This window comes from Carica papaya, chromosome 1 (genome assembly GCF_054855325.1).
Source record: "Carica papaya isolate Zhongbai chromosome 1, ASM5485532v1, whole genome shotgun sequence".
Taxonomy (NCBI): domain Eukaryota; kingdom Viridiplantae; phylum Streptophyta; class Magnoliopsida; order Brassicales; family Caricaceae; genus Carica; species Carica papaya.
In genome coordinates this window covers 10,539,342-10,827,699 of record NC_142309.1, presented here as the reverse complement: position 1 = coordinate 10,827,699, position 288,358 = coordinate 10,539,342, and the positions used below count along the sequence as shown (strand labels likewise).

Here is a 288,358-nt window from a genome sequence, read left to right as displayed (position 1 = left end):
ACCAAGTTCTTCCAGTGGTTTCTTCTGACCAATAGAAGGCTTTTTTGCAGGAATTCTTGCATTAATTGCAGCCGGAGAGGTCACAGATGGAATCCTAGAGCTCAACTAGTAAACGTAGAAGCAACAAGTAAATCCTTATCAATAAGACTATACAATTTAATCTGTGCAAAAAATCAACAGCCAAGAGGTCCTTCAGAAATCAAAGGGAATAACAGTAAAAATAAAAGGAACAACAAACAACATAGTGCCCATTTTCTCACAAGCAGATAAACATGAAGAAACATGTCAAATGATCTCCCCCCAACATAACAACATAACAGCAAAATCAGGTAGCATAATAAATTATTTTGCAATTTACCGTGACACTAGAATCTAGCTGTGTTGTCGTGGAAGGAGAAATAGAACTTGAAGGCATCATACTGGTAGATGTCGAGAAACCCATTCTCGAAGACTGGTTCTCTGAGATATCATCCTTTAAAGACCTAGGAATTGCATTCCCTTGTCCAGTTTTAGCAGAAGGATCAGCACCCTGATCAACTGATTCTTGCTTAATATATGTCAGTGATGACAAAGGGCCAGAACTCTGCTCCTTGCTTGCTGATGCCTGCCAAGGCACTGAATTATGTTGCAGTGATAAATTATTAGATATATGAGAAAGAGGACCACCCTGCACTCTACTAGGATCATTTGTGTGGTTTTGGCTCTCAAACTTAGGCACATTCATCATGTTCGCATGTTGACCAGCCCCTCCAAATGGAGATGATCCCACACTTTGATTATGTGTAGTTTGTCTCATTTGGGAATCTTGAGGTTGTGTTTTCAAGGATGAAGCTGAAGTATTGACATTTGTCCCAGAATATGGGTTATAACTACCACTGGCATTCCCAGTCCCATACATGGGAAATGAAGCCTGTGGAAACTGCATATGTTGTTGTACTTGCTTGCTAAGTCCTTCTACAGGAGTTGAAGAGTGTTCTCTCTCTTGAATCACATTGCTCGGATTGGAGGAAGACATTGGTCCTGCTAGAACTCCATGCTGATTTCTGTTATGTTCCACCTCCCAAGATTTTTTAGCACTGCTTTCTATTGTTGGATAGCCTGATTCAATCTTCATTTTGACCGTTGAAGGGGGAGTAAGAGATGGATCTACCGGACTGTTGGAGGTTTTCTTATGGACCTGTACAGATGATTGGGAATCAGCAAAAGTTGTTGCAGTGGCACTAACTGGTGCCAGCCTTGGCTGGTTCTGCCGTGCTGAAGCTTGGGACTGCATCTGAAACTGATTTGAATTCATCTGAAAGTACTCAAGAAGACAGCTGAAAATTAATATCACTAACTGAAAGATGAGTTTTCATCAATGACATGATCCATAGTGCATTACCTGTAACCGCAATTTGTTAATTGCCAACTTGAGCATCTGGTCTCCTACAATACCCCTCATATGTCGGATAAATCCATCCTTTGCAATTTCATTTTTCTAACAACAGGAGCATTAGAAAAATCAGAATGACATGTGATAACCTAGTCCATTATATATTAAAAATAAAAAAGAATACACCCTATATACTCTAAGTCACAGACCCGACCTGCAGTTTAGCATATAGAGTATGTAGCTGCATTGCTCTGTCTTTATCAAGTTGTGGGATTAAGGCAGGCAGCAAAACTGCAAATGGTATTTGTTTATTACTACGATTTAACGAGCTATTAGACTGCTCTGTGCTAGAGGCTTGTTGATTGCTCATCTTCTGTAATTTCAAGTATTGAGATTCACTATCTTGATTATGCATTATTTCCAGCTCATGTGTGACCGTAGAATTTTGTTCAGAAATATGCATCCCAATCGCTTGTGGAATCTGAGGAGAAACTTGAACTTCCTGCCCTTGTTGATAACTATCATGGGATTGGTTCTGTTGTAACGAGATGCAATTTGGTTTCTGTGAATCATTCTGTTGCTGCTGGTTCTGAGAATGAAATCTAGTTTGCTGCTGCAGGTGCAATTGAATGTTTCCTGAACTATGTTGATTTTGGGAGCTGGTATTTTCATTACGGTGAGCAGTTTGCCACCGTGCAAATGACTGACCGGAACTCTGATTGCTTCCATCAGGAAAATTTGCTGCAGTTAAGGAAAATAAGAAAAAGTTCAAGAAAGTTCAAGAAGCTTCCCAGCAAGCCATATAGACAACAAATGCAATGCTCACGAAGGCAAATGATATCCAATCCAAAAAATTTGAGTTAACATCTATTAAGTGCTTTATTTCCTAATCTATTATATAGAAACGAAATAGTCCAACATTGGTTAGTCAAGATATTTAATGAGTTTCTAGACAGTACAAATAAACATAAAGCAGACATAACTTATTGACAACAGAAAAAAAAGTATATTAGAAAAAGAATGAGGAGATATAGCCCATGGGAGGATAAGTTATCTTCTAGAGAGACAAAACAAGAAAAAAACACATACAAGAGAACAAAAGCAAAGCCAAAGAACAGCATATATAGGAAACCAAAAAACCATGTGCTTAACCTGAAGAGAAATCAAGCATCCTATCCTGTCCCACAAATCCATAAAACCATGTGTTTAGCCTAAAGAGAAGTCAAGCACACAATCCTTTCCCACAAAATTCATAACAAAATAGAAATGCTGATCAAAGATTCTAGTACTTCCCTCCCACCAAAGGACCCATAGAAACAAACCTCCCCCCTCAAAACTCCAAAGAAGCATGGAATGCTCATTACTCATTAAGATAGGGAGAAAAGAAATAATTACAAAATGGAGAATAAGACATCATCCCTAGAAAGAAACAAAAATCAATGTAAAGGAAGTACATGAGAGAACTCAAATAGCAGACCTGCTCTCTAGAAATGATGGCATCCCAATTGCCATGGATCTCCAAAATAGTATAATCATGGAAATAACCGTGAGCTTTAGCCCAAAGAGATGCCAAAAATGAAACCCTCTCACGTAGCTCATACAAAGACACCGACTGATCATTGAAATCCGTTTATTCCTAGTCAACCAAATACACCATAGTCCAGCAAAAATAGCATCTTGCCAAAGAGGTTTAGCCTTATTTCTCACCGCAACACCCTCTAGATTTGAATGGACAAAACTATCAACAGTAAGGGTAAGTACCCAACTAAGGCCAAATTTCCTCATAATATAACTCCACATTCTCCAGGCCAAAGAGTAGAAAGCGAATAACTAGGAATGGATCTTACTGTCTCTGAAGCACATCAGACGTGTAGGATAAGGCACGATAGGGGCAATGAATTTGAAGCAAATTATAGGTATTGAGCCTCTAGTTGATAACAATCTAAGAGAATACCTTCACCTTTAAAGGAACCCTAGCTTTCCAAAATGCCTTGGCCATCCGAGAGTTTGTGGTACTAGGATTATTGATGAGATAAAGAGTAAAAAAACTTGCATGTATAGGCCAAAAGAGTCTAACAGTCCATATATGGGAATCAGGTTACAAGTTCATGTGAATGGGTTCAAGCATATTCAATAATATGGACAAGTCAATGGTCTTCCTATCAAAAGGTTCCAATTAAAATAGAAGTTCCAAGATAGGTTATCCCTAGTGTAAACAGTGAACCTAGAAATATAGGTGTGATGTCTAGTAGATAACCGATATAATCTTGGGAATTGAGAGGTAAATGGTTGATGGTCCAACTAGTTATCTTCCCAAAAGAGCATTCTGGAGCCATTTCCCACTTCTATTGAGGTGAGTGGCCCATACACAGGATATATATGAGAAACGACCTTTTAGGGACTTCAATGAATAGTAGAAGTTTTTGCAAGGGCATTCCAACCATCCCTGTCACTTCCATGAATGTTGCTTATCATCTTGTGCTATAGAGAATTTAGCTAGTAAAGAAAGACTCTTCGATCTAAGATTCCTAATACCTAGACCTTCAAAATATTGTGATTCATAACGCACCTCCCACCTAGATAAGTGGTCTCTACACTCATTTTCACCTCCAGGCCAAAGGAATCTCCTCATTCTCGCCTCAATCCTCTATGATATCTCAACAAGAATCCTAAAAAGTGAGAGATAATAAAGTGGCATGCTAGACGGACACACATTTCATCAAGGTTATCTTTTCCCCTAAAGAGAACGGACCTCCCTTCCAACTCTCAAGATGCGTAGTAATTATTCCTTCTATCCTTTCCCAAAAGGTCTTACTCCTTGGCTTCCCTCCTAAGGGAGCTCCTAAGTGTACAATAGGCCAAGATAGCCTCTCACACCCAATTGACTCCACTAGATAATTAACTAAAGCCTCAACCACATTTATCCCTATAAGATCACTTTTCCCCAAATTAATTTTCAGACCTGAGATGTGTTCAAACACAGTACAACGGTAAAGGTATTATATGTGGTCCAATTATCGTTCTCAATGAATAAGATCATGTGGTCAGCAAATTGTAAATAAGAGACCTTCACATTGTGTCAACCAACACTCAAACCTTTCACAACTCCCCTTTTGGTCGCTCTAATCAACATCCTGCTCAATATATCTACAACCAAAGTGAAAAGAAAAGCCAACAAGGGTTGCCCCGTCTGAGCCCTTTCATGGGTCAAAATCACAAGATTTTCATTCACAATCACTAAAAAAGAACTAGATGAAAGACATCCTTGAAACCATTTTCTCCATCTCAACAAATCCCTTTCTCTCCATCATCAATCTAAAAAGCTCCAGTTGACTCAATCATTTACTTTTTCAAAGTCCAATTTTAGGATAAACTCCTTTCCCCTGGTGGCTCATGTATACTCCACCATCTCATTGGCCACAAGAGAAGCATCAAGAATTTATCTACCACCCACAGGAATGCTCTTTACTACTAGAAATTAAAACGTCCAAAATTTTGGTGGCCTATCCCGTCTGAATGAGGAAAAAGTTGTACTCCGCACCTATCACACAATGTAGAATACCCTTGAGCCTATTTGTGTATCTTCATATCCTGATAGTAGAATATGGACTTTGGAATGTGTACTCTTGCAAGTCTTTCTTTCGCACCTTACCTGTAATTTTTCTTGCCACAATGAGATTTTAGCTAGTGCATTATAGAAGGCAAAGTTCCCTCCAAGGTTAAAATTTTCATCTAGAGGCTACCTTAACCAGACTCAACACCAAGGATAGTTTGCAATTTCCCAGGCCTCATTGCACCTTATTCCCATATGTGTATATTATGTGTTCCAACGTAACTGAATCCCATACTCACTCTTCTTGTACTATGAGATGGCTAGCAAATTTTAATATAAACTTTTCTGTACTTTTGATTGTTGTTGGGTTGTGTTGACACGAATATTTTATTGTCTAAATTACTGTGATATTTTTCTATATGTAGTCCTACCGTTTATTTTCTCCATAATAATGTAATTATTTATAATCTTTATTATAAAAAAAGTTTCTCAATTTGTACTTAGAAAGTCTTATATATATATACGAGTCAGTTGTTGCACCTAATTGTAGAGAAAAATAACGTGTAAATATTTTTTCAAAATTTCTACATAGTATCAGAGCAAAATAAGAGTATTTTGGGGTTTTATTTTCAGGATTTATTTCAACACCCTAGAATCTTCACAACACTCACCCAAATGGAGTACTGATCTCACTGGCAGTCGACTGCCCTATTCCGGTCTCCGCCATACCTAACTGCCTACTTCACTCGCGTGTGGCTGTTCACGCTGTCCTTCGTGCGCAACCTCCTAGTTCGCATCGTTCTTCTCTGGTTCGCGCATCACTTTTTCGCAATTCACTTCGCGCGTCGCACTGCCGTTCTCACAGCCACTGATTTGTGTCGTTCCTTTGCATCGTTCTGTGTTTTGCGCATCAGTTTTTACACACTGAAGAAGCGTCACAAATCGGGTCATATCAGTTCCTCCGTTTGGGTCGCACTAGCTTTTTGCGCACAGCAGTTTTTGGTTTCTTCCATTCGGTTTCCTCAACCGCACGACTTGATTTCTGAGTTCCACGCGGCTGTGTGCCCTCAGCCTTCTCAGTTGTGCGATTGTTGCACCTTCTCTTCTCAGGTTGCAACCAGGTCTGATTCTCTTAGTCTTCTCAGGTTACTAGTTATTTTTTAGACCAGGTCTACTATCTGGGTTATTCTCGCCTCAAATTCGGTTCTAATTTTGGTAATATTCTCCTATCTTAGAAGTTTTTTGGCTTTTTGTGGTGCTGATTAAGAATTGTGCTTTATCCTTGAGATATATATTACTGGGTATTATTGTTGTTTCTAGTATTTAAAAATGATATAAACAAAAAATGTGATTGTTCCCAATTCTGATAACCCATCATTACAAATCAATCTCGTCAACCTTAATGGAACTAATTATTTTGGCTGATCTAGATCCTGTTTATTGTTTATCAAAGTTAAAAGTTTGCAGAATTATATTATTAGTGATGTGAAGAAGCCAGAAATCAATAGTTTGGACTATAACAGATAGGATTCTGAAAACATCTTGGTCATGTATTGGCTCATTAACTCCATACAAATTCATATTGCCCGAACATATCTGTTGCTCAATGCCGCCGCAAAAAATATGGAATGCAATGTCTTTTACATACTTACAAGTGGGTAATGATGTTCAAATTTATGAATTCTGCAATAAGATTCACAATACAAAACAAAGAGAGTTGACTATCTCTCAATATTTTTCTGAACTAAGTGGACTATGGCAGGAGCTCAACTATTATCAGGATTTTCAAGCAGATTGGCCAGGGGATGCCGTCAAAGTTCAAAAAATGATAAAAAAGAAACGAATTTATGATTTCTTGATTGGTCTGAATGCTGAATATGATTAGATACAAATTCAAGTACTTGTAAAGGACCCCCTTCTCTCATTAAAACAAACTTATTCTTACGTTCAGCAAGAATAAAATAGAAGAATTGTCATGCTCCATATAAAACCAGTTGAGAAAGCTGGTTTAATTGCTCAGTCTCATCACTCCAAAGACTAACGGAATTGTGACTATTGTAGGAAGCCAAAACACACTAAGGGGCTGGTAATTGCATGGACGACCCACTAAAGGACGGAGGGGACGGAAAGGTGGGCCTATGAAAGCTCAAGCAAACTTGATTGAGCAAAGTGAAGGACCTGACACATCAACAGTTGGAACATTTTCCATCGAAGAAATTCAAAGCCTAAAGCGCATTCTGTCTCAACTTAACTTTTCAATAACTATTGATGCATCACATATGGTAAAATTATGTATGTCTTCTCTCCCTCTTCTTTCTACTTCTAATATTTACATTATAAATTCTATAGCTAACAAACATATGACAGGCTTTTCCACTAAATTTCTAATATATTTTTTTGTACTAAACGAGAAAATGGTCGTATAGCAGATGGGTCATACACTCGTGTCTGAAACAGATTCCATTAATTGTATCCCGACTATTACACTGTCTTCAGTTTTATATGTGCTTAGTTTTGCTAATATTTTTTTACTATTAGTGTCATTACTAAAGAACTAAACTGTAAAATAAAACTTTTTCGTAATTATTGTATCTTTTAGAATCTTCGAACAGAGAGGATGATTGGCACTGGTAGATTGCAGGATGACTTATATTTCTCGTAAAGAAGTCAGAACCTAATTGGGAATCAAGCCACCATTGAGAATAAAGAAGTCAATATGAAAATACTACAATGGCACTGACGGTTGGGAAACCCTTCCATTTTTGTTTTAGAAAAATTATATTCTAATTTGTTTAAGAGAACTTTCATAAATTCTTTATTTTGTAATGCATGTGAATTTACTAAACATAAAAGAAGTTCTTATCATTTGAGTAATAATAAAAGTTCTATTTTTTTTATTACTATTCACTCTGATGTTTGGGAACCTACTCAGAATATTTTTTTATTTATTCATCGATGGTTTGTTACCTTTATTGACTGTTGTACTTGATTGACATAAATTTACCTGTTGAAAGCATAAAATGATGTGTTTTCATGCTTCCAAGTATTTCATAAAATAATATGCATACAATTTGATGCTAAAGTTAAGATTCTGAAAACTAATAATGGTACAAAATATATGAATAATGGGTTTCATACTTACTTGGAGTTAAATGGAAAAATTCACCAGACAAGTTATGTCTACACCAGTGAACAGAATAGAGTTGTTAAAAGAAAAAACAGACACATTACTAGAGATAATTCGGTCACTAATGCTTACTGTGAAGCTATCTAAAAGTTATTGGAGAGATGAAGTTCTCTCAACTACTACTTTTTTAATAGAATGTCTTTGCAAGTTCTTGATTTTAAAAGTTCTCTTGAGGTTTTGCAATGTACAAATTCCTATATTATTTTTTCAAAAGTGTTTGCATGTGTTTGTTTTATCCATGCTAGAAATGTGAGCAAGCTGTAACCTAGAGCTCTCAGGTGTGTATTTATTAGATGTTCTCTAACTCAAAAGGGTTACAAATGTTATCATTCGCCATTTAGAAAATACTTTGTGACTATAGATGTTACGTTTAGATAATATGAATCATACTTTAGCTCCACCTTAACACTCTTCAAGGGAAGAGTGAAATGGAAGAGGTGATGTCCAGTTCTGTAACTCTTGACAGTCATATTCAGGGAAAGAGCTCTATGTCAGAAGATTTTATTCAAGAAGAAAATACTAGACGATTGGATAAACCGAACTTGAAGAAGTATTCAATAAGAGATAAGAGAGATAAGACAAAAAAAGTTATCATCCAATCTATCGCAGGTCAAGAATCTTATTTAGTTCTTGAAGATATTGGTGAGTCATTTTTACCTTGTGAATTATCTGATAAACTCATTACTCTTAAAAAAGAAATCAAAACTTGTACTAAACATCTTATGTCTAACTTTATTTCTTATGACTTTTTATCTCCCTCCCATAGAGCTTTTGTCTTATCTGTTTCTTTTATGTCTATTCCCCATAATTGAAGAGAATCTCTAACAGATCCCAAATGAAAGGAAGCGATGATTGAAAAAATGAGAGCATTGACAAATAATAAAACAGGGGAATTTGTTTCAATTCCACAAGAAAAGAAGATAGTTGGTTGCAAATGGGTGTTTAACTGTAAAACACAAAGCAGATGGGTCGATTGAAAGATACAAACCTACACTAATGGGCAAAGGGTTTACTCAAACCTATGGAGTTCAACTACCAGAAAATCTTCGCACCTGTCGCAAAAATAAACAAATCAAAATATTACAATCCTGTGTTAATCTTGATTAGGACTTACACCAGTTTGATGTAAAAAATGTCTTCCTCCATGGATTAAAGTAGTCTCTAAGAACATGATTCGAAATGTTCAGAAAAGCTATAATTTCTTTCGCATATCAGCAAAATAATGTTGATCATACCCTATTTATCAAGTATTGTGAGAGTATGATCACTTTTCTCATTCTTTATATAGATGATATTGTGGTGACTGGAGATGATATAAAGGAGATGACTCGATTAAAGGGATTTCTTACTCGACAATTTGAAATTAATGATCTTGAAAAATTGCAATATTTCCTGAGAATTACGCTTGCCAGATATTTCTCAAAGAAAGTATATCATAAATTTGCTAAAAGATATTAGTATAATGGATTGTGAGCTAGTCGAATCCCCTATTGAAAGTAATCACAAATTACAAGCAGGTAGTGGTACAGCAGTTGATATTGGAAGATATCATATATTAGTTAGAAAACTCATTTATCTCTCACATACCAGACCAGATATAACATATGCAGTTAGCCTGATGAGTTAGTACATGCATAATTCTCGTGAGACTCATTTACATGTCGTCTTTCGAATACAACGACATCTGAAATCTACACCAAGAAAAAGTTTACTCTTCTCCCAAAATGACCACTTTAAGATAGAAACATTTACAGATGCCGATTGAGCTGGATCTCCTGATGATAGAAAGTCAATTACCGGTTACTGCACATTCGTTGGGGGCAACTTAGTTACATAGAAAAGAAAGAAGCAAAATGTAGTTGCCCGTTCTACTGCTGAAGCAGAATATAGAGCAATAGTACAAAGAGTATGTGAATAATTATGGGTACAAAAACTAAAGAAGAAAATGTATCATTATTTTGCGATAATAAAGCAGTTATTAGTACCGCTTAAAATTCAGTTCAACATGATCGGACAAAACATCTTGAGATTGACTATCACTTCATAAAAGAAAAAGTGGTTGATGGCTCTTTATGCTTACATCACGTCTCTTCTAGCAATCAGGCGGCAGATATCTTCACAAAAAGACTCTGCACCAAAATTCTTCACAACTTGATATGCAAGTTGGGCATGTGTGATATTTTTGTACCAACTTGAGGAGAAGTGTTGACACAAATATTTTGTTACCTAAATGACCGTAATATTTTTTTCTATATAGTCCTACCAGTTATTTTCTCCATAACGATGTAATTATTTAGAATCTTTATTATAAGGAAAATTTCTCTATTTGTATTTAGAAAATTTTGTATATATATGAGTCAGTTGTAACACCTAATTGTAGAGAAAAATAAAGTATAAATATTTTTCCCAAATTTCTACAGGTTGCCTCATATTCCCTTAATGTTTTTCTACCTAGCTTCTGTAGAAGGTGGGAAGAAAAAGGAACCAGGTGCGCTATAGAGAGGAGCTATTTTCAATAGTTTATGAGCGTTGTACTTTGAAGTAAAATGCTAGGCTTTTTGGATGTCGTTATAATCATCCCTCTTTTGGGACAAAATGACTTTCCTTGCTGCTTTATGGACCAGGGCTCATGATTATTTTAGGTATATCTCTTTGGCTATGTTGCAAAGGGATTTAGAGGCTTTATTTTAATGTTTTTCTTCCCCTTTTCTTTATCGTAGGAGGATCTCTTCTCCTCTAATTATGTACTCTTCTCTCTTCTCTATAATACTGTGTTATGAATGCAAATATGGAAATCGCAACAAGAATAAGAAATTGACGTTTAATTAAATATGAAATCCTAATTAGTATTAAATTTGTAAATAGTTGTGTTATATTCTCTGATTAAGGATCGAGTCACCAGGTAGTTAACAACAAAGTCATTTTCTATTAAAACGCTAACACCTTTGTTTTTATTGCAAGAGCGACCTATTTTATGAAAATAAATTACAGTTCAGTAAAAGGAACTGCTACCTTAGATCTCGTTAAAGAGAGCTCAAATCTTATAGTTTATAATAATATTCTGATTTACCTTTATTAATATGAAGCATAACCCTTTATATAGAGGTTACAATTCTTATCTAGAAATGTTAATGTAAATTGAAATTTAAATCTAATTAGAAATACTTTCCTAACATATTGGAAATCCTACTATTTAGGAATTAAGTACTAACGAAATATATATATATTATTTAGAAATCTAATACTAATTAAAATTCTAACTATTTAAAAATCTAATACTATTTAAAATTCTAACTATTTAGGAATCTAATATTAATTAGAATTTCATATTTAATTAAATATCAATTTTTTATTCTTGTTGCGTCTTCTATATTTGCATCCATAACATTACTCACCCCTAGTTTTTAAGCTTGTCTTTAAACTTGAATTGTGGATACAGCTGCCTTGTTGGTCTTTCCTTGTTGCTCAGGATCAGTGTCACGTTCAATCTCAAGCCAAAACAGTTGTTTACATTAGTGACTCGAAACAAACGGCTCATCACAATTATAACACAATCCCTTCAATCTCCTTTCTGTCATCTCTGTCTTTATAAGTTTCTTTATAAATGGAGATAAATAATACCAAATTGTATCGTGAAGTTGCTACCCTTTTGTGTTTTCTAAACTGAATTGTTAGGCCTAGTAACGGACTGAAAATGATCATTATAATTGTGTTCAGTCATATCCCACAACTGTTGTATCCTTTCAAAAGCTCTGTTCATACTCATTGCGTGCATAAGAGTGGTGGATGATTGCATCTCAACTTCCAGCCTGGCTGAATCTACCAGACCCGCAATAAACATGTCAACTTGTTGATCTTGTCGTACTTTATGAGCACAGGCCAAGAGTTGAAACTGTCGTATATAACCCTCCACTTTGTCTGTTTGTTTTAGGTTGATTAACCCTCTTAATGAATTGTTCTACATGGGCAAACCAAACCACAATATCCAGAGTTCAACAAACTAACCCCATCACATCCTTGTCTCCTCCTGTTACCGTTTGTAGTACCAAAGTTGAGCATCGGCTAACAAATGGAAAGTTGTCAATCCAACTTTGTCATTATTAGCCGTTCTTTGATTAATAAAAAATTGGTCGCAACGATGGAGCCAAGCTAACAGGTCATCCGATCCATCGCAGGTGGGAAAATCAAATTTTGTATAACGAGGAATCCATCCGTTGTTATGGGAACTGATGCTGGATTCTTTGCGCCCTGATTTAGTGTGTCACCTTTCCCCTCCCTGATTTTAATTTGAACTACCGTTGTCAGTTTATACATTATCAATTTCTTCTTTTTCTTGGACTTGGTCGGTTCAGCCGAGAAGAAGTTTTAATTGCTGCGTGATTTGGTGCAAACTCTTTTTTGTTACAGTTTCAGAAGCCGTAATCCGATATTCTAGATTCCACAACTCTTCGCGTAAACTTTGATTACCCATGGTGCCTTACTCTGATACCAAATTGTTTTATTCCCTTATTAAGGATCGAATCACCAAATTTAACAACAAAGTCATCTTCTAATAGAGCGTTAACACCTTTATTTTTATTGAGAGCACAAACTATTTTGTAAAAATAAATTACAACTCATCAAAGGAAACTACTATCTTGGATCTCGTTAAAAAGAGATTCAATCTTATAGTTTAAAATAATATTCTGACTTATCTTTATTAATATGAAGCATACTCCTTTATATAGAGGTTATAATTTTTATTTAGAAATGTTAATCTAATTTGGAATCTAAATCTAATTTAGAAATATTTTACTAAAATATTGAAAATTTTCCATTATTTAGGAATCAAGTACTAATAGAAAATATATATATATTATTTAGGAATATAATACTAATTAAAATTTTAACTATTTAGAAATATAATATTAATTAAGATTTCATATTTAATTGAACTTATTTCCTATTCTTGCTGCACTTTCTATATTTGCATCTATAACAAGTTACAATTCTAATTAATATTAAATTTCTAAATAGTTAAAATTTTAATTAGTATTAGATTTCTAAATAATATTTTTTTTTATTAGTATTTGATTCTTAAATAATGTAGAATTTTCAATATTTCAGTAGAGTATTCCTAATTAGATTTAAATTTTAAATTAAATTAATATTTCTACATAACAATTGTAAGCTATATATAAAGGAGAATGTTTGCTATCAATAAAACAAGTCAAAATATTATTTTAAAGTATGAGACTGGAGCTCTTTCTAACGATCCAAGGTAGCAGCTCCCTTTGATGAGCAGTAATCTATTTTCATAAAATAAGTCGTTCAAGAAATCGCAACAAGGAGAAAAAGCAGATTATGAAACCGGAAATTTCAAATAATTGCCCAGCAACAAGATCCTGGTCTCATAAACAAAACAAATTAGTATCAGAGTCTAACACAATGGGCGACTCTGCAATAAAGGAAGATCTACGATTGACGGTAAAGGAAGCTCTTGCCGCAAACGAAACACAGGTAGCAGAATTCGAAAGACACTTAGACAGTCAGCTGCAAGAATTATCCTCACAATTCAAGGAGATATTAGTTGGAATTGGTCGAAATATGCGAACTGTTTCAAAAGGAATTGCCAGTTGTCATAACTCGCAAAAACAACCGCCCCAAGCGTTTCACACTGGAAGTCGTTCACAAGGCATAAACTATCATCCAGGTAATGTAGTTGTTCCTCACTACACTAAATCAAACTTTCCAACCTTCGACAATTTTGAAGATTCTCTGATCTGGTTATATCGGTGTGAGAAATTTTTTGCCTATAAACACACACCGAAAGGAGATAAGGTGGGATTAATTGCCTTCCACATGTTTGGTGAAGTGCAACTTTGGTATTATCAATTAGAATCCGAACAATTCACAATCAATTGGGCTGGATTCAAGGAATACTGCTCGCTAAGGTTTGGACCGCCAGCCAGAAGCAACCCATTGGGAATGCTGGTGAACTTGAAACAAACAGGGCCGGTTGAAGAGTATTAGAGGCAGTTTCAAGAAAAATTGGCACGGTCAAACAAATTTATTCGAGTTGATCTGTATATAAGTTTATTCACGATAGGATTAATGGATTTCCTCCATTTAGAGGTCGAAATGCAATCATCTACCACTCTTATTCATGCAATGAGTATGATCAGAACTTTTGAAAGAAAACAGCAGTTGTGAGATATGATCAAACAAAATTATAGTGATCATTCTCAATTCATGACCAATCTTAACAATTCAGTTCGAAAAATACCGATTCCACATGGCAACAACATTATGACACAATCTGATAACGCTTCATCTACATTTATAAATAAATTAACAAAGGCAGAGATGACATAAATGATGTTAAAAAGGTTGTGTTATAACTCTGATAAACTGTTTGTTTCGGGTCACCAATGTAAACGACTATTCTGTTTCGAAATTGAATGTAATACTAGATAACAAGAAAGAACAACAAGACAACTATATTCACATTTCAAGCTTGAGGACAAACTTGAAAACCAGGAGAGAATAATGTTATGGATGCAAATATGGAACGCACAGTAAGAATAAGAAATTGACGTTCAATTAAATATGAAATCTTAATTAGTATTAAATTTCTAAATAGTTGGAATTCTAATTAATATTAGATTCCTAAACAATATGTATTTTTCATTAGTATTTTATTTCTAAATAGTGTAGAATTTCCAATTTTTAGTAAAGTATTTCTAATTAGATTTAAATTTCAAAATAAATTAACATTTGTAAATAAGAATTATAACCTCTATATAAAGAGAAATACTTACTATTAATAAAATAAGTCAAAATATTAATTTAAAATATGAAATTGGAGCTCTCTTTAATAAGATCAAATGTAACAGTTCCATTTGATGAGTTGTAATCTATTTTCATAAAATAAGTCGTTCAAGAAATCGCAACAAGGAGAAGAAGTAGATTATGGAATCAGAAATTTCAGATAACCGCCCAGTGACAAGATCTTCAATTCTCATCAGGAAAAAAAAAAAGCACACATCATGACAAAAAGCTATTTGGGGTTTACAAACCAGAGGCAAGTCATTAATATTAATTTTATTAAGCATTATGGTCTAGTAGGCTATGAAAACGAGATGCAAGTAGTGTATTGTCCGCCAACAAAAATCTTCCCAAAAGAAAATGAGAACCATCCCTTACCCTAACTTGCACATAGACGACATGAAACATATATGTAAGTAATTGCTCTCTACAAGGCGTCTACGAAAGATGGAAGAACTCACTCTAGTGTCCTAACCATTTTGGTATAGCCTAAACTTGCTTCTTACCACCATTTACTAAAGGAGTGCTGCTGAACAATAAATTCCCTATGTCTAGCCACCCTATCCTTCTTAGGAATGCAACATACCTCCAAATTCAAAAGACGCTTCTTACTATTCTCACCAACATCTAACCAAAAAAGAAGCACTCATGATTTTTCCAATACTCTAAGCAATCTCAACTAGAATTTTAAACAAGGAGGGTGTAAGAAATAGAGTTTATTGTGCACTCAAGATTTCGGTGACCATGGCACAATTAAACTCTAAGCACTAGGGAATATAGGACAGGTCTGTAAACCAGCACAAAGAACTTTTAAAAAATAAAAAATAAAAAGTATAACGTATCATTGAGTCATAGTACCAAGGGGGTGCCACCACCAAAATAAAAACTAGTGGAAAGGAGTCCACACCAAAATAAAAACTAGTGGAAAGAAGTCACCACCAAAATAAAAACTAGTGGAATGACACAACTGCAAGTTCCAACTTGTGCCCTCTCACGGATCTAGAGACGGTGGCCAAAGAAGGCGGCAACCATAAGTTGCTATCTTGTCCCATCTCTGACTGGATGAGAGATGACAATGATAGTGGCCAACTCGTCTAATTTCCAAGATTGCTGTTGGTTCTTTTGACCCTCCCTTTTTGCCTATATAAGAACGTTGGACGTACTGAGGATGATTACTTTGGTTAAACCAAAATTGTTCTGTTTAAATTTTGGTTTTTCATTATTTCTTCAACCCTTTTCTCTTCCTTCTTTCCTCTTTTCCTCTACCTTCTCCCCCACCTTTCCTTTTCTCTCTCCCTTATTAATCTTTCCACCTTAAAGCTTAGTTAAAACACTATCGCCCATTACTTACCAGTGACTATGAAACTGTCGAAGTGTGTTCTAAATCACAAAGCTATTAAGAAAAAATTTCAGAAAAAGTATATTCAATAACTGATTTGTCTTGATAGAGATTACAAGGATATTTATACTCCCCAATCAATTCCTACTTCAGATAGAATATGAAATCTAATAAGAAGTCATCTCATAAAATCTAATTGGAGGGAGATAACTAACTACTACTAGTAGGGAAAAAACTACTCTAAACAAATCAAATCATAAATTAAATATACAGATATGGAGGTGCGCCATTAATTTATCGTCAAAAAAAATCCAAGAGTTAACATTAATTTACATCGCAAGTTTGATAGGGACAGGGTGTACTCAAGGATCAAAGCACATGTCACTATTTATGGGAAAGTAATGTTTTTTAATATAATTAATGATTGCATGCAGGCAACCATAAATGTTCCATTCATAGTTTGTCCGTGAGAGGTTAACATCATTAATTATATGGATAATTAATCTCATAGCAAAATTAAAAGGAGTTTGGAAAAGGACAATAATTTTAGGTCATGCCCAATAAAGATCTTACTGCTAAATAAATATTCAATCTAATAGCAAACTATGAATTATATGAAGATCTTACTGCTAAATAAATAGTCAATCTAATAGACGTTTACATCATTAATTATATGGATAATTAATCTCTTGGCAAAACTAAAAGGAGTTTGGAAAAGGACAATAATTTTAGGTCATGCCCAATGAAGATCTTACTGCTAAATAAAATATTTAATCTAATCTGATCACAGTCAAAGAGTAATTTATATGATAGGTGCCAAAGGACCAAAGTTGGTATTACATTAAATATGATTTCACATAATCGAACTATATTTAGTAATAAACATTGAATTCTTTTCATATAAAAACATTTTATTTGAGAAGGGATTAGTTGATAATCAGGCCTAAAGATTGTTTGGAGAACAATGCACTAGCAGACTGCAAGTTTTGGCCTTAGTATCTTAGAAGACCCAAGTCAGGTAGTACTGTGCAACCAAACGATCAGTAGGGCTTAAAACCCTAAGGTGGTATATTTGAGATACTTGAATCTTCTCAATATATACAGATGTGTGTATATATGAGATACTTAATCCTTTTTCACTAGCAAAAATATACACTGCTCTAGCCTCCAAACTAAAATTTAGACCAATACGAGTTTCATCTGTGATTCAAGCTTCTTTGTTTGCATACTGGCAGAGGCATCAGCCACGGAGTGCTTGACAAATCTTTGAATCAAAAGATAAAAGGTTTTTCAGCTGCATAGGTTAAGCAACTAACCCTGCATGGTGATCTATTGGCACTCAACATAACTGACTCATATCCCAAAGAGCTTAGGTAAAAAGATCTTGAATTAAACAACATATGTTTCAAGGCTCTCCTTATAGACATGACCTGCATAGTCTAAACCAAGAAATATAAATAATAATAGCAGTACCAGTAACAATAACAATAGCTAATCATTAATCACCTCAATAATCATAAACAATCACACGCAGAAAATATTCAGACAACCTGTCCAAAAGATTAAACAATCACAATAACTCAGCACATACAATGCCAATCTACACCAACTAAGCTGAGACTCAACTCTGCACTTGTCCAGATGATTGCAGAAACTCTACAATTTGCACCTTTAATCCTTAGTCAGTTTGGTTTTTGTACCTTCCCAAAAATAACAAAGCAAAAAAAGAAATGGTACTAAGCATGGTATTGGGTGCTGCTCTGCCATTAGAGATATAATAAATTCTAGATAAAATTTGTTAATCAAGCACCATTCAACAACTAGACAAAGTATGAGATATTATAGTTTGCGCTTGTTTGATGCATGATAAACATCTTGTTAATCTTGCTTTTGTCCTCTGATAGGGAAGAGCTTTTGTAAATAGTGTCTGACAAAAAATAAAAAACAATCTTTGGGAATCAATCAATTTGACGGATCATTCTCTTCCTTCCACAATCAAAACATTATAAGAGGAGTTTATACCGAAATGATCCTTCCCAGTTACCATCTATCAACCCATAATATTCCAGTACTCCAGACCAAATAGACCAGATATGCAATAGTGATTGCGAACCCACATACTGAAAATATGCACATTACATGTATTTGGGTTCTTATATATTTCCAAAAAATGTATTTGGGTTCTTATACACATCCAAGAGCTAAGTAGCTTTCTATTGTTTGACTCAATTCTTTAAGTTAACATCAACAAATCATTGGGTCTAAAAGATTAAGAAATGATAAAACTCCATGATTATTTCAATTTATCATAGCCTAAACAGCACCTATAGTCTTCTCCTTGGGCCGAAAGAAAATGAACCTGCTGTGAGCTTTAGGCCACTTCAATCCAGAAAAGCAGAATACAGCCGTGTTCTTGGAAAACGGTTTATGATTTATTTACACCAGCAACATCATCAAAAAAAACTCCAAACGAATCAATTAACTAAAAACCCCATGCGTAGCATAAGAGAGAAAAGTACCACGTGGAAGGTCAGTTATGGTTGAAACTCATACCAGCATTTGTATCAGATGGCTGAGATGTGGAATTAACGCCGCTATTCACATCAGATGGCTGAGATGTGGACGCATCCCCTTCTATATCTCGATTAAGAGCAGCCTGGAATGCCTCCACATCTGCTCCTGAATGCATTGACTCATCCTGTGAACATTTAGCAAATTGAAAACAGTCATAAAATCTCCAACTTAGCAAACCAAAAAGAAGTGTAAAATAAGAAAAATACCTCATCTTCTTCGAGGAGCTTGACAATCGAGGGGTCCATGATACACAACCAATTATCCTTGCTTCACCTCACCGGCAATCTAATGGAGAAGGATTCTCTTGGAGCAAAAAAAGCAAGAAGACGCTTCAAATTACCAGAACATACAAGTGACGTTGAACAGGAAATCGGATTTTGCATGGTAAGCGATGCATAAAACAAAAGTTTTACTTAATTTTTGCAAATCTACTTGCCAATTTCAGTAATGGGAATGTCTTGTTTCCAGAATTGTGTCCCGGTTGGAAGATCCGACGAGTAAGTTTAGGGTTCAGATAGGAATTCAGAGAAGGAAGAAGATCAATAAATAATCAGACAGATACGAGAAACAAATGGAAATCGAAGTTGTTATGTCACAGTTTCATTTGTTATGATCAAATCCTTTGTAAAAACGAAGGAGATTACAACTGCGAGATTCGCAGTATGAAATAGAATTAAAGAACACAGATTTCAAAGTTGATCACCTCAAATTAAACCAACTAAAGTTAATTCTTCTTTCTTCCCATATTCAACTTCTTGCAAAACCTTTACTCAGAAATTTATATATATGTGTTAAAAAAGAAAAAGAAAAAAATCCTGCAAAACCACCGTTATCCGCATTGGATATTTGGATACTCCACTAGAGAGTTATTAAAATCAACAAGAACCAATTTTTTAAATAATAATTCGTACTTAATTTAATAATGGCTCTAATTTTAAAACCTTCAACTATGGTATCAGAAATTCCTATTTTGTTGGTTTTTACTTTATTGAAATTCAAACTTCACAATTTTTTATTAAAAGATTAGTATAATAATTTTAATTTTCTCACTTTATTTAAAATAATTAGTTTTTAACATATTATTATTTAATATATTTATTTATTCACTAATATTTATTTATTTAATTCTTAGTCTTTACGTTTTTATTTTATATGTGCCTTAATGTAAATTTCCTCCAAAGCAATCATAAATTTTACTAAAAAAAAAAACATATATTAAATTTAAAATTGACTTTTAATATAAATTTGTATCTTAACTTTTGCAATGTAGACGTATAATTTAGTGTAATTTATATCAGATCGTCCATAATTTAGTTATGTTCAACCTGTTTTGACTGAACATATTAAACCCAACTAATTAATTCGGTAACACAATGCATAACTTATTAAATATAACTCGTTATATTTTATTTTATGTTCTTAATTGCGGTAAGATTACTTGAATTATTATTTTTGTATTGTTATAATATGTTGATTTCATACTTAAATTTTGTAAAACTCATCTTTCCAAACCTGTTTATGTATTTATATATTCTAAAAAACTTTCATTAAAAATATAATAACTAATAGTCTAACTTCATTTATTACTTTCTTTCTTAACTTTTAAATTTATGTCTTTGTTAATTAAGCTTGTTTGGATCAATTAGTGACTTCCTTTGTCATCTTTTACTATACCTCATATTGCACAACCTTATTATTGTAACAACTTTGCCTTTGACAAGTTCTAATTTTAACTAAAGATACGCATATAAGGGTAGGTTATTTATTAATTTACTAAATTTATGTAATTAAAAATATTTAATTAATAAATTACAGATTACTTTTAAATAAAAAAAATTATAAACTAAAACATATACAAGTGAAGTATAAATTAGTTGATATATTTATCTCATCCATATATATTTTTTATTTATGATTTTATATTTATAATTTAAATTGGCTTAATTATAAAAATATTTATGATTAATTGAGCGAAGTAACTAATACTTTAAAATTTTATATCTACATGATTTGTATTTAAATTTATTACAACGGAAATTATTTAATCTTCTAATTAGTTTAAATGTTAATTTTTTATTTTTTATAATGTTTATTTTATAAATATTATTAAATAGAGTATGTTTTAATGTTATTTTTAATTATATTTTGTTTTAGTTTTAACCATTGTATGTTATAAAAATAGATAGGGTGGTTCAGCTGTGTGCCACGTGACTGAAGAAACTGAGTTCATTTAATTTTTTATAATTTTAATTTATGTACTTTAAAAATATTTATATTAATCTCCTATTATTAATGCATAATAACACCATTAGTAGAAATATTATATGAATTTGGATTAAATATGTATCACATTTTGGCTAGAGTATTATTTAACGTGTAAAAATAACTTTACTTTGAATAAAAAATTAAAAAATAAAACGTAAAATTAAGGGGAGAAAAACTCTTTCTGCTCAGACCTTTGACTTCCTCAAAACCCATGTTGACTCACTCTCTTCTCCACCAACTCACCCTCTCCCATGAGGCTGACGAGCATACTGGTGGTGAGTGCCACCGGCACTCTTGGCCGACAGATCATGCGGCAAACTCATGATGAAGGGTACAACGTGCGATGCCTCGTCCGACCCAGACTCCGCTCGCTGACTTCCTCCATAACTGGGGTGCCACCGCCATCTTCACCACAGCCGCAAATCGCTGAAATGTCAGCTCTAACCCCCCAGAAGCACCCTGCTCCAAACCGAGCGAACTCGTAACCCATAGTATCTGAACTGGTCTAAATTCGGATCCAAATCTGGGTTGTTGCTATTGTGGATCGTGGCACCCACCACCAGTATGCTCGTCGGCCTCACCGGAGAGTGTGAGTTGGTGGAGAAAAGAGCAAGCAAACATGGGTTTCTGATGTGGTCAAAGGTCTAGGGTGGTGGAAGCTTTTTTCTTTTTTAAAAAATATGTTTGAATTTTAATTTCTTAAAAAAATTTACATGTTAAAAATCAAGTGGTCTTTAATATTTATAATTCCATAATCAAAATCCTAAGCATAATACTTTTATTAATATTATTAATATGCATTAATTGTTGAAACTAATAATACTAGTTTTAAAAGTACAGTAACCAAAAACTAAACTTAAAAACATTTTAAAGTAATGCATAAATCAATTTAGTATTTTCACTTCTTATCATACAATTATATAATATTATGTTTTTTTTTATGATAATAAACTTTTTATTCATTTTACAAGTTATCATTTGAAAACAACCAATTCTCATGTTTTAACCCAAAACCAAATGATGGAGAAATAAGTTGATTATTATGTCACTTGACAATTCTCCTGAAACTATTAAAAATAGTAGCAAGAGTGAAACTTGTGAAGGAGGTTAAAATATAATTTAGTAAAGTTTGTAATCATTTCAAAAATAATAAAAATAATAATAATGTTTAGAAAGCCATATAATTATTGTGGAAAACAATTAGCCATTGGAGCAAAACCTTACCAAAAAAAAAATGTTTTAGGTGTGAAAAGATTCAAAATCTTAGACAAATTTTTGTAATCAATAATAATAAAAAAAAAGCAAAAAAATTTGAAGGTTGAAAAATATGCATTTAATCAAGTTGGATATAGAAAGTCTATTGGTAATGATATGATTTTTTTTTAGTCACAACCAATTAATAATATACTAAAAAATTTTATTAATTTTCAGCAGTTATTTTAAATTTAAATTCGAAACACTACAAATAACAGTATTTTTAAAATATACAATAATAATAAAAATAAATCAAGATTAAATTAAAGAAAACTCCGTACGGAATTATCATAATAAAAAATATATAAAAAGTTGATCAAAAAAAAAAAAAAGGAGATACATTAGAATTATAACAATAGTTATTGAAAATTAAATTTTTGTCTCATTATGCTTTTTTATATTCTTAGTACATTTATATATGCGTATTTAGTTTATAATTAAAGTTTAATTTTTTTTTTAATTTGAGTTTTGTTTGATTTTTTTTTATATATTTCATTATGTGACGATTTTTCATATTATTAAATATTTGACAAAATATGTGAATGATTGTTTTCTATCTCAAATTTTTATAATTTCATACATGATAAGAGATAGTAATTCTTTAGCTTACGTTGACTATATAATAATAGTTTAATTTTTTATATAAAATTATAGTTTAAATAATATAACTTGGATTTGATTAATATATATTAATTTTAACTTTTGAATCTCTTTTTTTAGTTTTAATTTAAGATAAACTATTTAATTTTTCTAAATATAAAATATTATTAAAATAAAAAATAAAATATTTAATCAAAAACTAGTTCATATGTATTAAGACTAAATTTATTTATTTAAGTTTTTTTAAATATAAAATTATAATTTAAACTATACAAAACAGTTTGATTTATGTTAAGATTTGTCCCTATATGTAACGTTCCGTTTTTTTTCCTTTAACGCCGCAATCTAAGACAATTTCATGACCCAACACGCAAGTCTCATGCCAAATCAATCACACAAAAAAAAACTTGTCCACACTTCATTATTCAAACTCGGTATAAATTTGCAATTCTACATATACATCGCAGGATAAAACAATCTCATACACCTCTAGTAGGTATTATCCCTACTAATATAAATTTTTACACACTATAATCCGCCCATAAAGAGAATCCTTGTCCTGTAGCATTATATACTAGGCTCGGAAACCAGCAACTCAGATCTTGACTCCATCCCTACTCCATCTGTTAATGATAAAAAGTGAATTCACATAACTTAATACGGTTAAAAATCAAGTTGCAAATATAATATACAATAACAAGAAATTCAGTATATCTATATGTGTTTCATCTATATAACCTAAGCCATACCTTAGAATCACCATAGAACTAGTCATCCTTAACTTATCTCGAAACTCTAGTTATGGTTACCAATAGCACATACAACAACAGAAAACTCAGTATTCCCATAGGTACCCTATCTATACAACCTAAGTCCTGCTTTAACACTACTCTAGAACTACACCAACTCAACTTATCCTGGTAAGTTAGTTATGTTGCATATCAAATGTGACCGCCTTCCGAAGTCAATCCATGAGCACAAATGTTCTCACTCATCACTAACATTGGCAGCCAACACTCAATCTTCTACCTCTCGACCCATAATAGGCCACACACCCACACAGATATCATTATCTTACGTCACCAACATCGGCGACCGAACTCCTTGCCCGTTGGGGTCTCCCGACCATCACCACTATCGGCGATCAACCTATTATTTCTTGGTAGCGACATCGATATCGGCATCCCTCAAAGCTACCACTCAAGGACCACACCATCCTGTACTCGCTTTACCATGTTATCTTGAGACTCCCCGATTCCTTTACCCGGTATATCGACCTTACACACATCTCTCTATATGACACACGCTAACATTTCACACATACGTCAGTAATGTTCCCTCGTCAACCCTTAAATTTACAGCAGCTATACCAATCTATATCCAACCCACACACTCACACCACACAACTACCAACACACCCCCTACTCCTATACCTTAAACCACGCCTTACAGGCCTCTCCTTTATTTTTCCAATTTCTAACATCTACACTCTCCTCCCTTTTTAACCTACCTCCCCCTACGGTCATATCGCGCCTCTCCCCTCGAATATCTTCACACACGCCGAACTCCTCTTTCACAGCCCACTCTATCGCACTGTCATGAACTCTCCTCTCTCTCACGGACCTCACGTCCTGCTTTCTTTCTTCTTCTACCTCCCACAACCTGTTCAAAATATCACAACTCACACACTCACCATCACCAACACTCATCCCTCTCACAGAACACCTACCAAATGTATTCCTCCTTCTCTCTCCTCTCGCGGCCTCCTCCGTGCATCCCGCTCGCACACACACAAACTCTCCTCACCATCCCGGATCTCACTCACTCACCAATCTCCTTGTTCACTCTTTCTTCCCGTGACCTTCACTATGTGCTTACACTCATTTTACACAAACATCCACTCTCTCTCACGGACCTCTCCTACTCTCCAACGTCTTCATCCTCTCTTTTCCCGCGGTCTCTTCTCTGAACGTCTCCACTGTTCAACCTGCCATCCACACCGCCTCATATCTCTATATCTTAGTTCAATCACTCTACATCCTAACTAAAACCTAGATTTCTCAACCTAAAACCAAAATTTTAAAATCACACCACACCTATACAAGAACTCAAAATTTTTAACGTACCTCCTATCTCCATCTTCCTTCCTCCCGTAGCTCGCACCGTTTCAGTCCTCCTTCTTATTCACTCTCTTTTCTCGTTTCTCTCCAATCCAACTCTGCTCTTTCTCTCTCTCTTGAACCTTCTCTTCCTGCCCCCGATCTCTCTCTTCTCTGTTTTCTTTCTTTTCCTCTCTTTTCTTTCTTTTTTTTCCTTTTCTTTTTTTTCCTTTTCTTTTTTTTTCCTTTCCCTTCTCCTATTTATACCCCACCAGCCTTTCATCCTGCCCGTCCATTTCACCTCATCCCAATCGTCCATTTCTCCATTCTTCAAACGACGTCATTCCTTCCTACACTTCTCCAAACGACGTCGTTTTCCTCCCCTTCTTCTCCAAACGGCGTCGTTTCTTCTCCCTCTTCGCCAAATGACGCCGTTTCACCTCTAAACTTCCCACCCTACCTATACATCTATACATACATGCAATTTTTCTTTTTTTTTTCCTTTCCAGTTATTACACTATATCTACTCTTTTTTATTTTAAGATTAAGAATATTTATTTAAAATTGCTAAATAATATACAAAATTCTTAATCCAATTAATATAATTATAATAAAATCTACGATTATTACTGCTTTTCCTCTTTTAGTATTCATCCTCATCTAGTATTTTTTATAATGAAGCAAGACTAGTGTACAGTTTATACTCAGTTACTTAATTTGATTTAAGGATTACATTTGATTAAATTTTAATTCTTATACTAAAATTTAATTGAACTCTATAAACACTAATTATACTCAAAGTATGACATTAATGTGTTTCAAGAGGGACTTTTATGTAACATAATTATCATCAAATAATAAAGAGAATTTTGTATTTATTTTTCATCATTTAGAAATTTTAACATGACATTAGAAACATAAATAGTTCAACTACTAATATAATGTGTTGAATTAAACTTTATATCAATATGTTGAATGAAAATTAATAATTTAATATAATATAATTTGAACTTCTAATGAAAATTAATAATTTATATTAAAAAATTCAATTAATGCATTTTAGTAACTAATTACATATATTTCTTTAAAATATATAAACAAAAGATACAAATACGTTAAGAAAAGTTTGACCTTTTGGCTCTGGTCGATACGATTCATCCCCTCTCCCGTATAAACTTTCTGTGCTCCTACCGTGCTCGTCTGAAACTTCACTTCTTAATTATTTTTTGCAATAGGGAGGCACTGACGATCGGATTCCACATCCCGCGAAGCCATGAAAATCGTGCGAAGAGACCTCGTGCCCGGAGGCTCTGGGAGCGTCAAGGTAAAATTTATTCCTTCTATAATTTCACCTAATATATGCTTTTCGTGGGAGGAATCCAATTTTCCCGGGGAAGAAACGGGCGGCGTCGTTGTTTGATGCTAAATTGACGTGCAGATGGTTCCTGAGGATCCTGATGATCTTTGGTTTGCCTATAATTTGATTGCTATAGGTGATACTGTTGTGGCTGTTACTTTCAGGTGCTCTGTAATTCAACCAAACAATATCTTTTTCTCAGTTGCTTTACAAATTTCGTTTTATTTACTTTCTTCCATTGTTATGCTATCGGGCTGCTTATAGCTATCATTTGCTTTCATATATAACAGGAAAATTCTAAGAGAAATGGCCTCTGGAGGAAGAGAAGCTGAGCGTATCAGGCTGAAGTTGGAAATAAAAGTCCAGGTAGAGAAATTTAGGCTGTTAACATGTTTTGCTCCTTGGTGAATGTGATGTTTTGCTATTCTCTTTCTCCTTTGTTCTAATGCATGTAGCTTAAATTTTTTCAAATTGCAACTCCTCGACGCATATAATGTACTCTTCTTGGGAGATTTGAGTTTTGTTCAGAATAACGGAGAACTTTCATGGGGCTCCCAGACGTCAGGAAAACCAAGCATATCCTGATTCATCGTTTCTTTCCCTTCCAAACTATACACTAGCAATGCATTGTTATTTCTACCAAGTGTTGTTTTATTTGTAATTTTCATGTCTGTGATGGAGGCAGCTTAATTAAGAGAGTCTTACATCTGAACATATATTATTCTTTTTGTCCTTGGTTTGGAATCCCTGATTCTGACTTGTGTTTTGACATGTTTATGTAAAATTTAATTATGATCTTCCAACCTGAACTTGTATCAAGATAACTCAAATTTTCACAAGTATTGGCATTTTCATAGGACGTGGATTATGATAAAGAAGGATCAATCTTGAGAATTCGTGGAAAGAATATATTAGAGAATGAACACGTCAAGGTAGGTGCAAAAAGATTAGGATCAACTTCCTGGAATATTTTAGAACTTGAGTAAAATTGTTCAGATTCATAATGCTATACCTCTTTATTGCAGATTGGAGCATTCCATACTTTGGAAATTGACTTGAAACGAGCTTTTGTTTTAAGAAAGGTATGGTATATTTTGTTTAGTTTTTGTTATATATCTGAAATTATCCTATATCTTGGAATATATCATTTGCAAGCTAGCGGTGGTTGTCCCCCATGTGCATTAAGTATCCTTTAGCTACATTGAAATATTAACAAGATCTACAAGATCTTTGTTGTTAGTGATACTTGAAAAATGAGTCTATAGGTTTAGAAACCTAAAGCAAACATAATGAATACTATGAAAAAGGGGATTCACCTCCCAAAAGTTTTTGTATTTCCTTCCGTCCATGACATTCATAAAATAGATAGAGTTTCCCTCGTCTTTGAACTAGGAATAAGTTCCAAAGCCTTGAGTTCCCTAATTTAACCACAATCCAATTGAAAACTATTATTGCTAATGTAGAACTTTTTTTATAATTTTTTTTGATAGAAAAGAAATCCTATTAGAATGGTCTAAAAAAATATGATTCCATATCTTCTATGTAAATGGCAAAAAGGCCAGCTAGTCTTTGCGAAAGAACAACTAATCAATCTCTATATAAAGAAGGCAAATAGCTTTTTAAAGTGCCCATGTACATTGAAGGGAGGCCAATCTCCCTATTCGTAATCAATTTCCCTAGCTTGACTAGATGAGAGAATTGGGAAAATTGTCAACGATTTTGTTTTATATGAGGCGAGATAATGTTCTAGAGATTAATTGAGTTGGTGCAGAGTGTGCTTTAAGTAGTAGTACTGTGAGTTCAGAAGGATGGGGGCTTTGTTATAAAGTATCTTACTATCCAAAAACAAGGTTGCCCTCACACCGCCATTGAGCTCTTTGTTGGACTTATGGGTCTAAGATGTCCTCTTTACCACTAAAATATCCCGGTCATTGGTTTGGAATAAGGGATAAGAATAAGTATGGATGCATAAGACGAGTTGGGACTCTTTGTTTAGAAGCATTTTCAGTCATAGGTGCTTCTGGAAGGCTATTTTGCAACTTTATGACATGTTTCTCCCTCTCACCATACTTAAAGTAGATAATGGCTCTCATATTTTGTTTTGAAGGACTTATGAATTGGTGATGTCCCTCTTGCAAATCCTTCCTTACTTAACATTAAGGATCACAAATATGAAGAGATGATTACTTTACTTAACGTTCTCGATCCTAGAGAATCTCTTTAAGTTTATATGGTAGGATTTGGTCTTTGGAGTTATTTAATATATTTTGTTGCAAATCTCTTTTTTCAACTTTACACATTCATCCTCTACCTGTAATGAGATTTTTGCCAGTGCTTTTTGGAAGGCTAAAATTTCCTCTAAGGTTAAGATTTTTTTGTGAATAGCTGTTATGAATAGGCTAAATACTAATAGTCCATTGCAAATCTAAGACTTGATCGTTAGAGATGTTTATTATTCGGTTCAGATTGGAAACCCAAATCGGACTGACGCATAGTATAGATATGATCCAGTCCTTGGTCAAAATAATTAAGGACCAAGAAAATTGGTTTGTTTTGTTTCGGTCCGGTTCCAATCTAGAGTGGTTAAATAATATTTTATTTTGGATTAATTAATATTAATAAACCAAAAAAACCAAAAGTAACCGCTAAACTGGAAACTTTCCCTCTTGAATTTTCTAAATTCATTAAGTATTTTTTCAAACAAGATTTAATATAAATATTAAAAGACTAGGGAACAGTTCGGTTTTCAGTCTTGACTTTTTACCATGTTTTGTGTCGATATGGTCCATCTTTGGACTTGACTTATAGATTGGTGGCGATGACGATGATGAGGGAGGAAATAGGTAGTGGATGTAAATTTTTTAGTTCCTGTTGACTTATGACAAAGAATTATGACTCAAGGATTGGTCTCTTTAATTGCTTGAGGTTCAAGATTATGGTTATACCTGTGCCTATATTCATACCAATACTGTGAGTACCTAAGAAGCTCATACTGAGGATTCGATTAGGATCTCTAAATTCTCGGCTTCCATGTTTTGAGGGCATACATATATCCTAACTTTAGTTTCTTAGTTGGACGAAGCTTTGTAAAGCATATTTGGGTTAATAGTATTTGCATTTTTTGACATCTCTATCCATTGTGCTCCAAAGTTACCATGCTTTCCTTGAATTGGTCTGTTTAGGGCATCAAACCTTGCATCAAACTTAGCATGTAATTTTGCCAGGTCTGGAGTTTGCTTACCTCAACTTGAAATTTCAAGTCTAGAAGTGGAGCAAGCATTTAGAGATAATGATAAAAATATAAATAAAAATAAAAATAAAACAAATAGATACAGAGGTTAAGCCTATTGCTTATAGTAGAGCATATTAAAAAGCTACTTGGATGCTCGCTGAGGTCAAATAATTTAATTATCAATGTTTATTTTCTAAAAAAAAGAAAATATCAATGTTCATGTCATGCGCGACAATAATGGGATAAGAATGAGGTATGGGTATAAATCTGGTAGATAAGTAATTAAAGAGTGGAAACAAGTAGCAAAAAATATTGAAAATACTTTTTTTGTTACTTTTTTTAAGAACAATCAAAGATTAAATAATGATCTAATATAAATTAACCTAATAACTTAAACCACAATGATACAGTGAGTTAAAAAATAGAATACACCTACCAATTTAGAAGCACAAAGAATACCGACTTTACTGAAAAAATGTATTAATAGATAGAAAATAAGTTATGGAGTTCAAATATGCCAATAAGGACCTCAAAAATGGGAAGGGAGTGTTCCTAGGGAAGCATTAGGATCATGTTAACTCATCAGAGAGAGTTTTCAAGACAAAAAGCCCACACGCGATGATAGGAGTGTAGGAATTACGTGTCCACTTCTTTTGAGCTTTTGATGGGGAGTCGTTGGAGGCCGCCTTGGTTCTGGATGTGGTGTTAGTGTTACTCGTATGATTAGGGAGGAGATATGACCAACCAATGGTAGTTCTAGAGTGGTCTCGACAAATGATACGTAATATCTTTGCAAAGTCATCGATGGGGATTCGGTGGGGTTGTTGGTCAGACTTTGTTGAGGTTGATGGCAGAGATAGTGTCTACCACTATTTGGTAACATTAAGCTTATGAAGAAGATCCACATCCAAGAGCAAATTGAAATCATGGAGCATACAGGTTTTGCGTTTATTGGAGCTAGGAAAAATAATAATTTTGAGGAGACTTTTATTCTAAGTATGTTGGCTTCGGATGATGCCTTTATGAGTATCATTATTGAGAGTTTCGTTCCTAAAAAATAAATTTGATGAGATTCTTGTGAAAAAAGGAGATTGGTTGGAGGCAGATAACAATGATGAAATGACTTAAGGAAGGAGATGACAGTACGTGGATAATTGGACGAGAATGAAATGCATCAAGGAAATAGATCTTGAAGATGGTAGATCAGTGAGAGACTTGAAGGTGATTGATGGTGTTATTACGAATTAGTGGAAGAATTTGTTTGAAAAAAATATTATTCACAAAAGTTTGTGTTGATTTTTGGAGAAAAATAATGATTTTATTTATCACCCTTTAGCTTGTTACACTTGGGGTATTTGTAAATTCTTAACATATTAATAAAAAAATTACTATTTTATTAGATTTCTAATTATATGAGATTATTATTTTAATAGAATTCTAAATACATTAATATAACAAATTAAATAATAAACTAATAAAGTAATTAAATAATAAAATATGATAGTCAATACCTCCTTCAAGTTAGTTCAGGGATATCACACATGACCAACTTACAAATCAAATTCTGAATAGTTATCTTGGTGTCTACTAGAAGCGTACGTGCATGGAGGAACAGGAAAAACCTCAAGTTGGAACATACCTTTTAATTAGTACCAAAGGATACCAAAAAAGTGTTGCAAACTGCAACTAAATCTGTAAGGCAGTAGCTCAACTCAACTGGAAAAACGGTTTGAACTCGGCTACAAAAGGCTCAAGTTCGGCTTAAAAACAGCTTGAACTCAGCTAAAAAAGGGCTTAAACTTGATTAAAAAATGACTCGAACTTGGCTAAAAAAAGCTCAAATTCAACTCAAAACGACTCGAAGTTGGCTAAAAAACGGCTCGAACTCGGCTCACTTGGCTCGGCTCCACAGGGACTGCACAGATCGGCTCGGTGCCTTCTCTGGATAGATCTGGTTGCCTACGCCGCGCGCAGAGCTCTTCTTCACCCCATACGTTGCGATGTGCGAAGCTTAAACTGATAAGATCTGGTTTCTTCTGCCGCACGCAGATCTGATCGCTTGAATCGGTCTTCTCCCCACTACATGTTGCGCACCAAGCTCGCACGGGTTTGTGCCTTCTTCCGCGTGAAGCAGATATGTCGATCTTCTCCGATTTTAGACGTCGTTGTCGATTCTCTCTTTGGATTGCACAGATTAGCTGCTTCCTCTTCACGTAGATCGGGAGCAGCTGCAACTTTTCTGGTTTCAAGTCGGGTGCCAAATTCGTTCATCGGTCAATTCGTCCTCCGCCATTGCCACCTTTCTGGTTTCAAATAGTAGTCGGGGATGGAAAGAAAAACAATAGATCTGTTTTTAGATACCAAGACATACTCAGATAAATTTTTTTCTAAACCTTAAAATAATCTTATTTTGATTATGATACAATATTGATTTTAGAAAAAAAATAATTTTTCACCTTTTAGGTTATTACGTCTCGGGTATTTATAAAATTCTTAATCTACTAATAAAATAATTACTATTTTATTATAATTCTAATTATATAAGATTATTATTCTTGCGGAATTTTAAATATATCAACATAACTAATTAAATAATAAAAAATGGTAGTCAACAACTTGTAACTATGAATTTCAAATAATTTTAATTTTCTCCACATGTTCATGTTTATCAAAGAGGTTGTATATATTAGATTGTTGATCATCCTTTATAACTGAACCATCTACATGATAGAACGTAACTAAAAGAAATTTAATCATGTTCTAAATCCACCTAACCATTTCTCTGACACCAAATATACTTTTGAAAAATAGATAAAAACAAAATTTGAGTCAACTAACCTAAAAAAAGGTGAAAGAGCACATCTAATAACTGCAAGAATTGTTTCGAAAACACCGTAAAGAGGTCTAGATGTGGCTGAACTATTTAAGGTGAATCAACTCGATTCAAACTAGTTTGAACCAGTCAACAGAATATTTCATAACATTGAAAGTCACATTCGTTGGTCGACGGAGTTCTCGAGTTGGCAGTAATGGTCCGATGAGTTCTGGAGAGTCAGGATCCGAGAGACGGTAGAGGCTGAAATTTTGGTTGTTAATAAAATTCTAGTCCAACTTTTGGTTATTAAAATTCTTCTACGTTTATCTTCAAACTCTGTCCTACATCAATTAGCATCAAAACTTAAAGTCAATTCATTATACTACCTTAATTTTCTCTACTAAATTTCACAAAGCTAAACTTGATTGACTAATAAAAGAAAATCCTAAACTCTTAAATCAGCTGCCAGCGACATCAGGAGAGAGAAAAGACGACAATCATCAGCCCAATGCCATCTTTGGTGATGCGAGAGGGTATGGGGAGGATCGAATAAACTCTTGTAATTTTCACAACACATGCAATATAGTGACTGAGCCGCCTAATTAACCCTTTCTAATTGAGAATACACCCACATAAATGACATGTATAAACAAAGAAAAGAGAAATAAAAACGAAAAAAAGAAAGATGCCACAGATTATCGATAAGTCGATCCCAGCTCCTTACCTTAACATGATTTTAGAAAGCTCACTATTTTTGAAAAACTTGAAGACGCTAAAGAAATTAGCAAAGCTAATTCTTGAAGAAAGTAAAAATTTCAAATTTTATTCTCTCAATATGTGTTTATAACTTATGGGTAAAGTCTTTATATAAGCTTTTCCTGGAATAGTTTTAAATAATTACAACCACTTAAGAATTAATAAAATAGTTTCTTAAAAAAAAATCTATCTCAATTTAGGATAAAATTCATAATAAAATAATTGCTTAATCTAATCCTATGATTAAAGTACCAAATATTTAATCCTATGGATAAAATATAAAAATTAACTAATACCAAGATAATTAGATAGATAAATTTCTTTTTTTCGATGTGCTGAAATTGAGGTTGAGTTGTTGCAGAATTCTTGAAGATAAAACCCCACAAAAATCACATGCCAAAGAAGAGAAGAAGATCTGCTGAAAAAAACTCCATCTAGCACATGCTTGACGCATGCGGGAGAGGATTCTCTCACCCACTTGTGCGGGCAAGCTTTTAGCGGGTTGGAGAGGGTATGCGTGTGGGCTGGAAAATCCCGCAATCGCCTTCTCCTGCGTGTCGACCGACCACGTGGATGGGCCTGTGTGTGGCCTGTGCTCTTCACGGACCTACACATCCATCTCGCTCAGTTCGCGCACCTGCTGGGCCGACTTCCTCTCCCAGGCTGTTTACTCCTTCGGCTGGGTTCGTCACCTGTTTCATGGGCACAAGGTCTTCTACCTGTGCGATCTGTTTGGGCTGTGGGCAGTTATTGTTGCAAGCCTTGTGATTGTTGGGCTGAGTGTGCAGGTTGGGCACCCCATACGTGTGAGGGCTAAGGCCACTAGTGTGGGCAGCCTGCTTGGCCTATGTATGCGCAGGCTTGCGTGCCCAGATTTCTTGCGCGTAGAATGCTCTGATTTGCCGTGCGGGACTGATCGCTGGTATGTCACTTGCGGGCCGAGGGCCGTGATGGTCGGGAGGCAAAGTCATGCCGCAAGACATTAACTGTGCATCACATGGGAATCAGGATAGTGTGCGAACCAAAATTCAGAAAAAGACATGACATAGGAAGCAAACCCACATCCGAGAAGCAAGTCTCGGCCCACCTAGGCGTGATTATCCGGTCCATAAAAATTTGGATCGTGTAAGATGGATTCTCAATGCCATCAAGCAAGGTCGGCCATATGGGCCCCCAAACCGACCAGCTCAAATGGCCAAAGGAGATTGAAGAATGGGCCTTTGGGGACATCTTGGAGCCTAGGGAAGAAAGCCTATGGCCGTTCAGTCGTCACGGTCCTCGGCCCACAGGGAACGTATTGGTTGTCACTCTCGCAGGGCAAACTGGAGCAATCTACACGCAAGGAATCCGTGCGCGTTGGCTTGCGCATATGCAGGCCAAACAGGTCGCCCATGTGAGCGGCCCAGGCCCTCACACGTTCAGGGTGTCCAACCTGCACGCCTAGCCTAGCAGTCATGAGGCCCTCAACAATAACTGCCCATGACCCAAATAGATTGTGTAGGCAGAAAGCCTTGTGCTTGTGAAGTAGGTGATGGGCCTAGCTGAAGGATTCAACAGTTCGGGAGAAGAAGCCGGTCCAGGAGGTGCGCGAACTGGGCAGGACGAACGCCCAGGTCCGTGAAGCGCGCAGGCCGTGCATAGGCCCATCCACGTGCCAGGGCTGCACGCAGGGGAAGGCGCTTGCAGGTTTCCAGTCTGCATGCGTACCCGCTCCAAGCAGGCAACATGTCAAGCATGTGCCGGATGGAGTCTTTTTTTAGCAGGGATTCTTCTCTTCTTCAGTATGTGATTTTTGTGGAGTTTTATTTTTAAGAATTCTACGGCAATTCAAACTCAAATTCAACACATGAAAAAGAAGAAATTTATCTTTCTAATTATTTTGGTATTATTTAATTATTATATTTCATTTATAGTATTAAATACTTAATATTTTAATTATATAATTAGATTAAATAATTATTTTAGTATGAATTTTAACTTAAATTAAGATAGAATTTTGTATAGAAAATTATTTTATTAATTCTTAAGTGGTTGTGATCATTTAGAACTATTGCGAGAAAAGTCAATATAAAAACTTTTGTCCATAAGTTGTAAACACGGTGAAAAGAATAAAATTTGAATTTTTTGCTTTCTTTAAGAATTAACTTTGTTAATTTCTTTAATGTCTTCAAGTTCTTCAAAATTAGGGAGTTTTTGAAGTTTTGTTGAGGCGAAGAGCTGAGATTGACTTATCGAGTAAGTCCGTGACGTTTTTCTTTTTCTCATTTTTATTTCCCTTTTCTTTGTTTATGCATGCTATTTAGGTAGGTGTATTTTCAATTGGAGGGGTTAATTTTTTTTTGAAATAAAAGGAAAATATTATTATGCACAAGGTATCAAAGGGGTATCATTCAAATACAAACTAATTACATGTAAATCAAGTGGTTTATGACAATACCAAAGTCCCAAATATTTTTGATGTCATGACCCAATAAAATAGAGCCAAAAGTATGAATCCATTTATCTCTAATTTTTGTAAAGTTAGTCTTTATACCCTCAAAAGCTCTTCCATTCATTTCCTTCCACACAAACAAAAGAATTGTAAGTGGAATAATGAACAAATGATGTTTCTTTTTACAAATGCCCACCCACGTCCACAACTCATTACTCACACTCCCAAGCATAACTCAATTTAACCCTAACAGCCCAAAATAGAGGTCCAAATGCTGTATGTCACTGGACAAAATAATATTAAATGGTTGCACGATTCCTCAGCAGCATGACATAAATAGCATCTATTAATCAGCATATTCCCCTTACTTTTTAGCATATCCAGGGTCAAAATACATTCATTGGCTGCCTCCCACGCAAAAAAAACCATTTTAGGAGGAATTTTAGATTTCTAAATTTACTTATAAGGAGCAGACGTGCTGCGGCTGTTATCCTTCTTAGTCAGATAACTGTATAAAGATTTCACCGAGAAACCTTTCTTCTCATCAAACTTTCATATTCTTTTATAATTTTCTGTGTTCAAATTTATTTCTGTCAGTGATAAAAGCAGACTACTGTACTCATCAATTTCCCAGTCTTGCAATCTTCGCTTCACCTTCACATCCCACACCCTACCCTTCCCCATAAACTCATACATCTCCTCTACCTTAACATCCTTCTTGTCAGCAATGTCAAAAATTCTTTTGAATCTGTTTTTTAAGTTGAAATTCCCCATCCATTCGTCATATCAAAACCTTGCCCCATCACCCCTTCCAACTTTCCAACCCACACAGCGCTTGAAGTATTGGCTGTCATCCCAAATCTTCCTCCAAAGGCTCAGCCTGTGAGGCTTAAATTTACCCATTCTCCTATTCTCCCTCTCCCAATCTCCCCATCTAGCACGTACAACCTTCCACCACATTTTTTCCTTCTCCCCAAGAGATCTCCACGACCATTTCTCATGGAAAGCTTGGTTTAACTCCACAATAGATTTCAAGCCGAGACCTCCCTTATATTGGGGAGGTTAATTAAGCGGCTAAGTTTTTACATTGCATGTGTTGTGAAGGTTATAGGAGTTGATTCGATCGTCCCCATACCCTCTCGCGTCGTTTGGTCACTGCCAAGAGGTGGTCTTGCACTGCACCTTTGTTTGGCCTTAGAGGGGTCTGAATCGGCTGCTTCACCAAATTTGAGCGCTCGTCGACACGGAGAACCATCACAGTCTCTGCTTGAAGTTACTCTTATAACCGCTTTGATGGAACCTATCCTTCCTGACCACCAGGAGTAACATCAACATCAGCTTTGAAACCATCACCTCTAGACAACTCTTTGCTAGGAGATACGTTGTTGGAGGTTCATCGAAAGTTAGAGCATGATTACCATTCACTCTACCAGTGTGCTTGGCCTTTGGGGTTTTTGACACTGTTGATCGATTCAAACCGTTTTGAATCGGTTCATTTTACCTTATCTGTTTCAACCCTTCCATATGATTTTCTAAAGTTGAGGTTTTATGTGCTCTTTCACTTTTTGAGGTTAATTGACTCAAATTCTTGTTTTTTATCAACTTTTTTGCAAGTTGATATTGGACGACGTGTATTTGGCATTAGAGGAACGGTAGATGATATTAAGACATAAGTGGAGTTCTTTTAGTTATGTGCTGTGATTTAGATGGATTAATTACAAATTTATAACGATTTGCAGTAAGCTTTATCCGAAACTTTCAATCAATATGGTATGTGGAGGAAATTAAAATCAATCGGCATTCTTCAAGGTTGTAAGCTTTTGTGATCTATAAACTTTATAAAGATGCTATTTGTGTTTGAGATTCTCTCGAGGGATATTACTTATATGAAAGATGTTATCAAATGAAAATTTAATATTATTTTCTGATATCTAAAATAGTGAAAAATAAGTCTGCAAGAGAAGAGAAATCACAAGGAGGACATGGTAATTCTCATTCTTGTAAAGTTGCTTTAAGAAATATTAAAGTAGCTCTCTAGGATATAAATCATAGGATTGATATGTATGAAATTAAGATGAAAAGGCATAGAGAAAAATTTGTATCTTCAGTTACAACACAAGAACGTATATTTCAAATATCAATAGAACATGAAGAGCGAGAAAAGGTTGGGTTGGTGAATGATTTGGTGATTGAATGAAATCTTATGGAAGTGCTGCAACCTAATAATCAAGAATTAACTGGTGATATTGAATGTATATACACAAATGAGATAATTGAGATAGTAAAAAATATTATGGATAAGGTTGTTATTCCTGTTGATCTAGTTGAGTTTTCTAGTGATGGATATTTGATTCATTAGCAAACAATGACATTGCCCATTGTTGATAATAAAGATACTCTAGTGGGTTAAAATTCCATGAGGAAAGAGGCCACACATGAAGATATTACTTTGCATTCTTTGGCTCTTAACAACAACGATGGGAGTTTGTCTATTATTCCTTTTATAGATTTTGTTATTCTCAATTTGTTCAGTATATCATTCAAAATCCTTGATTTGAGAAACATTCGTGTTATCTCATGTTAATTTCAAGTTTCGCAAGCTTCAGGCATTATTGAATCAAGTTCCAACTTTGCTATTCTTTCTTCTTTGACATTTTACACTCGAGGTTGAGTTTTCACCAAGTGTGAGGGAATGATGCAGAATAAGAAGATTTTAAAGTGAGTATATTTCAAAAAAAGGAGATATGAGACAGAACTAATAAAAGAACATAATTCTTTCTATTTAATTTATTTTTCTATTTACTTTTCTAGCTGTTCTATTTTTGTTATATTTTGATGCCTACAAGTGAGGTACCCAAGCTTAATTATTAAGTAGACTACTTCTTGTTATTATTCAAATATTGATATCTTACTTTGATTATTGAGATTCGAGATCTCGTAGTTTTGGTTCTTAATAAAATTCCTCCAAATTTGTCTTCAAGCTCTCTTTGTCCTGTATCAAAAGTTTTGTTCCATGTCTAAGATAGATGGTGGTCTAGGCACTAGGAACCTTTATTATAAAATATATAATGCTTTGGCAAAATGGTTATGGTGTTTTCTTTTTGGAGCCCAACTTTTTATGGCATATAGGTAGATTAAAGGTAAGTTTGACCTACATCAGAAGGGTTGGGCCTTCAGAACCAATGCTTCTTCTGCTTAAAGGAGCCCCTAGATAGTTATCTCAAGCATATAGGGCTCTTTCCAACGCCTAAGTTTGCGGGTGGGTGATGATTCTTGTTCTCTTTTCTTGGGAAGATCCTAAATTGATGCTGTTGGACACTCAATTTCCTCATCTGCACAATCCATCCCAATGCCATAATTTTCCTATTTGTTCTTTTTGGGATTATTTTGCTGATCATTTCTTATGGGATTATTTTGCTGATCATTTCTTATGAGATATGTTTTGTAAGAAATATCAATGATCGTGAAGACATGGTTTTTATGATTCACCTCCTTGATTGTGTTGTGTTCTCTTTCGACTTTGATCGTAGAGTTGGTCTCTGCAATTATGTAGCAAATTCATCTGCAAATCTTTCTTTTCCTACTTATTATGTAATCCCTCTATTTGCAATGATGTTTTCACTGAGCTTTTTTGAGAGGTTCCAACTCCCTCGAAAGGTAACTTTTTTGTATTGTAGTTTTGAATCTGCTGAATAATTACAGTTTGCTTATAGTTCAACCTAATCATCCTTTAGCCTGATGCTTGTTGGATTTGATGTGTTACAAAGCAGCTGAATTTTGCAGCCACTTTGTTATGTCTTGCAGTCTTTGAACATGTTTATTTGACACTTCTGGAGTTTCTTGGGTCTCCTTTTCTCATGTTGAGGCTTTCATTTCTTCTCCACTTTGTGGTATCAGTAGGAGGAAGGAGTTAAATCTTTCTAGTGTGGGTTTCTTTTTGTAGTTTATTTGGTTGGAGAGAAATATTAGGTTTGTTAGATATCAATTTTTTGCTTTTTGCTTCTTGGGGATACCACAGAGAGGAGATTCTGTATCTTTTTGTAGAACCAGTGGAGCATCTGAAACTGTGTCTTCCCTGGGTCCTGGGTCCTTTCTAATATACTAGACCAGTGAAGTGGTCCTTTTTAGCTGTAACAGACTTGCATTGTTTTTTTCGTCTTGTATTTTTTTGGTATTGCTTATTGCTGATGTTTGGCAAAATATTGCCAATTGTTACGCTGTTTGCTCTATTTACACTTCAGAATTGCAATTCCCGAACCATTCTCTTTTGCTGACAATGGCATGTTGTCTATTCAATACTGTAGGATGTCTGGGACTCATTGGCGCTAGATGTACTCAAACAGGCTTCTGGTATGTGTTGTTGAATTTCTTAGGTTTAAAGCTGCAAACAGATCGCTAATAAAAATCGTATTTGTTTATTGAAAAAAGTTTGTACTTTTTTATTAAAAAAATAAAGTTTATATCTATAGGTCGTTAACTATACTAATATACTAACGAAGTTATTTCCTTGCTTAATATTTCATCTTCTTGGTGAAATTCCTATTTCAAGGCTTTGGTGCATTGGTTTTTACACAAAAGTTATAAGTCCTTTTCCATTTGTATGTTTGTCTTATGATGGAAAAGGCCGTGTCTACTTTTATGGTCCTTGGATTTTGAACCATGGTTGTTGGTGAAATTGATGTTGTTGATTGGTAGAAAGGTGAAAGAGGTCATTTGATTAATGGAAAATAATTTATATAATTTTTTTGAAATAAAAAAGTACAATATGTATTAATAACTACAAGCACCAAGAGGGTGCCAACCCATATACAAAATATTTTTATATCAATCAGGATATCAATAAGTTTTGATCACCATAGTAAAAAACCTAGGATTTAAAACCATTTAACTCTAACTCTATCGAAATTCTCTTTTATCCCTTCAAAAGCTCTTTTATTTTTTTCTTTTTACACCACCAAAAAAATTGCAAGGGGAAATAAAAAGTCTAATTCTTTTTTTTTTAAATAAAAAGTTTGATATGTATTTATAATTACAAACACCAAGGGGATGTCGTCCCATGTATAAATGTATTTAAATATCAAACATGATACCAATAAGGTATGCTAAATCCTCCGTAGAATACAAAGAGTGATTGATAATCAAATTACACCAGGGTTTGAGACCATCTAATACTCTATCGAAATGCTCTTCCATCCCTTCAAAAGATTTTCTGTTTCTTTCTTCCACACCACCCAATAGGTTAACTGCAAGGCGAATGAGACCCAAACGTTTTCTTCGACCATTAATACTCTTCCATGCTCATATCTCATCCCTTATATTAACTAGCGTTACCTAGCTAGTCCCTAGCAACTCATATGCCATAATCCATTAGTTATATGCGAGGGGGCATCAAAGTAAAATACGGTCACAAGTCTTGTTCACTCTCTTGCATAAAAAACAATCGTTCATCATGATCTTTCCCCTTCTCATCAACTTGTCAATGATAAGAATACATTCATGCCCTACTTCCCAAGTGAAGAAAGCAATTATGGGAGGATCATTCACTTTTCAGATTTGTTGGAAAGGAAACTTGTTTTCCAATATATCCTTGGCCAAATAATTATAGAAAGACACAACCATGAATATCCCTATTGGATTGAACATCCAAACTAGTTAATTATAACTCTCGTTCAAATATATAGAAGACAGTTAGCTCAAGAGAGATTCATATTCATTTATTTCCCAACCGTTAAGATTTCTCAATACCTCCACATTCCACTCCCTTCTACCCTCGAAGTCTCAATATGAATACTTGATTGAAATATCCTTATATCATGCAATAGCAAAGATTTGTCGAAATCTCTAAGAGCTCCCTTTCCAGGCCAAGGGCTCGTTTGAAAGTTGATTCTCTCCCTATTACCAACTTTCCACCTGTTACAATTATGAAAATTATTCATTTCTATACATATTGTTTTCCATACCCCTATCCCATACAGTCTTATTATCGCTCTGGAATACGAGCTCTTATCCGTTGTACCAAACTTTGCCTCAATAAGCATCCACCAAAGAATTCCATTTTGTTTCATAAACCATCAAATCTACTTGCCTTGAAGCATATGATTCATTTCTACTATAGATTTCAAATCTAAACTGCTCTAATGCAAAAGTCTTTTAACACTTTTCATGCCACCAAATGATATTTCTTTCTCTCCGTAGAATCACCCTAAAGAAATCTACATTGAATTGCTTCCAATTTTTTCGTTACACTTACCGGAATTGTTGAAAGAGACATTTAGTACACTAAGGTGTCATATGCGAATTATAATGGGTTACCTCTTCAGTTAACTCTCCTTCTCCCACTGGTTCCTTTGAACAAACCCACCCCTTAACTCTCAGCAGCAATTTGTTCAAAATTTTTATAGCCATAATAAATAGTAGTGGAGAAAATAAATAATAGTGGAGATAATGAGTCTTCTTGTCTAAAACTTCTAGATGCCTTAAATAAGAAGATGAACCCCCATTCATTATGACTGTAAAAGATGATGTGATGATGCAGAAATTGGTCCATTTATGCTCTTTATCTCCGAAGCCCATTCTGTCTAGCATATAATCAATAAATCTCTAGTTAATGTGATCATAGGCTTCCTTTGTATAAAGTTTGCAGAGGACCCCATCTCTATCACGAAATAGTAGATCATCTACAATCTCATTAGCTACCATAATTTTACACATGATTTGCCTTCATTCCAAAAAAGTATGCTGAAATTCCCCTACTACTTTACCCATAATTTTTACCATATGTTTAGATAACACCTTCTCAATAAGCTTGTACACGTTTCCAACTAAGCTAATAGGCCAGAAGTCCTTGATGTTAGTCGCCGCCTCCACCTTAGGGATTGACACCTAGAAAATGGAGTGTAATGATTTCATAAAAGTCCTTGTATTATGTAGTTCTTTAAAGAGCTCTAAGATATTCACTTTCATTATATTCTGAAATTTCTGTAAAAACCCATGTTAAAGTCTTCAAATCCAGGGGTGTATTCTCTTTCTAATGAAACACGACTCATCTCATCTAGGGAGGTAAAATTGAGACCATCTAGCTTAGATATGCAATTAAATTCCTCATGATACAAGCTATAAAAGAAATCTTTAACCCTTACCTCAGACTCTCACCCTTCACCATCTTGTCCTTGATATCCATTTTCTCCACGTAGTTGGTCCTCCTATAATGATTAGCCATGCTATGGAAGAATTTGATATTTATGTCTCCCTCCTTTATGTACTTGGCTCTTGATTTTTCTTTCCACAATATCTCCTCATTTGTAATTTGTTTGCTAATTCAAATTTCAAACGTTCCTTTCTAACCCAATCATTAGTAGATGATTCTTTATTAATTGTGAAAACGATTTAATTTAATAAGAAAATATCAAATCAAGGTTATATCATGTTAATCAAATCAATCATGCTGAAAATAGAAAAAATCAAACAAATTATGATATGTACTATTTTTCATTTTACTCTTCGCGCAAAGTTGTTTCGACTTCCATTTACTGAGAGCCATACGGATTTTCAACTATTCATGTGGAATGACCAATTCATTTCATATTATATCAGATATTTACGACTTGCCAAACCAATAGTACATTTATGACTTGCCAAATCATGACATGATTTATGACTACAGTCGTGCCAACCACAAAGGTCCTTCATGTTAACTATTGCCACGACTGTACTTCGCCAAATGTGACCCTTACAATCATATTGCGTCATCACTCTCGTTAGAGAGTACACTATCATCCACAGGAAAACGGTTCTCTCACATCTTTTCAGACCAGATGGGGAGAAATAAAAATCTCTCAGAAATAAAAAGTCTAACGAGACATTTTATGAATCATGCATGCTGATACCAATATATATTTCTTATGCTTAAACATCTCTTCATGCTTTATCATTTTACCATCCTGCAATATATCAGGCCTTAATATTTATCTCAAGCATTTGATCATTAACATGCCAATAATCGATTTACGTATATTCATATAACATGCATTAGCACGTAAATTATTTTATTTAAACATACAAGAGTAAGCATGCTATCACTTAATTTAAACTTCGTTAATTAATGTAGAAATACTCCTTAGGATGTTTACAAGTAAATATTAAATTTCTTACCGAAATCTTAATGTTTTCTATGCTTTTTCTTCATCTTCTCCTCTCCTTTCTCTAAATCACTCCGTCTCTCTCTAAAATTCTTTAGCGGATGGAAGAATGGAATGGAAGTGATGAGAAAATGGTGAAGTGGGGGTGCCTACTTAAACAAAGTTTGTGTATATATTCTCCCCCAGCTCCTTCTCTTTGCCCTGCTGCTTAATTGCAACTTCACCACCTTGATCTTTTGTGCTATTTTGAAGCTGGCCTTACCGTTTTCCACAAAACCTCTCCACCATTCACCAACCTTTTCATATAATCCACAAAACCTCTTGGAAAATACACTTTTTTGTTTTACAAATCTCAATGATTGGAGGCCGTTGTATGATATGTTTAATTCACAAGCTTGAGCCTTGCGACATTTCAGCCCAAGTTGACAGGAGAATCTGGGTCCTATAGTCGTGGGGGTCTACACAATTCCTTTTGCAGCACCTCACCAGTAATTGTAACTGTCAGAATTAATTTCTTACTAGGAGTTTTCGGAAGGTTAAAATTTTCTTAATTTTTGAAAGGTTTGTGCCTGGATGACTGTTCTAAACAGACTCAATGCTAATGATTTGTTGGAAGTTTGCAGGTCCAATTGCCCTTTCTCTCTGAATGTATATGTAGTGTGTTTTAGGAGGGATGAATCCTATTACCACCTTTTCCTCCAGTGTGAAGTGACTTTGAAGCTTTGGACAATGCTTCTTGATACTCTTGCTTGATGTTGGTATCCACTTGCTACTTTGTTACATGATTTCATCTTTAAAAGGGAGTGGGCTGAAAAAAGGATATATAGATGCCTCCGAGAGGTGCCAATTTTCTTGGTTTATGGGTTTTATGGTTGGAGTGCAATGATAAAATCTTCGAGGATCGCTATTTTCCTCCACAGCCTCTTTGGAATAGAATGATTTTTCCAGCTTCTTTGTGTGCCAATGCACATGCCTGTTTTAAAGATATTTCTTTAAAATTGTCACGAAGGAAATGGGGTGCTATTCTGCACTAACTTTACTTTTGCCATTTGGTTTTATCTTCTTATGTTCTTTTTCTTATTCTGTGGTTTGTTCTCTGTTTTACAAGGATTTGTTTTCCTCATGCCTTTGGACTCTCTTTTTCTCTTAATATATTTATAATCTTTTTCTTGTTAAAAACTTCAGATCCTGCTGCAAGTGCTGATCTAGCTGTAGTCTTAATGCAAGAAGGATTAGCTCACATCTTCCTAGTTGGTAGAAGGTATGCATGCTTATGGAGCTCATAAATCACTTGAGAGTTTCTTTAGTGATGTTGCTGTGGGAGAATGAATTGTTGCATATTTCATTGAATTATAGAACTCTATATATACAAGTGAATAGCAATAAAAAAAAAAAAGGAAACACTATTAATTACAAAGATTACAAAGATCTTGGACCTATTACCAATATACTTTTTACCCTAATGAAGCACGCCCAATCTTTTTCCTAAATTCTAATCATGAAACACACTTAGAACAATTAAATGTTATTTTACAGTTCAAATTTTATGATAATTTATTTATTGATACAATATTAGTGCACGATTTAGGAACATGTAACATAGTTTCTAAGATAAGTGTAGGACTAAGTTTAATGTCTCCCTTGCCTGTAATGATATTTAGGGAACCGTCTGCAATGATAATTTTCTTGTTTCTTGGAAGAGAGATTAAAAATATTTGTCAAAGGACCAGTGATTCCTATATGTATGACCTAAGAATTTTCAAAGGGTTTACCTTAAACATCCAGACCGTGTGAAAAAGAAAATGTAGCTGAGTGTTTATTACATTTGTATCTATAGACTTCTCAAGGTCCTCTAATTGACTTTATAGTCATTGAATCTTGGTCGTAAAAGCAAGGAGATCGTTATGTACTTCTTTTCGTTGGTTAGATATGAACCTGTTTAGAAACCTTATGTAGGGGTCTTTTGTATCCTTATTTTTTACTGGAGGTACTTGATTTACCATGTAGTTTTCAATATTTATGTTTGGTGTGTTTGAGTTTTTTGTAAAAAGTACACCAAAGATTATCCCTACTATTTGCTCCTAAAGTTGCATTCTCATAATAAATTACTTTCTTTAGTTGTTGACGAGGTTTACAATCTTGTGAGATTATGGCTGAACTATCAGTGTAATGGGGTTGCAGCATGGTCCTTCTCTTGCTTTCTTCTGATCTTATAATTAAGATTAACTCATTGAGTGATAATATTTCTTCTTTTTTCATGATTTGGATTCGTACTTGATCATATTTCAGGTTCAATCACTAGTTTTTTAACGTGTTAAAATATTCATATAGTGATTATGCTTTTATTTCATGGACTATATTTTGACAGTCAGGTCATAAATTTGCATCGTGTCTTTGATTTTTTGGAATAGATTTCGCTAATTCCATCTCATACTGCCTTTATTGTAGAAAGGAACGTTATAGTTTTGTTTATATCTGGAGTCATGGAGTTCTAGAGGCGTGCTGTATGATAATGGAATCCTCTTTATCCTAGGGATCAAATGTACAGTCTTTGGGTGTTGGTTTGGTACCTAGAAAGTGAATGAGTTCCCCTTTTCTCGTTAAGGTGGTTTGAAATAATTGAGAGCAGCTTAGATAGTCTTTTCTTGTGAACCAGTAAGTAGGTTGAACTGATCGGTAAGTAGTCTCTGAGTGTTAGTTTGGTACCTAGAAGGTGGCTGAGCTTCTCTTTTTCCTTTAGGGTGGTTCAAATTAATTGAGATTAGCTCAAATAGTGTTTCTTGTAAATTAACTGAAATTTGCAAGTGAAATTTTCCATGTGGAAATATGCTCCAGTATTTTGAGATTTAACATTCGATATCTTAAAGAATTGAATGGTAATTAATATCGAAAATGAAAAAATTATTAGAAGAATTTTACTTGGAACACGTGGCTATGTGAGGAAAACACTGGTTTTGCGTTGAGTCAACTCACTCAGTCAACTCGGATCAGAATTGACTAAGTGAACTTGGACTTGAAACTCACTGAGTCAACTCGGTAATTCCTTGCTTCCGTGTGTAGTGTCGCAGTACACAGATGAAGTTTGGACCCATCTGGTTGGACTAGTAGCTGTCATGGCACGCGTCTGTGCGCATAGAGTCGTAGAGAGTCGAGTTAGGATTCTGGCAATTGTGTCTGGGGTTGCTTGACAAATTGCGTCTAATGATGGTGTCACGTCTGACAATGGAGACTGCAGTCGAGATGGACAGATGGTGTAACGTGGCTATGTGAGGAAAACACTGGTTTTGCGTTGAGTCAACTCACTCAGTCAACTCGGATCAGAATTGACTAAGTGAACTTGGACTTGAAACTCACTGAGTCAACTTGGTAATTCCTTGCTTCCGTGTATAGTGTCGCAGTACACAGATGAAGTTTGGACCCATCTGGTTGGACTAGTAGCTGTCATGGCACGCGTCTGTGCGCAGAGTCGTAGAGAGTCGAGTTAGGATTCTGGCAATTGTGTCTGGGGTTGCTTGACAAATTGCGTCTAATGATGGTGTCACGTCTGACAATGGAGACTGCAGTCGAGATGGACAGATGGTGTCATGTCCTCTTCTGGTGTTTGGCTCTGAGCAGGCTGTCATTGGGTTTGGTTATGGTAGGTGATGTCTGGATATGGCCGTGTTTGGTTGGATTTCTATGTGACAGAGAAGAATGCAACTAGAAGATCAGCGATCTGCAACTGGAAGCGTGGTTGGGGGGTTCTAGTGTTGACGATGAAGGCTGATTTGGCTTTTACCGGTGGTCAACAGTGGTAGTTGGTGGCTGGTCTACAATGGCCAGCTATGAAGGCTAACCTATATCTTCTAAAGTTTTTTTATATTCTATTGAATATTGCAGCTCATATGTACAAGTTTTTCAGAATGAAAAATGAAAATAGACAATTAATTAAAATGGGTATAATTTGCCCTTATACCTTTTTACATGATTTATTTCCTTTTTAACATTTTAATTTACTTTCTATTTAATATGTTAATTTACTTCCTCGTCAACAATTATATTATTTAATATGATTTATTTTCTTTTTAATGTTCTGATGTACTTCCTCCTTTGATATTATACAAAGAAAAATTTATGGACATTGGACTTCCTTAAGAAAAAAGTCTAGTTTTAAACATCCTTTCACTAAAAAATCTAGTTTTAAATCTCTTATCTTCTATTGAAAAACTTAGCCACCAAAAGCATGTTTCTTTTATTTCTAGCTAACAAAAGATGAGTAAATGGATTGGGGGCAATAGTATCTGTCTTGAGTTCCTTGGAGCTTTGAAATCTGACCATGACTACACTTCCATTCTAGACATTTGAACACTTCACATATCTGGCTTGTACATATCCTTTGGTAGTGATTCTGGATTCTAATGATGAGTTTACACATTAATTGCTAGTTCTGTTTCTGTGCAATTTTTTTCCTTTTCTTATGTTGCTTTGTTGGCTAATATGCAACAGTGTGACAAGTAGTCGAGCACGTATTGAAACATCTATTCCTCGCAAACATGGCCCTGCTATTGCTGGTTATGAGTCTGTATGTTCTTTTTTCTTTTATCCAAGTCATCAATCCCTGGAAAATGAAGTCATGATTGTTCTCAATATGGCAAGTTTATTTCATTTCTTATTTTCTTCTACTGCAGGCTTTGAAAAGGTTTTTTGAGAATGTTTTACAGGTAAGTTGAGTTTGGGCTTGCAATACCATGCTGTTTCTCTGATGCCCAACCCTGGCTTCAATTGTGTCATATCTTTAATTAGACTTTTGACGAGTACTAACGGTCTCTTGTCTTACAGGCTTTCCTGAAACATGTTGATTTCAATGTTGTTCGTTGTGCAGTGGTTGCAAGTCCCGGTTTCACAAAGGTCATCTTTTTGGTTTTAATTGCTTGCTATTTTACAACATTATTCCCATGACATTGTCACTGTTTGAAGAAATACTGTGACCAAGAAACTTAGTCTATAGGAGAAAATCTACCAAGTAAAACACTGCATTCTATTTTCTAAAATCAATTTGCAACCAGTTTAAAGATGAGGAAAATAGAGAGAAAACATTCTGCTTATGAACAATATTTAAGGTATTTATACGGCCTTTACACTTAAAGGAGAATGATGACTTTCCTAAGACATAGACCTAAAATATAGGAATCCCATTGATTTAGAGAAGCTACAGATTTTAGTCAAATTAGGAAAATACAGATTTTATGCTAATTAGATTTAATACGCAGCTGTGCAACAGTTTCCTCTTCCCCATGCAGCTGACCAATAATTCTTCTTTCCACAAAAGGTAGTATGATCCTGGAAGTAACTACTGTCTTAGACCCGAAATCCTATCTCATCTGGAAGATGAATAAAATATTTTTGATTGTGATGAACAAAGTCCCAATTTTGACTGAATGCCTCAAGACCCAAGAAACATCTTAGGGGAATGGAGTTTGAAGGAAAAGTTTCAACTTTGATCCCCTAACTATCATCACTTTTGGCGACAATATCATCAGTATGGACACAATTGTTAACAAAATCTTGATTCAAGTAATTAGAGAAAAAAGTGAATTCCACTTTGATGCAAATCAAACTCTATTACAACTTCATTTGACTTTTCAATCAAAGATCTAGGAGAATGTTTTAGCCCATATAATATTTTAAATTGATAAACCAACCCAAAATTCTCCTAAGAACAGATCGTGAAGCTTGCTTTATGTAAATGGCTTTCTCTAAATCATCATGCATAAAATACCTTTTGATATCCAATTGGTACAAGGATCAATAGTAGGTTAACAAAGAAATAAACACTCAAACTCGGTTATTTTAGCAATGAGAAAAGAATTTTTACAGTTGTGTAAACTATAATCTTGGGTATAAACCTTGGTTGTCTTCATATCTTAAGACAATTGGAACTCACCGGCAACAATGATCTATTATTACTACAGTATCTTATTTCCTTAGTGGTGCAACTGAAGAAGCTGCTGAAGCAGATGACTGGAACGACTGGAACTCACAGTGGATTTATTTGGATCGAAAAATAAGTCTTTTGATGTGGTAAGTGAAGGTAAGCAAGAGGATAAGGTGAGAATGTATGACATTGGTAGGGGGTTTAGGGTTACCATTTCATACAAAAGCGATCAGGAGATTGGTTGGTTGGAGTGTTTAGCGAATTTTATTGGAGCAAAGGTACGAGATTTTGGAGAAGAAGCATGATTGGGGATAGTCATCAATCTCTGATTGGTGTTAGGGAGAAACAAGTGAGAGTGCTTTCTTGTGCTCACTGAGGAGAAAGGGAACCATATTAGGCGTACATTTATTCTGGAAGGAAGAGAGGCTGAATGATGGTGAAGTGTAATTGACGCGGGAGGGTATAGGGAGGATCGAATCAACTCCTATAACCCACTCAACGTTATGCAATACCGAAACTTTAACCACCTAAATAACCTTTCCTCTAATTGAATTTACAATTTTTTAAAAAATGCAAAAACAAAAATTAAGGAAAGTAAAATAAGGAAAAGAAAAACGTCACGGATTTACCGATAAGTTGATCCTCGCTCATTAACTCAATAAGACTTCTGAAAATTTTTGCTTTTCGAAGAATTTGAAGAAGCTAAATTAACAAAAATACTAATAGAAGAAAATGTTAGGCTTTCAAGAATTATTTTAGATTGATTATAATTGGTGTGTTTACAACCTATGGGTAAAAATTTATTTATAGTTTTTCCTGATGTAATCTAGATGAGTACAAACTCTTGCATAAAATAGTAAAATAATAACTTAGATAAAATTCTATTTAATTTTAGAATAATTACATAATAAAATATTTATTTTATCCAATTTAAATACAAAGAAATTAATTAAATAATCCTAGTGATAGAGTTTACATTAAAATAATAATTAAAACAAGATAAGTCTTTATCCCATGTGGTTTTTATGTAAAACACATGAGAAAATTGATTTAGGCATGTGATATTTTAATTTAAAACATGGTGAATTAAAAAGTGGGTCCCAAAGCCTTTCAAAAAAATAAAAAATAAAAAATAAAAATAAAATAACTTTATTAATTAAAAGGTGGAGAATGGGCCAGCCGGGTTTGGGTAACCTGGGTGGGCTGGTCGGCACGGTCTGCGGACAGCGGGCCTACGGGTTGTGTTCCGCGTGCTGTGCTTACGGGCCTTCTGGGCTGTGCGGGAGCTGTTGGGTCCGCATGTGCGTTGGCCTTGCTGTGCACATGCGCATGCTGCGCGCATGTGGGCTACGCACGCTTGGTTCATGTGGGCCATCTCTCCTGGGCATGAGATTTCTTACAATTCTTCAAGCCCATTAATCTTATTTGGACATCTTTTGGCTTGAACAAATTTGACTCATATCTTGAAATAATCCCAATTAGGAATGTAATTAGGAATAAAATTACTTTCTTGTTTTGAGCGTTCCTGTTTAGGAAATTGGAATTTACTTTCCTGTTTGAGTCGGGACCTATAGGATTCTTCCTTGATGTACATTGGTACCCTTCACACCAAATTTGGGTGATCCAATATGACATCATCCTCATTTCTTCAAAAAGATTGGTCCTCGACCTTCATCAAAAGGAGAATGGTTAGTGATAATAATAGAAAATACAACATACTTCTCCGTTATGTTTACTTTGTTGATGCATGTTATGACTTGATTCACAATTCTTCTGGGATTTGGATCAAATCTTTGTAGCCCACTTGCTATGATAATTATCTATAAGAGGAAAATAATACAACTATGCAAAAAGTAGTTAAGGTCAAAATGAATCTTCTTATAGACAAGTACAATCAAACTTCTTTTTTTACAAGAGATATTCCTTAACATTGTGTTTCTGTGATCAAGACGCTTCTTTGTTTTCTTTCTCTGTTTTTCTTTTAATGGACATTTTTTAGCTGTCTTTCCGACTTCTTCGATGCTTAATGGACCAGTAGTTTCCTTTTTGGCCTTCTCTCTCTCTCTCTTCTGCTCTTCTTGAGTATTCATGAAAGAATCGTTTAATTTTGATATGATATTCATGTACCTCTTTTGGTGATAAAGGTGTAAGGACATGATTCAGATCGTCCTTTCTCAATGAATATCGATTGGTGCGACCACTATGTTGTACCTGTCTATCAAACTGCAAAAGCCTTCCAAAGCATCGGGTGACTGGCATGCATAGGTATAATATCACAACATACCTCGTCCTGATATTCTTCAATTGAGAACGACACTATGACTTGCTGGGTAACTTGGGCTTCACCACACTCATTCAACCACTGTAACCGGTAGGGAGCCAGATGCTTGATGCATGTCAACCCTGCTCTTTCCACGAATAGAGTGCTTGCCACATTAGGACAGTTACCACTATAATGATCATTCCACATACCTTACCATTGACAAGACATCACATGTGGAAAATGTTCTCCCTTTGCTCGTTGTCTTCACTTCTAACTTACATGTTGAGAGCTCTTCGGATAATAAGGATATTACTTCCAATTGGAGAATTTGTGATGGATTGAGACATAATATAGTACCTGCAAGAAAGGTTAGTGAAAAGAATGCATTCTCTCCCTCACCTTCCCTCGTGTTTACCTGACAATCTCTCAATTGATATGTTCGTCTGTCAAGTTGAGTATTCGGAATCGGAATTGCTTGATCGGGTCTGCATGTTAGTGCTTATGACGCAATAAGGAACCCTAAAGAATTCTGATTTCTTTTGAAACTCAAAATTAAACAAAGGAAGAAATAGTGTGCTTTTTGTGTGTCAAGCAATTAGAACAGATTAGTCAATCAAATAATAACTTTCTTTTTTTAATGGAGCCAAAATAAAATGAACGATATGTAGATCACAAAGATTGACAAGACGAACTGATGCAAAGGGATTTGAAAAATCCCGTTGGATATAATCGGAATGCATATTTATCTATACTACCGCCAATAGGTCGGTTACACTCTACAACCAGTCAAGTTTCTTTATGCAATGTTGATGTAAGATTATACAAATGCAATTCGAAAATTAAACATAGATAATGTGCGGAATGAAAACAAAAATTTTTGCTCGCATCCATTAGGTAACGTAGTTTACTTTTAATTTCTCAAAGGATTTTCAATTACCAATCAGACGGCTATTATGTTTTTGCTATGGAAAATGCAAATAACGTGCACTGGATATTTTTGGTATTTTTGATGTATATAAATTTTTTTTTGGAATAATAAACACGAACTACTTGAATTGAACGGATAGATATGAATTCAAGCAGGATACAATACGAATTAACAAATAAAAAATTAATTTGAATTGTTAATTAAAGAACAAAAATGCTAAAAGTAATAAAGATAGATTTGGGTTATAGAAGTCTAAGCTCTAATATCAGATGACACGAGAGGATATTGGAAGGATCGAATCAACTCCTATAACCCACTCAACATTATGGAATACCAAAACTTTAACCGTTTAGATAAATTTGCCATCTAATTGAATCTACAATTCTAAAAGAAATGCAAAAATAAAGAATAGGAAAAATAAAATAAGGAAAAGAAAAATACGACATACTTACTGATAAGTTGATCCCCGCTTCTTGGTTCAATAAGATTTTTGAACTGTCTCGAAGGACTTGAAGAAGTTAAATTATCAAAAATACTAATATAAGAAAAGGCTAAACTTTCAAGAATTTATCTCAAATTGATTGTAATTGGTGTATTTATAATTTATGGGTAAAGACCTATTTATAGCCTTTCTCGAGACAATTTAGATGAGTACAAACTCTTGCATAAAATAGTAAAATAATATTCTACATAAAATTCTATCTAATTCTAGGATAATTATTTAATACAATATTTATTTTATCCCATCAAAATACAAAGAGATTAGTTAAATAATTTTAGGGATAGAGTTTACATTAAAGTTATAGTTAAAATAAGATAAGATTTTATCCTATGTGGTTTCTATGTAAAACACACAGGCAAATTAAGCATGTGAGATTTTAATTTAAAACATGGTGAATTAGAAAGTCAGTCCTAAAGTCTTTTTTAAAAAATAAAAATTAAAAATAAAATAACTTAATTAATTAAAAGAAGGGAACGAGCCGGCCGAGTTTGGGCAACTCAAGCAGGCATGTCTGCACGGGCCACGGACAACGTGGGGTGCGCGCGTTCGGCCCGTTGGGCCTGCGCGTGCGCAGTTTTTCCTTGTGCTATGCTTACAGGCTTTCTGGGCCATGCGGTGGAGCTACTAGGTCCGCCTATGCATGGGCCTTGCTGTGCGCATGCGGGCTGCGCACGCTTGATTCGTGTGGGCCATTTTATTCGGGCGTGGGTTTTCTTACAATTCTTCAAACCCAGTAATCTTACTTGGGCTTTAAGTCTTTTGGCTTGAACAAAGTTGACCCATTTCTTACAATAATCCAAATTAGGACAGTAGTTAGGGATGAAATTACTTTTATGTTTTGGGCATCTCCATTTAGGAAACTAGAACTTACTTTGCTGTTTGAGTTAGGACCTGTTGAATTCCTCCTTAATGCAGATTGGTATCCTTGACACCAAATTTGGGCCATACAATATCACTTCAGGAATGGTTGTTGTGGCGGAAGTTACAAGTAGAAGGTGGGGAGAAATGGGTAAACGCAGTGAGAATCAGATGGTTTAGGAAGTAGATGGAAGAAGGTACACACGAACAAAGGTCACGCCGGTGTACATATGGTGCCTTTGTTGCAGGACAGAGCTTATAGTGTGGTTGGAAGTAAGAAGGAAACAAAGCTATGTAGAAATCTTGAAGGGGAGCATGGCGGAGACGAATCTGGCTAAGAAGAAAGGATCTGGGGATGATAAGGTTTGGCATTTTTTGAAATTCAAAATCTTGGGAGTCAAAAAACGCATAAAGAAGGCACTGTTTTGACCAAGCACAAGAGGTGAACAAAGTTGATCATTTTGAGTGCATTCGCGTTAAGTGTGCAACCTCAATATGGGGTTTCTAGTGGGTCAAAGGCAAAAAAGGCTTTTAGAAAAGGAAGTGGATTTTGGGCTTGAAAAGTTGAAAGTTATTTTGGATTTAGAAGGATGAGTCAGGGCCGAAAATGGGTCTAGCAACTCGTAACCGGAGAAACTCTAACCCAAAGCGGTCAACGAAGGCGTAAAGAGAGGAAGAAGGGAGCTTGACGGTGAAGATAACGACCACCCAAACGGTCGAGAATAATGATCAGAACAGAGAGGAGATAGCGGTGACTAAGATGGGAGAGGAAGAGATTCCAAGGGAGGAAGAGTAATTGAGAGCTGAAAAGTGGTTAGATGTGGTGGAGATAGAGGGGCGCTGTGACCGATCAGAGGAGAATAGGGAGGAATTAAACCATTCATTGGTGATGATTCCCATGGAGGTTGAAGATGGTGGCAGGTAGGTGGAAGATAAAGAAGGAAGAGTGAATAAGAGAAGTGAAATGATAGTGAAGGACGTATAGCGGGAGAAGATAAAAGATTTAAAAGAGAAAGAGAGCTCCAGGTGGATACCAAATAATATAGAACAAATTTGCATAATGTTAGGAGTGTTGTTTGAGGGACTGGAGGAAAAAGCTATGGAGCTATTTACGGAAATTGATTAAAGAAGATAGGAGGAGATGGAGAGAGAGAAACTGTTAACAAAAAAAAAGTAGATAGGGGATGGAGGGATCAAGGAACTAGGAAGGTTGGAATCAAGCATAAATTATGACAAATCAATAACAGGATGAAAGAAAGGGGGAGACATTGACCAACAATTAAAATATGTTTGGACGAATCATCACATGGAGCATAAGGGGTTTAAACGACTATAGCCTTGTAATCAACAATGAAAATCAAACATCATATATCTACAGGAGTCCGAGATGTAATGTATTCAAAAAAGGATTATAAGGAATATATGGAAGATCAAAGACATGGGATGACAGAATCTACTTGCCAAAGGGGGCATCTGGGGGAATTATAATTTTATGGAGAGAGGATAAGTTTAGATGTGGACAATATTAGAGGTGAGTGCTCGATATCATGTCTGTTGGAGGATAGAAGTATCGAGGGGAATTGGGTGTTTAGAAATGTTTATAATAAAGGAGAAGGGAGGGAGAGAGCCTTCCTATGGAGGATCTGGAAGATTGCAAAACGAGATGGGATTCACTATAGGTGATGGGAGGGGCCTTTAATATGGTTATGAACGGCTATGAGAGAACTGAGGATCAATTTCCTTGGGCATGCATGGAGGAATTTAAGGAGGCACTTGATAAAATGGATTTAGTGACTTACCCCTAATGGGAGGTAAGTAGAAATGGTCAAATCAGAGGACTAACTTGGTATGTTCTTACGTAGATAGATTCTTGGTATTTACCCCTTGTTAATTATAAGTACCAGGGATCAGTCAAAAGTTGCTAGTGAAAGTCATTTCTAACCATTTTCTCATATGCTGGAGTCTATAGGGATCAGGTAAGGCTCATGCCCTTCCAAGTTTGAAGACAAATTGCTTAAAGTGAACAAATTTTGTGAAAGTTGAAGAATGTTGGGAGTAAAGGGTGAATGAAAAGGCCAATTTTAAACTAGCATGCAAGGTAATTAAAACAACAATTAAACAGTGGAGTAAAGAGGATGAGCAGAAAGAGGGAACAAATATGATGCCTTTATTTGAAGAAATTGCAACGATAGATGAGTTAGAAGTTGAAGGTGTTCAATTGGCTGAAGATGTGGCACGTACGAAATGCCTAAAGTTGGAGGTGGCAAATAGACTTTAGATGAAGGGGATTTTTTTGGAGACAATAATTGCGAGCCAAATGGATCAAAGAAGGGGATGCAAATACTAAAATTTTCCGCAACATGACTGATTATTATAAGAAAATCAACTATATAGAGGTAATGAAGATTGATGATAGAGTGGCTACAGACAGTGAGTCCTTGAGACAAGGAGTGAAAGATTTCTTTGGTAGATTGTATTATGAGGAGTTTGATTGGAGGCCTAGGCTAGAAGGTCTCAACTTCAATTCTTTGGATGGCGGGAGTCGAGACTACTTGGAAAGAGTTTTCATGGAGGAGGAAATTTATGAGGATTGATGTAGTGCAGGAAGGATAAGGCCCTTATTCCGGACGGATTTAATATGAGTTTTATGCATAAAATTTGCCATCCAATGAAAGAGGTTGTAGTGGAGCTATTTTCTAAGAACTTCATCGGGGGGGTTCATTTGATTGCAAAAATAGGAGTGGTGAACGTCAAAGAGTTTATACTAATAAGCTTGATGGGATGTATTTATAAATTGATTGCAAAGTTTTAACCAAGAGAATAATAAAATGCTGGATCAAGTAATAGAGGAATGGCAACTTGCTTTTATTGAAGGAATAGATATATTATGGATGTAGTTCTAGTGGCAAATGAGGTGGTGGATAATCTTGTGCTCTGAAATAGTGATGGGATTTGTGTAAACTCGACATGAAGAAAGTGTATGATCACGTCAACTAGGGCTTTGTAGATTATATACTGGCGAGAATAGGATTTGGTGATAAATGGAGAAGATGGACTAAATTGTGCATTACCACAAAGTCTTTCGCGTTGTCGATGAACGGGGGTCCATCTGCTTTCTTTCAGGCTTCAAGAGGTATCAAATAAGTCACCCACTATCTCCACTTTTGTTCATTGTGGTTATGGAAGGTTTAAACAAAATGATTGTGAGAGCAAAAGAGGTGGGTTTATTTGGGGTAAGGTGAGGGAGAAGGGGGGGTTTGGGGAGATAATACATCTATTTTTTGTGGATGACACTTCGGTTTTCTGTAAATCCGAGGAATGTGAACTTCCTCAACCTTGGATGTATCTTGAATTGTTTCCAAGCTGTGCCTGACTTTAGTATTAACCTCTTAAAATCTAAACAGGTGGGATTGGAAAATGGGAAGAATACTACTAGGTTCGCAATGGTCTTAGGATCTAAGGTGGTGGAATTGCCAATTATATATTTGGGGATGTCTCTAGCTACAAATTAAAAGTATGTGAGAACTTGGGAACCCGTAGTGGAAAAATTTGAACGGAAATTGGCTGGATGGAAAAGAGATCTCCTATCCAAAAGGTGGACACCTAACACTCATCAAAACCACATTATCCAATTTACTGTTTACTATATTTTCCTGCTAACAATACCAGCAAGCGTTGCTAAGAAGATGGAAGTAATTCAACATAGATGGAAGTAATTCAACATAGATTTTTATGGGGAGACATGGAGGAGAGGAGAAAATATCATTTGGTGGTATTAGAGGTGATTAAAAAACCACTAATGCAGGGGGTTTTAGATTTAAGATCTATGATGGAGATGAATATGGCGCTTTTAGGGAAAATGAATGTGGAGATTTTTGAAAGAAAGGGTCATGCTATGGAATTGAGGAAAAATTTGGCACGATGGATAGGGGAAGGTTTTCAGGAGAAGGGCTATGGAAGAAGATACATGTGGGAGAGATAAGTTCCCAGAATGTATCAAATGGAGAATCAGATACGGGGAGAGAATTGGTTTTTGGGAGGACATGTGGATTGAAGGGGAAGTATTGAAAGATATATTTCCTCATATTTTTGTTATATTTAGAGACAAGGATATTTCGGGTAAAAAGGCCTACAGAGATAGAGCAGGAGGTAGAGTATAGCATGTGGAGGTTTTTAGAACCTCTGTGATTGTCAAATTAATGAATATGAAGTGCTGTTGGAGTTCCTCACGTTCCATATCTCTTGACGAGAATCATGATCAACAGGTATGGTCCCTTAGCAGTATAAGAAAATTCACTATTGACTCTTTTTACTGAAAATTAACCAAAGTGTTATTGAGAGCAGTTTCGCATTTAGGCAAGTCTGGAAGGTTAATTCATTTCCCAAGATTGCATTTTTTGTTGGGAAGCATATCAATGGTTGTATTCTAACAATAAGCAAACTAAGGAGAAGAGAAAAGATCATGGTAAACTAGTGTTGTCTTTGTAAGAGTACAGCAGAGACCTGTGATCACATCCTTCTTCGGTGTCCCATGGCATACAGTCTCTGGATAATGTCTTAAGAGGATTTTGGGGTATAGTTGGATTATGACGGGCACTGTAAAGGATGAATTTTGAACTTGGATGGGTATTAATAGTAAGGAGAAAACAATTGGGGCTAATACCATTCGTAATATTTTGAGTCATATGGAAAGAAAGGAATAGGAGAATTCTTGGCAGTGTGGAAGAAGACATGGATAAGATTGACTCTTGGTTTTTATATTAGAAAATTTTGATTTTAGACCCTTGGTTTTTATATACTGGGTCAACCTTTCTACTCCATGTAGGATTTTGGGAATATTATAACTGATTTTGTAAATACTTTTGTACATAGGTTTGCACTCCCTTAATGCTTATATTGAATATTTTTTTATACTTTGTATTTAAAAAAAAAAAGACAATTGATAGAGTCATATGATGATGAAAATCCGGTGACAATTAACAATAGAGTTCCCGTGTGGAAGATGAAACAAATTACTTACCTTCAACTCAAACATCTCTTATTCCATTCCTGTCTCTGTCTAGAATGACAAAGGGATGCTGTCAAAATTTTAGGAATGAAAATTGAGAATAACAAGGTAATAAATGCAGAATAAAATTGGGATAAGTGATCATAAAAAAAAGAAAAACTTTATGGTGAGAGATACGAGAGCATTTACCTTTTAAAGAGAAATGGGAAAAACAAGAGAATTGGAGATGAGAACATGATCAACAAAATATGTGAATCTTTGTTGCTATCTACCACTAGCGGATCTCAATATTGTCAAGTATAAACCTGAAAATTGGAATGAAACTACTGAATCTTTATGCCTTCACGTCAAGCTTGCATAACATTTCCATCCTCCCTCTTCTTCTCTAGATAATCCACTAGTTCATTTGCTATTTAAGCAGTGTCAAGAATCTATCTTCCCCCACAAATACATGTTTTGGCACTTCCTCACCACACTCCCCAACACCCTTGCCATTCTCCTTGCTAGAATTTTGCAATGAGTTTATACACTTCACCCACTTAATTGATAGGATTTATGTAACTTTATCAATTTTATGTAATAATTAGAGAAATCTGATTATCAATATGCAGTTGTTTATTTTAATTATTATCTAGTTGTATTAATTACTAGTTGTTTATACTATTATGTTCTAAAAGTGTACTATAAAACACTCTGTAACAAATTACAATTTTACAGCTAATTACAGGTCTATTCTAACCTCTTTTGCTATCAAACAAAAGATAGTAATGAGATTGTAATGAGCAATTCCTAGGTGCAAATCAACAACATAACATACTGGCAATTTGATTGCAACCTTATTCCATTTCCTCCCAATAATTTTTACATTATAGATTTATTCCACCTACCGAATCAAAAGACCTGTAAATACATTAAGGGATTGTGTTTCCTCTCAGAACAAACAAAAAAAATACCTGAAATTGTTAAACAAATAATGTAAAGAAAATACCACGTTATAACGTAAGAGAAAATGCTTAATAACTAGAAACTATCACATAAGTCCCTAAACTATGAACCAGATTAGAAGATACCCCGATAAACAACATGTGCACGAGCCTTATGCTCAAGTACAGGCAGCATAGGAAGTGGGCTGGTTACGGAACTCAACAAAGAGGTTACCTGATGTCAACAGCAAACATGCACACTTGATTTTCTGATTGTTTTTGTTTTTTACTGTAACCTTAATCCAAGATCATATTGAAGAACCAAAACTAGCAGATGGGTACTTATTTTGCAATCTTGTCATAGGGCTATTAACATGAGAACCAAAACTCAAGGAAGATGAGTACTTCTTGCATCTTCTTCCTTTTGTTTCTATCATTAACTAGCAGAATAGGCTCAATTATAGAGAATCCAAAGATCTCTAGAAGTTTAAAAGTACTCCACAAACCTTTTCCAAAACTTCTTCACTGTGTTCTTTATTGCTTTTTTTTTGGAAATAAAAGTATAGACTGTGTTCTTTATTGCTTATGTATCCTTTAGTTCTTAGATATACAAGGAACTAACTTAAGATTAGGAACTATTGTAGTTGTTTTTTTTTTTTTTTTGATAGAAGAAGCTTTATTGGGAATAGAGGAAAAATGGACGAGGAACTACTATAGTAAACCAATATGATAAATGCACACTTGATTTTCTGATTGTTTTTGTTTTTTACTGTAACCTTAATCCAAGATCATATTGAAGAACCAAAACTAGCAGATGGGTACTTATTTTGCAATCTTGTCATAGGGCTATTAACATGAGAACCAAAACTCAAGGAAGATGAGTACTTCTTGCATCTTCTTCCTTTTGTTTCTATCATTAACTAGCAGAATAGGCTCAATTATAGAGAATCCAAAGATCTCTAGAAGTTTAAAAGTACTCCACAAACCTTTTCCAAAACTTCTTCACTGTGTTCTTTATTGCTTTTTTTTTGGAAATAAAAGTATAGACTGTGTTCTTTATTGCTTATGTATCCTTTAGTTCTTAGATATACAAGGAACTAACTTAAGATTAGGAACTATTGTAGTTGTTTTTTTTTTTTTCTTTGATAGAAGAAGCTTTATTGGGAATAGAGGAAAAATGGACGAGGAACTACTATAGTAAACCAATATGATAAATGCACACTTGATTTTCTGATTGTTTTTGTTTTTTACTGTAACCTTAATCCAAGATCATATTGAAGAACCAAAACTAGCAGATGGGTACTTATTTTGCAATCTTGTCATAGGGCTATTAACATGAGAACCAAAACTCAAGGAAGATGAGTACTTCTTGCATCTTCTTCCTTTTGTTTCTATCATTAACTAGCAGAATAGGCTCAATTATAGAGAATCCAAAGATCTCTAGAAGTTTAAAAGTACTCCACAAACCTTTTCCAAAACTTCTTCACTGTGTTCTTTATTGCTTATGTATCCTTTAGTTCTTAGATATACAAGGAACTAACTTAAGATTAGGAACTATTGTAGTTGTTTTTTTTTTTTTTTTTGATAGAAGAAGCTTTATTGGGAATAGAGGAAAAATGGACGAGGAACTACTATAGTAAACCAATATGATAAACTGCTATAGCTGACACGTGGCAGTAACTGCCCTAGACAAACATTAACTAACAGATGTGCGAAATAACCCACACTAGACAGAACACCTGTGATAGACAATGTCAAGCTTATATATTTATGGCCGTAGATCACACAAGTCAGTACCTGTAAGTAGAAAGCATAAATGCAGATAAATAAGTTTGCTTTTTCTTGATTGTTCTTCTTTCTATGTGGATAAACCTTGTTAAAATGCACCTTTTAGCGTCACTTGAGTTTTGACTCCTCTAGAACCAGAACAGATCCCTATGCCAATAAAGACAATTTATAAATAGGTAAAAACAAGAAACTAATTATGTAGGAGAAGACCTAACTTGGAAAATACTATGCATTAAGGTATACTCTGTATTTTTTTTTTTTGTTTTTGAAATAATGGTATACTCTGTATCTTAATAGTCATCTTTAGCAAAAAGTTTAATCTATAGGTTTATTGATTTAGTATAAATGCTTTTTATGGGCTACAGGATCAGTTTCATCGTCATCTATTATTGGAGGCTGAAAGGAGACAACTGCGACGTATTATTGAGAACAAGTCACGGATAATCCTTGTGCATACAACCTCCGGGTTCAGGTTAGTTATTGTTATCTTTGCTTAAACAGCTTAATGCTCTGAGCAATGCATGAGCCTATGGGATATTGGTTAAGTTAAAGCTGCTCATATAATAGACAAATATTTGGAGGACTTTGTGTTGAAAGGTATGATCTTTTTTGATACACCACTGCAGATGAGGTTGTGGGGAGAGAAGAGGCCATCAAAATGGGCGTTTATATACTTATTTTGGTGAATATGCATATCCCGCATCGTAGTAGCATGAATCTTATTGTTCATGACTAGTTATAATGGGAGAAAACCTCTAGAATGACATGTCAACATAACTACTTTATCTTTTGGGAAATCAATAACAGAAACATTTGAGCTTATCTTCTTGAGAAATTTATGAGGACTAATGTTTGGGAATGAAGTTTCTTGTAGATGCCCTTAGAAAATCTTCTAGGTTTGAGGCGTACCATGACCATAACTAATGTTCTTTTTAATCAGCAAAAGCATTGTACCTTATTACTAAAAGTGATTCGTCCATCTAACCTTTGTATATAAGTCATATATGTTTAGCAAAGTTTTCTGCTTCAATGCTAGGGCGAGCATCTAGTGGTAAGAGAATCAAATCAATATGCTTCCTTGGTTGCATGCCCATAACACATTCAATAGACTTGATTCTTGTGCTTTGATTTACTAAACTAGTGTTAGCAAAATCAGCAATGAGAAGAACAAGATCCCAATTGGTAACATTATCCCCGCACAGAACATCATAGGAGCTCTCCCAAGCTCCTATTGATAACTTTAGTTTATTCATCAGTTTATACATGAAAAGATGTAGAATATATGAATTGAGTGTGCAACATCTTCCACAAGGTACACCAAAAGTAACAAATTTTGTATCACGATCAGAAACAATGAATAGGGGTGGCCTGTGCAAGCGAACTACTTAGAAAAACAATTTGGCCACATGAGAAGTATCAAGGGTCTTTGCACATGGTATGAAATGATCTATTTTAGGAAACTGATTTACTACAACAAATATTTAATCATGTCTTCTAGTTGTTTTTGGCAAACTAAGTATAAAGTCCATGCTTATATTTGTCCATGGCTCATGGGGTACAGGCAGTGGCGTTTATGGCCCAGCATTAAGCTTTTTCCTTTGTAGATTTGACAGACACGATACCTAGTAACTGTTTGAGTCACATCTCTTTTTATATTTGGCCAATTAATCGATATTCCACCGTAGCAATTTTTTTATCTCTTTCGAAATGACCAGCTATAAGTCCTGAATGAAATTCTAATAGTACTTCTAACTGGAGATATGGGTTGGGTGGACAAAAAGATGGGTTCCTTTAAATAGGTACCCATTGTGCGATGAAAACTCTGGATCGGACTTCTAACCAAGAAAGTCTTAAAAAATTATGCCAAAATCCTTGTAGGATAAATAATTTGTCTTAATCAAGTCAAATCCCACAACTTGGACAGCCAGGGAAGTGAGTATAACAATGCTTAACGCATCTGCTGCTTGATTCTTTGCTCCTTGCCTATGTTTGATTACAAAAGTGTACTCTTGCAGGAAAGCTGTCCAACTTGCATGACGGTGGCTAAGTCTCCTATGAAAATTGATATATTTAGGAGTCTCGTGGTTAGAGTAGAGGGAAAACTCTTATGGGAGTAGATAGTAATGCCAGTGTTGAAGTGCTTGGATGATGACAGTTTTTTATGGTACGTGGTATTCCTGTGTTTTGCATCATTAAGCTTCTCAATAAAATAAACTATTGGATATCCTTTCTGACTAAGTACGCCACTAATACCTACTTTTTATCTCAAAAAAAAGTACGCCACTAATACCTACTTGAGATGCATCACAAGTCACTTTAAATAACTTGGAGAAGTCAGGAAAATGTAATATTGGTGCTTTTATCAATTTCCTCTACACGATCTCAAAAGCTATGGACGTTGTTTTGATCCAAACAAATTTTCCATTCTTCATGCAATTTGTATTAGATGCTATCATAATGTTAAAGTCTTCAATACATCTTCTCCAAAAAAAGCCAACCTTTGGAAACTTCGGACTTCATATGAGTTCTTTGGGGTTGCTATTCTTTGATAGTTTTAACTTTTTCTAGATCAACTTTTTCTTCTTTTGGAAAAGACAACAAATCATAGGAATACAATACTGATGGTCATGAATGCACATTTTTTAGGGTTTATATAGAATTTTTCTTGGCGAAGTACTCTCATAACTTGTAAGTGAAAGATGTGTTCCTCCTTTGATTGACTGAAGATAAGAATATCGTCAATATATACGACAAAAAATCTCCTGTTAAAAGCTTAGAAAACTTGATTCATGAAGCGCGTGAAGATAATTGGGGCATTAGACAATTAATGACTCGACTAATCATTCATACAAGCCATCTTTTGTTTTGAATGTTGTTTTCTATTCATCTCATGATCTTACGCAGATTTGGTGATATATGCTCTTCAAATCTATCTTGGAAAAGTATGTCAAACCTGCCATGACATTTATCATGTCATTAAGACGAGATATGGGAAACCTATTCTTGATGGTAATCTTGTTGATCGCATGACTATTAACATACATCCTCCAGGTTCTATCTTTCTTAGTTGTGAAATGCTGGCATAATACATGGGCTTAAACTTTCTCGTATAAATTCTTTTGGTAGTAATTCATCAATTTGTCGCTTAAGCTGAACATGTTCACTTGGATTTGTGAAGTATGCCGGCAAGTTAGGCAATTCAGATCTAGGAACTAAGTCAATCACATGTTGAATGCTATGAGGTGAAGGAAGTTTATTTGGCAAGTTTGGTGGAGCAATGTCAGAAAAGTTAGACTAATGTCTAATAACTTTTGGTAGTATTATTTCTGTTGAACAAGCTACTGGTTCCTTTACCTCCCGACTTATTATAGCATAAACAATTTTTAATTCTTTGTTTTTCGCTTCAAACTGCTTTCTTTACAAAAAGTGGAGTTGTTTCTTTTTTATTAGTTGTTGCAAACTTTGCGGTTTTATTGGCTTTGAAAATTTCGATATCTTTTGTGCTTGTAGGTTCCAAGAGAATGTCTCTTTTTCCCATAGAAAGGGAGTATATTTTCCTTCTATTATGATGTACATTGCGATCATATAGCCAAGGGTCAAGGAGGATGAGTTACTTGCATGTGAATAACATCACATAAGATGATATCTTTATATTTATCATATTGGAAGAGACAAGATATTGTTGAGTTACTGGAATTGTTGTCATAAATCTATGCTATCTTATATAGGGAAGCTTGTAACGCTCTATGGTTGAAGCCGACACTACATTCATGCAACTCCTCCTGTTGATACAAGCTTTTTGGCTTTTGGTCCATAAATAATAGGAGTTTGGAATATAGTAGTATGACACCAATCTTCTTCCTCAACTTTCGGTGTTGCAAGGATTCGCCTAAATATAGATATACGGGAAGCATTCACTTGACAATCATCATCAGCTAAGTCATCATTATCAAGGGAAACATCGTCTATATTATCTTCTTCCTCTTCCTCCATTCTGATATGCAAGTTATTCTTTTGAGGACATACCATTTGACTCTGTCTCCCACACTTGAAGCAGACTATTCTTTTTGCATCTTGTATTGAGAATTGATTTTTTCTGAGTTGAAGTTCGTTGTGCAGAACTTGCTTGCTCGTATAATTTGTTCCAGATTTTCTCTTGAGGGGTTTTCAAGTTTCTTTGAAGTTGGATATTTCGAGTAACCTTCTATATCCAAGATACCTTGATAAATTTGGGATGTAGTTATAGGAGGTTGTCGGATAAGTTCTCTTTTGATCTTGACTCTTAATCCTACCTTGAATTGAGATGCCGCTTAATTATCATTTTCAACTAGTTGACTTCAAATTTTTAATTCTTCAAATTTCTGTATGTACTCAGTTTCATTTCATTCCACGTTTCAATTTTTGGTTGTCCATTGTTATATTCTCATCAATGGTATTTTACCATATTTTTGCAAGTCCAAGTAATTTCATCTTGGCAAACCGAACTCTTTGTACCAATTAAAGTATTCTTCAATTGCAGTAAGCCAATCGAGAAAGAAATCAGGATCCCTTCTTCCATTAAGATCAGGGGCTTTCGACCTTTACCTTCTTTGTAATGTCTTTAGTATTGTCTTCAACATATCTTTTAGCAGGATGGACTATTTTGAACAACACGCAAGTTTTGAATTAGTGAATTTATTTGCATTGTGCGTTAGTGCGTCAGTTCTTCTAGGATTACTTTGATAGAGTTTTTCATTGCTTCCAATATGGTATTAATGGTTGCCTCAAATGTTTCAAATTTAGCATTTAATTCAGTGTTAGTCGCCATTCTTGAAGTTGAATTCGTGTTAAGAAAGTCTCGTTGAGGCAGGAAACAACTGCAGACGTCAAAAGAAAACAGAAGGCTCAAGGTTTTATTCTCGGCTGACCATGCATGAGCTTCACGCACCAGCTTACTGTTACCAGACAGCAGCAACCATTTGGTAGCCGACTCAACTAGAGGTGCTGATCTCAGATCGAGGTCAGTGTATGATGGATGGTGACTCGTGAGAGTCGACAACTATGGGGACTTGCGCCTGCGAGTGTGGGGATTTCTGATGGTGCTTCATGGTGGGGCATCAGTGGTAGGCCGAGCGAGCCCTTCTGAAACGGGTGGTTGTGGTGGTGGTAGTGTCAATCACCTCCAACAGTGGCTGGTGAATGGTGCTGATGGTTTGTAACGACCCCGAAAATCTAAAAAGAAATATATAATAATTTAAGTGCGGAAGCGAAATAAAATGTTAAAGTTTACATCCCTTATACAATAATTTAAAAATACTAAACAAACATTACAGAATAAAATCTTTGAAAAAAACACGAGAAATGAGAAAAGTAAAGGAAAATATAAAGTATTTAGCATCTACTCGCAATATTCTTGTGGATCGGGTTCGGGAACCAGGTCCTCTTGATCTGAAATGGTTAAATAAAGGATGAGTTACATTAGCCCAGTAAGAATATCACACTATATCACCGGTACAGAAGTAAAGGTTAGTAGAAAATCAAAACAACTAATGAAGTACTAAATTTAAATCAATACATTTATTAAAAATAAAATAATTTTCCCATCACTTACCATTGGAGAATTTATAAAAACAAACTATAAAAACAATAATATCATTCAAATCATAACTTCATGCACGATCAGCAACGTAAAACATATCATAAATTCACATTTATTAACAATAAACTAAATCATAATCGTTTCTCGTTTCACCAGCCTATTAGTATCCATGGGGATCCATAAGGGTATTCCTGCTACACATGAATCATTTCGCTTAACAATCTTAATTTCAGAGCCGTCCCCATACCCTGTCCGGTATGAGCGCCAAGACATTAAATCTCAATATCTCGTCCGGTATGAGGGTAAAGCAGCCGTCCCCATACTCCGTCCGGTATGAGAGCCAAATGACCAAGTCTCCATACCCCATCCGGTATGAGACAACGTTTACGGTAGGGTTCCCTATGAATCCGGTCCGTCCACCATCTTCCAAGATATCTAGTGAGGCTGTCATCTTATCTGTTTATTAGATCACACCCATTTCCTGTTTTTCTTTCGTCTCCGTTACCAAATCAAACATAATCACATAAACAAATAAACATGCATCCGGTAATGCTATCATATCTTAAATCCCAAAATCAAATAGTGGTCAGGTAAGACAGTAATACATGCATTTAAACCACAAAATAAATAAACCAGATACTATCATGCTTTCAGACTGTAAAATAAATCAATAGAGAACAATGTCCGGTTCGGGTTCCATTAGCAATCCGAAATTAATTATGCACATCTGTTTAATTTGTATAAAAATACCGTATTATTATTTATTTGAACTTCAGTTCTATGATAGTAAATAGGGTGAGGGGTTCTTAGTTGATTTGACACTAAAAAGCTAAATGGTTACTGCGCCTACAGACGGTCTCTGGATTCACTGAATTTTTTTTCGGAAACTGAAACGCGCTTACAGTACCTACAAATGTCCCAAATAAACTCAAAAATTAATCGCAGGGTCTACTCGGCCAATTTCGGAAATCACGTACGGCGACAGCGCCGCCGTCCGTGGCGGGGTCCACCTCAGGTCGACTGTTTTCGGCCGAATTCGGTGGATTTTACATCGATTCCTACAAGCACACACGCTAAAGGGCCTCGGTGGGTGGAAAAAATACGAAAAATCGAAACTTACCGGCGGCTCTTCCGACTCACGTTGCAGTTGGGTGTTTCGCTTCGGTCAACCTGTAGAGAGGAAAACAGTGATCACAACGGTGAAAAAATTACACAAAACGGGAATTGGGAAGGGCTTCGTCGGAGGCGGTTTGTGAAATTTTCCGCGGCGTTTTTAGGCCAATTAGCTGGTTCTTTCACTCCGATTTGGCCATGGGTGGGTTTAAAATTGAATTTCGTGCAAAAGGAGAAATTTTTACATTTTTTGGCGGTCGGAAAAGGTTTCGATGCGTTAGCGGGTGGCGGCGGTCGGCTCCCCGGCGGCTGGGTTGTCTTCTTCGGCAAGGGGTTCTGACGGCTAGGGTTAGGATTTGGGTGCGGATGAGGTTATTTTTACCCATCCGCTTTTGATCTGGGCCATCCATCGCTTTTGATCTGGACCGTCCCATCGCTATTAAATAGGGAGTTAATCTGGGCTGTTTATTACAAGTCAATCTGGACCGTCTGTGTGCGTGGGAATGGATCTCAGCAGTTCGATTGTGCGCACGCGGATCACCCATGTGGCTCCCCCCTGCGTGGCTTCCCGCGTCAATACCTCTGCCATTTGGCGCGTCCTGGTTGGTCGGGGCTACTGACTGAGCGTCTGACATGACAATTTTTCTAAATTGCGTTTTGACGCTTGGTTTTCGATTTTTTTTTTCAAAAATATCTCGAAAACCCAAATTTTTACCTATTTTTTTCAAAATTATTTTCAATTTAATTCTTAACAAATTTTTATCCATTTTTTTATTAAATTAAAATAAAGTAAATTAAACTTAATTAAATAAATAAATAACTATATAAAAAAATAATAATAAAAATAAAAACAAATTATGGGTGTTACAACTCTCCCCCCCCTCCTAAAAGAAATTTGGTTACTCAAATTTGTCTTTCACTCTCAATCGAACAGTTGAGGATACTGGGTTTTAAAATCCGATTCTAGCTCCCATATAGTCTCCCTCGGTGTGTGGTTCTGCCATACGACATTTACGAAGGAAATTTCTCGGTTGCAGAGTAATCTGCTCTTTCGATCCACAATGCCGACTGGCACTTCCTCGTAGGATAAATCTTCCTGTAGTAGAAGAGGCTCGTGGGCCAAGAAATGAGAGAGGTGCGGGTTGTACTTGCGTAGCATGGACACATGAAACACATTGTGTACCTTACAAAGTTCTGAAGGCAGTGTTAGTCTGTAGGCGGCAGTACCAATCCTGTCTAATACTTCAGATTGTCCAATAAATTGGGGGTTCAGTTTTCCCCTCCTGCCGAACCTATTGATTCCTTTGAAAGGAGTGACCTTAAGGAGCACCCGGTCGCCTTTCTCAAATTCTAAATCTCTCATCCGGGTGTCCGCATAACTTTTCTACTTACTCTGAGCCGTCTGAATGTTTTTTCTGATCTTAACTATTTTGGATGTAGTCTCCTCTACCAGATCTGGGCCGAATAGTTTTCTATCGCTCACTTCTTCCCAACAAATTGGCGATTTGCTTGGGCGTCCATATAATGCCTCATACGGAGCCATGTCAATACTCGCTTGGTAGCTGTTGTTGTAGGCGAACTCTATCAGGGGTAAATGGTCATCCCAATGGCCCTCGGAGTCAAGGATATAAGCTCGTAACATATCCTCAAGTGTATGGATTGTCCTTTCTGACTGTCCATCTGTCTGAGGGTGGAATGCAGTATTGAAGGACAGTTTCGTTCCTATAGCTTGCTGAAAGCTACTCCAAAACCGAAAAGTGAACCTGAGGTCTTTATCGGACACCACTGTCACTGGCACTCCATCCAATCTGACTATTTTCTGAATATACATTCTTGCTAACTTGTTTAAGGGATCAGTCATTCTGATGGTTAAGAAGTGGGAAGACTTGGTAAGCCGGTCGACAATTACTTAGATGGCATCATGTCCTGAGCGTGCCTTAGGTAATTCTGTCACGAAATCCTTGGTGATATGTTCCCACTTCCATTCTGGGATCGGTAATGGCTGAAGTAGCCCGCCCGGACGCTGATGCTCTGCCTTGACCTGCTGACATACCAAACACTTAGAGACAAAGTCAGCTATATCTCATTTCATCCCGTTCCACTAAAATCGGGGTCACATACTTTGGTACATTTTAGTGCTTCCGGGATGCATGACAAACTTTGAGCTATGAGCCTCTATCATGATGTTTTTCTTTAACTCACTGTCACCTGGAACACACATCCTGTCCTGGAACCTGAGCAACTAATCGGCGGAGACTCGGAATTCTGAGCTAACTCCCTATTCTGCATATTTCTTAAGGGCTATTAGGGCGGAATCGGCGGACTGAGGTTCTCTTATTCTCTGGACTAATTTAGGCTGAACGGTCCGATGATCCTAACACGTGACTCTCCTTAAGTCCTGAAGCCGAACCTGTTGTGTGGCCCCAATCTGCCTGTATTCTGAAACCATCAAATGGACTAATGTACCATCACTTTTTCTGCTGAGTGCATCGGCTACCACGTTGCCCTTTCCCGGATGATACAAGATCTCACAATCATAGTACTTAAGAAGTTCTATCCACATTCTTTGACGCATGTTGAGATCTTTTTGAGTGAATATGTGTTTCAAACTCTTGTGATCGGTATAGATCTGAAAGGTCTCTCCATATAAATAATGGCGCCAAGTCTTTAAGGCGTGTATGATTGCGGCAAATTTTAAGTCATGGGTGGGATAGCTTTTCTCATGACTCTTTAACTGTCTAGACCCATAGGTTATGACCTTCCCATACTGCATTAAAACACAACCCAGGTCTAGATAGGAAGCATCACTGTAAACTGTATATCCCCCCGATCCGCTCGGTAAGGACAGCACAGGTGCAGTAGTCAGCCGCTTCTTTAGTTTTAAAAAATTTCTTTTACAGTTCTCATTCCACTCAAACTTGACATTTTTCTTTCTGAGTCGGGTTAGGGGAGCAGCTAGAATAGAAAATCTTTCTACGAACTTGCGGTAATAGCCTACCATTCCCAGAAAGTTACGGATCTCTTTAACTGATGCCAATTTCTCCCAGCCGAGCACCGCTTCAACCTTTTAAGGGTTGACTGATACTCCATCATTTGATATGATGTGTTCTAGGAAGGTGGTCTGCTCAAGTCAAAATCCACACTTACTCAACTTTGCATACAGTTTCTTTCCTCTGAGAACCTGCAAAACCTGAGCTAGATGGTGAGCATGTTCCTCTTTGCTTTTTGAATAAAGCAGGATGTCATCGATGAACACGATAACAAATTGATTCAAGAATTGTCTGAAGACCCTGTTCATTAGATCCATGAAAATGGCTGGGGCATTGGTTAGTCCAAATGGCATGACCAGGAACTCATAGTGTCCGTACCTATTTCGAAAAGATGTCTTGAGGATGTCTTCTGCCTTGATTTTCACCTGATGGTAACTTGAACGCAAGTCTATTTTGGAGAAGACCTGCGCACCCTGCAACTGATCGAAGAAGTCATCAATCATGGGAAGGGGATACTTGTTCTTGATTGTGACTCTGTTCAATCCTCTGTAATCAATACATAGCCTCAACGTTCCATCTCCCTTTCTAGCAAAAGTGACCCCGGCACCCTAAGGGAACACACTATGTCTGATAAAACTACTGTCCTACAATTCAGTGATCTGTTTTCTCAGTTCCTCCATCTCAACGCAGCTTATGCGGTAAGAAGCAATCGAAATAGGCTAGGTGCTCCAACGACGGTGCCGCCGCCCACGGCAGCGGTCCATCTCAGGTTGATCGTTTTCGGCCGAATTCGATCGATTTTACATCGATTCCTGCGAGTACACACGCTAAAGGGCCTCGATGGGTCGAAAAAATACGAAAAACCGAAACTCACCGGGAGCGGGGCTCTCCGATACAGCAGCTCCTTCGGCTCACATTGTGGTTGGGTGTTTCGCTTCAGTCAATCTGTAGAGAGGAAAACGGTGATCACAACGATGGAAAAATTACACGAAACGGGAATCAGGAAGGGCCTCATCGGAGGCGGTCTGTGAAATTTCCCGCGGCGGCGCTGTCGGGTTTCAGCGGCGTTTTCCGGCCAATTGGCCGATTATTTCACTCAGATTTGGCCATGGGTGGATTTAAAATTGAATTTCGTGCAAAAGGAAAAATTTTTACCTTTTTTGGCGGTCGGGAAAGGTTCCGGTGCGGCCGCGGGTGGCGGCGGTCGGCTCTCCGGCAGTTGGGTTGTCTTCTCCGGCGAGGGGTTCTGGCAGCTAGGGTTAGGGTTTGGGTGCGGATGAGTTTATTTATATCCATCCGCTTTTGACCTGGGCCGTCAATCGCTTTTGATATGTACCGTCCCATCGCGATTAAATAGGGAGTGAATCTGGGCTGTTCATCGCGATTCAATGTATGCCGTCCGTGCGTGATTCAATCTGGGCCGTCCGTGCGCGTGGGAACGGACCTCAGCCGTTCGATCGCGCGCATGCGGATCGCCCATGTGGCCTCCCGCATCAGCACCTTTGCCACTTGACGCGTTCTGCTTGGTCGGGGTTGCTGACCGAGCGTCTGACGTGGCGCAATTTTTGTTAAATTGCGTTTTAACTTGCGGTTTCCGATTTTTTTTTCGAAAAATACCTTTAGAACCCAAATTTTCACCATTTTTTTTTAAAATTATTTTCAATTTAATTCTTAATAAAATTTTACCCATTTTTTCATTAAATTAAAATAAAATAAATAAATAATTATATTAAAAAATAGTAAAAATAAAAATAAAAATAAAAATAAAAACAAATGTTGGGTGTTACATGGTTGTTTTAGAGTTTTTTGATTTTTTTTTTTTTTCCAAATGGGTTTAGAATTGTTGTGCGTAGGGTTTCATAAAGTACAAGATACTTTTACCTCGGAAATTCATGTATGACAAATTAGAGTTAATTTGCCTACTAAGAATTTGGGAAAAATCTAGATATCACACCTAGAATTCGTAAGCATGACTTTAAATTTGATTGAGTCACACAATAAATTACTAAAAATTCTCAAAAATATTATTGAATACTTGAATGTTTAATAAGTGAAATTATAAAATTATTTGATAATCTCTTCCTAACTAGAATTAAATTAGGAAATACTAAATTAGTAAAATTAAGAATATTAATTCTAATACAAATAAAAAATAAAACTAATAAGAATAAACTCTTAACTCTAATAACTCTTAAATAATAAGCTAAAAGATAATCCAACAATAAAGAAATTCCTATTATGGCCATATGCTATCAGTTAGTTAAAGCAAGTAAATTTGTATTTCAAAAAATAAACATTTATGTATTTAGATAAAGTGTTGATTGGAAGAAGTAAAATTTATTTCTTTAAAAAATAATAAAATTAATATTTATTAAAAGTATGTTATGACTTGTATTAATATATATATCATTAATCGTAAAATGATACCTTTTTTTAATATAAAAAGAAGTATAAATAGGCAAATAATTAAGTAAAGTAGTTAGATTTAAAAGCAAGAACTTATACATTCCTCTTACCTAGCTTAAAGTGGGAGATTGCTAATTGAGTCTTGTTCTGGGAGAGTTTGGCTCGGCGATAGCACAGTCACTTCCTTCACTTGTATAATATATAATCACTTCATAATGCACCAATTACCCACTTTGGATCTCACACAAACATTATTGTTTCCTGAAACCTTTATTTCTTCATAAAACTCTAAGTGTTTGGGAGATTAATCAATGTTAAACCCTTGTTAACGTGTTAGAAACTTTCTATTATTCTCAGCAGCATAATAGCAGGATTCAGATCTTACAACCCTCAGGATCCTATATTTGCAGATATTTCTTTGACCACATAACCCGAGACCCAACTAGCTATCACCTTCCTTTTGCCAATGTATTTTGGAAAGCTAAACTCCCTTAAAAGGTGAAGGTCTATTGGTGGACTACTATTCTAAATAGGCTCAATACTAATAAATTGTTGCAAATTTGCAATCATGGTCGATCTCTTTCACTGGACATTTTTTGTATCGTAGGAAAAAGGAGACCTAATAATTTATTCCTCCTGTGCGAAGTAGCATGAAAGCAATGGACAAGGTTGTTCGATACAGTTGGTTTGACTTGGGTGCTTCCTCTTTTGGAGTCTTTAATGGGCTTGAATCTTCAATGGAGAGAGGGTGAGAAAAGTTGCTAAACCTCTTTGGTAGGAGCGACAATAAAGTCATGCAAAATCGAAGAATTTTTTAGGATCATATCACATCCAAGTTTTGTGGAATAGGATGACATTTCTAGCCTCGTCATGTAATGGCTCATGGGGAACCTTTGATATGCCTATATCAGTGTTGCATAGGAGTTGGGAGGCAATAACATATTAATTGCATGCTGGGGCTTTTCTTTTAGAGGGCTTTTGGAGGATATTTTATCTTCCATCACTGTATTTCACACTCTTTTGTCTTTCCTAATACTTCTTTTTTTATTGGTATAAGAAAAAGAACCTAAAAGGTTAGAATATGGTGCTTATTTTCTAGCTTCTTAAAGCACTTCTATTAATCTAATAAGCACCCAGTTTTTTATGTTACTAGACATGAAAATTAGAGTTGAGTGCTAAAAGTTACTTATAAGCAGGAAGTAAACAACTTCCAACACTTAATAATGTTTTCTTTTCCTATAATATATATATGTATACATATATTTATGCATCACCACATGCTCGATATCTGGTCTTGCCAACCGTGTCATGGTAGATTTTGGCCTTATTTCCCCATTGTCCTCTTGTTAAAGAATAAGCATATGAACCTTTTCAATTTCTAACTTTTCCAATTATACTATACTTATGCTATATAAAATCTTTAGTCAAAATCAATAGGTTTATTAAGTTGTTGAAATTCATTGATATTGATTAAGTTTCCATCTTGAAACTCTAATACTGATTAAGTTTCCATCTTGAAACTCTTATAACTTCACAATTTAGATTTTTGAATGTATTCTCACAAGCCCTGGTTGATCATATTAAGCCTGAGTTATCAGAAATGTGTTTGCATTTGTATTATAGGTTTTCTGTTGCGTTTCCCATTTGGGTATCTCATGTTATCATCTGGACAAACATTTCGAAAGATGATCTGCCTATTGGCATTTTGTCTCCCCAGTTGGATTAGACCGAATTGCTAACATGACCTTTGGATTGTTACTTTTTTGCTTGATATATTGAGTTTCATGCTGCTATTCATAGATACATGCTTCTCTTTTTTTTTTTGACATAAATAGATACATGTTTACATGTTTCTCATTATCCTGTAATGTCAATTTTGATACACAGGCATAGTTTGAGGGAGGTTCTTGATGCTCCTAATGTGATGAATGTCATAAAGGACACAAAGGCAGCACGAGAGGTGATGTTAGATTAACAGTTTGTCTCCTCTTGGTTTTGCTAATGAAATGAAGGCTCCATTTGTTAAAAGAAAATATTTTTTAGCTTTTAGCTTCTAAATGCATATAAGTATTTATGCAAAAATTTGTGGTAATTGCAAATACCACAAATTTATAAAACATTTGTGGTGTGGAAAATTGGAAAATGAAAGTTAAAAATAGCACAAGTTGAGAAAAAAGAAAAAAGAGGTTGTCTTTAATGTTCTGTAAAAAAATTGTTTACATTTATACTTTAAGACCACACATGCACATAGCACCATATGTACGTTTATGTATAAACATCTAGAAATTTAGAAAATAAAAATTATAAACTGTTTTCATGTGCCAAACGGAATCTATTTTTTATTTTATATTTGTTAATTGACCAATCTCTCTTTATTGAAAGAGAGAATTAATTTTCTCAATTTTTAAAAATAATATTATTCCTTTGGCTGCCTTTCATCTTTTACAAATTTTATGATGTTCTAAAGGGGAAGGATTTGGGGTTGAAAGCCAAGCCATTCTATGGGGAGCTTGGGGAGGAGGTATGGTGGAAGGGGAGGGATCCTCATTATGTGGAGCAAGAGTAAGTTTCAGTTAGTGGATCTCTAGTTTGGGAGACCTCTTTCTATTCTTAAGAAAAAGACTTCTGAGTTGTGCTGAAGTGAGAACAAAATTTCTGAGTTGTGCTGGACTTTTTTAGTGTTTATTGTTTAGTAATAGGAGGCTTCTATGGAGTTATCTGGATTCTGTCAAGCTTTTGTTGATCGTCCTTGGGTTCAGATGATTTCAATATGGTGCTTAATGATCATGAGCTCTCAACTTTCATTATTCATGCTGGAGACTTGAGAGTGTCCCTGGAGGATTAAGCATAGTCTTCTTGATACTGATTTCCAATATTCTAAGGACTAACTGATTCCTATTCTAACTAGATTTGTATTATCCTATTCCTACAAAGCTCAACTTCCTATTTTATTTTATTCCTAAACAACTCTTAAAACAGAACCAGAAACCGAAATAACAAAGAGCTCTAATGTCACTATGCCTTTCTGCTTCTGGTTTGTGGGGCCCCTTCTTTGTACTTTTCTTCCTCGTGGGTTATTGACCATAACATTATGTGATAATGATCATCTATCTTGGGTCACCTCTGGCTCCATGTCATTTTCACGGACTGGCTCAAACTAAAATATTTTTTACACCAGTGTTGCAGGACAAAGCTTTGATGACAATCATAATGCAACCCTTTTAGATGTCCCTCATCCAACTCTACCTCAATTGTTTAACTAATGGTGGCCTTGACCAACTACTTGGAATGTTCTTTGGGAGAGTGTAAGCTTCACCTTGCCATTCGTAAATTCTTGCCAATAGTTAGATCTATAGGGTATTGGAGCTCAAATTTAACTACAATGTACTCCTGTAAGCTGCTGAAAGAAATTTCTAGCTTTTAACTCTAAAGTGAGGGAAGAATCAATAGCAGCAAGCTATTCAAAACCACTGCTGGTAGTTGTCCAAAGTGCTGGTTTGGTGAAGCTTCACCAACTTGCCTAGTTTGCTGTTACACACTGTAGAAACATGATGCGAGTTGCATTAATATTTAAAATCTTCCCAACTTATCCTGTTCATGTTGAAATTTAAGGAACTGAAGCTGGGCGTCACCTTCTAACTGAAACAAATAAAGTCCCTCCTTCTCCTCATCAGCTGTCTGCTGATGTTGAAAGAAATGCTCGCATTAATTCAACCAACCAAAAGGGTCCATATTCCCTTCAAACCATGGGAAATCCAGTTTTGTAACTTGCAGAAGAAGCTCATTCCATCTGTGGCATAATTGGTCCCTAGGTGTTGTACATCCCTCGATGATTGCTGCTTACATCAATGGTGCTATTCTCTTTTGCTTTGTCTGCTGAGAGCTCCTTGTAGGGGCTCTTGATCTGCACCTTTAATTTATGCTGTCTATTTTCCATGTGAAACAATTCTCTTGCTAGAGCTTGAGGAAAGTCTCAAATTGTTGTTCTAAGGTTTTTACCAACCATGACTGCGATGGGTTGTCTTATCGTCGAACCTTGCAGCAAGCCTGAAGCTTATTTGATTTTTGGCTTTTACGTCCTATGATTGGGACTTCTTGGAGTGAACCCTTCTATTGGGTACTCTAAAACCTCTTTTTGATAAATTATTCTTTGATCTTTAGTGATGAAAGAACTTATTAATATGAAAAACCATAATACCTATTTCCAGATACCCTAAGGAAGGCTGCTTACTCACTCTCTTTTTCTTTGAAAAAACTGTAAAAGCTGATTGATTCCCATTCCAGTTAGATCTTAAGGAAGGCTGTTTACTTAATTCTCTTCTTCTTAAAAAATTTAAAGTATCTATTTATTCCTTTTACAACTAGATTTCCTATTTTATTTTATTCTTGTATAAGTCGGCTTTCTACAACTTCTAAAACAGAAACCCTACACTAACTCAAAAAAGAAGAAACACCACCATGCTTTCCTGCTTTGGTTTGTGAGCCTTCTTTTTTGCTTTTCTTCTTTTGTTATGCTATTGACCATAACAGTATGCGCATGCTCCTCTTTGTGCTTTTCCCCAAATCTCTTTAGTGTTGCTAGATGCAAGTGGTATTTCTTCTCAATATAAATAAAATATGCAAGGAGACTCGATGAGGTCTGATCAAACTATGGGATATTGATAATATTGAAATGTTAATGGCTGCAAGATGGAAAGCTATGGTAACCTTATTGAGTGTGTGGCTACTTGCAAAATGATCATCTGGTATGGAAAATAGGTGGTACAAGGATTTTTAGTCTTGGGTCATTTTTATATAGCCTTGATGTTGAGTCCCTTGCTCGTAAGAAGTTGCATGGCAACAACTTTGGAAAGGATTCTTTTTGGATAAAAGAAGAAGTTTTATTGAGATAAGATGGAAAATAGGTACAAAAATGGAGGCTAAGAAATCCTCCTAGTTGGACAAGCTATAGTGAGAAAAAAAATCTCTTGGGAAAGGATTCTTATAAATGATAAATCTTCGAAAGATAAGGTTTTCTTGTTAATGGTTCTACTTGTACAAATAGGCGGGAGAGAGTCCTATTTCTTGCTTGTGTGGTGTGTCCTTTGGTTTTTGTTGTGGTGTACTAGATTTGATTTCGTAAAATCTTAAGTCGGATATTGGGTGTTTGGTGACAAGTGAATGTCGGTTCAAGGACTAGATGCTTGTAGAGGTCATAAAATTTTGTATTCCTTTGTCTAACCTTTTGGTTATGTGGAAGGAGGGTGAATTACTAAAGCGCTAGGTGGGGCAAATCCATGGAAAATGATCAGGAGGAACTAGAACATTATTAAGGATCTCTTTTTGTTATGTGGGAAATAGTGAGTGAGATCCTCTTTTAAAAGGACTCTTAATGGGATGATTGTCTTTGAAGAAGTCTTTTCTTGCCATTTTCTCTATCACAAGGTTCAATGAGGTGAAGGTTGATGATTGTTTTGAATTGTATAGTGGTGATATATGTTGGAATGTTGCCTCCTTGGAAACCTTAGTAATTCGGAAATTGATGAATAGAGAGTTTTTCTCTCATCTTTGGATAAGGTGTATGTGAGTCTTTTTAAGGGCGAAATACTAGTTTGGTAGTTGAACAAGGAAGATAAATTCTGTCAAATCTTTCTATAGGCACTATCGAATCCATGATAAGGTTTTGAATGCCTTTCCTTGGAAGTAGAAATGTAAAATGAAAGCTTCTTCTCGTACAATTCTTTTCTCAGTATGTTAACTCACTTGGGAAAGAATTCTCATCATCGACATTTTTATGAAGAGATGTAGACATATGGCTAAAAGATGCGTTTATGCAAGAGAATGTGAATGTCTCAGTCATCTACTTCGTTGGTGCAATCTAGAAGACTTTGGGACTATGCTGTCAGCTTGATGATCCTTATATGAGTGGTTAGTGAGCCTCTGAAGAATGAGTTTTGGGCTTAGAGTTGCTTTCTTGTTGCGAGGTCCAAAAAAGGTTTTTTGCTCTTATTCGTTCACCCACTCTTTGGGTTACTTGGAAAGAAATGGAAAAGTTTTTGAGAATTTTTTCTAAAAAAAGTATTTTTTTCTTATTCTTTTACCTACTTTTTGGGTCATTTAAGAAGAAATAGAAAAATTTTTGAGAATTTTTCTCTCCATAGGATCATTGATGATGCGAAATCCATGATCAAGTAACGTGATAAAAAACTCCACATATACTCTAGTGTTCAAAATCTTTAAACTTTCAACAAACCCTTCTTGCTTAACTTGCATTCAACACGTAGATGTCAACCAAGGTAATTGGAATGGTGATTTTAATTGATTAAATACCATAAGATGAAACCTTGATAAGTTAAGATCAATCCAAGAGAGATGGATAAAATGCCACAAAAACTTATATTGATAAATTGAATCAATTCTCATTCAACGAGAAAGTTGACGAAAACCTCACTAGTTGAAAACTAAAACTTTATAATTTTATTATTCTCAAACTTGAATGAATACAATTGTGAATTGATAACCTATTTATAGTGTAAGTCATGTAAATAATAAGAAAAACAATTTCTTATATTAATTGTAGAAATTAAATCTTAGTTTAATTGAAAAATTAATAAAAATTTAGAAGATTTTTATTAATTAGGGTAGATAAGATATTTCCTTTTAGAAACTTTTTAATGGAGTAGATTTTAATTGATTGTAGAAAAATTAGGGAGAAAAAAAATGGAAGTTTAGGGTTGGCCATAATCTTTCGTTTTCAGCTAAGATTTGGTTTTTTAAAAGTTTCCTTTTTTTTTAGCTTGAGTCCCTCTTCCACTTGTATTGAGATGTAAGTATCATTAGGTCCTTAGATTGTTGGGCTTGTTCTCTTCTTCCTTTGGATTGAGCATTCTCTTTATGATTCATGTCCATGCTCATATCATCCTCTCATTCTTTAAAAATGATTCATTCTCGAATTAGACACTTCTTATGTTGGAGTTTCACAAATCCTGTTTTTTTCCAAAAAATGTCATCATATGGAATGTTGTATAAAGTCATTGCTAAAATCTGTAAGAAATGGTTAGTAAAGAAAATAACACTCTCTCACGTGTTTCACTCAATCTCTTTCCTTCAAGTTGAATATCAGAATTGAATTTCTTTAAATCAAGATAAGTTTTGTTTACAACACCTCAAGGAATGCTAGAGAAAGAAAATGGTAAAACAGTTCTAAAAATAACAGTTCAAACACACGGATGAAAATAGTGTGTGTTTTATGTATGACACTAAGTAACTGCAGTACAATTAGCTACTAGGAGATGTATTGGAACAAAAGTACAACGAAAGAAGGAAACATAGATTGCAAGAAGAACAATATGGATATGATTTTTTCTTATATATATATGAGCGGATGCAAAGTATAGGTTTTTTTTACTACGAAGAATAATAAATATGTAAGGATAAAATATGCATAATAGTAAGATTTATTTCGAGTTTGAGCTCTGATATCAAATGCGAAACCCATAATTAACTAATGTGATTAAAAACTCCACATATACTCTAGTGTTCAGAATGTTTAAATTCTCAACAAATCCTCTCTATTTGACCTATCTTCAACACGTGAATGTCAATCAAGGTAATTGAGATGGTGATTTGAATTGATTAAGCGCCACAAGATGTAAGCTTAATAAGTTAAAATCAATACAAAAGAGATTGATAAAACGCCATAAGAACTTATCTTGATAAGTTAAATCAATTTTTACTCAACAAGAAGGTTAACGAAAACTAAAATTTTATAATTTTATTATTTTCAAACTTGAACGAATACAACTGTGAATTGATGACTTCGTTTTATTATAGGTCATGTGAATAATAAGGAAAACAATCTCCTAAATTAATAGTAGAAATTAAATCTTGGTTTAGTTGAAAAATAAATAAAAATTAAGAAGATTTTGACTAATTAGATTAGATAGAATCCTTCCTTTTGGAAATTTTTTAATAGAGAAGATCTTAATTTATTGTAAAAAAATTAGGAGAAAATAAATAGAAGTTTAGGGCTGGCCATAATCTTTCCTTTTTAACCAGGATTTGGTTCTTTAAAAGCTTTCCCCTTTTTTTTTTTACTTGATTTTCTCTTCCACTTGTACTGAGATGTAAGTACCATTGTGTCCTTGGATTGTTGGATTTGTTTTTCTCTTTCTTTGGATTGGGTCTTTTCTTTATAGTTCATATCCATGCTCACATCAATTGGCTTAGGACTCTTTGTTTTTAGTGTGAGGGTCATCCCACTAGCAATGAGGTTGATTTACTTGACCTCATTGAACTTGTCTTGTAGCACTATTTTGTAAAGTTTTGTTGAAGGTGGCACCCCCTTGGTGCCTCTAGTTTAATGAACTTTTCAATGTTTCCTTTGAAAAAAATGAATAAATCCAAGGAGATGAATATGAGAGCTCTTTTGATTAGATTTATATATATTATATACATATATATTTGCCATTCTCTCTTCTTGGAGGAGGTTTAATTGATATATTGGTCAACTTTAATAATTGTTTGTACATTAGTGGCAGACCTTGCTAATCTGCTCTTCTTTTTAAATAACCTGGAAAAAAATAAGCAATAGACGTTAAACCTAGTCACTGAGGAAAAAAATGCAGATGTTAAAATTACTGAATATTTTGATGGTTTTTTGTAATTCATTAAGGTGTACTGTGTTTGTTGGCTCCTCACCTTTGTAATAAACTGTTCTGTTTTCTTCTCTTTTTCAGATCCAAGTTCTCAAGGACTTTTTTGACATGCTTTCAAATGTCAGGTTCTATGTTTGAAACGTATGGTGTTCTCACCCATTCCCCACCTTCAATTTTGTCACTTACTTTCTTCAATCATCTCTTTCATTTAGGATCCAGCTCGAGCATGCTATGGGCCAAAGCATGTAGAGGTTGCTCATGAACGGATGGCAGTCCAGACACTTCTTATTACAGATGAGCTCTTCAGGTTAGTTTTTTCCTGGAGGAAACAAGAAAGAATTCAGGGGATTAACAAAGATAGAGATTGACAAGATCATCTTTTTTTAGAAAATATGAAAAAAGAGGTAGCATCTACCGGTATGGTTACTCACCATGGATATTACTGTTGGGATACTCTTTACTCAGGAATGTTCGGTTTGAATCATGATTACCGCTAAATTTATAAAAAGTAAGATATGAACAAAACTTCCTAATTTCTCCTCCCAAGTAAGAGGATAACCCTTAACCAAAAACATAGGATCCAGGATAGAAGTCTCTAAGGCTAGCAAAAGGGAAGCAGAAGCTCTTAAAATAAAAAGTTCCCTGATGCAATCCACAGCCAAGGTATCAAGATGTCAAATGCTTATATGTTCCTTTGCAGATTTAGTCCCCTTCCATGTGCATAGCTTTATCATGGTGGATGAAAGTGCAACAGAAAAATAGATGGTTTGCAAGATAGCTGTGTGTCAAGAACCACTCAAGCAGCAGAGAAATAAGCTAGCAAATTAATTTACTGTTAGATTAGGTTATTTCTTTAGTAGTATGGTACTAGGACAATACTATCAAGATGATTGGTAGGCTGCTGATAGCTATCATCTTACTAAGGAAATACTACTGTTATTGCTTACTCATGATTGATAGCAATAGCTGTATATATAATTATATGGCATAATTGAAAAGGCCATGAATGGAATCATTGTATTATTGCCCAAGTTTTCTCTTCCTCCCTTCTCTTTTCTTTCTTCTCTCTTACTCTCTTAACCTCACATTTTTTTATACCTTATTTTATTTCTCACAGTATTTTCAAATTGATCATTTTCATATCCTCCTATTCTCTATGGATATCTTCTTAACCTAAAGACCTCTAAGGACATCTATTGTCAGTTTCCCAACAAACTAGTACGGAGCAAGATGACCTTGGTGAGACCACATCATCCACTGTCAAGCTGGCGAAAAATAAAGGCAAAGGGGGTATGGCAGAGCAGGCAAGGTGACCCAGATTGAGGGCTTGATGCAAAGAGTCAAGCAACTCTGACAAGATTCCATGAAATGAAATCTACCATGGTTGCCAAACTAGAGTCAGAATTGGAAGCTAAGCTGGCAAAAAACAAGGCCCAATTACAGACTCTACTGGTGGAGACCATGTGCTTTATGTTAACCTTGCATCCCTCCATTAACAACTTGCCAGCACCATCCAACACTCTGTAGCAAGGATTGTGTTCCTATGTTCCTCCACCATAACTAGGAGTATTACTCACACCCCAGAACCAAGGATGCTGGAAGTAGGCCATAAGACTCAGGATTGATATTCCTACCTCTGAAGAGACCTATCAAGATCTTGGCTAAGGAGCTCAGATAAGTATTTCCAAGTGTATGGGATTCCGAATGAGCAAAAAATAGAAAATTTCGTCTTGTTCCTTAGAGAAAAACCTAATACTTGGTATCAAGGTCGACAAGCACAAAATGGTGGAGTGGAGTGGGCTATATTCGAAGAACTATGTGAGAGATTAGGGATCCAACTGTACCTGATGTTCCAGAAGAATTGACAAGCTGAAGCGAGAGAGCACCATCATGGAGTACCAAGAGACATTCTGAGCTAAGATCTGTTATGTTAAAAAACAACCCCTTTCTAAGTGAAACCTTTATATCAAGGTTTATAAGTGGGTTAAACGAGGAACTGAGACTGATTATCAAGTTATACAATTCCCAGAATCTGAACATAAAATATGAGCACGCCAACTTTAGTCTCAATATATTGAGGTTTGTGGAAAAATAGAATGTCGTGTATTTCATTAAATACCAGGGTCCTATATATATAGCTTCACATGAATAAAGGACACATATACTTAATTACATGTGTGATATTGTACAAATATACCCGTTAAGTACACTTAATATGTACTTCCCAACATTGCCCCTCAAGCTAGTAAATAGATGTTTTTTCATTCCCAGCAATAATTGCTTGAAATCCATGATTACACAACCTTTTAATTAACACATCGACAAGTTATGAGGTGGTGGACATATATGGTATACATATCAAACCACTATCCAATTTTTCCTTAATGAAATGTCTACAACTTCAATGTGTTTGGCCCTGTTATGTCACACTAAATTGTATGCAATATTGATTGTCGATATATTGTAACAGTAGAGTCTCATATCTCATCCCATTTAATTTTCAAATCTTCCAAGATTATTTTCAACCTTAAAAGCTCACATATCTCTTAAATCATCGCCTGAAATTCTGACTCTGGATTAGATCAGGCTACAACATTATGTTTTTTGCTTATCCACCATGACCATATTCCATTTAAGAAAAGTAGAATAGCCAATGATGGACCTCTTATCAACAACTAATCCTACATAATATGCATTAGTGTATGCTTCAAGAATTAATATGTTATTTCTTTTGAATATAATATATTTTCCTAGTGTCCCTTTCAAGTAGTGGAGTACTTTATGTGCTTGCAAGTGTAGTTCTTTGGATTTGTACATGAACTGACTTATGACGCTCACTACATAAGTAATATCTGGTCTTGTCTGTGATAAGTATATTATCTTTCCAACCAGTCTTTGCTATATCTCCTTGTTAACTTCAACATTTTCTTTTGTTTTCCCATCTTCCCTATTTTCTTTGAAAGATCACTGACATACTTCTACTATGATATGAATATTCTAATTATTGAATGGATCACTTTTTTCTCGAGAAAATATTTTAATTTTCTCAATTCTTTAATCTATAATTCTCTAGGTAAATAGTGTTTGAGGACTGATTTTTCCTTTTCATTGTTACTTGTCGCAATTATATCATCCACATATATTAGGAGAGCTGTAACTCCTCTTGAACCTAAGTGTTTATAAACATGATTTGATCTCCTTGACTCTGCTTGCATCCATGGATAGCGTTACTCTCACAAATTTTCCAAACCATGCTTGAGAGGTTGCTTGAGTCTTAAAGTGTTTCTTTGAGTTTACACACTTTATTTGCCCCTACCTTTTTAGTAAACCTGGAGGAGTTATCATTTAGATTTCTTCTTTTAATTCTCAATTCAGGAAAGCATTTTTTGGCTGTTACTCAGGTGGTGGTAGGTTCAGTAAGGGAAGGAGGAGTTATGATCTTGGAGAGGCATCCAAGGTGATAAGAGATTAAAACTCATCCTTTGGCTACTTTTTGGGTTATTTGGAAAGAAAGAAATAGAAGAGTTTTCGATGGGATAAATCTAATTCTGACATATTCAGGGATTTTAGGTTCTAGACTTTGAATTTTTGTTAAGTGATCATCCGATGTACTCTAGCGAGAATTTTGGGAATTTAATTGACATACTGTTAAAATAATAAATACTTTCGTATACGAGTTATGAACTCTGTTGGTGCTTCCGAATATATTATACTTTTTTTGAAAAAGATTGTCATCTTTACTCTTAAGTGATTGATGGTACAGATTTAACCAAACTGACCTAAAACTGGTAGAACACTCGGGAGAATCTTAGAAATTTCTCTGGAGGTTGTCAAACCAAGCTGGTCAAGTGAGTGGTCAAAAACAACCTTTCAAAAGAGTGTGGAACAAAAAAACAAAATACCTCACTGTATTTGGTGTGGGAGTCATTAGCGACTTCTGACTCTGGATGCTTTTGTTGATGCTCCTCCATAAGGGGCTGGTGATTGCTGATGTAGCCATTAAAAAGGAGTTCTAGTGAGACAGCGTCAAAGATATTTAATAATACTAATAATAATAATTAAAAAAGAACTAGTTTAATATGAATTCTATTTCAAGTTCTTCATCAGCCAGCTTATCACCCAGATTTAGTTGAGACATTGAAGGGTGCTGATTCGCAACCCATGGGACAAAGAGCACTGCAAAAGTAAATGGGAAGGTGATTTAGCTGCACAAATTTAGAAAAAAGTTATTATTGCTCAAAATCTTTCATCTTTCCTCAAGGTTAACAAGAGTAGAGATCTGCTCGCTAGACGGATAGGAGTCAGCAAACATAAAAATGAATTTATTTCTGGATCTATGGCATTTAGCGCAGCTGGTAACTTCTCCCATCTAATAAGCTCAGTTGGTCACTTAACTAGGTCCTTTATTTTTGAGAAATAAATCTCAAGATAAATTTTTCTGAAATTCAAATTGAATTACTATGTTTGAAGGAACTTAAAGACAAATCTGGAAGACATCCAAAATTCTTTCATCAAAGCTTCCAAAATTTGTAAATTTTGCAATAAACTTTCATAATCAGAATTCATCATTTTTCATCTTGGTTGTTTTAACCTGAAAGTCCAGTAAGCATGCCAGCTTTAAGGAGGTGTCTTATCAAATTGAATGCAGGAATTCTGATATAAAAACAAGGAAGCAGTATGTGGATCTGGTGAATTCCGTTAAAGATTCAGGTGGAGAAGCTTATGTATTTTCGTCTATGCATGTGTCAGGAGAACGTGAGAACACCTGAAATATCATTAGTACTAATTTGATGTTTCTGAGATTTGAGACCATATTATGATTTTTTTATCTATTACAGAGCTGGGGCAGTTGACTGGCATTGCTGCAATTCTTCGATTCCCTTTACCAGACCTGGAGGATATAGAGATGTGAGACCCTCTGTGTAACCACTTGTGGCAGTTTCTTGTAAGTTAAATTTTATCATTAACATTAGTTAGAAATGTGTTGTGCATATTTCGGAAGGTTATTGTCTTTGTCCAATGAGTCAGCAGCTCATGTTTCAACTTTATTTTATGAAGCAGTACGACCCCATAATAATGATTAGGCAGTCGTATCATCATTGTCAAACACCCAAATTAGTTCATTGTGTGTCTTTGTAAAATATGGCGCTTGTTTTGTTGCCCCCAAAAGTACTAGAACTGATGACATAATAAATTTTCTTTCTTCTTTTTTTTTCTTCAATTGCTTATTTGCATCTCTATGAATCACGAACATCTTAAGGTAATGCTCCTAAAATTTTATGGGTTCCTTTTTTGTTTAAGGTTGTAAATACCTAACAATGAGACATGTTTAGTAGTAGAAAATTGATTATTGTTTATGCATCTCTATATTTTCAGCCATTGTTATAATTTTATTGTTGTTTTTTTTTTCACCATATAAATTCAAAGTCTTGAGATTCTGTGTTTTGCAGATGTAATTGCTTATTTTCTTACATTTTAATTATTTTTTAGTCATTTAATTGACCTGCAACACATATTTCTTTTTTATTTAATGTATATTGAGAAAGTGGGCTAAAACAATACCTTAATTTCACGTACATAATGAGTAAAAAAGGTAAAAGGAAAGTAATTCGGACATGAAAATAAAAACTAATATCAGTTTTACAGAAGAATAAAAGCAAAATTTTATAATTAGGTTTAAGAAATAAGGATTTTGTTATTGAGAAACCATCAGAATATGATCGAGAATTTAGTGAAAAAAAAATTACTCTGGACAATTTCGTTTGACATTCTAAATTGTTATCTGCATAAGATGACATAATTTGTCACAAGATTAGTATATCTCGTATAGCATTAATGATACATGGTATGACAAGATTATGTACTTTTATTTGACTGGTACAAAGAAAAATTAATTAATAAGGAAAAAACAATTTCACGCATAATGGTTTAAGTTTTATTGCTATGCAAACAACACTTTTTTCCAACAAGTCTGTTACTTTTTTTCTTCTCTTAAACAACAACAAATTAGGTCTGAGTTTTTATCTCGCTGTTACTATTTTATCAACATAAAATATTCTTTTTGCCTAGATACATTATGATTAACTGGGATTAAATTCAATTTAGTTCTTATAATTTTATTAATATACTAATGATTTAAATTTTTATATTTATTGAATCAAACATTATAGGATGGTTATTACTAATTTATAATATATCTACATAGTTGCAAACTTTATATCTTCATTAATATTTGAAGTAGTGACATTCAAATAAACTATACAAACTTTAATTATTAGATTTCTTTATTAGTAATGTAATAATCAATTCAATTACGATGATTTAACTTTTTTTATCCTTTTGTATTTAGCCTTCTAAAACTAGCTCCATATCAAACAAATTGATTTTTTTTTTTTTAAAAAAAAGAAACCTTTGTCCAAAAACTAAAAGAAAAAAAAAAGATGACAAAAATATCAAAAGGGTAGGACTGATATCAGTAAAAAAAAATTGATTGAAACTGTAATAAAGTTAAAATATATGGGTGAACTTGTGATTCTTAATTAGTAAGACTATATGAAAAAAGAAATAATCAAAGGATGAATTTAGTAATCAATATATGTTTCGTATACATCAAAGGTTTACAATAATCCTCTTGTTATACGAGAAGAATTCTGATTTTGATGAAGGATTGAAGATTTTAAAAATGTTAATAATTGAAGTAACTAAACTATAATAAGTTATCATCCTTATCTTTGAGCTATCGGATTCATTTGAACTTGAATTTTCTGAGATTATAGATTCTTTAAATTAAATTCAACAACATTTGAATTTGTCACTCTATACGTTATGAGATATAAACTAAATTAATAGAGGAACAAAAACATCAAAGTCGAGTGCATGTACCTTTAGAGGCATGCCAAATTCCAATTGCATAATATTCCAAGAGATGCACATTATAATCCAAGATCAATAGTCCCAAACAATACCTCAAAATCCATTAACTGAGGTGGATGCATGTGCTAGTGGACATGATTGATTATAAGATTTGAGTAATGTTGATGATCGCTAGTTATGGTGTTAGGTCTAGTTTCAATTAGAGTGACATTGGCTTGCATTTGATCATGGAGTTTGGGTTCACTAAATTAGTGATTTACTTTTTATAAAAGTATAATTTTATATAAATATTTGTGATCTTAATGTCAATAAGTATTATTTATAATCCAAAATCTTTTATGTGAAATTAATAGCGAATTGTTTTAATATTATGTACCTATCAATTTATAAAAGTCACTTTTAAGATCGATATTAAATACATATTTAATTAATAAAATATAATTATTGTGGCAATACATGTTCAAGGAGAAGTCAATAAAGTTGTAAAAGAAGCCACAATCAATGAATAAGCATTTGAATATATCAAATCATGTATGGGATGATTAGTTAAGGTCACATAGTGTCTTACATAACTTACTCATATGATTTATATAACTCATAACATTATTTAGTTTCTGACTATGAGAAAACTGAGTGGCTATGCAAGTATCAATCACGAATAAATAGGTATAATGGAATTGAAAATATTTTTCTTGATTTCCTATAATCAAAACTAATTTGTAGATAATCTATTCATAATTAGCATGAAAAACAACCAAGGATCATATGCAAAACAAGATCAAACTATTATTTATGATAGAAAACACAATTTTATTAGTGTTTATATTTATACTTTGTAATTAATCTTAGGGTTCTTCATGTTTCAAATACAAATTGCTTGCTTCAAGCCTTTTGATCAAGTTTGGGAAGCCTCCAAAATCTATTCTCTAAGTTGTGAATCATCTTGAGGAAAACTCCTTAAGGTCAACTCAAGATAAAGTTTCTTGAGGAAAAAAAATTTATTGTACTTATTTATTTATTTTTTTAATACTTTTTTATCATGGGCTTAAACTAAATATTATAAAAAAAAATTAGCAATTTACTAATTTTATACATTGTTTTAAGTTGTACACTTGTTTGATCTAATCAAATGGATAAGACTTTTTTTTCTTGTTTGAGATAAAGTAAGAACTTTGTTAAACATGTTCATACATAATTTAGAAGAGAAATACAAATTTTTGCTGGAAAAATTCTCACAAGACTTTTGAAAATTTTACAGAAGTCTACTACTTATATGATAGGAGGAATTACTAGCCATGAAGAGCAATGCTCTTATTTTATACACATATGAAGAATATAGAAACTAAATGGACTTGATGTAACACACCAATTATTATTATTATTATTAGTATTATTTTATTTTAAATTTTTTTGTAATTTTTATATGAATATAATGATTTATTATGTAATAATATATGGTTTTAATTTAGTTTGATTTAATTAAATAGAAATAATAATAATAAAAGGGGGTAAAATTATTTTAGGGATTTAATTAAAAATAATTTTGAAAAAAAAAAGGGTGAAAATTTAGGTTCTGTGGGTGTTTTTGAAAAGAAAATTAAAAATCGGGGGTTAAAATGCAATTTAGAAAAATTGCGCTACATCAGCAGCCCGGTCAGCAGCCCCAGCCAACCAGGACACACCGCGTGGAAGAGACGCTGATGCGGGAGGCCACGCGGAAGGAAGCCAGGTGGGCAATTTGCGTGCGCGCGATCGAACAGCTGAGATCCGTTCCTGCGCGCACGGACAGCCCAGATTGCATGTGCATGGACGGTCCTTATTGAATCGCGCACGGACAGCCCAGATTCATTTCCTATTTAATTGCAATCGGACGGTCCAAATTAAATTGCGATGGACGGCTCAGATTAAAAGCGGATGATTATAAATAATCTCATCTGCACCCTAACCCTAACCCTAGCCGCCAGAACCCCTCGCCGGAGAAGACAGCCCAGCCACCGGGGAGCCGACCGCTGCCACCCGCTGCCGCACTAGAGCAATTTTCGGCCACCAAACGAGGTAAAAATTTTCCACTTAGCTCAGAATTCGATGCTGAACCCACATATGGCCAAATCGGAGCAAAAACACCGGTCAAATCAGACATATTTCTTTGTCAGTTCCTGTTTGATTTATTTTACAGTCTAAATGCAGTATAGTATCTGATTTATTTATTTTATAGTTTTGAATGCATGAATCACTGTTTACTTCATTATAGCTTGATTTTGTGAATCCGATGATATTCTTGCCTTGTTGGATACTCGTTACTTGTTTAAGTATTCATGTTTATGTGAGAAACGGAAAACTAAGAAAAAAATAGAAAAAGTATGTGAATTGATAAATGGATAAGTTCACAGCCTCACTAGATATCATAGGAGATGGTGGACGGACCGGATCCATAAAGAACCCTACCAGGAACGTGGTCTCATACCGGACGGGGTATAGAGATTTTAAATATTTTGACGCTCATACCAGACGGGGTATGAGGACGGCTTGCTTCACTCTCATACCAGACAAGATATTTACGTTTATTGTTTGGCACCCATACCGGACGGGGTATGGGGACGACCCTGGAAATTAAGTTTGTCAAGGGAATGGTTCACGGGTAGCGGGGACCCCTATGGATCCCCACGGATACTAGTAGGCTGATAAAAAGGGAGCAACTGTTGTTTTATGATTGAAATATAAAAGTATGACATGTACCATATTACAGATTATGTATAAACCTATGATATCTATGATGTTATTGTTTTCATGGGTCGTTTTTATAAATTCCACTGAGGTAAGTGGACAATAAATGATTTGATTATTGATAAATAAATTTACTTGAAACTTGTGCTCCATAAATTTACGGTAAATGATTTGATTATTTTTTTTGTGTAATATTTATATGAATATAATGATTTATTATGTAATAATATATGGTTTTAATTTAGTTTGATTTAATTAAATAGAAATAATAATAATAATAAAAGGGGTAAAATTATTCTAGGGATTTAATTGAAAAAAAAAAATTGGAAAAAAGGAGTGAAAATTTAGGTTCTGGGGGTGTTTTTGAAAAGAAAATTGAAAGCCGCAGGTCAAAACACAATTTAGAAAAATTGTGCCACGTCAGCAGCCCCAGCCAACCAGGACACGCTGCGTGGCAGAGATGCTGACGTGGGAGGCCACGCAGAAGGGAGCCACGTGGGCGATCCGCGTGCGCGCGATTGAATGATTGAGATTCGTTCCCGTTCGCACGGACGGTCCAGATCAAAAATGCGTACGAACGGCCCAGATTGCACGCGCACAGACGGTGCAGATTGAATCGTGCACGGATGGCCCAGATTGCATCGCGATGAACGGTTCAGATTCATTTCCTATTTAATCGTGATCGGACAGTCCATATTAAATCGCGATGGACGGCTCATATTAAAAGCAGATGGTTATAAATAATCTCATCCGCACCCAAACCCTAACCCTAGCCGCCAGAGCCTCTCGCCGGAGAAGACAGCCCAGCCGCCGGGGAGCCGACCGCCACCACTCGCCGCCGCACCGGAGCAATTTTCGGCTGCCAAACGAAGTAAAATTTTTTTCTTTAGCTCAGAATTCGATGCTAAACCCACCTATGGCCAAATCGGAGTAAAAACATTGGCCAATTGGCCAAAAAATGCTCCCTAAGCCCAACGACGCCGCTGAGGATTTTCTCAATTTTTGCCTCCGATGAGGCCCTTCCCAATTCCCGTTCGATGTAATTTTTACACCATTGTGACCATTGTTCCTTCCTCTACAGGTTGACCGGAGCAAAACACCAAATCGCGACTCGAGCCGGAGGAGCTGCCGCACCGGAGAGCCCCGCCGCCGGTAAGTTTTGGTTTTCGGTGTTTTTTTGGCCCATCGAGGGCCCTATGGGTGATTTCTCATAGGAACCAATGTAAGTTTGGCCGAATTCGACCGAAAATGGCCAGAAACTGCCAACCCGAAGTGAATCACCGCCGCCTCGCCGGAGCACGGCGGAGCCGCCATGCCGGAATTCCAAAATTTGCCGAATAGATGTTGGGTATGATTTTTGAGTTATTTGGGACATGTGTAGATACCGTAAGCACGTTTTAGTTCTTGGAAAAAAATTAGGAAACCTAGGAACTGCCCGTAGGCGCAGTGAAAATCCGATTTTCGGCTTCGAATCAGGTAATGACCCCTTACTCTATTTCCTATCACGGGATTAAAGTCTAATAAATGATAAAATTGTATTTATATGAATTAAATTGATATACATAATTATTACGGTTGCTAATTGAGCCCGAACCGGACATATTTTTCTGTCAGTTCCTGTTTAATTTATTTTACATTCTAAATGCAGTATAGTATCTGATTTATTTATTCTATGGTTTTGAATGCATGAATCATTGTTTACTTCATTATGGCTTGATTTTGTGAGTCCGATGATATGCTTGCCTTGTTGAATGTTCGTTACTTATTTAAGTATTCATGTTTATGTGAGAAACAGAAAACTAAGAAAAAAATAGAAAATGTATGTGAATTGATAAATGGATAAATTGACAGCCTCATTAGATATCCTAGGAGATGGTGGACGGACGGGGTCCATAGGGAACCCTACCAGGAACATTGTCTCATACCGAACGGGTATGCAGACTTTAAATATTTTGGCGCTCATATCGGACAGGGTATGGGGACAGCCCGCTTCACCCTCATACCGGACGGGGTATTGGGATTTATTATTTGACACCCATACCAGACGGGGTATGAGGACGGCCTTGGAAATTAAGTTTGTCAAGAGAATAGTTCACGGGTAGCGGGGACCCCTATGGATCCCCACGGATACTAGTAGACTGATAAAAAGGGGCAACTGTTGTTTGATGATTGAAATATAAAAGTATGACATCTACCATGTTACAAATTATGTATGAACTTATGATATCTATGATGTTATTGTTTCAATTGGTCATTTTTATAAATTCTACTGAGGTAAGTGGACGGTAAATAGTTTGATTATTGATAAATAAATTTACTTGAAACTTGTGCTCCATTAGTTATTTTTGGTTTTCTACCAACCTTTACTACTGTCCATTTCAGATCAAGAGGACTTGGTTCCCGAGTCCGATCTACAAGAAGACGACGAGTAGATACCTAGATGCTTATTAATTTCTTTTATAGTCTTTCATTTTCAGTATTTATTTTTGAGGACTTATTTTCGGTATTGTTAGTACGTTTAGTTATTGTGTAAGGGATATTAACCATAACCTTTTATTTTGCTTCCGTACTTATATTCTTTATATACATTTCCTTTTTAAATTTTCGGAGTCGTTGCAGTTGGTATCAGAGCCGCGTTCCTCGGACTCGTCCCTTACACAATAATACTTAGAGAAACTCCAAATCATTGAATCATTACTCAACCATTCCTTGTGAAATGTAGGTGCAAAGAGATGAGGAGAGGAAGACCTCCACTAAACCGAGCAGCATGGGATGGTTCGCTTCGGAAAAACATTGACAGAATATTTGAGATGCTGGAGAGATTCATTGCTGCCCAGCAGGGTCGAGAGGAGAGAAGGGAGCTAATCGACCCTCCCCCGCTGCCACAGGTTGAGCCACCACTGCAGCGGGAGTATCCCGAGCCACCCTGGTATGAGCCTGCTCCTCCACAATACCACCTGGTGCCACCACAGCAATATAATCCGGTGCTTCAGCCACAGTACTGCCCGGCACCGCCACAGTATAATCCGGTGCCCCCACCATATCAGCAAATACCACCACAGGGCCCCTCAGTCTATCTTTAGCCTGGCCCAGTTCCTATTTCACGGGACCCAGCTCCTTCCATGATTGACCCATACTACGTAGAGAGGTACAGGAGATTGAACCCATCCACTTTTGTAGGGGAATCCTCCTTTGAAGATGCCCAGTATTGGTTGGCAGAGACGGAGAAGGCCTGCAAGACTTTAGGAGTAACTCCCGAGCAAAAGGTCACTCTTGCTACCTACATGCTGGTGGGAGAAGCAGACTATTGGTGGGAACTCAAGCAGACCACCATGCTTGTTCTAGTCACTTGGGAACAGTTCTTAGCAGCCTTCCATGCAGAGTACCTTCTAGAGCACATCCGACACCTGAAGAAGATAGAGTTAGTCCAAGGGAACATGACGGTGTCAGAATATGCCCGTAAGTTCCTGGAGCTGGGCCGATACTCCTTTAAGACATTGATGGACGAGGGCAGGAAGGCTAGGAGATTCCAGTGGGGACTCCGCCCAGAGATCAAGCAACATCTATTTGTATTGGAGCCTAAGACATACTCAGCCGTCTTGGCCAAGGCACAGTTAGTTGAGAGGAGCCTCCACACTCTCCCTCGGCCAGTATAGAAACCACTGACCCTCAGCTCCACTCTGCAGACCAGCACTTACTGCACCTGTCCAACAGAACAAGAGGCCCAGACCAGTGATCCAGGCTCTCCCTTAGGCTCCAGTGGCAGGATGTGGTAAGATCTGTCAGCATTGTGGTAGGGATCACAGGGACCGACTATGTTACCGCCTCAACAACACTTATCGCATATGTAGTAGTGCCCAACACTATGCGAGAGAGTGCTCAAGGAACCAGAATTAAAAAAGACCTCGTATTCAATGTAGGGCTTACAACCTCACCCAGCAGGATGTCGACGCTGACCCAGACGTAGTACAGGGTATGTACACTATCTGTAACCATTTTGCTCATATTTTGTTTGACATTGGTGCATCGCATTCATTTGTTTCACCTGTTTTTGCATCCAAATTTAATGTATTGCTTGATAAACTTGATTCGATGTTAATTGTATCTACTGCTCGGAGTGCAACATTACTAGGAGAAGTTGTTTACAAGGCTTGTGCCGTGGAGATAGCAAATAGAAAACTGAGTGTCGACCTGATAGAATTAGACACAGGGGATTTTGATGTAATTTTAAGGATGAATTGGCTAGCGATGTATCACGCTACCATAGATTGTTTTAACAAAAATATTATATTCAATCCTCCAAATGGGGAGCCATTTACAAACGAATAAAATCATTTAGTATTTATTACTTAATGGCAAATTTTCTTACTTGTCGAGTGCCTTAACCTTGCTATTTTCTCTAACTAGGCAAACCCAAGAAAGAGAATTGTATTCAAGAGATTTCGGTAGTCTGAGACTTTTAAGATGTATTTTCGGATGAGCTACCCGGACTACCAGTAGACAGGAAAGTCGAGTTCACCATAGACCTCCAGCCTGGCACCCAACCTATTTCGGTTGCTCCTTACTGCATGAGCCGCGTTGAGATGGAGGAGCTGAGAAAACATATCACTGAATTGTAAGACAACGATTTTATCAGACACAATGTGTCCCCTTGGGGCGCTGGAGTCACTTTTGCCAGGAATTGAGATGAAATGTTGAGGCTATGTATTGATTACAGAGAATTGAACAGGATCACAATCAAGAACAAGTATCCCATTCCTAGAATTGATGACCTCTTTGATCAATTGCAGGGTGCACAGATCTTCTCCAAAATAGACCTGTGATCATGTTACCATCAAGTAAAAATAAGAACAGAAGACATCTCCAAGACGGTCTTTCGAACCAGGTACGGATACTATGAGTTCCTGGTCATGCCATTTGGGCTAACCAACGCCCCAGCCATCTTCATGAATCTGATGAACAGGGTCTTCAGAGAATTCCTAGATCAATTTGTTATCGTGTTCATCGATGACATCTTAGTCTACTCAAAAAGCAGAGAAGAACATGCTCACCATCTAGCCCAAGTTTTGCAGATCATCGGAAGAAAGAAGCTGTATGCAAAGTTGAGTAAGTGTGAATTCTGGCTTGAGCAAACCACCTTCCTAGGACACATCATATCAAAGAATAGAGTATCAGTGAATCCCAAAAAGGTTGAAGCTATGCTCGGCTGGGACAAATTGACATCATTTAAGGAAATTCGTAGCTTTTTGGAAATGGCGGGCTATTACCACAGGTTCGTTGAAGGATTTTCTAGTCTAGCGGCTCCCCTAACCCGACTCATAAAGAAGAATGTCAAGTTTGAGTGGAATGAGGACTGTGAAAGAAGTTTTTCAGAACTGAAGAAGCAGCTGACTACTGCACCTGTGCTGGCCTTACCGAGTGGATCGAAAAGATATACGGTTTATAGTGATGCCTGTTATCTAGGCCTAGGTTGTGTGCTAATACAGCATGGGAAGGTCATAGCTTATGGGTACGACAGTTAAAGAGCCATGAAAAAAGTTATCCCACCCATGACTTAGAGCTTGCCGCAATCATACACGTCTTGAAGACCTGTCACCATTATTTATACGGAGAGATCTTTCAGATCTATACCGATCACAAGAGTTTGAAATACATATTCACTCAGAAAGATCTCAACATGCGTCAGAGAATGTGCATAGAACTTCTTAAAGACTATGATTGTGATATCTTATACCACTCAGGTATGGGTAACGTGGTAGCCGATGCACTCAACAGGAAAAGTGCAGGTATGTTAGCCCATTTGATGGTCTCATAATGCAGGCAAATTGGGGCTACACAACAAGTTCGACTTCAAGACTTGAGGAGAGCCACATGTTTGAGCCATTTGACCGTCCAGCCTGAGTTAATCAAGAGAATAAAAGAAAGTCAGTCAGCTGATCCCGCCCTAGTAGCCCTCAAGAATAATGCAGGACAGGGAGTTAATTCAAAATTTCGGGTCTCTGCCGATAGGTTACTCCGATTTCAGGACAGGGTGTGTGTTCCGAATGACAATGAATTGAAGAGAGACATTATGACTGAGGCTTATAACTCAAAGTTTTCCATGTATCCCAGAAGTACCAAAATGTACCAAAGTATGCGACCCCGATTTTGGTGGAATGGGATGAAAAGGGATATAGCTGACTTTGTGTCTAAGTGCTTGATATGTCAGCAGGTCAAGGTAGAGCATCAGTGTCCAGGCGGACTACTTCAACCTTTACCGATTCCAGAATATAAGTGGGAACATATCACCATGGACTTCATGACAGGGTTACCTAAGGCACGCGCAGGACATGACGCCATTTGGGTAATTGTTGACCGGCTCATCAAGTCTTCCCACTTCTTAGCCATCAGAATGGCCGATCCATCGGACAAGTTGGCAAGAATGTATATCCGAAAAATAGTCAGATTACATGGAGTTCCAGTGACAGTGGTGTCCGACAAGGACCCTAGGTTCACTTCTCGATTTTGGAGTAGCTTTGAGCAAGTCATGGGAACGAAGCTGTCCCTCAGTACTGCCTTCCACCCGCAGACAGATGGACAATCAGAGAGGACAATCCGTACACTAGAAGATATACTTCGAGCTTGTGTCCTAAACTCTGGGGGCCATGGGGACGACCATCTGCCCCTGAGAGAATTTGCCTACAACAACAGCTACACAGCGAGCATTGGCATGGCCCCGTATAAGGCATTATATGAGCGTCTATGCAGATTGCCGATTTGTTGGGAAGAAGTGGGTGATAAAAAATTGTTCGGCCCGGAACTAGTAGAGGAGACCACATCCAAGATAATTAAGATCAGAAGGAACATTCAGACGGCTCAGAGCAGACAGAAGAGTTATGCGAACACCCGAAGGAGAGATTTAGCGTTTGAGAAAGGCGACCGGGTGTTTCTCAAGATCACTCCTTTCAAGGAAATTAGTAGGATTGGCAGGAGGGAAAAACTGAACCCCCGATTCATTGGACCATTCGAAATCTTAGACAGGATTAGTACTGCCGCCTACAGACTAGCACTACCTCTAGAGCTTTTCTTAGTCCATAATGTATTTCATGTGTCCATGCTACGCAAGTACAACCCGGACCCCTCTCATGTCTTGGCCCACGAACCCCTCCCACTCCAGGAAGACTTATCCTACGAAGAAGTACCAGTCGGCATTACGGATCGAAAGAGTAGGTTGCTCCGCAACAGAAAAATATCCTTTGTAAAGGTCGTACGGCAGAACCACACACCAAGGGAGGCTACATGGGAACTAGAATCAGACTTTAGAGCCCAATACCCCCATTTGTTCGATCAAGAGTAAGAGGCAAATTTGAGGGACCAAATTTCTTTAAGGAGGGGAGAGTTGTAACACCTAAATTATTATTATTATTATTATTATTATTATTTTATTTTATTTTTTTGTAATTTTTATATGAATATAATGATTTATTATGTAATAATATATGGTTTTAATTTAGTTTGATTTAATTAAATAGAAATAATAATAATAATAATAAAAAGGGGTAAAATTATTTTAGGGATTTAATTGAAAAAAAAATTGGAAAAAAGGAGTGAAAATTTGGGTTCTGGGAGTGTTTTTGAAAAGAAAATTGAAAACCGGAGGTCAAAACACAATTTAGAAAAATTGTGCCACGTTAGTAGCCCGGTCAGTAGCCCCAGCCAACCAGGACACACTGCGTGGTAGAGACGCTGACGTGGGAGGCCACGCAGAAGGGAGCCACGTGGGCAATCCGCGTGCGCGCGATCGAACGGCTGAGATTCGTTCCCGCGCGCACGGACGGCCTAGATCAAAAATGGGTACGAATGGCCCAGATTGCACGTGCACGGACGGTCCAGATTGAATCACGCACGGACGGCCCAGATTGCATCGCGATGAACGGTTCAGATTCATTTTCTATTTAATCGCGATCGGACGGTCCAGATTAAATCGCAATGGACGACTCATATTAAAAGTGGATGGTTATAAATAATCTCATCCGCACCCATACCCTAACCCTAGCCGCTAGAGCTCCTCACCGGAGAAGACAGCCTAGCCGCCAGGGAGCCGACCGCCACCACCCGCTGCCGCACCGGAGCAATTTTTGGCTGCCAAACGAAGTAAAATTTTTTTTCTTGACTCAGAATTCGATGTTAAACCCACCTATGGCCAAATCGGAGTAAAAACACTGGCCAATTGGCTGAAAAATGCCCCCTAAGTCCAATGACGCCGCTGCAAATTTTCTCAATTTTTGCCTCCGATGAGGCCCTTTCCGATTCTCGTTCGATGTAATTTTTACACCATTGTGACTACCGTTCCTTCCTCTACAGGTTGACCGGAGCAAAACACCAAATCGCGACTCGAGCCGGAGGAGTTGCCGCACTAGAGAGCCTCGCCGCCAATAAGTTTTGGTTTTCGATTTTTTTTCGGCCCACCGAGGGCCCTATGGGTGTTTTTTTCACAGGAACCAATGTAAGTTTGGCCGAAAACGGCCAGAAATAGCTAACTCGAAGTGGATCGTCGCCGCGTCGCCGTGCCGGAATTCCAAAATTGGCCGAATAGGCCTTGGGTCTGATTTTTGAGTTATTTGAGATATGTGTAGATACCGTAAGCACGTTTTAGTTCCTGGAAAAAAATTTAGGAAACCCAGGGATTGCCCGTATGCACAGTGAAAATTTAATTTTCGGCTTCGAATCAGGTAAGGACCCCTCACCCTATTTCCTATCACGGGATTAAAGTCTAATAAATGATAAAACTGTATTTGTATGAATTAAATTGATATACATAATTATTACGGTTGCTAATGGAGCCCGAACCGGATATATTTCTCTGTCAGTTCCTATTTAATTTATTTTACAGTCTAAATGCAGTATAGTATCTGATTTATTTATTCTATGGTTTTGAATGCATGAATCACTGTTTACTTCATTATGGCTTGATTTTGTGAATCCGATGATATGCTTACCGTGTTGGATGCTCGTTACTTATTTAAATATTCATGTTTATGTGAGAAATGGAAAACTAAGAAAAAAATAGAAAAGATATGTGAATTGATAAATGGATAAGTTGACAGCCTCACTAGATATCCTAGGAGATGGTGGACGGACCGGGTCTATAGGGAACCCTACCGGGAACATTGTCTCATACCAGACGAGGTATGGAGATTTTAAATATTTTGGCACTCATACTGGACGGAGTATGGAAGCAGCCCGCTTCACCCTCATACCGGACGGGGTATTGAGATTTATTGTTTGACACCCATACCGGACGGGGTATGAGGACGGCTTTGAAAATTAAGTTTGTCAAGAGAATAGTTCACAGGTAGCGGGGACCCCTATGGATCCCCACGAATACTAGTAGGCTGATAAAAAGAGGGCAACTGTTATTTGATGATTGAAATATAAAAGTATGACATGTACCATGTTACAGATTATGTATGAACTTATAATATCTATGATGTTATTGTTTCCATGAGTCGTTTTTATAAATTCTACTAAGGTAAGTGGGCGGTAAATGGTTTGATTATTGATAAATAAATTTACTTGAAACTTGTACTCCATTGGTTATTTTTAGTTTTCTACCAACCTTTACTTCTGTGACAGTGATATAGTGTGATGTCTTTACTGGGCTAGTGTAGCTCATTTCTTACTTAACCATTTCAGATCAGGAGGACTTGGTTCCCAAGCCCGATCTACAAGAAGATGGCGAGTAGATACCTAAATGTTTATTAGTTTTTTTTATAGTCTTTTATTTCCAGTATTTTCTTTAGAGGACTTATTTTCGGTATTGTTAGTACGTTAAAATTATTGTGTAAGGGATATTAAGCAGAACCTTTTATTTCGCTTCCACACTTATATTCTTTATATACATCTCCTTTTTAAATTTTCGGGGTCGTTACACTTAAAATCAATTATTTATAGACTTTCATTGCTAAGTTTGAAAATTAAGAAAAGAAATACCTCAAAGTTGAACCTTGATATATTTTATAGGCTTCATATATAGTCAATTTAAAATAAATAAAAGGATGAGTGATTAACAAGGAAACTAAGTTCTAATCTCATTAGAATAAGTTTATGTTAAGATGTGATCTTTTAATATGCATATATTTCCTATACTAAACATGACATTCAACCGGAAGATTTCCCATGTAACATACATGTCTAGCTTCCATGATTGAGCAACTATAGATAATTAATACATGTATTACTTTATTTAACTGTATGCAACAACTTCTATATGTATACATATCAGCATATGTTTGCATATCTATATATATATATATATTTTTTTTTTTTTATATCTACATATGATTAATAATTCATAGATATATAACATAGGTACTAATAGTACTTTCATCATTAGTATTCTATTCACGACCTCGTTTATGTATGTATATGGGTGTGCATAATTTCTCCATAAGTATATATGTGTGGAAGGGCAGTATAAATGCACTTAGTTATAGTTATGACAAATTTAAAAAAGTAGTTATTTTATTTTTCATTTAAAGTTACAATATATATTTACATTTTCTAATATGTAATAAGTTTAGTAGATAGATACTAGAGAGATGATTAAAATACTAATAAAATACAAACATTAGACGGCCTATTTGTCACGTATATAAATCTTAACACTCATTCAAATATACATGGTAGATAAAACTAATAAGAATGAATAGATTTTGAAATACTTCAACCTTTACAAGAATGTTAGAAGTTTATACTCGTATGAAAATTAAGAATAGACTAAGTTTTTCTTTTAAGTTTGGAAAAAAAATAACTGAGGCAATGGTTTAGTAAAAGAAAATAATTAAAACTTTAATTATCTGTGCTTTATTTACCATCAAACACATGATTAAAAGGACAAAATATTGTGTCATAGTGGTATCAGATCGTAAGATAGGTGGTTTAGAAAAAATGCACTATGAGTTCTTAAAGAAGTAATGAACCAAATTAATTAAGTACAAAATTACTAATAATTTTTCTATAAGCCCTCAAATTGATCGTTTTCAGTTTTTGAAAAACACTAGAATAACAAGGCTAGGAGTAAGATAGTTTTTGGCATAAGATATATTCGTCTTGTGTATTAGATTAGTCATGAAATGCTACATATTGTTCTCGATACGTCATTAATCACTCCATAAGCTTATTTTAATTACTTCAACTATTTTTATTTGGATATTTTCTTAGTTAGTAACTCATATTTTTTAAAACACTTTTTTGTATATACATAGTCAATCTATGTAGCAAACACATATGTAAGTTATACTTGACAATTAGGTTTTTTAAAGATAGATTTGATGGATGACTTCTCATCTAACAAAACAAATATTAGCGAAGAAAAATGAGAGGTATATGTACTTCATATAAAAACTAATTATTTTTTCATTAAGATTCATTTTTATAATCTATCTATAAGCACTTGACGAGATTTCCCATCAACACCCTCTTCCTGTGAAGAAAAGTTAAATTTACAAGCTCTAACGTTAGAGCTAACGATCATTAAGAACCTTATGAGGTTATTTGTTTTTCTCTACTACATAATATTTCTCTACAATCAAATATAATTGTAATGATTCATAATTATATTTGATTAAATATTAATATTAAAAATGAGGCAGCATAGTGATGTTAATAAATAATAATTTAATGAGATAAAATAATAACTAGGTCAAAAAATCTCTAAAGATTGTAAAGAGATAAAACGAAAACGAATTATAATGACTAAAATTAAATTTTATTAGCTCTTTAGTACAGTCACTAGTAAATTTAGATTCAATAACAATTATCAAATTACGATTAATATATTTTCATTCTCGAATAGAATTAACGGTACCAACTAAAATTAGTTAAATAATACATTAAATATATAAACTTCGATATATAATAAAAATTTAGAGCTTAAACTGAACGGAACAAACATGAACTACATACAATGTAAAAAATAATTAATGATAAAATAACTGCAGTCTTGTTGAAATTGTATAAGAATTTCCCTAATGACAACTGAAAAAACCTGAATGATAATACCTAAAACAATATAACTCTCATGATAAATTACCAGCACAGTCTAATTCTACTCTCTATACCCTAAAAGAACACAAGACATGAAAACTTTCCAACTTTCAGTAACCGATTATCCTTGTGGATATCTGGACAAAGCTGCCACAACAAAATGTTCAGAAGCAGCAAACTGATAAAACTATCAAAAACAGGACCCTGTATCCTTATTTAGCAACTCAGTGAGAAAAAAAAAAAAAAGAATACAACAAGATTACAAACATGCTATTGAATCTACCCAGAATTTTAGGACAGAAGGTACAAAAACGGCACGAGACAGACAAAAAAATGAAACAAGATGAAGTCAAATAGGCATGGTGCATTTTTTCTGAGAATGTCCTAACAAATGACATCTGCCACATTGAACAATTCTCTTAGGCCGTTTCAGGTTTTCGACACGAAGAACCTTCTTCTTTGGCCTGCCAGGTGGCCGTCGAGTTTTAGGTGGGTGTATCGTAATATCAAGATTAGCACCTCCACCTTCAGTTCCCTCACCTTGCTCCTTCCATAGGCTCTTATCTGGAATTGGATTGATCATTTGGGAATAGGTCTCCCGGTAGCTTGCTACTGTGAAACAATGCTCAGCAAATAAATGTGCATTTTGACCACAAGAAATAAGTGCAGCTGCAGCATGAGCACAAGGTACACCATAGAGTTGCCAACGGCGACAAGAGCATACACGACTTCGTATATCCACTATGTTTGTTCGCTCAGTTGACACAATCTCAAACTCAACTTCATTTGCACGGAGTACTTGATAGCAACGAGCATCTGCAATTGCTTCTGAAATCCGCTTCTCAGCAGATGGAACAAGAATTGAGTTCAACCTCATCCCCATATCACGACGATCATCAAACCAAGCTGCTAACTGATGCCGAATATGTTCCATCATTTGCACAACAGGAAGCTCATGGCATTCGAGAGCCCAATTGTACAACAACTCTGTGACACCTAAAGCAAAATGGCCATATCTAACCCCCTCAAAATATGCCACAGCCCAAAGCTGAGGAGGAAACTGTTGAAACCATGGTAACACGTCTTGTGAGATATCTACCATCTCAGATATCTTGGCTTCAAATTCAGCAGCTGTGAGGGCGTAGACTGCATTCCAGAATATATTCACTAACTTTGTGTTCTTAAAAGTATCACGGAAATTTTCACTTACATAACGTAGGCAAAATCCATGAAAAGCAGTTGGAAAATGCGTTTCAACAGCCTCTACGATACCCCTCTGTCTTTCAGATAATATAGTAAGTCTAGGCATGCTGTCAGTATTCACTCCCAGAAGCTTCCTCAGTTCCGACATGAACCACATCCAATTTTCTTCACTTTCTACATCAACTATAGCAATTGCTAAAGGAAATAATGCATCATCCGCATCAACAGCAGCAGCACAGAGTAGTGTGCCCAAGTATTTTCCTTTCAGATGTGCTCTGTCAAGTTCCAGAAGTGGCCTACAAGCATTTATAAACCCATAGATACTTGCACGATATGAAATAAAAAGACGCTGGAAACAATTTTCTGGTCCAGCTGCAAAAACTGATGCAATGCTTCCTGGGTTGCTTTTTCTTATTTGCTCACAGTATGCAGGAAGAACACGATACCCTTCTTCAAAAGTTCCATGAAGTGCAGCCATGCTGCGCTCCTTCCCACGCCAAGCTTGCATGTAAGAGACAGCAACTCCATGCTGATCTCTAATATCTTGAAGGATTTCTTTTGGTTTGTATTGTGGATTATCCCGAATACGAGCTTCCACTGATCTTGCAACCCAACCTACTGATGCTTGTTGATGATGGAGGTTGCGAACTCCTTCACAAGTATGCTCTCCGTGCAGAGTTCTGATTGAAAAGGTTGGAACTCCAGGGCATTTTGCCACGTGGACACGCCAAGGGCAGCCTTCTTTAGAGCATTTGGCTATGAATCTACTACGATCAGATTTCACAATCCGAAGATCAAAATGCAGTGCTATGGCAATATCTTTCAATGTTCTTCGGCAAGTTTCTACATCAGGAAATTCTTGCCCAATAACTAAAGTTTGTCCTATCAAAGTCTGTGAAGAATCAGGTACAATTAATGTGGGATCAGCCATGAACCCACAGAATGAAGAACACTAGGCCCCACTTATTTCAAAGGATCCCCTTCATACTGCTTGCATATCAGATACCTCAGATAAATCCACGTCATAGAAGTAACTGTACACAAATACTAAAATAGCACAGTAAGAAAAGAAAGATATAAAAGAAAAAAAACAAAAGAAAACTAAATAATGAAGCAAATAGAAGAAATGAATTAGAAGAACTATACCAGGAATTATTAATCAACAAAGAGAGGGAAATTGTGGGAATCGAATGACAATGCCGGAGATTGATCCTCTGTTGCACTCTTGTAGAGTGACAAAACTTAATTCACGGAATGAACAACTAGAGCATCTGTCAGAAGAAAAAAAGAGCCCATGAAAATACATAATAAGATAAAGAGAATTATTTTTATTTCAAGTAATTACATTAACTAATCCGACTTCCTTCTCCCACCAACAAATTTGCCATCCCTTCGACCCCACCCCCTCCACAACACACAGACACGTACCCGCTAAATAAAGGAAAACTAAACCAACAAAAAAACCGTTGAGGCAATTCAATTTGGGAACTGACAGATGATTGCAGAAGTATAAAACAAAAGTTCCTAAAAAAACAAAGGAAATAACATTCACCAGATCAGTTACATAGCCAGTTTATTTAATTGGATCAAGAACCACTTGTGTTTACAGTCATCCTGACGCCTATTGACAAAAGAACAAGAAAAATTTTCAACTTGGACATTAAAAAATATTATTACAGAGAAAAAGAGAGGGAAACTATAAGGTAAGGAGGATAAGTCCCAAGGGAGAAATGAGACAAAAAGAAACTTCATCGGTAGAAATAGCATACCAATCCCTTCATAGCATAAACAATCCCCTAAAGGAACTTTGTGCTTTAGGCCAGAAGGCAAGATACACTATCCTCTCTAAGACGTTGTTACAGAGGAAGACCGTTACTTAACAATGCTTGCATTTCCCTCTGATTGAAGGACCATAAACCCATGAAATACCCCATCTACGAGGCATCAAATGATCTTTACCCTACATGATACTGGACAGAGCAATAGAAACATGGAGGCACACCTAATACACACTGAAGGAAAAGAGTGTCCAGTCTGTGACCTACAAGCCATTCCATAATCAAGTCTTTGCAATTGTGTTCCGAGATATGTACACACATCAACCAAATGTTTGGCTGAAGTGCTCTTTGAGGTCTAAGAGTAGATTTGATACAAAACCCCAGAGATGCATTACGGTTTTGACAGATTGAGGGGAGAAATGAGAAAAGATTAAAATGTCATTAGATGTGTCAACAAAGAAACAGTAAGTAGTTATTCAATGAATTCAAAAGAGTCCAAGAAGTTTGCATTGCTAGGTAGCTGAACAATCAAATGTAACGTCTTTATATACTTGAGAAAGAAAAGAAACTAAAATAGTATGCAATGAGCACATAAAGAGCCATAAGGTGAAGTAAAAAACTTTAACAATTTGGAATAAATTAACTAAAATAGAACAATTGTTGTCTATTTTTCTTTGAAATCGCCAAACTTAAGAACAATTGAGGCCCAAATAGTTTATCACAAAGCTGATGAAACAATCAAATAAGTTCGCATTTGCAGCTACATCCTTATCTTTCATACCTAAGGATCTTGCCCTTTTCCTTCTTCACCTGTATCAATAAAAGAGATATATCCATAGATTTTAATGCGCCCACTGTCTTTTAACAAGATCTCTTACACTCTTTGAGCACTAAAATAATTCCTGATCATATCTTGGTCCAGACAACTTACGATATTACATGCATGTTACTAAGGTTAAGAGTAAATTATCATCAAATGCATCGATATTTCGTAAAGACATTTAAGAACTTACAATTACACCGAATCTTACCTGAAAACCCATCCTTATGGTAAAGTATTATATGTAGTAAAAAATTTCCATTTAAAATAAAAAATTCTTTATATCAAATCCCATTCAACATTACATTGTGAAGATGAATGTGAACGTATCAGTTAATTAATTAATTTTAATTAACTAATTAGTTTCTTTTCTATTAATCACTATTAGTCGTTATTTAGTTTACTCCATCATTAGCTTTTCTAATGTATCTATACATACCCATTATGTACTGATTAGTGAGTAACTAATAAAAATCATTTTTTTGCCTCGGTGTTACAACAGTTAACTCTGCCTAGTGCTCCTCCTATGCGCAAAAGGAATAGAGACCGCTCTTATAATTTTTTTTTCAATTTTTACCTCTTGCCCTTCACAAGAGCAGCTCTTCCTGCTCAACCCGCATTCCCACAGAATCCTCACAGCTATTTCCAGCAAATAGACATAAAAGCCATCCAAAGCTACCCCCAAACTCTGGTGCGCAACTCGGCGAATTTCTGTCTTTCACATGCAAGCCCCATTTCGCTTCTAGGGAATTAAAAAATTTTCAAGCGAAATCATGGAATAAAAAGTCCAAACGATTAAAAAAGAAAAGAAAGAACCCCTCTGGTCACTCGCCAATCATCAACACAAAAATTCGTAGATCATTCACCACCATTAAAAAAAAAACACACAAAACCTCACTGCATACACATATCTCGGAAACACACACAATAAAGACAAGACTGGTACAGGTGTTAAGGTGAAAGAGAATACAAGTTAAAAAAGAAATATGTTTGAAATTAGGACACTGAGTTTTGCTCAAACTAGAAATAAAAGAGGAGAAGAAAGCAGTAGATCCATCCCGAAACAAGAATTCCAAGAATTCAATATCAATTACGAAACAAACTAAAAAATGGCGAATTTCCATGTACCTCAAAATTTATCAGCCGCGGGGACTCTCAAGCTGTGCCTGTAGCTTTGTCCGGTTCAAGCCCTTTTTCTCCCTTATATTAACTCTGCAATATCTGATCTCTCATGTTTTAACAATAACGTAAAGAGTATAAGTTTGGAAATTGAGGAACAACCATTAAAGTCTTAATTCCATATTTGTCCTTCACATTTATATTTTTTCCATTTTAATTTTTAAATTACTTAAGGGTTAAATTTTAATTTGGACCACATCAAACAATTGATATATTCATAATTTATTTCTTGAATGATTTGTTTAACTAATTTTTTTAAAAAATATTATATAAAATCTCTCAATCTCTTACTCTAATAATTGTCTCCACAATTCAAACTTTTCTCTTTTAATAAATCTTTCACGTCATATTATTTTTTCTTTAAAATAAATCATAAACCGTGTTTTAAATAGTAATTTTACCCAAAAAAAAGGGTATCATATTGTAATTATTGAAGTTGAAAAAATTATTACCGAATTTGAGAAAAAAGAGTTCTCGACGGTGATAATGGACAAAAACATAATTTAGTTAATTTAATTTTGTTTGAATAGGTTCTCGAGATTTAAATTTGTTAACATTAAAAGTAAAAAGGTAACAAAAAGTATGAAATTTTTATTTTATAATAGATTCGTGTATGATAATATTTTCATATATAATTCCTCGTTATGCTAAGCTTTTTGTGTGTTAAAATTATTAAGTACACAATAAGAAAATCCTAATAAATTTCTAAACTTTTTTCCTTTATAGTTTCACTTTTTTTTTTTGTAATTTTTATATCATTCTATGTTTGTAAGCATTTTTTTGTGGTTTATTTTTGTCTAATTCTCAAGGGTTTTCTCTATAATTTTTATAAAAAAAAAAAAAAACTTCTCAATAAGGAAGTTTCCTTTCATAAGATTTTATCATTGATTTGGTATCGTTTTAAATTAAAATTGTGGATTTATATTAAATTTTAATAATAATCTTAATAGTATAAATTAACTATTGACAAAGATGTAACTTTCATGTTTCTAATTTATTATTTTCAATAAGAAGATCTAACAAAATGTTATATAAAAAATAAATAAAAATTTTCTCAAATTTTTAAGATAACAAAGATTTGAAACCAAAATAAAATTTGTTTTACTTTTCAAATATTTATATTATTCAATTTATTCAAAATAATATCTTGCAATTCTTGCGACTCTAACGATTCTTTCTTGTTTTAGTAATTGCTTGTTTATTTTAATCACCATTTTCTTATCTATAAAATTACAAGAAAATATAAAGATAAAATCATGAAAACATAATTATAAATATTCAATCACCTAAATTTCACGAGTTTTAAACACCTTTTAATTTCCTGAATATCCAATTTTTTAAAATCTTTCCATGTATTATTAGTTTTTCATTCCTTTATTGAGAAAAATTCATTTACTACCATAAAAATCCAAATCTCACTTAGTTTTGGAAGCAAAGAAGGAGAACATAATACTTTAATGTTATTTATATAACAAGTGATGATTTTAGAAGTGTTTGTATATTATTTTAAGTTCTAATTCTAGCCTTCTCATACTTGTGATTACTACTTAATTCTACTAGTTTTTCATGCTTGGAACTCTATCTTAAATATCAAGAATTAGGTTGAAATGATCTCTATATAGGTTATCTTTTTCTCGATCTAGATCCAAACAGACTAGATCATTTGATCCAGTCCATAATTGTAGGAATGAAAGAGTTCAAAATCTACTTTGTTTCAATCTATTTTCTTATCTAAATCGAATCAAATTAGATTAAAAGAAATAGTTGAAATATATATTTTAAAAATTAAAACTCTAATTATGAAAAAAAAATGGTATAATTTAGTGTGAATCAAAGATATCAATCTGGTTTATTCCGGATCAACAATAATAATTTTATAATTCATTCCAAATTAAGTTTTACACTGATGAAATATGCGAACAAAATTATCTTATAAAAATAAATTTAAAAATAATTTACTTTCCATCAAATATAAGGTAATACACCTTACAGAAAATGTCACAAGTTTACATATTTCACTTCACTTAAAATGGATCTTGTAGGCTATTTTCATTATGATGAACTTAAAAAGAGTATGAAACCGAAAGGATTTTATTTGCTTAAAATTACAAATATCATGAACTTTGCATATTTTTATAAAGTTCGAATAAACTTCGATATATACTAAATGCATGGAGAAAATAAGTCATGTAAATACATTTGAGGCTAAATATATTATCGATCAAAAAATTGATCCATTTCTTATGAAGTTGGAATTAGTTGTATTAGCCTAAATCCTAAGAAAATCCAAGAGAGAGAGGTGAATTGGATTTTGCATAATTTTAATCTTTTATGCAAATTTCCAACTATACTATAAAAGTAAATCAATCCCAACCAAATATACAAATCAAATAATTAGTGTACTACCAAAATTAAGAAATTCACATTAAATTGTTCTAATGATAAGCATTTGAATCTTAAACAAGAAATATACTTCTAAATGTATCAATCCTAAACAATTAATATTTTTGCAAAACATATGTCTTAACTAATCCGTGTGCTAGCAAAAACATAAATTCCAAGCAATTTATTGAGCTAACAAATATTCAATTCGAGGTAATAGCTATTCAATTAAACTTGTCAATATCAAATAATTAAGAATTGGTAAAGGTAAATGCAAGAGTGAGAGATTGAAAAAATATGCAAACTTGGATTAAAGAAGTTTAACCATAAATTGCGCTAGCATCCTCTCCTCAAGTCACCGCTATTCTTCAATAATTTTCTATAAAATACTTGTTAATAAGGTGTCAAGCTCCACCTATCTCACATGCTCCCTTGAATACAAACGTTTATTTAATATGTCATACTTCACGTATCAAATGTAATTCATAACACTCAACCCGCAAAAAGAAATACCCATTCATTTCTTATAATACCCATAAGAAAGAGGATAGATTTTGTATATTTTCTTCCTCAACAAGCGATTTTACAAATTAAAACTCATTTTGGGTTCAACCAAGGCTCAAGAAAAATAAAAATAAAAATATTAATTTGATTCTTTGGAAAAACTTCTTCAAAAATTAAAAAGTTATGCATAAAACAATATATAAAAACTGGATAAAATTTTTAGAAGATTTTCTCAAGGAATAAAAAAAATTCTTAAAATATATTCAGATGATCTCTTTTCACTTCTAAATAATATAGAAGAAGTTTATTTAAAGGATGAAAGAGAAACTACCAAGTAGAGACAGAGATTTGAAATCGAATCCAAACACTTAATACAACATCAATATCTTTTTTAAAATATCTGTTTAATGTGATTTCCTATGCGATCTTCCGTATCACAAGCTTTAGCACATTTGCCTTAAAAAATATGCTTTAAAAACCTTATGATTTCTGACTTGATTTGCAAAATCACATCTTCTGGCATATCAACGTTAATTTAAAAATATTTTTAATATTTAAGTAAATTATAAAATAACTTAAAGTTCTAATTTTCTTTAAAAAAATTATTTGCCAATCAAATTAACTCATTGAAAAATTAATAAGGAATATTCTAAAATATTTTAAAAGAGATTTCGCAAGTAAAAAATTTAATAATGAAAAGTCTCGAGTTTTCAAAATTGAAGCACCTAATTACATGGAACAGAAGTAATAAATAATTGTTCTTCAATCTTCAATTATTTTTCTTTTTCTATTAATATTATGGTCTTTAGCATTTCATTTCACATTCTCAACCAGTACCGCAATAGCTAACTTAAAAATTCATCAATATTTATTAGTGCAAAATTAAGTTTTTGTCAATCATCTAAATCAATTAATATAGTCTAACATTTTGGTTTTAGACTAAGAAGAGAGGAGAAAAGAAAAATGTTGAAGAGTTGTGATGGCTTTCCATTAATGCAACACTGAAATACACAAGTTATATATGTAACGGTCAGAATTTAAAAGAAAATAAATTATAAATTGAATGCGGAAGCGAAATACTAAATTTAGGGTTTATATTCCTTACACAATAATTTAGAATATCCAATAGGGCTACGAGAATGAACTTTCTAAAAGAACAACGAAAAATAAAAGAAATAAATGGAAAGTCAACAACTAGACATTCTATTCGTAATCCTCTTATAGATCGGAATCTGAATCTTAATTCTCTTGATCTGAAATAATTAATAAAAGAGTGAGCTACACTACTTCAGTAAGAATGTCACACTACTCACCGATACAGAAATGAAGATTGGTAAAAATCATGAAGACAACTAATGCTCTTAATTTAAGTAAATTTATTTATCATAAATAAAATATTTTATTGTATACTTACCGTAGCGACATTTCCAAAACTGACTTATAGAGGTAATAACACAAACAACATCATAATCTCATATTCAATTAACTAGAACAACGACTTTTCCTTTTTAATTGTCTACTGATATCTATGGGAGTTCATAAGGATGTCTCCACTATGCGTGAACCCTTATTCAATATTGTCAACTAATCGGCCGTCCCTATACCCCATCCAGTATGAGCCCCAAAAATATCATCCTTCAATATCTTGTTCGGTAAAAAGGTGAAACGGGTTGTCTTCATACCTCATCCAGTATGAGCGCCAAAATACTAATCATCGATACCCTATCCGGTATGAGGTAATATTCATAATAGGGTTCTCTGTGTACTCGGTCCGTTCACCATCTCCTAAGATATCCAGTAAAATTATAACTCATTCATTCACTTAATCAAGCAATTCTCCGTTTACATTTAATTTTTAATTTCACAATTTAACTGTAAATCACGTAAAATAAACAATATATGCATTAAGAAAACACAACTGAATCATCTTACTAACTCCAGCTTATTATTATATATTTAAAACTATAAAATCAATGAATCAGTTAAAATAGAATAAACAGTGATAAACAACCGGTTCTGACTCCATTAGTAACCTGTAATTAATTATCAAAGTTTTTTGAATTAGGTAAAATGTCATATCATTTATAATTAAACTTCAATTCCATAACAAGGAATAAGGTGAATGATTCTTACCCGAATCGGTGTCCAAAATGTTAAACTCTCAATTGCGCTTAGTGGTAGTCTCCAGATTTCTAAATTTTTTTTCAGAGATTAAAACACGCTTCAAGTACCTAGAAATACCCCAAAAAATTAAAAATCGGTGTTAAAAATCTTTTTCGACCAATTTCGAAATTCTGCCACGGCAGTATCGCCGTGCTCCGGCAACGACATCGCTATCTAGGGTGGCAGTTTGCCTCGGACCGGCCATTTTTTGCCAATTTTGGTCAATTTCAGCTGATTTTATACTCATCTCTATGAGAAAACACGTTAAAGAGACTCGGTTGGCAAAAAAAAATCGAAAACAAAAGCTTACCGTCGACGGAGTTTTCCGGTGCAGCAGCTCTGCTAGCTCACCTTCGCGGGTGAGTGTTTTTCTTCGGTCAATCTGTGAGAAACAGAATGATAAATATATTGGTGAAAAAATTGCATGAAATGGGAATAGGAAAGAGGCTCATCGGAGGGTTTTTAGTTTTTTTTACGGCGTTGCCGCCAGGCTTTATCCGCAGTTTCTAGCTCATCCACCGGTCCTTTTGCTCTGATTTAGCCATGGGGGTGTTCAAAATCAAATTTCGAGCAACTAGAAATTTTTTTACCTTTTTTGGTAGTCGGAGGTGGCTCCGGCACGGCGGTAGGCGGCAGTCAGCTCCTTTCTTCGGCGACTGGTTCTTCTTCTCCGACCGGGGGCTGGCGGCTAGGGTTAAGGATCGGTGTAAAATGAGATATTTATACCCATCTTCCTTTAATCTAGATCATTCATCGCGTTTGATCTCGACCGTCCGATCGCATTTGAAGAAAAAGTGAATCTGAACCGTTCATCGTGATTTGATCTGAACTGTACGATCATGTTTAAAAAGAGAACGGATTCGGACCGTCTATGTGTACGGGAACAAATCTAGACCGTCCAATCACGGGCACGCGGATTACCAGCATGCCGTCTCATATGACACCGAATCAGCGTGTCTTGCCATACGGCACACTTCGATTCGTCGAGACTGCTGACTTGGCGGTTATACGTGGCATATTTTTCTTAGATTGCATTTTGATCATCAATTTTCGATTTTTCTTTCAAAAATACACCCCGAAACTAAATTTTCATCCATTTTTTCTAAAATTATTTTCAATTTCATCTTCCACCTATTTTTTCCTAATTTTTATATTAAATAAAAATTTATAAATTTAAAAATTATATTTTTATACATTAATTTTAAATTTTTAAAATTAATTTCGGATATTACAATATATGACTTCTTAAAGTTGTCCTTGATAATAGAAATTAAAAAGAAACAATATTTAGATTGTAATCTAAATATATATATGTATATAATATAAAACAACACAAAAAAAAAGATATTATCTAAGTAAGACAAAGAACTAACAACTAAATATTTATGAAGACATTACACACAAAATGCATGTTAGGAAGTTTAACAACAAAGAATGTCAAACTGTAACACTCCTTCATGGCATCTTTACTGAAAATGCCAAGTTTTTTCTTTTTTTTTTTTTCATCTTGTTCTTATCAAAGTTTCAATCTTAGATTTTTGTAAACTCTTGACAAAAATATTAAGCATTTGTTCTTGTGACTTGTAGTACTGAAGAAAAACTTTATTATCTTTCTTAGCTCTTACAAATTGATATTTAATCTATTTAATCTTCATGTGCTTGGTTTCCATGAAAAAGTAGATTTTATGCAACTGTAGTTGTAGATTTATGATGGCAATAAATAAGGATTGTTGTCCTTTGTTTCTCCTTAAAATGATAAAGCAATTTTTTAAATCTAAATAGTCTGACTTATAACTTCAACAACAACAAAAATAATCTTTGCACCAGACAATCATTTCCTTCTTCCTTGAGTTCTAATAAAATGAACTAGAACCAAGGTGAAATGCATATCCTACTGATTTTTGTGTTATATTCTGAGCCACCTAGATCATTATCATAATAACCAATTTATTTCATAGTTTTTCCTCTCTTCAACAAAATTTCGAACTCCACTTACCCTGTGATGTATCTTAACCATAATTTACTATCTTAGTTAATATAATAAAATGATCAAATTTGGATGAGAGTAAGATAATTTGCAAATCCAATAGGACTCGAAAAAGTAAAAAGAAAAAGAAAAATTTAGATCCATTATAGGACTAAGCTGCTTTGAGTTTTGCATTTTACAAGGGTGAGTTAGGTCCAAATATTATAAAACATTCCCTTAACTTGTCCTGTTGCGATCCCTAATATACATAGCTTTTACATTTTGAGATAACATGATGTGATAATAAATAAAAAAAATTCTTGTAACAAGCTAGAGACTCATATGGAGGAATAGTTCCAGAATCCAAGCATGAATGGGGATACGGCAACGGAATGACGAAAATGATCGTGCTATAGTGTGCTTCTAGGACACACTAGGAAGTTCTCCTGAATAGAAAGTACTCATTTAAGATCGGTCTAAACGCAAGACCATAAGGGGAGTGAATTAAGGGCCCATAAAGAATTAAATGGGCTTGAACATTGGTTTATAATGAGGAAAATAAGAGACAATCTGAAACGATGAAGTTATTGGGCCTCATGGTCAAGGAGAGGCTTGACCCTAGAATTTCGCCTCAAGAGAAAGCCTAAAACATAATATGGGTATGGACACCTGTCGGGTGCGCATGTGTGGGCGTGCACATACGTGAGAAGAAGTATTCGCACATGTAGGATTTATGCATATGCGATGGAGCACGCCGTGTGGGAGATCAGTGCCTGGGCACAGTAGGAGCGAACATGCACACACACACGCATCAACTATATGCGCGCAAAAGAACACACGTGTGTAAGGGAAACCTGCCGCATGTACGCCACATCCGAGCGCACCACTTGCGCGCAACCAATAGGCCTACGTATTGCTTGCACACAACCAGCCTGGTAGCAGCACCTTGAGTCCGATTTGGACTCTTTTCTCCCTTTTTTTTCCTAATTTTCCTATGATTTCAAGCTGCAAAAGATTTCTACAAAAATTCCACATGTGATTAAAGTGTTTAGTTAAGGAAAAATTCTATTCAAGTTGGAAGTCCGAAGAAAATGAAGACAGATGGAGATTTGAATAAGGAGAAAAGAATTTTTGTAGTAATTATTTTAACTATCTTTGATTATTTTATTAAGTTTAGATAAGAACTTAATTATTTTGTTATTTCATTTAAGTTTTCTAGTTTAATTAAATCTAAGTGTTCAAATAGGAGTATATAATCCTATTTCTATTCATATTAGAAGAGTAAAATCTCTATAAAAGGTTTCAATCCTTAAGTTGTAATAACGACTATCAAATTTTCAAATTAATAAAGTTTTAAGCTTTTGCTTACTTTTTTAATATTAGCTTTGCCTAATTTTTGTGAATGTTCTTCAAGATTCTTTAAGTTAGAGAGTTTCAGAAGTTTTATTGAGTTAAGAAATCAAGATTGTCTTATCGGATAAGCTGTGACGTTCTTCTTTATTCTTTTTATTTTTTTTCCATTACCTTGAATTTGCATTCATATTGTTGGATGTAGTTTAAGTATGGATAAATTAGGTAGTTAAGCTTTTTTATGTTACATTGAGTGAGGCTCCAGGAGTCAAAACGATTCATACTCATTCCTCGTCGTGTAATAACATCAAACCTTGTATTCTACTTGAAAAAAAAAATTCGAATCTTGCATTTAAATATTTTTGTGTAATCTTATATGTACTTAACATTAAAATGTAGTAAATTTATCAAATATATATACAAAATGATACTATATACACCATTATACTAAAAATATCTCAAACTTTGAGGTTAGCTAACAAAACTTATAAAATTTCATTTCAACAACACTCTATACAAATATCATGCATAAGAAATATAGAGAAAAAATTTCATATTTTGCTGATTTGTATATTTATTATCGTCTTTACCAATCTATCCTATTAGTAGAATAATTTATCAAGAATCACACAAACTATTTATTACAAATTTATACACACTCGAAAGATTCTCAAGTGTAAACAAGATAAAAAAAGCAAGGTTTTAGAAATCTTAGTGGCTCAAGATGGGTGCTTTCAGCAATTACATCCGTCTGCCACCAGTCACTTCCATCAGTCCTTGATCTCTTGAGAGTCATAACTAGTACTATCATAAAAAGTCTGATAATGATGGCCTGTATATTGGAACTCATTATTAAAAAGTTGATATTTAGTGAAATAGGGATGGAAAACCTCACATTTTTCATAGTTAGTCATATGTGTAAAACAACAATATAGGTGAGAATAGAGATAGTTCAGCCTCGATTTACAACAAAACAACATCCAATGTCATGTAACAAATTGTCAAGAGCTACTAATGCATTTTCATATTATTACAAGATTTAAGAATTTAAAACAAAAATATTAAGCGTAAAAACCTACAATAATCTCTAATATTATCCAAAAATAAATTGTAAAGTAAAAATCTTTAATACTTAAAAATAAAATTTGTATTTAAATTAATTATAAATTTTAATTTTTAAATTAACTAAATTCATCGTCAATGCAATTTCAAAATAAAATAACAAGACTTGAATTTGTGTCATTTTCTACACTAATAGGCTTTGAGACTTTTCTCATATTTTGAAAAATAATTAAGCACATGATGAAAATTTTAATGTAATGATAGAAAATATGTTTTTGTTTTTTATAAAAATATAGATTAGTTAACGTGTGACATGTTTACGAAAGTTTTTAACTTTATTATATAAATAATATAATGATAATTTTTTAATAAACAAATTAATATTTTAGCTTATGAACTACTTTTTACATCATAATTATGTCCTTAATGTACTTTGACTTTGAACTTATAAAACTATTTTAGTTCTTAATATTTTTAATTACTATCTTTTCTCAAAAAGATTATCAAAATATATTTTACAATACTTTTATAAATGTTAAAAATAATTGTTAAGAAAAATTCCAAAAGGGGAATCTTTACCAATTCTGAACTTGCACACACCTAGCTAGCTCTGTGTCACCATCTCGCTTCGGTTTCATCGATCTAAAGAGCCGTTTTCCAGTGTCTTCTTCTTTCATTTTCTGCCTCGGGCTCAGCCAAGCCCATCGGATCCCTGGGAACTCTGTACTTCTCGCTCTCAAAAACATTCTACAGATTGGATCATCTTCTCATTCTCGTTGTCACTTTCCTTCATAACAATGGCGTCTTCTCTTTCGACAACGGCCTCAGCTTCTTCCTTCTCAGCCGTCACCAAAACGACCACGAGCTTTCCTCCCCACAATACTCGCCGTCTCTCAAAGGTCTCTTTTCGCCTCTTGCCAAAGCCTAAGCTCCTCTTTTTCACCAAGGTAAATGAACCAAACTCCACTTGAATTCACTTCTTCTTTCTATTTCTTCGCACATTGTTTCCATCTCAAATTTAAGCATCGGTTTCTTTGGGCTTGTTGTATTTTGGTGGCAGAGTAGTAACTGTTGGCGTTCATTTTTTAGCTTTTCTATTTGTTCTGTTTGTAATGTGTGTTGAAAGATGGATAGCTGCTTCATTTTTTCTTTTTCCGTTGCTCGTAATCGGGTAGAACATGAAAACATATTAAATATTGAGTTTTCTTTTTCAACGAAAATGAGAGGAGTTATGATCTTGACAAAGCTGGAATGAAGTTTCAAATTCATCGATGGTAAAATGAAGATCTTTTATGTTTTTAATTAGTTATGTAAATTCAATTTGGTTCTTCAAATTAACTTTTGCGGGAAGTCATGTTGTGAGAACTAGGAAATTTCGTTGTCTGGTTTAGTAACTGTGGATAAAGTATTTTGCAATATGGTGTTCTGTTTCTGGTGAGAACAAATTAGAAGGAGAAGAGAAGACTGAATACAGACTGCACTTGCACCACAGTGATTGACATTCCTAACTTGGATGGTTGGATTCACCTTTCTTTCTTTTTTTCTTTTTTGAATAAAAATGTAAAACTATTTACGAAGCACCTAGAGATTGCAACTCTTATATAAAGAATTTACAAGTTTAGCAAAATATCAATAGGTCTTCCAAAACCTCACTTAAATACAGAGGTTGTGACCCATAATCAAAATACTTAAGGCTTAGAACCAAGTGTCCCCTAATTTTATCAAAGTCACCAACCATCCCCTCAAAGGACCGTATATTCCTTCCATTCTAAATAACTCAAAAATTAGCCAAAGGCATAAGTTATACTTATCACTTTTGATGCTTCTCCACACACAAGGCTTCCCTCTCTTTGTGCCTGTTATGGCCCAACTCGGGCCCAAAAGGCTAGAAGCTAGTGACCATAGTTGATGTGCTAGCGGACACCAAGGTAAGATACCATTGCATGTCTCCATGTCACTTTTGCACATGTAACACTTATTCACCAAGATTTTGCTTCCCTTGATAAACTCGTCAAGAGTGAGAATGCATTCTCTTGCTGCTTCCCAAGCAGTGAAGTTACTTTAGGAGCCACATTCACCTTCCACACTAATCTCCAAGGAAACCTCTCTTTCTCTTCCTCATGGCTAGTCAGAAAAAGGTAGTAGGAGTTGTCCGAAAGAGTCCCTTGGAGCGTAGATTCCAAGTCAGTTCATCCTTGCTTCCCTCAAAGATCACCACCTCCTGATCATTTAAGTTTCTAGTCAGGTCAAAAGCCCAAACACCACGGCCAAGATGTACCTCCTTTAATATGATGTCCTTGTCTCGAGCAATATCAGAAATTGAGGGAAACTTTAAACAAAGAGCTCCGCGTAGTCCCTCTGTAGACTCACCCTCTCACCTGACCGATTCTCCAGCAAATGCAGCTTTGAAAGGCTCCCTTATTCTTAACAATTGTCTTCCACAATCCAACCCCATTGTCCCCATGTAAGTTTTTGTACACCACCAAAACCTCGCCACTCCAAATTTTGCTTTGATCACCTTCCTTCAGAAACTCTTTCCCTCCCTCATGAACCTCTAAAGCCATTTGCTTTGGAGAGCCATTTTGAGTTCCACCAAAGACCACTCACCACAATTGAAAATTCCTCCTTTCTTCCTTTCTTCCCTCTACTAACTTTTGTCATAATTTATTGACGACTGAAACCTTTTTAACTTCTTCTCTCTATCTACCCCTACCTTCTTCTGAGATTTGATTTTGGGGTTTCCAAATTCACCTTTGCTCCCCCTTGATTAATGATAATTTTGAATAAGTCAAGAACTTACTCTTCGAAGCAAATGAAACTCACCCCCAGAATTTTAGTTATTCTATGAATATTGTTCAAACCCACTCCTCATTTTCTTCCTTACCCTTCCCACAACCCTCATATAATTCTACCACTGCTAGCTCCCTCTTATTTTCCTCCTCCTCATTGCCCTTTCCCTCCTTGTTAATGCCTCCACAATCTCCAATCCAGTACAATTGGCTCAAACTCCAAAAAAGGAACAACAATCGTCTCCAAGTCTGCCATTTTCTGCTTCTCTGCACTCTTCCCCATCCCTGATCTCCCAAAATCTTCCTCCATCTCCTCTGTACGAGAGCGGCTGCTTTGCTAGTCATTGAAGAGAAAATTAGATTTTGAAAAGTTGTGTGGATCCCAAATCTCTCCATTCAATAGTTAGATGTCCTCCCTGATTGTCGATGCCATCGGTTCCCCTCCTCTTCTTCCTGATTTCACTTGCCACCCAATTGTGGGCCTGGATCTGGGGACCCTCATTTTCCATTCTCTTCGACAGTAGCCTTCTAGATGGCCCTTTCCTTCTTCCAGCCTGATTAAGCATATTTTAGCCACCCACTAAAGCATTAGGACCAGGTTTCCTAGGCTTTGATAAACCATGTCTAGATCCAAAATTTTGTTGACTCGTTTCCACTTGGGCTTTGTCTCCCCTTCCCAATGCTATTTATCTCCTCTGCTAACCACCTTAACAAACGGCTGCTCAAGCTCCTTCTCCAGTGTCACTTTTATTCAAACCCCACAGTTGAGGTAGCAAATCTCGCCCATTTATCTTTTCTATGATTGTGGGAGACACAAATGTCCCAGTAACAGAGTCTCTGTTTTGTTCATGACTGAACTGGAGGCTTAAAAGACTTTCTAGCTAGTTCGCACGCTGCCACCAGCATTCTCCACTAGCAACCAACATGGAAACTATTCGGATGATGATTTTCCTACTACCTCCTTATCTTCTCTTGGTTAAGGCCAGACATTTTCCACCCTACTTCTCCTCTAACACTATCTATAACGAGTGTGGATAACCAAACAAACTTCTAACCCACGAATTGCTCCCCTTCTCCCAGTAGAACTCCATAAGCATTCGCACTAGCCACTCCATTTCTTTTTCCCGGGATATTATTGAGGTTGCAAAATCCTCTTCTATTTTTGCTAATCTTGATGCTATTTTCCTCTTTCTCCACTGTAACCATGTCAAAGGATATCTTATCTACAATCAGGAATTTCTTTGATGGTAGAAGACTATATGGGGTGACCTTTGTTGAGAAAAGTTATAATGACATTTGTGCATGGATAAACAGGTTGGTTGAGGCCAAGATTTACTGGAATCAATCACTTAGCACTTCAAGATTTACTGTCAGGAAGCCGCTTCCATTTGCAGCAGTCACATGTCTAAATGAAAGCTGGCTCAGCCCGTGTCCTAGCTGCTACGTGGTTCTTACAATCGTGGAGATGGAGCTGCTTGAAGAAGTCAACATCTTGCCATCTTCTGGTGGCTTGAGTGACGATGCCGTTCTTGCTTCTCAACCACGCAAGCTCCTGACCCTCACCCCATCATTTTCCTCTCCCCTTTCTCTTCTCACATTCTTGCTCCTTAGTTACAAAAGTCTCCGTTCCTATCTATTAAAACCTAGCCATAATGAGAAAATATTAGAGACTAACGATTAATGTAACTGGTGATAAAGGACAAATTTGTTTGAGTTTCCTAAAGAAATAGGCCTTTGTGACTGCATGCAACCATGTTAAAGAGGTGACAAGTAGCCACTTTCTTTGGTGAACTGCTCTTTGCTTGTGCTAAAAGTTTTACTAAGACTGTAAGATTGGATTGGTCTTGCCTTGCAGTCCATTTGCTATCAGAAAGGAATATGCTTGAATTAACATGAGATACTCATTTCCACATGAATTTACAGATATATCTAGGTGATATGCTACTCATGCTAGATGTTTAATGAGTAGATGGTTAGAATAGTCTTTTTTCTTTCTTTGTCTCTGTTTTCTCTTTGCTAAACCAAGGAATTATATTTGGACTTGTGTACTGTACAATAAAACATAATTGTATGTCTTCAAGTGTTATTTATGACCATTTTGAAATCTAGTTTATAAGGCTTGAAATGTTAGCTTTCTCTTGTTTGATTTCTCTACTTCCAAATGAAAGAGTAGCAAAAGGAAAAAAATGAAGGTTTCTGATTTTGTTCTATGTATGTGGAATTTGTTCCCTACATATTGAAATATTAACCGTGTAAAACCGATCATATTTCTCATAGGCGAACAAATAAGATGCAATTTAAGGTCCTCTACCATTTTTTATTTTACCACGGTTAGATCACAATGCATCTGTCTAGTGTTATCTATATTCAATCAACATTTCAAGAGATTTGAAGGTTTTACACATGGTGTCCACTTGATGCCAATTGAATAATATTTTTTATAAATAACATAGGTATTGATGACTCTGAAGGGTGATATACTGTTGGAAGGAGCCATTGCCAGTAAGCTAATATTGACATCGGTTGATCAGGATATATCCTAATGACCCAAATGACTTGCATTGGACTTTAGGTTAGTGGGAGAGGATGGGAAAGAGGTGAGACTTGTAGTATCACTCAAAACATATGTTCGGGGGAATAAACGGGTGCTGTCAAAAATTAGAGATTACAACAAAAGCGCACCTTTTTAGACTCAGAAAAAGATAGGGACGTTTTGGAGAACAACAGTTTAGGGCATCCAATCAAAAGAAAGAAATAAAGGAAGTTATTGGGAGAATGAACCTTGATGTAGCAATGTTACAAGAGAAAAAAAAAAAGAAGTTATTGATGGTTTTCTGATCCGAGGTGTATGGGAATGCAGATTTAAAGAGTGGGTAATCCTTCCGTGCCTCTAGTGGAATACTGATTATTTGGGACAATAGACAAAAAAAAGTTATTAATGGTTTCCTAGACAAAGTGTGTGGAAATGAAGATTAGAGTGGATAATCCTTCTGTCTGTAGATGCCTCACGTGGAATACTGATTATCTGGGACAATAGATCAGCCTATAGAGTTGACTTGGTAGAAGGGGCCTTTTCATTATCTGTTTTACTTAATATCAAGGGTAAAGGTCAGTGGATTACAAGTGTTTATGGGCCAACTATTTATAGGCATAGATCTTTGTTTTGGGGGAGTTGTCATATTTATTGGGATTGTGCACTTTTTTGGTGTCTTGAGGGAGATTTTAATGCATACAAATTATCTCTGGAGAAACTAGGAGGGGGATGTATGACCAAGTCCATGGGAACTTTAAAGATTTTATAGAAGATTATGAGTTGAGGGATCTCCCTCTAGCAAATGGTCAATATACTTGGTCATGGATAGAAACGGACTCGTCTCTTCCAAATTGGACCACTTTCTGATCTCTGCTCATTGGGAGGATAGTTTCTCGACCTGGTACAGGAGATTCTCCTACTTCTTGTATCAGATCACTTCTCTGTTTTACTTGAATCTTAGCAAATTAGAATGGGCTCTACTCCTTTCCAGTTTGAGAATATAAGGATTCAGCATCCAGTGTTTGAGGGCTTTGTGAGAGAGCGGTGACAGGCTAACAAAGAGGTAGGTCGGAATGTCATAAATTCACGCAAAAACCTAAATACTTGAAAGGAAAGCTGAAGGTTTGGAATGAGGAGGTATTTAGGAACTTCAGCTTAAGGAAAACAAGGGTACTTGATGAGATGAGAGAGCTAGACAAAGAGAATGCGTACATCTTTGTCCTTCAGAAAGATCGCCTACAAGGTCTAAGAAGGGAATAGATGAGGTGATGTTACTTGAGCATAGGAGTTAGAGACAAAAGACCAAACATAAATTGTAAAGGAGTGGGATTCAAATACTTGCCTATTCCATGGAGTGGTAATGGACGAAGAAGGAAGAGCTTAATTGAAGAGCTTGGACTTGATAATAGGATGGTGGATAGGCGAGACAATAATATTGTAACCTATACACTGAAGATTGCTATAATTAGACTTTTTGTAGAAGGAATTAAGTGAGCACCAATTCAGTGTATAAGACTGACTGGTTGGAGAGACCCTTTGAGGAGGAGGAAATAAGGAGGGAAATTTGGGATATGGCAGTGACAAAGCCCAGGTCTAGACAATTTTTACAAAGGAATTCTTTCAAGGTTGCTGGAAAACAATCAAAATGGATGTTCTTAAAGGGTTTGAGGAGTTTTACCTTAATGGCACCATATGCAAGAGCATGAACTCCTCATTTATCATGTTGGCATCTGAAAAAGATAAGTCTACGAAGATATTTGATTATTGCCCAATCAGTTTAGTGACGGGTGTTTACAAGATAATCACTAAAGTTCTTCTTTTGAGACTTAGTGAAGTCTTGGATGCTAAAATTTTGGTAAACCACTTTTGTGAGAGGTAGACAAATCATAGGTGTCTTACTGGTTGCAAATGAGCGGTAGAGTTCATTAGGAAGACAAAGGGAAATGGGCTAATCCTAAAATTGGACTTCAAGAAAGCATATGACAGGGTGAATTGGAAATTTCTTGGAGTCATGAAGCGGAAGGGATTTGGAGTGAAATGGGAGGTTGAATTCATGGGTGTCTAGTTTGTTTTTTTTTTGTTTTTTTTTTTTTTCTTTTGAGATTAAAATTCATGGTTGTCTAGTGTCCATTTTGTTTGCTGTTATTGTTAATGGCAAACCCCAAAACTAGTTTAAGGTTTCGAGGGTTTAACACAAGGAGACCTCCTTTCGCCCTTCTTGTTCATCCTAATTGTTGATGTCATGAGTAAGATGTTGTCTGAGGCAGTAGAGATGGGCATGATGAAGGACAGAGAGGTCGAAGGGATAAGGTGGAGATTTCCTACTTTTAATTTGCCAACTGTACAGTCTTGTTCTTGCAGGCCTGAGAATAAACATGCAAAAGAGTGGTCTAATTGGTATAACGTAGAGGGTTAAGTGATTGACTTTCTTGTGGAGTTCATAGATTGCTCTAGATTAGCTTGGCCTATTGTCTTCTTCGGTGTCCCCTTGGGGGGAAATCCAAGGGGAGTGCTTTTTGGGATATGGTGGCGAGTAAAGTGGCTAGGTGGTTAAAGAGTAGGAAAGAGAGATTGTTTTCTTTGGAGGGAGGGTTATTTTGAGATAGTCTTATCTAGCTAGCATTCTCTTTTACTATCTGTCTCTGTTCAGAATCCCTTGTCGCATAGCTGAGAGATTAGAAAGCTTTATGCGACGGTTTTTATGGGCTAGTGTAGGAGAGGAAAGTAGAGACCATCTAGTGATGTGGAATTGTTTACTGTCAGTCTGAGAGTTCAGAGGCTTTGGGTATTGGGAATCTGAGGTCAAAGAACATATTTCTACTGGCAAAATGACTTTGGCTTTTTTCACGTAAACTGAACTCATTATAGCATAATGTTATTAAAGCATCCACGAACGAACAGGTGGGACATCTTCAATACAAGTTCCAGCACTCACCCTAGTCCTTGAAAATCCATCTCCTAGGTCCAAACCTTGTTTACTCTAGTCACCAGTTTTCAGGTGGGAGATGGATCTAGAGCATTGTTCTAGGAAGGCATTTTGGTTGGAGAAAACTGCTAGCATCCAATTTCTCTCGACTGTACAACCTTTCCATAAGAGACAATGCCATATTACTTTCACTTTGAAGCCCAGAGGAAGTTTCTCTGGGAACTTCCATTTTACTGGACACCCATTCGATAGAGCGACTTGCAATATCTTTCATTGTTAGACTTTTTGGAGCCAATTCATCTCTCACCTCAACCTGATAACAGAACTTAGATCCTTGAGCAATCTAAGTTGTATACATGTAAGTCTTTCTTTGATCCCATCACATATAATCTCCTTAGCCGATTTCACATTGCCAATATATTTTGTAATGCTCTGGTTCTAACAAAGGTAAATGTGTTATCTTGAACTGCCTTCCATCAGAAGCTTAACATGAATGATATGTTTCAAGTTTGTATACCAAATTGAACGTATCTTTGAATATATACTTCATGTGCAGGGGAAGCAAACTCACTCTCACCTGTTTCTACATTGTGTCACTGCTTGGAGGTTTTGAACTAATTTAGTTAGTGTTTCTGGATTGAACTAGGTTAACCCCTCAAATGGGAAAACTCTTCTGTGCTCTTTCATTCATAGAAAAGTGGTCAAGAAGAAAGCTGAGCCTCTTTCATAAGGGGCTATATTTGCTGCGTTGTGGTGTTTATGCTCTCTCGAAATGGCGGATCTTTAAGGAACATCATGCATCTTTTCACGAGTTATGGGGCAGAGCTAACTTATTGGCCTACCCATTGGGCTAAAGCGAATGGACACAATCATGATAATAGTATTTCAGCAAATTCATCTTAGTTGGAATACTATTATTTGTAGCTGATAGGGTGGTATCACTTTGTTATTAGTTTTTTCTTTTTCTTTTTCTTTTTATGATTCTTTAGGTAGGATCCTTTATTCTCTGGGTGTACATTATATTTCTTCTCATTGTTCCTAATAAATCTTCTTCTTTTATCTTAAAAAAGAACAAAGATTTGGTACTATTTATGCATGGGTGAAGCGGAATCCTGTAACAACATGCTGTTATGGTGTCCTACTGCTTACAGCCCTTGGTGCATGATTTACGGATTACTGGGTTTAATTGCATCATGGCGGGGTCGGTTAGGGAGGAGGTTTAGGCTTGGGATGGTTTGTGTAAAATGATTGATTTTGTAAAGATTGTTTTATTGTCTATTTTTTGGATCCTATGGAAAGAAAAAAATAGTAGAGATTTTGAGAGTAGATAGAGAGAGAATTGTAAACTGAAAAATAGGTGGCTGTATTATTTTAGCTTTATCTTGTTAGGGTATGACATTGTTAGGATGAAGTATTTTAGAAATGTCATTGACACCCTAACACAATTGTAAATATTTGTATACGGGTGATATCCCTTTTGGTACCTTAGTAATATAGTTTTCGCACTTTTTGTTTAAAAGAAAAACAAAGATTTAATAGTCTTGAGCTGTGAAGTTGTCGTTATTATTGTTTTTTTTTAAAATATAATTTTGAAGGATGGTTGAGATTTACTGCTGAAATGACAGAGAGAAGTTCAAGATACATATTTAGTGAAGGAAAAGTGACAAATACAACTAATAGTTTTCTAAGTGGAGATTTAGTTAACAATAATTTTGCTAATACATGAAAACAAAGAAATCTGTTTTAGTGTAAGAACATGGATACCACTGTTTTCGGTACAAAAGTTCCTACAGTAATTGGAAAAACCTTTATGTGCAATTTGATTTACCTAATTGGGAGTAAGCAAATTAGATTTATGATGAAACCAAGAAATCAATCAATAATCTAATGAGTACCATGATTGACTTCAACAAAAAGTTGAAGAGTAACCTAATCATTGAAGTATTGAGTAACATGATTCACTGAAGCCCTTGGAAATTCATCACGCGTGTACATTCTTCTTCTTGTATTTTGGTAACTTGGGATGGGGGATATACAAGGAAAACTACAAGCAATAAAATGTTAAGTTATTGTGGATTAGCAAAAGCTGAAACTCTTGTAAGGTTTGCACATTTTGTTAGGTCTGTTCTAGAGGTGAATGTGGCATCGAAGCCCAATTGATGTGCACTCAAGCTTTAATGCTGCTTTATCCAGATATTATACATAATCTTAATTTTTTACAGCAAAAACTTACGATGTTTTAGTGGGGCTTATTTTGGTCATTTTACTGTATCTTTTTCTGGATATAAATGTAGTTCTTGACATTGATTCAGATTATGTTTGAAGAGTACTCTTTTAGAGTAAATGGTTATTGTCCACAAGTATAGGTGAATGCTTATTTTCATCAACCTTTGGCAACATTTTGGAATCTTATTCTTCATCTGTGTTGATTGTGCTTTTCATCCTCCTCAAGGTGCCAATTTTTTCAGAATAACAATGATATATCACCTCCTTGAAGTACCCATAATGGGAGGTCGTAACATTTGTAATAGTCTGGCTACTAGATATCCAACATTAACGCAACCTTGATAAAAGTTATATGAAACTTAACGGATTTGACACATGCTCTTCTACACATCTTACACTCAGAACTAATTCCAAGTACTACATGTTTATTTATTGAAGCTTGGGAAACTAGATGCAGCTTCTTTTAGTTAATGCAGGTCGATTGTTGTCCACATAAATACTCAAGTATTTACGAAATTTGTGTGCATGTTGCAGGGTTTGCCGCATAGTCGGAATAGTCACATTGTGGTGAAGGCCCAATCTGATGAGGTAAGGTTCTTTCCAAGTTTTTCATTAGAGGATCTGTTTTCAAATATTTCTTCCTTTTTGGACACGCTTTTGGGATCACATATTCCCTTCAAGGTTGCTTCTGGTGGATCATCAAATGTTAAAGATACTTCTACACAATCTGAAGCATCTGTAGTTGAAGAAAAGGATGTTAAACAATCGAATGAGCCTTCTTCAACTGGTTTGGCTACAGAGGAGTCTATCTCTGAGTTTATTACTCAAGTTGCAAGTCTTGTAAAGTGAGTGCTCTCAATCTTATTAGTAAGCACTTCCCTTTTTTTTGAGATAAAAGTGAGTGAATATTAGTAAGCACTTCCTTTAAATTAGTTTATCCGCAATTATAGTTGAACTTGTTGAAAATTTTCTTCTTATGGAGAATTTCTATTTTCTAGTGGATTCGGAGAAAAGGAGGAAAAGCTGATCCCGTAGCTAATACCCCTTCAGGCCCTAAAAATATACACAATGCCACCATTAACAATAACTACAAAAAAAGGTGGTGGAAATGTACTGCCTTCATCGAGGAACAGCATCTATCTTTGAAGCCAAATCTTCTTAATATATAAAACTCAAACTCCCATGATGTATGATGATGTAGAGAAGATATACTTAATACAGGTTACTGTTATTATTTAAAAAATTAATAATTTATTTTAGGTTTATATTCCTAAATAAGATTGTAATCTAGTATTATTTTAATCATATTCCTATTCTAGTTACAACTTATATTCTAAATTAGTCTGATAACTTTTTTAAATTTAATTAAACAATTTAGTAACTAGTTTAGTATTTGCTTTTCCTTTTAGTCATTGTTCTCTTAGGATAGTATCAAGAATCTTATAGATATGAAACCCTATGGGTTGTAGAGTAGATGCTCAATTTAACAAATCAGATAGTCTTTTTCAATGACTAGTTTTCTCCCTGATGTGTTCCAAAAATTCTTTTTTCCTGGTGGATTCTAGTGAAACCCAAGTGGAATCTAGCGTCTGGCTTGGACATTTTGAAGCATGCTCATAAGCTTGATGAGATATCAAGTAAAATTAATTACACTTCTGTCCTGTGTCGTCAAAGCTTATGTAATGCGTCTGAACATATCTTAGAATATCAAAGTTCTCCATTTTGTAATCTCTTTTCACCATTTTGACTTAATACTCTACTTCTACCAGTTTAGTTTTTATCAACTCTTTAGGAAGATGGAACTTCCCTCAAAGATCAGTCTTCGCTCATGGTAGTTAATAGGATTAACACTAATGACTTATTTCAGATGGGACCTCTAAATAGAGCTATTTCCTTTGACATTTATATGATGGTGCTGCAGGGATACAGGTTCTTTTTTATAGAAAAAGAAATTTGTTTAGAATAGAGATTAAAAGATAGATACAAGTACAGACAATAAGATATCCTCCTCGAAGAATAAATGGAAATGCAGTTGTAGGAACTAATGAATAAAAAAATGGGCCTCTTAAGGGCCAGAAATAATGATCTCCCATTCTAAGGTAGGTTAGAAATCACTATGTCAGAGTAATGGCAATGAGGCGGGTTCGGGGCAGGTTTCACCATATCCGAACCCAATTCGCCTCTATAAGTACGAACCCTAAGCCAAATAATATGTAGCACTCATAACAGAAAAATTAAAACACGTTTTCTCTTCGGGTGAGAAAGAAACCACAGGTTTGATTACTAAATTCACATTCATTTGTTTACTGCATACATGCTTAAATAGAATTGGCAACACAACTGCTCCCTGCTAATCAGGGGCATGATCTAGATAGTTTAAAAATAAAGAAACTGCTTGGAGGAATTGTTCGGTGATCATGAGAAACTACTTTTGCAACTGCTTGGTGGTTGATCCAGTCATGGCAAGCGGTTGCTGAAGTATCTGGAATTAGGTACCCGCTGTCTTTGCGATATTCGTGGTGTATCATTACTCCCCTCTTTATAGGAACCTTTCTAGCCAACAAACTTTCTTCTTTTTTTTTTTAGAAAATTATACTTGCACATATATATATTGTAATTTTGGTTGGGAAGAACTACTTGCATCGTGCTCCCTCTTCTCCTCCTCTATGGTATTGATGATGGGACCTATTGGCTTGATCGAATCGGAGATGTTGATAGTGCCAGTGGAAACCAGACAGTATGCATTTAACGTGGTCAACATGCCTAAATAACTATTGCCACCGGCCGAATTGTTATGAATCATCGCAGAGCCAAGTTGCTGTCCAGGCAACAAAGCAATAGGAGTAGGAAAGTTCATGAAATGCACCCCACTAGGAATAGTACTACCACTCAAAGATAAGAACGGCCACATATTATCACTCTCCATCATCATTTGGTTGCTGCTAGGACTCACCACTGTGCAAAATGTTGCCGGAATTGGACTATGATTCGTCGGAATTGATCCCGTGCTTTGTATCAAGTAAGTGTTACCCATCTGGTTTTCTGATCTCTTTGTTGAAGCATCCTCACAGTAGGGAAGAGACATGGAGTTGATGAGCTCCATTCCGTCATCTCCGTTCGGCCGCGCTTGGCCAGTTCAGCTCGCGGTATGGCTGTTGGAGCCTTCTAGGTTCAACCCCAAGGCTTCCATTAGTCGCTGGAGGGTAGCTTCGATCTGGTGGAGCTTGTCGGCCATACCTGCTTCTATGTGTTTCAAGTTATCCTGCAGACTGCTCACACTGATCTCTAAGTTTTCAAGTCTCTGTTTATTGCCATGATAACCTGCTCTGATACCAATTTATAAGTTCCTGTCAGAACAAAAAAATTAAAACATGTTTTCTCTTCGGATGAGAAAGAAACCACAAGTTTGATTACTGAATTCACACATATTTGTTTACTGCATACATGCTTAAATAAAGTAGGTAACACAGCTGCTCCCTGCTAATCAGGGGGCATGATCTAGATGGTTTAGAAATAAAGAAACTGCTTGGAGGAATTGCTCAATGATCATTGGAAACTGCTTCTGCAACTGCTTGATGGTTGACCCAGTCACGGCAGGCGGTTGCTGAAGTATCTGAGATTAGGTACCCGCTGTCTTTGCGATATTTGTGGTGTATCACCAAACCTGCTACAAACCTGGAGCGGATTTATTATTTTTTAAAAATTTTTTGGACAGTATCAGATTTTCAGGTTATCTGACTGAACTTGACCTGGTCATTATATTTTATTAATATAAATATATTCAGCTTTGTATTTATTTATATTTATATTTGTAAAGATAATTATATATTTATATATTTAAATTATACATACCGAGTTGAGTTCGAACAAGTCTTGACAAGTCAAACCTGAATCTGCCTCACTCTAACCTGAACCCTCCATTTAACGGGGGAAAAAAAAAAAACCCACATCAAATCGGATTTGAGCAGGTCAATTAAGCGGGTTCTACTAAAAACTGCTATCCCTCCCATGGATTTCTGTCCATAAGATGGTCAAGAAAGTTGCTCTTTTCCACAACTCATATAAGAAGGTATACCGGTCACTGAAAATCATACAGTTTTGAGCGAGCTATATACCTAATAGACCTGAAAAATGCCCCTTGCCATGGGGGTTTCACTCACTTCCTCATCCCATCCCTCTGGATGGACAAGAGTTAAAGAGCAACCCAATTTGTACCAAACAAATTGAACATTCTTTTTCATAACTTCAAAGCAGTCTCATTTTGAATAAATGAGAATGTGTCTCTTCTCCTATAAAGCACATGATGCAGATATCTGGAGAAAGGAACAGTGGTGTGGACGGACTATCGCAGGGGTGGGTGAAGAATAAAGGGTATAAAACATAACGTGCTTTGAAGAGGAGCATTTGCTGTTGGCTGCAGAGATTTCCAGGTGGAATGAAATGTCAGAAGTTTCAATCTTGTTAATCCTACTCGAGCAATTGGGATAGAATGTCTTATATGGCCTCTTCTTGGGCCTTACCTGGCCTTTTGGTTTGCCTTTACCTATAATGCAAAGGGTTTGGGAGGCTGTCTTGTGTTAAAATTGGTCTGCTTTTCTTCTTTTCTTCTTCCCTCTTATTTTCTTTGTGTGAGAATGTTTTATCCTCTTCTATTGTATTCGTTTTCTTTCTTAGTAGATCTTCTTTTCTGTAGAAAATCTTAATTCTCCATTTTGGTTTCTTTTAGTTCTCCTTCAAGGATAAGATTACAATTTACTTGCGCTGCAGGCTTGTGGATTCAAGAGACATAGTGGAGTTGCAGTTGAAGCAGCTTGACTGTGAGCTAACTATCCGGAAAAAGGAGGCGTTGGCTCAACCACAATCTCCTGCTCCAATTGTTATGACACAGTCGCCAACTCCACCATCAGTAATAGCGCCGGCGTTTTCTGCCCCTGCCCCTGCTTCTGCTCCTGCTCCTGCTGCTTCTCCTGCTCCATCCCCATCACCTTCTCCTGGAAAATCAGCCAAGTCATCACTTCCACCTTTTAAGTGCCCCATGGCTGGTACATTCTACAGAGGTCCGGCCCCTGGTGAACCACCCTTTGTGAAGGTGACCATTGCTTCTGTTTGGTTAAACATGGATGAATAATATCAAGTTTATGAGTAACATTTTTTTGCTTCTTTGTGTTTCTTCAAAGCTCACATGAGGGGTTTTCTTGTAGGTCGGAGACAAGGTACAGAAAGGGCAGATCATATGCATTATTGAGGCCATGAAATTGATGAACGAAATTGAAGTATGTATTCACTTATTTTCTATTCGAACTTAAAGATTTTATATTTCATGAACTATCTGTTTGTTGTTCCCCAGCGTCTTTATCTCTGTTGCCTTTTTTATTTTCCTGTTCTCTTATCCTCTTGTTGTAGTTCTGCGGTTTTAATTTTTTTTTTTTTTGTGTTGCCTTTACAAAATCAAACGGGAGTTGGATCATGTTACTCCTTGTCCATCACTGTTTTTCATACGCCTTTGTGAAGTTTCTTTTAACTTTTTTTTTTTGTTTCTTCTAGTTAGTTGCTGTAACATCTGTAAAGAGCTTAAGTATCATAAATCATGAGTAGAAGTATGTACTTTTATCTTACTCAGTATTGCCAGCTCTCAACCACAAATTATTTATTGGTTTGGTGCACCAAAATAATTTCCACTCCTATATGTGTGTATAGATTTATATATATTGTATAATATATGTTTACATGTGGGTATAAATAGAAAACAGATATATGTGTTACAGCTATATATGAAGCAAATGGAGAATAGTTAGTGCCATTGAATTTTAGTGGTTACATGGGCAGTAACAGCTATTTAAAATTGAATCACGCTGGGCAGGAAGGACAGAAGGATGGAAGTTAGGCACCAATTCAAACTTAGTTGTGGTTGGTACCAAAGGATGATTTTTTCCTTGAGCAGTATGATGTTTAGTTGTAAAAACTCCTTTTTTATCTGTATTTCTACTAGTATAGTACAGGGCATCCTAATTGGTGTTTTGGTATCTCAAATTGAGGCGCCATAGGAGAGTATGGGTGTTTAGCAGTCGAAACTCTCTTCCATTTACCTAGATCTCTACTGGTATATTTGCAGGTGGTCCTTTAATACACTTGGGAAGGGCCAAGCTAGTATAAAATAGATGATAAACATTGAATATTGTATTGGACCTACAGACGAACCTGAAACATTATGCATTTAGAAACATGCAACTAGCTTGGTGCAGGGGTTTAGAGTCATGATTTAGTGCGTATATATATAATATTTTTTCTTACTCTCTGAAGTAAATGACCGACAACCAAAGCAACTATAGCTTATTTTATGTGTCAAAACAGAAACTTCTTGACAGATATATTGTGCTTCTAGTTCATTTTTCTGCTTGCTTTTTGGTTCAAAGAAGCATCAAAAGAGAAAATGAATATTCTACTCCATATAGTACTATCTTGGACCATATCCTTTGTCATTCACTTTTTATCATTTTCTGTCTTACCTCATTAATTGATGAGCTCTAATTTTATTTATGGGGGAGTAGCACATGGTTTCAATTTGTTATTGTTGCATGTTTGCATAGTAATTCAAGCAGAGTCCTAGTTTGCCAAATAATCTACACAGAAGTTTGTCTTAACTGAACAGAGTATGCTGTAAAAGTCAGTCACCAGATCACAAGTTAGTTCTTTGTTCTGCTTTTTAGCATTAGTAATTTATAAGCGAACAAGTTGTGGACTACCCATTTCTTGACCAGTTCCACAATCTGGTCGAGGAAGGTTAAATTTCCATTCAACAAACTTACAGAAAGATATTTCATATACAAATTGTCTAGACATGGCTTTGAACTTGTCCAAGAGGTTGACCTTTATTCAGCGACCCGAATAATGTTGCAGATCCTTAAATAACTTTCAGTCACAAAGCTGTGTCAAGATTCTTGTACTTTTTCTCTAAGACACTGAAAGTAAATTCATTGAGAGGCAGCAACATTTTGCCAACATAATGTGAAAAGATGTTATTTACAGGAAAAAAACTTTATAAATCCATCAAACCCTCCATGTTGAATCAAAAGCTCTCAAGTAGCCTCCCTTGACTCTTTCAAAAATTCTTCTGTTCCATTTCCTTGTCTGTTTTATTCCCTCTTATCCCTAATTTCTTTCTATTTCTACTTGCTTTTTCCCCTTTCCCCTTTCCCCACATGTCTTTCTTGTCCTACGTACCGGTTACATCTATTGATATAAAAGTTAATTTTACATCTATTGTTTTGGTTGATTTCATTAAAGATTAAGGGAAATATCTTTACTAAACAATGGGAGTGAAGGTGTTAAGAAGAGCCAAACTCTGGTGCTTATGAAGTATCATGTAATCTGTAAAATTGTAGATGAAATGTTTTATCAAGCTTTTGATCCTTATAAGTTTGTGAAGAACATTAAGATATTTAAAACTTAGATCAACTTACAAGGTGTAGTGTTGACATCTCCAAACGCTATCTTGACCAAGGTTCTCTACAAGGTGATATTTATGATGATTGTTGTCAGTTGGAAATTTATTAAGAATTCTACCCTAAAGGAATGCGTTTAACAAGTTGAGGTTTAAATGCATGACTACCATTATTCATGCATATCCTCTCATATCTAAGATGCAAGACCTAACATGTTGTTATGCCCTCCACCACATACAGAACAAGTTAAACATATTGAAGCACCTAGTTCTATTATTTTCAACAACATTTATCTTTGTCGTAAAAGAAAAAAATTTGATTTGCTGGAGGTCCTTTAAATGAGGATGGATCTACAAACTTGTCAAATTGTTGACTCCATGATACTTGCTTGGTTCCACGAGCTCCTAAAGATATCCTTTAATGTGTATTCTCTACGGATTTTGAGGGATTATATCTTTTGAGGCTTTAAGATTCATCAGAATTAGAGATGAGCTTTCACCAGTCAGGGGAGAATAATGATAATAATTATTTTAAAAAAGGAAACTGAAGTAGAAGAACCTAGTATGAGGAATTTGTCATAGTTCTCTAGAATTAATATTCTTTACGTACTACATAGTTATTTAACCTACCTAACAAATATTAGAAGTTTTAGGAAATTTATGCACGTCATTACTAGGTTAGTTTTGACATTTTGGTGTTTGTAGGATTTAGTTTGTACTACAGGCTTTTTCTAGTTTCACAGGTTGGTTACATTTACTTTTCGTTTTGTAAGATGTACTTGTGCTCATATTTTGGTGTTTGTAGGATTTAATTTGTACTGCAGGCTCTTTCTAGTTTCACAGGCTAATTACATTTACTTCCCGTTTTGTAAGATGTGCTTGTGCTCATATTTTTTAGTGATCCTGAAAGAGAGTGATATTATTGAATATTATTCAGTTTGAGATCCAGGATATCTTGTTTTTCTCTCCTTTTAGTATCAAGTTCTCTTTTCCTTCTCTCCAACTCCCTTCCCTGTCCTCCACACGAGTTTTTCTTGCGTGTTTTCTTTTAATGATTAATGAATTATGTTTTCTTTTTGGTTGTGCTCGAATTACATTTAAATTTGCAATGTTCGTCTATCTGTAACTGGTGGTCTAAACTGCAATATTCTTCTGTTCAGGCCGATCAGTCAGGAACCATAGTTGAAATACTGGCAGAAGATGGGAAGCCCGTCAGTGTCGATATGGTGCGTTTTCTTGATTAGTTGATCACATATATGTATATATAAGTAAACTGATGTTGTGTCCTTATCTAACTGAGCTGGTTGATTTTGTTTACAGCCTCTATTTGTGATTCAACCATAGAGCTTTGCAGTCTGAGTTGAGAACACAAGGCTGATTTAGTCGTTGGCAATGTAGCGAGTTGGCGGCGTTTGTTTCTTTGTGATTCAACATTTTGGTTAGATTGAGTTGGTAGGTAGCCAAGTCAAACTCCCAGACTGTCCTTCCCCAAGTTCTACAGCTTAAAACATATTTTTCCATTTTTCAAATTTCAAAACTTAATTTTTTAAAAGAACTTCAATAAATTAAATCTCAAATTTCTTGTTTACGTGGGTGGAATATGGAGGGTCATACAAAAATTAAAATTTTAAAAATGGGGAAATCCTTTGTTATTGCAATTCCTAATTATATTCCCGGTGTGATGGTTTGTTTAGATTAATTAAAAGACAAAAGGTTTTTGTTTGATTAGTGAAATTGTTTTCCACTTTCATTTTATATGTGTATGTACTTTATTCTTATAAGTTATAAAAGTTAATTAACGATGAAGGAATAAAGTGAAAACAACGATGAAATTGAAAATTTTCTGAACCTTGTTTTTATTGTTTTTTTTTTTAAAAAAAAATAATGATTTGATTATTCCATAAGTTTGTAATTTTTACATACTTTTTTATAAATAAAAACATGTATAAAGGTATACAAATTTAATAAATAAAAATCAATAACATCTTCATTTAACAAATAGAACATAGTGTTCTTTTGAGTATAAAATACATCAATCTATTTAACAAAGTGACGTGCATATATATATATATATATAACAATTGTAATAATACTTCCTACTAAAATGCATAGGAATATATATTCCAATTATAATCTATAATTTTTTTATAGAGGAATAATCTTTTTAAATTTATCTGTGAATATGGTAGATAAATTATGAAAATTTGGAATAATGTAATGATTAAATTTGAGGGAATTTGAATAAGAGTGAAAACCATATTTTTCTTTCATAATTCTTAAAGATTTATCTCTAGAATTTATTAAATTTGATAAGAATTGATTAATTTTATATGAATTCCTTACTTTAAAAAAAAATAATCTGCTGCATGCATTTCCAAAAAATATGATTTATGTTCATGCTAATCTACGGAAATGATTGGTTCATATACTTTTTACCAGGAAAGAAAATACACACTATTAAATTTAACATAAATATTTATCATCTTCTTTTTATAAAAAAAAAAAAAATTGTGAATAATAACTTAATAATTTTACAAATAGATTAAAAGATGACAAATACAAATGCCGAAATTCAAAGCTTGAAGAAGAAAACTCTACTCCCTTTTATTATTTTCCTTAAGAAACTTGTGCTTGTTTAAATCAAAACAGAATTCATTCACTTTTGAAAACGCAATTTACAAAAAGAAGTTTTTCAATTAAATACATGTTTACTAATTTAAAACCCTTAATATATTGAATTACTTCGAAAATACTTCAAAAACTATATAGGTCATGCAATACAACATTCACTTACCTTAAGTCCTAAGCAAACCTTAATTCGAGTAGAGTCTCCTCTTATAAAACTTTTAGATTCCTTTATTTACTTAGGCATAGTCTCCCCTTATTTTTCTTTAATTTTCTATTGAGATTTGAATAGAGTCTTCCCTTATTATTATCACTTATTCAAATTCAAAATACTCTCACTTACATGGAAAGTTATTCCAATGAAAAGGGACTCGAATTCTTGTAGAACACGTAGCTTTAATTTCGGTAAAGTCCTGACTTAGTCTTTGATTTTTTATTCTTAACAATTGGACAAAATTTCAGGATTTTTTTATCACTTTCTAAGCAAAAAATGCCCTTAACAATATTCAAAAACTCATCTTAAAAGTTCATAAAAAATTGAAGCTAAAATCAAAGGCAAGTGCATGTCTTATCTCACATATTGGCCTTGCATTAGTTATGTGTTTTCTTCTTTATTTCCTTATCATTTTGCTTGCTCTCTTTTCCTTTTTCCATCTCCTTCCATCCCCTCTCAATTTTGGTAGAGTTTTCCCACGAAAAAACTCACACAACCTCACTCACAATAAACATACCTTGCAACTATTTCTCTTTTTCTCTCCTCTTGGCCTTTCTCTCTTCTCTTTTCTCTTTCTTTTTTCCTTTCTTTCCTCTCATCTTCTCATGCCTCTTTTCCCTTCCCCTCATCCCCTATTTATAAGTAAGGGGAATTCATTATGGTAGTAAGAGGGAAAACATGCGGCTAGCTGTAACTTTGAGACCTAAACTGCCTTAAGCCTTATCCTTATCCTTTCATGCCATCTCATGCTTAGTTCTAGGTCCTTCCATTCTTATCTACTTGCTCCACCGCCTTATCCACCTTTTACCATATTCAACACCAATTTTAGACTCATTTGGAGTTCATTAGGGTCCCTTTAAGATCACATAAACTCGTAAGGCCCAAAACCACATCTCGTCTCTATTCCTTCACTTCCAACCGCCATTTCTCCCTTGATTCTAGAGAGTTGATATAAGCTCAAGACGATCAAAGAGACAACCAATATCCAACCCACACTACAATAACCACCTCCTATGATCTCCATGATTCATCAAACAGTTAACAACCGCCTCCCATGATCTTCATGTCATCTTGCAGTTTCCTTCAAAGGAGTTTCTTTTAACCACTTAAATAGGGCTTTGATTAGCAGTGAACAATTGCATTGTGTTTCTATATAAAGCATGTACGAAGAAGAATTTGACATAATTTTGAGTATTAATGAAAATTGGGTACTTTCTCACCCGAAGAGAAAAGTTTTTATTAGTGTCTTCTGATTAGGATCTAATAATTGGTATCAGAGCAGACAATGATAATAAACAAAGAACGGATCGAAAGTTTGGAAGCTATGCAGCTTGCAAGAAAATTTTAGTCGGATGGAGACCGGATTGGTGGGCAAGATGCAATCGATGAAAGAAACTTTGAGATGCTTGATAGAAGTGTTACATCTCAACAAAGAAGCGTCTAGCAGCAACTTCACTGGTCGAGTCAATCTATAATGGCCAAACAAGGGCAACCACTCCGAAAGGATAGACGGATTGCGACCACCTTCGGATCCAGAACAGCTCGCGTCGATTTTCCATCTTACAATGGTTCTGACTCAATGGAATGGCTCAATAGAGTCGAACAATTTTTTGAGTTTCAAGATACACCACAGGAGCATCAAGTGTTATTAGTCGCTTTCCATCTGGAGGGGGAAGGCGAATCAGTGGTGGCAATGGTTGAAAAAGACTCACAGGGAAGAAGGAAAAGAACTAGTTTGAACTGAATTCGTGGATGAACTTTAGGCCCAGTTTGGGCCAACAGAATACGAGGACTTTGACAAAGCCTTATCTATAGTGAAGCAAAATACGCCACTTAGGGAATATAAAAAGAGTTTAAACGCTTGGGCAACCAAATTCGAGGTTGGACCTAGAAAACTATGGTGGATACCTCATGGGCGAGCTTAAGCTTGAAATTGCATATAGTATTAGGCTCTTTTAGCCTAAAACGTTAAAGCAAGCCATTAGCTTGGCCTAGATGAATGAGGACCAGTTGGACCGGCAAAGACGATCAAGTCATACCAATCGATTCATGTTGCTTTCTTAGGTAAAACTCTATCTTTTGTGACTTTTTCTCCCAAGACAAGGCCTAGGGCTGCCCCAAAGCGGCTTCCATGGGACAAAATACAAAAAAGACACGCATAAGGGCTTAGTTTCAGTTGAGATGAAAAGTTTTCTTTGAGGCATCATTGTTGGTAACCACAATTAATGTTGCTAGAAACAAAAAAAGAAGGTGATAAAGCAATCGTGCCAAGGGAACCAAAGATATCCCTACATGCTATGACGGAGTGTCGTCAGACCGACGTATGAAATTTGGTACGACAATCAGGAAACAGAGAGTCGTGATCCTTATAGATAGCATGTCAACTCATAATTTTCTCAGTGAGCAACTCACAGCATCCATGAGCCTGCTAGTGATGCCTACCAAACCCTTCTCTATTAGAGTAGCAGATGGGCGATCGATGAAGTGTCAAAAACTGTTTGAACAAGTTCCGATTAAAGTGCAATGTATCACATTTAATCTTAATTTTTATGCACTGCCTTTGATCGGTTTGGATGCAGTTCTGGGTGTTCACTAGCTGTTGAAATTAGAAGCAATCACGTGTGATTAGACTAAAATGATGATAGAGTTTGTTTGGGAAGGCCAACCACGGCGACTCTGCAATCTGGAACAACAACCTTTTCTACCAGCATTAAAGAAAGAGGTAAATCATGAATTACAACAACGATATTCCTTATTTGTGGTCTATATGGCAAAAACACCTGCACGACCAACCTCATAAGTACATCCGGATATACATAAATTATTAACAGTATTTGGGGAACTTTTCAGTGAGCTAGAAGTGTTGCCACCGATCAAGGAGATTGAACACTAAATTACTCTTTGGGAAGGCACCGAACCCATCAATGTGAAACCCTACTATTATGCTCATTTTTAGAAATCTAATATTGAGAGGCAAGTCAACAAAATACTAGACTCAGGATTGATCAGGCCTAGCACCGACCCATTCTCATCTCTTATATTACTACTCCGTAAGAAGGATGAAACTTGGTGATTTTGTACGGATTATCGGGCTCTCAACTCTGTAACAATCAAAGACCAGTTTCCTATTCCCACTGTCGATGACATGTTAGATGAACTCTACAGAGTTCAATATTTTACAAAACTTGATTTAACTGCAAGATATCACCAAGTACGAGTTCATCCACCAAATGTGTGTAAGACTGCCTTCCGAACACATAATGGGCACTATGAATACTTGGTTATGTCGTTTGGCCTATGCAATGTTGCCTCTACTTTTCAGGCTATCATGAACTCAATCTTCCAGCATTATCTACATAAGTTTGTATTAGTCTTCTTTAACGAAATTCTTATTTATAGCAGCAATTGGCACTCACATCTTGATTATTTCAAACAAGTATTTGAAATATTAAAGCAACATTGTTTCTTCATCAAGTTAAAAAATTGTGCATTTAGAGCACAAAAGCTCAAATACTTGGAGCATATCATCACATCACAAGGAGTCAAGTTGATCAAACTAAAATTAAAGCAATTGAGTCTTTGCCTCGAGCGACTACTATCACTGAATTTAGGGGATTTTTAGGCCTCATAGGATATTATAGAAAGTTTTTCCGACACTATAGAATGATAACAAAACCATTGACTGATTTTTTGAAGAAATAACAATTTAGGTGGTCTGAAATAGCTAAACGTGTTTTTTCAATAGCTAAAACAAGCTCTCTCCACCACACCTACTTTGACGTTACCTAATTTCAATGCTTCTTTTGTTATCCAGATTGATATTTCAGGAGAAAGGATTGAAGCAGTTCTTACACAAAATGGACAATTGATTGTCTACATGAGTCGTGCCTTGCGAATCTCTAAATAAGCATCATCTACAAATGCTAAAGAAATGTTAGCTATCATTATTACCATCAAATTATGGATTTATTATTTATTAGGTCGAAAATTCTATATACAAACAGATCAAAAAAGCCTGAAGTACTTGTTGGACCAACGTATTTCAAATCCAGAACAGAAAAAATGAGTTCTTAAATTATTTGGGTGTGACTAAGAGATTATTTATAAACTTGGTAAAGAAAATTCAGCAGCAGATGCCTTGTCCAGAAGAGACGATTCCCTAATTTTTCATGTCTTATCTATGCCTCATACTCAATTATGGGAAGATATTCGCTGCACTGTTTTAATCGATCCCTATATGCAACAAATTGATACAAAGGCTACACATAATCCAAGCCAACCTTACAGTGAAAAGGGAGGACTACAATATTCAAGCATCGCACTTTATTCCATCTCAATTAGCCATTATGATTCAACTTCTCCAAGAATTTCATAAAAGCCACAGTGCAAGTCATTCAAGCGTGCAAAGGACCTTCAAAAGATTATCCCAATAATTCTATTAACCATCCATGCACAAGACAACAAGTGATTATGTCTCCTTTTTGACACTTGTCAGAGGGTGAAATCAGATACCCTTACTCCAGTTGGACTTTTACAACCATTGTCAATGCCGTCACAAATTTAGGAAGATATTACTATGGATTTCATAGAAGAATTACCCACTTCTCATGGCAAGAGTACACTTTTAGTGGTAGTTGATCGGTTCAACAAATCAACTCATTTTACAACCTTAAGTCATTCGTATATAGCTAAAATTATTATAGAACTCTTTGTCAACACTATTGTCAAACTGTACGACATGCCAAGGTCCATTGTTAGTGATTGAGATCCTATCTTTATAAGTCATTTCTAGTAGGAATTCTTCGAAATGTCTAAAACTAAACTCAAAATGAGTTCTTCTTATCATCCTCAAACGGATGGAAAATTCGAAGTTACTAACTAAAGTTTGGAACAATATACGCATTGTCTTTGCCATCAGCAACCTCGCATTTGGAGTACTTATTTACCATGGGCAGAATATTGGTATAACACAACCTATCACTCTTCAATCAAAATGACTCCTTTTCAAACTGTGTACGGTCGGTTACAACCTCAAATTCCTATGTATCACATCAGTACCTCTCCAGTAAATAAAGTTGATCTCCAATTAACCAGTTGCGATGAACTATTACGTTAACTCAAAAAGAACTTACAAGCTGCTAATAACTGGATGCAATAAATTGCCAACTCTAAAATAAGAGACATAGAATTCAATGAAGGTGAATGGGTTTTTTTAAAACTACAACCCTATCAACAACATATAGTCTTCAAACGTGCATATCAAAAGCTAGTATGTCCCTTTTATGGGCCCTTCCAGATTATTCAATGAATCAAACCAGTGGCTTATAAACTTCAACTGCCGGTGCAATCTAGAGTTCACCCAGTCTTCCATGTTTCAATGCTATGAAAAAAGCTTGGTCTTATCATGCCCTGCACTGATAACTTACCAGACACTACTGATAAAGAAGATATCATACTACAACTAGTTGTAATTCTTGACACCATATGAATACGACAAAGGTCTAAAATAGTCGAAGAAAATCTCATCCAATGGCGTCACCTACCCCTAGAAGATGCCACATGGGAACCAATGTCTACACTGCAAGAATAATTTCCTACTCTGAACCTTGAGGACAAGGTTCCCCAATAAGGGGGAAGTAATGATACAAGCTCAAGACGGTCAAAGAGACAACCAATACCCAACCCATGCTATAATAGCCACCTCACATGATCTTCATGATTTATCAAACAGTTAACAACCACCTCTCATAATCTCCATGTCATCCAGTCGTTTCCTTCAAAGTAGTTTCTTTTAACCACCTAGATAGGGCCCTGATTAGCACGAAACAGTTGCATTTTGTTTCTATATAAAGCATGTGTGAAGAAGGATTTGATATAATTTTGAGTATTAGTAAAAATTAGGTATTTTCTTAGCCAAAGAGAAAAGTGTGTGCTAGTGTGTTCTAATTGGGATCTAATAATCCTTTGCCCATTTTTGTTTCGCATATTCTTTGTACTTTTAGCTACTTATCATCCAAATTTGGCTTCAATTAGACATTATTACACCCATCTATAAAGCTCATAAAAAGAGACAACTAGTACCCAACCCACGCTATAATAACCACCTCCCATGATCTCCATGATTCATCAAACAACTAACAACTGCCTCCCATAATCTCCATGTCATCCGACAGTTTCCTTCAAAGCAGTTTCTTTTAACCACCTAGATAGGGTCCTGATTAGCACAGAACAGTTGCATTTTGTTTCTATATAAAGCATGTATGAAGAAGCATTTGATATAATTTTGAGTATTAATAAAAATTAGGTACTTTCTTACCCGAAGAAAAAAGTATGTGTTAGCGTGTTCTGATTGGGACCTAATAAAGTCCTTGGCCCATTTTTGTTTTATATATTTTTTGTGCTTTCAGCTACTTGTCATCCAAATTTGGCTTCAATTAAACATTATTAGACCCATCTATAAAGCTCACAAAAATACTCCATAAAATGTCTTGTATATTGCAAACCTTTGTTAAGTAATTTCTTAGAGATTTGTATGTTGTTCATCATGTATGAAAAGAGTCTTTATCCTAAAGGCTTAGGGGTGCAACAAATAGTTGAGTTTCTCCTAAAAATTTAGATTGTCCTGCAGCAACGAGAGAAAATCACGTTAGATTTGATTGTTTATGTAAAAAAATAAATAAATAACTTCGTCGAGATTTGATTTTGATCAATCATAAATATGTATTGCATACATGAATTAAAAGAAGAATATATTAAAAATAATAGAATAAAATATATTTTAACAAAATTCTTTTCAAATGTAGTAACGGTATTAAAATTCAACAAATTTATTAAAACAATTGAAAAAAAAAATTGAATACGCATTTTTTTCTGTTCAAGAAATAATTTTATAATTTTTTTCACCATAAATTTTTAACCAGACACAATTTCTTATAAAATGGATAGTTAATGTAATTTATTTTATATTTAATTCATGATTTTACAGAAGCTTATAAATAAAAGGTGTAAAAAAAAAAATGTCACATACAGTTTGGTATCGCGGATAAAGCTCAAACTGAAACGAGATACACCCTGTAGTTGTCTTCAACCTTAAACCAATCAAAGAAAAGGCAGAGCAAGAACCAAAACTCTCACTTCTTCGTCCATTTCTATTCATTTTTTAAATGAAAAAAGCGAGAGTAAGCATGGGTTTGGATGAAAATTCCCGGCTTTTTGGTAAAGTTTGGGTAATTTTGCTGGTAATTTTCGCGCCGGTTTCTGTCAAATCGGAGGACTCAATCTACGACCATCTCCGCCGGCAGGGCCTCCCCATCGGCCTCTTCCCCAAAGGCATAACCGATTTCTCCGTCGACACCAAAACGGGGCGTTTCACCGTCAACCTAACCCGGCCTTGCAACGCCAAATACGAGAACCAACTCCATTACGATTTCAACATCTCGGGCCTCCTAAGCTACAGCAAAATTGGGGAATTATCCGGTGTCACGCAGCAGGAGCTCTTCCTCTGGTTCCCTGTTAAAGGGATACGTGTCGATGTCCCTAGCTCCGGTTTGATTTACTTCGATGTCGGCGTTGTTGACAAGCAATTCTCTCTTTCCCTCTTTGAGTCCCCTCGTGATTGCGCTGCCGTCGACCCTGATCCTTCCTTTTCCGACGAGTTTCAGGTACTTTTTCTTTTATCTTTTATCCTTCTTCCACCTGCACGACTTACTTTTCTTTCCAATTCTATTGATTTTTCTTTTTCTGGTACCAAAAACCCTATGGGAAATGTTGGCAGGTGAGTGTTTCTTTTTTTTTTTTTTGAATGAATTGGGTTGTATAGGATACAATTGAACTCACGAGCATAATCCTGTTCATAAGATTTTAGACTAGCAATTAATTTATGTTGAAAATTCTGGATTTGATTCTTTAATTTGGAAATGTGAAGAAATTTCTCTATATTCCCCCTTGATTAATGATTTCTCATTATTGTCGCTAGTTGAATATTGTTATATTTGATTAAGACTAGATAATTGAAACTAATAATTTTTGAACTTTCAGAGTCTTTATGAGAAGATTGGATACATCACTCGCCGAGGGAATGCATTGAGGGCTGTTTCATAGATCTTTTTCTGGCAAGATATGGTAGTTGACTTCTGTCCTTCTCATTTCTCATAAAGATTGTTAGAGAGTTTGGATTGAGAGATCCTGTCATATTACGAGTAGGTGTGCATGCTTGTTCTGTTGTACAGAGTTCTTGACCTTATACTTCTGTCCTCCTGAAGACCTATAACAATTTTACTGAAACAAGAAGATGTGAGGTAATGAAATCTACTTTCGCAGAAGGTTGAGACAGAAGTGTTTGGTCAAGTAATAAATTTACTAGATATTTGTGCTTCTTGATTATTATCATAATGTTATACATGTGGATGTTTGAGTGTTGTGTTGTGTTTATGTAAATGGAGAGAGAGTTTGGTGCTTTTGTACTGCCATCAAACATTTTGGTTGAATATATGAACTTTGTCTGCCAAAATGTACTGCTAACTGCATTTGTAGTTTTGCTTGCTTAGTTACTTCTTGATTGGTGATGAAAAAAGTTAGGTTAGTTTTCTTTTACTGAGTAAAAGGATTCATGTAATATTTGGTTTAGTGGGTTTATACTCGCTCCATTTTCTTTTCAGTAACCTCTGTTTAGCTATGATGAAAATTGTTGTATGGATTTCTTGATTCAGCTTATTTACTCCATCTCAATCACACGTTACCCATGTGAAAATGGGTCTTTTTGGTGGTTTGCCTTTGAGTTTGCCTCTCCGAAACTTGCTGTTATCGAGTGAGCTTTTCAGTCTATGGGGATTGGCATTTGAGAAATGAGTTACAGCCACATTTAGTTACAGTTTCACAGTGAAACTTCTCCACACTTTTACAGTGAGGCAGACATCTCTTTTAGTTTTACAGATGATTTCCTGTGTCAACTCTTCCTCTTGGTTTTCACTTGGAGACACCAAGGTGTCAACTTTTTCCTTGTCTTTTCCAAAGAGTTCTGAAACTCCATTGATAAGCTGCAAGTTTTGGCCACAGAGGTCGCAGGCGAGCATGTGGGTACTATATGTCTCCTTTTGCCCCTTAGCCCTAATCAACCCTCTCCCTCTTCCTTCTCTCGGATTTCAGTTTCAAAAGGGCTAAGGTTTTGGTGATCTTTTATTTCAGCTTGACTCTACAGTCTTTCTTGTCTTCTCCTTCCTTTTGGTGTAAGAAATGCACAGGCTCTGTTCATTTGTCTCTCCTGCAACAGTCTGATCTGTATGCTGTGCGAGCATCCTTGTCTTGTCGTCACCTCCATCAGGTGATCATTGTCGTGTGATCATGGACAAGCAATTACCATCATGTTTCCGCCTCCATCAGGCAACTATTAAGCAACAGAAATAGACCCCTTCGCTTCTGTTTTCACTACATCCAAGATGGAAGCCTACCTCGTCAGTTGAAAATGTTGTCGTTCCACATGGGCTCGGGTTGGGCTCCTCCATGGGGCAGACTTCAGATAAAACTGAGTCCAGAAGAAAAAATTCCAATACCAAAGGCACATATAGTCCTGTATTTTTTTTTTTTTTTTTGCCACTTTCTAATCACTTGAAAATTCTTTAAATAAGCTAATTAAGTATTTATAGTTAATTTTCTCAATTTTATTGTTTTTTAATTTTTAATAAAAATATTTGCACATTATAGGATGGGCAAAATCAGGTATGACACCTAAGAAATGTAAAATATAAATAATCACAATTGAAAACAAGATGTATTAACAAATTCTGAGCATAACAGGTACACTGTATTTTTATGTGTTAGAAAAAAATCCATCTCTATGTAAATCAGTATATTGAATGCTCCAACATCAATCAATATATTACCTTTAGAAATTAATGTTATGAAAAAAAAATAATAATGAAAAACATAAAATGCCTTACTCTGAGAAATAAGTTTAAAAGCTACACTATACTTTAAAAAAAAGGTTTAAAGCTTCACTTCTTTGAGAATAAAGTGTTAAAATTACCTTTATTAAAGAAAAATAATCCATGATCTGTCTGTTGATAGTCATTACCCTAGAAATCACCACTTGCAAATTGTTCCTCAAGCTCTTGTTATAAGGGATTACCATTTTTCATGCTATGAACTAACCATCACAGACAACAATGGAAGAGAGCAAAGGATCAGAAGCACCGTTAATGATCGCACCATTGCTTCTAACATACAGAAGATAATCCAAAGCTTCCTTAGTAATCAATTCACCAGGAATCACTAAAGGAATCCCAGGTGGATAAGGACATATAAGCTCCCCACAAACCATTCCAACACTCCTCAATTTTCATTTTCCTTTTACTTGAAAAGAATGCGTCCCTTGGGTTTAAGCTGATAGTAATATCAGCAAAAGGTGCCAAATTTTCAGAAGCCACTTTCTCTTCAATTTTCTGAATAGATATGCAAGTTGCTGATAAGTGCTCCATTCCTCTCACTAACCTTTCAATGTGATCCTGACAAGTCCCAAGGTTGATGGCAAAAGTAGTAGACCGGGTTCCAAAAAGTTCACAGATTATGCTTCCATACGAGTACAGAATTTCATCTGCTTCATGACCAGATAGACCAAGCTGCCAAAACCCAGTAGTAAGCCGCAGAGGATCAATTGCAGGGACGCTAGTGAAACTTGGAAAATCAAGCACTGAGATGCCTGTAATCTTTTTTACCAAAAGTTGTGCTTCTGTAGCCAAATCGACTGCTTTGTTAAAAATGGTTTTTGGGTTCTCTCTAAGCTGAGCTCTGGCTGCATCTAGATACTAAAAGAAGGTGACTAGGGCTAGTGCTTTGAAGGGTCTGAAGGCACCTACTTATTCTTTCTCTATTTACATTATTCCCTGACAAGTAACATTGATGACTGTGTAAGAGAACATAGAACCTTGTGAGTGGATTGTACAGCTATATCAGCCAACTGTTGAAGAGCTGACTGAGGCAGCTGCTGATGAAATCCTAAGTGTGCTCCATGAGCCTCATCAACTATCAGAGGAATTCCATGAGAATGACAAAGCTTGGAAATCTCACTCAAGTTGCTGCATATACCATGATATGTAGGAGAAGTGACAAGCACTGCTGCTGCTCTGTGACCTTTCACTTCCAATTCCTTAATTGCTTCTTCTACCTGTAGCAATATTCAATCTTCAGATACAGAGGAAAATAACGGAGAAACAAAGAAATATAGACATAATACCAACAGAGACAATTTTTTTAACACAAAATGAAGCAACCATTTTCAGAACTTCCTCGTCTTTAAACATCACCGGCACTCTAATCTTCTCTTCCACGTGTTTTTCCTTGCTCTTCCAAATCAAATATTAAAAAAGGAAAAACTGGATAGCCAAGCTAACTTCTGAGAAAGTTAGATTCATTTAATGATTTAACAGGGTAATGCCATTATCAGAATCCTGTTATCTTGAACATTTCTTTAAGTGTGCCACTATGCTTAAATCAAATTTAAGGTACTGAACTCCAATAATCAAACTAACTCCTAAAACAAAAAGTAAGCAAATTGGATAATCTTAGTCAAGTAGTCAGATAAATAACCACTTATCTAATCATGTATCAGATTTCTCCAGCTGACTTGCCTGTGATGGAGTGACCCCACCAGCAATGTCCCAGTTGTGATCATATTCAGGAATTATGTACATAGGTATTGCCCCAGATAGAACCATAGCAGAAATAGCTGACATGTGAGCATTTCGGGGGAGAATTAGATATTTTCCAGGACAATAAGTTGCCATTATGGCCGCTTGTATTCCACAAGTGGTACCCCCAACAAGAAACCATGTCTCTGATGATCCAAAAAGTTCAGCCGCTTGCTTCTGTGCCTCTAAAATTGGGCCCTCCGGAGAAAAGAGATTGTCAAGCTCAGGAACTGCTAGTAAATCATGTATAAATAGTTGTAAACCAATAAGCTGAGTCAAAGAAGGAGGAGCAGCATGACCTCTATTATGTCCAGGGAAGTTAAAACTGGCGACATTTTTATTGGCTGAAGATTGTAGAGCACTAACCAATGGAGGAAGGCTAACTGTCTGAGCAATCTGTTCGCTCTTTTTAAGAATTTCATCTTTTTTTACTGTCCAGATGGCTTCTGACTTGATACATCTGTCCTGCTTCTTTCCAGGTTCGAAGTTGTCTCTTTCCTGTGATATATTTTGAGGAATTAACCGAATTGCTTCCCTGCTATATCTGTCATTCTTCTTTCTTCACTCTGAGATGCCTCTTTCCTGTAATACATGATAAAGAATTAGAAGATTTATGTGCAATGCAGTGTGGTCCTGGGCAGAAATGCACTAGATCAACCTCCAAAAAATAAGGCAACCAACTCTTACATTTATTTGTTCTCATGCCATTTATCCTCTTTCTCTTCTTGCTTTATGAGGTGGACAGTTTCTACTAAAGTGTCTCATCAACATGCTAATATTGAAATACTCTAAACGAGCAAGCTATTATGTTTAGGTGTATGATTACAACTGGTTTTGACTTTTTTATGAGAAAAGAAGTATTATTGATAGCATTAGAATTACATACATCATGGGAAGATTAGGCATCCACCAAAAAGAAAAGGATCAAAATAAATCTTAAAAGAATATTTTTTATAAAAAAAAATTAGAGAAACAGCTGAAACAAAAAAAGATCAAGGAAGAACAGTCAGTCAAGTATCAAAGTCAATGCATTCACCTTTAGCTCAAACAGAAGGCTAAAACTAAAAATTCAGCTTCTCCCAAATAAGCAATGAAGTAGGAAATGGTCCTTCAAAATTCTACTTTCTTTCTTTCCATACCTCAAAGAGAAGAGACCATGAAACACTCATGATTTGGAAGACAAACCAACAAGTACCAAAGACATTAGAAAAGCTAGCCCAAAACCTCCATCCAACATCACAGTAGAAGAAATAATGGTTATGAGACTTAAGCATTCTGAAAACACATGCACACACCTGGGACAAAGCAAGATTTGGCCTCCGAACATGAAGCAAGTCGTTAGCATTGACATTGGAGCCTTCCTACCAAAAGCTTTTGCTTGAGAGGGAGAGGAACCTTCCAAAGACAATGTCCTAGGAACTTTCTGAATGAAATGTTTGGATTAAAATTGCAAGGAAAGACTTTCAGGTAAAATCAACAGAGTTCAAAGACCAATTCCTATGCTTAGAGCTGGAAGAAAAGGTGAGTAGCTCAAGAAGTTTAGGTGACCAAAGCATCAAGAAGAGGTTTTGGAAAATGTTACTTTGAGTATGGACATTGAAGCTCGACATGGGATAGGAGTGTTAACGGGAAGGAGTAAATGATTCCCCAAAAAAATGGGGGGAAGGAAGAGACTATATAATGAAGAACTTGAATGGGTTCACATATAGGTTTTTGGGCTTGGACCAGTTAGAGATAATATATGGATTATAAGGAAAGCTGGTTTTTTTTCTAAAGTTTTGGTTTTATTTAAAAATTGGGTAAATCTTATTTTATCATTTTTAATTTTTTTGACATTTTAAACCATATAAGAATGGGTTGTGAGTAGTTTAATTCTAGTTACTTGGCTCTCTTTTCTTCTTGGTTCTCAAGTTATTTTCTTTTCTTTAACTTTTTGTTCTAGTTAATTCTTAGTTTATCATTCGTTTTATTAACTTCATTAATTACTAATTTGATGAATGATTATAATTTATCAATTCATTAATTTGTTTTTATTCTTTATTGACTTTGTAATTATCTATCTTTTAATTAAAAAATGTCATTTAATTCAGTTGGAACTAGATCAAATAAATTTAGTTTATTCTTGGTTTCAAAACTAGAGAAGCAAAAACTTTTTGTCCACCTCCAGCAAATGAACATCCCTAAAAAGTAATGAATATTGATTGGTGCATAATTCTATTCTAAAGAATTGGCGACTACTCCTAACTTCAAAAGTTTTTTAAAAGTGTCACAATTATATCATCATTCTGAAAAACTAGAAAAGTAAACGAGAAAGAAAATTTTAATTGTCAAGATATCAACAAATTGTTAAGACCAGAAGGTGGGATTAATGACCAAACTAATAGGGACTTATTAACTGTTAATATCCATAATAAGCATTGAACTCAACTCATTCATTATAGATATCATTATAAATAACACACGTGATAAGATCCTTATCGAGACATTAGAGAAGCTATTATAGAACATGAATATAATAAACATATATTGAAGTACAAAATAATTTTCACAAATGGCAAATCTGGATAATAATATGTCTTGGGTTCCACAATTGAATAATTTCCCACAAGTCCAATAATGAATATTTTGGGTCCACGGATGTTTCAAAATATTCTCCCTCCCTTAATATAAAGACAAAATAAGAGATATGATAATGATATACGACAGGAAGTACATCATGTACATGATCCTTGATTATTTCCAAATCAGGTAAGACTTTTTATTACCTTGGCACATCTATGAGTTCCCTTATTGGAAAGAAGAATATACACCCATGTGTACAATGACGTACACACTGAGTAAAAAATACTTTCCATGATGGCTCCACAGCTAAAGAATTTCTAACAGATCTAATAACGTATAGTTTAGGCTCCACAATTGAATAATTCCAACAAAATCTAATAATGCATGTTTTGGGCCGACCAATGTAATCAGATATATTAGGTAGCATATCATTTACATGATCATGATTACCTCCAAGCCAAAGCAATACCTTATCTTGTTGAATATTGTATTATGCTTTGCACATCAATGAATTCCATCAGCTATCAAAAAAGAACCCTATAGATCTATGTATTGACGAAAATTTGAAAATGACTTATGTTTTACCAGAGATAGGATCTAAGAAAGCAGGAGGAAGGAAACTTTGATTAGTAAAGAAGGAAAAGTTTGATTACTGATGGTTCAACCCTTACGACCCATCACTGAAAATCAGATCGACATCTCCTAAATAGTTTTCTTACCATTTTCATATAAAATATATATATATATATACTATACATCCAAATATATATTGCCCTCATGGGCTCAGACAATCTCAACATCATATTTAAGAAACCAAGACAAAGGAAACGCCCAACTAGTGATGTTTTAACCCTTGTAGTTATCCATTGAAAATATAATAGTATCTTCCCTCAAATAGTTCATTTACGACCCTTGCTTAGTAATTAAACACAATATATATATATATATATATATATATATATATATCCTGCACAACCTCCAATCTCATATATTTTACAGAATGCAAGGGACAAATACAATAGTGTATGCGCTAAACAATTTCAAGTAAGGTGTAATATCTCCCTGCAATGCTTTTATCACCTTTTAAAACCATGCATCCACCTATTCAAAGAAAAGACTTACCGATAGACATGTTACTATATATATTATAAGATATAATATAAATATACACTCAACTATAGACATTTTTTTTATCTTAATATTTTATGCACAAATGTTAGCTTTAAATCAAACTAACCGAGAAGATTGAACCAACTGAAGAAGTTGGTTTGATTTAATTGGCTGTTCAGGTTTCTTACTTCTTGGAGAAATCATTTTCAAATTTATCCATTCAAATTCGATTCTGAAACTTGCTGACTAAACAAATCAAATAGTTTTTATTATTTTAATAATAAATAATTATATATTAAATATATTACAATAATTAACAAAACTAATAATTATATACATGTACATATTATGTATATTATATATCATATTTAATTTTAATGCTAAATTTCAGTTGGACTTTTTGTAATTCAGGATTTTCTAATTCAAAAAAAATCTTTTTGATAATTCACTCCTTAATTTAGATGTTAGTTATAAACTGGTTGACTCAACTAACAGTAGAAATTCAAAAAAAAAATTTTGATAATTCAATTCTTAATTTAGACGTTAGTTATAAACTAGTTGACTTAACTAACAGTAGAAATAAAAAATAAAAGTCGCTCCTCAATCACAAACATATAACACCTAAAAAGATTTAACTATCTAACTAAAATCAAAGTTAAACATAACTAAAAACAAATAACCAATATATCTAAGTACGAAAAATAGTTAAAAAACTTCTATTAACAAAAACCAATATTGTTTAGGTAGCCATTATGAAGGTTTCTATCCTTAACAAGGCATTCTTAGATAATTGTACCAGTGATCAGTATGTTCAAGTCAACAGATACACTTACCGGCTAAGTTGCCTATCCACTTACTAACAATCAAACTATTGCATATAATTATGTATTGCTGACCAAACTCAAGCAACTTCCATATTTGCAATTTGATAATTTCTAAAGATATATAAATAACCACAATTGAAAATATAACGGATCTACAAACACAGAGCACTAAAATATATAACATCTTTTGATATTTACCCGATAGTTCGATCAAACAAAATCCATTTTATGTAAATCAGCGTATTGAATGCTACAACATTTAATTTTAGAAACTAATTCTTTTAAAGAAAAAAAATGAAAACCAAAAAACCTTTAGAAAAGTAAGTTTAAAACTACACTCGTTTGAGAATAAAGAGTTAAACTTACCTTTATTAAGGAAAAGACTCCACAATGCTGTCTCCCTAGGTGTGTCAATTCATGGCACTAAAATCACCATTGCAAATTGTTCCTCATGCTCTTGCTATTACGGAATTATCATACGTATGCCATGAACTAACCATCACAGACAACAATCGAAGAGAGAAAAGGATCAGAAGCACCAGTAATGATCGCACCCTTGCTTTTAACATACAGAAGATAATCTAAAGCTGCCTTAGTAATTGATTCACCGGGAATCATTAAAGGAATCCCAGGTGGATAAGGACATATCAGCTCCGCACAAACCTTTCCATCACTCTCCTCATTTTTTATTTTCTTTTTACTTGAAAAGAATGCATCCCTTGGGTTTAAGCTGATAGTAATATCAGCAAAAGGTGCCAAATTTTCAGAAGCTACTTTCTCCTCAATTTTCTGAATAGATATGCAAGTTGCTGATAAGTGCTCCATTCCTCTCACTAACCTTTCAATGTGATCTCGATAAGTTCCAAGATTGATTGCAAAAGTAGTAGACCGGGTCCCAACAAGTTCACAGCTTATGCTTTCACATGAGTATAGAATTTCATCTGCTTCATAACCAGATAGACCAAGCTGCCAAAACCCAGTAGTAAGCAGCAGAGGATCAATTGGGGGAAAGCTAGTGAAACTTGGAAAATCAAGCACTGAGATGCCTGTAATCTTTTCGACCAAAAGTTTAGCTTCAATAGCCAAATCCAATGCTTTGTTAAAAACGGTTTCTGGGTTCTCACTAAGCTGAGCTCTAGCTGCATCTAGAGATGCTAAAAGAAGGTAACTAGGGCTAGAGCTGTGGAGGGTCTGAAGGCACCTACTTATTCTTTCTCTATTTACATTATTCCCTGACAAGTGCAACATCGATGACTATGTAAGAGAACACAGAACTTTGTGAGTGGATTATACAGCTAAATCAGTCCCTTGTTGAAGGGCTGATTGAGGCAGCCGCAGATGAAATCCTAAATGTGCCCCGTGAGCCTGATCAACTATCAGAGGAATTCCATGAGAGTGACAAAACTTGGAAATCTCACTCAAGTTGCTGCATATACCATGATATGTAGGAGAAATGACCAAAACTGCTGCTGCTTTGGAGCCTTTCAATTCCAATTCCTTAATTGCTTCTTCTACCTGTAGCAATATTCAATCTTCAGATACATAAGAAAATAATGGGGAAAAAAAGAAATTTAGACATTGCCGAAACAGAGGCACTTTTTTCACACAAAATGCAGCAACCATTTTCAGAACTTTCTTGTTTTAAATGTTACTGTAATATTCTTCCACCTAATTTCACTATTTTTCCAAATCAAATATTAGAAAAGGAGAAAGTGGATAGCCAAGCTAACTTCTAAGATTAAAAGCTAGATTTATTTGATGATTTAACAGGGTAATGCATTATCAGAGTCCTGCTTTTTTTTTTTAACATCATCAAAACTATAATATTTTTTTCTTTAAGGTCACCATGTTCAAAATAATTTCAGAAATGACACTCTAATAACCAAACTAAATCCTAACACGAAACTAAGCTCGTTGGATGATCTTAGTCAAGTACTCAGTTGTTTATTTTAACAAATTCCCAGATAAATCACCATTTTATAATTACGTATCAGACTTCTCAGGCTGACTTGCCTGTGATGGAGTGACCCCACCAGCAATGTCCCACTCATAATCATATTCAGGAATAATGTACATAGGTATTGCCCCAGATAAAACCATAGCAGAAATAGCTGACATATGAGAATTCCGAGGGAGAATCAGATATTCTCCAGGAAAACAAGTAGCCATTATGGCTGCTTGTATTCCACAAGTAGTACCTCCAACAAGAAACCATGTCTCTGATGATCCAAAAAGTTTGGCCGCTTGCTTCTGTGCCTCTAAAATTGGTCCCTCCGGAGAACAGAGATTGTCAAGCTCAGGAAGTTCTGGTAAATCATGAACAAATGGTTAACTTTTTTATGAGAAAAGGAGAATTACTAGAAAGCAACAGAATTGGATACATCATGGGATCCACCAAAAAGAAAAGAATTAAAGTAAACAAAGAGAGAAGTAGCTGAAAGAATAGAAAGGATCAACCAGGAACAGCTAGTCAAGTCTCTATGAAAGTAGAGTATCAAAATATCCTTATAAAGCCCATTCATCCACCTTAAACAGAAATCCAAAACAAAAGTCAACTAATCCCAAATAAGCAATGAAGGAGAAAATGGTCCTTCAAAATTCTAACACCCGCTCGTCCAAACTCCCAACAGAGCAATAGCAATCTATTCTACTTCTTTTCCCATCCCACAAAGAGGAGGCAATAAAACACGCAATACATGGAACAGAAATCCAACAAGCACCAAAGACATAAAAAAGCTAGCCCAAAACATCCATGCAACGTCACAGTACGAGAGAAACAGCTATGCGACTTGGCGTTCCAAAAGCACACGCACATATACCTTGGGACAAAGCACGATTTGGCCTACGAAATTGAAGCAAGCCATTAGTATTGAGGCTTCCAAGCAAAAGCCTTCATTTCGGAGGGAGAGAAACCTTGCAAAAACAACTTCCAATGCAATATTCTTAATGAAGTTATTCGCGTTAAAAGTCCAAAGAAGAACTTCCAGGTAAAACTAACAGAGGAGTCCACAGCCCATACCCTAAGTTTAGAGTGTGTGTTACCAAATTGACATTTAGGCGTACTCTAATTTCTCCTCCTCTGAAATTCAATTCAGGGGCTAGCCACAAAAGTAGTCAGAATATTAAGACTCTTTTGCAAAATCTCTGTAATATGTAAAAGCAGCAGGTTTTCTTAATATTTTTGACACTGTTAAGCTTAATTCAATATCAATACAATAGAATATCTTTTTTTCTTAAAAAATGAAATAAAGATTTTTTAAAAAGAAAAAGAAATATTTGATTACAAATTAATATATAAACACCCTTCTAATTACGAAAAAAAATCTATGAAAAAATTGACTAAGAAATCATTATTACTATAATTTACCTTTGATTAATGTCAAAAAAAATAGAGAAATAGAGTTAAGAATCTTGTAGAATTTAAAATAAAAACTTAAATAAATGAGATTCATATAAAAAAGATGAATCAATTCATTATGAAAGATTAAACTTTTTTAAAATGGATTCAAAGATCAGTTTTCTCATTGTTCAACAGAAATACATCTTGATCAGTGACTCCTTCAAAGAAGTTAGAGTTGGTAAGGAGATAGAAGATTTGACAGATCTTAGTTCAGAAAAATTTCAATGATTGGAAGATTTATTAGTATGAAATTTTATTAGGCACATTACCTATTGTGATCATGGATTATAGCAACAACGATCATGTATGACTTCACAATACGAGCAGGTCTTTTTCAATCAAATCTTATAATAAGCATTGACTAAATTAGAAAACAGGAGCACCAACTTTTCATTTAAACACATTTAGAATGTTAAAGTTTCACGTTGTATATATCATTTTTGCGCGAGGCTGGTACACCATAAACAAATTAATGAGATAGGTTAAGATAATGATGAATGTATGCTATTTCTACGAAGAGAATGAGAAAACTTGTAATTATGTGCTTCTATGGTGTCCGAATGTGTATAGACTTTAGACCATGGTGTGGGAGCTATTAGGAGTCAATTAGGCAACAACTGACTTAGTTAAAAACGAATTATGGGTTTGGAAGAACATTGGTGAGAGAAAAAAGCAATTAGACCTTATTCCGTTCACTATTTCGTAAGCAATCTGGATGAGAGAAACATGAGAACTTTTTGAAAACATATACGTTTGTTAATAATTTTTACTTTATTAGTAAGAGATGGTTTAGATCCTTATATTTTTGTTATTAGGTTATCATTTAAATTTTATAGAGAATTTAGGGAATCTCATTAATATTTTGATAAATTTATAAATATTTTGTATACGGGCTGACACTTCTTTAGTATCTTATATTAATAATATAAAATTATATTTATATTATAAAAAATTATTTTAACAACTTTTGAACATAAAAATATATACTATCTCTTTTATTTGTTAGGTCGAACAAAATCTCTCTTTGTAAATCCGCATATTGAATGCTCCAACACTAATTAATAAATTAACTATAGAAATTAATGCTTTTAAAAGAAAAAATGAAAACATAAAATGCCTTACTTTGAGAAATAAGTTTGAAACTACAATATACTAAAAAAAATAATAATTAATAAATTAAAACTTCACTATTTTTAGAATAAAGTCTTAAAATTACTTTGTTTAAGAAAAAAAAAAATCCATAACGTTGTCTGTTGATATTCATGACGCTAGATATCACCACTTGCGAAACGTTCCTCAAGCTCTTGTTATGAGGAATTATCATTTACCATGCTCTGAACTACCCATCACAGACAACAATGGAAGAGAGGAAAGGATCAGAAGCACCGGTAATGATCGCACCTTTGCTTCTAACATACAGAAGATAATCTAAAGCTTCTTTGGTAATCAATTCACCCGGAATCATTAAAGGAATCCCAGGTGGATAAGGACATATCATCTCCCCACAAACCTTTCCAACACTCTCCTCAATTTTCATTTTCCTTTTACTTGAAAAGAATGCGTCCCTTGGATTCAGGGTGATAGTAATATCAGCAAAAGGTGCCAAACTTTCAGAAGCCACTTTCTCTTCAATTTTCTGAACGGATCTGCAAGTTGCTGATAAGTGCTCCATTCCTCTCACTAACCTTTCAATGTGATCCCGACAAGTTCCAAGGTTGATGGTAAAAGTAGTAGATCGAGTCCCAACAAGTTCACAGATTATGCTTCCATATGAGTACAGAATTTTATCTGCTTCATGACCAGATAAACCAAGCTGCCAAAACCCAGTAGTAAGCCGCAGAGGATCAATTGCAGGGAAGCTAGTGAAACTTGGAAAATCAAGCACTGAGATGCCTGTAATCTTTTTTACCAAAAGTTGTGCTTCTGTAGCCAAATCCAATGCTTTGTTAAAAATGATTTTTGGGTTCTCGCTAAGCTGAGCTCTGGCTGCATCGAGCGATGCTAAAAGAAGGTAACTAGGGCTAGTGCTTTGAAGGGTCTGAAGGCACCTACTTATTTTTTCTCTATTTACATTATTCCCTGACGAGTGCAACATCGATGACTGTGTAAGAGAACATAGAACCTTGTGAGTGGATTGTACAGCTATATCAGCCCCTTGTTGAAGAGCTGACTGAGGCAGCTGCGGATGAAATCCTAAGTGTACCCCGTGAGCCTCATCCACTATCAGAGGAATTCCATGAGAACGACAAAGCTTGGAAATCTTCCTCAAGTTGCTGCATATACCATGATACGTAGGAGAAGTGACAAGAACTGCTGCTGCTCTGTGACCTTTCAGTTCCAATTCCTTAATTGCTTCTTCTACCTGTAGCAATATTCATCTTCAGATACAGAGGAAAGTAACGGAGAAACAAAGAAATATAGACATAATACCAAAACAGAGGCATTTTTTTTAACACAAAATGAAGAAACCACTTTCAGAACTTCCTCGTCTTTAAACATCACCGGCACTCTAATCTTCTCTTCCACGTGTTTTTCCTTGCTCTTCCAAATCAAATATTAAAAAAGAAAAAACTGGATAGCCAGGCTAACTTCTGAGATGAAAAGTTAGATGTATTTAATGATTTAACAGGGTATGCCATTATCAGAATCCTGTTATCTTGAACATCATTGAAACTATAATATTCTTCTCTTCAAGTGTGCCACCATGCTCATATCAAATCTAAGGTACTAAACTGTTAACAATCAAACTAACTCCTAAAACAAAAAGTAAGCACATTGGATGATCTTAGTCAAGTACTCAGATAAATGACCACTTATATAATCATGTGTCAGATTTCTCCAGCTGACTTGCCTGTGATGGAGTGACCCCACCAGCTATGTCCCAGTTGTGATCATATTCAGGAATTATGTACATAGGTATTGCCCCAGATAGAACCATAGCAGAAATAGCCGACATGTGACAATTCCGGGGGAGGACTAGATATTTTCCAGGAGAACAAGTTGCCATTATGGCCGCTTGTATTCCACAAGTGGTACCCCCAACAAGAAACCATGTCTCTGATGATCCAAAAAGTTTGGCCGCTTGCTTCTGTGCCTCTAAAATTGGCCCCTCCGGAGAAAAGAGATTGTCAAGCCCAGGGACTGCTGGTAAATCATGTATAAATGGTTGTAAACCAATAAGCTGAGTTAAAGAAGGTGGAGCAGCATGACCTCTGTTATGTCCAGGGAAGTGAAAACTGGCGACATTTTTATTGGCTGAAGATTGTAGAGCACTAACCAATGGAGGAAGGCTAACTGTCTGAGGAATATGTTCGCTCTTTTTAAGAATTTCATCTTTTTTTACTGGCCAGATGGTTTCTGACTTGATACATCTGTCCTGCTTCTTTCCAGGTTCGAAGATGTCTCTTTCCTGTGATATATTTTGAGGAATTAACCGAATTCCTTCCCTGCTATATCTGTCATTCTTCTTTCTTCGCTCTGAGATGCCTCTTTCCTGTAATACATGATGAAGAATTAGAAGATTTATATAAACTGCAGTGTGGTCCTGGGCAGAAATGCATTAGATCAACCTCCAAAAAGTAAGGCAACCAACTCTTACATTATTTGTTCTCATAACATTTATCCTTTTTCTCTTCCTGCTTTATGAGGTAGAGAATTTCTACTAAAGTGTCTCATTAATATGCCATTATTGAAATACTCTTAACGAGCAAGCTAACTCCACCTTCTCCCAACCTCTGCATTAACTTTTCTAGGAATAGAGCTAGTGTACAGAATTCAAATCTCTAGAAATGGTTGAAATAGATTATAGACTTCAGTAAACAGATGAAGTTAGCAAGAACCTGTACACTGGCCACAAACACGATGCACACTGAAACGCAATATTCACCATTAACAGCTAATGGTAAAGCAGTAGACGTTGACAAAACCAATTCATATAAACAGCCAGTCAAGTATCAAAGCCCTTATATTCACCTTAGCTCAAACAGAAAGCTAAAAGTAAAAAATCAGCTTATCCCAAATAAGCAATGACGTAGAAAATGGTCCTTCATAATTCTACTCTCTTTCTTTCCATGCCACAAAGGGAAGAGACCATGAAACACTCACGATTTGGAAGATAAACCCAACAAGCACCAAAGACATTAGAAAAGCTAGCCCAAAACCTCCATCCAACTTCACGGTGGAAGAAAAGATGGCTATGAGACTTAAGCGTTCAAAAAACACATGCACACACACCTTTGGACAAAGCAAGACTCGGCCTCCAAACTTGAAGCATGTCATTGGCATTGACATCGGAGCCTTCCAAGCAAAAGCTTTTGCTTGACAAGGAGAGAGACCTTCCAAAGAGAAGGTCCAAGGAATATTCTGAGTGAAATGATTTGGGTTAAAATTGCAAAGTAAGAGTTGCAGGTAAAATCAACAGAGGATTCAAAAACCATGTCACTACGCTTGGAGCTGGAAGAAAAGATGAGTAGCTCAAGAAGATTAAGTGACAAAAGCAGCAAGAAGAGGCTTTAGGAACTGTTACTTTTGAGCGTGGACATTGAAGCTCGACATGGGATAGGAATGTTAAGGGGAAGGAAGAGAAGGCTATACAAATGAGGAACTTGAATGGGTTTTGGACCAGTTTGAGATAATTTATGGATTATGAGAAAGTCTTTGAAGTTTTGGAGAGGTTAGATAAGTTTAAAAATTGGGTAACTTTTTTTGTTATTTTTAATTTTTTGACATTTTAGTTGTGGTGAGTACTTTTCATTATAGTTGGCTCTCTTTTCTTCTTGGTTCTTCAAGTTATTTGGTTTCTTTTAACTCTTTGTTGTGGTTAATTCTTAGTTCCATAATTAATTTTTAAAAAAATTGCAAGCCAAAGTTAATTAGTTTATGTCATTTTACAAATTTAGTTTTTCTTGATAGGAGTAGTAGAGGTGTTCTTAATCTAGTCCAAACCAAAAAATTAGATCGGATATTAACTATATCAAACTTGTTTCGTCCAATCTCCTGTGCATAGGTGGGAGAATTAAAATTTTCAAGATGTTTTTCATTTAAAAAAAAAAAAAAAGCATATATTTAATACCGAATTGATATTGAATAGAATAAATTATTATTCGTTTTATTAACTTCGTTAATTTTATTAATTTTGTTAATTATCTTTTAATTAAAATTGTAGTGAAAAATAAGTTTAATTTGGTTGGAATTAGATCAAATAAATGTAGTATATTTTTGGTTTCAAAACTAGAGGGAAAAAAAAATAAAAAAATTGTCCATTTCCAACTAATGAATTGTCAAGATATCAACAAATTGTTAAGACCAGAAGGTGGGATTAATGACCAAACTAATAGGGAGTTATTAACTGTTAATATCCATAATAAGCATTGAACTCAACTCATTCATTATAGATATAAAAGACAGTAATAAAGAATTTATTATAGAACATGAATATAATAAAACATATATTGAAGTACAAATGACAAATCTGATAATATGTCTTCGGTTCGGACACACAAGTCCAATAATGTCTGTCTTGGGTCTACAATGTACAAAATAAGATAATGAACGGTACACATCATTGATCAAGACAGACTTTTTATTACCTTCCCCACATCTACTAATAATTTCCTTTACTGGAAAGAACTACATACAATGATGAATACATATTGACGTAAAAATATTTTCCACGATGGCTCCACAACTAAATTTTTAATTTCTAACAGATCCAATCACGTACATTTTTGGGCTCAACAAACTCTAATAATGTATGTTTTGGGTCTACCAATATAATGACACATATAGTAGATAGTAAAGTCATTTACGCGATCATGATCACCTCCCGGCCGAGCAATACCTTCTCTTGTTGAATATTTTACGCACAGATGCTCGGTTTACATCAAACTAAACCTCCAATCCCATATGAATACAATAATGAAGGCGCTAAAGAATTTCAAGTAAGGCCTATTATCTCCCTGCAATGCTTTTATCACCTTTCGAAACTATACATCCACCTACAGACATGTTTCTATGCATGCTATAAACATATAATATAGATATACTATGTACACTCACCTACAGATTTATTTCTTCGTTCTTAATATTTTATGCACAGATGTTCGGTTTAAATGGAACTAACCGAGAAGACCTGAACCAACCGAACAAGTTGGTTCCATTTAATTGGCTGTTCAGTTTTCTCAAAACATTTTCAGTTTCATCCATTCAAATTAGATTCCAAAACTTCCTGACTGAACCAATCAAATATTTTTTAATATTATAATAATTAATAATTATATGTTAAAAATATTATAATAACTAAAATAACTCATAATTATATATATTTACATATCACGTACTTTGTATATTATATTTAATTTTAATACTAAATTTAAGTTTGATTTTTGTAATTTGGAATTTTTTAATTCAAAAAAAAAATTTTTTTTTTCATAATTTATTCCTTAATTCAGACTCTAATTAAACTGGTTGACTCAATTAACAGTAGAAATAAAAATTTAACAGTTAGATCAAGCAAAATCAATTTTAAGTAAATCGAATGCTACGACATTTAGTTTTAAAAACTAATGCTTTTAAAGAAAAAAATAATAATGAAAACCAAAAACCCTTTTAGAAAAGTAAGTATAAAACTACACTCATTTGAGAATAAAGAGTTAAATTTACCTTTATTAAGGAAAAGACTCCACAATGCTGTCTCCTTTTGGTGTGTTGATATTCATGGCACTAAAATCACCACTTGCAAATTGTTCCTCATGCTCTTGCTATTACGGAATTATCATAGGTATGCCATGAACTAACCATCACAGACAACAATCGAAGACAGAAAAGGATCAGAAGCACCAGTAATGATCGCACCCTTGCTTTTAACATACAGAAGATAATCTAAAGCTGCCTTAGTAATTGATTCACCAGGAATCATTAAAGGAATCCCAGGTGGATAAGGACATATCAGCTCCCCACAAACCTTTCCAACACTCTCCTCAATATTTATTTTCCTTTTACTTGAAAAGAATGCATCCCTTGGGTTTAAGCTGATAGTAATATCAGCAAAAGGTGCCAAATTTTCAGAAGCTACTTTCTCCTCAATTTTCTGAATAGATATGAAAGTTGCTGATAAGTGCTCCATTCCTCTTACTAACCTTTCAATGTGATCTCGACAAGTTCCAAGATTGATTGCAAAAGTAGTAGACCGGATCCCAACAAGTTCACAGATTATGCTTCCATATGAATATAGAATTTCATCTGCTTCATAACCAGATAGACCAAGCTGCCAAAACCCAGTAGTAAGCCGCAGAGGATCAATTGCGGGAAAGCTAGTGAAACTTGGAAAATCAAGCACTGAGATGCCTGTAATCTTTTTTACCAAAAGTTTAGCTTCAGTAGCCAAGTCCAATGCTTTGTTAAAAATGGTTTCTGGGTTCTCACAAAGCTGAGCTCTAGCTGCATCTAGAGATGCTAAAAGAAGGTAACTAGGGCTAGAGCTTTGGAGGGTCTGAAGGCACCTACTTATTCTTTCTCTATTTACATTATTCCCTGACAAGTGCAACATTGATGACTGTGTAAGAGAACACAGAACTTTGTGAGTGGATTGTACAGCTATATCAGCCCCTTGTTGAAGGGCTGATTGAGGCAGCTGCTGATGAAATCCTAAATGTGCCCCATGAGCCTCATCAACAATCAGAGGAATTCCATGAGAGTGACAAAGCTTGGAAATTTCACTCAAGTTGCTGCAAATACCATGATATGTAGGAGAAGTGACCAAAACGGCTGCTGCTTTGCAGACTTTCAATTCCAATTCCTTAATTGCTTCTTCTACCTGTGGCAATATTCAATCTTCAGATACATAAGAAAATAACGGGGAAACAAAGAAATATAGAGATTGCCGAAACAGGGGAACTTTTTTCACACAAATGCAGCAACCATTTTCAGAACATTCTTGTTTTAAATGTTACTGATACTGTAATATTCTTCCATCTAATTTTTACTATTTTTCCAAATCAAATATTAGAAAAGGAGAAAGTGGACAGCCAAGCTAACTTCTAAGATGAAAAGTTAGATTTACTTGATGATTTAACAGGGTAATGCATTATCAGAGTCCTGTTTTTTTTAATATCATCAAAACTATAATATTTTTTTCTTTAAGGTCGCATGTTCAAATCAATTTCAGAAATGACACTCTAATAATCAAACTAAGCTCATTGGATGACCTTAGTCAAGTACTCAGTTATTTATTTTAACAAATTCCCAGATAAATCACCATTTTATAATTATGTATCAGACTTCTCAGACTGACTTGCCTGTGATGGAGTGACCCCACCAGCAATGTCCCACTCATAATCATATTCAGGAATAATGTACATAGGTATTGCCCCAGATAAAACCATAGCAGAAATAGCTGACATATGAGAATTCCGAGGGAGAATCAGATATTCTCCAGGAGAACAAGTAGCCATTATGGCTGCTTGTATTCCACAAGTGGTACCTCCAACAAGAAACCATGTCTCTGATGATCCAAAAAGTTTGGCCGCTTGCTTCTGTGCCTCTAAAATTGGTCCCTCCGGAGAAAAGAGATTGTCAAGCTCAGGAAGTTCTGGTAAATCATGAACAAAAGGTTGTAAACCAATGAGCTGAGTTAAAGAAGGTGGAGCAGCATGACCTCTGTTGTGACCGGGGAAGTGAAAACTGGCAGCATTTTGTTTGGCTGAAGATTGTAGAGCACTAACCAATGGAGGAAGGCCAACTGTCTGAGCAATGTGATGGCTCTTTTTACGAATTTCACCCTTTTTGACTGGCCCTGTGGTTTCCAACCTGATACATTTCCCCTGCTTCTTTCCTCGCTCTAAGATGTCTCTTTCTTGTGATATATTTTGAAGAATTAACCCAGTTTCTTCCTTGCTATATTTATTATTCTTCTTTCTTTGCCCTAAGATGACTCTTTCCTGTAATACATGATGAAGAATTAGAAGATTTATATACATTGAAATTCTGTCCTGGCCAAAAATGCAATAAATCAACCTCCAAAAAGAGAAAGCAACCAAATCTTACATTTATTTATTCTCATTATTGCTGGTCCTTTTTATTTTTTTGCCGTATAAGTGTGAAAGTTTCTATTGAAGTGTCTCATCGACATGCTAATATTGAAGTACTCTAGGCAAGAGCTTCATCTAAGCTCATTCCACCCCCTGCCGACCTCTGTTTTAACTTATTGTGCAATAGAACTAATGTGCAGAATCGAAATTTCTAAAATGGTTAACATAGATTTATAGACTTCAGTAAGCAGACGAAGTTAGCAGCAACCAGTACACTGGCCCAGAAAACAGGACACAAACCGAAACGCGAAATTCACCATTAACAGCCAATTGTAACGCAGTGGATGTAGACAAAACCAATTCACATAAACAATTCTTAATCTAGATCATTGTAATAGCCACTAGAAAAGAAAATTTTCGTTTGCATAAACTCCATAATATAAATCGTAATTGATCTTTTGGATAAAAGAGAAGAAAAAAGTTTAAAGGAAATTAAGAAAAAGAAAAGATTCTATAACTTGCTAGACATGTACTCTATCCCAAAACAATTCATAAATTAATGAGAAAAATTACACCAGGTGAATTACAATCTTCCTTTATGTCTTGGTATATTAATTATAACTAGGTTAACTTTTTCATGAGAAAAGGAGAACTATTAGAAAGCAACAGAATTGGATACATCATGGGATCCACCAAAAAGAAAAGAATGAAAGTAAACAAAGAGAGAAGTAGCTGAAAGAATGGAAAAGATCAACCAGGAACAACTAGTCAAGTCTCTATGAAAGTAGAGTATCAAAATATCCTTATAAAGCCCATTCATCCACCTTAAACAGAAATCCAAAACAAAAGTCAACAAAACCCAAATAAGCAATGAAGGAGAAAATGGTCCTTCAAAATTCTAACACCCGCTCGTCCAAACTCCCAACAGAGCAATAGCAATCTATTCTACTTCTTTTCCCATCCCACAAAGAGGAGGCAATAAAAGACGCAATACATGGAACAGAAATCCAACAAGCACCAAAGACATAAAAAAGCTAGCCCAAAACATCCATGCAACGTCACAGTACGAGAGAAACAGCTATGCGACTTGGCGTTCCAAAAGCACACGCACATATACCTTGGGACAAAGCACGATTCGGCCTACGAAATTGAAGCAAGCCATTAGGATTGAGGCTTCCAAGCAAAAGCCTTCATTTCGGAGGGAGAGAAACCTTGCAAAAACAACTTCCAATGCAATATTCTTAATGAAGTTATTCTCGTTAAAAGTCCAAAGAAGGACTTCCAGGTAAAATTAACAGAGGAGACCACAGCCCATACCCTAAGTTTAGAGCCGGAAGAGAAGCTAACAAACTCAAGAAGATTAGGTAAGGAGAGCATCAACAGTTTCACGACCATTAAGATTTCGAAGAAATGTGACATTGAGTGTGGAGTGTAGGGACATTGAAGGTCCGGTAATGGAGCGTGAAGGCGAAGGAATAGATGGGGAAAATGGATTGGCGCAATTCTTTGAGGGGTTTAAGTTGAAGGGTTTTGGACGGAGGGGTAGGAATTACCAGGCTAGGGAGTTTTGACCAGTTTGAACTCAAAAGATAAGGGTGGGATAACTTATGATTAAAAAAACCCGGTTATTTTTTTGGGATAACATGATTAAAAAGAACCCGGTTTTTTTAAGCATTCAGTGGGCTAAGGAAGAGCAAAATCCTATATTGGTAATTATATTATTATTTTACTTAATTTAATTCTTATACAATTTTTTATTTTTTAATTATTGTACTTTCGATTTACATTAGTTCATCATTATATTTCACGTGTCAAATTAGTGTGTTACTAATTTCACACGAGGGTGTACTCTAAATTTTTTTTCTTTGCAATTCGATTTAAGAGCTAGTTCTGATCTTGACAAAAGTAATCGAATATCAAGATTTTTTTACTGAGTAATCTCTATAATTTATAAAAATAAAGATTTTTTAATATTTCTGAAACTGTTAATTCAATTCAATATTGATCAATATAATGAAACTTTTTTTTTCCTTAAAAATGAAATAAAGATTTCTTTTGAAGAATAAAAAATATTTTATTACAAATTTAGATATAAACTCCATTTTAATTATGAAAAAAAATTTATTAAGAAGTCATTATCAATGTAATTTATTTAAGATTAGATGATATCGATTAGTATCAGAAAAATGAGATTCATACAAAAATAATAAATTTATTCATTATAAAAGATTGAATTTTTTTGAAAGGGACTTGAATAAAAAAATATAATTTTTTAAAAAAATTATAAATATGGTTTTTTACCATCTAAATCTATTAATTCTAATGACAAAAGTTTTTTTTTTTTTTTTTATGTAATCAACTCATTTGCCATTTGGATTTGTCAAATGTAAATCTAGTGGTGTTCATATTCTTCTAGCATTGGCTTTGCTTAATAAGTCGAAAGGAATACCTCGTTATCTTCAGCCAAAATGGAGATTCAGAAAAGTTTAGTTCATCTATTGGATTAGATATGTTTGACAATCTCTTAATACTATTAAGAATGGGTTGTTTTATGAGAAGAACATTGAGAGTTTAAGAGATGATTTACTTAAGCTTAGTAGAAGACGGGTGAATCCAGAAGGGGGAGAGAGCACCATACGAGGAGAGGAAGAAATCATGACTACTTAAAACTGAGTTATAGAATTACGTCTACATATGTATATATGTATATGTAACTAAGGTGGCAGTTGGGGGCATAATGGGAAATTAAGAAAACAAAAAAGAGCTCCCTATATAATGTAGCAAGACCTGGATATGGAGTTTAATTTATTAAAATATGAAGGAATTAAACGCCCATACCTGCTTCGTCCCAACTCCCGCACCACGGTGCCTTCGTCTTTCTGGCTGATTCCTGGGCTAACTGTTTTTTTCTCCAGAATTCTCTAGTTGTATCCATCTTCTGCAAAAGTTAGTGTCGTGATACAATGGCCATGAGAACTCCACCAGTGACAGGCTTTCGCCTCCCTTCACCAAACCCTTCTTCTGCAACTACTCCACCGCCTATCCTTAGGTTACTACCTCTTAAATCATCATTTTTCGGAAATCCAGGTATGTTGTTTTGTCGTATATTTGTTTTTGTCTTTTTTTTTTTGTTCTTTCATTTTCCAGTTCTTTATTTTGATTCTCGGTTTATACACTTGCTTGGCTTCTCCCTATTATAGAAGAGGGTGAATCCGATTATCCAGTTTGTTTACTCGCCGAGAAATCGTGTTCTTGAATTTTATATAGTAGAAAAGGTTTTATAGTAGCAGTTTTTATTCTTTTCCCGCTCTGCTAGGTTCTTTTATGTTGATAGCAATTGATTATCAGCATTTATGTTGATACTCAATCACCCTACTGTTCATTTGATTATAAAGAGATGATGATGCCAAGAAAATATTTCCGGAGAGAAATTCAGAAAGGGAATAAAGATGAATTTGCTAGACTTTCATTGAGTTTTCAGAATGAAAATGCAAGAGGCTAATCTAGGCTCTTCATGGCAACAAACATTTCAGGGTTATTGGGTTAGTTAGTAACCATATCTTAACTTCTCCTCCAAATTATGATTCATTACTTAGAAATTTTTGACACTCTTTGCAATTGTAGAATTACTATTATGCTTCCCATATACAATTCTCCTTAAGCTTCCTTGTCCTCAGGGGAAAGAGCAGGAAATCAAGCTTTAACTCTGAAAATCTGGTTTTCAATTCATTACCTGTAAATAGTTTCCGTATATCATGCGAGGTCCTTTAGAAAAGGTCATCATATTTTTTTCGGGATTAACAAATTTCATAAAGAATCCTTCACCAATGTCAGCCACTACATACTCCTCCGGGGTCTTCGAAAGAGTATTTAGCTTGTTACAAGGACATAATGGTCACTCTTCTCTTTCAAATAACCCTCTGATACATTGCAAATTCGTGAAGGACGTTTATCTTTAGGACAAGATTGTTTAGCTCACTGAACATCTTATCATCCAACTCAATTTCAATTCCACAGGAGCTTTGTGCATTTTGCATCATAGTTGCATGAACGGATGTCTCTGGGAGCTGTTACGATTTATTCCCTTCTCCATCATTTTAACTATTATTTGGTTGTTGTGTCCCTGGGACTATTTTGTCATGCTGTCCTCGTCTGAAGTTATTGCTAGATTTTGCACTTTTCTGTTTCTTTTGTTCTGTGGATGATGAGATCTCTCTCGTCTGCTGATAGGAGTGTCTTACATTCAGTCTTCATCTTCTTCCTCTTTCTCTAATGCTCTCATCTGGGCAATGAAACCTATTAAATCTTCTTTACATTTTAAAAAATGGGATGCATCTAATATTATAGAATGTTATCATGTAATTTTTTAGTTTTTATTCTTTTCTTTAAAAAAATTAAGAATAAAATATCTAGTATGTTATATTATTATTTGGAGTATTTTATGAAGCTTTAGGCATTTTTGTTTAGTTTGCTGTCTCATTTGGGATTTAGTTTCGTTCTTTTGGAGTGTAAGAGGTCCCTATATAGGAAAACTTTTATTTAAAATTCCAAATAAATAACTTTCTAGTGGTGTCTTTTGTGTGCCATCAGTCTACGTGCACCTTGCAAGTCCCTATTTTGTTCAGGTGGCTTTTCCTTTGAAGTAAATTTGGAAACTGAATGCATCCTCAAGAATTTCACTTTTCCCTTGGAGGCGGTGAGAGGGATTATTATTAGTATTGATAACCTGGTAAATATGTAAAAGGCCTGCTGAAACACCTGATCTTCTTCTCCTTTGGTATCCATTCTCTATTTACCTTTTATGTACTGCTCTTGAGTTTCTGGGATTCAGTTAGGAATTGCAGTGCTTGGTGGTGGATGAGATTTGGGTGTATCGGGGCATCCATGGTGATAAAAGGAGGAGAAAACTTATTTTGCTCATCTCTTGGCTACTATATTGGTCATTTGGAAGGAGAGAAATAGAAGAACTGTTGAGAATGTAACTTTCCTTTTGGTAAAGTTAGATTTGGTCCTGTCTTCTGTTCAAGGTTCACCCTCTTATTTCTAAAGAGGGCCTTGGAGATCTTATGGGTATCTGAACTTCCTTATAAACTTCTGTACATGGGTGGCACCCTCTTGGTTCCTTGTTAATACATTCCGTCTTTTTATCTCAAACAAGGAAGTCAAATTTTTTTAAAAATTTGAGGTCCACGATCTCCAATGAAGCTTTTCTTTTCACTTCTGCCAGTTTTTGTTGTGCTATATCAATTGGTATTCATAAGGAGCCACTGTTCTATATCAGTTTGTAAGTATAGGCTCTTCTTCTACAACAATTGATCACAGAGTGCCTAGTTTAATTGGTTAAATTCATGAGATGAAAGTATACTAAACTAAATACTTTAATGACCTGAACCGTTTCTCTCTTGTACCTCGCGATTCTTTGTTATTTCTTATAATAAGCATGTTTTCTGGCAGCTGGAGCACCAAAACTTAATGAGTTAGAGTTACGATTAGCATATTCAAGTACATTAAGATGCAATGGTCATGGTGGGGGTGCTCTTGGTTCTAGCATGAACCTCTTTGAACGATTTGCAAGAGTTATCAAAGTAAGTCTTCTAAATAGTTTTGTGCTGTTACGTTTTGATTCCTGGAGTTGGACTCTCTCTTTCCTTCTATCTTTTTGTTGTTAAGAATTTGATTAAGTCTACTTGACTTTGTACTTGTCTTCAAACAAGTGAAGTCATATGCAAATGCAATTATGAGCTCCTTTGAAGATCCAGAGAAGATTTTAGAGCAAAGTGTTCTAGAAATGAATAATGATTTGACAAAGATGCGTCAAGCCACTGCTCAGGTATATGCACCCTTATGTTCTTTTAATAATTCCTTTCGAGTTTTCTGTCAATAAATCTTCAAGTTAAAGTGTGTAAGAGGTGAAGAGCGAAAACAATTGATGGTTGAGAGGTATGCATAAATTAACAAATACCACATATTTGATAGATTCACTTTCTTTGAAGGTTTTGGCGTCGCAAAAGCAACTGGAAAATAAATATAAAGCTGCACAACAAGCTTCTGAAAACTGGTAATTGTGTCTGCATCAGACTTTACTTTTGGTACTTAAAATTGTTAGCTAGGTAACTATTCAAAGATATATTGCTTTAAAATAGGTATAGAAGGGCACAACTTGCTCTTGGGAAAGGAGAGGAGGATCTTGCTCGCGAAGCACTTAAGCGAAGAAAGTCTTTTGCTGTAAGTTTGTTATACACACATTTATAAGACCTAAGTAAGAGGTTGAAATTCAATTAAATAAGGAATGCTAATTAGTATTGGATTCTTAAATAATAAATATGGAATCTTAATTAGTATTGGATTTAAATAGCATTTGATTTCCCAGTAATATTGGATTTCTAATTAGTATAGGATTTGTGATATTTTAATTGAGTATTTCTAATTAGATTAAGATTTCTAAATAAGAATTATAATTTTTATATAAAGGGGTATACTTGTTATTAATAACGACAAATCAGAATATTATTTTAAAATATAATATTGGAGCTCTCTCTAATGAGGTTCAAGATAGCAGCTTTCTTTGATAAGCTGTAATCTATTTTCACAAAATAGGTCGTTCAAAAAATCGGAATAAGGAGAAATAAATTCTGGAACTAGAAATTATAGAGAAACATCCAGTAATAAGATATTGGTCTTGGGAACATAACAAAGTTCTTGTTGAATTTCCCTAGAGAATTATCGAGTAAATTTTAAACTGCAGATTTATATTAAATGTTACTAATAGCGTGAAATGACTACCAAATCTTCTGCACAGAAGGCATGATATGGACATTTGGTTTATTGATATAATAGTAAATTTGGAAAATTTGACATGAAATTCTGGTTTCCTGGAAATTTGTTTGCAGTCTTCAAAATTGTAGTTCTGATATGGATTCTAATTGAAGTTGAAAACTGAGGAAAGATAGTTTAGATGTGCAACCTTGCAAACTCTGAAAAGGAAGAGAAAGGATTAAACTTCAAAATCTGTATCCCTCGATTTATTACATAAGAAAACTCCCAGTTCCTTTGCCATGTTTATGGAGAGAATTTGAGCTCAGATTTGCATGCATATGTATTGGCTTTTGATCTTAAGGATGGTCAGGGTGGATTTCAGTTCTATTACTAGCTGGTGAAAATGGTCAAGTTCTAAGTGGAAAATTAGGATTACTTGTTGGATGCTATGCTTTCATTATGATTTGATTGTATCTTGCTGTTTATGGATATTTATAGTGATCCCTATGACACTTGTATATGCTGCTATTTGACGGGTTGCGTGAAGAGCTTAGAAAAAGATGTCCTTTTTCCAGCATCATCAATGTCTCTTTCTCAGCATTAATGCTGGTTGCCTTTAGACCTTGAAGCTTGGCTTTCCTTTCGAACAGCCCAGATAAATCCATCATTTATGTCTCGAAACCATCAACTGAACCACAAGCAAATTGTTAACTCTCTTTACATTATTTAGAACCTAGGTCAAGATCTTTTCTCTTTTTATGCTACAGGAACAATGTTTGTAGGAATTAGATCATGTCAATCCCTACTAACTTTGTAAATATTAAGAATAGATGGTTACATTATTTTGGCTCTATTCTTTTGGCTCATAACTTATTATCTTATGATGATATAGGAGCTGCTGTCGATATCCTTATTGGTATGTAAATCTTTTGTACATAGACGGCACCTCCTTGGTGTCTTTTAATACAATTACTAACTTTTATCTCAAAAAAAAAAAAGGTCATGCCAATCCCTACTAACCTCTCATGAGCACTCCTTACACTCATTTGAGATCTTTGCATTCAACATCAGCAACCATTGAAGCAAGTTCTTCTGTCTTAGGTCTGGTCCTGGCAACAGAAAATATATGGGTGAATAGATGTTTCTTTTGAAGACAAAGGAGGCCCCCCCTAGATGAATCCTCTAAAGAAACAATGACACTTTTCCTGCCCAATTCACCCTGATTCCTCTTGTTTTTAGGAGCTTGTGGTAACTAGGGCTTGCTTGCAAGGGGGGGCCTTTGGGAGAGTACCTTCACTGGGATAGTCCCAACAATCAATTTGTGTTTCTTTTTTTTTTTTTGTCATAAAGATATGTTATTGAAGCATAGAAAATCCAGATTCTTCTTTTTTCTTCCAATTTTTTCACTGGGAACATAATTTTTCTTGTTAAGGATAATTTGTAGCCATTGGAGATAGAATTCCTTTACTCTTTGAAGTTAACTAGTAACATTTCAGCTCCTGTTTTCTAAAAATTTTATTTGAGGTGAATCGATCTTTTTACTGCTCTATTTATCTATTTAATCTCAATTGTTTGCAGGATAGTGCCAATGCTCTAAAAGCTCAGCTTGACCAGCAGAAGATTGTTGTAGACAATCTAGTTTCCAATACACGGGTTGGTTAATGTCTTTTTCTTTTGATAGGAAAAACTATTATTAGAGACAGAATCAATCAGAAGGAAACTAGTTTGCAGATGGTTTGCTTGGAACATTTCTCAACCAATTTAATTTGAGGTTTGATTTGATTTCTTCCATTCTGGTTAGCTTTTGGAGGGCAAGATACAGGAAGCAAAATCAAAGAAAGATACTCTGTTAGCACGTGCTCGTACTGCAAAGTTTGTGCTAATATCTATCTCATAACAAGTTGTCCAAGTTTTTCTTCTCATGGAATGGTAAATCTATTGTAATGAATCCTAATTGCTACATTTGGTATTTGCTAGAACTGCAACCAAAGTTCAAGAATTGATTGGAAATGTGAATACAAGCAGTGCTCTTTCTGCTTTTGAAAAAATGGAGGAAAAAGGTTAGGCTCCTTGATCTTCTTTTTGGTAGCAAGCATGTATATTTTACCAATCAAATCTTTTCTCTCCTAATTGTGCATTGATTTACTCATGGAACATTAATCTGTGCAAGTAAGTAAACAACAAAATCTCTCTTGTCAAACTTGCTCTTTGATATTCTGTTTATATTTGCGTTTTCATGCTTTAAAACAGATATTTTTGGTCTATGATGCTCTTCTTAAGTACAAAAAAAAAAATAGAAGTTTTTGGATGATAGAGGACAACTATTATGATTGAGCGTGGTTTTTTAATTGAAAAATGTTCAATTTACCTAGTCAGTGGATAGTGAAGATGTCATTTCCTCGTGTCTGGATTGCTTTCTGATCTATACTCATTGGGAAAATACCTTCCAAGATTTGGGACAAGGAACACTCCTGTGACTTGTTTCTGACCATTTGCATATTCTTTAACATCCTAGTGGATCAATTGGGGGCCCATCCCTTTTAGGTTTGAGAATATGTGGTTGTATTTTAAAATTTTGGCGAGAGAGAGGTGGATGACTGAAGACACGTTAAGCTAGAGAGGCTTTAGCTTTATGCACAAACTAAAAAATTTGGAAGGGAACATTAGAAAATGGAACAAGAAGGAGTTTGGCAATGTATTTTTGAAGAATTTAGGGATTTTAGAGGAAAGAAAGACCTTGATAAATTGGAAGTGGAGGGCAAGATTTTTGAGCATTAAAAAAGGAGATTGAAGGAATTCAAAATCGTGTTGATTGATGAGGAAAGAAGTCGAAGACAAAAGACTAAAGTTAAATGAGTGAAGGATGGGGTGCTAATACTTGCCTTTTCCATAGAGCAGTTAATGGTCATAGGAGGAAGTGCTATTAAGGAGCTAGAACTTGACAATTTTTTTAAAAAATAAATAAAAGTGAGGAGATGTATTGATGTTAGAGTGCCAAGGGGGCACAATCCATTTACAATATATTTACAAGTTGATTAAATTATCAACAATAAAACCAAGATCATCAAGACAATTGATGTTATAATCCAAACTAATGGAACCAAAATATTGAAACTAACAATCAATGAGTTTATTAATATTAAGTTCTATTCTTTCAAAAGCGCAATTGTTACTTTCTTTCCAAAGGACCCATATTATGGTGAGTGGAATTAATCTTAACATTTTTCTCTTGCTGCTGAAGCTTTCCCATGCTAGGAGTTCAGCATGAATGTTGTTGTTCATGACCCAAGACAGCCCCCATAAGACTAATAATGGTGTTCCATAAGTGCTGTGAAACTAAACAGCCTATAAGTAAGTGATTACAGGTTTCAAAATTGTTTTTACATAGGAAACATCTATCGACGATCATGAAACCTCTTTTCATTAGGTTGTTAAGGGTAAGAATGCGGCCTTTTGTAGCTTCCCAAGCAAAAAATGAAATTCTTGGAGTTGCACCCGATTTTCATATTATGTTAGAATGGAAGCTAATCTCTTTCTGATTAAGATTGTCCACCAAGTGGTTGTAAAAAGATTTGACAATAGAAGTACCATTTTTGGAGAGTAGCTATTTTAGATTGTCCTCCCTGTCATAGACTTGAATTGACAATGGATATATGAGAGAAGAGGAGAAGGGATTGGGAGGGAGATTACTAACTTTTCCCAGGGGTTGCTTATGGAAGAAAATTATAGGCTTTTTATTGATGGCATGGAGTGGGAACTTATCCTTATTATTGAAGCCGGGATAACGGAGAGACCATTCAAGGAGGATGAGATAAGGCGGACTATGCGGGATTTGGGTAGTGACAAGGCACCAGACCCTGATGGCTTTACCATAGAATTTAGGGAGGTGTTTGATAATGGAGTAATCAGTTTGGTAACGAGTGTCTATAAGATCATTGCAGAATAAGACTCAGTAAGTTGCTGGATCTTGTGATGTCCATTAATTAGAGTGTCTTTATAGGGTACAAACAAATCCTAGATGCATCCATAATGAACGAGGTAGTGGATTACACCAGGAGATCTAAAGGTAAAGGATTGGTGCTTACATTTGATTTAGAGATCACATATGATCATGTGAATTGGAGGTTCTTGAATTGGATTATGGAGAGAAAAGAGCTTGGGCATAGATGGGGGAGGTGGATCCAAGTTTACTTGTCCTCTTTCTGTTTTGTAGTGATAGTTAATGGGAAACCACAGGGATGGGTTAAGGCCTCCAGTGGTTTGAGACAAGGACACTCACTTTCTCCTTTTCTTATTGTTGATGTTTGACTAGGATGTTATCACAGGTAAAGAGGGGAGGTTGTGTGAAGGGTTTGAAGGTTGATAAGGATTATATAGAACTTTTTTATTTAAAAAAAAAGGAGTATATAGAAGTTTCACACTTTTAAATTGTCGATTATATGTTCTTTTTCTTACAAAAAGACAATCATTCCATCTTTCGGGTCCTAATCCTTGTTTAGGTTTTTGAAATTATTTCAAGATTAAAGATAAATCTGAATAAGAGTGGATGGCCTAGGAAAATCTAGAAGAGGCATGCTGGACGAGTTTTTGAGAGCGATAGGTTATTGTAAGTTGGAATTGCCTGTTGTCTACCTCAAGGTCCTCCTAGTGGTAACCCACGTTGTAGATCCTTTTGGGAAAGGGTACAGAACAAGATACCTAAGCGTCTAGAGAGTTGAAAGGAAGGTCTCTTCACTTTAGGAGGTAGGGTCGCTTTGATCCAGGTGTGTCTCCAGCATCCCACTTTATTATTGATCCCAGTTTAGGATTCCTGATGGGGTAGTGGAGAGGATTGGGATTTTCATAAAACGGTTCCTTTTATCGGAAGTTGGGAGAATTATGAGTATCATTTAGTTAGTTGGGAAGTGTGTTGTAAATCTAAGAGGTCAGGAGGTTGGGTATTGGAAATCTTAGATTTGAAAACATATCTCTACTGGTTAAATGACTTTGGCGCTTTCTGAAGGGACCGGATTCTTTGTGACATAATGTGATCAAAGACATCCACAGGAGTAAGCAGGATAGTTGGGATGTCACCATAGGAAGGTATGCCATTATCAAAGGAGATTGTTCATAGCTTTTGAAGATCTAAGGAGGTGGGGTGGAGGGGCTTACCGGCCTGTGGCACTTCTGAGGGCATTCCTCATACTTTGGAAAAAGGATATGTTTGAGTGTGTGAAGACCTTGCTTGGGGAGTGTACTGTCTTGTGTTTTTTCATATACCTTAGTAGTGATGCTAGATGGGTGTTCACTGGGGTTAACAACAGAGGTGAAGGGAGAGAGAGGTGTTTTTGGTGGGATGATTTGGAAGCTTGCAACATCAAGTGGGAGTGGTCATGGGTGGTTGGAGGTAATTTTAAAATGGTGTTCATAGAAGAGAGAGAACAGGGGATCATTTTTCTCGAGGTTGTGCAGATGAATTCAAAAATATCCTAGAATATTACAGGGGATCATTCATTCTGGCAATAAAGCTAGTTTAGGATTTGTGAGAAAATCAGGATATTTTTTCTATAACTCTGATATTATATTAAGAATGATTTTATGTGTAGTTTCTATTGAATATTATAGGTGTGTGTATATATATAGGTTTTGTAAGACGAAAAAGGAAACCATAATCAATTACAAATAGTGTAATTTATTCTTAAACCCTTTAATTTAATTTACCTTCTCTTTAACATATACTTCTGTATTTTAAAATTATACTCTATGCCCCAAAATTAATAAAATCTATAAAATTGATATAAAATAGCTAAATGTCCTTAACTATTTTTCAAAAACACCATATATACTTTTTTTTTTTACTATATATTAGATTATTTATCAGTAGACAAACAAATGCAATGTACATAAGATATATAAATTAAAATATAATTCATTATAACTTAAAATTTTATCTGAATCTGTATAAAATTATGCAAAAAACTTAACATTAACGACTAAAAAAGTGAAAAATGCTGACTACTTAATCTCTTGCAAAATTTTCCACAAATTACAATATGAAAATATCTAAGTATGCCTGTTTTTCTTTGGATTTCGTTATGTTTTCCTTTTGAATTTTGTTAGGTTTCTTTGTCCTGTTAAAATATAGGGTGAAGTAGGTTTTACTTTCTTCACATTTAATACTTATGTTTTTCTTTTTATCTGTGTGCCAATTCAGTATCTGTGGTTTGTTTTTGTCATCTTACATTTAACTTTGTAGGTTCTTTTCTCATAATACTTAAAAGTTTTTTTTCACTAATTTTAATTTGTTTGGTCTTGGACTTTACGAGCATGTCTTTACTAAGTATTTTTATGTGCAAGTGTATTCTAAAAAACTAATATTATTTTGTAATATGACTAATTATTACACTGCATATACTAAGTTAGCACAAAGGACCACTAATATTGGAATGAAAAGGAAAAGAAACCATAAGCAGTAGACTGTAATTCTCCTTAAAATGTATATTCTTGTTACTGTAGCTAAGATCTCAATGTCACACAGTGATGACCATGGAGTCTGAGGTGCAGGCACTTAATCAGTTAACAACTGATGAACTTGAGGGAAAGGTAGCATCCATGTTTTCCTTTTTATTTTTTTTGTTTCAATATTTTTTCTTGTAAATCTTTTCTATCCATAATTAGCAGTTGCAGATTTTGATTAGTTAAAAGAATGCTTATAATTTACCCTGTGGAACCAAGAAGAAGGGCAATCATTGCTCTACAACTTACATTCTGAAATACTTTGCGGAGAGGCAAAAGTGATTCTTGAAGGTGGACATCGCATATAGTTTCTTCTTCATTAATTCTTTTAGAGAGATGGTTTCAGGAGTTCAATTCATCTTTTTCTATTCATCAGATTACAGTCACGCAGAACAGGAGCATCTTAAATTTTACGTATTTCTATAATAAGATATACTAATATAATTGTATTTTTTATGTATTATTAATGAATTTAGGTTATTTAGGAACTAGTATCTATATGGAACATATTTAATTTTTCCTATTTAGTTAGGATCTTATTTAGTTATTCTCTACAATTGGTTATTTCAGTATATTAGTTTGTTTTCCTAATTTGTAGGATTCCTAGATAAACTTAAGATTTCCTATTTTGATTATATTAATTATCCAAAAAACCCAAGTTGATAAGAAATAATTTAATCTATTCCTTATATTTTAACATAATTGCTATTGATTTTGTGGATTGCAAGCTCCTTAAATAAATTTGTTGTTCAAGTTCGCTTCATAAGTCCTCTTCATCAGAATTTGTGCTGTCTTAACAGTTTCTTTTTCCTGTCCAAGTGCAAAAATGAATATCCTTCCCTTGTTTTTGTGGCATTAATGCTCTTAACAGTTTGACACATTCCTGAAATTATGTACTTCAATGAGCTTGCAGAGATGTATTTCAGTTGCAATATAACTTGTGTCTTAATGAAACAGCGTTGGCCACCACCTAATAGCATAGTTTTCTCATTATTTTTGAAATTAGGGGAGCCTAATTAGAAAAATATCTGTATGTGTGTGAAATAAGGCATAGGTCAATTTGACCTTCAGTGCTCGCAATTTGAATTTCTTCTTATCTTGAAAACCCCTGAACCTGATGTTTACTTTTCTTGCACTATTACAGTTTCAACTGCTTGAAAGCTCCTCCGTAGATGATGATCTTGCAAGCTTGAAGAAAGAGCTGTCTGGGAGCTCAAAGGTATATTTGTCTCTTGGTCGTCAACAACATATTTGAGTATGACTCATGTAACTCGGAACTGACTTCCATTCTTGAGGTTTAAACAACCATCACGCTGAACAACAGCCTCTAGATTAGATGTTAAAATTTGAGCATGGATTTTAAAGTCATAGAATTCTAAATTTTGAGTAGAAATGTAAAGTTTATTGGCTCCTAAAACATTAGGTCTACTTGAATTCCATGCCGCTTTGGTCATTTAGCTTTCCAGCTTGATCCGGCCCAAATTTTATTATTATTATTATTTATTTATTTGAGAAGAAAAGAGAACTTTTACAGAAAGGGCACTGAAGGAGTGCCACCCATTTACTGATGTATCTAGCTGCATGCTTCCTCACATAGTAACTAGAGATTTCTTTTGTGCAGAAAACTTTCTTTACATTAATATGCATGTATAGGTGTTAAAATGCAATTTTAAGTTTAATAGGTAGAGCTTGTATAATCTAGGCTTCTGCTACTTTTCAAGCAGGCCTGATAAAAAGATTTGCAGTTTCAAATTTATTTTCTTAACAAGTCTAACGGTTCTACTCCTTTTTCTTTTCTGGTGAAGCAGAAGGGAGAGCTTCCTCCTAGGGGAACTGCTGTTGCTAATAACACTTCTTTTCCTTTTCAAGACTTAGAGATTGAGAAGGAGTTGAATGAGCTGCGGAGACGAGCAAAGGAGTTCTAGGGGTCGGTTTGCAGCCTTTAATTTGTAATCTTCTTTCAACGAGCTTTTCTTTTTTGTTAACAAGTATATATGTATAGTAATCTGCATTTAGTACAGAATTTTATATGAGAATAAAAGTTTCCAAATGAAAATGAAATTGCTAGTTGCTTCTTTACAAATGTTCACATGAAGCAGCAGAAAAATGTACATATTTGGATTTAGTATGATAATGAAGGGTGGCTTGCCTTTGATAATCTTTCTCTTTATATCCTAATCTTATAGAGTGATCGTTTCATTGATTTTGTTGTTACTTTGACAGTTTCTTTGATTCATTTTATTGTTTCAGTTCTAGTTTTCTTAGTTACTTTTGTTGTGCATAACTAGAAAATATATATATATTCTTTTTTGCTTTTGAGTTGCTTGCACCTGATCTTCTTGTAATTATTGAATGAAAATAATTCAAATGAGGCCAAAGTTAAGATTTTGCCTTTTTTCCCATTAGAGTATTAATCAAAATATTTCAATGAAACAACAAAAATTCTTGAGAATCAGCCACAACGACAGTAATAAAAGAATAATAGAAAAAAATAAAAACTTCTCATGAAATTTGCTTGTCCAACTAGTCATGCGATGCCGTTTATCAACTTATATGAAACTTCATTAACCTGCCTGTATATCAGATCTGTTTCAGTATTGCAATAGAGGAAAAAAAAAAGTTCTCAGTTTATTGCAATCAGATCTATGCAAGCAGAACTTCATCTCAAGAATCCAAGGAGAATAAATCTTCTACTTGAGTCTCGTCTAGAGCAAGTTTTCCTCTCAGAAGTGCTTTTTCATTCAAAAGTAATTCGTTTAGCAATTTGACTCTTCTCCAAAAATCAAATTACCTTGTATTCTTTTCTTTGTTTAGCCTGGAGCCTTATTTTCATTGGTCAATTTATGTGATCTTAGATTTTTACCCCAATTTTCTCTGCCAATTGTTGACAGGTACAAAATTTGCAGAGAGGACAGATTATTGGGATAGGGCACAAGGTTTGGACAGTTATTTGAGGTCTTGCATTTCATCATGACACCTATGGATTTGGAGCAACAATCATGCATCCTCTTTATGAAATGACATCTATACATAACTAACTCATGCATCACTCGGTAAATTTTGTTCTTCAGATTCTTGTGGCCTCTTATGAGTAGTTAAATTTAAGTCTTTTGATTGTTTGCACTGTCAACTTGCAAAACAACCAGCTTCACGGGAGTGAACCTCAATATTTTGTTATATTCACAGACAATTGTTCTCGCTTCACTTGTATTCATTCTATGAAACATACAATTGAATTACCTCCAGCAATAGAGTACTGAGGTAATATTCTTCATTTTTTTTATATAGTAAGGCAATCTCATACAACATTCATGCCCTAGTATATCCTAATAAATTGGTCATGTTGATCGTAGGCATCTACGTTTCTAGACTCATATTGGGCTCTATTTGTCCTGAATGCCTCTCTGTAGTATCACTTGCAGTCTTCCAATTCTTGATAATATCTTTTCAGTTCAGCAACTTTGCTCTTAACTCAAAGTCTTTGTATTTGCTTGTTTTCTCTTGTTTCAGCCTCATGAGAGTATTAAAACGGAACCTCAACCTCAATTTTGGTTTTTATTTCGTTATGCGATAGAATATAAAGGCTATCATTGTTGGGATCTTCTCTCAAATAGGCTTTATATATTTAAACTACGTTGCTCCTTGTGAACATGTCCGTATTTCTTCCATTTTCAAATTTTATTGATCTTTCTCCACTCTTAATTTTTTACATATATTTTACAATCATGTAATTTTTTAGTTTTCTCAATCCTCCATCCATCTCGATTTTTAAGTATATAGAGTTGTTGCTATTTGTTGATATTATTTTAGTTCAACCTGTTGTTATTAATAAGTTCTGTCATCCAATCCATAAAGAAAATTTTGTAACTTCCTTCTTGATTATTATTTTTATTATTATTGTTATTATTATTATTCAGATCTTGAGCTTATATAAGTTTCATTGTTATAACAAGTTTTAGTTTCAATCTTTTGCAGTAGCAAAAAGTAGAAAGTGAAATTCATGCATGAAAACTTTGGGTACGAGAGTTATTAGTAAACATAGCGAGTCTTTGACTTCTTATTTTTCTCTACATTAATCCTTTAATTAATTTTATCTATTAACATAAATATGTTTTTGGATGCTTCATCACCATTTGAAAATTATGTTATTGAAATTAATAACGTGGTTGTAACATAAGATAATACTTTGTGTAAGATTTACTTTTAATATTTTCATGTAGTTATAAAGAATCTAAAAATATTTTTTTAACTTATATTCTGTACATGTATAAAAATTAAGTTTTAAAGAAATGTAAAAAATAAAAACTTCATTGGAGCTAATTTTAAGTTTCCCGAGTATTAGATTTTGTAGTAAGCTGATAAAATCTGATTCAAGAAGAAAAAAATTCAGAGTGCAGGCAATCGATGCAGAGAGAAGAAAGAAAAATCTAGATTGGGAATTTGGGGAAAAATCATCTATTATTAACTGCAGTCAGATGGTATTTATACATGTAGTAAAACCTGTGTCTAACTTTCAGCTAATAACAAACTAGACCCTACAATTATACATAATTAAATTTGTAACTCTATATTTATAAATAATCTCAATTAACTCTAATAACTTCCCTCAAGTTGGAGTATATAAATTTTGTATACCCAGCTTGACAGCGGATTGTTGAAATTGAGTATCAGCAAGTGGCTTAGTGAAACAGTCTGCAAGTTGATAGGAAGAACTAACTGGCAGCAAATGCAGAAGACCTTCGACAATTTTTTGTCGAATAACATGACAATCGATTTCAATGTGTTTGGTGCGCTCGTAGAACACAGAATTTTTGGCAATTTTGATAGCTCAAAGATTATCATAATATAATGCGCAGGTGGAGAAGAGATCTGCAAATCATTAAGCAATAAAACAACCACTGCAACTCACAGGTTACCATAGCTAAGGATCTATACTTAGCTTCAGATGAAGATCGAAAAACTGTTTGTTGCTTCTTGGTCTTCCAAGAAATGAGTAAATCATCAAGAAATACACAGAGTTCAGTAAGGGATTTGCGAGAATCACTACAAGTTGCTTAGTCAGAGTCACTGAAAGTTTTAAGGTGCAAAGAGTTCTTAGCCGCATAAAAAATGCCTTGACCCAGAATACCTTTAAGAAGATACCTCAAAATCTGATGTGCAGCTTGCAAATGTGTTTGAGTAGGAGCATCTAGAAATTGAGAAAGCTGTTGAACAGAATAACAAATGTCAGGTCGAGTATTGGTAAGATAAAGTAGCTTACCAATGAGCTGCCTGTATAAGAAAGCATCCTGAAGATGAGGACCATCCTGTTTCGTCAACTTCGTAGAAGGAACCATGGGTGTAGAAGTTGGTTTACAGCCTAAAAATCCAGTATCACGAAGTAAATCCAAAAAATACTTGTGTTGACAAACATTAATGCATGCAGAAGAACGCAAGATCTCTAGACCCAAGAAATATTTCACTTCACCAAGATTTTTTATTTTAAAAGTACCATGCAGAAAAATTTTAACTGATTGAATCTGATCCAAATTATCACTGGCAAGAAGCACATCATCTACATAATAAAAGAAGAACCCGTATGCTTAAAAAACAGTGAGGAATCTGAATGAGCTTGCACAAAACCATAAGTTTTCAAGGCTTCAGTCAGCTTGAAATTCCATTGTCGACTAGCTTGACTAGCTTGTTTAAGACCATACAAACTCTTTTTTAATCTACAAACTTGATTGGGTTGAGAGCCATGAACTCCCGGGGGAAGACTCATATATACTTCCTCCTTTAAATTGCCATGTAAAAAGGCATTATTGATATCCAACTGATGAAGATGCCAGCCTTTTGCAGCAGCCACTGCCAACAAGGTCCGGATGGTGGTCAGCTTTGCAACAGGTGAGAAAGTATCAAGAAAATCAATTCCAGGTTGCTGGGTGTATCCCTTTACAGCCAATCTGGCTTTATATCTTTCAATAGAACCATATGCATGTCTTTTGATCTTGTAGACCCATTTACAACCAATGGGCCGCTTATCAGGAGGTAAGGGAACAAGATCCCAGGTTTGGTTTGCTTCCAATGCTTGAATCTCAGTGGCCATTGCCTCTTTCCAGCAAGGTATCTTAATAGCTTGAGTATAAGTGGTTGGTTCAGTTTCTTGGGATAGGGAAAGAACAAAAGGCTTGTGTGTTGGAAAGATTATCATAAGTAAGGACATTTGAAAGGCAATGTGGAATGGATATAGAACTAGACTTCAGACCATATAAGTAGCAATCCTGTAAATGAGATGGTTGCTTTGTGGATCGATTAGATCTTCTGAGTGGTGGTGAATGTGAAATAAGTAAGCTACCTGATTTTGTGGTTGAGTCATTATAATTTTCTGGTGAACTATTTTCAATCAAAGAAGAAGATGTATGAGTTAAAGAATTATCATATGTAAATGATGAGGAAGGAGAATTACCAAAATTAGTTGATCTAGTAGAGTAGTTGAGATCTATATTACCTTGATGCTGTAAAGTCTGTTGTATACTGCAATCTGTTATTAAATCATCAACACAAGGAAGTACAAGATTGTTTGAATCTGTAGCTGAAGGAGTAGTGGACAAAGAAGAAAAGGGAAATATATGTTCAATGAATTGGACTTCTCAGGATACAAAAACTTAGTGAGACTGGATATCATAGACTCTATACCCTTAAATATGAGAAGGCTATCCAAGGAATAGACACTTAACAGCTTTACAATCGAATTTAGTACTGGTTGGAGAAAGATTGGATACATAACATAAGTACCCAAACACTTTTAAATCCTGATATTGAGAAACAGTTTTGAACAGAATTTCAAAGGGAGTCTTCTTGTTGATGACCGGAGAAGGTAACAGGTTGATTAAGTATGCTACATGAATTACACAGTCCACCCAAAACTTCAGTGGAAGATTGGCTTAAATTTTTAAAGAACGTGCCACGTTGAGAATGTGCTGATGTTTCCTCTCCACCACACCATTTTGTTGAGGTGTGTATGGACAGGAACATTGATGAACTACACCTTTCTTTGCATAGAATTCTGGCATTTTGAATTCCAGTCCATTATCAGAATGGACACACTTAACTTTTGCACTGAATTGGGTATCAACATATGCAAAAAAATCAATTACGATTTTTTTTGCTTCTCCTTTATTTTGCATCGGATACAACCAAGTGTACCAACTCTTGTCATCAATAATAGTAAAGAAATAATTCTGTCCGTATAGACAGGGAATACTCATAGGAACCCAAATGTCCACATGTATAATATCAAAGCAATGATTACTCACTGAATGGCTAATAGGCAAAGAAGGTCATCTTTGTTTGGCAAGATGACAAATGTCACAAACAAAAGAAGAGCTAGGTATAATTGATTTATGTGTTTGATGAAGAACTTGTAGTCTGGCATAGAAGAATGGCCAAGACGAAAGTGCCAAAGATTTTGTTTATCCACAACTTGAGTACAACCAGAAGAATTTGAATTTACAAGGGAACAACCAGATTCAACACCAGAGTTTACCAGGGAAGATTTAACACCAGAATTTACAGACTTTATATCTTTCTTCCTTACAGCTTCAAGATAATAAAACCCCTGCTTTTCTCTAGTTATATCAATCCTCTTCTGGCTATGAATATCATGGATTACACAACAACTATTCTGAAAGGTTACGGAATAACAAGAGTTTTTTAGTAGGCAACTAATGGATATTAGATCGAGTGCAAAATTAGGAGCATATAAGGCATTGTGAAGAACAAGAGCAGGTGTTATATGAACATCTCCTACATGAGTAACTGGGATTGTCTGTGAATTTGGCAATTTTATGAACAGATTATCTACTGACTACACAAAGTAAACATATTAATTGAACCAACCATATGGTCTGTAGCTCCTGAATCTATAATCCACTCATCTTTTGCAATATAAAAAGGTAAAGAAACAGTAATACCTCGTAATTTTGTGACTTGAAGGTTAGAAGGGAGTGTATTAATTTGAGGTAAGGTATCTGAATTGTTTACAGATGTTGGAGGCTGAAATAGAGCCAAAATTTTATGATATTGATCTCTGGTGAAAGAAACAGGCAATTCCTCAGACACACTGCATTGAGAATTAACCGTAACCTGAGTACCAGTTATATTATAATCCCTCTTTGTCGGCACCAATGAAGTAAGCATGAGTGATGGGTTTTTGTTCAGACGAAGGTAGAACGGATTTGCATGAACCTCATCCATCTTTGAAGCATCTGAAACTGTCGAAGCATCCATGACTGCTGATAGAATCGTCGAGATTCTGGATAAGGATCAAACTGAGAAGAACTCAACAAAATGCTCAAGCTTTGAGCAACAAAATCCAAATAACCTTCAACTGTAGCTCTGATACCATATTAAATTTTGTAATAAGCTAATAGAATCTGAATTCAGAGTGCAGGAAATCCATGTAGAGAGAAGAAAGAAAAATCTAGATTGAGAATTTGGAGAAAAATCATCTATTACCTAAAACCTGTGTCTAACTTTCAGTTAATTACTGCACTTATACGTAATTGCATCTGTGACCCTATATTTACAAGTAATCTCAATTAAAACGGTGCCGTATTACAGTCCGTGTCATTGCCAGTAGCCTGGACTTCCTTCTCTGTACGAAGTTCACAAAATCCTACACAAAACACTCCTTTCTCCTGTCGAAGTCTCGGTCGAAAATGGCTGCTCTCTGTCTCTCTCTGCACCCAACCATGAAGCCCCTAAGAGCAAAACCCATCTCCAATCTGATCTTACCGTCACCCTCTCTCCTGAAATCAACGGTCAGGATCCAGCAGTTACAAAAACCCACTGTGACTCGCATGTCATACAACCCCACGCCGGCGACGGAGCGGTTAATCTCGGCGGCCGCTTACACTCTCCCATTCTTCAATTCTTTACAGTATGGTCGTTACCTCTTTATGCAATACCCGAAGCTTGGAGTCATCTTCGATCCGCTGCTCCCTCTCTTGAGCCTGTACAAATCGGTCCCCTACGCGAGCTTCGTGGCGTTCTTCGCTTTGTATTTGGGCGTGGATAGGGAAAGAACAAAAGGCTTGTGTGTTGGAAAGATTATCATAAGTAAGGACATTTGAAAGGCAATGTGGAATGGATATAGAACTAGACTTCAGACCATATAAGTAGCAATCCTGTAAATGAGATGGTTGCTTTGTGGATCGATTAGATCTTCTGAGTGGTGGTGAATGTGAAATAAGTAAGCTACCTGATTTTGTGGTTGAGTCATTATAATTTTCTGGTGAACTATTTTCAATCAAAGAAGAAGATGTATGAGTTAAAGAATTATCATATGTAAATGATGAGGAAGGAGAATTACCAAAATTAGTTGATCTAGTAGAGTAGTTGAGATCTATATTACCTTGATGCTGTAAAGTCTGTTGTATACTGCAATCTGTTATTAAATCATCAACACAAGGAAGTACAAGATTGTTTGAATCTGTAGCTGAAGGAGTAGTGGACAAAGAAGAAAAGGGAAATATATGTTCAATGAATTGGACTTCTCAGGATACAAAAACTTAGTGAGACTGGATATCATAGACTCTATACCCTTAAATATGAGAAGGCTATCCAAGGAATAGACACTTAACAGCTTTACAATCGAATTTAGTACTGGTTGGAGAAAGATTGGATACATAACATAAGTACCCAAACACTTTTAAATCCTGATATTGAGAAACAGTTTTGAACAGAATTTCAAAGGGAGTCTTCTTGTTGATGACCGGAGAAGGTAACAGGTTGATTAAGTATGCTACATGAATTACACAGTCCACCCAAAACTTCAGTGGAAGATTGGCTTAAATTTTTAAAGATCGTGCCACGTTGAGAATGTGCTGATGTTTCCTCTCCACCACACCATTTTGTTGAGGTGTGTATGGACAGGAACATTGATGAACTACACCTTTCTTTGCATTGAATTCTGGCATTTTGAATTCCAGTCCATTATCAGAATGGACACACTTAACTTTTGCACTGAATTGGGTATCAACATATGCAAAAAAATCAATTACGATTTTTTTTGCTTCTCCTTTATTTTGCATCGGATACAACCAAGTGTACCAACTCTTGTCATCAATAATAGTAAAGAAATAATTCTGTCCGTATAGACAGGGAATACTCATAGGAACCCAAATGTCCACATGTATAATATCAAAGCAATGATTACTCACTGAATGGCTAATAGGCAAAGAAGGTCATCTTTGTTTGGCAAGATGACAAATGTCACAAACAAAAGAAGAGCTAGGTATAATTGATTTATGTGTTTGATGAAGAACTTGTAGTCTGGCATAGAAGAATGGCCAAGACGAAAGTGCCAAAGATTTTGTTTATCCACAACTTGAGTACAACCAGAAGAATTTGAATTTACAAGGGAACAACCAGATTCAACACCAGAGTTTACCAGGGAAGATTTAACACCAGAATTTACAGACTTTATATCTTTCTTCCTTACAGCTTCAAGATAATAAAACCCCTGCTTTTCTCTAGTTATATCAATCCTCTTCTGGCTATGAATATCATGGATTACACAACAACTATTCTGAAAGGTTACGGAATAACAAGAGTTTTTTAGTAGGCAACTAATGGATATTAGATCGAGTGCAAAATTAGGAGCATATAAGGCATTGTGAAGAACAAGAGCAGGTGTTATATGAACATCTCCTACATGAGTAACTGGGATTGTCTGTGAATTTGGCAATTTTATGAACAGATTATCTACTGACTACACAAAGTAAACATATTAATTGAACCAACCATATGGTCTGTAGCTCCTGAATCTATAATCCACTCATCTTTTGCAATATAAAAAGGTAAAGAAACAGTAATACCTCGTAATTTTGTGACTTGAAGGTTAGAAGGGAGTGTATTAATTTGAGGTAAGGTATCTGAATTGTTTACAGATGTTGGAGGCTGAAATAGAGCCAAAATTTTATGATATTGATCTCTGGTGAAAGAAACAGGCAATTCCTCAGACACACTGCATTGAGAATTAACCGTAACCTGAGTACCAGTTATATTATAATCCCTCTTTGTCGGCACCAATGAAGTAAGCATGAGTGATGGGTTTTTGTTCAGACGAAGGTAGAACGGATTTGCATGAACCTCATCCATCTTTGAAGCATCTGAAACTGTCGAAGCATCCATGACTGCTGATAGAATCGTCGAGATTCTGGATAAAGATCAAACTGAGAAGAACTCAACAAAATGCTCAAGCTTTGAGCAACAAAATCCAAATAACCTTCAACTGTAGCTCTGATACCATATTAAATTTTGTAATAAGCTAATAGAATCTGAATTCAGAGTGCAGGAAATCCATGTAGAGAGAAGAAAGAAAAATCTAGATTGAGAATTTGGAGAAAAATCATCTATTACCTAAAACCTGTGTCTAACTTTCAGTTAATTACTGCACTTATACGTAATTGCATCTGTGACCCTATATTTACAAGTAATCTCAATTAAAACGGTGCCGTATTACAGTCCGTGTCATTGCCAGTAGCCTGGACTTCCTTCTCTGTACGAAGTTCACAAAATCCTACACAAAACACTCCTTTCTCCTGTCGAAGTCTCGGTCGAAAATGGCTGCTCTCTGTCTCTCTCTGCACCCAACCATGAAGCCCCTAAGAGCAAAACCCATCTCCAATCTGATCTTACCGTCACCCTCTCTCCTGAAATCAACGGTCAGGATCCAGCAGTTACAAAAACCCACTGTGACTCGCATGTCATACAACCCCACGCCGGCGACGGAGCGGTTAATCTCGGCGGCCGCTTACACTCTCCCATTCTTCAATTCTTTACAGTATGGTCGTTACCTCTTTATGCAATACCCGAAGCTTGGAGTCATCTTCGATCCGCTGCTCCCTCTCTTGAGCCTGTACAAATCGGTCCCCTACGCGAGCTTCGTGGCGTTCTTCGCTTTGTATTTGGGCGTGGTAAGGAACCCTAGTTTCAGTCACTATGTGAGATTCAATTCAATGCAGGCGGTGACTTTGGATGTGCTCTTGGTGGTACCTTTGTTGTTGACTCGGATATTGAGTCCGGGTCGGGGAGGGTTAGGATACAGCTTGATGATATGGGGTCATAATGTGGTGTTTTTGTTTAGTTGTATTTGTTTTGTTTACGGGGTTGTTAGTTGCATACTTGGTAGAACCCCGTATTTGCCGTTCGTCGCCGATGCTGCTGGTAGGCAAGTGTAGGTGGTGTTTTCTCCTTTATTTTTTTGAAATATGAATATGAATTTTGTCTGTTATCTGGGTTAATTTGCTTAGTAACTTTATTCAATTTCTGCATTTGATTTTTTTTTCTTTTCTAAGTTTAGATGCTATCAAATTAGAGGGTTTTGAATTCCAATCCAAGTAGAGCTTGTATATTAAAATGAAGAATAAACGTTTGGAGGAAAGTTGAAATGATATTTCTTTTGGAAATGGGGTATTTAAATCTTTTGACTTTTTTACCAGTTGCTACTCTGTCCGTTAGGATCCTGAAATTGTGGTTTCTAAATTTTGGTATGATGAAGAAATATCTACATGAGACAGGACAAGACCTTAAATAAATCTCTAGAGTATTAGAATGCCTCATGGTGGGCTGGTATGGAGATTTACTTGAGATGGGGATTAAACAATTAGGTCCTATATACATGGAATAAATTGATTCAAAGGAAGAAGCTAGACTGTAAATACTGCAGGTAATGCTAGTCTCATTTGGTGTATCAAATCAACAACAAATCCTTCAAGTCAGTTCCCGTGTTGCCTTAAACATTTCCCTGGTATATGTTTACTGCACTCGCTGCCAAAATGCCCAACAAAATAATTGAGCATATGTTGAGTGACAGCGGTTATTGCCAGTCAGTATGTATACTGCTTTTTTCCTCTTTACATTGATGTTAGCTGTGCTAAGAATCTGAGTTTCACTTACACGATTTTCCAAAAATTTCCCAAAAGGACGCGAAAGCTTTGATCATAACCTAGCTTATTTGGTGGGATATAAATGGAGTTTTTGGCAAAGATCATACCATTCAGATCCTTCTTCTCAAGACAAGTACTATGTTTAAGAGTTCTAATTGGTTAGTTACCCTTTCTCTCCTTAACAGCTGCTACTGCTCAAATCTCTCACGTGTAGATAAGATAAATTTTGATGTTTCTGTGAAAAGTTGGGAGTTTAAGAGTAATTGGCTGCAAAGAACACTAGAGATATTTTGGAGATATTTTGCTTATGATGATTATAAGGACAGAAACTCACAGCTTTGATAGGTGAAAGCCTTGCAATCCTTTTTTTCTCATATCACCGATCAAGACCTCTGCTTTTAAGTATATCATTGTTGAATCAAAATCAAAGTTGTAACTGATCTTCTCTGCCAATGCTAGCAGCACTGTCATTGAAGTCATTGGTATCAGATTTACTTAAATCATTTTGTCATTTGCACCTAGAAGTCATAACAATATAGCCCCTCTATCGTGGACTTGGAAACTGACTTCTGATACCCCTCCCACGTTCTAGATTGAAGTAGCCACATTACATATTGGAGGCACTTATATATTTTGTTGGTGTAGTTGTTGCTTCTGGTGAAGAATATTTCTTCTTTGTTTCAAATTTTTTAGGGAGTTGAATTTCTGTCTCCAAGAAGGAGATATATGTGAAATTTGAATAGAAGTTATCTTTTATTTTTACATATCCAAACTAATATTAAAGTTCAGGAGTTAGGTGAAAATATAATAGAAACTGAACTAACTGCAGCGTGTGTACTGTCAATTCCCAATGGAGGTTACCACACAAATGCCTGCCATATTTTCAGCCCAAGTTAATCTCTAGGAAATTTGACCACCACAGCCTCGAGGAAATTGCTTCAGGCCTAGCAAGCTCCAATCCCAAAAATTATCAAGGCCCTTAAAAGGCGACGTGCCTCCATACTAGTTGTTATTAGAAAAAGGTCGATAACAATGAGCCACTTAAATGAGTATGAATTACTTCAACTGTCATGTGCTCCAACAATCGAGCCCCTTCAAGTATTATGCTGAACAAAGACAGTAAGATTTCTACTACCTAAACTTGACAGAGCTGATAAGTTGTCCTTATTCATCCTTCACTATTGACTTTGTGGCTGTCATCTCTGAAATTTTCTTTCATCTTAAATAGGATTGGAAAAGAGAATAAGAGGATAAAAAACGATGAAATATAAGCTAATCCAATCACCATATCTCAAGAAGGAAGGTGCTTTTATTCCTGTGAGTATTATAGCTACCAACAAGGCAAACACCCTGCAACCATGAGGCCCATTCAAGATTCCACTGTAAACAAATTGCCTGCAGGAAACCTTGGTGACCATGGGAGCTGCCATGACACCCTACCTACCAGTTTAGGGCAACAAATTCAAGCTGAAATTGTGATTGCTCAATTGGGTGTTTGTGTCATTGTGGTTATGACTTCACAGAAGAAGTGAATTATCTTATGTTTATCAATTTCCTTATAGATGAGCATGAGTTTGATATGCATCTAAGAAAACTAGTTGTTCACTTTACTACGATAATGAAAATAAGATAAATAATTATTTTATCCAAATCTTGGCAGTGACACCAAGTGTTGGATAAACAAATATCAAACGCGTATGTTAGATTTATCTGTGTTATCGTTGATAAGAGCACGTAAGTGAGATTAGGATTAGTAAGTTCTATAAGATGAGCTCTTCTTATGCTCATTTGATTATATTAAAGTCATCTACCATAAGGGAGTCGTGTCTGGTAGGCAAACGTTCAATATTGTATTTAGTGAGAATGGCAAAAGGGCATTCTTTGGATTGGATTGGATTGGATTTGATACCAACTTATCTTCGTGGGGCTATTTCAGCAAATCGCAGAGGAGGTTTTTCTTAATCTATGTCCTCGATTAACGACTAATCTAGACATGACGCGTGTTCTTAATATCGGTACTTGGTTATACTTAATTTGCTTTCCAGTATAAACATCAATAATTTATGTGATTTGTTTTGCTTTCCCCGTATAAATATCAATTATTTTTTTCCTTCACCTGTTAATGTTGTTTTATGCTTCTGAGGTTTTTTTCTTATTAATTCATTTTTATGCTGGTTCTGGTTTTTGTATGATTGATTAATTTTATAACTATTTCCTATTATCATTTCTAACTAGTTTTATGGACCAAATGGCTTCTTTAAAAAAATTAAAATTTACCTCTTTATATTCATTATAAAATATAAAATGCATTATGCGGATTTCAACAAATAAAACTTAAAATTTACATAAAACTAAACTTTCATGCTTCCATATGTTGTTTAGTGTAAAAAGGTGAGAAAACTCAATTCATTTCTTTCAAGACAACTCACTGATAATATCACACGAGTGAGTATCAATTTACCCCGCGAATCCTCACGCCCGGGGTGCAATTTAGCTGCCTTGACACTCGGAAGTTTCCATATGCTGTTTTAAAAGTACCAGCTCAACTCAATCAGACTACTTCTAAAACAGATAATTTAATTTATTAGCATTTAATTTAAAATATATATATATATATACAAAAAACAAATAAATGAAACATCTTCAGTTCAAAAATTTTGAACACCCAATCATATTATCACCATATATTTTCAGATATGTTAAATTTAAATCTCAATTATATTTCTATAATTACATTACTATTATATGTTTGGTATATCCTTTTGATTAAACTTGATGAAGTAAACCATAAGCGTCAGTAAATACACACAAGTCTCTAAACTTGCTTTGCCCCCTATTATTTACTTTGTATCCTCTCCGCATGCTAAAGATTTTAAACCAATTATGCCTGTATCTTCTTCAATTTTTTTCTTTTCTTTTAAATGAAGAAAAAGACATTTAGAATAACAGGAAACTTGAGAACGGACCAGCCAAAAAATGGCGAATGATCATACATAACATTAATCAACTTTGAATAATAAGTACAGAAACTGTTCCTCCTCAAACTTGTTCCAACAACCAAATCCACGCCCTGCCCTGCCCTGCCCCGCCCCGCCCAGCCCCACCTCAAACTTGTTCCTCTATTTTTTCCTCATTCCAATCGGTTATAAGGTTTGGTTTCATGGGTCGGTGTTTTGGCTTGCTTTCTTAAGAGAGTAAAAAAACTTTGAGCTTTGAATGACACAAACCAAGCATAACTAAATATCATAAGAGGCATAAAGATACTGTATGCATCCCTCTTCAAGACAGGCGTAATGAAAATCTTTAAGTTATACCCACAACAGTTGCAACTGTCAATCTCCACTAAGATTACGAGTACAAACACACCAAATATTATAACCTCCCTGAATGAGTTACCTAGACAAGAACAAGGATCCCAAAATCCATCTGGCAGTCCATCCACAAAGATCTAATATCGATCATACCGCCTGAAAGAAATTAAGTAAATTACATTATAAGCATTTAAAAAAGGTTCTCATTACATGCATCATGAAACCAGTAATTAGATAGCATTGATCTTAGTAATTTCATTAAATATGCAATGAATTATATATCATTGATGAGAACACAGTCCACCATAAGAATAAGGTCCATGTAACTCTATCTAGCTTATCCCCAAGCTTTAAAAATCTTGTTGGGCCCATCACCTGAGGGATTACGATCTGAAGGAGCCAAATTGCAAAGAACTCTTACTGCTAATATTAAGTTCCACTGGCCTTGGCCCTAGCGGTGGTCATTGTTCCCCAAGCTAGGGGCCAAGATCCTGAGTTCAATACACACATTTAAATAAGGGTCCAACTTCTTTTACTCATATATATATATATATATAACTGAAATTGAAACATTCAAAATCTCTTTCCAGAGGAAAAAAAGCTGGCACTTTAGATTAATCAATTGACAATAAAATCAAATCTCATTTTGTAAGAAAATTTACCAAACCTTTTAGATTTGAGAATACCTTCACTTACTCTTCTTTTAGGAAATGGCATTTCTCTTGCCTTGTTAAATTTCCTGTAATTCTCTGAGGGATTATTTCTCAGAAGTATTATTATTATGATGAAGAAAAATACAGCAATATATAGGAGTAGGATTACACCAACAAATCCTAACTTTCTATCCTTAATTCGGAAAGATAAGGTAGAGTTTGGGAGGAATCTAGGAGGATCTGGTTATTGAATAACCAAATCCTCATTATTTAAGGAGTCAACTAAATCTAGAATTACAAGGAATCTCATATCATTATTACCTTCCGATTCTAGAATCCTACACTCTCCCTCAACCTGGGTTGCAAATATTGAACAAACATAGCTTGCTACAGAGTTCTTCAGAGGTGATTACTGGAAGGGCTTTAGTGAGGATATTAGCAGTCTGTGATTTTGCAGGCATGCAGATCACTTGAACTACAGGATTTTCAATTTTCTCTTAAATGAAGTGGCGTCAATTTCTATTTGCTTTGTTTGGTCATGATGCACAGGATTCTTTGTTATACTAATGGCAGTCTGGTTGCCATAGTATAGGCTGATAGGTGTCTTAATAATTATCTCCAATGCACCAAGGAGTCTCTTTATCCACATACCTTAACAAATTCCCAATGTGAATGCTCTAAATTCAGCTTCAGCACTGCTTCTCGAAACAACAGGTTGTTTTTTGCTTCTTCATGTAACTAAGTACCTCTAGACATAGGAACATTACCCAAAGTGGATCTTTTATCCTTCACATCTCCTGCCTAGTCTACACCACAGAAAACAAATATGTCCCAGGTAACTTGCTTCTTGTAAAGTAATCCTCTTCCTGGAGTCATCTTGAGGTACCTCAAAATCTTGTACACAGCCTCCATGCGTTCCTTAGTTGGGTCATGCATGAATTGGCTGACATCACTAATTGAGAACCTAACATCTGTCTGGTGTGGGATAAATAGATGAGTCTACCAATAAGTGTCTGATAGCTCCCCCTGTCCATTGGCTTACTTCCCTTCTTATTTCCTATCCTTGTAATAGGGTCCATTGGGGTATCTACAAGCTTACAACCTAGCCTTCTAGTTTCCTTCAGTAAATCCAGGATGTATTTGCATTGTGAGATGAATAAACTCTTCTCTGATCTTCACACCTCCATGCCTAGAAAGAATTTAAGATTGCTAAGGTCTTTTATTTCAAATTCCATGGCCAGAAATTTTTAGAGCTTCAACAGTTCCTCTTCATAATTGCCCGTGACTGATGTCGTCAAAATACACAGTGAGAAAAGCAATGTTCTTTTATAAGGATCGTTTCGCAAAGAGAGTATGGTCAGCTTGATATTGAGCATACCCAATTTTTCTCATGGACTTTGTAAACCTCCCAAACCAGGCCCATGGAAACTGTTTTAGGTCATAAAGAGATTTTTTCAGTTTGCAGACCTCGTTGATGTTGAGGTTTGCTTCAAGTCCTCGAGCAATGTTCATGTACACCTTTTCCTCAAGATCTCCATTCAGAAAAGCATTTTTGAGATCAAGTTGTTACCTGGCCACTATAGTGTTGAGTTTAGCCACTAAACCAAAGGTTTCCTTACAATTTATTCTATATGATACAGTAAATCTCTTTCAACAAGTCTGGCTTGTAGTCTCTCAATGCTTCCATCTGCCTTATGCTAATAGTAAAAGTCCACTTACAGGCAACAGTTTTCTTTCCAGGAGAAGATCAGAAATCACCCATGTGTCATTCTTCTCAAGTGCTCTAATTTCATCTCTAATTGCTTATTTCCATTCAAGATTCTTGAGTGCCTGCTAGATGGAATTAGGAATCTACTCATCGTCAATGGTACATACAAAAGCTTCTAGGATGGAGACAATCCTTTATAAGAAATATACATGCAGATTGGGTAGTTTGTGGAAGTTCTTACTCCTTTTCTTAGAGCAATTAGAATATTTAAGTCATCCATTCTAGATGTAGAGTCAAGACCAGAAATTTCCTTGTCGGTGTGATCTTGGGTGCGAATTGGTGGAGGTCCAAATTCTTGATCATCAAGTGTGTTGAGTGCCCTACCTCCCTTTCAGTTTTCCTTCTCCAATTGTAGACAATCAGTTCCTCGTTAAGGTTTTGGTTGTCATCCATGATTGAGGTGAGGGACAGGTGTTTGTCTACATTTGACTCTTGGGTAAGATGGGATCAGGCGATCATCAAGAGATTGAGTTTGCTGTTGGTTTTTTGTATGATCAGTGGTTCCAGGTTGTAGTTTGCATGGTGGAGGTGGCTGGGAATCGGTATTGAGTTTGGTTTAGGTAATGGCAACCATATAGAGTCCCTTGACTGTTGGTCATTATCCCAAAGCTGATATTCTCCAATTTTCTCCCCCTGAATTTCAGGTTTGGGTAACATGGCTGATTTTCAAAGAATGTCACGTCCATTAAAGTACAGAATTTTCTGGTGATTAGAGGATAACATTTGTAGCATTTTCGGTTTGGAGAGTAATCCAAGATTATGCATTTAATGGATTTTAGGTCTAATTTCCTACAGTGCTAGGACTGTATATGGACAAATGTGGAACACCCAAATACTTTTGGATTCAATGTGGACACAATCTTGGTATGTGGGAAGACTTTGAGAATGGTGTGACATGGAGTTTCGAATTGTAAACTTCTTGAGGGCATTCAACTGATGAGATATGTGGTTATAAGAACTGCTTCTCCCTAAAAATGTTTTGGAACATAGGAGAACAACATGAGAGATTGGGCTACCTCTAAGAGGTGCCTGTTTTTTCTTTCAATAACTCTGTTTAGTAGCAGAGTGTCAACACATGACCTTATGTAAATTATGCTTGATTAGGGAGATAGGCGCCAAGGACAGATTTTGAAATATTCTTTGGCATTATTAGTTTTGAGAGCTTGAATCTTGCTATGGAATTGAGTTTGTATCATACTATTGAAGTTTTGGAAGATTTGGCCAACCTTAGTTTTTTCTTTCATAAGAAATACCTATGTTAACCTATTATGATCATCAATAAATGATACAAATGTGGAACACAACAGTCCATCCCCGAGTTCCGTCTTTTACTTGGGAGGCCACCAGGGAACGTTGTCTGATAATTGACAATTTGGGGAAAAGGGAAAGGTACGGGTCAATCCTTGTTATTTGCGTACGAGGACGGAAGAGACTTGCAATCATCTTTTGCTATGGTGTCCTGTGGTTTATAAGCTGTGGATTATGATTTATGGGTTGCTTGGTATTAATTGAGTGATGGCAGGTCTGGTGAGGGAAGAGGTTGTGGGCTTGGAAGCGCATTAGTGGTTGCAGAAAAAAAGTGGAGATTATTTCGCTTACTATCTTTTGGGTGGTGTCGAAGGAAACGAATAGAAAGGTTTTTGATGGGTTGAAAATGTTGATGAATTTGATATTCTAAGTATAGATGGTTCCAGACCCTCGATTTTTTATTAATGGGTCATTCTCTATATACTAGGGCAGATTTAGAGAACCTTTTTTATACTTTAATTAACTTGTAAATTTTTGTACATGGGCATCATTCCTTTTGGTACCTATCAATATACAATTCACATTTTTATTTCAAAAAAAAAAAATTAAATAATGATACAAACTACCTTGAACCTGTTATGTTTTTCACTCTTGAAGAACCCGCACATCATCGTGAATTAAGGCAAAAGGGTGAGAAGGTTCGTATGTGAGACTAGGATAACTTCTACGTGTATGTTTGGAGAGTTGGCACACTTCACAATTGAAAAGCTTTGAACTTTTATCAATGAATAAGGATGGTCACAATTTTCAAGGTATGTAAAATTGGATGACCTAGTCAATAGTGCCACAACATAACCTCACATCTTTATTAGAAAGGTAATAACCTCACATCTTTATTAGAAAGATAACAACCGCTTACAAGACATACCAGCATTTTGGGTCTGGTTTTGAAGAGAAAGACCTTCCTTGAGGAGGTAGATTCCAGAACACATCTTAGCACTACCAATCTTCTTCCCCGATTCCAATTCTTGAAATTCACATGTGAAATGAAAGAATTTAGCTTCAAAGTTGTGATCACTAGTCAATTTACTAATGAAACAAGATTATAATCCAAATTGGGAACATATAAAACTGAGTTTAGAGTCACGTGCTTGGTAATTCTCACTGTCCCGAGACCTTCAATTTTGGAGAAGGAACCATCAGGAATTTGAACATTGTAGTTTGAACATGGTAGTTTTCCTTGCTAGGTCTGTATTGATGGAATAATTTAACATCTCCAGTCATGTGATCTGAAGCACTAGAATCTACAATCCAAGTACTTGCGTGTTTTGTATTAACAAACAAGGCAGTGGAATTGTTACCTTTCTAGGCTATCAATCTAGTCCGAGACAGGGAGCAGGAAACTGATGGAGAGTGTTCTGACTTAGGAGCTTCTAGAGCACCTCTAGCTGCTCTTTACAAAAGGGACTTTCTTCAGGGATGTTTTTTCTTCTGTGGGGCAGCATGGGCCCAATTATCTTTGTCGCTGTGTGTATGCTTCCAATCAATGGGTTTACTATGAATTTTCTAGTAGTTTTCTCTCGAGTATCCTGGTTTTCTACCATGATCATGGTTTTCATTGGAGTGATTTGGGTGGATCCCCGGGTCACCAAGGTTGATCCCTCCAACGCATGTGTGGAACTTGAGTTCCCATCATTACATTTGTTCTACTCTCTTCTCGACGAACTAAATGTTTTTCAAGACTTGGAAGAAACTTAGTTCCCATCACCTCTTCCTCTCACTTCATCTCAGTTCTTGCTGAGACCAAGTAAGAACTTAAAGATCCTCTTTTTCTCTACCATCTTCTTGTACAAGTTTGTTTTTTAGGACACTTCAAAGCATGAGTCTCGAACATGTCTAGTTGTTGCCAGTATCGGCTAAGAGTGTAGAAGTACTGGGTAACAGTGAGATCGCTTGGACACCATGTAGTTTGGCTTCTGTTTCAAATAATTCTAAAGTATTTTAGAACTTGAATAAGTTTCTTTGGCAGCTACCCATATTTCCTTTGGTGTCCCAAATACGAGAAAGTTTTCTCCTACCTCATTTTTCATGGACTTGATTAGCCATGTCATGACCCTGTGAATCCCAGTTTTCTAGACCCTGAAGTTGGTACAACTTTGTTTGGAACTGTTACTTTGCCTGTAACATATGCATCTTTACCTTTTCCGCCAATGTACATCATCACAAATTGCGACCATTGAAGGTAGTTGTGGCCGTTAACTTTATGGCTTGTGATAAGGGAAGATAGTCCTCCTGATCCTCCATGATTATTCCTGATTGTTACTCCTTCAGGATTTGAGGTTACCTTGGACGATGAGGTGTTCATGCCGTACTTGGTCATGAAATTTGGTTTGGGTTTCAAAGAAGGCAATTTTCTGGAGTGCCTTGCTTCAACACCATGTAATTTTCCAAAATCGTTTCCCACAAGTATTATTAAATGATGAAGAAAAACACAGATATATGTAGGAGCAGGATTACCCCAAGAAACCCTGACTTTCTATCCTTAATTCAGAAAGATAAGGATAGAGTTTGAGAGGAAATCTTGGAGGATCTGGTTATTGAATAACTGAATCCTCATTACTTAAGGAGTCAACCAAACATAGAATTACATGTAATCCCATATCATTGTTACTTTCCTATTCTAGAATCCCGCACTTAACCTTTAGATTTGAGAATACCTGCCCTTACTCTTCTTTTAGGTAATGATATTTCTCTTGCCTTGCTAATGTTTTCTAAATTTGATACACTGCCACTCAACAAATCCAGTCAATAAATATTCAGCTGATCAAATATAATGCATGCCAGCTAAGAAAAAGCCAAAATCTCCCTCCTTGATCATGAAATTAATCTTTATAGCAACTAAAGAAATTTTTTATTAGAAAACTGGCATTAATGTTCTTAGTTTTATCTTATTTAAAAAAAAAAACGTACGGACAACTTGATAGGATTTTATTTCGGGAAAACGATTGAGTTTGATCAAGATCATAGTGTGAGCCATAACTGACACTGACAAGATCTACTTCATGCTCAATAGAAAGTGAAACCTTAGCAGCATGATTACTCATCTAAAGAATGATATTACAGAATCAATCTTACACATCAACAAGGTTTTAGTGCTACATATATATCGAAACATGAAGCACGTACCTGTGGCGATCATAGTCCCTTGAACGCTCCCTAGAACGGGAGCGTGACCTACGCCGACTTCTTGAATCATAACTGCGAGAACGATCCGAATCCCTATCACGTTCTCGATCATAACCACGATCTCGATCATAATACCTGTCACGATCTCTGCTCCTGCGATCATAGTCCCTTACCTGGTCACGGCTTTCTCCACGTTCTCTATCCCTACTAGATTCCCTGTCCCGATCCTTGCTTTTCCTTTCCTTCGATCTACACATAAAAAACATTTACCAAGAATAATATTACAAAGAAATTTAAAGAGTAACATTTTCATTTCAGCTAGGGAAAATAAAATGAGAGATTACCTTCTGTCGTCATATCGATCCTTGCGACTTTTGTTTTTTTCTTCCTGAAAAATAATTGCCAACAAGAGTGCTACTAAAACCCATATTTCAAACAACAGAAACACCATCTCAGTTGAGCCCCTTTGCCATAAGGAATAGGAAACTTATTTAGGACTAAAGAAACCATTTACCCAGTGAGCCTCCCAAATTCTCATTATTAATGCACCTTCTCCACAATACAAAAATTGGAGACACCAAGTGATATAAAAACAACCCAGCCCAAAAGCATATGGCAAATGTAGCACACACAAAACAGTAAAGTCAGGTAAGAAAATACAAGGAGATTTAAGAACCATATTTTTTGTATTTTATTTAATTTATGGTTTAAAACTCAGAAAATAACTATGCTATTCTTTCTGACCAAATTCAAGCATATCACTTGAGGTAATACAGAAATTTTGGAAAGGCAGAACTTCCATAATTAAGCACCACTCTTTTAACAAACTAGCAAAAGCATACTCACATTTGTTGATTTTCAGCACATGGTCATTAACTTAAAGCCTTGTGCGAAGGCTACAGGCCACAGGCCAACAGATGATTAAAAACTACTTGTGATTTAAGATATTCTATATTCCTAGCCATTGACCATTTGAAAGAGTTTCCCTATCAAATATCAATGATAAATATGTCAGCAAAATACTAACATAACTAGAGGTGACAGTACCACTGGATAAGGTACAGACAAACAGAAAGAAAATCCTTTTTTATGTAAAACCAGAATGAAAATCCTAAAAAGAAGAATAATGGCTTCTTCAGGAAATACGTCCAATTCCCACGACATCCTTTTCCTGCACACAAGCTCCTTCACATAATAGCTTTTAGATTGTGCATAGTTATTTTTCACATAGTTTGGCGCTCTGAACGTATATGCATATAAACCTTTCAAAGCCACAACTGCATGATTTGATTTTGCAAAAAACGCTAATTGGTTGCAGATGTACATAAGAGCATAAATCAAACATATCTGCAACTAATGTGTCAATTACAGACATGACTTTTTGGTGAATCATCTGTGATGCAAAGTCTGGTGTCTGTCAAAATCACTCAAGAAGATATGCAACAAAATTATGTCTCTGAGGTTAGAAAACTCACAGAGGGTACACTAACGAGAATCTCTATAGAAGAAAGTGAAACATTATACCAGCACCTGAACCAACATATCCACAAGACCACTTTAAGGACATACCAAAAACAAGGGGAAATAAACATTCAACCCTAAGACCAACGGTATTAATTAAGCCTTCCCCTTTTCTCATAAAGAAAGATAAGCAAAAAGATCCAACATGCAAATTTGATTAATTATAAACGAAAATCTGTTAGAAATTACTTCAAGAAGATGAAAAGAAGTTTTTAGTACTTATATTAATCCCAGAACACCTCCTTAGCATTTCATTCAAGCACACTGACCAAAATAGAAATTGAATCAAGAAGATGACCACAATTAACTTTAAACAAAATAGCTACCTGAAGTTCAGCTAATTTGTCCCGAATTTGCATATAGCCTAAATGCAACTTCCCTCCAAAATGATCTGCTAAGCGACGATCACTGAAAGCAAGAAAAAAAAACTTAAATGCTTCATTCAGAATTTCCATAATCCTGTTAAATAAACAGATGTACAGCATAATAGCCCCATAATCTTCAACAATAGCATGATTTTTTCAAGCATTATAAAACAGAAAAAGACGCACATTCTTTAGCTGCAAAAGTTATCCTCGTAAAACTGGGCCCAAAAGCCTGCTGGTGACAAGGAGGTATAATAGTCGGGTCAAAAGCTGAAGCACTTGAAACCCCAAGCATTTATTTCCATGTTGCCCTTAGTAAAGATAAGAAGCAATAAAACCATATTATAAAGGACAAGACCAAGACTGCACCTGTCGTAGACGCTCAAAAATGCTCCACAAATGTCACAAACACGTAGCTTCTGATCAGTCTGAAACAACATTGGGATTAATTTATAATCATCAGCTCTGGAAAGCAAATAAATGAGGAAAACGAAAAAGAAGTATGTGATGATATCAAGAAGTTATAGCAGCAAAACAAGCATGTTCACGTCAGAGCATAAAATCCCTGACTTCGCTTTTTGTTCTTTTTGATAACCTAGGCCCACCTAAGGCAAAGCCACATTGAGCCAATCCCTGCCTGGTAGCAAATAATGTCTTAGCCCCACAAGAACCAGTCCATGGTAAACACAACTTTTTGTTCGCATTACAGAATCCAACCAAAAACAAACGGGTTTACTGTTCATCAAGTACTCAATCAAGACAGATGAGGCCACCTCATGGGAGCAAGATCCCTAAGTTCTTAAGATGAATTTTAAATTGGGAGACATTTTAACTAGAGAATATATCATGTTTATCCTTTTCCAGTTAAAAACTTCCAACACAGCATGTACCAGCATTTATTCTTCAAGAATTACTTGTTTGAAAATCCTCAAAAGTAACAAAAAAAGCAAAAGGAAAAGGCAGCATTGCAAACATGTGTTCTCTTAGATCACGGTAAACCGTGCAAAAGAAATCATTGAAATACACCATATATAAGGAATCAAATTTTAGCGCTTAGTCAATCATGGGTACTGACTGTTCATGATTACATATAAAACAGGCTTTTGGATCAACTTTTCCCACTCTTCTTTCAAGAAACAATAGTAACACACAAAATACTAGACTAGTTCTACCTCAGTTTTATATATATAAATATCTTCCACATAGCTCACACCATTGTCTACTAAGCTTTAAATCTCTCCTCTTGACTTAAAATTAACAACTTACAATTCGAACATCAGCAGCAGTGTACTTGGACGAATCCAGAACAGGTTCCTGCCTGGCAGGCAGCTGAATTGAAACAAAAATTAGCATACTGTTATCCACAAGTAAAAGGTTTAAAAACAGTACGAGAAGCAAACATCAAGGATTCACAAAAAAGTTGTTGACAAACACAAATACAAATAAAAATATTAAAAGAACCTTCTTCAGTGCTTCAGCCTCTTCCAATGCCTTCTGTGCCTCATCTATCATTCCCTGCTCACCTGAGAAATGTAAAGTTTGAGAATGACAAATTAATTAGTTCCAGAACAGCATAGGGTCAAAACAAGGTGAAACCTAAAATTTGTCCATCCAGATGGGTTCCAGAAAATAATTAAGACACTAACAAATTTCCGATGGTTTAAGAAAGCATAACAAGAATGAAAGCCCATGCAGGTAATGGTCTGAAGATGACTACCACCATATTCAATACACCAAAATGGCTAGCATGAGAAGCAGGTTTATAACATGAGACCAGTATACCTATTAAAAGAAAAAAACTGATTTTGTCACTATCAAGGATAGATGGTTTCACCTTTTTGGGGCGTAATATTGATAGTTTGGATTACTTTTGCTACATTGTAAATATCCTCATAGACATGTAAATTTTTTGTATATGGATAGCGCCCACTTGGCGTATATATTATTTCACACTTTTATTTCAAAAAAAAAAAAAGAAAAAAGCTCTGTGGATTTAGAATTCTCAAAGTAATAAGCAAATCACAAGAAAGTTTATCTTACCAAGATCCTCTGCCTTCTTTAGCTTCTCATTGATCATTTCTTGTGTACGAGGATCAGGTGCAGGTATTGGCAAAGGTGCAAGAGCAGGTGGATTTTGAAGTGGCTGAGGCAAAGATGCTCTATCTTTGTTGAATGCATCCAAAAGTAGTATGGACTATGACAACAAACAGAAGCCTGTTATTATGCAACTGGAAATCTGATATAAAAAGTAGATGATCATCTCCATGATGACATGGTAAACTACATGTTAAAAGAAAGTAGAATGCACCTGTTTATCAGCTCGTTTTGTCCTTAGTTCTTCAACTACCTCCAGAGCTCGAATCTTTAGGTCAGTCTTGCCTTCAAGATCTGCAAATTCAAGAAGATAACGGATTTGTTCCAAAACGCATATCAGCATTCAAGCACCTATTTAACGTATAATCATGAAAAGTATTAAACCAAGTGAAAAATGATCCCACAAATTCTAAGACAAAATAAAGAAAAAGCAACTACCAGCAAACTGCAGAACATTCCCAACATTAAAAACACTATCTTTCTTCTTTTAAAACAAAGAAAAAATAGTCTTACATGCATTAAAAAAGTTCAAAAAGGAGAAGCTTCTAAAGCTATATCAATGTGGGGAATCTGCCTTAACTCGAAAAAGAAGCCTTCTCTAACAACCATATCAGCAGGACCATAATAAATTATTTAGTTCAAATATATATTACCATGTTGATCTGCTTCCTTCAGCTTCTCCTTGATCTGCTTTGACAACTCAAGAATTTCAGGTGTCTGCAATAGAAACAAATAGTGCAGATAAGTGAGTAAAGAATTTCAGAAGAACACTTAAGTTCCTACAGTCATCCAATAACAAATCAGAGGTTGCTGATCTTTCAGATATGTTGTCTCATAAAACTACCTTGGTCTCTTTGCCAATATCAGTGTTTTTTAAATAAAAAGAAACCCAGAAAGACTAGATCATAACCTGAGTAACCTCCGAGACTGATATTGCGATGGCAGCCTTCGCATCCTCATCTTCAAGACGCTTAAGAGCCCGACCGATTTTCCTATCACACTCAACAATGAGCCTATCTATAGCATCTTCCAATTCTCTATCATAGTTATCAACACCTTTTGCCTTGGCTTCTTCATATCTAAAAAGAGTTAAAGCACTACAGTAGAGAAAAAAGAAATAAACCATACCTTCAATTGGTTAAACATATTTTAAATGCTAACTGATGACTTTCGTGCCTCTCAAAATTAAACGTTTACTATAATTCCTACAGAGACCTGAACAGGTATTACATACAGGTGGCAACCCAGGTGATTTGCTAATAAAACTCACATTTTCTGTCAAAAAAGTACATTTGATCTAGGACGTCCAAGATACAAATCATTTACAGATCATATTGCCAATGATCTACATACGGATTTCAAAAGTGTCTAACAAGACTCTAATACGCCAAATCCTAGAGCAAAAAGATTATCCAGCTAACTCTCCCCTTGTTCTAAAAACGAAATTTATTGCCATCCCAACATTTTTGTCAAAAATTAAGATAAAGAACTATCAGTCCAAAAAATAATGAAGAAGGATACTCTTTTCTCAGCTGTAAAGAATGAACCTTTGGACAGGGGCCCATATCCATTTTCTGCTCAAACCAAAGAACGAGATCTAGGGTCAGAAGATTAAAATAAGCCAATAATAACAAAGAAGAGCACATTCAAAACTGATATAACCTCAAGACAAAATCTGTTTTGGATTTGGAAAAAGAACAAAAATAAAAAATAAACTGGCGCGCACAATTTAGTGCAAGGACTAACAAAACCAGTCTCATCCAGCAAAAACAGCAAAAAGGGAAGGACAAAAATTTAGAAAAAGGGCACAACAGAACGAACCTCATATTGTAGTTAACCTACACGGCATTGCATTCTCTCTCCCAGTCTACCCCACTACATGCTGGCATGTATGTAATTATACCCGAGTAAACACATATATCTTGCAGATATGTGTAGATATCAGATATCTATATGCACAGCGCACAAACTCATTGAGCGGCAGAACCCTACATATATATATTTCTTCTCTTGCAAGCCAGCTTCTTCCAATAACATGTTCAGACGAGGCTAGCATACGAGTTTTAACATAAAAAAAGCTTTTGCATTGCTGCATCATCTCTCTCTCTAGAACTATTGATTTCTCTCCTGCTCTATAGTCTAGGAATCCTGTTTAGCTCCATATAAAACCCAGGAAGCAGCAAAAAATCAAATAAGAGGCGTGTAATCCATTTTTCTTTCGCGTTCTCATAAATGAAAAAGACTTTAACTGAATATCCGCTTACACTGACAAATTAGGGCCTCAGGAAAAAATTTCAAGAACAAACAAAGCCTGTTAAACTAATTAAGCAAACGTATTCTCAAACTAAGGAATACCGTTAATTGGAAGAGTTCGTGCGGACAAAGGCCAGACAAGAAGAGACGACAAACATCTCGATCGTAGTATTTGCGGTTCACCTCCTTTACGTCACCGTTTCGATTAGCTCCCATGAGCACATCGAGCTGCTTCCTCATGGCGTCCATCTTCCCCGTTGCCTTCTCTCTATCCAGCAACTCCTCCGCAAACCGTCACTGAACCCGATTAGGGTTTTTTTTTTTGTTCTTTTTGGCGTTTGAAAGGGTTCTTTTATATATAATTATAATATATATATATATATATGACGATGAATCAACTCGATAGCTTAAATGAATAGAAGAAAAAGAAAATTATATAATTACTTTAACACTAAATTATAAACAAGAAAAAAATGTATAGAAGAAATTCTTACTTCTTAGAATTAAATAGAAATTTATAATTTTATGAGTCATTATATAATCTATCTCTGGCACTTTAATTTACTAATTAAAATATAATTTTACTCTCTTTATTTTTAGTAAAAACTAGATGTTTGTCATGTGTAAAGTATAAATATAATTTTTTTTTGTATATATAAAACATAATAAAAATATTATGTTATATGGAAAAAAAATTATAAAAAAGTAAAAAAAAAAATTCAGATACAAAAATTAACATATTATTGTTTTTTACGGAAAGTCTGCAAAATGAATAAGATGTAAAAAAAATAAATATATGATTATGAGCTTATTATATAATGTCAACTAAAAATAAATCATATAGAAATGTAATTATACTTGAATTTTATTTTTATGTTTAAATATATAATTATTATATCAAATAAAATAGATAATTATTATTTATATTATCACGTTAATTTTATTTTAATATATTTAAAATTATTTTTATATTATAAAAATAAATAAATAAATTACATATATAATTACATTAAATATAAAATTATTTTAATAAAATAAAAAATTGACTTGTTAATTTTCTGTGTTTACTAAATAAACTTCGTTTTTGCTATAATTTATTTTCTTATTTTTTTACCAAAGTGCATATTTAATAACAAATAACACAATTATTTATTATATATTAGCTATTATAGTAGTAAATTAATTACAAAGTATTTTTAATAGAGTCCATCATTTGATTAATTTTGTTCACACTTTGAACTAGAGTATTGATTGATTATCATTGCCTCCTTCCATGTCGTATGCTTGTGAACAAGTGATGTAAGAACTACCAATAAAAGCAACTTCTCCTACGAACATACGATTAAAAAAAAAAGGTCGGTGACGAAAAATTCAAGTTAGTAATAATAATAGATTTTAAACTTTCGCACCTAGTAATTAATAGCAACCTTTAAGAAGGAAATATTGAATTTAACTTTACTATAAAAAGTTGCTTTCAAATATCTAAATAGGAAACTCTTTTTTTTTTTTTGTTTTGTGAGAAAACAATAACCAAAATAGTTGTAACTAAGATTGCAACTCTTTAGAGGTAAATTTTGATATTTTTATATTTTATTGTTATAAATTGATATTAGTTGGTTAATTTAAAATTTCTTAAAAATAAACTAAAAAATATAATAATGCAGATGAAAAAATATTATTATTTAAATTTCCTTTCAAAAAATGCGTAATTTATTACCTCAAAAAATTAACTAGTAACACGTGAATTATGAATAAATAAAACTTCATATTACTCTTTATAGTTTTTTTTAATTGTTCCGTAAATATGTAACTTATATTTTTTAAAAGATATAATAATAATTATCATTATTATTTTAATGTCTTCAAGTTTATTATATATGTTAAAAACTCATTGAATTAACATATAATCCACAAATCAATTATATAACTAATTTTCTAATATCATTTTGCATAGTATCGTATACAATCACATTAACGCATAACGAGTTTTATATAACTTTTCACAACATAAATAATTCTTGTAGAAATCCAAACTTTTAAAGAGAAAAAACGAAAAAATCTATTATTCTTCTTCACATAAACATAACTTTTTGAGAGAGAGAGAGAGAAAGAGTAAGTTTTTTCTATGTATCTTTTTTTTCTTCCATTTTACAATTACTAAAAAATAGGAAACTTCCATTGGATGTAATTACTAACTACAATTTTGATTTTAAATTTACATAAGTGGGTTATCCTAACTAAATTAGGTTCCATCATGGGTGACCCACCTGATTAAATTTAATATCTCTCACTCACACATGATAGGAGCACCTCTCTCTTCAATTATACAAGACACATACACAAATAGACCATGTGACCATGCATACTTCGAGAGTACTTTAGCTATATATCTATTAAGAGTATATAGCTTCTCAAACATTAAAGGTTTGATATGTAATTGTATGTTATAACCTATATCACATATCATATTTACATCCGTAATGATCTTATTTAACTAATAAATCGAGTACATTCATAATTCTATTTTTTCATAGATTAACATAATTGGCCAAATAGTAAATGTACATCAATAATGTGATATGTTATTTAAATTGTGATCTTTCTTTTATCTTGATTCTTTCACATTTTATTTAATTTACTTTTTCATAAATATTCTATTAAACCGAATCATTCATAACCCTTTGGTTAAATCCTAAGATAAGGAGTATTAACTAAAAGGTTTAATAAATATATTAGAGTCATGAGGGTATTAGATGAGATTCTTTCAAAATCTTAGGGTCTTACACAATATTAAAGTTGAGATTTCAATTTTATTACCCTTTGGTTAAATTAGTTGCACATGTAGTATGAATCACATGTTACAGTATTCTCTCATTTTTGTAGAGTGCATGTCTTTTATTTTTTATAAATATTGTACATATTGTAGCTGATATGTTCAATATTAAACTTGAGTTCATTTACATATCTTCAGAACTCTAATATGAGAATAAGACATATAAAGTGTTAATTACTAAATTATTCACTTAGTGTCATAAACTTAGCAATTTTATTATGACTTAATTCTTCACCCTGATAAGTGACAACAATTATTAATATTTAAGTTGGCTCTCAATTACCACTTAGGTAATTAGCTTAAATTTATCTCATCTTTGTTGTACCAAATAAAAAAGGTGATTGCCTATGTGAGAAGGTCAATCTTATATCTTTCTGTTATGTTTTATCTAAATGTATAAATGTATGCAATATATGTACACATATTTGTGTATATATGCTTTACAACAAATGTAAATAAGGAAATAAGAGAAAAAAATAAAGTATTTCATTGATAACATAACCAGTGAATATGGTTGGAAAATATATAAGATGTAAGTACATTTAACACCTATGCAAACCTAATAATTTAACATGCATATAATATGTATATCTTGGTATAGGCTTTATAAATGGATCTGTTACCATGTTGTGCATAAATCTATACTTCATGTTTACTTCTTTTAGTGCAATCATATCCTTAACGAAATTATATTTAATATCTATATGTTTTATTTTTCTATTAAATTTGGGATCTTCAGTATATGTTATTATTACTTGAGTGTCACAGTTCTCACAATTACTAGTTCACTAGTAATATTGTTGACTCCCAAATGGTCCATAAGTATTTTTAACCAAATAGCTTATTGCACTGTAGCTGAAAATGTTACAAATTCAGCTTCCATTGTGGAAAGGGCTATACATGATTGTTTCTTACTACTCCATGATATAACACCATCATTTAGTAAGAAAGTATATCCAGAGGTAGATTTCTTTCATCTAAATCTCCTCTCAAATAAGCATATGTATGACTCTTCAAGTGTAAATCAACCCTTTGATAACATAATGAATAATTAGTTGTTCATTTGAGATAACGTAGGATTATTTTCACCGTTTTCCAATACGCTTGACCAGGGTTGGATTGATATCTACTTAACATTCCAACTACATGACATATATTAGGCCTTGTGCACATCATATCATACATAAGGTTTCTAATTGCACTTGAATAAGAAAGTTTGCTCTTTTGTTGATTTTTTTTTTTTGTATTTTATGACACAACCTTTGGCTTTTAAATTTTACCTTTTGTGAGAGGGGTATCAATGGGTTTACAATGTTGCACATGAAATCGTTCAAGTATATTTTTAACATACGACTATTGTGAAAGAGATAACAAATTATTTGAACGATCTCTTGAAATCTTAACTCAAATGATATATGTAACGTCTCTCGTATTTTTCATCTCAAAATGAGATGACAATTAATCTTTAATTTATTTTATATACTTAAAATCTATTTAGTTTAGTTAGCAAAGTGCAAGGCTCTCCACTTTATGGTTGTGAGTTCAAACCCTCAAACCCCACAGTTGGTGTTTATCTTTATGAATCTTTTTTTATTTTAAACAAAAAAATAATGTTAAAAGACCAAAATGCCCTCATCTTTAACCTCTGTACCATAAGAAAATTACAGGAACTCCATTGACAAAACATTTTTCTTTAAACATGATGGACTTTAAAAATGCATAATTCTTTTATTTTTTGTTCAAAAATTATTAATAATCTATCATATTAAAGCTTTTGTCTCTAGTTTCATTTAATACCAATATTGCACATATTTAAGTACTACAACATTATTTTTATTACCAAAGTAGAAAACGAATTTTACATAAAAATTCAATAAAAATACAAATTGGAACGAAATTAAACATGCAGTTAATTAAAATGCTCTGACACAAATGTTAGAAACTCATGAAATTAATATATAATCTACAAATCAATTGTGTAACTAATTTTTCAAAATTATTTTGTATACTATCATATACAATCACATTAATGCATACAAACTGCATGTAAATTTTTTATGCAATAAATATCTCTTATAGAAATTCAAACTTTTGAAAAAAAAAAACTAAAAAATCTATTATTATTCACAAAAGAGAACTTTTTGAGAGAGAGAGAGGGGGAGAGAGTAAGTTTTTTCTCTATATCTTTTTTTCTTCTATTTTACTTTTTCTTTTTACGAATTACTAAAAAAGTGTAACTTTCACTGGATGTGGTAACTAACTACAAATTTAATTTTGAATTTAAATAAGTGAGTTATCCCAACTGGGTTGAGTCCCATCATGGGTGACCCACCCGATTAAATTCAATAATATAACAGCAGTTTGCATTTCCATACACAGTGTAATTATAAGGGTGTATTCATATTATCTATTTCTTGAAGCTGGGAATTCAAGTGAGCTACTAACGTTAGTGATGAAGAACCCAAGATTAACCAACGTGATAAAGAATTCACATAATTTCATTCGAGGTACCAAATGAATTTAATCATGTAAAAACTCTCCCTACTTAACTTTCTATTAAGAATTAAATAAAAAAAATAAATTAAGAAAAGGAATAAAATAACATCACAAGTAATTACGTTGATAAGTAAATCAACTCCTTACCAAACATGAAAGATGAAGAAATCTCTATTGAATAAGACTCATAATATTATTGATTTCAATCTTGAATAGTTACAACTAAAAATTGAAGGTCTATTTATAGAATAAGGTTGTAGGCAATATAAGAAAATAGATCTCCTAAATTAATTGTAGAAATTAAATTTTACTTTAATTAAAAAATTAATAAAAATTAAGAAGATTTTGACTAGTTAGGCTAGATAAGTTCTTCCCTTTTGGAAACTTTTTTTAATGGAGAATATTTTAATTGAATGTAAAAAATTAGGGAGAAAATAAATGGAAGTTTAGGACTGGTCGTAATCTTTCTTTTTTAACCGGGATTTGGTTCTTTAAAAGTCTTTCATTTTCTTACTTGATTACCTTTTCCACTTGAATTGAGATGTAAGTACTATTATATAATTGGATTATTAAGCTTGTTTTTCTCTTTTTTTGGATTGAACCTTCTCTTTACGGTCCATGTCCATGCTCACATCATCCTCTCCCCATTTAAAAATGATTCGTTCTCGAATAAGACACTTCTTATGTAAGGATTTTAGTAATCCTGTTTTTTTTTTTTTGAGAAAATGTCATGCAAAACAATATTATTAAATAAAGAAGGTTTGGGGTGAATTAATAATTTTTTCTTGAAAAATGGCTTCCTTAGCTCATTTTTCTTATATTAACACTATCTCTTAATGTTGTTTAACCCTTCATTTGTCTCGAATTTTATGGAGTTTTGGAGCTGTTGATGATCTTTAAATACCTTTTCAGGTAATAGTGGTAAAAGTGTAAAATGCTGACCACTTATGCTAAAGGAATAATGATTCCTATAGTCATCATAAGTTTCATGATTATCATATTGTCAGGTTCAGCCAAGTAGAATGTGACTAGTATGCATGAGTACAACATCATAATGTATTTTATTAGTGTATCACCTAATAGAAAATGAAACTAACACTTGTTTAGTCACTTTTGTTTCTTCATAATCAGTCAACCACTACAACTTGTAAGGGTGAGGATGATGTATGCATGTCAACCCAAATTTATCAACTAGGATAATACTAAAAAAGTTGGTGCAGCTAACCCCATCTATAATGAGACTATATATCTTTCTATTCATAAAGCAATGAGTGTGAAAGATAATTTATCTCTAACTATTTTCTTCTAGCTTCACTTGGACATTCATACCTCTCTTGATAACCAAAGCTTCCCCCTGAGCTAGATATTCAATATTTTCATCAGCATCTTCTAGTGGTTGCATGCTATCATTATCTTCGTTCTCGCAATCACTGACACTATTAATTTTACCATCATCTCTCAATAACATGATCTTCTTATTTGGGCATTGAGAGGCGATGTCTGGTTATGAGACACCTAAAGTATTTAATAATACTACACTTTTGAGATGAGTTAGATGCCCTGCCTTTTGTATTAGGTGGTGTGTACTTTTCTTTTTTCTCGTATGCTCCCTTATTTTTTTCTTTCTTGGGCAACTTTGAGTTATAAATAGGGGTGAAAAATGATGTGTTCATTCCTTTGTACTTAAGTTATCTCTTGATTTTTATGGCCATGTACACCACGTGTAATAACTGGAAAAAGAGAAAGAAAAAAAAAGAGAGAGGGAAGGGAAAAACGACGTCGTTTTGAAAGGGGGAAAACGATGTCGTTTTGAGGAAAAACTGGGGTGATTTAAGTAGGGGGCGGGGGAAGGAAGAAGAGAAAAGAAAAGAAAAAAAGGGGGAAAAAGAGAGCAGAGGAAGGAGGGGAGCAGGAGAGAGAGATGAGAGGAATGAAGGTTCCAGAAGGAGGGAGAAAGAAAGCAGAGCGGAGAGAAGTGGAGGTCGCGGACGGTGATAGCACATTCGACCAAAAGAGGGAAAAATGGAAATAGGAGGTACGGTACCAACCTCTAAATGTGTGTGTTGATTTGATTGTGAAATGGTTGGATGTGTGGCGTGCGTGGCCACGGCTTACGGAGGTAGCGGTATACGGAAGAGGCTGGGTGAGGTGTGTAGTGAGGCGGGTGGAAGGAAGCGGACCGAGTGAGGATCGCGGGAGGAGAGAGAGAGAAGGTGACGGTACGGGCAGAGATTGGGAGAGAGATAGGAATACGGAGTGAGTGGAGGTCGGGAGAGAGAAAAGAGGTGCGCAAATGAAGGAAGTGACCGCATGAGGATCGCGGGAGGAGAGAGAGAGAAGGTGACGGTACGGGCAGGAAAACGGTGTGGGAGATAGCGGACTGTGTGAGCAACGCGAAAGGAGATAGGGAGATGTTGTGGTGTGAGGACGTAGTCTGAGAGAGAGATAGGTAGAGGCCGTGGGGAAACGCTGGGGAAGGGAAGAATCCGCGGGGTGAGTGAGGTGAGAAGGATGGTATGGCGTGATGGTGTGGCAGGAGGTTGTAGCCCGAGAGGGAGACAGAGAGAGAGAGATAGGGAGAGGCAGTGGGTGAACGCTGGGGAAGGGAAGAATCCGCGGGGTGAGTGAGGTGAGAAGGATGGTGTGGCGTGATGGTGTGGCAGGAGGTTGTAGCCCGAGAGAGAGTTAGGGAGAGGCAGGGAGTGAATGTTGGAGAAGGGAAGGATCCACCGGGTGAGTGAGATGCTTGGGGGATGGAGTGGGGTAGCTGGAGCCTTGGGGGAAGAAGGACGGGGTGAGTGGGGGCAATTAGGACATGTTGCAGGCAGTGGGCGGAGAGAGAGACAGTGGACAAGAAGGAGTAGTGTGTGTGTGTATGGCCGATGGGGGTCGACAGGTAGACGATGGTTGCCGAGGTTGGTGACGCAAGTGAATAAAAATGGTGTGCGTGCGTGGCCTGGTATAGGTCGAGAGATGGTTAGTGGTCACCGATATCGATGACGAGAAGGAATGATCAGAGTGTGTGTGAGTGGCCTGGTATAGGTCGAGAGATGGGTAACGGTCTCCGATGTTGGTGACGCAAGTGAATGAAAATTGGGTGTGTGTGAGTAGCCTGGTATAGGTCGTGAGATGGCTAACGGTCGCCGATGATGGTGACGGGAGAGAAGGATTAGAGTGTGTGTGTGTGGCCTGATAGGGGGTCGATAGGTGAATGATGGTCGCCACTGTTGGTGACGAAAATGATTGAAACTCGTGTGCGTGCGTGGCCCACTAGGGGTCGATAGGTGTTAATGGTTGCCAATCTTGGCGGTGAATGGTATCACTCGCACGCCTGGAGTGCCGTCAGGGAACGGACACCTAGGGTAGGTAGAGTTGTAGGTGCAGGAGGGAAAATTGGAGTTCAGTAGTGAACTATTGGTAGAGGCATAGGGTTTTATATTGTTGCATTTCACACATGTATTTTGAGTTTTACCGTACTGAGTTAAATGAACTCACTCTTTCCTTTTTACAGATGATGTAGGGACAGAGTCTGGATAGAAGTTGTTGAATTTTGAACCTAGTGTGTAGAGTACAGGATGAAGAGTTTCGTTCTGTTTTGACTGAATAGAATATGTAGAATTGATGGTAGCATAGATATTGAGTATGGTTGTATTGTGTGCGATGTCTTGTCCATGATTGTAGGATTATCTTGATCATTGGATAATGGATTATACTAGTATTTCCTTGTGCATGACCGTTTGGTTATGGAATTAGTTGCTTGTTAAGTACGTCCAACATGAAAAAAAAAAGGAGCGTTACACCATGTCTTTCAACTCTATGTAGTGTTGTAACTCTACAATGTTGGCAAGTTCCTTATTAACACCTCCCAAGAATTTTACCATAGTTACTTTTGAATCTTCTTTAAGATTGGCCCTAATCATGGTCATCTCCATCTCCTTGTGATTGTCCTCAACAAACATAGATCCATGCATCAAACGTTATAATTTTTTATATATTTATTTATAATAATAAGAGGGTAGGAATTTTTTTCGCATGATGGCCTTCATCTCTCTCCAAGTGGAGACTGATCATTCTTTGTTACGTTGTCAAGTGGGGATTAGTTGATTCCACTACACTAGGGCATAATCAGTGAAATATACAGCTGTCAGCTTGATTTTTTTTCTTTACCATAGTTGTGGCCGTCGAATATCAACTCTACTTTTCTTTTCCACTCTAGGTAGGCCTCTGCATCATTCTTAACTATAAATGGTGGTATGATCATTTTGATTGAGCTGATATTATTGTCCCTCTTGTCTTCTCTCATTCTAACCCAGTCTTCTTCATCATCATTGCAGGGCCCAACCTCATCTTTAGGATATTAAGTTCTAGGTCGTATTGTATTAAGGGTCTCATGTCTTACTTTACTTCGACCACTACTCAACTTATCTACCTTCTAAAAAGCTGTGTTAATTTTTCCTGCATAGTCTCCATAAAGAGCATTATGTTGGAGGGACTTTGATGCTCACTTGACATTTTAAGAAGATTATCTATAAAAGGGTTAGTAAAAAAAATTCCTCACTAATTCTCTTGTATTTTTTGGCTTTTATTTTATGATAATCTCACCCACTTTTACCTTTTACTGCTCTATCTTTTATCATCAAGTTGAATGTCAGATAGACTCTCTTGAATCAAAGTATTTTCAAGTATTGTTCAAGATATTGCAAGCAGTTTTATGTAATAAATACCACACAAATACTAGACGCAAGAGTTTTAACACACAGGTGAAGAGGTAGTGTGTTATGTACGATGTTAGGCACTAAGATGCAAATTAAATGCTTATATATGTTATTGAACTAGATCTTAAAGCAATAAAATAAACTGAAAGCACAAGAAAAGATAATTATATAAGATGTAGGGATTTAGTACTACCCTTAGAAAAAATCCAAAAGAAGTTCGTACCAATCTATACTCGTTGTACACTGTGCTCTATAATAAAGATGGAGTCTTGGCACTTGATGACATGTGTAAGTATGAATGCACATTGATTATAAAGAATGATTAGTAGTATATATATATATTTTGCATTTAAAAAGTTCGATTCTTGCACCGTAGTAAAAAGAAATGTTGAACATCAAAAGGTAAGTATTTTCTCAATTAGTAGGTTACTTAATCGAGATTTCTTTTATTGGTTTCCTTTCTTTATTTTCTCTTCTTTTTTTTATGATGTAGAAAATGTAAATTGCTAGGAAAGTAAATAATTAGTGGTAAAATTTATTCTCAATAAGGACTACAAATAAAAAGAACTATAAGTTGCTGCTTCTTGTTTGGATCCATGCATGAGGCTTACTCTTTTTTTTTTTGAATAAATGAATAAAAGAAATGGTGCAAAAAATTAAAAGTATAAAAATAAAAGATAGTAGATTTAAATGGAGCCAAAACTCCAATATCAAATGATTCAGAATCCAATATCAACCAACATGATCAAGAACTCACATAATTTCATTCAAGACACCAGGAATTTGATCTTATGAAAACCCTCCCTACTTAACCCTCTATCAAGAATGATATGAACTAAGATCATTGGAAAATAAATGATTAAAAAAACAATGGAAGAATGTCATAAAAAATTATATTGACAAGTAGATCTACTCCTTACTCAACAAGAAAGATGAAGAAGCCCCTCTTGAATAAAACTCACATTATTATTGATTTCAATCTTGAATGATTATAACTAGGAATTAAATATATATTTATAGAGTAAGACCGTGGATAATACAAAGAAATAGATCTCCTAAATTAATTGTATAAATTAAATCTTACTTTTATTGAAAAGTTAATATAAATTAAGAACATTTTGACTAATTAGGTTAGATAAGATCTTCATTTTTTGAAACTTTTTTTTAATAGAGAAGATTTTAATTGATTGTAGAAAATTAGAGAGAAAATAAATGAAACTTTAGGACTTGATGTAATCTTTCCTTTTTAGTTGGGGTTTGGTTCTTTAAAAGTCTTCCATTTTCTGGCTTGATTCTCTCTTAATCCGTCTTCTCTCATTAAAAATTTACCTGTTCCCACTAGAATTGCCAAGCTGACACAACTAAGGTGATATGAGGCTTTAAGATAACTTTGGAAAAAAATATTATTTAATTTTAAATAACTTTCAGAGATGTTACCAACCCTATTAGAAGTATGGTCAGATGATAAAAGATTTAATTATTTTTATTTCGAGATTGTAAATTTTGGGATTATATGGAATAAGATGTGAAACATCTGCACTGTGATGCATGCTAATTATTAATTTAGTATAAATACTAAAATCAATTCAAAATCTTAATTATGGTGCACGTGTTGTGGTGAAATTCATTCAAAATCTAACGTAGTAATTTGAAATATTTATAGATTATAAGATTGATTATTATTTAAAATGCGTTCAAGAACGTGATATCTTATTTTTATATTTAAAAATTAAATATTTTTTACTATATAATTCATAATTAGCAATTTATATCAAAAAACATATAACAGTTATAAATGTGATAAGATAACGTATTTTGAACTTTATTAAAAAAATGATCATGTTATTTGGTAAGATTATGATTTTGATTATTAAATCATTTTGAAATATTATTAAATTTGCTATAATTCAATAAAAAATAAAATAAACTTTGTTAATAAATAAATTTCTTATTAGCGAGCTTATCAAAACTAAATTATCCTTTTTTTTTTTTGGTTGTTGTTGAATTCATTTCTATCTCAATTAAAAGACAAAGTTGGAATTTGCTTAAGAAAAACACCAATTCTACATCAATCACAAGTTTCCTAATTCAATTAATGGATAAGATTAGATTGGAAAGAAAATTTCTACCTACTAAGAACATAAGTTTTCATGTACCAAACAAAAACTTTAATTCATTCATATTTTGCCCCCAATTCAAGAATATCATGCATTTTGGGTTTAACGTTTTTGGGCCTGGGCCGGGCTGATTTTGGGCCAATTTAAAATGAGTCGGGTCTAATGTTTTTGGGTTTAATTAGATTTAATTTGGGTTTAATTATATAGATTTTTGGGTTTAAATTTTAAATTAAAGAAGTCTGACTTCATGTGTTTAGGCTTAATCTTTAAAAGAGATTAATTTGGGTTTTAGTTAAGCACAAATTAGGTCATAAAATAATAATAATGATATTTATTATAATAATAATAATAATAATAATAATAAAAATTAGTTTGAAAAAATTGTGAAAAAATGAGAGACATTTTTGTATAGGTAGTTTTTTAATTTTAATTTTCTAAATTAGAATAGAAATTTCTTTAAATAACATACAATTACCAATTTGCCATTGTTTGGCCACTACGCACTGTACCTGGTAGTTTATTCATCGAATCAATGAAACACTCGGTTCTCTCCGTATTCCAAACGAAGAAAGCAACAATGAGGAAGCATATTGCTCTTCTTTTCGCCTTCTCGCTCTTGTCTTCTCTCTTTGCTTTTCAGTCAGACGAGCTACTTGTGGACGACGAAGAGTTTGGATTGGAAGGATCGCACCCTCGCTCCCGTGAACCCTCACATCCCCGTTCTCCACCTACTCCCGCTCCTACTACCACGGCCCGCAGGAGGTTTTCTGATCCGGACTCCGACTCCAAGATCCAATTCTTCCTTGATCATGCTTTTGGCGGCTCTGGTTTCTCTCATGCCGGGAATTTCACGGCGCGGCTCAAGATCTGGAGCCACGGTGGCCAGGTTTGCAGCTACTGTTTTTTTTTTTTTTCATTTTCTTTTATAAATGAAGACAAAGTCTACTTTTTGGAAAATCCAAGATACGGTTTTCTTATCGGCTTTTTGATGAACTTTTCTATATTTTTTTTTGTAGTAATCGTGTTTAGTTTTTTGCTCTTAATTTTCTATTAAGTTCTTTTTTTCTGGGTAACGGTTGGTTGGTTCTATCGTTTTGTTGTGTTGCTGACGAGTTTGTGTTCCAAAGTTGGGAAGATAATCTTATTTTGCTTTCGGGCTCTTTCACTTTGAGTAATTATTTGTTCAATTATTCTCATCTTTGCAAGCTATTACTGGTATTAGTAAGAGTGAAAAAGAGACTGATTTATTACTTTGCTGTTTCCTTGCTGAGAAAATACCGGAAAACATATGGGACTAGTGCTTTTTTTGTGGTTCTTTTGATGTTTCGGTTTTGGTTTACTTCCACATAGAGAAAGCCAACTCAGGGTATCAGCACTCTTACCGTAAAAACTGCTGCACCTATGAGATGCTATATCTATTTAGATGACTTATTATTGTTTGAGTAGAAAACAATTAATAAATTTGCTCATGCTACTAGAAAAACTATTAGGCAAATTTCATGGCATATAATATGGAATGGCTAAGGAAATAGTTTGGAGTAACATCAGATGGGATTACAGGTTCTGAATATAGGTTTGTGTCTATAAATGGGTCAATTTATTACTAAGTTTAAATATTTGGAAATTTAATCGGGACTGGTTCATAGTTTATTTCTAAAACATGTTATTTGTGTCATTATCATACAAAGAGTATCCCTCTATTAATCGCAGGTTTTTGATCTATTGGTCTTACTGGTGTTTATAAGATCATTACTTAGGTTTTATCCCTGAGATTGAGAGAGGCTTTAGGGGACACTACTTCCTTGAATCAATAAGTGCATTTGTTCCTGATAGCAAATCGTTGGTGCTTCCCTGATAGTTAATGAAGCTATTAAAGGAACCAAAGGAACCATGACAGGGGCCTTCTTTCAAGTTGGACTTTTAGAACAAGATGACAAAGTTTGTTGGGGTTTCCTCAATTAAACTATCGAAAGAAAGGGCTTTGTGGCCAAGTGGAGTTTATGGACTGGAGGATGCTTATATTTAGTGGCTTTCTTGATTATTATCTTTTGTATCGAAAGAAAGGGCTTTGTGGCCAAGTGGAGTTTATGGACTGGAGGATGCTTATATTTAGTGGCTTTCTTGATTATTATCTTTCTTGATTATTACAGTTAGCCTCTACTAGATCTGGTCATCATAAACTATTCCTTTAGTGAACTCAGTTACCTCCAACAAATATGCAATAACCCTATATGGTATCAGGATATTTGACCTAATCCTAAGGTGATTGTGCTTGGAGAAGAGTAGGCCTTTTCTAAAAACAAATTTAAGGTGTCTTGGATAAACTATATATTAGGTGTAGTTCTTACGGTTGTGCATATGCTTGCGCACCACACAGTTTATATCAGGCTTGGTATGTCATAATGAGATTACTCCTTGAATTAATATTTGATACCTCTCAATTTCAACTGGCTTACCAACATTACCTCGTAACTTGTGATTGGTTTCAATGGGAGAATCAACCAATTCTGCGACCATTGACATTAGATAAGGTAATGGAATCAAGCAAGCGAAGTAAAAATATTATATCATCATCGTCTCAGTCATTAAGATTTCTAAAAGAAAGACATGTTTTAAGCAAGGGAATCATTGAAATACTCCAGAGAAGAGGAAGTGATGGCATGATTAATCTGGGACAAATTATAAAACTAGGGAAGTGAGAGGCTACAGGAATATTATCAAACCAACAATCTTCCCGAAAAAGGAACTGAGAACTATCACCCTCCCTAAAAAAGAGTCATAAATCCTGGAAATAGCTTTGCAGGGGCTTCTTATGTCCTTGAAACAATAATTTTGGAATCTCGTCCAGTCTGATGCAAATGAAATTGTTCTTAATTACCCTGTGCAATAGATAATTAGATTCCCAAAGAAACCTCCAAAGTCATTTAACTAGTAGAGACATATTTTTGTAATAAAGATTACTAATACCAAGACCTCATCATAGTTTGCCAACACCATCTCTCCCAACCAAGTGGTCCCTCAACGAATCACCCACCACAGACCAAAGATAGCTCCTCGTGGTCCTCTCAATTATCTTTGCAACACTTTTAGGCACTTTAAAGAGCGAAAAATAGTAAGTATAGTAATGATGTCATTACTATATCATCAACATAGGATGTAAGTAATCTTACCATCATGGGCCTGCCTTGCGTTCCAATTGGAACGAGGAACCTTAAAACGGCCGCTAGTACTGTTCACAAGCCACTGTGATAAGGAAAAAAATGGCTCTTAATGGACTTTGATCTATCTAGATTAAATTGATCTAATCAGTTAATCTTCAGTGGCCTAATGAAAATCCTATATTGGATTAATATCCAAGGTCTTTTATTCTCCCCAAAATAAGACAAAAGAGCCTAATCCTACATTGGCAATAATAGCTTATGTCAATATTAGGTCTAAACAGCATAGATTGAAGTTACCTTGGCAATTATAAATTCCAAGATCTATAAAACTCTTTTCTTTCTTTCTGGGAAGATAGGAAAGATGAGCGTTAAGGTTGATATTGAACTTAGGCTGTGCAATTTTGGTGATTGCAAATCTGAAACTTTGTTGGCTCTACTGCCAATATATACGTTTGTGTTATTACTGGAGAACATGCTGATAATGAACTTCATTTGTGTTTGCAGACTCTGACAAAGCTGCGGTTCTCAAGAAATAAGTTCACTGAGACCGAGAAGGAGGCATTTGAAGTAATTTTCTTTACCTATGTTTTGTACTTACATTGCTTTCAGTCACTTTGAATGAGTCTGCAATGCTTTGGTACTGCTCTTGTAGAAACTACTGCGAGATGATGACTTCTATAGGATAAGGCTACCATCAAATGTCTTGAGCCCTCCTGGACGTGATTTCACTATTTCATCAGTCAAATCAGTGAGTTGACTTTTACATGTATTATTATGAATCGCATGATCCCTGAGGATTTTCTGAATCAAATGTTATATGTGGATAGTTTTTGTTTTTCAACTTCTACAGGGCTAGCAAAAATAAGATAGGTTTTGTTTTTCCATTAAAATAATAATAATAATAAATTATAGCAAACTAATCATTTAAGATTTAAGCTGAATTGACAGTTGAGGGGAACTATGTTTTCAAAGCATCTTCATGTGGTAGAATTTTTAAGCATTTTGCTGCATTTTATATTCATATGGGAAAGGGTAAATTGGAACATTTATTCCCTAGATCACCAAGTGAGATAGGAGGTATTTAAGAAATGAAGTTTTATAAACTTAATGAAGCTTTTTTCATTAAGTTAACCAGGAAATAACAACTTCAACCATCTAATCATTGATGTAGGTGATAAAACTTGCTCACCCATCAAAATGCTCATTTATATTTTGGGAGTAGGAGTAAATAAGTTTAGTCTCAAACATGCCTGCTGTGAATTATTTTTATCTTTTCTTTCTTTCATTCACCATCTGCTGTGTTTTTTTTTCGAAATAAAAATGAAGATACCCCCTTGGTATCTGCTGTCTTACTAATTTATTGAGAAATCATTTTAATTGGTGTTATTTTTGCACAAATATTTTTACTTACGGTTTGAGAGGCTTAATTTTGTTGTATTAGAAAAGGATTTAATTTAAGAAGTAACATACATTTTTGGTATTTTCTCAATGCATAAGTCCTAAATATCTCCATATAGGTGCATGCATACATGTATTAATGCATATTGATATATTCTAGGTGCTTGTATATTTGAAAGATCAAACACATGTATCATTCATTGTCGGTTCACGTATTATTGAAATGTTTGTATACATGAATTGTTAATTGTCACACTCATATTCATGTATTTGATGCTCGGCCTCACCTGTCGATAAAAGGCCGATTAACATAGAAAGATTGAAATAAGTAACAACTTAAGAAACCTAAATACTTTCTGAGTTTGGACATCTGGTATTGAAGTTTTGGAAGTACTTAGTTCCTATTAGTTGGTAAAAACCACAAGGGAATCAAGTGAAAAAAAGTGAAAGTTTTTGGGAAAGAGTTGGTTAAATCCCTTGCTTAGTGTGTCTTACACTTTCTTCTCAAAAAAAAAAAAGCCCTTGCTTAGTGTCTGATATGTAAGATGCATTTCCACAACATAATCTCTAGTAAATAAGGTAATGGGCACCCATGATGGAAATAAAAATTTGTAGAAGTTTGCAAAATTAATTGGATTTTGGAATTTAGCCTTTATAGGTTAGATAAAAAAGAAAAGGAATTTTGCATATTCTTTTGGTTTTGCTTCTATCCATTGTCTTTTCATTTTAAACTAACCACTATGATTCAATATTGTTCTAATATTGATTTTTTTAAATATTACAGAGATGCCTTGCTCGAGAAGGTTTGGATGAACATTTTGTTATACATATGGTAATCCATACTCTCTTAGCTCTTTTTTTTGTTGAACATTTATCAAGCATTTGTTGATGCCACCTGTAGAAAGTCTGTTTTTTCTGGATATAAAAAGAAATAATATTAATGAGAAAAAGGCAGAGGATAAGATATTTTCCTAAAACCTTTTCCTAGGAGAAACATCCAAAATAAAGAGTATTAGGAAAAAAAGAGATAAATGAAACAAATGGAGAATCAAGTGTTGATTGCTTTCCAGTATTTCTGAAGGACAAGTAAGAGAAATATCTGAGAATGTTCCATGGGACTTTGTCCATAGGGAGGCCAAAAATGTCATCTTTTCTCATAGGATTTCAACTGGGAAAGATCAATCATTGAAGATCCAATGGTTTCTTTCCAACCTAATTTTCTATAAGCCTGCAAATAGAGCACCTTGCCGCAGAAGCTTTCCTTTCTCCCATGCCCCCATCCCACCAAATATTGGAGCTATAAAACATTCCAAAGAGGTTAAATGTATTACTTCTCTTCGAAACATCAGACAAACATCTGGAGAAAGAACTCAATTAGGTTTATGGGTTTGCAATAGTTCATTAGTATTAAACCAATTCAATATTGCGGTCTAAACAAACACCTTTAAGAAACCTTGATTTGTCTAATGTCTTAGTAGAAAGGCTATGGTAGTAGCCATTAAGGTATTGGATAATATGTCCAGAAATGGATTTGCCAGTGTATGTACTCGAGGATTTTAAGTCACTACCTTGTAATCAGGTTGTTATTATGTCTCGAAAGAATTCAGAAGTCTCAAAAGGGTGAGGAATTCATTTGTTTCTCTATCATTTAGGTTGCGATTCCAGGTTAAAATACCTTCGATTGGCTTATAAACTGTCTAATTGGTGCTTCATGGCGTGAAGAGACATGAAAGAGGCAGGGGAATTGTATAGCTAGAGGGCAGTCGTCTGTCCGGTGATCTTCCTGTAATAGGACCTTGGAGCCATCTCCCACTTTATAGCAGGTGAGAGGGGTGAAACGGTATAACAAACTGGAGATGGCCTTCCATGGGCTTTTGTGTTGGAGTGCATAAGTAGTCCTATTTCCAAACAATTATTAGTATGTTATTTTTGTTATTATGTTGAAGAAATAATGTAAGTATTACAGAGGTGCCTACGGGTAAGAAAAGTGAAACTAACAATAGAATCTAACTAGGTAGGACGTCGACTATTAATTAGACCTACCTATATAAAACATTAACTATAAATTTCAATTATTCTTTAATGGAGTGCATAAGAAGTATTTCTATTCTCAAACAATAATTATATATGTACGTCAAATGATTAAATTGTCAATGGCTTTTCTAGTTGATGTTGATATGATATATCGATCTTTTTCTTAAACTTTGTTTTTGCCTTTGTGATATTTTAGGGTGAGAGTGTCATAAATGCTATTTCTTGACTTTTTTAACGTAGTTATTTTTTTCTTTTTCTTGCAGGAAGGTGTTAATATCTTAGCAGTTAATTATGGTGCCCCTGGGGCATGCTTGTATCCTCGTCAACTAAAACTTGTAAGGCCTTTCTTTTCATTTTTGCATTTTCAAGTGAAAATATGAGATGTTGTGTTCTTACCTATTTTTCTTATATTGTTTATTAGAAAGAAAAAAGTAATAGAAACAGGGGGAGAATGACCTACAAGGGTTAATTCAGTTGCGAGGGGGTGTGCTCCTATTTTGATAACTTGTTTTAGATTTTTGTTTGTAGTTCTCTGGAAATAAAATCCTGAGTGCAACAAGTCAGATTTGCTCTTTAAATCTTCCAGGAATGGATTCTGGTTTTGAGCAAAGCTTGGAGATATTCCTTACTGTCCAGAAAAAGGGGATAATAAGGCATCTCCCTATCAAATTTGGGAAATATAAAGAGATAAAGAAGATTCTTCAATTCAAGAGAGCAGTTTAATCTCTTTGCTGAGACATAGTCCATCAGGAATAAGAAAAGCACAATTCTACTCCCAAAGGAGTTCTGGTTGTTGAGATTGCTGCTTGAAAAATTCTGGCATTCCGTTCCAACCACAAGAGTATTACTTGGTGAAAAAAATCTTCAAAATCCTCTTATTCCTCCTTCCTACCATATAAAAAAAAGGAAACATTTGGGAAAGCAACTAACTAATCTGGCTTTTGGTGGCGTAAAAGAAAGAGTGGCGCAAAATTCCTTCTCTATGGAACAACTGAACCCCACGGAATTACTAACCTTTGCTCAATGTATATGTGAGACAAAGAATCTTCTAACCTTATTATTTTATTGCATCTTAAGGGGCGAAGGCTGTGGAACTCGGTTAGCAGTTCATTGGGTGTGGTTAGTTGGCCCATTCAAGATGAGTTGTTTGCTTTGGTTGCTATTTCAGCCACAAACCAAGAAGAGGCTTATTGCACTTACTCTTCATACCATCTTTTGGACTAATAGAGTGAGAGAGCCTTGGGCGCCTTTTTATTCCAATTTTGCTAGTTTTGATGCTCAATGGTTCCAAACTTCTATTTTGTAGGAGAGTGATACTTTAACAGATTCCACCACTGTATGCCTCAAAAACCTTCCCTAATCGTAGCCTCCTTATGATGAACAATGAAGAAAAGAGAAGGAAAGTCCTTTCAAAGATCTGTTATAATACCTGATCATTCCAGAAGCTAATCAGATCATCACATCCCATTTTGAACTGAATAAAACTGCTAAGGTCGGGACCTGCAAGTGCCCCTGCTAGGTTAGAATGCCACCCTCAGCTGAAAGGCCAAATTTGGCTCTTACAACATTTCACACCTAGTTTCTGGAAGAGAGGATATGATATTTTCGCTTGGCCGACAAGGCATGCTCGAACTTTCCCCTGATTCCCAAACTCTTATTCAGGTCATGGTTGAACTCTAACCCTTTAATACATAAATTTCCCTTTTTCTCTAAAAAATTATATTTCTGTGACATTCCCAAACTACTCACAACAAATTGCTAATATGTGCAAATTAATCTTATTCCATAATACCCAGATTTCTGCTTATGTTTCGCAAAACTCCATCTCCATCTCCCTTATATCTCTCTCCCTTGGCTCTTCCTTCTCCGTCATCTCAAACAAATCTTTCATTCTCTTGGTGATAGTTCCTTCTCGCTAGAGTGACACATCAAATCCCTGGTGTGAGATTGTTTTGGAGAGGGACCTGAAGGGGCTTTGGCTACTAATGGTGTAAATATAGGAAATGATGCTGATTTGCACTTCAGGTCCTGAGGTTAGCACCATCCACATCTTCGCATCAGCCTGAAAAAGATCCATATAATATATATATGCTTATGAAATTGTTCAACATACTGAATTTCAGATAGCATCAACCTTTGTCATTTTTTCTGATCGATCCCATTAAATCAAAGGAATATTATTCTTAACATGATTCGAACTTTATTCAAGGATAGTAATTTTTTTTCCTTAACTTCAAATGTTACATTTAAATTAATTTAATTTCAAAATTTTCTCAATTCTCATAAAAATTAAAAAAAAAAATCAAACATGACATAGGAAACTATAGTAATTGTAAGCATTCTCTTGTATTCTTCAGCCATTAACTACGTAAAACGTTCAGTCTAATTTCATATACAGAAAAAACACAATTATGTCTTTGTCTTGTCCTACCCTATTATATCAGTTCTTTTCTGACCTATGTGTCATCCTTCTGAAATAAAAATATAAAGTATCATTAAGTACAAACACCAAGGGAATGCTAATCCATATATAGGAATATTTACATATCAACCAGGATATCGATCAAAGCTCCAAAATCCTTCATGGAGTAAAAAGATTGACCTATAACAAAAGAACCTAGGATTTAGACTCTAATCTTATCAATATTCTCTTCCACCCCATTGAAAGTTCTCCTATTTCTTTCTTTTCATATAATCTAAAAAATTGCAAGAGAAATGAACCCCAAATCTTTTTCATCAACTTATCAAGGATTAGAATGCATTCACAACTTGCTTCCCAAGCAAGAGAACAACCTTGGGCTGTGTGTTCACTTTCCAAATTTGCCTGAACGGAAAATTGTTTTCAATGGGTTCTTCCTTAGTCAAATGTTTGTAGAAAGTCCTAACTGTGAAAATCCCTATTGAGCTAAGGGACCAAACTGATTGGTCATAATTCTCGTCTAGAGATACAGAAGATAGTAAGCTCAAGAGTGACACATTCATTTATTTCCTAATCATTGAGGTTCCTTAAGACCTCCACGTGCCAATCCCTTCCTCCCCCTGTATCGCTATATGGCTCTTTAATAGAGATGTCATTATATTGTGCAATAGAAAGAATCTGCAGAACCTCTCTCCGAACGTTCCCCCTTCAAGCCAAACATCTATCCAGAAACCAATTCTCTCCCTATCACCAATTCTTCTTTTGACACATTCACGAAATTTATTCCTTCCCATGTATATCTTTTTCCACGACGCTTCCTATGTGGTCTAGCCAAAACTCCGGAATGCCTCTCTCTATCAATCCTACCAAATTTTGTCTCTATAATCCTCCTCCACAATATACCTATTTCTTTCATAAATTGTCACATCCACTTTTCTTTTTTTTTTTTTGCCTTGAAAGAAAAAGTATAGTAACTATATTAGTAGAGTACCAAAAAGGAAGGGGCACCACCCATTTACAAGAGATTTACAAATTAGGTAGTATATCAAGGACATTCCCAAAGTCCTCAGCCACATCCACTTTTCCTGAAGCACCTGATTCATCTCAACTATATATATCAAACCCAATTATACCTGATTTAAAGATCTTTTTAATCATTTCCCATGCCACCAAGTGGTATTTCATTATCTCCTCCAAGTCACCCGAAGACATCTACATTGAATTAATTCCAGCTTCTTATTAATATTTATTGAGATTGTTAAAAGAGACATGCAGTAAACAGGAAGATTGGACAATATACTTCTAAAGAGTGTTCGATATCTATCTTTAGATAGTAAATTCCTCTTCCACCTTGCAAATCTCCTCTCAAATCTTGTCATATCAGGGTTCTACATTCTCACATATTTGTAAATAGCACCCAACGATATACTCAGAAATTTGATGGGTAGTTCCACTACTTTACACCTGAAGGCCTTTGCTAATCTAGTAAAATTGCAATCAATTCCCAATTTCACCAGTTCGTACTTGGAAAGGTTGATGCTAAGGCCAGATATATCTTAGGTTGAGTAGTACACTCTCTTCGGGCTTGCAAAACACCAAACTGCCATTTGCAGAAAATAAATGTGTTACTTCCTGAGACAAGTCACCTTTTCCCACCTTGAGACCTCGACAAACCCAACTTCCTGGCTCTTAGAAGCATCTTGTTCAAAACTTCCATAATAACAATAAATAATAGGCGAGATGATGGATCTTCTTGTCTGAGACCTCTTGAGGCCTTAAAAGAAGAGAATGGACCCCAATTCACCATAACCGCGAAAGATGTTGTGGTAATGCAAGAATTGATCAACTTTCACCATTTTTCATCGAAGCCCATTCTCGCTAGCATATAATCAATAAATCTCCAATTAATATATGATCATATGCCTTTTCTATGTCAAATTCACATAGTACTCCATCTCTGTTCCTTAACAGAAGATCATCCGCTGCCTCATTTGCAACCAGAACCACGTCCATAATTTGCCGTCCTTTGACATAAGCATGCTGACATTCCTCTATCACTTTACCTAGCACTTTTATCATTCTCCGACTAAGATCTTCTCAATCAACTTGTATACAAATCCCACTAAACATATTAGAATTCTTTAATATTCGCTGCTCTCTTCATCTTGGTAATTTATACAAAAATGTAGAGTTTTAAGGATTTCACCAACGAACCCACCTCATGCAGTTCTTTAAAAAATTCTACTATTCTCTCTTTCATTATATATCAGAATTTCTGATCTATGTATCATCAAGGTACCAAACACATGGAAACTGTAATAGGGAACTAGTACAAGGAAGAGAGGAACCAAGAAAAGAAAAATATAATGAACTGAAGAATCCTAAATTCCATCTGGTTATTTAGTTGAAGTTATCTTACCTGAAGCTTCTCTTCTCTTCTTTTCAGCCTGCCAAGTGGTCTTTCAACTCGCACACAGTTTTGAAGAACAGTGAGCAGGCACCGAGGTATGCTGATGTTGCAACAGTCGATATTTCTTTTTCAACTTGTGGGCTCACTTGTAGTTCTATATCAAATTGAAAAACAAGATTTTTTTTTTTTGTGAAAGAGAATTTGTTTCTTTTCCGCCCCAGTAAAATGAGGGAAGAGATGAGCTAGCTGCTGATATGTCAAATTGTTTATCGATAAATTTCTGCATCTTCTTTTTAAGTTACATCTTGGATTTTGTTTGTTGTAGAACTCCAGTGTTTGCTGAAGAAATTCTTGGTGAGGAGGGCGTTGAGGGTGAAGTTGCAAAACCACCAGAAAAATCATTTTGGGCTAAATATGTGAGTATTTAACAACTCAGTGAAACAGAAAATAGATTTTTTCTTTTTTGTTATAAAAAAGAGAAAAGTAGTCATAAAAAATCTTCTCATATTAACTTGTATATTGTTTCTTGGGCAGTGGATGTATTTGATTCCACTTGGATTCATAGTCATGAATGCAATGACCCAAGCAATGAACATGCCTGAAGATCAGGCTGGTGGTGGTCAGTCGACCTCCCAAGTACAGCAGTCAGCAGGCGCAGTGCAGCGAGGCCCAAGTTCTGCTGTACGAAGAAGATGATGGATTGTGAAATCATTGATATCGGAGTGACAGTTCGGTATTAATTTGCTCTCTCCTTGGGATCGTTGAGGTTTCTGAGAGGGTGCAGGAGAGTATTGTATATTATTCAGTGATCATTCAAGTGAAAACATGGCATCGCCGTGGTGCCGGAATGATGAAGAAGAGCTTTTGGAAGAGCATCTAGATATTTGCTTGCATTATTGTGAGATAAAATATTTTTCTGGCTTAATGACAGTTTAACTGGATCAGTTGATTTCTTGTGGAGTTTTCAAAGTCAAATGATTTGATTAGAATTTTAAATTGAGATTTCTAATTCGTATTTAGGAGTAAAATTAATGAAAATTGGATTCGGATCAGTTCTTGTTTATGATGCAGTTTGGGGTTTGGGAATGTTATTTATTTATTTAAAAAATGTCGTTAAGATGTGGTTTTTGTTTATTGAAGCTGTGAGAGTTAAAGATGGTGGAGAGCAGTGAGAGATAAATATAATAGTTGTTTTTTTTTTTTACCTTTTAAAGAGTTCTAATTATCTCTTATTGTTTAAGAATATGAGTACTAATATTTTGTGGAAAAAATTATTCGATCTAAGAAATTAGTAATATGTGCGAGCAAATTGTTTATATTATCACCACAAATAATTTCATAGTTCACGTGAATTTTTTAAACGGAAAGAATTACAAATAATACAATGGTAAATGACCGAACTGCTACCGTTAGGTCAGGGAGTGAACCCAGTTATACGACACCGTTTAAACAACCTTTCTCCAGAGTTAAAAATGGGCAGGAGACAACCACCAGTGGCTATTTCTCTCATTCTCTTCTCGAGAGAACTAGAGGATTTTTACTTCACCTGAGTTCAGAGAAGATTACGCGAAACACCGAGCTCTGTAGCTACAAATGGCGGCGGCGAGGAGTGCTCTTCTGAAATACTTGAGAGTAAAGGTGAATCCCATATCCCAAAACCCTAGACCTAGCACAGATCTCTTTGCCCTCTCCTTCAACGCTATACGGCGTCATTTCTCAGAGGATGTAAGGGGTTCATTCCTTGATAAATCTGAGGTCACGGATCGTGTAATCTCCGTCGTAAAGAATTTCGGAAAAGTTGATCCCTCCAAGGTAATGCCACTTTAATTACGCCCAAGGTTTCCGGCTTCTGTTTGAACAATTGTTTTTTGTTCCTTGAAGAAAGTTTGAACACTTTTTTTTTTATCAACTGTTCATTGAATATAGATTCCAATTGTAGTTGTTTTTCTAAGGAGTGATTTTTTTTTTAGCAAGGAAAACCTCCCAGGTTTTTCCTAGGTTTCTCATTTGCAAACCTCCCAGGTCATTCCTAGGTTTCTCATTTATAGGTTTTTTGGGCTCCGGAAATCGGGGAGTTGCCTCAACTTTCCGGTGAATTTTTTCGACCAATTTTACTTTGTTGGATGATTAGAAAAGCTAAGCGCAACAGGGAGCGAATTTATCACTGGTGCTGAATATGTATCAAATATTCACATTTTATATCTCTGTTGGAGGACGCTGCTGAAGACGATAGTCTATGGGATCTATGGACTCTTTACTGTGTAGTGACAGAAATATTTTGAGTGTTATCTTTTTTCTTTTTAAGAAAATGGTTTAACTTGTAACGTTTTAAAACAATATTTTAGAGGCTCGTAAAGGGGAATTTTTTCCTTTCTAAGTTTTGAAAATAGAGTATTTTAATTTTTTTGATGATTTTAAAATTAATGTGATAAAATTTTTATTATTTTTAAATATATGTATATTTATTATATAACATAATTAGTTATTTAGATAAATAAAAACTACTTTTGTTTTACAATTTTAATAATTTTCTAACATCATATATCTGTATTTGTTGGTGGTTTAAACTAAAACAGATATATTTAGACTGGATGAAACGGACTGCAGTTTAAGGTATTTGAAACTAATACATTATTTTTCTGGAAGTCATTTAGAATGGAGTTGGTTCAATTATGAGAGGATAAAATTTCACTCCAAGATATGGAAATTCAACACCAAGAAAATTCTAAGTAAAATTGAAAAATGCATGTAAATTTATTGGTTTTGGTGAAGTTGAAACTATTCTTCTAGTTCCACTTGGAGTAGAATATTCATCATCTTGTAATTGAACCAAGTAGGGAATGATGTACTATAAATTAGTGGTCATTCGACTACTAGGACATCTGGGGTAAAGTTAGGGATTCTTAGATATCAAATCTAGAATCGGGCTAGATTACAGAAAATTAACTAGGTGTCAGTCCTAGGATCCCCTAAGCATCACAAGTAAGGTGAGGATTTCAAAGTATCACACTTAGGGCATAATTGCATCAGACAACTATGCTATTAAGAGAATTTTCATGATAATTTATGTACTAGAGGCAATACTATCCTAATCTAACTATAATTATGAAAGTTTAATTATAAAATGGTTACCAGTTCATACAAATTACTCTGAGAATTTTCTCAATATCGTAGTTTTGTGATTCATTCCTCCTCTCGATCTTTGCTCAATCATGACCTCAGGAATGAGAATTTATATCTCCTGCATGGATTGGTGGTTGCCATAGTCTTTATTGATTCATCTCCCTGAAATGGTTTCAAGTAAGAACATGAAAATTTGGGTGGATAAGGGTTGTCGCAGATCCAGCTTGATGGCAACTTCCCCGATTCTATCCAAAATGCGAATAGACCATATCACTTTAGTACCAACTTCTTGAAGTCCCTAGCAGCCAGGACAATTACATCTATGGGTAAGGGTGAAGCTCCAAGCGCGCCTAATCCTTGACCTTGACATGCATCACTCTGTGTTTATTATCATAAATCTACTTTATGGAAACTTATGCAAAGGTGGTTGCACAAATCTTGTGAGAAAATGTCCTAGTTAAGAGGCTCATAGTCTACAACTTTAGCTTTGTTTACCTGGGGCAATAAGAGAGCAGTTGAGAAGGGGGTCAACCATATGCCACTTGAAAGGATGGCATCGTCAAGGCAGTGTAATAACTCGTTTTATAACAATATTTTCTCTATGAAATCTAGTCTAGCTAGTGTATGTGATATTCACTAGTGAAGTACCTTGAATACACTTCAATTCTGTAGTTTTTCATCTCCATTTGACCATCCTATTGGGGATGATAAGTTTAACTAAAAGAAATCTTAGGCTAATCAGAAAAGTTCTCGCTAAAAGGTTCTAACAGGAGTATCTTGCGGTCACTAACAATGGATTCCAACTGTCATCATGAAGCTTAAAGATGGTATTAAAAAATAGCCTTGCTGTGGTGATTTTGTATAGGGGTGAGACAAGGAGGAAAATATACATACTTCAAAACTTCATCAACTACAAAAATAAATATTTTATTATGGGATGGAGGAAAACGAACAATAAAATCCATAGACACATTACACTAGATGTTATGAGGATGTTAGGGGCTGCAACGAACCTGCAAGTCGTTGGTTACTTGCATTTGTTGCATCGGGCAAGTGTAGGTAAATTCTTGTACTTGCAGGTCACCACCGCTTGAAGGTTTTTTGGTTGAGATGGTAGAGGGAAGAAATTATGGCTGGAATGAGTGGAGAGAACAGAGGCAACTCTATACACACTCTTTTCTTTTTTTTTTTCCTTCTCTTGCTCTCTAAATCAACCCATTGGAAAGGCCCATTGATCACTTTCTTTTCCCTCTTAATGCAAGCTAGCAGCTGTAACTCTTGGGAAGATTAAACTTCTTTCTTGATAGAATTTTTCTTCTTTAAAAATCAAGTTGGGGCATTAAAATGGCAGCACATTTACCTTGATCTACATTGCTTTCTTTTCCCCATTGATCGCGTTCTTTTCCTCTTTTATGTTTTAAGCTAGGTGCTTTTAACTCATGGGAATACTAAACTTCTTTCCCAATAGAAGTTAAAAAGAAAAATTCCAGTTGGGATATTGAAATGGCAGCATGTGTACCTTGATCTATATAATGGCATCAGGGTCATCGGCCAAAACATTTTGTCATTTTCCCTAATACCTTTATATTTTACTATGAAATCAAAGGCCATTAACTTGCTTAGGTCAATGATGCTGCAAAAATGATTACCTGTTCCTCCAAGTACTTGAGGTTAAAGTGTGTGTTACATGTCATAGAAAATTGCCTCTATAATAATTGGACATAAAATACCATAGTGCCTTGGCTAATTCAACCATTATTGTACTAGATGATGACGGCAGACTCTAAGTTCTTGGGTGAAATAATTGATAGGTTCGTTAGGTTGTTGCAATATAGCCAACCCACAGTTGAATGCATCAAATTTAAGTATAAAAAGAGTTGGGAAAAATCCAGAAGTGCTAATACCGGAGTTTGTGACATTGGTTTAGGTGGTCAAGGTTGCAATAGCATCCATTGTCCATGTGAAAGAGTTCTTATGAAGCATGCTTGGTAATGGCTGTGCAACTATGCCATAAGGCTTCACAAACTTGTGATACTAGCCTGTAAGTCTAAGGAGTTCCTTTAATGCATGTGCTATTTTTAGGTCATTGTTGTTAATGCATGTGCTATACAGACTCTCTCTACACTGATCTCCACCCAAGTATGTTGAAGCTATCACGCTTTTCACTCGCCAGAGAGTCTTAGAGTATAGCTGGTGTTTCTTTGTGGATTGTCGCTAGGCGGCGATGGTCGCTCAAAATACTATAGTTGTGGGCCTGAGACGTTTTTTAGTGGTTGAGCAAAAGTCTTTTGACATGGTTGGAGAGGATAGTGGAGTTAGGATCTACGAAAATGGGAGGGGTTTTGGAAATCAATTTTCTTCCAGAGGGGTGATATTGAATGGCTCATCCAGTGTTTCAAAGTATTCAAATGGAAGAAGGAGGAGGGAGCTTGGGGGAGGAGTAGAAGAAGTAATTGGAGGAACCTTTGGATGACATTGAGTGGTAACAAAAGAGGAAAGTTTCTGGTATTGTCGGAAGGCATTGATGGACCCAAGGGGAGAGTCAACAAGATCTTCCTTCCGGAGGGGGACAAAGCTGAGGGGTGGTGGTAGATGATGGAAGCAATCCATGAGGTGGTGAGAGTGAAGTTAACCCCCCCTGACTGGGTTACGAAGAAAGGAGCGAAGAGTGCACCGGTTTTGAAGAGTAAGAAGGATCAGACGATTTTTATGTTCAGGTGTCCAGGGTGCTGCCTGGAATTAGGCCTACAAGAGGGGAAATGGTTCGAAAATAGGTTCGCTGAGGCCTTGCTGAAACTGGCGACTGATACAACTCAGGTAGGGCAGGAGAGTCTGTCGGGTCTGAATGGGGTGGGTCGGGTCGATTCAAAATTTGAACTTAGAAAGAAAAAGGGGGGCACGTGAGGAGTTTGAGTGGGAACTATACTGTGGAAGAGTAATAAATGGGCCGAGAAGGAAATTACTATGGGTTGAGAAAGGGAAGTGGGTTGATAAACCTGGGTCTAGTCGGAGTTCGGGTAGGAAGCGGGTCAAAGTTTGAAGACTGAAGCGGGTTAAACCCGGTTCTCCAAAAATTAGGTTACCCAAGAGCCAACTTCAATCGGCTTTCGAGGGCTCAGAAAAGAAAGAGGAGGAAATAGCAAGGTTTTCTCAGGGTGTAGAAGCAAAAATGTTGGAAAGCGAAAGGGTGTATGGGGATGTGGTTGTGAAGGGGAGGGAAGAAACAGTTTTTGACATTTCTTCTATGGGTGCTCGCTCTGACGATGAAGGAGAACCAGATAATGAAGACCTAGCCGAGACAAGAGGAGAGTTGTACTCTAATGAAGTGTGCCTAAAGTTGTACGAGATAATGGTTCAGGATGAGGAAAGTGAAGAAGGCTTGAATATGATAACCATCACATGCGAGAATCAGTTGGTTCATGCACCAATGGCTCCGATGGAAGAGGGAAGCTTGGAGAAGTAATATTTTGATTGGGTTCAGAGGAATTTCTTAAAGGTTAGTAAAATATTTGGTGTGTTTTTTCATGGTCTGGAAAACATAATACTCTCTCTGCTTGAGGAAATCGAAACCAGATTTATGGAGGAGGGAAAGGAGAGGAAAAAGTGAAGAAAAGCAAAAAGAAGCAGGGGGAGGGAGGAAGCTGAGAACAAAAAAGATTGTAGTGGTATGTCAATTATGAAAGAAAGAAGAACTGTGGGAAAGAGAAGGGGGTTCGTTTGTCGAAATTGTCTTCATGATAGGAAAAACAATCTCTTGGAATGTGAGAGGTTTAAATGATAGGGAAAAAAGAAGGGGTTATCAAAGGATGTATTAGAAAATGGAAGCTAGATGTTATATGCCTGCAAGAAACTAAGATGGAGGAGGTCAACCGGCAAGTGATTAACAACCTTTAGAAGGAAGGCAATATCGATGGGGTTCATCTTCCAGCTGTAGGGATGGCTGAGGCCATTCTGTTGATGTGGGATGGAGATAAAATGAAATGTAAAGAGGTTGTGAGGGGTAGGGTCTCTATTTCGTGCCTTTTTGAATGGAACGGCAGGGGGAATGATTGGGTTTTTTCAGGGATCTGTTGTAGAGGTTCCAGGGAGGAGAGAGGTTGTTTATCGGATGAGCTCATGAATTGCAAAGTGAAGTGGCGTCACCGTTGGGTGATTGGTGAGGATTTTAATATGATATTAAATAAGGGTGAGAGATCCGGGGAGAATGTTAATCAAAGGGAAGTCGAGGAGTTTGGAGAGTGGGTGGATAAGCTTGAGCTGGTGGATATCTCGTTGATGGGGGAAAAGTGGATGTGGTCCAGTAGTTCGGGTAGGCTCACTTGGTCGAGAATCAACCGGTTTTTGATTTCTAACGATTTGCTTGCGCAACTTGCAGGGTTAAACCAAAAGGTTTTACAAAGACCTATTTCTGACCACTTTCCTATTTGCATTATCCTGGATGGTATCATTTGGGGTCTGGGACCATTTAGGTTGGATAACAAATGGGTGAAGATGGAGGGTTTTAGGAAGTTGGTGGAGGATGTGTGGAGACTGAAGAACGAAAGAGGTATGACCAGCTTTATGCTTGCTTCCAAATTGAAGCGGTTGAAGTTAGAGATTAAAAAATGGGCTAAGGAGGAGGATGGCAGATCCGATAGAATACTTAATGACAATTTAGAGGAGCTACGTAAGTTGGAACATTTGGAGATGGATGGGCTGTTAAGGGAAGGGGGAAGGGGGAGGAGAGGGGAATTAAAATTGGAAATTGCCGCCAAGATGAACTTGGAGGCAATTTCATGGAGGCAAAAGACCAGAGAGAGGTGGATTAAGGAGGTTGATAGAAATACAAGATATCTTCAAAGTTTGGCAAATTCTAGGAGGAAGAACAACTATGTTGAAGAGCTGGAGTTTGGCGGGGATACTGTTAGAGGTAATGCTGTATTGAGGGAGAAAGTTAAGGATTATTTTACTAAGCTTTATACAGAAGAGGAGGAGAGGAGACCGAGACAGGATGAGCTTCCTTTTAGACAACTATCGGCTGGTAGCAAGGAGAGCCTGGAGGTGCTATTTACGGAGGAGGAAATTCTGGATTGTTTGAGGCAATGCAATGGCAACAAAACTCTGAGACCGGATGGATTCCATATGAAGTTTTTAAAGGATTTTTGGGCTGTCATTAAAAATGATATCATGACTGTTTTTCATGACTTTCATAGAGCTGGGGTTTTTATCCAATTTATTAACCCAACTTTCTTAGTATTATTCCAAAGATTATTGGAGCTCGGAACATAAAAGATTTCAGACCGATTAGCCTGATGGGTAATATTTATAAATTGATCTCTAAAAGTCCGGGACCGGACGAATTCCATATGAAGTTTTTTCAGGATTTTTGGGCTGTCATTAAAAATGATATCATGGCTGTTTTTCATGACTTTCACAGAACTGGGGTTTTTGTCTTTTTTTTTAACACAACTTTCTTATTTATTATTCCAAAGATTGTTGGAACTCGTAACATAAAAGATTTCAGATTGATTAGCCTGGTGGGTAATATTTATAAATTGATCTCTAAAGTTCTGGCTAAAAGAATGTCTAGGATTTTGGGCGAGATTATTGGGGGAACCAAAATGCATTTGTGGAAGGAAGAGAAATCCTTGATACTGTTATGGTTGCTAATGAGGTAGTTGATGATATGATGGGGCACAAAAAAAAAGGTATCATCTGTAAAATTGATATGGAGAAGGTTTATGATCATGTTTGTCGGGATTTTGTTATTTATATGCTTGAGAGGATGAGTTTTGGTTGTAAATGGAGGAAATGGATAAAAAATTGTATCTCTACGGTCGTTCTTTTGCTGTGAGAGTGAACGGTGGTCCTTCGTCTTTCTTCAGAGTGTCGAGGGGCCTTCACCAAGGGGATCCACTGTCACCCCTTCTTTATCTTTCTATTATGGAAGCTTTAAGTAAGCTGATGGAGAGGGCTAGAGAGCTTGATCTGGTGAGAGGCATATCGGTAGGGATGACGATTCAAGGGTGAAGGTCTCACATTTATTTTTTACCAACAATGCAATCATCTTTTGTGAACTGGATTTATCCTGTTTGCTTCATTTGAGATGTATTTTAATTTGTTTTCAAATGGTATCGAGGTTGAGAATCAATATGAGAAAGACAGAAATGGTTAAGATGGGGGATATGAGGGATGAGTTGGAAATGGTTAGGGTGTTGGGCTGTAAAATCACTTCTCTGCCCATCAAATATCTTGGGATTCCTCTTAGGGCGAAATTTAAAGATGTTAGAACTTGGGACCCGATTGTGGAGTTGGTTGAGAGGAGGCTTGTGGGTTGGAAGAGGGGTTTTTTTGTCTAAAGAGGGGAGGCTTACCTTAATCAAGAGTACGTTGTCTAACCTCCCAATCTACTATCTTTCTATATTAACTAGTCCAGTTAGTATTGTTTCAAAGCTTCAAAGGATGCAATGTAGATTCCTTTGGGGTGATGATGATGGTTGTAGAAAATATCATTTGGTAAGGTAGGAGGAGGTGAAGAAACCTATGGATAGGGGCGGACTTGGACTTAGATCCATTGTTGATTTACATGTTGCACTTCTTGGGAAATGGCTATGGAGGTATTGTAATGAGGATGACAAACTTTGGAGGAAGGTGGTGGAGGCGAGATGGGGGGATTGGGAGCGGGATGGTGGGAGAAAAGGGAAATACAAACTGCATGGGATGAGTTTATGGAAGAGAATCAGTGGGAAAGGCAATGGATTTCGGGAATGTATTGGGATGGAAGGTGGGGAATGGAGAAAGGGTGAGTTTCTGACAGGATGAATGGGTGGGGGCTTTTAAAATGAAAAATAGATTCCCTAATATCTACAATATTGCTTGTGAGGGACATTACAGTAGATAAAGTGTATGGGAATGTTGGTTGGGGAAGGGGGTGGAGTGTACAAGTTAGAAGGAACTTGCAGGACTGGAAAATCGATGAATATTGCAGTTTACTCAATGTGCTGGTAGAAATTAGCATAGATAATCAGAAGGATTGGAGGATATGGAAGTTGGATGAGAAGAATGGGTTTTCGGTGAAGTCCTATTACAATTTTATATCCAAAGGAGACAATGAGAATAATATGACAGCTTTATTTAGACAAATTTGGAAAATTGCAGCTCCCCTAGGATGATTTTCTTTACTTGGGAAGGCTCAAGAGGAAGTATTTTGACCGTTGACATGTTAAAGAGGCGGAACAACATTCTTGTTAATCGATGTTACCTATGCATGGCTGATGAGGAGATATGTGATCACATTTTATTATTTTGGCCGGTTACTCACAGCTTATGGATGTCGGTGTTCGAGTTGTTGGGGATGAGATGGGTTATGGTGGGGTAATGTAAGTAAAGAATTGTGGGATTAAGCAGGTATTTGTAGGAAAAAAAACACTTATTTTTGATTCCACTACCTTGGGTTGTGTAGAAGGAAAGGAATGCTAGAGCTTTCGAGGGAATGGAAACGGACTTTGTGAACCTCAAGGATAGATGATTTCATACTTTTGGTTCCATTTTGGTGGGTTATAACATATTAGATTGGGATGACTTGGGGTGCGTCATTGATCCCCTAATTGATATGTAACTAATATGTAATTGGGTGGTACTCCCTTAGTACCTTTGTGAATAATAACACTTTCATCTTTTATTTCAAAAAAATAAATTTTGGAGGAACTGGCAATTACTGCCTCTTTGGATATGATAAGACCCAAGTCCGCTATCTGTCGCTATCTAAGTAATCACTTGGACTTTTTAAGGAATATACTTATCAGTGCAAGGTCGCACTATGCCACAATTGACAAGGATTGCCGCGTACCAAGATTCTCCAGCTATGTTTGTCTTGCTTCTGACCAGTCCAAGACAGCCACTCCTAGCAGTGGCATTGGGTTGCTGCCGATGTGGGATTTGGTAGATTGTAGGTACTGCAAGGTCAAGACAAGCAGATGGAATGCTTTTTGGGGTGGTTAAATGGAATTTTAAAAAGAGTCAGTTTGTGGGATCTAATTCTAATTTATTAAGGAAATATGCGTGAATTTCTGATTGCCAAAAGAAACATATTACTTTATACCGAAAAATAAAGAATTAGTAAAAGAATGGGAAGGGAATGAAGGGAAAAGAAAGAACAAGAGGGGGTTTTTTAGAATGGGAATATTAGATAACTAAAAATTGAGAAGGGGAATGATTGTTGTAATATAAATTAAGAAAGACAATGATTGTTGGGATATTTTGCTTGGCTTAGTGAATAAAAGAAGGAAATTTAATTCACTGAGCCAAAAAAAATATCCTAACACATTGTCTTTCTTTTAAAATGATAAGCTAGGCAATTAATGACAAAATAGGGTCCAATCGATTTTGGCTTTTTTTAGTTGCGGTCCTGGTATTGTACTGTCTGTCATGAAAGGTTTGAATGATTGGTGATGGTATTAACTGGAAGAAGAAATGGTTGCTGCGGGCCATTTAAGACTAAATTATCACTAGCTATCAGTCTATTTACTTACTACTTTTCCTGGTTTTTCTGTACAGCTGATTTTTTTTTTTTTATATATAATGAGATTATGAAACAAGTAATCTTTGTTTGGTTTTCATAAGTATCTAACTTTTCTAATTTGTAGGTCACACCCAATGCCCATTTCCAAAATGATCTAGGGTTAGATAGTCTGGATGCAGTGGAAGTTGTAATGGCGCTTGAGGAAGAATTTGGTTTCGAGATCCCAGATAATGAAGCAGACAAAATCAATTCCATCAATCTTGCCGTTGACTTCATTGCTTCTCACCCGCAAGCAAAGTAGGGAAAATACACGAAGCTTGTTTGAGGAATTAGTTACGTTAGTAGTAAATTTTTCAAATATCTATGCCCAAATCACAAGGGGAAAGTGTTTTGCTCCTGAACTTCTTGGGAAGAGGATTGATTTAGGGTGTTTTGCTCTATTTGATGATTTTAGGAGATAAACCGGTTCTTTTTTGCCCTATGTGACATTTTTGTTAAATAAATATGGAATAGGTCATCCCGCAATGAGATTTCTTGTTAACTTGGAATCTACATTGAAGATTTAAATATCGGAAAACTTACACGGTGACTTGGTATGAATAATTTGTGTGCCCCGGATTCGATTTATCTAAAATCGATTCTGCTTATAAATCTAATGGTGGATAAAAATGGGCAGGTATTCTGTGATTAGGTGTTATGCCTTAAGATGAAATGTTTCTAGCATATAAATAATTGGTAATATTTGATGCTGAGTCTGATATCTATTCTTCGAATTACTTTTCCTATTGTTAGTCTTTTGGATGATTGTCATTTATCAAAAGAGCTTCTTTTGCATGGGCTACTTTATTTTTAATTTTACTTCATAATTAATTCAACTTTTTTTATTTTTATTTTTATGTTTTTTGAACTTAGCCCTCTGCATGAAATCTAGAAATTGAAGTCTTATGATTGGGGATGGTGTCTTGGTGGTATTTATGCGAAGATGGAAAAATTATGAACTACATTTCGAATCAAATCTGTTATTAAAATGTTAGTGAGAATATATAATCTCATGGATTCAATTTATTTTCTATATAGTGATTAAATATTTATGCGGTTGAGTTTAACTAAATTTATATAGTTAATATTATTCAAAGAGCAACAGTATATATAATATACAATTCATTTCGATATTTTCTACATTTTGGATTCCTTAAAAAGAGGTGTTCGTAACATAGTAACGAGTAATAATGAAGTTTTAGCAAATTTAGCTACGCAAAAAGTCCTGTAACGGCCCCGAAAATTTAAAAAGGAAATATATATAAAGAATATAAGTGCGGAAGCAAAATAAAAGGTTGTTGTTAATATCTCTTACACAGTAACTTAAATGTACTAACAATACCGAAAATAAATCATCTAAAAAAATACTGGAAATGAAAGACTATAAGAGAAACTAATAAACATCTAGGTAACTATTCGCCGTCTTCTTGTAGATCGAGCTCGGGAACCAAGTCTTCCTGATCTGAAATGGTTAAGTAAGAAGTGAGCTACACTATCTCAGTAAAGACATCACACTATATTACTGTCACAGAAATAAAGGTCGGTAAAAAACTAAAAACAACAAATGGAGCATAAGTTTCAAGTAAATTTATTTATCAATAATCAAACTATTTACCGTCCACTTATCTCAGTGGGATTTATAAAAAGGACATATGAAAACAATAACATCATAAATATCATAAGTTCATACATAAACTGTAATATAGTACATGTCATACTTTTATATTTCAATCATCAAACAACAGTTGCCCCCTTTTTATCAGTCTACTAGTATCCGTTGGGATCTATAGGGGTCTCCGCTACTCGTGAACCATTCCCTTGACAAACTTAATTTCCAGGGCCGTCCCCATACCCCGTCCAGTATGGGTGCCAAGTAATAAACTTAAATACCCTGTCCGGTATGAGGGTGAAGCGGGCCATCCTCATACTCCGTCCGGTATGAACGCAAAAATATTTAAAGTCTCCATACCCTATCCGGTATGAGACAACGTTCCCGGTAGGGTTCCCTATGTACCCGGTCCGTCCATCATCTCCCAGGATATCTAGTGAGACTGTCAACTTATCCATTTATCAATTCACATACATTTTCTATTTTTTTCTTAGTTTTTCGTTTCTCACATAAACATGAATATTTAAACAAGAAAACGAGCATCCAACAAGGCAAGCATATTATCGGATTCACAAAATCAAGCCATAGTGAAATAAACAGTGATTCATGCATTCAAAACCATAGAATAAATAAATCACATACCATACTGCATTTACACTGTAAAATAAATCAAACAGGAACTGACAGAGAAATATGTCCGGTTCGGTCTCCATTAACAACTATAATAATTATGTATATCTATTTAATTCGTACAAATATAGTTTTATCATTTATTAGACTTTAATCCCGTGATAGAAAATAGGGTGAGGGGTCTTTACCTGATTTGAAGTTGAAAACTAGATTTTTATTGCGTCTACAGGCAGTCCTTGGGTTCTCTGAATTTTTTTCCGGGAACTGAAACGCGCTTACGGTATCTACACGTATCCCAAATAACTCAAAAATAAGACCCGAGGGCTATTTGGTAAATTTTGAAATTCCGGCACGGCGGCTCTGCCACTTGCGGTGGTGATCCGCCTCAGGTTGGTCGTTTCCGGCCATTTTCGACCAAACTTGCATTGGTTCCTGTGAGAAAACACTCCTAGGGCCCTCGGTGGGCCGAAAAATATCGAAAATCGAAATTTACCGGCAGCGGGGCTCTCCGGTGCAGTGGCTCCTCCAGCTCAAGTTGCGATTTGGTGTTTTGCTCCTGTCAACATGTAGAGGAAGGAACGGTAGTCACAATGGTGTAAAAATTACATCGAACGTGAATCGGAAAGGGCCTCATCGGAGGCGAAAATTGAGAAAACCCGCGGCGGTGCCATTGGGCTTCGGCGGCGTTTTTCGGCCAATTAGCCTGTGTTTTAGCTCCGATTTGGCCACAGGTGGGTTTAGAATCGAATTCTGAGCCAAATGGAGAATTTTTACCTCATTTGACGGCCGGAAAGTGCTCCAGTGCGGTGGTGGGTGGCGGCGGTCGGCTCTCTGGCGGTTAGGCTGTCTTCTCCGGCGAGGGCTTTGGCGGCTAGGATTAGGGTTTGGGTGTTGATGAAATTATTTATAACCTTGCGCTTTTAATCTGAGCCGTCTATCGCGATTTAATTTGGGCCGTCCGATCGCGATTAAAAAGAAAATGAATCTGAACCGTTCATCGCGATGCAATTTGGACCGTTTGTGCGCGATTCAATCTGGATCGTCCGTGCGCGCGGGAACGGATCTCAGCCGTTCGATCTTGCGCACGCAGATCGCCCACTTGGCTCCCTTCTGTGTGGCCTCCCGCGTCAGCGTCTCTGCCACGCGGCGCGTTCTGGTTGGCCAGGACTGCTGACCGGGCAGCTGACGTGGCACAATTATTTAAAATACGTTTTGACCTATGATTTTCAATTTTCTTTTCAAAAACACTTCCAAAACCCAAAATTTTACTCATTTTTTTTTAAATTGCTTTCAATTAAATCCTTAAAATAATTTTACCATTTATTATTATTATTATTATTATTATTATTTCTATTTAATTAAATTAAACTAAATTAAAACCATATAAAAATTCATATATTTATATAAAAATTATAAAAAAATTAAAATAAAATAACACCAATAATAATAAAAATAATTGAGGTGTTACACCTTTCTTTTCACTAAAAAATAATCTTCAATTTTTTTTTAAATGACTAACCGATCTCATTCTAATTTTCAGATGTGGGAATTGAAATTGGTCCATTAACCAAATCCCTTTTTTATTTTTTTTTAAAAAAGTTATTATGTATATTTTAATAATTAAATAAAAACTAATAAAACCTAATATGAAAACACTAGTCATGATTGGATATGGTGGCGAATCAAACAGAGCCAGAGAAGGAAAATCCTAATATAACGTAAAATGGGGATTTGAGGATTTTGGATATTTGAAAATCTGGAGTGTGTATATATATATGCAAATTAAATGAATATTTATATGGAGAATCTAGATATATTGTGTGTAAATATGGTACTCTAAAATCTTAATTTACAAAATCATGCTATATATAAGTGGCAATAATCTTGAAATCCTTTTAATGACCTGTACGTATATACACACGATCTTTTCTTACCAACTGGTGCATGAATTACTTAATAAAATTTTTATATCAGGATGTTTTTATACTCTTAAAAAATGATATTACGATACTTAAATTTCGTATTAAAAATACATGAGTTCTATACGACAACTTAAATGCTAGCTTGATAATTGCAATAGTATATCTTGTAGGTTTTTAAATTACGATTTGTGATTGTAAGACAGAGATTATAATATTCTGAATTTTATATTAAAAAAATATTAATAATTAAACTTCGTATAAAGAACACAAATTATATATTATTATTAACGTGAGCTTTTAATATATATGATTTAGAAAAAAAAATATATTATTAGATTAGTAGTATTTAAGTTTAAAACATTATAAATATAATTTTTTTTTTTCGGTACGAGATGCTAAAGTTATATTAGAATCATTTATAACTTCACGTATATAGATATAGAGTGTGATTAGATATTATAATATTTTAAATTTTATATAAAAAAAAATATTAATAATTAAACTTCATATAAAAAATTTAAAATACATATTACTATTAATTTAAAATTTTTACTAATTGTATATAAAATATTGTTAGGTTAAAAGTACTTAAATTTAAAGTATTATAAATAGAGTTATTTTCTGTGTGAAATATTAAAGTTATAAAAGAATCATTTATGTATACCTTCATAGATATGGACGAGGAGTGAAACTGCGTCAAGAAAGAATAAGATTTTTCTTTTGTACTATATATGTATATATATGTATATAATTCAATCATCTACATTGAGACTAGATTGTTGCCATCTTGCTTTCACAGTAAGCCAATATATATATATATATATAATATAAGGGGGTCCGCTCCTTACCATTTTTAAGTTTTCCCTATAAATTTTGAAGCGGTTCTTTTTAACTGAAACAGCAAAAATGTTGGCTCTGATACTCGGTTCGCTTCTTCTTCTTCTTCTTTTGCTGTCTGCTCTCATCTTCAAATTCGCTATTGCTGATGGTAATTGTGATACTTCTCTCTCTCTCTCTCTCCTTATGTATATATGTGGAGCTTATTCTCTTCCCTTACTCTTCAATTCGCCATTGCTGATGGCAGCCGCATAACTGTACGCTTTTCTATCCTCATTTTTTTTTCTTGCTATTTAAGGAGATTTCACGTTAACCTCAAAGGGGCATGTGAAGCGCGAAGAAATTGAGGATAAGGTAAAGAAGATGATTGAATACTTCTCTCTTCTTTTCTTTTTTTTTTTTCTCCACTATTTCAAATTCATTCTCAATTTTTTTTTTTCCTATAACGGTATGAGAAAAATCTATTTATTATCTGAATTATGTTATCAAATTGTGAAATTAATGTTTCTTATTTGATTTTTTCGTATTTTGTTAATAATTCAGGTTGTTTGGATTACTGGAGCGAGCAGAGGAATTGGTATGATATGTGTTTTTAAATATTTCACTGTCAATTTAATCTGTTCAAGTTTGTGGAATATACTCCTCATCAAGGGCGGTGGCATTCTTTTCGTGTCAAATTGGAATTATCAGATACATTTTATTTTTCTTCTTCTTCCTATCGTTTATTTATTTTTCTGAAAGAAAAAATCAAGTGGAGGCCTAATATTCAGAATTACGTGGGTGTAGAGCTGTAAGTATATTGCACTCGGAGTATGATATTTTTATTTTCGTTGTGATCACCACCATGTTCTCGCAGGTGGGGATTATGGGTTTAGTATGTAATATGAAGTAGTGTCTTCGCTTCTTTCGGTTTTACAATTTAAAAGTAATGTTTTATTGCTTTATAATAATTCATATATTTATTTCCAGCTAAACAGAAATATATGTTAAAAACTTAATCTTAACTTTTGCCAGTAACTTCTATCCATTTTTTAAATCAGAATTTGGTAACAATTTCTTCCATTTTTAAACTAATATTTTATCTGATATAATTTGAAATATAGAGATTACCAAAAGTAATTAAGCTTTCTGTAGATTGTATGTTGTTTTGATAAATGGATTCCAGAGATTTGATAACATGAATTCAAACTAAAGGCCAACTAGTGAAAGTTGATCCTTTGGAGGTTGCAGAAGGCTGCCTTGCCGAAGCTTGGTTTTGCTTTTAGTTACCTACTAAGTGCCCTCTAATTTATGTTAACTCTGGCCATTTTAAACTTAATGGCGCCAGAAGGTTCCTTCTTGACTTGATAATATTATATATATATAGAATTTATGTGATTCTTAAGTTATTTTAAATCTATCATTTTCTGTTACTGTTTTCATTTGGTGGTGAATTATGCATATAAACATTTCGTTGATATAAATGATATATAATCTGACTTCCTATGTTGCTCATCTATCAAATATTAGCAACTGGCACTCCTCCAAAAAAAGAAAAAGAGACAATCAGCTGACGCATTATGCTGCTTTTCCATGCTTGGGCTTTCGACCTGAAAGTAGAAGGAAACATTGATTCTAACAGATACATAGGCTTAGTTTTTTTTTTTTTTTTTTTTTCTTCTTCTTCTTCTTTTTCCTGAGACCATAATATAGGGTGTTATGTGGAGTCAACTTTGCCTCCATTAGATTGCTTACATCACTAATATGCAATTGAAATGAAACCTATGGCATCCCAACCGAAATATTGAACCGAAATGAGGGTGGCCGGTGGTGTGTCCTTAACATCCCAATTGAAATGTGAATGGAAGTAGGAGTGGAATGTAATGCATTGAAGATTGTGAAGTAAAATATTTTTTTTTGAAATAAATTGTGAAGTAAAATGTACTAAGGCATGTAGAGAGAACTTATTCTCCGTGATTGTGTCATAATGCAGGTGGTGTTTCCAAATATAAATTTATAATCAGTTTCAATAATTTGGGGAGAATTCTCTCAAACAAGCTGTATTTACTTTTCAATTGGAATTTGATTATATGATCAATCCCAATTATATGATTATATTATCATTTAATTAATCTTAATTGAAGATTGGATCATATAATCATTTAAATGAGGAGCCTTATTTCCTGTGATTGTATTAATCTCTTTCTGCTCGTGATTATGCTTCTTTTTCTATCAGTTTTACGTATATATATATATATATATATATATATATATATATATATATAATTGTATTCATGTGTGCAACTGTGTGTATGTGCTCAAGTGGCTTAAGAATATTAGTAACCTAAATAGGACTGTTATAGTAACGAAGGGATACAAGTGCTGTTTTTGATTGATAACATCCTCCTGTTCATTTTGATCTATTTTTGTTTCCAAAAAGGAATGAAAGTGTCTTTTTGTCATTGTCATTTTGATTCTTTTTCACCTCATCATCTTGAAAATGGCTTAAAATCATAACTTATAAGATTCCAAATTTTGCAAGGATGAATGAACAGTTTCTCCGGTTTAAAACAAAAACAATGTGTTTTCATGTTGGAGCTATCTTCATGTTCCATGTAGTTCTGATAGATGCTCGTTTGTTGCACTAAAACAACCATAGAAAATGCTGCTTCTCATATTTCTTTCTTTTTTTTTTTTTTTTTTTTTTTTGATGGCCTACTATAGGTAAGATTCTAGCTAAACAATTAGCTGGTTTTGGTGCAAAGCTCATTATTTCTGCACGGAATGAAGCTGAATTAGAGAAAGTTAGGGAGCAGCTTAATGGTATTCATTCTGCCAGAACAAATTGATGTGTGTCATTTCATTACAATTTGACAATGTTGTTAGCACACCTGCAGGTAAACACGCACCTAAAGATGTAAAGATTTTGCCCCTTGATTTGACTTCTGGGGAGACTTCTCTCAAAGAAACTGTAGAGAGAGCAGTGTCCTTTTTTCCTGATGCTGGTATTGATTATATGATCCATAATGCAGCTTATGAACGACCTGTAAGCTATTCTCTTTCTGGTTCTGGAGATATTATGACGTAGACAATCATAGAAACAGGCAGAAGTAATATCTATATGGCTGCAGAAGCATTTATTGACATGGAACTTCATAAAAAATGTTTTGAAGTTAGTATATGGCATCCTGAGTTATTTGGTATAATAGTGCATGTACTGCATTAAACCCTTTGCCAGGTCAAAAATAGTCCATTAGGTCTTGAAACACATGCTAAGTTGCTTGTGGGCCTTTCTAACAAAAGATGGAGTGAACATGTGATGATCTTCAAGATAATGGTATTCCTTCTAATAACAAACTGGTATATGTCTCAAACTTTGTTACTGATCAGACCATATCAAGGAATTTTCTAGAATGTAGGAATCATGTCATTAGTCATAAAGTTGATAACAGTTCTTTATCAACAGAAGAATGAGGCTAATGCAGAGTTGATTCATGACACTCTCAGAAAAAATGAAAATCGAACTCAATGTGTATTTTCCATGCATTAAATACAAGATTCAAAGTCAAATAGCTTGCTTTCAAATTATCACACCAAGCATAGGTGGTGTTACTAATTAGTAGCCCAACTTAAATAACAGTGGTATTGGCAACCACTTCCTACTCACTTTTAGTTGAGGGATGGGCAATTGTTAGTTGTTGCTCGTCTGTCCATGACACAAGGTAATTTCCTAAATGTTTCGCATAACCATTTGTTAGGCTGTTGATCATCTTACCACCTGGCCCAGTAACTATCTTAAAAGTATTGGAGCTGGCATTTCACTTGACTTACCAAAGAAAAGAATGTGTTTTTTGGTATGATGAAGATAGTGCAGAAGAAGAGTGATTGAGAAGGAACCGTAGGAGTGAGGCAAGGTTTTGCATTCGCCGTTCCTATTCTTTGGATAATATTTTCCATATAACTCTTGACAGTGATAAACTGCTCTGGAAACATAAGAAAAATGGAGTGTTTTCCGTGAAATCATATTATGGTTATATTGTGGGGGAGAGAACCTGCAGGCTTGCTCATTCTCCTGCTAATCAGATCTGGAGGGTGCAGGCCCCTCCAAAGATAGCTTTTTTCGCTTGGGAGGCCAGCAGAAACAGTATATTAATGGTTGATAATTTGATGAGAAGGGGTTTGGTGTTGGTAAACAGATGTTGTATGTGTAATAAATGTGAGACTGAAATTTGCAGTCACCTTCTCCTCCACTGCTCTGCTGTTTATGAGTTGTGGTGTTCGATCTTCAGGCTTTGTGGGGTTTGCTGGGTGATGGAGGGGTCGGTCATTGAGGAATTGGGGGCTTGGGCTGGTCTTGGTAAAGGGAAGAAAAAGTCTATTAGTTTAATTCCTCTTACTGTTTTTTAGATTGTGTGGAAGGAAAGGAATGACAGGTTTTTTGAAGGAAAAGAGAAAGATATTACTAAAATTAGAGATAGATGGTTACATTTATTTGGATCTTTAATTCTGGGACTTGATTTGTATAGGATGGAAAAATTTTGGATATATAATAGATTGCTTAACAAATATGTAATACTTTTGTATATGGGTTGCATCTCCTTGGTGCTTTGTTAACATATTTATACTTTATATTTCCGAAAAAAAATTTTCCATATATTTTTATGAGAAATTCAAGCATTTCTTCCTTTAACTTCCTCTTGAGGAAATATGCTAGTGAGTGAATGTCCCATACTGGGAAATTCCATCGCATTTTCTTCACAAAGAATCTATTAAAGCCCTACTTGGCCTTCTTCCACAGAATTGATGAGCCATATTATTATCATGGAATTTTCAACATCTCATGTTGCATAGGCTGGATTCTCCTTAGCAGGGGCTTTTTTCTTTGACAGTTAAATAACCCATCTTTCCATGCCCCAAAAGGTAAATACAAACTGACTGAGATCATCTTAAGAAATTATCATCGTTGAAGCAAAAAGTGGTGAATTGGACAGATTGAGAGTCAGAGTTGGGCTGGATTTTATTTCCTTTTGATAAGATTGCAGAGGATTGTGGGGCAGCGACTGTTCATAGGAAATGTCAGAGATGGTGTTGTTGGCGATCATTTCCAATAAAAATGCTGTGAATTCTAGAGCTTTCCCGGGGAAGGGATGGCAACTTGTCGTATAAAGGAAAAGGTTGTTAGAACTGTAGGATGTTGGTCGGGAGATTGAGGATTGGTAGTCCTAAAAAAGTTGAGAGCTGCTGAACCTTGTTTCTCAATGGAGTAAAGGCTTATTATATTTATTCAAAAGAAATTGTTTGTCTATTAGAGACTAATAGGATATTTCTCATAGTCTTTCTTATGTAATTAATGTAGGTTATGTTATTATCAATCTTATATTAGTTAGATTCTATTCTTAGTTTTCTTTTTTCTTGTACCTAGTTATCTCTGTAAATATGCATACTAATTCTTCAACATAATAAAAAGAAAAATATTTTAGATTATTCATTTAGCAATTATTATACCTCATAAATCAAATAAATTAGGTAAATATTTTTACTCTAGTTTTTTTTGTCTTTCTTTTTACTTCATGCAGAAAACAACGGCATTGGATGTGACGGAGGAAGATCTTAAGGTATCAAATGAGGGAAACTCCAAAAAGTACTGTTAGTTATATGTAATCCATATGGACAACTAGTGGCTCATAAGTCAACCGACCATATAGACTTTCGGTTACTTCAGCTGGCAGGACATGTTTATGCAAAGCTATCAAATTTTACGCTTATTTTCCCCTTTTGAGCGAAAACTAATTGACATAACTGCTATCCTAAAACTAGGCTACATTTGATGTCAATGTTTTGGGGACCATATCTCTTACACGGCTGTTGGCACCTTATATGCTGAAGCAGGGAAGAGGTCATTTTGTTGTGGTATGTAGAAATTTATAATGCTTTTCTTACCAACATTATATCATAATTTTTCCTTGGACTGCACTTTTAAATACATGAGATGGATGAAAATGTTTTTGCCTTTATGGCAATGCAAAGGCCTGGTGCAGGCACCTAGTAAAAACTAAGGCACCTCTATGATGGATTTTAAGATCGGTTATATTTCGAAGAAATCGAAAATCTTTGTAGAATTCATTTGGAAATCTACATTTTAAACTAGAAGATGATGAAAATTCTCCTAAAAATAATGAAAAGTGAATTTATATGTAATTTCATATCAATTGGAGCAATGTATTCCAAGTTCTATCGACTCATGTAATTTGAAATGTATTGTTTCATTTCCTCTTGATTTCATATGAGATTAATTTTTTTTATCATCTTAATTCAGTTTGCTCCATCTCCTACTTAAAAAAGTGTGGATTTTCAAATGATGGATATGTTTCATACATAGCCATAAAATTGCAACTTAGCTCTGATATTAACTAGGTCATCACACATTCTTAAAGATTGGTTTATGAAGGTTGGTTGTTTAGGCACCCATCAGGTGCTGGTTTGGTATGTGGGTTGGGAACATACCTTGTCTGAGAGAGCTGAATCTAAGTGCTTTCTCTTTTTCTTTCCTGCTTTTGAATGCATATATCTTGATTGCGAGATATGTAGATGAGCAGCGCTGCAGGAAAGACACCTGCACCAGGTCAGGCTGCATACTCTGCTTCTAAACATGCTTTGAATGGGTACTTCCATACTCTGCGTTCTGAGGTATGCACACACCTTCTGTTATTAGCGAATGCAAAGTTTTTCCTGTGTATATTTCCCAACTTACTCTTGGCTAATCACACTAAACAAAGCACCCCAGCTGTTTCAAGGCCTCCGTAAGGGTTAGGTTTTTATTTCTTCATGAAACATGCTGGTTGACAAAATTGCTAGGGGAATTAAGATCTTTTAATTGAGTAGAGGTGAATTAATTAATGAGAAAGAGGGCTACTTGCCACAAACAAAAAATGCACACCAGGTTGAGAGTAAAAAATGAAAATAAAAAAATAAGTCTATTGGGAATTGAGCTTGTTATTTATTTTATCTGCTTGTAGTACAGGGAATGCAATATTATCTTATGCTAATAATGTCATATATGTGAGTGTAGCTCTGTCAGAAGGGTATAAAGGTTACTGTTGTTTGTCCTGGACCCGTTGATACCTCAGATGGTTCTGGAGCAACAACATTAGAAATGAAGGTTTCTTCTGAGGTGAGTGGCATAATTTTTCTCTCCTAGCCTTGATGTCTTAGTGTTTAACAATATTACTATATTGCCAGACAAATGAGCCACATGGACAATCAGAAGACAAGTATATCCAGTTGGGCAGTGCTTAACCAGGATGTTGGGAAATAATTTAATTTGAGTAATAATAATGAACCATGACTTTTGGTATTTTTTAGATGCCTGAATCATTATATAGGAATATGCATGCTTGAATTTATGCATGTTGATAGTAATAATAATGAACCACGACTTTTGGTATTTTTTAGATGCCTGAATCATTATATAGGAATATGTATACTTGAATTTATGCATGTTGATATCATGTAGGTGCATGTATCATTGAAAGATTATATACATTTATATACCAAAAATTTTTAGGTGCATGTATCGTTGAAAAGTTATATATATGTATCATTCATTGTTATACTTATATTCATTTTTATTTGATTAAGAGCATGATCTAAATATGAGGCTGACTAATAGGGAAATTATATCAAAGGAAAGATCAAGAATTGAGGTATCTGAGTACTCACTGTATTTGGGCATCTAGGGTTTAAATCAAGAAGTACATAGTTTCCGGTGGTGAGTAAAAAACTATGAGGGGACATAATTAAACCAAGCCAAGTTGAACGGGGGAGATACAGTTGCCAAATCCATATATTACAGTGGAGGCTTTGACTATTTTTAAGATGCAATAGGGCTGTGATATTAATTGTCTATTTCCTTCTCTATTATAGATAATCTGTGTGTATAGGACTGTGATATTCAATGAAATACATATTCAATAAGTTTTAAATGGTATAAGAGTTTTAGGTTAAAAAATACTGTACCTTTTTACAAATCCTATTTGGCCTTTATTACCGAAATAAAGAAACTCTAAAGGGTGCCGGCCTTCATCAACGGCCACCACACTCCAGCCGCCGGCCACTACAAGATTGACCATCTCCACCATAAGCTGGCCCTAGCCCCGATCTCCCATAGTTAGAAGCAGCTAGAAGTAGCCGCTCAGTCCCCAGCTGCCAGCCGCCAGAACCGTACATACACAGTGTCTGCTTGGCTCATCCATGTGCCCAGTCTTCTCTGCTACACATAGAATAGTTGCGCGCATAGCCAGCCGCGGCTCCCTTACACCACAGCCTCTGCCCAGCTGTCCGCGCGCCTTTGCCTAGTTGCCGGAAAGTGCGGCACCTCTATTCCATGCACAGCCAGCCACCAGCCCCATGATTTCTTTCTGTCAAGCCGGTAGCACTTATGTGACTTTTATATTTGACCATAATTGCCCTACAACTCTTAAAGGATGTTGGAGGTAACATCCAAAACATTGGAACAAACTTCTACATGTGAAATTGCACATAAAATAACAGTGACTTTCAGTTAATCCATACTGCCTATCATTTCACAGGCAAATATTATTTGACATGGTTCCATTTCATCTAGACCATTCTCAAGGGAAAAGATAAACTCAACCATCTTCTGAGTACCAAACCAAAACTTAGAGACTGAACCTTTGATGCTTGGGACGAAAAAGACTCAATGATCATGACATAGCTCTGTAATTTTATGGCTCCAGAAATCAGCAAGACAGTGATGTTTTTACTTATAGTAAAAGAAGTGTGAAATGCAACCAGTGAGCTTATTCTAAAGTCAAGGATGCAGCACATATTTATGACTGTCAAGATGTGGTCCACCCGCTCCCACCATACCTATGACAGATTATAATACCCATAATGAACTTCACGAGTCAAGAAAAAGTATGCAGGTATATTCAAGATGGAGAGACCTGGATTCCAATCTTGTGTAAGTTCAAGGCTCAACACCTGATTCAAAAAATGAGGTAAACGTTATTTTAGAACTTTCCCCTTAGTTACATGATAATGATCTTGTTGTTGCCATTAGTAAAGGTAAAAGAGGATATGCTAAACACTTATTATATCATGTAGTGAAGTTTTTGTCATTTAACAAATTATTACCTTTATATTTCTAGTTGGTATAAGAACCATTCATATTTTTAATACTTTATCTGAGACGTTATCTGATGAGAAATAAAAAAGATGTACGCTTTAAAGAAGTGAACGCAATAATTGTTGACACATTACTTGAAAAGAAGCATGTGGGATGCAAGTTGGTGTTTATAGTGAAGTACATATCAGATGGCTTCCTAGAGGGATATAAGCCAAACTCTTGGCAAAGGGATATACGCAGATCCATGGTGTGGACTATCAGGAAAATTTGCTTGGATGTTGAAAGGAATGTTGTAAGAATTTTGTTGTCTTTAGCAGCTAACTTTTATCAGTATTTAGAACAGTCTGATGTAAAAATGTTTTTTTGTAGCAATTTGAAAGAAGAGACATGAATGAATATTCCTCTGTGCTTCAATAGAAAACTAAGAGAGCGACATTTATAGCTTGAAGAAAGTACTGTTTGGTCTAAAGCAATCATCAAGGGTTTGGTTTGGAAGACTTTCCAAAATAATGCTTGCCACCAGGTATAGATAGAGTTAGAGAGATGATATACTCTTTATAAAGCACATGGATTCAGGTGGATTTATGACACTTTTCGTATATGTCAATAACATAATTATGGTAAGAAATAATGTGAAAAAGAAAAAAAATGAGTAGTAAGAGAATTAGGGATAAAATAACTTGGGACACTGAAGTACTCTCTAGGAATTGAATTAGCTCATTCTAGAGAGGACATCTTTATAGCCAAAACATGTGACCAGTCTCCTAAGCAAGACAAAAAAGTTGGCAAGTAGACCTGTCTTTACATTGATCCAGCAAAATCACGTTGGGGCAAGGCAAAATAAAGATCATTTGCAGACAGAAAATGCACTAGGTACTGGTAAGAAAGCTTATATATGCAGATATTGCATATGCCGGGAGCGTGAATATCTGATTTATGCATAGTCCACCTTCATGCAGTGTACAAAGTGGTAAATCACCAGAAGCCTAATCCTAGGAAAGGAATTTTCTTCAAAAGAAATGCTGAATTAGTCCTTGAGACGTACACCTATATATTACAGAAACTCACTAGTTGATAGATGGTCTGTTACGAGTTATTGCATTTTTCTTGGAGACAATCTTGTGACTTAGGGAGAGTAAGAAACATAATATGGTTGCTGGATCAGGTGCAGAGGCAAAGTTCAGGGTGGTATCGCAGGAAGTATGTGAACTATTATGACTCAAGAAAATTTTAGAAGATTTAAGGAAATTGGAGGGAACATTGATATTATTTTGCAACAACAAGCCTGTCATTAGTATTGCTTACAGTCCTGTGTAGCATAGCAAAATGAACCAAAATGAAGTAGATAGACACTTCATAAAGGAAAAGTTTGGATGTTGCATTAATTTATTCACCATTTGCCTCACTTATGGTCAGCGTTTCTTTTACGAAGTGTTAATTCGTACACCATTGGACTCAACTAACATTCAACTTGCAGATACTAATAAAAGAACTTAGTAATGTTAGGAAACTTATTTCATCTACTAGAAATATGGGATACATGTAAGATAATCTCACTGTTTTCGGAATTTGATTTACTGTAATTAGTTTTTATTTTTCCTCTCTGGAATCAGTCTATAACATCTATTTAGAACCATGTCTGTACTCCTAAAATATACAATCAGTTCAGTTTTTCTCTAAAAATTCCATATTTATGTGTATGCGCACGCACACACACAGACTCACGTGCGCGCGCACACACGCACACACACTCTGCATTGATATACACTGGATATATATTGTATATGCACACAGCCTATATGCCCACAATCTATATGTTATACAATATATAGTGTATATATACAATATGTATGCAATGCGTATATATAGATACTGTATAGATATACGATGCATATATATATTTTATATGCACACAGTCTATATGTTATACGATGTATAGTGTATATATAAAATATTTATTTAGATATATCTTGAATGCAGTTTGGAAAATTTTGTATATTTAGATATATCTTGGTAATTCGAGTACTTGAAGCCAGCTTTTAGCATTTCAGGTACCCAAGCATTTTCTTTTTGTTATTTGCGGTTACTGGCGGGTATTTCTAGCTGTTTACTTGGACATATTTTCTGATACTCATTTGCATTTTTGGGTATTTCAAATACCCAATAAAATCTGGTTAACTAATGTTACAAAGGGTAAATCATCTTCTCTCCATTAATTTTTTCTTAACTGTTTTAGCCTCCAAACAAGAGGAAAGAAATATGATCTTTATTTTTCTCTTCCTTTCCCTTCCTCCCTTCTTTCCTTTCCTTCCCTTTTATCTCCGGAATATAACCTAAATAGTCACTAAATTTGTGCATTTAGTCTCAAAATTGAAATTGTGGGAAGCTCCCACTATCTATAAGAAGTGAGGTGATACTTATTAGCTGGTTTTGATAGGCATTTTCATTTTGATTTTCTAATGAAGAACTAAAATTTATACGAAAACCATTGAATAAAAGCATACCATTTTCTATGAATTTTCTGTCCAAATTATCTTTTGCAAATGCTAGGATATTTGTGGTGCCAGCATGAGCTAGGTTTTCCAGATACAGCTGCCTAGAATGAGGGGCATCTTAGTACATTCTCAAATTCATTCTCTTCACGTCATTGATCATTTCTGTGCCACTCTATACCAACTTAACATATCATACAGTTCCTAGAGGTGGAAAAGGTTCTGTCAAATCATTGTTTGGTAATTCTACTATATTGTGTTTCTTATTCTACTGGCAGAAGCGTGTATCATCAGAAAGGTGTGCAGAATTGACAATCGTTGCTGCCTCCCACAGTTTAAAAGAAGTTTGGATATCATATCAGGTATTTGCTTCATGATAGAAATTCCATTTGTGAGATTTCTTTGTAGTTGTTTCTTCATTTAGGTCTATCTACAGAAAGTTGGTTAACTCTTTTCCTGGACCAGAAAAGTCTGGACAAGAACAGGACAATAATTATCTGATAATATCAGCAAGATAGTTTTAGCAGCTTTTGTCATTATTACATTTATTCATAGGGTTTATTATCTGCTATCCAGGAGATCAAAATTTTTGCAATAGCCCAACTTTGGATGGCACTGGTCCTGCATCCATTAGTTTGACGCCTTTATTTATTGTCTTCTTTTGTCATTAAGTGATTATTGAGAATAGTTATTTAATTGATGTTATCAAAGTGAGAAAGAATGCTATTTAGGATAATAGGTCCTCAAAATTGTCAAACTATTTACTATATTAATTAATAACAATTGAAATCATTTTGTTCTGCATTAGTTATAGAAAATATTAAGTTGGACATTCTGTACCAGCTAAAATTTTTAGGATAATCAAATATTCGATTAATCATTTCATATGATATTAGAGTTAAGGTTAACAGTTAAAATTTTATCCATCATCATTATGTTAAGACTAAATTTCTACTTGAACACTGATTTTGGTTCAAATTTCAATTTTATTGAATAGGAATAGAAAACAATACAAATAGAACAGAACTTTGATCAAAATTAGCATTCTCTTATCAATTTCTTATACAATTTAAATGAGGTACTTTTGTGATTTCTTTTATTACATGTGAGAGTATAAATTATTAATTGTGAAATTGAATATATATGAATAAGGTTGATTCAATTACATACTGAATCTGTAAATTTTGACTAATTTTTTTACATTTTAAAGAATTAATTTCTATAGATTAAATGAGAATAGAGTAGCTTTGGACCAAATGCTACAGAAATGTAATTGATCTATGTTTTTCTCCATGCTAATGTTTTATGCGTTATGAGACATATTAGAACGCACTAAGAGTTATTTCTTATCAGCAGAAGCTTCATATATTACGTAATTTATTCATTTCACTAATCAAGCCATCTTGGATAGAAACTTTGAAACTGAATAAAATCATCTGTCAAATTAGATTGAATGAAAACTAATCCTTTAACAGATATATTTCTTATTTCAACCAAGAATCTTGATACAGCATCCATAATATTCTCTTGTGAAGTTCTGATTGTGATACAAAGAAATGAGCCTCTTATCTTATGGATATTCCATACGAACTTTTGGTCTCTTGCAGCCTGTACTAGCTGTAATGTATCTGGTGCAGTACATGCCAACCATCGGCTACTGGCTTATGGACAAGGTACCTACTTTTTCCCCGATCCTTCCATTAAAATTTGTTTTCTCTTCGATATTTCTTGCTGATTTTTGTTCTCGTGTCCATGAAATATGTTCTACTTCTATGTATATACCTCACGGCTGTACTTGTCTATTTATTACTGTGCATGCTGAAAATATTTATGGAATTACGTTCTCGCAAATTTATGCTACTGTGTGCTAATTTGCCTCAAATCTCTTGAAATATTTGATAGATTGGAGCGAATCGAGTTGAAGCTGCTAAAGAGAAAGGCAACGCATACTCACTGCGGTTATTGTTTGGTAAGAAGAAAGCAGCTTGAACGGGACACCATTTTGCTCTTTAACTGTCAAAGAGTGCAAGCACTACTCTCTCTTCCTCGTATCATTTATATCGTAGACTGTTCTGAGGAAGAATAACAATAATAGTTCTTACCCCTGTCCGATGAGATTTTCCTTTCATTTGTTGGAGGGCTGATGCAATTCCAGTTTGGAACTTATGTTAAATTGAGTAATTCATTTAATAATATATATCTTTATCATTTAAATAAATCATATTATTATGATAATTTTTTATTAAATAAAAGAATTATATAGTGATTATATCATTGTTAAATTTAATAGTGGTATGATAACTTATGAAGCAGAGAGTTTATTACTTGATTTTAAAACGTGGAATAATTTTGCTATATTATACTAATCAATATTGACAAAAAATAATATAGATGTGTAGTTTAGGCTTGATAATAATGAATTTTTTTAAAAAAAATTAGAAAGTTAAGTCGGAATTTTAAATTAATTGTAAATTTTTTAATTAAAAAAATTTGATTATTACAAAATATTTTTAACTTTCGAAAATATCATTAACTTATTAGAATGAATAGCAATTTGATCACAACAATTATACCTTTATGTTTTAGGACATAATGGAAGCAAAGCTGGAAGCCAGGCTAGCGAAAAACAATGCTCGTCTGCATGCAATAATCGCTGAAACCATTAAAACCATGTTGTATGGACAACAACAGCCCCTAAACCTCCTGTACCTCCCTCCTGTACCTCTACACCATACTGGTCAAGTATTTACTTCTAACTCTCTTATAGAGATATTATCAGCCCTTAAGATGAAGGAACAGAAACCAAGAAAAAGCAACCATTCCCCAACTTCCTTGTCCAATGCCTTATGGGCAAAGACACTAAAGGACTGCATTCATCTCTTTGAAGGAAGTAACCCCAGGTCTTGGGTGAGAAGATGCACGCTTCAACTTTATAGAGTCGTTGATGATAAAAAAGTGGAGGTGGTCACCCTGTTCTTTAGAGAGAAACCAGAATACATGATTTCAAGGGTGGCAATCAGAGCATGAGGACATAGATTGAGAGGTCTTGGGAGAACTTTGTAAGAGATTCAGAGATCCACAGTAGCTGACGTTGTGGAAAAGTTTGACATATTAAAGCAAAAGAGTTTCTTGATGGAATACCAGGAGAGAATTGAAGAGTTAAAATTAGTGATGTTAAGAAAAAACTCACTTCAACGAGCCTTATTTAATATCTTCCTTTATTAGTAACTTAAATGAAGAGCTACGGTCTATGATTAAGCTTTTCAGACCACAAGCCTTAGACATGGCATATGAACAAGTTAAACTCCAATCTCAATGCACTAAATCCATGTTACGGGACCAAAAGAACCAGAACAGACTTCCCGCTCAGTTCCAAACTACCCTACGATAACTAAACACTTCTGCAAGGAACCAACCATGCCCTATCACCGACAAGTTCCAAAATCAGATCGATGATGGTGGGTTCCTGGGTGACAAGAAGCCACTAAACTCTTGCTACAGATGCATTGAGCGTTGCTTTTAAAGTTACCGAAGTAAGAGAAAACAACTACTCATGATGGAGATAATGGAGGAGAAGAAAGAAGAGATAAAAACAGAAGAAGAGAATGCAAGGGACAGTTTCCAAACTTAAACCTTGAGGACAAAGTTTTCCGAATGAGGGAGAAATATGAAGAACCAACCTAGCAGCAGGAAAGAAAAATTAAGATATTTGAAATTCTATTATAATCTGTTGCCTTTTATCTTTTCTAGTAGGATTTCCTTCTATTTTTCAATAGTGGGATAGCATTAGGGTACTTAGTGCATGACATTAGAGTCAGAGTTGTCCTGTACCGTGGAGGACAAATAACAGTTACTGTCAACTATTATTAGCAGCAGTAACGGCAATATATATGGATGTAATTCCAGAAAAGATCAGAGGAAACCCTAATGAAATTTATCTGAATCCCTCTTTTATATTCTCTCTATTTCTACTTTTGCCCTTCTTCCCTTCTGTATATATAGATGTAATTCCAGAACAGGTCATTAGAAAACCCTAATGAAGTTAATCTGAATCCTCTTTTACATTCTGCGCTATTCTACTTTTCCCATTCTTTCTTTCTGCTTCTCCTTTCCTATTCTTACTCAAACGTCTCATTCTATCTTCTCATAGCCTGAAGCTCACCACATTATCAAAAACCTCCTAGGCCTAGCTTACTAGGTCTTGACAGTGAGCTATAATTATGTAAAAAAAATTATACGTTTTATATCTGTAATTTCAAGTTTATATTATCTTAGTTTCACACATTTTATATTATTTTGTTTTATATTACTTTAACAAAGAATGCTGTCCAATTAGACAGAAAAAAGTTGTTAGCTTTATTATTAGTACAAACTACACATGCCTGATCCAATTATTCAAATAGCAAAGCATAAGTAGTCCATTTTTGTTGAAAATAATATTGGAAACTCTCTTCCCTCTCTCTATGTGTCTACAGATAAATATATATAGAAATATGTAGAGAGAATTTGATGGAGCAACCTTCTTATAGGGTTTACTCTTCTTTTTTCTTTTAGGAGAATCTTAAGAGTTTAATTTTTATTGCTCTCTTCATATTTTCTCTTTTCTTAACATGATCTCTGTTTCTTCCTTGGCATTTTGAGGGATCATTTTAATCCATCGGTCTACTACACATGCATGTGGTCTCTATTGCATTTGATCTATTCATAATGTTCTTGAATACACAATACATTTGTTATACCAACTTAAACAAGTTACAAGAATAAGTTACGGTAATTTGCCCACATAAAGAGTTATAGAACTGCAGCCAGCTTAATATAAATCTTCAATACTACAAGATATGCTTGCTTCAGTTGTGTGAATCTCTTTATATACTCTCATTCTTGCTGTTCTCCATTTGATTTTCTATCAGTGGACTGGGATTTTATAAACAAAAAATCAAGTCGATATCTTACAACTAATTCTTTTTTAAGAGAATTTAGGATCACTTTTGTCAAAATTAGAAGATAAGGATGAAAACTTACACAGATGACACTACTCTGCTTCAGCAACTTTACATCCCTATTCGACACTGAGCCCTGTCTACTATTTGTAGCAAAGACAGCAATTAACTAGGCCTCTACCAAATGTTAATTACCTGCGCTTGCTGACACCATCATACTGTACTTGTGTTTGAGATAAGCTTTGATGAAGGGATCTAATTCACCATCCATTACAGATGCAATATCTGATGTTTCATATCCTGTCCGGACATCTTTCACAAGTTTGTACGGATGAAATACATAGTTTCTAATCTGCTGGCCCCACTCAGCCTTCACTGCATCTCCCCTTATTTGCTTGATTTCAGATGCCCGTTGCTCTTCCGCTATCACCAGAAGCTTTGCTTTTAACCGGCTAAGAGCCTTGATCTTGTTCGCCAGCTGGGTTCTCTCCTCTGCAATGTGATTCAGGAAAAAAAACATTGAATATTCTAAAAGCCAAAAAGAGACATATTATCTTACATAAGTTAACTTCAGCATGCTATTTCTAACACTCAAAGCCAACTAGCGTGAGCCTACAAGATTAAGAAATCAAAACTATAAAAAAAAAGGAAAGAATGATATAAGTTAGTTCGCCATATTTAGCCAGCTGCTGAACGGGTCAAGCTTTTTACAGTTCTTCTAAGCACTTCTCTGAATTTTCTTTTCACTGCAACTGAATCTGGAAAGGCTTCCAACAGGGTTCCCATATATATTTAAAGAACTCAAATCATATGGTATCAATGATGATAAAACAAAAGGTTGCCTTATGTTAAAAGCAGCAAATATGGTATCCCCAAAGGTTTGATAAAGATGAGCAGATTACTTGAAGATGAGTTATACCTTATGATGCTTCTTCAAATTCAATTCAAAACATAATACTTTATGATACATAGCCTAGTTTTCGTTGTCCCCACAGACATCAATTCTTCCCATCCCTTCCCCACATATGAAAGAGGTTTTTTCTCCTTTTAATTTTTTTTTTGAAATAAAAGAGATAAAATATATTCACAAAAGTACCAAGGGGGTACAATCCAATACAAAATAGTTACAAATCTATCAAGTGGTCCAAGACGAGACCTAAGTCTTTCCACTTTTTCACATCATGACCTAACAAGATAAATCCGAAAGTATGAAACCATCTATCTCTAATGTTTACAATATCAGTTTCAATACCCTCAAAAACCCTCGCATTTCTTTCCTTCCACACAGCCCAAAAAATGGTAAGTGTAATAAGGAATCTATATCTATACTTATTACAATAACCCGCCCATGCCCAAAGTTCCCCACTAACATTACCGACTCTAACCCAAAACAGCCCCAAGAGCCCATAAACCATAGCCCAAATGTTGTTAATCACAGGACAGCCCAATAATAAATGGACATGATTCCTCATCAGCTTTTACAAAAATAACATCTATTCACCATAATGTTTCCTTTTCTTTTTAACATATCTATAGTCAATATGCTGTTTCTTGCCACCTCCCAAGTAAAAAATGCTACCCTTGGGGTTTTTTCTCCTTTTAATAACCCCAATCAAGTTAATTCTAGGTGCATCTAATGGCCGCAAAACATTTTTCTACCAAGTATATGTTGTACAAACCATTTTGTGATCTATTCTAGGTCAAAGAAATTTTCTAGTTAGAAGTTGAAATAGGCATCGCTAACTTGGACATACCAAAAGATAGAAGCACATGCATTCATCAGTAATTAGAACCTAAAGCCTACAACAATATCCTGCCAAGTAAACTAATGGGATTTCCATCATTGTCATCGCCGCTAAAACTATCTATAGCACCAAAGACATCTAGAAGTTATGTGGTTAAGAATACCTGTGCAACGAACTGTAACACCAGTGGGGATGTGTGTAATCCGGACAGCAGTTTCAACCTTGTTAACATTCTGCCCTCCTTTACCACCTGCCCTCGAAAAACTAATTTCTAGGTCTTCTTCTGGTATTTCAACTTCCATGGACTCTTCAGGAAGAAGTGGCATCACTTCAATTCCAGAAAAGCTTGTCTGCATACAAGTTTCATATTAGAACATAGAATGAGATATCTATCTTCTTATATGCACAAGCATAAGCAACGTGCACACACGCACGCAATGAGATAATTTTATACAGAATCTCCTTTTAGACTTTGTTTTTTGGCAAGGGTAAAGGTAAAATTTATTTAAGAACGAAATCACAAAACAAGGAAACCTGTACTCATTTTAAAAAGAACTACAACAACAAACCCCTGCAGCTTTGTTCACATAGCCATGCAGTTCTTAACAGCAACAGTTATAACCATCACTAGACAAAAATATTGCCTGCATAAACTTAAGGGTGAAAAAGGAGAACATGAGCAGCCAAATTACAGCCCAAAAACAGATGGTTGGAACAAAAATGGCAGACTTTAGCAAATACTTGCCAATGCAAAATTTTATCCTAATGAAATTTGAGGCATCTATCAAGGACTGAACAGAGCACCATGATCTCATAAGAAGATCAGAGAATTGATATAAAGAATCCATTTTTACTGATCTAGTCAAAAGACAAGATGACCTAAAAAAAAATCTGATTTTGACAAACTAGGACGCAAAGCAAGGAGCATTTCATCATCTAGCCATTAACAAGGAAACTGTCTTCTACTCACAGACCATTACCACTGATAGCAACTTCAATAGCAACTGAACTTCACTTCCTTAGCACAGAAGCAGAGGGACTAATCAACATCTGATCTCTGGACAAAATATGCAACATCTCCATCTTTGCTGACACTTACATTTCAGGCTCTTGTTCTACTATTTTCAGTGACAAATTCTTTTAAAGTTTCAGTAGTATTATTTGTACTTTAAAAGACAATTCAGTTCCAATGTGCTTCTCTCTGTTTTGGAATAAAATTCATCACTTGAAGGGGTAACCATATTTCCTTTAAGATTGAAGATTTTTTGTTGATCATGATTAGGATGGAGTTCTACTCCTTAATACAAATCATAGCCTACTAACTAACAAAGCGTAACCATTAATCTTGTGTAGCGTTTCAAGATTTAGTATAAAGAGATTCTTTTTCTTTATAGGAAAGGAATCCCCCTAAAACAAGAGGATGTCCTTGCACGAATAATGAGAAAATAAGTCAGGTAGAAAATAGGATCTAGGCGAGAATGCTAGAAGTAAAGTGAAATACCATTGTTTCTGTCATTATTGCTGAAGAAATAGTACATGTTTTTCTTTGAGAAAGTATATGCTGAAGAAATAGAGATACCTATTGCAACAATGAGAAAAGAGTGGCTTCCTGGTGCTGTCAAAATGGGATCTCTGCTAGACGACTGAAGACAGGCACTATGGGATTAACTAGACTAAAACTCTGATGGTCTTCTATCTTCATTTTAGTGGCACACCCATATCCATGACGAAATCACCATGGCACCATGGCACCATGGCACCATGCATGCATGCGCTAATAGCCAACTTATAAAGTGAATGACGAATGGATCCTTACCTTGTCATTGTTTTGAGGCCTAGAATTTTTATCCTGGTGATCTTATGAGTATTCCTGAAAATTCTAGATGATGTTATACTGAGGAAGCACATTGTCACTGTTAAGTGTGTAGTTTTGGCTCAGGAACAGTCAACTTCGCTGATATCTCTAGCAAAGCAGTTAGGCCTAATTGGAATTGAACAATGACTTACCAATATTACGCCATATGATATGATGCTGCCCATACAAACTTATAACAAGTGTGATAGTAGAGTTGAGAGTGTAAGTTACACTATTAGTTAAGGTGATTACTTAACAATAAGCTCCTTTTTCATGCACTCTCATATGAGTGCACAGTCTCTTCCCTGTATTAAAAATGATTATAAGACAGACTAACAACAGTTTGTGAACTTACTTACCCTATGTGGATAAGTGGAAATTGTTAATACTCAGGTCAGGTTATAGATATGTAAGCATAACTTTCAGACATAGGTGATGGATCATGATCCAATAAATCAGTTAATAAAGGACGAGATCCCCGCTTAATAAATCAGTTAGAAATGAGAGTATATTTTGCTAGAGAGAAAGCAATTGTAGAACACAGTTTCTAACAACAAGGCAAGCAAATCCCCGCTTCTATTTCTGAATTCTTGATTGGATACGAATCACTGTTTCTTACACATGTTTTTAGTTATTCATAAGAAAGAAGTTACTTTAAGGATCAAAATTGAGTGGCTACCTGGCGAAGACCTTTAGCATTGAAAGGAGACTGTCGGACAATTCGATGTGTCCCTTTCTCCCCAGACAAATAACCATAAGCATAACGACCTTCAACTTCAAGTGTAGCTGACTTAATCCCAGCTTCCTCTCCAGATGATTTCTCAACCACCCTTGTCTTGTATCGCTGCTTCTCTCCCCATCTCATATACATCCTGAGAAGCATGTCAGCCCAGTCCTGCACTGGAAACAATCAAGACTTTTACAAAAGAAACACAAAATGGAATCTCAGGGCTGACCTAAATTCAACTTTCATCAGTAAATATCTATTGTAACTTGCAGTGTTTATAGTAAAGTAAAATTAGTTAAATTGACAGGAACAATATCATTTGGGAGATATAAGTAACAACATCCATGCCTGAAAACCTAAAACTCAATCGTCAACTTTGCAAGAGTAATACCCTTCATTTCTAACATACTAGAGGATCAATATCCTTGTAGTAGTCCAGGATTTCTGCCATTACCAGTTTACCAAGGTAAACACCCATTAGATGATTACTAGCAGAAATCCAGTCAAGTTTAGAACCACAGCCAAATAACAGTACGAGATTAAGCCAATATATCATCTACAAATGGGGAACTGTAAACTCCATCAATACAGATAGAGAAACGAACAATTTCTTTCAACTAAGAGGAAGAATTTTAGCATTGCCTTAAGCATATATTGCTGTTTACCTGTGCATCTGTGCCTCCTGCACCAGCGGTTATAGAGATAACAGCACCCTCTTTGTCATAGGGACCAGAAAGAAGTTGAGTCAACTCAAATCGATCCAATGCCTTGTTCAATTCTTTAATGATATTGGAAGCCTCTTCAAGTAGTCCAGAATCTATGGAGTCCATCTCCTCTGTTAAATTAACTATAGTTTCTGCATCTTCAACCTGCATCCATCAAACAACGTCTATCTTATCCTGAAAGCATTAGAAACCTAAGTTCCAATCTTCAAGATAGGACATTTTCAGCTATTCTTTGTTTGGGAAAAAAACCATATAGATGTCATGAGTTTTATCTCTGAAAAATCTGCAATTTTATTCGGGCGACTAGCCAAATAACCAACTTGTATTTAATAACAAAATCTAGAGAAACAGAACATTTGACTGCTTATCAGAAAAGTACCCTCTGCTTGTTAATTATTGAGCATCAAGTGTAAAGCATATGAACAACATCTTTTCATACAGTGTTAACAAACTTCATTTACCTTGAGAAAGTTTGCATGTTAAACATGCATGCTATGAGCCGAAAACCATACTGATAAGTGCTACCAAGAAGCTATAAAGCTTGTCTACAGGACTTCAAAGATTACCAGAAATATAATAATTATAAAATTTTCCTATAACAGAAAAGAAAATTTTTAAAAAGTGACAGAGTTGTTACAGAGAAAATTGGAGGATGCAGTATCTTCCAACCAAAATAGAAAGGTACGACAAACAAAGCAAAAAACATTAAGATGGAATAGGGCTTAAAAAGTCACGTGAGGCAACTGAAACCATTGCTCCAAACAATGACCCACAAGCCGGAAAACATAGCCCCCACAATAATATATTGCGCTCCTTAGTCCTCCCAAGATCATGCAGATTACTTTTATATTTCGGAAAAAAAAAAAGATCATGCAGATCTCTAAAGATAAGAAAATCCAGATTAAAGGGGCATCCAAACTTCCCCAAAATATAGAACCCTCCATCTCCGCATCTTCTTCTGCCGTTCCCAACTTGAGATTTAAGTCCATTGGAATACTTGCTACTCTGCACGCTGTCTTGCGTGTTTCCTTAAGCAGTTAAGTAATATACTTCGGCCAAGAGATGAAACCATCCTGTTTAGAATGAACTACCTCAATGCGAAGAAAGTATTTCAACCTTCCCAGTGTTTTGATATCGATTCTTTGGTTAGGCACTGATTTAGTTATTACATCACCATCTACTGTCACTATTATCTCATCCACATAGGCCAAAAGAGCTGCGACTTTCCCTGAAGACGAGTACTTGATAAACAATATATGATCTCTTTGGCTCTGCTTTTATCCCATGGCTATCATAACTCTTGCAAATCTGTCAAACCATACTCGCGGTGATTTTGCTTAAGTCCATACAAGGAAGTTTACACACAGTTCAACCACGTTCTCTTTGTAACCCATATCTCTTCCTTTAAATCTCCATGTAGAAATACATTTTTGACATCAAACTGCTGCAATTCCCGACCAAAGTTGGTAGCTAATAATAATAGGAGTCTTATCATATTCATCTTTGCAGTCGGAGCAAATATCCCCTAGTAGTCACTTCCATATGTTTGAGTGTACTTTTTTGCTACCAATCTTACCTTGTATTTTTTTATTGATCAATCTAATCAATGCTTTACTCCATATACCCATTTACAGTCCATTGATTTTTTACCTGCTGATAATTTCATTACCCCCCAAATCTTATTCTTTTCTAATGCTTCCATTTCACATTCATCGCCTGCTTTTGTTTCTCATTGGTAATGCCTTTATAGGATAGTGGAACTGATGATAGTATTTAGACTAAGAAGGAAGGCCTTATGAGATTACGAAAACTTCTCAAAAGAGAAAATTTGAGAATAGGATATAAAGGGTCTTTTTGTGTATTCTTTAATCCCTTATCAGTAGATCCCATTTTCACATGAAATTTATAGTTATCTTAATGAAAGATTATAATTTGGTAACTCATTCTCAAGATTCAAGTAGGATCAGGGATTTTACAAATTCCAGAGGTTACCTTCTTCCTTGAAAATACCTTACCTTTGCCAAATAGTACTAGATACTAGTCCAGGAGGATTTTCAAACACTAAGTTGAGTCCAAAGGAACGAGGTAAGATTTTTTATTGAACACAAGCAGTGTTGACAATTCAAATACAATTTCCTTATTTTCCTTTATTGAACTCTCCCCCAGTAGATAAGGCTAATAAAAGTAGGATGCTCATGCCATCATGAAATAGAATCTTTTTTAGGGGGATGATAACATTTATATCCTGTCTGAGTTAAGCAATACTTGAGAAAGATACACCTCAAAGCCCTAGGATCTAGTTTTCCCCAAGTACAACTGTAAACATAGACAAAAGAGATACACCTGAATATCCTAGGAACAAGATGATTTGTTGTGTATAGGTTAGGGTTGTATGCGGAAAGGTCTATCGGGCTCTTGAATCCCAAAAATCTAGAAGATATTGGCTTATGAGATGTATAATTGCAAGTAAAGCTTCACACAAAGAGAATTTAGATATATTTGTTTGGAACAAAAAGGTTCCAAGTGGTTTCAAGAAGATGGTCATTTTTCCTTTATATGACCCCTGTTTGTTGTGGGATGTAAACACATAAAGACTTGCGAATTTTGTTTCCATCTTTTATTACTTGCGAATTTTGTTTCCATCTTTTATTACTTTATTAATGGCACTCTTCTTGCTAATAGCTAGCATGGAAAAGTTAACGATGTTACGAGACTCGAGCATCATAGTTCTTCTACTTTCATCACCGCGAACTAGAGCTACCACTTCATTAGAACATGGAACCTTGGATATACAAAGTATCTGGGTCCTTAGTCAAATTCATGATTGAGTCCACTGAGGATATGGTAAATTCTGTCTTGCTTAATGAATTCTTTAAGGACTACAGCATCTTCAAATCATTTGGGTTTTAACACCCTGTAGCGGTCAAGTTCTTGTTGTAGAGCTTTCAACGGATTAGCACATTTTGTACCTGTTCTATTTCCTTATTTTGCAGCTATCGTCTTTAATTTAATCTCATATTCTGTGCAGCGTCTCTAGCATTTAACTAGCTTTAATGAAGTGAGTTCCAAATATCCTTTCTCACAGTCGAGAACATGCACGTGCCGCGAATCTTAGATATCATAGAGTTCCATAACCAGATCATAATTATTAAGTTTCTTCTTCCCATGCTTTAAACTGAGAATCTCCTAGTTTTGATCCTATGCCTGTGAGGTGATTGATATTCTATTTTCCTCTCAGTGTAGTACGAACAAGTTGGGACCACTTCAGTTAGTTCTTTCCATCCAGCCTATAGCAACCTACATGGTTTGTAATTCCCTGGATTTTTAGGATCTAACAGTCTCCCCTGTTTGAATAGGGTAATTGGTTTTTGTAATTTCTAACATCATCTAGGTTATTTTGTGTAAAAAAAGTTACCAGCAATGAAGGCTAATCAAGAAAGGGAATGCACAGGTTCACCCCACTAGTGATTAAGGTTGGTCAAGACGGAGTAGGGTGGTGCACAGTGACTTGAGAGGCGAGCAACAGTGCTTGCACACTGAAACAGGTAGAGGCGATGATTGTCTCTGCTAGAAGGGATTGGTCACGTGGCTGCTGCAGGTGGAGGCGCATGGTTGGATGCGGCTAGCATTTGGTTGGGCATGGCTATTGGTCGTGCTACTGAAGTGGCTACACGTGCAGCTAGGTGCAGCTGCTAGCATGCAGTGATGATGGTCGGAACTTGGAAGGATGCCGGCTATGAAGGCCGATTTAGGTTTAGTGTAGAGAAGTTAGGATTTGTTCCAAATGCTATGATATCAAGTGAAGAAATTTGTATTTCTTATTAAATATTACAAGTAATTATACACATATCAGAGTACATAAAAGGAAACATAATTATTTGGAATCTGATAACTTATAGGAGATTTCATCATAACAGGATCCTACTTAAGTATGTCTAATTCTCTATATCACACCAAAGAAAAGATACATACACTTTTGCTTTCCAGCATAGTGCATAACATCATTATTGGTGGAAAGAAAATGTCTATACCTTACTTTTGAAGTCAGAAAGCCATCTTAGCTTATCTTTTACATCAGTCATGGCTAAAAGGGTTTCCTGAGCTTTGGCTTGATCATCCCAGAAGGAGCTATTAGCTGCTTTAGATTCCAAATCTGCTAGTTCATGTTCTAATTGTTGCAAACCAGCAGCAGCTCTAATTTCTTCAACACGTAGCGAGGCCATTTCCACATCTTTCCTTAAAGTGTAAAAATCTGTCATCAATGAAAAAGCATTCACGGGGTTATAATCATATGGCACGGGGTGCAGTAACACGTTCCTCAGGCAGAATTCCCACAATAAATTTGCAGCAAGGGTTTCAAAAATATGAACAGCAAAGTCTGAGAAGACATTGTCTTTTTAGGAAAAATTTGTGCCATAAAAAGCTATAAGAAGAATAGCCAATTAACCATCAGTGACATCTATCATTTAGAAATAAAGGAATTTGAAAGTTTTTGAAATTAAGCAGATAATGGGAAAAATTGAAAACCAAATGAAAAAGAGAAAATGAAATTCGTCGCAAATGTCTACAAGTACATAAACATTAACTTGGCAACATAGTAGTACTGGGAAATAAAATGCTTGTCACAGCTATGAATGATTTTCATCAGAAATGCATAAAGAAAAGTAATTTTTACAAGTTAACAAAGTTTCTTTTTTATAGAAAAAGAAATCTTATTAAGAAAGAGACGTGAACAATACAAAAACTTATTCCTCCTCATAATCGCATCAGCAGCGGATAACATCATTGCAAACTTAATTAATCTTTGCTCTAAAACAATTTCCTAAATTTTTATCCTCACTTGGCGTATCTTCTGCCCCCAATTCCATAAGGACTATCATTTAAATGTTTTGCCTGAAAGGCTACTTGAATTTTAACTATTGACTTGTGAATAGATAAAGAACCTAAATAATCCACCTATAGACAACAGATACAGATAGCACAAGGAAAAAAAATTGCATAATCAGTAATATTCGCTCGCGTAGGCTGATTGAAATGAACATCATGTTCTTGCGCATAGTTAGGAGACCTCAAATTTTGCATCACTTCTTCAATAACATGCCATAAGTTTTAAATTGTGGAGCAAAAATAACCACAATTTGGTATATTAGCAGTCAAAGCATACCTTGCATTATCCATTCTCTCTTATCAGCCTCTGCCTCCATGCTCAATGGACTCTCTGGTGCCGCATGCATAACTAGACAAGCCATAATAGCAAATGTGTGCGTAAACAAAGATGCAGAAACCAAAATAAGACGCTCGCCATTAATTACACAAAAAAATTAAGCTCCGAAAATTAAAATTAAAAATAATTTAAAAAGATTACTAAAACCGTTAAGATTCTCGGCTGCATAAATAAGACTTATAAATATTCACTGCAGAAATTTAAAATCCGACGCACACCAAAGAAAACGCTAAGAGAGAGATAGCAGCATTGGGAATTGAAGGAAAATTACAGAAGAAGACAAGTGATTTTATGTTAAAGATACAATTTGAAAAGAATCATCCAAGTACCAGAAGAAGCGAAACGAGGACGAGTGGAGAGAGGTGGAGAGAAAGGAAAAGACGGTCTCGCATCGATAGAAGCAAGAGTGAGTTTTCGTTTCAGCAAAAGGTGCTTATACTTATCAGATTGCTTTTTCAATGGTGCTGCTCCAGTAATGCTCCAGCACCATAGAGGTTGCAGAATGCTAAGCTCCATAGCTTACTCTCTGCTCGCGCTACTTTGAACGGCCGTTGTCCATTCTTTTATTTCGAAAAGAAAAAATTGCTTATAAAGCGTTCTTGTTTTATAGCAGAGAAGATAATAAGGAGAAGCCTGAATGATGCCAGCTCATCTTCTTCCTCTCTCATAAATAAATCAATTATTAAGAACAAGAAAATTAAATAATAATTCAATTGAAACGACCCAAAAATATCTAAAGAAAATAAAAAATAATTAAAGTGCGAAAGTGTAATAAATGTTCAGAATTTGCATTACTCACACAAATAACTCAAAGTAGCAAACAGTGTTACGAAATTCATAATTTTGAAAGAAACATAAGAAATAAGGAAATAAACGGAAAATAAAAAAAAATCTAGCATCTACTCGCAATCTTCTTGAGGTTCGGGCTCTGAAATCTAGTTATCTTGATCTGAAATAGTTAAATAAGAAATGAGCTATACTACTCTAGTAAAGACATCACACTATATCACCGACACAGAACTAAAAATTGGTATAAAATCGAAAAACACTAATAAAGCACTAAATTTAACAAACTCATTTATCAATCATAAAATTATTTACCGTTCATTTACCGTAGTGGAGTTTATGAAAATAATCTATACAGACAATAATATCATACAGATCATAATTTCATGTAAAATCAGCAACATAGCACATATCATAAGTTTATATACATCGTCAATAAACCAAACAATAACTATTACTTTTTTCACCAACCTACTAGTATCTATGGGGGTTCATAGGGATGTCCCTGTTACACACGAACTCTTTCTTTTAACAATCTCAATTACGGGGCCATCCTCATACCCGTCCGGTATGGGCGCTAAATTAATAAATCTCAATATCCCGTCCGGTATGAGAGTAAAGCGAGTCGTCCCCATACTCCGTTCAGTATGAGTGTCAAATTATCAAGTCTCTATACCACGTTCGATATGAGACAACGTTCACGGTAAGGTTGCCTATGTAGCCAGTCCGTCCACCATCTCCCAAGATATCCAGTAAGGCTGCCGTCTTCATCTATTTATTTTTCTATACAACTTTCTCGTTTTCTGTTAATCTCCATTTTCCAAATCAACCATAATCACATAAACAAACAAACATGCATCAGGGAATACAATCATATCTCAATTTTCTAACTAAACGGTGGTAACGTAAGGCAGGAATACATGCATTCAAACAATAAAATTGATAAATCAGATACTATCATACTTTTAGACTGTAAAATAAATCAACAGAGAACAATTTCCAGTTATGGTTCCATTAGCAATCTGTAATTAATTATGCACATTTATTAAATTCGCCCAAAATATTATATTATATTTATTTAGACTTCAATTCTATTATAAGGAATAAGGTGAATGATTCTTACTCGATTTGATATTCGAAAAGCTAAGCTATTCGATTGCACTTACGGGTGATTCTCGGTTTCCTGAATTTTTCTTTGGGAATTAAAATGCGCTAATAGTACCTACAAATGTCCCAAACAAACTCAAAATCAATTCGGGGGCCCACTTGGCCAATTTCAGAATTTTGGCATGACGGCTCCGCCGTGCTTCGGCGACGGTCTGCCTTAGGTTGGCTGTTTTCGGTGATTCTGCATCAATTCTTACGAGAAAACACATTAAAGGGCATCGGTTGGCCCAAAAAATACAAAAAACCAAAACTCACCGGCGGCGCCTCCAGCTCACATTGCGGTTGGGTGTTTTGCTCTAGTCAACCTGTAGAGAAGAGCACGGTGATCACAACAGTGAAAAAATTACACAAAACGGGAATCGGGAAGGGCCTCATCAGAGGCATTTTATGAAATTTCTTGCAGCGGCGGCGCCGGACTTCATCGATATTTTCTGGCCAATTGGCCGGTCTTTTTGCTCTGATTTGGCTATGCGTGTGCTTAAAATTAAATTTCGAGCAAAAGAAATTTTTTTTACCTTTTTTGTTGGTCGAAAAAAGTTCCGGTGCGACGGCGGCGGTGTCCTTCCGGCGACCGGGTTTTCTTCTCCAGCGAGGAGGTCTAGCGGCTAGGGTTAAGGTTTGGTGTGGATGGAGGTTATTTATATCCGTCTGCTTTTGATCTGGGCCATCCATCGCGTTTGATTTAGACCGTCTGATTGCGATTAAATAGAGAGTGAATATGAATCGTTCATTGCGATCCAATCTGGACTGTCTATCACGATCTACTTTGGACCATCCGATCATGTTCAAATCTGACTGTCTGATCACATTTGGGGAGGGAACGCATCTGGGCTGTCCGTGCGCGCGAGAATGGATCTTGGTCGTTCAATCGCGGGCGCATGGATCTCCCGCGTGGCACCGCGTTAGCGTCCGCTGCTACACGACGCGTCCTAATTCGTCGGGTCTGCTGACCGGGCGTCTGACATGGTGAAACTTCTCAAAATTGCATTTTGACTCCTATTTTCTGATTTTTTTTTCAAAAATACCCTCAAAACCAAAATTTTCACTTATTTTCCCCAAAATTATTTTTAATTTAATCCTCTATCAATTTTACTTCATTTTTACTCTAAATTTAAATTAGAAAATTGAAAAATTAAGAATTTACAGTTATAATTAAACCTTAAATTATAAAAAATTTAATTTAGGGTGTTACAACTCTCCCCCACCTTGAAAGAAATTTGATCCCTCAAATTTGTCTCTCCCACTCTAAATCAAACAGCTAGGGATATTTGGCTCTGAAGTCTTATTCTAGCTCCTATGTGACCTCTCTCAGTGTGTGGTTCTGCCATAGGACTTTAATAAAGGAAATTTTCCAGCTGCGGAGTAATCTGCTCTTTCAATCCACAATGCCGACTAGTAGTCCTTCGTAGGATAGATTCTCATGGAGTGAAAAAGCCTCGTGGGCCAAGATGTGAGAGGGGTCCGGGTTGTACTTGTGTAGCATGGACACATGAAACACATTATGGACCTTGAAAAGTTCTGAAGGCATCCTAGTCTTTAGGCGGCAGTACCAATTCTGTATAAGATTTCAAATGGTCCAATAAATCGGAGATTCAGTTTCCTCCTCTTGCCGAACCTATTGATTCCCTTGAAAGGAGTGACGTTGAGGAACACCCGATCGCCTTTCTCAAATTCTAAAACCATCCTCCGGGTGTCCGAATAACTCTTCTGCCTGCTCTGAGCCGTGTAGATGTTCTACCTAATCTTAACTATTTTGGATGTAGTCTCCTCTACCAAATCTGGGCTGAATAGTTTTCTATCATTCACTTCTTCCCAACAAATTAACGATCTGCATGGGCGCCCATATAATGCCTCACACGAGGCCATGTCAATACTCGTTTGGTAGCTATTGTTGTAGATGAACTCTATCAGGGGTAGATGGTCATCCCAATGGCCCCCGAAGTCAAGAACACAAGCTCGGAGCATATCCTCAAGTGTGCAGATTGTCCTTTCTGAATGTCTATTAGTCTGATGGTGGAATGCAATACTAATGGACAGGTTCGTTCTCATGGCTTGTTGAAAGCTAGACCAAAATCGAGAAGTAAACCTAGGGTTCCTATCGAATACTATTGTTACTGGCACTCCATGTAATCTGATTATTTTTCGGATATACATTATTGCTAATTTGTCCAAGGGATTGGTCATCTTGATGGCCAAGAAGTGGAAAGACTTGGTGAGTCGGTCAACAATTACCCAGATGACATCATGTCCTGAGCATGCCTTAGGTAATCCTGTCACGAAGTCCATGGTGATATATTCCCACTTCCACTCCAAGATTGGTAATAGCTGAAGTAGCCCACCTGAGCGTTGATACTCTACCTTGACCTGCTAACATACCAAACACTTAGAAATAAAGTCAGTTATATATCTTTTCATCTCATTCTACCAAAATCGGGGTCGCATATTTTGGTACATCTTAGTGCCTCCGGGATGCATGGCGAACTTTGAGGTATGAGCCTCTGTCATAATATCTCTCTTTAACTTATTGTCATCTAAAAAACACACCCTGTCCTGGAATATAAGCAACCAATCGGTGGAGATTCGAAATTCTGAGTTAACTCCCTGTTCTCCATCTTTCTTGAGGGCTATTAGGGTGGAATCGGCGGACAAAACTTCCCTTATTCTCTAGATTAACTCAGACTGAATGGTCAGGTGGCCCAAACATGTGACTTTCCTCAGGTCCTGAAGCCTCACCTATTATGTGGCCCCTATCTGTTTGTATTCTGAAACCATCAATTGGGCTAATGTAACTGCACTTTTCCTACTGAGTGCATTAGCTACCACGTTGCCCTTACTCGAGTGATACAATATGTCGCAATCATAGTTCTTGAGAAGTTCTATTTACCTTCTCTGACGCATGTTGAGATCTTTTTGAGTGAATATGTGTTTCAAACTCTTGTGATCGATATATATCTGAAAGGTCTCTCCATATAAATAATGATGCAAAGTCTTCAAGGCGTGTATGATTGCAGCAAGCTCTAGGTCATGAATGAGATAGTTTTTCTCATGACTCTTCAACTATCTGGACCCATAGGCTATGATTTTCCCATACTGTATCAAAACATAACCCAGACCTAGGTAGGAGGCATCACTGTAAATTGTATATCCACCCAATCCAATCGGTAAGGCCAACACAAGTGCAGTAGTCAGTCACTTCTTTAGTTTTGAAAAACTTCTTTCACAGTTCTCGTTCCACTCAAACTTGACATTCTTCTTTGTGGGCCGAGTCAGAGGAGCAGCTAAATTAGAAAACCCTTCCATAAACCTGCGGTAATAACCCGCCATCCTCATAAAATTACGAATCTCCTTATCTGATATCAATTTTTCCCAACCGAGCATTGCTTCAACATTTTCAGGGTTCATTAACACTCCATCCTTTGATATGATGTGTCTTAGGAAGACAGTCTGTTCAAGCCAAAACCCGCACTTACTCAACTTTGCATATAGCTTCTTTTATCTGAAAACCTGTAAAACTTAAGCTAGATGGTGAGCATGTTCCATTCTACTTTTTGAATAAACTAAGATGTCATCAATGAACATAATAACAAACTGATTCAGGAATTATTTGAAAATCTTGTTCATCAAGTCCATGAAGGTGGCTGGGGCGTTGGTTAGTCTAAATGGCATGACTAGGAACTCATAATGTCTGTACCTGGTTCGAAAGGTTGTCTTGGAGATGTTTTCTGTCCTAATTTTTACCTGATGGTAACCTGAACGCATGTCTATTTTAGAGAAGAGCTGGGCACCTTGCAACTAATCGAAGAGGTCATCAATCTTGAGGAGGGGATACTTATTATTGATTGTGACTTTGTTCAGACCTCTGTAATCAATATATAACATCAACGTCCCATCCCCCTTTCTGAAAAAGGTGACTCTGGCACCTAAGGGGACACACTATGTCGGATAAACCCATTGTCCTGCAATTCAGTGATCTATTTTCTTAGTTCCTCCATCTCAACATGGCTCATGCAGTAAGGAGCAACTGAAATGGGCTGGGTGCCTAGCTGAAGGTTTATGGTGAATTCGACTTTTCTATCCACTAACAATCTGGGTAGTTCATCCGAAAATACATATAGGAAGTCTCGGACTACAGGAATCTCTTGAATACAAATATCTTTCTTGGGTTTGCCTAGTTAGAGAAAATAGTAAGGTTAAAGTACTCGATAATAAGAAAATTTACTGTGAGGGAATAAATGCTAAACGATTTTATTAATTTGTAAATGGCTCCTCATTAGGAGGATTGAATACAACTTTCTTGTTAAAATAATCTACGGTGGCGTGATATGTCGCTAACCAGTTCATTCTTAGAATTACATCAAAGTCCCCCATGTCTAATTCTATTAGGTCCACACTCAATTTTCTATCTGCTATATCTATGACACAGACTCTGTATACAACTTCTCTCGATAATGTCATATTCCCAGCAATAGACACAAATAACACATAATCAAGTTTATCAGGTAATACATTATATTTTGATGCAAAAATAGGTGAAACAAATGAATGCGATGCACCAATATCAATCAAAACATGAGCAAGATGGTTACAGATAGTGTACATACCCTGCACTATGTCCGGGTTGGCTTCTGCATCCTATTGGGTGAGATTGTAAACTCTGTTCTAGATAAGAGGTCTAGCCTGATTCTAGTTCCTTGGGCACTCCCTCCCATAATGTTAGGCACTACCACATATGTGACAGGTGTTGTTGAGGCGATAGCAGGGTCGGTCCCCATGATCCCTACCACAATACTGACATATTTTACTGCGTCCTGCCACTGGAGCCTGGATCATCGATCTAGACCTCTTGTTCTATTGAACAAGCGCAGTAGGTGCTAGTCTGCGGGGTGGAGCTGAGGGTCTGAGGTTCCCTACTGCCTGAGAGAAGTACCAGAAGCTCCTCTCCACTAGTTGTGCCTTGGCCAGAATAGCCGAATAAGTCCTGAGCTGCAGCACAAACAACTGCTATCTGATCTCTAGGCGGAGACCCCACTCGAATCTTCTAGCCTTCCTACCTTCATCCAACATTGTCTTAGGGGAATATTGGCCCAACTCTAAAAACTTATGAGCATATTCTGACACAGTCATATTCCCTTGGACCAACTGTACAAACTCCATCTCCTTCAGATGTCGGAGATGCTCTAGAAGGTATTCTGCACGAAAAACTGCTATGAACTGTTCCTAAGTAACTGGAACAGGCAGGATGTTCTGTTTGAGTTACCACCAGCAGTCTACTTCTCCCACTAGCATGTAGGTAGTAAGGGTGACTTTCTTTTCGGGAGTCACTTCTAAGGTCTTGAAGGCCTTCTCTGGCTTTGCTAACTAGTACCCGACATCTTCAAATGAGGATCCCTCTGCAAAAGTAGATGAGTTTAATATCTTATACCTCTTTATGTAGTCTGGGTCCATCACGGAAGGAGCTAGGTCCCGTGGAAGAGGGACTGGGCCATGCTGATGATGGACTGGGTGGCCCTGCGGTGGTACTTGCTGATACGGTGGAGGGCACCGGATTGTACTATGGTGGTGTCAGGTGGTACTGTGGCTGGGACACCTGATCATACTGTGGTGGTGTCGGGTGGTACTGTAGAGGAGCAGGGTCGTACCAGGGTAGCTTAGAATTCTCTTGTTACAGGGGTGGCTCAACCTGTGGTGGCGGAGGAGGGTCAAGTAGTTCCCTCCTGTCCTCCCGGACCTACTGGGCAACAATGAGTCTCTCCAGCATCTCAAATACACGGTCAACATATTCTCTAAGCGAGCCATCCTAGGCTACTCAGTTTAGTGGAGGTCTTTCTCTCCTCATCTATTTGTACTTGCATTTCACAAGGAACGGTTGAGTGATAATCTATTGTTTTGGTGTTCCCTAGGAATTTTGTATAAGGAATGGGTCCGAGGAACACGGCTCTGATACCAACTGAAACAATCCTAAAAATATCCAAAGAAAATAAAAGATAATTAAAGTGCGGAAGCGTAATAAATGTTTAGGTTTTACATTCCTTACACAAATAACTCAAAGTACCAAACAGTGTTACGGAATTCACCATTTTGAAAGAAACACAAGAAATAAGGAAATAAACGAAAAAAAAACTACCATCTACTCGTAATTTTCTTACGGATCGGGCTCTATAACCTGGTCATCTTGATATGAAATGGTTAAATAAGGAATGAACTACACTATCCTAGTAAGAATATCACACTATATCACCGACACATAAGTAAAGATTGGCATAAAATCGAAAACTACTAATGAAGCACTAAATTTAGCAAACTCATTTATCAATCATAAAATCATTTACTATTCACTTACCACAGTGGAATTTATGAAAACAACCTATGTAGACAATAATATCATATAAATCATAATTTCATATAAAATCGGCAACATAGCACATATCATAAGTCTATATACATCGTCAATAAACCAAACAATAACAATAACTTTTTTTACCAGCTTACTAGTATCCATGGGGGTTTATATGGATGTCTCTACTACACGCGAACTCTTTCTTTTAATAATCTCAATTACGGGCCGTCCTCATACCCCGTCCGGTATGAGTGCCAAATTATTAAACCTCAATACCCCGTCCGGTATGAGGGTAAAGCGGACCGTCCTCATACTCCGTCCGGTATAAGCACCAAATTATAAAGTCTCCATATCCCGTTCAGTACGAGACAACGTTCACGGTAGGGTTACCTATGTAGTCGGTCCGTTCAGCATCTCCCCAAGATATCCAGTAAGGCTACCGTCTTCATCTATTCATTTTTTCACACAACTTTATTGTTTTTTGTTAGTCTCCATTTTTCAAATAAACCATAATCATATAAGCAAACAAACATGCATCAGAGAATATAATCATATCTCAATTTTCCAACTAAACGATGGTCACATAAGGCAGCAATACATGCATTCAAACCATAAAATTGATAAATCAGATACTATCATGCTTTTAGACTATAAAATAAATCAACAGAAATCAACAGAGAATACTTTTCGGTTCTGGCTTCATTAGCAATCCGTAATTAATTATGCACATTTATTAAATTCGCACAAAATACTATATTATTATTTATTTAAATTTCAATTCTATGATAGGGAATAGGGTTAGGGATCCTTACTCGATTTGATGCTCGAAAAACTAAGCTGTTCGACTGCGCCTACGAGCGATTTCTAGATATCTTGAATTTTTCTTCGGGAACTAAAATACACTAATAGTACCTACAAATATCCCAAACAAACCCAAAATCAGTCCGGGGGCCCATTTGGCCAATTTTAAAATTCCGGCACGGCAGCTCTGCCGTGCTCTAGCGACGGGCAGCGGCTGTTTGCCTCGAGTTGGCTGTTTTCTGCCGAATTCGGCCGATTTTGCATCGATTCTTGTGAGAAAACACGTTAAGGGTCTCGGTTAGCCAAAAAAATATAAAAAATTAAAACTCATCGGCGGTAAGGCTATTTGGTGCAGGGGCTCCTCTGGCTCACATTACGGTTGGGTGTTTTGCTCATGTCAACCCGTAGTAAAGGACACAGTGATCACAACGGTGAAAAAATTACACAAAATAAGAATCGGGAAGGGCTTCATCAGAAATATTTTGTGAAATTCTCTGCGGCGGCACCGTCGGGATTCGCCGGTATTTTTCGGCCAATTGGCCAGTCTTTTTGCTCTGATTTGGATATGGGTGTGTTTAAAATTGAATTTCGAGCAAAAATTTTTTTTTTACCTTTTTTGGCGGTCGAAAAAGCTTTGGTGCGATGACAGGTGGCGGCGGTGTCCTTCCGGCGACCGGGTCTTCTTCTCCGACGTAGGGGTCTGGCGGCTAGGGTTAGGGTTTGGTGTTGATGGGGGTTATTTATATCCGTCCGCTTTTGATTTGAGTCATCCATCGTGTTTGATCTGGACCGTCTGATTGCGATTGAATAAGAAGTGAATCTAGACCGTTCATCGCGATCTAGTCTAGACTATCCATCTCGATCCACTGTGGGTCGTCTGATCGCATTCAAACCTGACCATCTGATCACGTTTGGGGAGGAAACACATCTGGGCCGTGCGTGCGCACGGGAACGGATTTGGCCTGTTCAATCGTGGGCACGTGGATCGCCCGCGTGGCCTCTCGCATGTCACCAGGTTAGCGTCCACTACCACGCGGTGCGTCCTGATTCGCCGGGCCTGCTGACCGTGTGTCTGATGTGGCGAAACTTCTCTGAATTGCATTTTGACCTATGTTTTTCGATTTTCTTTCAAAAATACTCTCACCCAAATTTTCACATTTTTTTTCCAAATTTTTTTTCAATTTAACCCTTCATCAATTTTACTTCATTTTTCTTCTAAATTAAAATTAGAAAATTGAAAAATTAAGAATCTACATTTATACTTAAACCCTAAATTACAAAAAAATTAATTTAGGGTGTTACATCAATAATTTAATTTGTTATAAAATTTTTAAAAAATCAAATTATGTTTTATTATTTATCTAATTTAGTTCTAAAACTTTTTCCTTTACTATTAAATTTTTTTTTAAAGATATTGAATTTTTATTTAGAATTAAAAATTTTAAATAATAAAAAAATAATTATTTGAGACATTTTCTTGTGTAAAATCATGTTTCTTTGCTTTTTGAGATGGACTACCAAGTTTGGGATAAT

At 35.3% G+C, this 288,358-nt stretch overlaps 16 protein-coding genes, 2 long non-coding RNA genes and 1 pseudogene across 45 annotated transcripts in view; 9 read left to right on the top strand and 10 right to left on the bottom strand.

The window, feature by feature from the left end:
* The window catches only part of LOC110809399 (transcription initiation factor TFIID subunit 4b-like), a 16,198-nt gene extending 10,098 nt beyond the window's left edge, over positions 1–6,100 (bottom strand). For 4 of the 6 annotated variants that reach the window (XM_022035214.2, XM_088219187.1, XM_022035219.2 and 1 more), the window contains exons 1-5: positions 5,597–6,100; positions 1,587–2,113; positions 1,382–1,477; positions 359–1,294; positions 1–105 (exon numbers count right to left, since the gene is read on the bottom strand). The exon at positions 1–105 is cut by the window's left edge and continues 20 nt beyond it. In XM_022035214.2, the coding sequence (XP_021890906.2) occupies positions 1–105; positions 359–1,294; positions 1,382–1,477; positions 1,587–1,835 (1,386 nt within the window). In that variant the 5' untranslated portion in view covers positions 1,836–2,113; positions 5,597–6,100. Of the gene's footprint in view, positions 106–358; positions 1,295–1,381; positions 1,478–1,586; positions 2,114–2,849; positions 5,482–5,596 lie in introns of those variants that run through there. The other 2 variants (XM_022035216.2, XM_022035215.2) reach the window with 2 other exon arrangements.
* Positions 6,006–7,813, top strand: LOC110809400 (uncharacterized). Of its 2 annotated transcripts, none has more exons than XR_015818901.1 (3): positions 6,006–6,140; positions 6,987–7,217; positions 7,567–7,813. It is a non-coding gene; the product is annotated as an uncharacterized LOC110809400 (long non-coding RNA). The 2 variants fall into 2 exon arrangements; XR_015818900.1 differs by having other exon boundaries at positions 7,525–7,808.
* An 18,350-nt stretch (positions 7,814–26,163) lies between these two features.
* On the top strand, positions 26,164–87,907 carry PEL1 (Eukaryotic release factor 1 (eRF1) family protein). The gene is made up of 16 exons (XM_088219164.1): positions 26,164–26,374; positions 26,489–26,571; positions 26,698–26,773; positions 27,265–27,339; positions 27,433–27,489; positions 39,946–39,991; positions 44,965–45,040; positions 48,265–48,340; positions 48,447–48,479; positions 48,598–48,666; positions 62,329–62,435; positions 75,938–76,010; positions 82,768–82,806; positions 82,899–82,993; positions 87,335–87,441; positions 87,525–87,907. The coding sequence occupies exons 1-16, from the start codon at positions 26,324–26,326 to the stop codon at positions 87,596–87,598; spliced, it is 1,137 nt and encodes a 378-aa protein (XP_088075290.1). The 5' UTR covers positions 26,164–26,323; the 3' UTR covers positions 87,599–87,907.
* Positions 87,908–104,222: 16,315 nt separating this feature from the next.
* On the bottom strand, positions 104,223–109,383 carry LOC110809402 (uncharacterized). 4 transcript variants are annotated; one of them, XM_088219151.1, is made up of 4 exons: positions 109,240–109,354; positions 108,073–108,101; positions 106,660–106,784; positions 104,223–106,547 (listed from the first exon to the last, which is right to left on the bottom strand). In XM_088219151.1, the coding sequence occupies exon 4, from the start codon at positions 106,442–106,444 to the stop codon at positions 104,660–104,662; it is 1,785 nt and encodes a 594-aa protein (XP_088075277.1). In that variant the 5' UTR covers positions 106,445–106,547; positions 106,660–106,784; positions 108,073–108,101; positions 109,240–109,354; the 3' UTR covers positions 104,223–104,659. The 4 variants fall into 4 exon arrangements, with proteins under 4 accessions (XP_088075277.1, XP_021890915.1, XP_021890916.1 ...); XM_022035223.2 differs by lacking the exon at positions 108,073–108,101 and having other exon boundaries at positions 104,223–106,560; positions 109,240–109,383; XM_022035224.2 differs by lacking the exon at positions 108,073–108,101 and having other exon boundaries at positions 109,240–109,383.
* A 9,987-nt stretch (positions 109,384–119,370) lies between these two features.
* On the top strand, positions 119,371–138,220 carry CAC1 (chloroplastic acetylcoenzyme A carboxylase 1). 2 transcript variants are annotated; one of them, XM_022035231.2, is made up of 7 exons: positions 119,371–119,664; positions 129,726–129,779; positions 129,873–130,036; positions 133,959–134,280; positions 134,393–134,464; positions 137,793–137,858; positions 137,953–138,220. In XM_022035231.2, exons 1-7 carry the CDS (start codon positions 119,515–119,517, stop codon positions 137,974–137,976), a joined length of 852 nt encoding a protein of 283 aa, XP_021890923.2. In that variant the 5' UTR covers positions 119,371–119,514; the 3' UTR covers positions 137,977–138,220. The 2 variants fall into 2 exon arrangements, with proteins under 2 accessions (XP_021890923.2, XP_088075276.1); XM_088219150.1 differs by having other exon boundaries at positions 129,726–130,036.
* Positions 138,221–146,482: 8,262 nt separating this feature from the next.
* On the top strand, positions 146,483–147,980 carry LOC110809419 (uncharacterized protein At5g01610-like). Its single transcript, XM_022035242.2, has 2 exons — positions 146,483–147,132; positions 147,509–147,980. The coding sequence occupies exons 1-2, from the start codon at positions 146,635–146,637 to the stop codon at positions 147,569–147,571; spliced, it is 561 nt and encodes a 186-aa protein (XP_021890934.1). The 5' UTR covers positions 146,483–146,634; the 3' UTR covers positions 147,572–147,980.
* A 1,495-nt stretch (positions 147,981–149,475) lies between these two features.
* Positions 149,476–152,762, bottom strand: LOC110809392 (uncharacterized; annotated as a pseudogene). Its single transcript, XR_015814430.1, has 4 exons — positions 152,631–152,762; positions 152,448–152,575; positions 151,089–151,711; positions 149,476–150,625 (listed from the first exon to the last, which is right to left on the bottom strand). The product of XR_015814430.1 is annotated as an uncharacterized LOC110809392 (transcript).
* On the bottom strand, positions 151,596–156,896 carry LOC110809393 (uncharacterized). The gene is made up of 2 exons (XM_088219148.1): positions 156,015–156,896; positions 151,596–151,734 (listed from the first exon to the last, which is right to left on the bottom strand). The coding sequence occupies exon 1, from the start codon at positions 156,894–156,896 to the stop codon at positions 156,141–156,143; it is 756 nt and encodes a 251-aa protein (XP_088075274.1). The 3' UTR covers positions 151,596–151,734; positions 156,015–156,140.
* A 39-nt stretch (positions 156,897–156,935) lies between these two features.
* LOC148269206 (uncharacterized) lies at positions 156,936–157,840 on the bottom strand. Its single transcript, XM_088219149.1, has 2 exons — positions 157,658–157,840; positions 156,936–157,159 (listed from the first exon to the last, which is right to left on the bottom strand). Exons 1-2 carry the CDS (start codon positions 157,815–157,817, stop codon positions 156,936–156,938), a joined length of 384 nt encoding a protein of 127 aa, XP_088075275.1. The 5' UTR covers positions 157,818–157,840.
* A 2,358-nt stretch (positions 157,841–160,198) lies between these two features.
* LOC110809385 (uncharacterized) lies at positions 160,199–163,790 on the bottom strand. Its single transcript, XM_088219145.1, has 3 exons — positions 163,282–163,790; positions 161,896–162,541; positions 160,199–161,406 (listed from the first exon to the last, which is right to left on the bottom strand). The coding sequence occupies exons 1-3, from the start codon at positions 163,336–163,338 to the stop codon at positions 160,388–160,390; spliced, it is 1,722 nt and encodes a 573-aa protein (XP_088075271.1). The 5' UTR covers positions 163,339–163,790; the 3' UTR covers positions 160,199–160,387.
* A 659-nt stretch (positions 163,791–164,449) lies between these two features.
* On the bottom strand, positions 164,450–169,661 carry LOC110809386 (uncharacterized). Of its 3 annotated transcripts, none has more exons than XR_015818818.1 (4): positions 169,192–169,661; positions 167,339–167,984; positions 165,709–166,857; positions 164,450–165,044 (listed from the first exon to the last, which is right to left on the bottom strand). XR_015818818.1 is itself a non-coding variant. In XM_088219146.1 (4 exons), the coding sequence occupies exons 2-4, from the start codon at positions 169,234–169,236 to the stop codon at positions 165,839–165,841; spliced, it is 1,710 nt and encodes a 569-aa protein (XP_088075272.1). In that variant the 5' UTR covers positions 169,237–169,298; positions 169,392–169,661; the 3' UTR covers positions 165,639–165,838. The 3 variants fall into 3 exon arrangements, 2 of the variants coding, with proteins under 2 accessions (XP_088075272.1, XP_088075273.1); XM_088219146.1 differs by lacking the exon at positions 164,450–165,044 and having other exon boundaries at positions 165,639–166,857; positions 169,192–169,298; positions 169,392–169,661; XM_088219147.1 differs by lacking the exon at positions 164,450–165,044 and having other exon boundaries at positions 165,639–166,857; positions 169,192–169,285; positions 169,392–169,661.
* Positions 169,662–170,852: 1,191 nt separating this feature from the next.
* On the top strand, positions 170,853–185,073 carry PTAC4 (plastid transcriptionally active 4). Of its 12 annotated transcripts, none has more exons than XR_015818793.1 (14): positions 170,853–171,161; positions 173,529–173,659; positions 173,794–173,904; positions 174,068–174,132; positions 174,218–174,299; positions 176,409–176,483; positions 176,632–176,702; positions 176,808–176,890; positions 181,348–181,412; positions 182,470–182,544; positions 183,134–183,252; positions 184,217–184,261; positions 184,512–184,586; positions 184,836–185,073. XR_015818793.1 is itself a non-coding variant. In XM_088219141.1 (13 exons), exons 1-11 carry the CDS (start codon positions 171,038–171,040, stop codon positions 183,248–183,250), a joined length of 999 nt encoding a protein of 332 aa, XP_088075267.1. In that variant the 5' UTR covers positions 170,853–171,037; the 3' UTR covers positions 183,251–183,252; positions 184,217–184,261; positions 184,512–184,644. The 12 variants fall into 12 exon arrangements, 5 of the variants coding, with proteins under 5 accessions (XP_088075267.1, XP_088075265.1, XP_088075270.1 ...); XR_015818778.1 differs by having other exon boundaries at positions 183,134–183,274; XR_015818773.1 differs by having other exon boundaries at positions 183,134–183,274; positions 184,472–184,586.
* Positions 185,074–192,735: 7,662 nt separating this feature from the next.
* Positions 192,736–193,642, top strand: TIC20-II (chloroplast import component Tic20-II). Its single transcript, XM_022035205.2, has one exon. It carries the CDS (start codon positions 192,932–192,934, stop codon positions 193,547–193,549), a length of 618 nt encoding a protein of 205 aa, XP_021890897.1. The 5' UTR covers positions 192,736–192,931; the 3' UTR covers positions 193,550–193,642.
* Positions 193,643–197,474: 3,832 nt separating this feature from the next.
* On the bottom strand, positions 197,475–211,014 carry LOC110809381 (U1 snRNP-associated protein usp106-like). Its single transcript, XM_022035191.2, has 13 exons — positions 210,759–211,014; positions 209,925–209,977; positions 209,314–209,482; positions 209,057–209,120; positions 208,618–208,697; positions 208,350–208,503; positions 207,771–207,832; positions 207,576–207,638; positions 206,679–206,737; positions 206,271–206,352; positions 204,768–204,811; positions 204,424–204,672; positions 197,475–197,724 (listed from the first exon to the last, which is right to left on the bottom strand). Exons 1-13 carry the CDS (start codon positions 210,903–210,905, stop codon positions 197,706–197,708), a joined length of 1,245 nt encoding a protein of 414 aa, XP_021890883.1. The 5' UTR covers positions 210,906–211,014; the 3' UTR covers positions 197,475–197,705.
* On the bottom strand, positions 198,304–204,416 carry LOC110809382 (uncharacterized). The gene is made up of 2 exons (XR_015818757.1): positions 202,599–204,416; positions 198,304–202,486 (listed from the first exon to the last, which is right to left on the bottom strand). It is a non-coding gene; the product is annotated as an uncharacterized LOC110809382 (long non-coding RNA).
* Positions 211,015–223,316: 12,302 nt separating the features above from the next.
* On the top strand, positions 223,317–235,291 carry LOC110809394 (ER membrane protein complex subunit-like protein). Its single transcript, XM_088219113.1, has 8 exons — positions 223,317–223,703; positions 226,483–226,545; positions 226,631–226,726; positions 228,161–228,208; positions 229,674–229,745; positions 234,276–234,334; positions 234,565–234,655; positions 234,774–235,291. The coding sequence occupies exons 1-8, from the start codon at positions 223,350–223,352 to the stop codon at positions 234,933–234,935; spliced, it is 945 nt and encodes a 314-aa protein (XP_088075239.1). The 5' UTR covers positions 223,317–223,349; the 3' UTR covers positions 234,936–235,291.
* A 439-nt stretch (positions 235,292–235,730) lies between these two features.
* MTACP2 (mitochondrial acyl carrier protein 2) lies at positions 235,731–246,403 on the top strand. The gene is made up of 2 exons (XM_088219118.1): positions 235,731–236,051; positions 245,987–246,403. The coding sequence occupies exons 1-2, from the start codon at positions 235,833–235,835 to the stop codon at positions 246,161–246,163; spliced, it is 396 nt and encodes a 131-aa protein (XP_088075244.1). The 5' UTR covers positions 235,731–235,832; the 3' UTR covers positions 246,164–246,403.
* Positions 246,404–250,735: 4,332 nt separating this feature from the next.
* LOC110813000 (NAD(P)-binding Rossmann-fold superfamily protein) lies at positions 250,736–264,736 on the top strand. 4 transcript variants are annotated; one of them, XM_088219098.1, is made up of 13 exons: positions 250,742–250,860; positions 250,964–251,050; positions 251,198–251,253; positions 251,443–251,476; positions 253,603–253,701; positions 253,776–253,924; positions 256,455–256,493; positions 256,696–256,788; positions 257,467–257,565; positions 257,948–258,049; positions 262,797–262,880; positions 264,126–264,191; positions 264,421–264,736. In XM_088219098.1, exons 1-13 carry the CDS (start codon positions 250,794–250,796, stop codon positions 264,505–264,507), a joined length of 1,062 nt encoding a protein of 353 aa, XP_088075224.1. In that variant the 5' UTR covers positions 250,742–250,793; the 3' UTR covers positions 264,508–264,736. The 4 variants fall into 4 exon arrangements, 3 of the variants coding, with proteins under 3 accessions (XP_088075229.1, XP_088075233.1, XP_088075224.1); XR_015818753.1 differs by lacking the exons at positions 262,797–262,880; positions 264,126–264,191; positions 264,421–264,736 and adding exons at positions 258,878–259,370; positions 259,467–259,783 and having other exon boundaries at positions 250,736–250,860; XM_088219107.1 differs by lacking the exons at positions 262,797–262,880; positions 264,126–264,191; positions 264,421–264,736 and adding exons at positions 258,878–258,892; positions 258,947–259,783 and having other exon boundaries at positions 250,737–250,860.
* A 2,460-nt stretch (positions 264,737–267,196) lies between these two features.
* Positions 267,197–278,325, bottom strand: HCF109 (high chlorophyll fluorescent 109). The gene is made up of 7 exons (XM_022035233.2): positions 278,064–278,325; positions 277,675–277,746; positions 276,542–276,762; positions 272,451–272,654; positions 271,738–271,953; positions 269,367–269,553; positions 267,197–267,950 (listed from the first exon to the last, which is right to left on the bottom strand). The coding sequence occupies exons 1-7, from the start codon at positions 278,248–278,250 to the stop codon at positions 267,646–267,648; spliced, it is 1,392 nt and encodes a 463-aa protein (XP_021890925.2). The 5' UTR covers positions 278,251–278,325; the 3' UTR covers positions 267,197–267,645.
* Positions 278,326–288,358: the final 10,033 nt, after the last annotated feature.

Coding starts and splice junctions, on each gene's coding strand:
- PEL1 (XM_088219164.1), top strand. CDS start 26,324: ATGAAAATCGTGCGAAGAGACCTCGTGCCCGGAGGCTCTGGGAGCGTC. Junction 48,341..48,446: donor CTATTGCTGGTTATGAGTCT/GTATGTTCTTTT, acceptor CTTCTACTGCAG/GCTTTGAAAAGGTTTTTTGA. Junction 62,436..75,937: donor CATACAACCTCCGGGTTCAG/GTTAGTTATTGT, acceptor TTTGATACACAG/GCATAGTTTGAGGGAGGTTC.
- LOC110809402 (XM_022035223.2), bottom strand. CDS start 106,444: ATGGCTGATCCCACATTAATTGTACCTGATTCTTCACAGACTTTGATA.
- CAC1 (XM_088219150.1), top strand. CDS start 119,515: ATGGCGTCTTCTCTTTCGACAACGGCCTCAGCTTCTTCCTTCTCAGCC. Junction 119,665..129,725: donor AGCTCCTCTTTTTCACCAAG/GTAAATGAACCA, acceptor TGCATGTTGCAG/GGTTTGCCGCATAGTCGGAA. Junction 137,859..137,952: donor AGCCCGTCAGTGTCGATATG/GTGCGTTTTCTT, acceptor TTTTGTTTACAG/CCTCTATTTGTGATTCAACC.
- LOC110809419 (XM_022035242.2), top strand. CDS start 146,635: ATGAAAAAAGCGAGAGTAAGCATGGGTTTGGATGAAAATTCCCGGCTT. Junction 147,133..147,508: donor CCTTTTCCGACGAGTTTCAG/GTACTTTTTCTT, acceptor TTGAACTTTCAG/AGTCTTTATGAGAAGATTGG.
- LOC110809393 (XM_088219148.1), bottom strand. CDS start 156,896: ATGTTGCACTTGTCAGGGAATAATGTAAATAGAGAAAGAATAAGTAGG.
- LOC148269206 (XM_088219149.1), bottom strand. CDS start 157,817: ATGGCTACTTGTTTTCCTGGAGAATATCTGATTCTCCCTCGGAATTCT. Junction 157,160..157,657: donor GGTCACTCCATCACAGGCAA/GTCAGCCTGAGA, acceptor TGCTACAGGTAG/AAGAAGCAATTAAGGAATTG.
- LOC110809385 (XM_088219145.1), bottom strand. CDS start 163,338: ATGTCAATGCCAATGACATGCTTCAAGTTTGGAGGCCGAGTCTTGCTT. Junction 162,542..163,281: donor GAGTCTTGCTTTGTCCAAAG/GTGTGTGTGCAT, acceptor CATGTATTACAG/GAAAGAGGCATCTCAGAGCG. Junction 161,407..161,895: donor GGTCACTCCATCACAGGCAA/GTCAGCTGGAGA, acceptor TGCTACAGGTAG/AAGAAGCAATTAAGGAATTG.
- LOC110809386 (XM_088219146.1), bottom strand. CDS start 169,236: ATGGCTTGCTTCAATTTCGTAGGCCGAATCGTGCTTTGTCCCAAG. Junction 167,985..169,191: donor GAATCGTGCTTTGTCCCAAG/GTATATGTGCGT, acceptor CATGTATTACAG/GAAAGAGTCATCTTAGGGCA. Junction 166,858..167,338: donor GGTCACTCCATCACAGGCAA/GTCAGTCTGAGA, acceptor TGCCACAGGTAG/AAGAAGCAATTAAGGAATTG.
- PTAC4 (XM_088219144.1), top strand. CDS start 171,038: ATGGCCATGAGAACTCCACCAGTGACAGGCTTTCGCCTCCCTTCACCA. Junction 171,162..173,528: donor ATCATTTTTCGGAAATCCAG/GTATGTTGTTTT, acceptor GTTTTCTGGCAG/CTGGAGCACCAAAACTTAAT. Junction 176,703..176,807: donor GCACGTGCTCGTACTGCAAA/GTTTGTGCTAAT, acceptor GGTATTTGCTAG/AACTGCAACCAAAGTTCAAG.
- TIC20-II (XM_022035205.2), top strand. CDS start 192,932: ATGGCTGCTCTCTGTCTCTCTCTGCACCCAACCATGAAGCCCCTAAGA.
- LOC110809381 (XM_022035191.2), bottom strand. CDS start 210,905: ATGGACGCCATGAGGAAGCAGCTCGATGTGCTCATGGGAGCTAATCGA. Junction 208,698..209,056: donor GAAGGAAGCAGATCAACATG/GTAATATATATT, acceptor TTGAATTTGCAG/ATCTTGAAGGCAAGACTGAC. Junction 208,504..208,617: donor CAAAACGAGCTGATAAACAG/GTGCATTCTACT, acceptor TTGTTGTCATAG/TCCATACTACTTTTGGATGC.
- LOC110809394 (XM_088219113.1), top strand. CDS start 223,350: ATGAAACACTCGGTTCTCTCCGTATTCCAAACGAAGAAAGCAACAATG. Junction 226,546..226,630: donor CCGAGAAGGAGGCATTTGAA/GTAATTTTCTTT, acceptor CTGCTCTTGTAG/AAACTACTGCGAGATGATGA. Junction 234,335..234,564: donor AACAGTGAGCAGGCACCGAG/GTATGCTGATGT, acceptor TGTTTGTTGTAG/AACTCCAGTGTTTGCTGAAG.
- MTACP2 (XM_088219118.1), top strand. CDS start 235,833: ATGGCGGCGGCGAGGAGTGCTCTTCTGAAATACTTGAGAGTAAAGGTG. Junction 236,052..245,986: donor GAAAAGTTGATCCCTCCAAG/GTAATGCCACTT, acceptor TCTAATTTGTAG/GTCACACCCAATGCCCATTT.
- LOC110813000 (XM_088219098.1), top strand. CDS start 250,794: ATGTATATATATGTATATAATTCAATCATCTACATTGAGACTAGATTG. Junction 251,477..253,602: donor TGGAGCGAGCAGAGGAATTG/GTATGATATGTG, acceptor GGCCTACTATAG/GTAAGATTCTAGCTAAACAA. Junction 258,050..262,796: donor AAATGAAGGTTTCTTCTGAG/GTGAGTGGCATA, acceptor TTCTACTGGCAG/AAGCGTGTATCATCAGAAAG.
- HCF109 (XM_022035233.2), bottom strand. CDS start 278,250: ATGGAGCTTAGCATTCTGCAACCTCTATGGTGCTGGAGCATTACTGGA. Junction 271,954..272,450: donor CAGGAGGCACAGATGCACAG/GTAAACAGCAAT, acceptor TTTCCAGTGCAG/GACTGGGCTGACATGCTTCT. Junction 267,951..269,366: donor TGTTACAGTTCGTTGCACAG/GTATTCTTAACC, acceptor ATCACATTGCAG/AGGAGAGAACCCAGCTGGCG.